The sequence below is a fragment of the Miniopterus natalensis genome, chromosome 2, assembly GCF_054644295.1.
Source record: "Miniopterus natalensis isolate mMinNat1 chromosome 2, mMinNat1.hap1, whole genome shotgun sequence".
In the NCBI taxonomy this organism is placed as follows: domain Eukaryota; kingdom Metazoa; phylum Chordata; class Mammalia; order Chiroptera; family Miniopteridae; genus Miniopterus; species Miniopterus natalensis.
The window spans coordinates 167,647,778-167,893,884 of record NC_142082.1 but is presented as its reverse complement, the minus strand read 5'-3'; the positions used below and the strand labels follow the sequence as shown (position 1 = coordinate 167,893,884).

The 246,107-nt window shown below is 46.5% G+C and overlaps 15 protein-coding genes and 2 non-coding genes across 46 annotated transcripts; 6 read left to right on the top strand and 11 right to left on the bottom strand.

Moving 5' to 3' along the window:
- Positions 1-6,702: 6,702 nt before the first annotated feature.
- VAMP1 (vesicle associated membrane protein 1) lies at positions 6,703-51,609 on the bottom strand. 2 transcript variants are annotated; one of them, XM_087814828.1, is made up of 5 exons: positions 51,186-51,609; positions 48,182-48,308; positions 47,826-47,984; positions 47,133-47,184; positions 6,703-6,834 (listed from the first exon to the last, which is right to left on the bottom strand). In XM_087814828.1, coding segments are annotated over exons 1-5 (441 nt in total). In that variant the 5' UTR covers positions 51,188-51,609; the 3' UTR covers positions 6,703-6,733. The 2 variants fall into 2 exon arrangements, with proteins under 2 accessions (XP_087670954.1, XP_016077268.1); XM_016221782.2 differs by lacking the exon at positions 6,703-6,834 and adding an exon at positions 13,396-14,009 and having other exon boundaries at positions 51,186-51,607.
- On the top strand, positions 33,165-36,672 carry CD27 (CD27 molecule). Its single transcript, XM_016221780.2, has 6 exons — positions 33,165-33,310; positions 33,496-33,627; positions 35,151-35,330; positions 35,537-35,623; positions 35,862-35,981; positions 36,235-36,672. Exons 1-6 carry the CDS (start codon positions 33,175-33,177, stop codon positions 36,357-36,359), a joined length of 780 nt encoding a protein of 259 aa, XP_016077266.1. The 5' UTR covers positions 33,165-33,174; the 3' UTR covers positions 36,360-36,672.
- Positions 36,843-43,759, top strand: TAPBPL (TAP binding protein like). The gene is made up of 7 exons (XM_016221777.2): positions 36,843-37,335; positions 38,087-38,305; positions 38,424-38,696; positions 40,801-41,139; positions 41,719-42,021; positions 43,154-43,240; positions 43,444-43,759. The coding sequence occupies exons 1-7, from the start codon at positions 37,278-37,280 to the stop codon at positions 43,521-43,523; spliced, it is 1,359 nt and encodes a 452-aa protein (XP_016077263.2). The 5' UTR covers positions 36,843-37,277; the 3' UTR covers positions 43,524-43,759.
- A 7,109-nt stretch (positions 51,610-58,718) lies between the features above and the next one.
- MRPL51 (mitochondrial ribosomal protein L51) lies at positions 58,719-59,994 on the bottom strand. The gene is made up of 3 exons (XM_016221745.2): positions 59,873-59,994; positions 59,676-59,786; positions 58,719-59,036 (listed from the first exon to the last, which is right to left on the bottom strand). Exons 1-3 carry the CDS (start codon positions 59,949-59,951, stop codon positions 58,840-58,842), a joined length of 387 nt encoding a protein of 128 aa, XP_016077231.2. The 5' UTR covers positions 59,952-59,994; the 3' UTR covers positions 58,719-58,839.
- A 208-nt stretch (positions 59,995-60,202) lies between these two features.
- On the top strand, positions 60,203-84,836 carry NCAPD2 (non-SMC condensin I complex subunit D2). Of its 4 annotated transcripts, none has more exons than XM_087814826.1 (32): positions 60,203-60,967; positions 61,996-62,145; positions 66,509-66,584; positions 66,852-66,910; positions 67,386-67,567; positions 67,874-68,016; positions 69,848-69,975; positions 70,049-70,172; positions 70,355-70,502; positions 71,459-71,656; positions 72,239-72,373; positions 72,465-72,552; positions 72,645-72,822; positions 75,149-75,273; positions 75,602-75,841; positions 76,342-76,516; positions 76,789-76,873; positions 78,085-78,218; positions 78,551-78,683; positions 78,778-78,862; positions 78,939-79,112; positions 79,412-79,581; positions 80,508-80,619; positions 80,695-80,818; positions 80,900-81,055; positions 81,427-81,604; positions 81,690-81,784; positions 82,851-82,931; positions 83,056-83,239; positions 83,866-83,992; positions 84,098-84,253; positions 84,495-84,836. In XM_087814826.1, the coding sequence occupies exons 2-32, from the start codon at positions 62,019-62,021 to the stop codon at positions 84,578-84,580; spliced, it is 4,206 nt and encodes a 1,401-aa protein (XP_087670952.1). In that variant the 5' UTR covers positions 60,203-60,967; positions 61,996-62,018; the 3' UTR covers positions 84,581-84,836. The 4 variants fall into 4 exon arrangements, with proteins under 4 accessions (XP_087670952.1, XP_016077325.2, XP_087670951.1 ...); XM_016221839.2 differs by having other exon boundaries at positions 60,204-60,962; positions 72,651-72,822; XM_087814825.1 differs by having other exon boundaries at positions 60,204-60,962.
- Positions 66,981-67,308, top strand: LOC148093920 (small nucleolar RNA U85). The gene has a single exon (XR_015714166.1). It is a non-coding gene; the product is annotated as a small nucleolar RNA U85 (small nucleolar RNA).
- Positions 84,837-87,386: 2,550 nt separating the features above from the next.
- GAPDH (glyceraldehyde-3-phosphate dehydrogenase) lies at positions 87,387-92,242 on the top strand. Its single transcript, XM_016221854.2, has 12 exons — positions 87,387-87,450; positions 87,701-87,741; positions 89,446-89,545; positions 89,628-89,734; positions 89,839-89,929; positions 90,058-90,173; positions 90,267-90,348; positions 90,590-90,741; positions 90,823-90,901; positions 91,001-91,084; positions 91,169-91,266; positions 91,370-92,242. Exons 2-12 carry the CDS (start codon positions 87,719-87,721, stop codon positions 91,437-91,439), a joined length of 1,002 nt encoding a protein of 333 aa, XP_016077340.1. The 5' UTR covers positions 87,387-87,450; positions 87,701-87,718; the 3' UTR covers positions 91,440-92,242.
- On the bottom strand, positions 92,230-108,103 carry IFFO1 (intermediate filament family orphan 1). Its single transcript, XM_087814824.1, has 9 exons — positions 107,325-108,103; positions 103,439-103,499; positions 103,199-103,294; positions 102,260-102,400; positions 101,184-101,341; positions 100,954-101,074; positions 100,402-100,497; positions 93,960-94,090; positions 92,230-93,279 (listed from the first exon to the last, which is right to left on the bottom strand). The coding sequence occupies exons 1-9, from the start codon at positions 108,101-108,103 to the stop codon at positions 93,174-93,176; spliced, it is 1,689 nt and encodes a 562-aa protein (XP_087670950.1). The 3' UTR covers positions 92,230-93,173.
- A 558-nt stretch (positions 108,104-108,661) lies between these two features.
- On the bottom strand, positions 108,662-118,176 carry NOP2 (NOP2 nucleolar protein). Its single transcript, XM_016221807.2, has 16 exons — positions 117,739-118,176; positions 117,369-117,478; positions 116,291-116,336; positions 116,023-116,111; positions 115,605-115,846; positions 113,799-113,854; positions 113,517-113,677; positions 113,219-113,418; positions 112,987-113,076; positions 112,007-112,094; positions 111,790-111,930; positions 111,090-111,229; positions 110,852-110,941; positions 110,592-110,714; positions 110,245-110,473; positions 108,662-109,458 (listed from the first exon to the last, which is right to left on the bottom strand). Exons 2-16 carry the CDS (start codon positions 117,472-117,474, stop codon positions 108,785-108,787), a joined length of 2,475 nt encoding a protein of 824 aa, XP_016077293.2. The 5' UTR covers positions 117,475-117,478; positions 117,739-118,176; the 3' UTR covers positions 108,662-108,784.
- A 576-nt stretch (positions 118,177-118,752) lies between these two features.
- Positions 118,753-147,330, bottom strand: CHD4 (chromodomain helicase DNA binding protein 4). Of its 5 annotated transcripts, none has more exons than XM_016221806.2 (40): positions 147,260-147,330; positions 146,226-146,403; positions 142,540-142,661; positions 142,128-142,343; positions 141,792-141,910; positions 141,435-141,676; positions 141,082-141,209; positions 140,695-140,830; positions 140,360-140,499; positions 139,925-140,164; positions 139,462-139,665; positions 139,147-139,352; positions 138,653-138,784; positions 138,477-138,573; positions 137,439-137,630; positions 136,759-136,959; positions 136,435-136,572; positions 136,044-136,165; positions 135,749-135,922; positions 135,287-135,428; positions 135,064-135,195; positions 134,832-134,949; positions 132,374-132,498; positions 131,842-132,079; positions 131,502-131,677; positions 127,836-128,016; positions 127,665-127,751; positions 127,486-127,574; positions 127,250-127,383; positions 126,787-126,931; positions 126,508-126,673; positions 126,149-126,246; positions 125,928-126,057; positions 125,591-125,662; positions 125,157-125,294; positions 124,794-124,902; positions 124,550-124,682; positions 120,670-120,865; positions 119,547-119,710; positions 118,753-119,373 (listed from the first exon to the last, which is right to left on the bottom strand). In XM_016221806.2, exons 2-40 carry the CDS (start codon positions 146,323-146,325, stop codon positions 119,356-119,358), a joined length of 5,700 nt encoding a protein of 1,899 aa, XP_016077292.1. In that variant the 5' UTR covers positions 146,326-146,403; positions 147,260-147,330; the 3' UTR covers positions 118,753-119,355. The 5 variants fall into 5 exon arrangements, with proteins under 5 accessions (XP_016077292.1, XP_016077289.1, XP_016077288.1 ...); XM_016221803.2 differs by having other exon boundaries at positions 127,836-128,013; positions 140,360-140,538; positions 147,260-147,275; XM_016221802.2 differs by having other exon boundaries at positions 140,360-140,538; positions 147,260-147,274.
- On the bottom strand, positions 126,328-126,467 carry LOC148093919 (small Cajal body-specific RNA 11). Its single transcript, XR_015714158.1, has one exon.
- Positions 147,331-158,438: 11,108 nt separating the features above from the next.
- Positions 158,439-159,681, bottom strand: LPAR5 (lysophosphatidic acid receptor 5). Its single transcript, XM_016221763.2, has one exon. The coding sequence runs from the start codon at positions 159,679-159,681 to the stop codon at positions 158,560-158,562; it is 1,122 nt and encodes a 373-aa protein (XP_016077249.2). The 3' UTR covers positions 158,439-158,559.
- Positions 159,682-168,708: 9,027 nt separating this feature from the next.
- On the bottom strand, positions 168,709-177,183 carry ACRBP (acrosin binding protein). 2 transcript variants are annotated; one of them, XM_016221892.2, is made up of 10 exons: positions 177,061-177,183; positions 176,538-176,756; positions 176,271-176,365; positions 175,672-175,789; positions 174,511-175,006; positions 173,902-174,034; positions 171,763-171,942; positions 171,476-171,643; positions 170,272-170,355; positions 168,709-169,684 (listed from the first exon to the last, which is right to left on the bottom strand). In XM_016221892.2, the coding sequence occupies exons 1-10, from the start codon at positions 177,101-177,103 to the stop codon at positions 169,562-169,564; spliced, it is 1,659 nt and encodes a 552-aa protein (XP_016077378.1). In that variant the 5' UTR covers positions 177,104-177,183; the 3' UTR covers positions 168,709-169,561. The 2 variants fall into 2 exon arrangements, with proteins under 2 accessions (XP_016077378.1, XP_087670949.1); XM_087814823.1 differs by lacking the exons at positions 175,672-175,789; positions 176,271-176,365.
- Positions 177,184-185,199: 8,016 nt separating this feature from the next.
- Positions 185,200-193,006, bottom strand: ING4 (inhibitor of growth family member 4). Of its 10 annotated transcripts, none has more exons than XM_087814822.1 (8): positions 192,928-193,006; positions 189,303-189,374; positions 187,234-187,400; positions 186,940-187,054; positions 186,668-186,776; positions 186,230-186,422; positions 185,968-186,029; positions 185,200-185,851 (listed from the first exon to the last, which is right to left on the bottom strand). In XM_087814822.1, exons 1-8 carry the CDS (start codon positions 192,962-192,964, stop codon positions 185,812-185,814), a joined length of 795 nt encoding a protein of 264 aa, XP_087670948.1. In that variant the 5' UTR covers positions 192,965-193,006; the 3' UTR covers positions 185,200-185,811. The 10 variants fall into 10 exon arrangements, with proteins under 10 accessions (XP_087670948.1, XP_016077363.1, XP_016077364.1 ...); XM_016221877.2 differs by having other exon boundaries at positions 186,275-186,422; XM_016221878.2 differs by having other exon boundaries at positions 186,275-186,422; positions 186,668-186,773.
- Positions 193,007-195,126: 2,120 nt separating this feature from the next.
- Positions 195,127-215,412, bottom strand: ZNF384 (zinc finger protein 384). 9 transcript variants are annotated; one of them, XM_087814820.1, is made up of 13 exons: positions 215,122-215,412; positions 214,859-214,914; positions 213,932-213,991; positions 207,396-207,466; positions 206,579-206,816; positions 206,296-206,343; positions 205,762-206,095; positions 204,840-204,932; positions 200,725-200,949; positions 199,843-200,025; positions 198,265-198,343; positions 197,318-197,476; positions 195,127-196,736 (listed from the first exon to the last, which is right to left on the bottom strand). In XM_087814820.1, the coding sequence occupies exons 1-13, from the start codon at positions 215,340-215,342 to the stop codon at positions 196,341-196,343; spliced, it is 2,163 nt and encodes a 720-aa protein (XP_087670946.1). In that variant the 5' UTR covers positions 215,343-215,412; the 3' UTR covers positions 195,127-196,340. The 9 variants fall into 9 exon arrangements, with proteins under 9 accessions (XP_087670946.1, XP_087670940.1, XP_087670941.1 ...); XM_087814814.1 differs by lacking the exon at positions 206,296-206,343 and having other exon boundaries at positions 215,122-215,400; XM_087814815.1 differs by lacking the exon at positions 204,840-204,932 and having other exon boundaries at positions 215,122-215,398.
- Positions 215,413-219,924: 4,512 nt separating this feature from the next.
- On the bottom strand, positions 219,925-226,445 carry PIANP (PILR alpha associated neural protein). 2 transcript variants are annotated; one of them, XM_016221831.2, is made up of 6 exons: positions 226,371-226,445; positions 224,186-224,244; positions 223,414-223,925; positions 222,577-222,658; positions 221,553-221,774; positions 219,925-221,201 (listed from the first exon to the last, which is right to left on the bottom strand). In XM_016221831.2, the coding sequence occupies exons 2-6, from the start codon at positions 224,200-224,202 to the stop codon at positions 221,180-221,182; spliced, it is 855 nt and encodes a 284-aa protein (XP_016077317.1). In that variant the 5' UTR covers positions 224,203-224,244; positions 226,371-226,445; the 3' UTR covers positions 219,925-221,179. The 2 variants fall into 2 exon arrangements, with proteins under 2 accessions (XP_016077317.1, XP_016077318.1); XM_016221832.2 differs by lacking the exon at positions 226,371-226,445 and adding an exon at positions 225,926-226,086 and having other exon boundaries at positions 224,186-224,239.
- A 10,942-nt stretch (positions 226,446-237,387) lies between these two features.
- Positions 237,388-244,173, top strand: COPS7A (COP9 signalosome subunit 7A). 3 transcript variants are annotated; one of them, XM_087814811.1, is made up of 9 exons: positions 237,388-237,536; positions 237,638-238,081; positions 238,556-238,761; positions 240,520-240,595; positions 240,829-240,917; positions 241,885-242,087; positions 242,753-242,858; positions 243,025-243,176; positions 243,348-244,173. In XM_087814811.1, the coding sequence occupies exons 2-9, from the start codon at positions 237,949-237,951 to the stop codon at positions 243,385-243,387; spliced, it is 1,005 nt and encodes a 334-aa protein (XP_087670937.1). In that variant the 5' UTR covers positions 237,388-237,536; positions 237,638-237,948; the 3' UTR covers positions 243,388-244,173. The 3 variants fall into 3 exon arrangements, with proteins under 3 accessions (XP_087670937.1, XP_087670939.1, XP_087670938.1); XM_087814813.1 differs by lacking the exons at positions 237,388-237,536; positions 237,638-238,081 and adding an exon at positions 238,115-238,194; XM_087814812.1 differs by lacking the exons at positions 237,388-237,536; positions 237,638-238,081 and adding an exon at positions 238,346-238,461.
- The last annotated feature ends 1,934 nt before the right edge of the window (positions 244,174-246,107 follow it).

Below are 246,107 nucleotides of genomic sequence, written 5' to 3'. Positions count from 1 at the left end.
ATGTAATTGCGTAGAGTGGCAGCAGTGGGACAGGTCGGGTATGTTGGTGTAGGGTAGCTAAGAATTTCGTTTTCAAAAGATGAAGTGGTTCACGTCGATTGCTGTGATGGACTCTTCGACCGACCCAGCAGACTTCCACACCTTCCCTAAGAATAGAACCCCATTTCTGTACTAACGCAGACATTCCATGATGTCAGGCGGGGAGGCCCTTCCTCCAGTCCCGGGAGCCAGTAAAAAACCGTACCCCTTTGCCAGGAATTGGTTTAGGATGGGGCCTGAGATCTCTTTCTAGCCAATGACATGCACAGAGAAGTCTCATTCCCAGGACAAAACACATCATTTGGAAGAAGTTTTGGTTTTCCTTGTCCTGTCTTGTTGGGGGGATGTTTGTTTGAGGACACAAAGCCTGAGCTGTGGGAGCCATTTTATTATCATGAGGAAACAGCCATGGAGATAAAAAGCCAATCCTCTGAGGATGGAGGTCCTGGGAGAAAAGAGCGAGCCTGGTTCACGAGGTTTCCTTGGACAACTGAACAACAGTTTGGGCATCTTTTTATGCGAGAAAAACAGACCCCATTTGTATAAATCACAGCAAGTCAACTTTTCCTCTCCTCTTTTTAGTTTTAATTTTATCTGTTTCCTTTTTTGGTGCAAGTAATTTATTCATGTGGTTAAAAATCCAAAAAGTATCAAAGAGTAAACTGTGAAATGTCTCTTCACTTTTGTCCTTCACCCACCATGGTCCTCTCCCTGGAAGCAACCACTGTGACTTTCTGATGCTTTTCCAGAGGTAACTTACACATACTCAAAAATATATATACTCATATATTTCATTCCTCTCTCCTCCCCCCACAAATGGTAGCATGTTCTCCGTATATTCTTCCCTTTGCCTTTTTCATTTATCAAAATAGCTTGGCCATAATTCCACATCAGTATCATAAAACATCCTCCTAAATCTTTTTATCTGCATAGTATTTCATTATATGGCTGTACCATTTAACTAGATCCCTTTGAGAATTTTTAATTCATTTCCAATCTATTACAAACATTCTACAATAATAACCTATGTAGTTTTGCACATGTGAGACTATTGCTATCAAAAATTTTGCGAGAGCCCTGGCTGGAGTTGCTCAGTGGTTAGAGCATCCACCTGTGTCCCGGAGAGTCTCGGGTTTGATTCCCAGTCAAGGGCACATACTTGGGTTGCCAGTCCGATCCCCACACTGTGGGAGGCAACCAAGCGATGTGTCTCTCTCTCCCCACCTTCCCTTCCACTCTCTCTAAGAATCAATGGAAAAAAATATCCTTACTCTTCAGGTAAGGTTTAAAACTACATGTATTTTTTGCTAGAAATAAAATTGTGGGTCAAAGATATATATTTTTTATTTTGATAAATATTACCACATTGCCCTCCATATAGATTGAATGTCAGCAATTTTTAAGTGTCCATTTCCATATACAAACACCAACATTGCTGTACTATCAAGCATTTTGATCTTTGACAATCTGAAGGGTGACAAACGTTATCTCAGTGTAATCTTTATTTGCATTTCTTATTGTGTGGGAAGTTTTTTATTTCACTGTGAGTGAACATTTTCATATTTTAAAGAGTCATTTGTGAGATTAAAGATGGCAGCGGACTGAGTGGAAGCTACACTGACACTCTCCCAGGATGAAACTGGAATTACAACTAAAATATAGAAAAACCATCCTGAATAATCAACTGCAACTGAAGAAGAGCTGGAGAGCACCCTCACAACCAAGGAGGAAAAGCGGAGACCACATAGAGACTGGTAGGAAGTGCGGAGGTGCGAGAGGGCTGGCTGGGCTCCCACAGGCAGCAGCTGAAGATCCAGAGGGATATCTCAGCTGGGGGGGGGGGTTCCCACTGAGGACTCTGGGGCCTAAACCCCAGGCTGGGCTTCCCAGCCAAGAGCACCAGAACTCAGAAAGGTGCCCACATAACATCTGACTGTGAAAAGCAGCTGAGTTTCTGTCCTGGAAACGCAGGCACCCTCTTAAAGAGCCAACGCACAAAGTTTCATGTGCAGCCACTCACCTTGGGCTCCAGCAGAGGGAGGGCAGAGTAAACTGGAGCTGTTTAAGGAGAATCTAGGGTTGTGGGCTCTGGAAATAGAGATCAGAAGGCACCCATCTGGATTCCTGTGCCGAGTCATTCCCCCATACTGCAGAGGACATCTTTCTCAGGCAGACAATTTGCTGCTTTTGCGGGGGGGGGGGGGGGGGGGGGGGGGGGGGCAATTGCCCTACCCTGCAGGAAAACCTCCTGCCCTACCCTAAGGAGTTAAAACAGCCTGAGGCTCTTTAAGAGACTGATAACAATCAGCTGCCCCACCCTGTGGAGTTTCTACACTCTCAGGCTCATTAAGAGAATCAGATTAATCAGCCAGTAGCTCTAAAGTGGACCTCAGAGTGCTTTGAGTCTTTGCATAATCTGCTTCTGGACCCAGACCTTGGAAAAGCAGACTTTGGTGTGCATTTTAGTCCTGTCCAACCACACCCAGCCCCAGCAGAGGAGACCTTAAGCAGAGGGTTGTCAATAGCTCCAAACAGGGTACTCAGGGCCAGTCACAAGCTGCGTCTGACATTGGCCTGCACCAGAGACCCTCCAAAAAGACTGAGAGTCCTAGCAGATCTACCTAATACATCGAGAAAAACAAACAGGCAGTCAAAATGGGGAGACAAAAAAACAACCCCCAAATGAAAGAACAAGAGAAGTCTTCATAAAAATAGCTAAATGAAATGGAGATAAGAAATCTATGGGATATAGAGATCAGAATACTGATTGTAAGAATGCTCAACAGAATGAAAAAAGATATGGAAACTATGAAGAATGACATAGCAGAAATAAAAAATACATTGGAAGGAATAAACAGCAGATTAGAGGAAGCTGAGGATCAGAACAGTGAATTAGAAGACAGGGTAGCAAAAATCACTCAGAGATAAAAAAAAAAAAAAAAGAAAGAAAGAAAAAACAAAAAACAGGAGGACAGTTTAAGGGAGCTGTGGGACAACATGAAATGTAACAATATTCGCAGAAGGGGAAGAGAATAAGCAAGGGACAGAGAATTTGTTTGAAGAAATAATGGCAGAAAACTTTCTTACCCTGGTAAAGGAAAAAGTCACATAAGTTCAGGAGGCACAGAGACTCCCAAGCAAGAAGAATCCAAAGAGGCCCATGCCCAGACACATCATAATTAAAATGCCAAGAATCCAAGACAAAGAGAGAATCTTAAAGAGAGCTAGAGAAAAGCAATCTGTTACCTACAAAGAAGCTCCCATAAGGCTGTCAGCTGACTTCTCATTAGAAACTCCACAGGCAAGAAGGGAATGGCATGAAGTATTCAACATAATGCAAAACAAGGATCTGAAACCAAGACTACTCTATCCAGCAAGACTATCATTCTCAGTTTTACACGATCTCACTCATATGTAGAATCTAATAAATAAAATAGACTGATGAACAAAATAGATCCAGAGACATAGAAGCATGGAACAAACTGATGAATCTCAGTGGGAAGGTGGGGGTGGGGGAGTGGGTGGGGAGAGATTAATCAAAGAACTTATATGCATATATGCATAACCCATGGACATGGACAATAGTGTGGTGAAGGCCTGGGGGCCGGGGGCAGATATGGGGTGGAGGGGATCAATGGGGGAGGGGAAAAGGGGGGTATCTGTAATACTTTCAACAATAAAAATAAATAATTTTTTTAAAATAATAAAAAATAGTCATTTGTAATTTATTTTCCACCAACTATTCATATCTCTTACTATTTTTCTACTGGATAATTTCCTAATGTTCTCTTGTTATCCCAAATCATTTGTTGAACAATAATTTTTTTCTTCACTAGTTGGAAATGTTACCATTATAAATAAAATTTGTGTATGAATTAAAATTTGCTTCTGGATTTTCAATTCTCTTCCCTCTGTCTTTTTAATTTGCTAGCACCACAGTCAACTATTTTAGCTTTATATTTTAATATCTATTAGGACTCCTTTTAATCTTTTTCAAAATGTTCCTAACTATATTTTCTTACTTCTTATTCCATATGAAGTATCCCCCAAAATAACTCCTATTGGTATTTGTATTGAGATTGCATTAAATTGCTAGGTTAATTAGGGAGAAGGGCCATCTTCCTAGTGTTAGTCTTTCTTTGAAGGACATAGCATTCCTTTCTATTTGTTGATTCCTTTTGTGTCCCTCAGTAGTACTTTTTGTTATTGTTGTTAATCCTCACCCAAGGATATTTTTTCCATTGATTTTTAGAGAGAGTGCAAGGGAGGGAGAGAGGGAGGGGGGGAGAGAGCGAGAGAGGAACATTGATGTGAGAGAGACATATCAATTGGTTGCCTCCCACATGCACCCTAACCGGGGCTGGGGATCGAACCTGTAACCCAGGTACGTGCCCTTGACCGGGAATCGAACCCTCAACCCTTCCATGTGCAGACAGGCGCTCTAACCACTAAGCACACCAGCCAGGGCACTCAGTAGCATTTTAATGTTTAATTTTTTAAATATAGATAGAGAGCTGGGTCAGTGTGGCTCATCAGTTGAATGTCGATCTATGAACCAGGAGGTCACATTTCAATTCCCAGTCAGGGCACATGCCCAGGCTGCAGGCTTAATCCCCAGTAGGGGGTGTGCAGGAAGCAGCCAATCGATGATTCTCTCATCATTGATGTTTCTGTCTCTCTCTCCCTCTCCCTTCCTCTCTCTGAAATCAATAAAAACATATTTAAAATTGATAGATGATAGGTAGGTAGGTAGGTAGGTAGGTAGGTAGGTAGGTAGATAGATAGATGATAGATAGATAGATAGATAGATAGATAGATAGATAGATAGATAGATAGATGATAGATGATGATGATGATAGATGATAGATAGATAGATAGATAGATAGATAGATAGATAGATAGATAGATAGATAGATAGATAGATAGATAGATAATAGAGATAGATAGATAGATAGATAGATAGATAGATAGATAGATAGATAGATAGATAGATAGATAGATAGATGATAGATAGATAGATGATAGATAGATGATAGATTGATGATAGATGATTGATAGATGATGGATTAGATAGATGATAGTTTAGATAGATATAGATAGATGATAGATGATGATAGATGATGATAGATGATAGATAGATAGATAGATAGATAGATAGATAGATAGATAGATAGATAGATAGATAGATAGATAGATAGATGATAGATAGATGATAGATGATAGATAGATGATAGATAGATGATAGATAGATAGATAGATAGATAGATAGATAGATAGATAGATGATAGATAGATGGATGATAGGTAGATAGTAGAGAGTTTTGATATCTTCTTCACCTAGCTTCTCTTAATCTTAACATCTTATGTGACCATGGTACATTAGTCAAAACTAAGAAATTAACATTGTTGAAATGCTAATTAACTAAACTACATACTCTATTGGGATTTCACCAGTTTTTTTCCCTAAAGTCCTTTTTCTGTTCCAGGATCCAATCCAGGATACCACATTCTATGTAGTGGTCATAATCCTTTAGCCTTCTCTGATCTGTGATCGTTTCTATCTTTCCTTACTTTTTATGACCTTGACAGTTTTGAAAAGCACTGGTTAGTTATTTTATAGAATGTCCCTTTATTTGGGTTTTCTAATGTCTTTTCATGATTAGAAATTGCCAAGTTTTCTTCCAAAGTAACTACACCATTTTGCATTTCTACCAGCAGTGAAAGTTCCCGTTGCTCCACAGTATTTGATGGTGTTATTGCTGTTTAAGTGGTACCTCCCTGTGTTTTGTGTTCTTTTTAATGTATCTTTATTGATTTCAAAGACAGGAAAGGAGAGGGAGAGAGAGATAGAAACATCAATGAGGAGAGAGTCATTGATTGGCCACAGCCCTCAACTCAGGCATGTGCCCTGACCAGGAATCAAACCCCGATAGCCTGGATCCTAGGTTGAGGCTCAACCGCCAAGCCACGCCCAGCCGGGCCCTCCCTGTGGTTTTAACTTGCATTTCTCTAATGACAAATGATGTTGACCATCTTTTCATATGCTTATTTGCCATCTATATATCTCATTTGCTGAAGTATCTTTTCAGATCTTTTGCACATTTTTAAATTGGGTCATTTATTTTCTTATTCAGTTTTAAGAATTCTTCATGTAATCTAGATACAAGTCCTTTATCAGGTATATGTGATTTTCAGATAGTTTCTCCTAGCCTGTGGTTTTGTTACCAGTGAGGTGACAAGACCTCAGTTCTTGTCTTCTTGAAGGAAAGATTTCAATCAAGAGACAAAGTGTAGCAAAGCAAGTAAGAATTTATTGGCCGCAGCAAAAATATATCTAAGACAGTGAAAAAAGGGAGGGTTTAGCATAGAAGAAGCAACAGGAGAGCCTATGCTGGACTGCTTTGGCTCACTGAGAAGCCAGAGAAAAGGGGACCATGAAGACATTTCAGGGGGTAAGCCTAGAACAAGTTGCCGCTGCCCACTGCTTTCCAGGATTCAAGTCTCACAGGGTCCCTTGGAAGAAGGGGGAAGGGAATGGTGCGGGCATGCTCCCCTGGGGGACAGCGAGTGCTGGGTCCTCTATCCTGAGCCTATTTCTCTCTCTCTTGCTGGTGGAAATCTTAGGGGAGATCTCAGAGGAGGGTCTCAATAGAATATCCATCAGCTTTCCAGTTGTGCTCTTTCAGCATTGTGGTCTACACTGATTGGTCAGCGCCAGGGTCATTAGTCAATTCAGTTGGTCCTGAGGCAGCCACAGAGTCACTTGTCTGGTTTTGTTGCCTTCCTGGGCCTGGAGCTGAAATACAGCGGAGGCCTAGATGTTATTTTTAGGAAGGAAAAGGTCAGGGGGTCTAAACCTCATGACCAGTGATAAGAAGGATCGGGGCCCAAACCACATGACCAGTGATATGCTAGAGGAGGATAGGTTACCCTGGGGGCAAAGTTCTTTTTTTCCCAATTTTGACCCTTGCTAGGCATCTGGGGCTTTCTGTCCTGGTGAGTTTCTGTACCTGGCCCATTGTCCTTGCTCTGTTTATGTCTGTCTAACTGCCTATAACAGTTTGTCTTTTCATCTTTCAACGTATCTGTCACAGGGCAAAAGATTTTAATTTTGATAAGGTCTAATTCATCAATTTTTTTCCTGTAGTATCTGAAAACTTACCACCAAACCCAATGTCACCCAGATTTTCTCCTATATTTTCTTTTAGATGTTTTACAGTTTTACTTTTAAAATTTTAACCTATGAACCATTATTGTTTTGTGTATGAGGACTATGTTGAAGTTTTTGTTTTTACATGTAAATGTCCAATTGTTCCAGCAGCATTTGTGGAATATTCTTTCCTCATGGAATTGCTTTTGCATCTTTGTCAAAAATCAGTTGATAATCTTTGTGTGGGTTTATTTCCAAGCTCTAAGTTGGTTCTGTTGGCCTATATGTCTATCCTTTTGCCAACCACACTGTCTTGATTACTGTAGCTTCCTAATAAGTCTTGAAATTGGGTAGTGCAATTTCTCCAACTATTGTTCTTTTTTAGTTCCTTTCTGTTTCTTTTCTTTCCCATATAAATTTTAGAATTTGCTTGCTGATTTCCACCACAAAAAAGCCTACTGTGATTTTAATCTATAAATCAAACTAGAGAGAATTTGACATCTTTACAATATCAAAGTTTTCAATCCATGAAGACAGTATATTTCTCCATTTATGTACATCTTTGATTACTTTTATGAGCAGTTTGTAGTTTTCAGCATTCAGACCCTGCACAGTTTTTACATTAATACCTAAGTACTGCCCGGCTGGCATGGCTCAGGAGTTGAGCATTGACCTATGACCCAGGAGATCAAAGTTTGATTCCCCGTCAGGGCACATGCCCGGGTTGAGGGCTCAATTCCCAGTAGAGGACATGCAGGAGGCAGCCAATCAATGATTCTCATCATTGATGTTTCTAACTCCCTCTCTCTCCCTCTCTCTGAAATCAATAAAGATGTAAATTAAAAAAAAAAAATACTTTGTTGGATTTCCCTCATTGCATAACCCACTTATGCATTCCTTTACCCTCAGCTATTATTTCTCTTTCCATTTATTTTTTCCCAAACATTTCCACCTTTAGGAAGGACACTAGACTCTGCTGGTCCAGATTGCTGGCAGCAATACTAGTTTAGCAAGTTCCTCCCTGACAGTCAGCTCCCATTCATATAGACAGAGCTAGTGGGCTGACCCAACCACTAGGCAACACAGCAGACTTCACTGTTAACCCTGACTTTGCCAGATCAGTGAAGGCACAATCCACCCTATCAGGTCCTTAGGAATTCTGGCATAAAGGTTTAAAGGCAGCCCAGTGGGTGTGGCTCAGTGGACTGAGCATTGTCCCAGGCGCCAAGAGCTCACTAGTTCAATTCCCCATCAGGGCACATGCCCAGGTTGTGGACTTGATCCCCAGTAGGGGGCATGCAGGAGGCAGCCAATCGATGCTCCATCTCTCCCTCTTCCTTCCACTCTCTCTAAAATCAATAAAAACATTAAAATAAAGGTATGGTTACAGTTGCTTAGGAATCCTCCCTGCTTCCAGCACCCACAGTAGCATCCTTTTTTTTTTTTTAATATGTTTTTATTGATTTTAGGGAGAAAGAGAGAGAAAAAGAGAGAGAGTAAGAAAGGGAAACATGGATGTGAGAAACATCAATCAGCTGCCTCCTGCATGCCCCCTACTGGGGATGGAGCTCATAACCTGAGCATGTGCCCTGACTGGGAATCGAACTGGTGACCTTTTGGTGCATGGGACATTGCTCAACCCCCTGAGCCACACTGGCCAGGGCCACAGGTACATCCTTGATCCTGGGACCACTGCATCAGGTAGGAAAAAAGAAAGTTGAAATGATGTGGGGAAGACCTATATTGTCACACAAGCATTTTCCCTCACCTTCTTTCCCACATTTCCCAGAAAATTGGAGGAATCTATCCGGGGAGAACCCCTTAGCGCCCCTCATGTTGAGTGCAAGCACACACTCAGGAAGGCACGTAAGCCAGCCTCTCTTGCCTTTATCTCCCACCCACCCCATTTTAATTTTTTTAATTGATTTATTTTAAAGAGAGAGCAAGAAGAAGGAAGAGACAGAGAGAAGCATCGATTTTTTTGTTCCACTTATTTATGCGTTCATTGGTTGATTTGTATGTGCCCTGACCAGGGATCTAACCCAAAACCTTGGCATATCAGGAGGACGCTCTAACCAACTGAGCTACCTGGCCAGGGCTATCCCCCCCATTTTAGACAGCAACTGTTTCCACTGCCCATTCCAATTCTCTATTAGACCATTACTCTGAGGATGATATGCAACATGAGTTGTCCATTTGATGTGATATCTCTTTGCCTGTTGGAAACTGTGGGCTATAAATAGTGCATCCCTTGGTCTGAAGAAATGTAACTCAGAGGCCCAAATTGGTACAGTATTTTCTATACCAATCCCTTCGTAGTATTTTGAGCATCTGTGTTATTAAAGAACAAAAATCCAACCAAGTAAATATAATATCTAATTGGCTTTATATAATAATTTTTGAACCAGGCAGCAACCCATCTAGTAAACAGAAAGGTGTTTTGAGGAGCTGTAAAAAGTGGGAAGTTTGTATAGGTCAAAACAGGGTGGGACAAGGAAATTAAAAGAGTGAATTATTTCAGGCAAAGTCACCTTCCCTTAGGAGAAGGCCTGGGGTCTTATCAGGCAGGTTACCTGACTAATAATGACCAGAAAATTCTAGACTGACTGGTTTAAAATTCCACTCCTGGGAGAGGCTGAAACTGCAATTAAGTTAGGTATTAAGTCTTGGTGAAGCTTACCATGGTGACTCCATTTTGTATATATTGTTTCTTTTACTTTTTTTTTCCAAATATATTTTTATTGATTTTAGAGAGAGGAAGGGAGAGGGAGAGATAGAAATATCAATGATGAGAGAGAATCATTGATCGGCTGCCTCCTTCATGCTCCTTACTGGGGATCAAGCCCGCAACCCGGGCATGTGCTCTGACCAAGAATCGAACCTCGATCATTGGAACATAGGTCAATGCTCAACTGCTGAGCCATGCCAGCTGGGCCAAACCAGCATTTTTTACTGGCATTTAAGGTTCCTCCATCTTTTTTCATGGCTTGATAGCTCACTTGTTTTTATTGCAGAATAATGTTTCACTGTATGGATGTATCACAGTTTATTTATCCATTCACCTATGGAAGGATATCTTGGTTACTTCCAATTTTTGGCAATTATGAATAAAGCTTATAAACCTTAAGTATGCAGGTTTTCTTGGGGACATGTTTTCAACTTATTTGAAAGGTATGAAATTGCTGGATCTGGATCATACGGTAAGACTATGTTTAGCCTTGTAAGAAATTGCCAAACCATCTTCCACAGTGGCTGTACTATTTTGCATTTCCACTAGCAATGAATGAGAGAGTTCCTGTTGCAACTAATCTTTGGTGATAAAAAATTAGAACAATGGTTGTATTTGGTGACGTGGGGAAGAAAGACTGCAAAGGGGCATAAGGGGACTTCATGGGGTGATGGAAACATTTCATAACTTGATTGAAATGGTGGTTATATGGGTATATACAATTGTCAAAATTAATTCCACTGTATACTTAAGACTTATGTGTTTTACCATTACGTAAAACTTTCAGAACTCCAACCCAGCACCAAGGAGAGGACCCGGACTGATAACTGAGTCTCTACTTCCTTTTCTAATCTCTAACTCTGCCTCCCATTCAAATGTTGCTGCTGACGCAAAGCCTTTTCCTTTGGAAACCAATATCACTGCCCCAGCCCCTTTCATGGTTTCAAGCTTTGGCCCTGAACCACAGCCAGTAATGGTAGTTGTGGTGACAGTCATGGTGTGGGAGTAGTGCTATTGTTGCAATAGAACTTGTAACCAGAATAGTGGTAGTTGATGTTGTAGTTGTTATTATAGTAGCATCAGTAGCTAATATTTAATGATGCTTAACTATTTTCAGGCCCTATATTGAATGTTTAAATGCTTTATATTATTTAATTCTAAGAAGTGTCCCTATTTTACAGAGGAGGAAATAGAAACTCTTTGTAAATACTCTGTTTATGACTTTGTTGTTGTTGCAAAAGTAAGACCTATTCGTTATTAGAAGATTCAGGTTAGCAAAAAGTATAAGATAAAAGTCACCTATCATCACATCTCTTTAAGTTAATCACTACTATGCCCTACTAGTATAAACTGTGCAATACACTTATAAAAACAGTACTATACAGTATGTGGCTTAATTTGCTTATTTCATCCGATAACATATCTAACGTTTTCCCCCATTAACAAATATACTTTTAGCGTTGGCTAGTGTGGCTCAGTTGGTTGAGTGTCCTCCCATGAACTGAGAGGTGGGGGGTTCGATTCCCAGTCAGGGCATATGCCAGGGGTTACAGGCTCAAGGCCCGATCCCCAGTAGGGGTTGCGCAGGAGGCAGTCTATCGATGTTCCTCTCTCTCCCTCTCCCTTCCTCTCTAAAAATCAATAAAAATATTTTTAAAAAATAAATATACTTTTAAAACATCATTTTAATAGCTCTTTTATATTCCATCATTTATAATACAATACACCTATCCAATATCTTTTGTTGGACATTTAGATTGTTTCCTTTTATTTTTTTATTTTTATTTTTATTTTTTAAAATATATCTTGCCCGGCCGGGCGTAGCTCAGTGGTTGAGCATCGACCTGGGATCCAGGCGATCGGGGTTCGATTCCCGGTCAGGGCACATGCCAGGGTTGCGGGCTCGATCAATGACTCTCTCATCATTGATGTTTCTATCTGTCTCCCCCTCTCCTTTCCTCTCTCCGAAATCAATAAAGATATATTAAAAAAAGAAAAAGAAAAATTTAAATATATCTTTATTGATTTGAGAGGAAAGGAGAAGGAGAGACAGAGATAGAAACATCAATGATGAGACTCACTGATCGGCTGGCCCACAACCCGGGCATGTGCCCTGACCGGGAACCGAACCCTGATCGCCTGGATCCTAGGTCGATGCTCAACCGCTGAGCCAAGCCCGGCCGGGCAAGATTGTTTCCTTTTAAAAAGAATTGCTGTTATAGAAATTTTTTTTACAGACCATCTTTATAGCTAAATATTTGCACACATCTTCATTTATTCCTAGAAGTGGAATTGTCGAATTAAAGAGTGGGGCATTTTTAAGGCTTTGAAGTCAAACAACCCTGACCTTGAAACCTGGCTTAGGGCATGTGGTCTTAGGCAAATCATATCTGAAATGTCCAAAACCATCTCCTAAAGTGGCCATTTTGGGTGTTAAGTCTGTGCCCTGTGCTCGTCTATTTGCCACTTATCACATTTTCCTATTATTACTCTTTGCCCATAGGTGGTGCACTCTTCCTTGATTGTAAACCCCAGGGCAGGACCCATGCATAGTCCTCACTGTATCCTCACCGGCACCCAGCTCAGTGTCTAGTTAGAGGAAATTTAGTGCTGCAGAAAGAGTAACAGTGTGGAAGGAAGGCACCAAGGTTCCATTCCCAACACGACCACTACTAGCATTATGGTCACAGACAAAGCCCTTCATGACCTGGCTTCACCTGTCCACACCCATCACCTCTCCCTCTGTGCTTTTACACTAGCAATTCTGAGTTAATGGTTGTCAGAACTAACAGTTTTCAGAACACACCTTGCTCTTGTACATGTCTGTGCCTTTGCCCACATTCAGGATAGTAGCCCATAGTGTGCCTTCATGCAAATTAGGAAGAGATGGCCCTGGATGGGTAGCTCAGTTGGTTAGAGCATCGTCCCCATATGCCAAGGTTGTGGGTTCAAACCCTAGTCAGGGCACATAAAAGTATCAACCAATGAATGCATAAATAAGTGGAACAACAAATCACTGATTCTCTCTCCCTTCCTCTCTCTCTCAAAAATCAATAAATACAAATTTTTTAAAAAATAAAATAGACCTGGATGGTATGCTCAGTGGTTAGAGAGTCAGCCCATGCACCGAAGGGTTGAAGGTTCAATTCCTAGTCCAGGGCACATACCTGGGTTGCAGGTTCAATCCAGGTCCCAGCCAGGGCATGTGCGGGAGGCAACCAATCGATGTGTCTCTCTCACATCAATGTTTCTCTCTCTCTCTCTCTCTCTCTCTCTGTCCCCCTGCTTCCCTCCCTTCCACTCTCTCTAAAAATCAATAAAAATATTTTTTAAAAATAAAAATAAATGGAAAAAATATCCTCAGATGAGGATTAATAAAAAAATAAAAAATAATTAGGAAAAGATGCCTCTTCCACCCAGTTGAGTACAGCTAAATTTCTGGCCCCACTTATCCCTTGGCCTAACAACATATTGCATTAACCAGCCGGCATACCATTTCCAAAACCTGGAACAAAGACAGCTAGCCCACCCAGCAAATCCCTTCTCATCCATCATGTTGCAGCTCAAATTCTACCTCCTCTGTTAACTCATCTTGCTCTAGCAGATGTATTTGGCTTTCCTGCTAAGCTTCCCCCATTTTTTGACTAGCCTCCATTAATGCAATTATCTTTATTGAATATGGTTGTTTGCCTACAAAAGTCTCTACTCCATTAGATTATTTTCAGTGTTTTTCTTCTTTTATTCCTCATACAAAGCCCAGTTTCTGACACATAGGAAGTGATTGACAAGCTTAAATAAATAACTGAATGAGTGAGTGATATTTTATCTCTCTGGTCCTCATATTGCTTGTCTGAGAATAAAGAAATCAGATTAAGAGATGCCTGAAGTTACTGCTAACTCTAAAATTCTCTTGTCCAATATACATTAAGTAAACATTTAGTGAACAAATTGTACCCGCCAACAAGAAAAATCCCTTTAAAGGGAATGAGTCCATTTATTTAAGTTTTCTTCTAGAAGCAGGGTAGTATGAGTTTTTTGAATCTCTTCTATTTTGTCTTGCCTCTGGAAACTTCTCAGAGACATTTCAGACCATCTGAAAAAGAATTTGAGAAGAATTGCTGTAGGAAAACCTTCCAGGAAATGGCTCTCCTTTCACTTCATTATGTGGATTACCTATTTCTGTTCTTTGTCTTTCTCAGATATTTTCCCAAAAGGGACAACTGTTTTCAACACAAGGAAGTCTTTTAGCTTCAAAGAGGCTAAAGTTACTTCTCTAGTGAGAATAAATTTTACCCTGTGTTCTTCCTCCCATTCCAGAGATCCTGTCCTTAAGTGGATATTGCCAATCTCCTTAGAAGGACAGCAAATCTATTCAAGGTCAACAAGTTTCTGAGACACTAATAGAAGCAGAGATATAGAGTGGGGGCTTTTACAAACTATATGGGTCCCTGGATCACCAAAGAGTCCACTATTTTTCTGAAATTCTATTCACAATATTGTGTGTAGGTGCATTTTCTAAAGGAAGATCAACAGCTGTCTTCAGATTTTCAGAGGAGCCCCTTGGCCCCCAAAAAGCTAAGTAAGAACCACTGATCTAGAGTCTGGGCTAAAATAGCCTGGAAAGTACAGGGGCTTTTAATGCTCTAGTGCATTTTTTTGGGTTATACCAAAGACAGATTCCTTAACAGCCACAGACTGGAGTCTTTGAGACTGAGTCCCTCTGTCCATATCAATGGCCCTCCCTTAGGGGCTTCCCCAAATCCCTTGGACTCACTGAAATCCAACCTGCTCTGCAGATACAGGAAAGCTCTGGGGGGATGTCAGATGTCTGGCACCTCTACCCTTATGTTTCAATAGTAGTAATGGCCTTGGAGAGACAGAAGATTGGGTTCCTGAGAGGGCATAAGACCCTCTGAAAACCACAATTGCTTCTGCCACAAGGGGGCACCCAAAGCTCAGACAAATGGGACACCAAGTATCCTGCCTCCACTCAAATCAAGCACCTGACTGGAGAGCAGAAAAGTTCCTTTACACTAAGCCAAAGCTTGAAGCTCCTGGTATTACATTCGGCCCCCAAACCCTTCTACCCATACCCAGTGTCCTTCAAGGTTCTTGCTGGCTTCAGTCCTCTCCCTAGAGGTGACCTGAACCCCACATTCCTCCCTAGAGTGTGCCCTGGATGTGTAATTTGAATTTCAAAGATCCTCATCCTGGATGAATGGAACACACACACTTCTGGTACCCACTCCTGGAGTTACTCCTGGGACCCTGCCGGGTCCTCACCTAGTGTTCAGAATCATTAGTATGATTTCAGGGTTGTGAGCAGAGCCCTGCAGAGGTATGCATATGATGTCATAAAATATCTCTAAAGTTGTGATCCATTCAGACAAGAAGAATAAAGAAAGAATCCAGTATTCATTTAGACCGAGTTACTAAGAGTAACTGCATCTTGGTTGGGGATCCCAGAATGCCTTGTACTCCAGTAAGGGTGCAACTTAGATCCAGAAGTCAGGATGCAAATCTAAGCCTATTAGAAGGGTACGGATTTAAACAAAATAAAAAACATCAAATTTATAAATAGAGTTCAAAACATTTGTGGGAACTTAGTGTACTCAGTTGAGAAGACTCACCTACATGTATGTAGCATCATAGCATCAAATCTCTGGCAAATAGACAACTTCAGCCTTCTTGAGGTGATAATCACAGATCATGGTCAGTAACTATGCATAGAATTTTTTCCTGTGCCCTCAAATATCAAACCACATAAACTTGCTTCTCGCAGCTGTCCCTAGCCAGCCTGTCCCATCCCTTTGGTGTGAAAATGTGATGGGGTCTCCTCGGCCCCAGAGCCTCTATACTGCCCATCCTAAGCACCCATTGCTAACTCTGAGCTCTAGTAAAGGTGAGTTTTGTCCCATGTCTCCCATATACCTCCTCCTGCTGGATTTCCCCACTCTTTCCATTCCTTTATGAACTTTGTGCCACTTCAGGAATCCTGAGCTCTCACTGCCAAAACTCCAAGAAGGTAAGGAGCTTGATGAGCCACTCACATTCCCAGGAACATATACTAGCACCTTCTGTGTCAAGCCCTGCACAGGGTGTTCCCCAACGTTACCACACTTAACTGCTCACATCCACCCTATGAGGTAAGTTCCATCATCTCCATGTTACAGTGGAAAGACTCACAGCTTGAGCAAGTGATCAAGCAGAGAGATGCCTTGGGCATGGTCCAAGCAGTACATATTTACCTTGAGTGGTCTTCCACTTCTCCAGTTTTTACCATATGAAATCCTTATACTCCCTCACCAGACTCCTCTGACTCCACCAGTCTCTGGGGCCCTTCCTGTACCTATCATTCAACATTCCTCTATGGCAGCAATTTTCAACCATTTTCATCTCGTGACACACATAAACTAATTAGCAAAAGTCTGCGGCACGCCAAGAAATAAATTTTTTGACAATGTGCCAAAAAAGAAAGAAAAAAAAGGTATAGCCTTGGTTAGAGCATCACCTGGATTCACCAAGGTTGCAGGTGCAGGTTCAATCCCAGGTCAGGGCACAAACAAGAACCAATCGGTGAAAGCATAAATAAGCAGAACAACAAATTAATGTCTCTCTCTCTCTCCCTCCCTCCCCCTCTAAAATCAATAAAATAAAAAATTTAAAAATATAGGTATAATTTTGATTCATTCACACCAGATGGCTATTGTTGTGTTGGCTGTTGTCATTTTTTTATTTGACAATCTAAGGGAAGAGATCAAATATTAGTGATAGTCAAATATTGCACGTCTAAAAAATTATTGTGGCCTGGCCAGCGTGGCTCAGTGGTCGAGCATCGACCTGGGATCCAGAAGATCAAGGTTTGATTCCCTGTCAGGGCACATGCCCGGGTTCCGGCCTCGATCCTCAGTCGGGGCGTGCAGGAGGCAGCCGATCAATGACTCTCTCCCATCATTGATGTTGCTCTCTCTCTCTCTCTCTCCTTCTCCCTTCCTCTCTCTGAAGTCAATAAAGATATATATATTTTTTAATTATTGTGGCACACCAGTGTGCCATGGTGCACTGGTTGAATATTGCTGCTCTATAGGCATGATGCCCATCAAAAGAGGGAGGGTTCTGGTGCAACTTGCAGGTAAGAGAGAAGACTGCCATAGCCCCTGCCCTTCAGGAATGCATTTAGAGGTGCCCCATAAACCCTGAAGAAGAGAGGGATCAAGGGAAGTAGCTCTGAGAGAGAGGGAGGCTCCTCCCACCAACCCACTCTCTTCCTCTCCCCCGCAGTGAGGGAGCTGTCAAAAGCAAAGGGAGTGTGGGAGAGATGAGTCAGATATGTTTCCTTTGTGTCACAGAATCAAACTCTACATCAGTAACTTCAGGTAAGGCACAAGTAAGCCCAAGCAATAGTCCACAGGATGTAATAGCAACACACCTGCACCCCAAGCATCTCCTTCCAACTCTGTGGAGAAAATAACTGCCTCCTTCAAAAGTCAACATGTTACAGGAACAGTGAACAACTTTAAAATAAAACTAAGAAAACAATTCCATTTACAATAGCATCAAAAAGAATGAAATGCTTATGATTAAATTTAATAAAGTACAAGACTTATACACTGAAAACTACAAAACAATGTTGAAAGACATTAAAGAAGACCTAAATAAATGGAAAGATACCCTATGTTCATGGATTGGAAGACTTACTATTGTTAAGATAACATAGTCCCCAAATTCATCTACAGATTCAATGGAATCCCTATCAAAATTCCAACTGCCTTGTTTTGCAGAAAAAGACAAGCTAATCCTAAAATTGATATAAAAATGCCAGGGACACAACATAGACAAAATTATCTTGAAGAAGAAAGTTGGAGGACTCACACTTCCTGATTTCAAAACTTACTACAAAGCTACAGTAATCAAAATAGTATAGTACTGCCCTGGCCAGTGTGGTTCAGTTGGTTGAATGTAGTGCATCGAAGGGTTACAGGTTTGATTCTAGGTCAGGGCACATACCCAGGTTTCAGGTTTGATCCCTGGTGGGGGTGCTGGGGGGTGGGAGGAACGCGTGCAGGAGGCAACCAATCGATGATTCTCTCTGTCCCTCTCCCTTCCTCTCTCTCTAGAAATCAATAAAACTTATATTTAAAAAAGTGTGGTAGTGGAAGAATGATATTTGAGCCCTACCTCAAATCATATACAAAATTTAACTTAAAATAGATCAAAGAAATAAATGGAAGAGCTAAAACTATAAAATTGTTAGAAAAAAAAAGATGTAAATCTGTGTAACCTTGGTTTAGGCAACAAATTCCTAAATATGACACCAAATCACAATCAGCAAAAAAGAAAAAAGAAAAATTAGATTTTATCAAAATGAAAAACTTTTGTGTATCAAAGGCCACTATCAAGAAAATGAAAAAAACAACCCATAGAATGGGGAAATGTTTGCAAATCATGTATCTGATAAGGATCTAGTATCCAGAATATATAAAGAACTCTTACAATTCAACAAAAAAGGCAAATAATCCAACTTAAATATGGGTAAAGGATTTGAACAGACATTTCTCAAAGAAGATATAAAAATGGCCGATACACATGTGAAAAGATAGACACTCAGGCCCTGGCTGGCTGGTTCAGTTGGTTGGAACATCGTTCCTATACACCAGGGTTTCAGGTTCAATCCCCAATCAGGGCACATACAAGAATTCACCAATGAATGCATAAATAAATGGAACAATAAGAGGGAGCTCTCTCCCTCTCTCTTTCTCTCTCTCAAAAATCAATTTTTAAAAAAAATTTTTTTAATGCTCAACATCATTAGTCTTTGGGAAATGCAAATCAAAACCACAATGAAATACCACTTCATACCAACTTGTCTGGCTATAATTTTTTTATGGAAATTAACAGGTGTCGGTAAGCACATAGAAAAACTGGAACCTTCATGTATCACTGGTGGTAAAATGATTCAGTTGTGGAAAACAGTCTGGCAGTTCCTCAAGAAGTTAAACATAGAGTTATCATTTGACCCAGCAATTCCTCTGGTCGGTATATACCGAAGAGAATTCAAAACATATGTTCACACAAAACTTGTACATGAATGTTAATAGCAGCATTATTCATAATGGCCAAAAAGTAGAAACAACCCAAACGTCCATCAGTTGGTAAATGGATAACCAAATGTGATATATCCATACAATGGAATATTATTCCGCCATATAAAGGACTGAAATACTGATAATACATGCTACAGCATTAACAAACCTTCAAGATACTGTGCTAAATTGAAAGGAGCCAGACATAAATGGCCACATAGTATATGACTCCATTTATATGAAATGTCAAGAATAGGCCAATCCATAAAGACAGAAAATAGATTATTGGGGTTGGAGAAATAGAGAGGGGAAGTGACTGGCTGCTAACTTTTAGGTATGAGGTTGGTTTATTTTAGGGGAGAGCATAGTGTTCTGGAATTAGATGGTGGTTGATATTTGTACAACTTTGTGAAAATATTAAAAACCACTGAATTGTACATTATAAAATGACTAAAATGTTGAATTTTATCGCAATTTAAAAAGTCAACATGCACCAAGGAGCCCTTCAGTCTGGGCTGGAGGCCAGTGTTGTCTTGAGTCATTCAGGGCTGAAGCAGAGGAGTCTAAGGGTCACTCAAGTCCCAAATGCCATCTTACAAATGAGGTAAAGGATACCACCTCCGCGCAGGTCTGAAGTCTCCTAAGGTCTGTAAAAGGGCCACAGGAATATCTCCCCTGCCACAAGGCTTTCCTCAGACCCTAGAGCAGATTGCAAACAGCTGTAGGAACCCACAGGCTTGGCAGAGGCCCTGCAGGCTAGGTCACAAGACAGAGGGTTTTTGAAGAGAAGAGCCAAGGGTGGACTTTAGAACACTGGTGGTGACGCAAAGATAAAAAGGCATTTGTCGCAAAGGAGGAAATACAAACAGCTAATGATCACGGAAAGATGCGCAGCCTCACTAGTCATCAGGGGAATGTACGCTGAAACGATGAGGCAGCGTTTTTCCTCAATTAGCTTGAGAAAAATGGTTAGCCAGCATGAGCAGCCGGCAGGGTGTGAGGAAACACGCTCTTGTTCCACTGCTGGTAGGTGTGTGAAGTGGTAGAGCCGCTTTGCAGGGCAACTTGCCAGCACCTAATAAACTGAAAATGTGCATGCCCTAGAACTCAGCAATTCCAACACCCAGTATTTATTCTAAAGTAACACTCCCACATACACAGGGAAATGTAAGATATTTATGTGACACAATTGGTAATAGTGAAATAGTGGCGAAAACCTAATTATTCGTGAATTCATGAATAGGAGAATGGCTAAAAAGCCCAGGCTCACCCATTCTATTTAACAAAATGAGTAGTTCTATCTGTATAACATAATATAATCTCCAAAGATATATTATTGGATTTAAAAAGCAAAAAGCAAATTCTAGAAGGATATATACTATATATTATTTAGGGGAGGGGGGAACACCCAAAACACAACTGTGCTGGGACCCTTGGAGACTTCTGCTTGCCAGGTTGAGATGCTAGGCTAACAGAAAAAGATGGATTTTAAAAAGCAGTGTAAGAAAACATGGAGCCCTGGCCAGGTAGCCAGGTCAGAGCATCGTTCAGATAGGCCAAGGCTGTGGGTTCAATCTCCGGTCAGGGCACATATAAGAATCAATCAATGAATGCATAAATAAGTGGGACAACAAATCAATGTCTCTCTCTCTCTCTTTCCTCTCTAAAATCAATTAAAAAATAAAAATTTAAAACAGAACATGGAATTGCCAGGCTTGGGCTGTTTCATTTCCAAAAGATAATTTTTTAACAAGCAGAGAGAACCAATGCATGATTTGTTCCTTATGCTTTATTTCTTGCTTTGTGTTAGAATTGCTGCAGGCTTCTGTGATATTTCCTTTGGAGAACATAAGCAACCTACCATGTTCCAAATAAGAAAGGGAAAGTTAAAATTAAATGTCCTTGCTGTCAACCATCTTAGGTATAAAAGAGGTGGGTAAAGCCCCTTGCCAGGGAAATGTAGTGACCACGTGCTGTACATGAGGCTTTTTGCCCACTTCTCTGGAGACAGAGGGTCTTCCCAACATTGAGAAATTCAAACAGGAACCACAGCAGGACAGGGGCTTAGATGAGAGAAATATTATTTATTCCTTAAAACTATTTGAAGTAGAAAATAAAAGGGACTTTACTGGAAAAATCCATCTGATTTTTTGTGGATCGATGTCTGTTTTCAGGGGCTCTAAACTGTCATTCCCTGCTGTATAAAAAGAACCTATTTATTAATGTACAGCCTAACAAAGGGAAGGGATTTTCCCCCATTTTTGGCCATGAACAGTCCTAAAGTAATAAAACACATACATATAATTTATTTGTTTGTTAGAAAAAGTTCTGGAAGAATATTCACTAATCTGAAACAGTGATTACCTCTGAGGAGGCAGGGAGAGGACCAAGGCTGAGGGAAGAAGATTGATCAAAGGGAGTCTTGTCTAAGTTGTTCAATATTTTTTCCATTTTCACTTCTAATTTTTTAAATAAAAAAGGAAGAGATAAAGTTGGGGAAAATATTTAAAGATAATATTTTTACTTATTTTCAACATAAAAGATCATTTTTCTCTCATTAAAATATTAATATATATAACCACTTTTTATAAAGCATAGCTCTATTTAGTAATATATTCCATAAGAGCAATGCGATTTAATATATATTTTTTTAATTCTTGTTTCAATACTTCATATGTAGTAACTAGTAGATCTGGTTCTAAGTTCAAATATTTGATTTTAATGACTGAGATGAAAAAGTTACTCTAGGTCAAACTGTTTCAGGTGTGCTTTCTAATTTTTAATTGTGAGTCCATCTTCAACAGGCTTTTCTGTTGGGGGACTCGGTGGCCTTGGTTGAGGGCATGTCCTTTAAAAGCGGTTTTGCACTTGATTTTATGAGACATTTTATTTATCTACTTATTTGTGTATTTACATTATTTCTATATTTTTAATATTTTATTGTGAACTATATCAAGTATACAAAGCAGTATATCGAAATAACATTATGAAAACCCATGCTAAGACAATTGGCAGAACCTTAGAAGCTTCCCGATCATACCTTTCCTTCCCCACAGGGGGAACCAGCCCTGGATTGAGTCCATCACCCCCTTACTTTACTTTCCAGTTCTAACATCTGTGTGTGTATCCCTGAGCGACAAATTGTTCAGTTTTACCTGTTTCTGTACTTGATTATATATGGAATCTTATGTGCTTTTCTTTGGCTTGCTTCTTTCACTCAACATCATTCAATATTATGGTTTTGTTTGTTTTTATTGTGGTAAAGTATACATAACATAAAATATACCATTTTAACCCTTTTTAAGCATACAATTCAGTGGCATTAATTCACACCATTGTGCCATATTATGTTTTTGAGACTCATCTAAATTGTGTATATATGTTTTTGAGACTCATATACTGTGTATGTGACTGCATGTAGGTCATTCATTTTCATTCCTCTAAAGTATTCCATTGGATGAATACTCCATTGGGTGAATATACTATGATTTATCAGTCAGTCTAACATTTATGGACCTGTGGGTCCTCGTCTTTCTTTTTCTTCTGCTGTTACAAATAGTGCTTGAACATTCTTGCATGTGTTTCCTGGGGCACATGTGCAAGAATTCTTAGTGCATATAACTACTGGTGGAATTGGTGGATTTTACTGGTTTAATTTTCTATAAAGGGATGATATGAATATATTACTTGTACAATTAAACTTCAATTTAGGAAAAGAAAAGCAAAGAAGGAAACTGAGTTTCACAGAGTGAAAGGGCAGGGATAGTCTCTGTGAGATAGGCAACAAAAAGAAAGATAGAGGAAGAGCAGCCAAGACAAGTCTTCACGCTGAGCTCAGGAGGTATTACCCAGTATAAACTCAGTCCAACACCTGTACTGAGCACCCAATATGTGTCTGGCTCTGTAAGGTCTATATCAGCAGTGGACTGGGATCCAAGAGACCTGACTTCTCTCTCAACTCTGCCACAAAGAGCAAGTCACTTCACCTCCTCGCCAGTGGTTCTGACATTTGTAAAATGAGGGGAGAGACCCACAGGATCAGAAACCTTCTTTCCAGCTCTGCTAGTTTGGGATCCTAAGCTGGTTAGAATTAGTAAAACAGGGCCCACCGTGAGTAGTGCTATCTGGAAGGCAGAAGGAGAGGGCCTGGGATCCAGACAGGAAAGAACACTGCCTCTCCAGGATCCAAATAAGAACTAAAGACAATTATTGGGCCCAGCCAGGAGAACTGATATGGCTGTCAATGTTTCAACAGCCAGCTCTTTGAGGCGGGGACCTCTTGATTTGTAGCATTTGCTAATTTACATGGTTGCAAATACTCCCACCACAGCCAATTCCAAACTACCAACGTGTAACCAGCTCACAAAATTCTGGACAATTTAAAAATCAAGCTTTGGCTAGACAGCTCTAGCCAGCTCCAGCATGCCCCTGGGAAGTGAACTGGCCTTAAGAGATTGGGCTTAAATGACACCCCCAAGAGGCCAGAAGGGGAAATGAAGGCAAGTTAATTACAGGAGTCACAGTGCTTTATACTCTGTGTAAGTTTGGGGAAATCATAGAGTTGCCACCCCTGCAGGGAAGATCACTAGACTGGGTGTGTGTACAGTCTTTACTCATTTGGGTGGGCAAGAGGAATCACTCAGGAAAAGATCAAGTAGGAAATGCTAAGGGTCCAGGAGCCCACTATGAGGGGAAACATCCCTACCCCTTGCAAAATCACTTTTCTGCATTATGAAGAATGCTTTAACTATGACTAATACATGGAGCAGACATACTGCACAGCTTGCTTGGTTTAGCAGGTTGTTCTGTCTCTTTCACGCTCTTTTGGTTTATTTTCCAGGTGTATTGGCTGTTCGTTCCTTCAACCCCATTTCTTGGAACTTGCAGCCTCAAACACCAAGAAAGGGAGGGCAGAAATGAACATTTATTGAGTACCCAAACGAGGCAAGGCATTTCATTTATACTGTTACCCATGATTCTCCCAATATGTTGCATAGTATTGTGACACTATCCCCAAGTAGACACAGACTCAATTCAGAGGCTCTGAGACTCGCCCAAGAAGGTCCAGGTAATAACTGGCAGACAGGCTAGTGGACAACCAATCTGGGTAATTCTGAAAACCATGCTCTCTCCACCTACCCCAGCATCCCCCTGTCTCAGTGGGTTTGGGACCTGGGACCCTCATTGTTTCTCCCCTTGCCCTGGTATCTTTGAGAATTTCCCTTTACTGGTTTTGTACTTTACTGGTATACGGCTAACAGAAAATCGCAGCAGTTAGCACTCAAATCATCCACGGGTCGATTTACATATCTGACTTCAGAAATTAGCTTTACCTTAAACTAGAATTAATTCTTTAAATCATATACCACATAAAATCAAGAGACTTGACAAGCTCTAAATAAGAAAGGGTGCTCAGGAAGAAGGTCACAGAGCACCCTGTGAAATGGGACTTCTAACCTCTGCAACAAAGGTCTTGAAATGCTACATAACATTCTTTTAGGTGAAGAGTTAAGTTCTCAATGAAGAAAGGGAAATCCTAGGTGCCAGAGAAGCATGCAGAACTGGAAATTGCTGGGGTGAGTGCATGAGCAGCCACTGAGGGGCTCCGGTCACCTAGGGGCTGAGGTTTTAACCCCACATGGGCCCAGAGGGGAAGACTTAGGCCCCATCAGACAGGAACTGAAGACACCCTCCCACATAAGCTGGAAACCTGTAAGGGAAATCTAAAAAGTAATAAATAAATAAAATAAATGTTTAATGCACTGGCCAGGTAGCTCAGTTAGTTAGAGCATTGTCCTAATACGCCAAGGTTGGGGGTTTGACCCCGTCAAGGCACATATGAGAATATATAAATGGGTGGAACAAAAAGTTGATGTTTCTCTCTCTCTCTCCCTCCCTCCCATTCTCTCTAAAAAAAATCAATGGAAAAAATATCCTCAGGTGAGGATTAACAAACAAACAAAAAAAGAGTATTTGCCCTGGCCGGCATGGCTCAGTTGGTCTCATGAGCATCATTCCATGTATGCAGAGGTCAATTCCCCGTAGGGCACACGCCTGGGTTGTGGGCTCAATCCCCAGTAGGGGGCATGCAGGAGGCAGCCAATCAAAGTTTCTCTCTCATTGGGGTTTCTCTCTCTCCCTCTCCCTTCCTCTCTCTCTAAAATCAATAAAAACATATATATATATATTTTTAAACGTATTTAAAAATAAATAAACAAACAATAATGGGAAAAAGATAAGCTGACAGTAATGAAAACACAATATAGTAAAACTTATGAGATGTAGCTAACATAGTTCTTAGAGAGAAGTTTATGGCCTTAAATGCATATATTAGAAAAATTTTAATTAATGAACCAAGCATCCAATTCAAGAAGTTAGAGAGGAGAAACAAGATGGTAGCGCAGGTAACAGCTGTACCCGCCGCCTCCCGCAACCACAGCAAAATTACAACTAAAATACAGAACCACCATCACTCAGAACCTCCTGAAATCTGGCTGCACAGAAGCCCTACATCCAGGGAACTGAAGGAGCATCGAGACCGGGAGGAGGGGCGGAGACGAGGGTGGATCGGGGCTGAATTGGAGACGCACGGAGGACCCACACCCAGTGCCGCGGGGTAAACCTGGGAGGGAATCCCTGCGGTAGGGGTTTCCTGGAGAAGTGAGGGGTCCCAGCCCCACAGCAGGCCCCCAGCCCAGGGCTCCAGGGCCGGGAAGAGACGTCCCCACAACTCTGGGCTGTGAAACCAGAGGGGACTGTGGCTGAGGGTTGCGGAGGTTGCGGGAGCCCCAGCAGCTCCTCTTAAAAGGCCGGCGCACGGACTCACTCGGACGCGCTCCCTCTGAGCCCAGCGCCGGGCAGCAGCCTGAAAGGACCCGGGACACTCGGGGAGGAACTAACCTGCCTGAGATCTGGGCGAGAGGTGGGGGGGCCGCTTCCTCCCAGGCAGAAGGGTTGGCACCAGCCATTGCTCCTTTGGCGAGTCCACCCGCACACAGCCGGCAGGCAGACGCCATATTTGAATCGCCAGCACCTGACTCACGCCTTTGGCCCCGCCCCATGATCCTGGAGGCCCCTCCCCTCCCCACCTACATCTCATCCAGGCCATTTCCAGGGGCTTTTCTATGCAAGTGGCCTCTTGAGCCTCATGCTTAGGACTTCCCTAAAATCTCTCAAACAAGCAGCAGCGGGCCCCATACGGCTTGATAAGTGGCCCCAGGCCTGGCCCTAGCAGCAGCCTGCATTGGCTCATAGCTTGGCCTCTCCTGGGCAACGCCAAGCCCAGCACAAGTAGCAGCCACCTACGGTTTGCTGTGTAGCTCATGCTGGGTGGCCCTGGGCAAGGCACCGGCAGAAGCTGGCTTTGCACCCCCCCCCCGGAAACCCCAGAGACAGTGCACCTGGTGGTCTCTCGACCACACTGGATTACAACCCTACCACATCCACAAGTGACACTCAAGGGGCGCACTTGGTGAACACCAAAGCTCCACTGAAGTAAATCCTGTTCCATAGGGGTGTCTCCAGCACAGCAGCTCTCTGGCTGTAGTTGCAGCTGGTCCTCACAGCTGATTGGCCTGAGGGTCAGTTCCTCCCAGGGACACCAATAGCAACCAAGGCTCAACTACAACAGGACAGTGCACACAGCCCACACAGGGGAGCACCTAGAAGGCCAAGCTCAGGTGGCTGGGGAGGCTGAGCCACTGGACCCTACAAGACACCTACTACACAAAGCCACTCTACAAATTCCAAAAGACATATCAGCACTACCTCATACATAGAAACACCTGGAAGCAGCCAAAATGTGGAGGCAAAGAAACATGTCACAAAGAAAAGAACAGAAGAAATCTCTAGAAGAGGAACTAAATGAAATAGATCCAAGCAAGCTAACAGATACAGAGTTCAGAATTTTGTTTATAAGGATCTTTAAGCAGACTATTAGGGAAATAACTGAGAAAATTGATAACATAATAAAGTACCAATTTGAAATGAAGGCTACAGGAACTGAAATGAAGAATAACTTACATGGAATCAACAGGAGAGTAAAGGACGCTGAGAATCAAATCAGCAATTTGGAACATGAGGAAACAAAAAACACCCAACCAGAAGAATAAAAAGAAAAAAGAATCCAGAAATATAAGGAGCCTCTGGGACAACCTCAAGAGGCCCCAACATTCATATTATTGGGGTGCCATAAGGGGAAGAAAGAGACCAAGAAACTGAAAACCTATTTGAAAAAATAATTACATAAAAATTCCCCTACCTGGGGAATGAAATAGACTTACAAGTCCAGGAAGCACAGAGGGTCCCAAACAAGAGGAACCCAAAGAGGCCCACAGCAAGACACATCATAATGAAATTGCCAAAGGTTAAAGACAAAGAGAGAACCTTAAAAGCTACAAGAGAAAAGCAGTTAGTTATCAATAAGGGAGCACCCATACGACTGTCAGCTGATTTCTCAACAGAAACTTTGCAGGTCAGAAGACAGTGGCAAGAAATATTCAAAATGATGAAAACCATGGAACTACAACCAAGATTGCTCTACCCAGCAAAGCTATCATTTAGAATTGAAGGTCAAATAAAGAGCTTCACAGATAAGAAAAAGCTAAAGGAGTTCATCACTACCAGACCAGCACTACAGGAAATGTTAAAGGGTCTTCTTTAAGAAGAAGCTAATGAACAAAAGAATCTGACAAACTAAATAGATCCAGAGACATTGATGCATGCAACAAATGATCATATTTCAGAGGAAAGAGGGAAGGGGGGTGAAGTGTGGGAAGAGATTAACCAAAGAAGTTATATGCATAACCCATGGACACAATTAATAACGGGGTGAAGGCCTGGGGAGAGCAAAGTGGAGGGGGTCAATTGGAGGGGGAAATGGGACACCTGTAATACTCTCAACAATAAAGATAAATTTTTTTAAAAGACATAGATACAGAAAAAAAAAAAGTTAGAAAAAAAAAATGGCAGAATAAACCCAAGAAAAGTAAAAGGAAGAAAATTATTTAAAAATTAGAACAAAGTATAAAATAAAACAGAAAAGAAGGAAATAATAGGAAAACACAACAAACTCAAAAGTTGGCTCTTTGAAGCAATTAATAAATTAGACATATCTCTGGCAAAGTTGTATCAAGAAAAAAATAAGAAAATTATAAATAAGCAATATTGGGAGTGAAAAGGGGGAAATTACTACAGATCTAGTGGTGATTTTAAACATTTATGCCCACAAATTCAATAGACAGCTTCCTGGTAAAATATAACCTACCAAAACTGACTCTAGCAGAAACTGTATTAAATCAGTAGCGAAAAGCCTCCACTCAAAATACACACACACACACACACACACACACACACACACACGCCAAGCCTTGAAGGAACAGATCGTCCCTATTTTATATAATCCGTATATAAGAAAAATTATCATTGATCAAAGACTAGAAGTGGTCAAAGGAAGAATAGGGTGATATCTAGAAACCAAAGGAAGAAACCATTCTCCAGAAAGTGGGAGCTGTCAGATCGCACACATCTCTCAGTAAATTTTGCTTCCTGGTTGAAGCACTGCCTCCCCAAGTCCCCCTATTAGTGGAGAGGCACCTATATTGCACCCTGACTCTGCCCTTCATTTTGCTGAATAATGACTGTTACTAATAACTTTACATTTGTCTTTGAGGTTATTTGATCAATGTCTGACTCTCTCACTAGTGTGTCAACTCCATGAGGGCAGAAACCACGTGTTTATTTTTTTCATCTTTGTGTCCTATTACTTAATTGTTACCTGGAACAGAATGGATGTGCAACAAATACTTGTCAAGTGAATGAGAAGTGGCATTTAGAAGGTCAATGTGGCCTTGGGCTCCCTGAAATTTCAATTTTATAATTGTGGATACAATTGTCAAGGAACAAGACTGAGGCTGGACCATCTAATATACAGTGAGTGCTTTATGTGCTAGGAAACACTAGGAACTAGGACTGCAATACTGAAAAGTGATCAGAGATGAGAAGAAATGCCCACAGCTGGTGAGTCCCCCTGAAACCCAGACTGGGGAGTCCCAGGAATGCAAATTACAGAATGGGGATGTGAGTAACCAAACCTGGGTTAATCTGCCCACCCCAGTGTCCTGCCCCCAGCTGTTCTCTAAAGGCTTTCTGGGAAGGAGGATCTAAAGCAGTAGGGAGCTGGGGGTGGGTGGGGGTCATCAAAGAAAGTAGGAATGGAGAAATAAGAAATTGAGTGGGAGACAAAGAAGGCTAGAAAAACTAAGGGGTTTGGTTGATAAGGATCACAAACAGTGATTTATGACATCTACGTAATATAATGGAATTTCCTTCTAAGGAAAAATCTTGGAGAGAGTTTAGTTCCATGGAGTACTTTGACTCTGGTTACAGATCTATAAAGAACCAAGACTAAGTTTGGGATTAGGGGCTAAAGAGAGATGAGATATAATGCCTGACATATTTTTGAAAGTCAGTCTGTGAAAGAAAAAGGAGGTAGAAAGGGAGAGAAGTGTCAGCAAGATGGTCAGTGCCTTTACTGCTTTGTAGGGCAGTCAGACCACTGATTAATCTCAGGGGTGTGGAGGACCATTAAGAACAAGAATATGCAAGCAGAGAATCAAATCAGAGATTGGGAAGATAAGGAAGCAGAAAACACCCAATCAGAACAGCAAACAAACAAACAAACAAAAAACTAAAAGAATACAAGAAATAAAAGAATTTTTTTTAAATGAGAATAGTGTAAGGAGCCTCTGGTACAACTTAAAGCATACTAATATTTGCATCATGGAGGTACCAGGAGGGGAAGAGAGAGAGCAAGAAATTAAAAACGCATTTGAAACAATTGGCAGAAAACTTCACTAATTTGGTGAAGAAAATAGACATACAAGTATAGGAAGCGCAGAGAGTCCCCAACAAGATGAACCCAAAGAGGCCCACACCTAGACACATCATAATTAAAGTGCCAAAGGTTAAAGACAAAGAGAGAACCTTAAAAGCTACAAGAGAAAAGCTAGTTACCTACAAGGGACCACCCATACGACTGTTAGCTGATTTCTCAACAGAAACTTTGCAACCAGAAAGGATTGGCAAGAAACATTCAAAGTGATGAAAAGGACCTACAACCAAGGTTATTCTACCCAGCAAAGCTATCATTTAGAATCAAAGGACAGATAGAGCTTCCCAGGCAAGAAAGGAGTTCATCACCACCAAACAAGTATTATATGAAATGTTAAAGGATCTTCTTTAAGAAGAAAAAAAAGATAAAAAATATGAACAACAAAATGGCAATAAATACATATCTATCAACAATTGAATCTAAAAACAAAATAAATGAACAAGCAGTACAGAAACAGACTCATAGACACAGAGGACATTTTGATGGCTGCCAGATGGAAAGGGAGTTGGGGGGATAGGTGAAAAAGGTGAAGGGATTAAGAAGTGCAGATTGGTTGTAACAGAACAGTCATGGGAAGGTAAAGTACAGCACAGGGAATACAGACAATATTCTAATAACTATATATGGTATTAGATGGGTGCAAGATTTATTGGGATGATTGCTTAGTAAGTTATGTAATGTCTAATCACTGGGGTGTCCACCTGAAACTAATATAATAACGTACGTCAATTGTAATCTAAAAAAAAGTACAAGAATATGCAAAATGCAATTTTAAGTTGTATCCTTATAATATATAAAGCTTCAGTAAAAATTTTGCCATACCTAACAGCCTTCTTTTTACAGCTGCCTTGTAGGAAAATTCAAGAAAGCCCTGTGTCCCATATTTGGGGCCTGTGGCAGGGCAAAGGTAAGGAAACAGCCAGAATGAGGGTTTGGTCAGAACATCTCAATAGTAATAAAAGTCACCCTGGCTAGCGCAGCTCAATGGTTAGAGTTCAGCCTATGCACCGAGGGTCATGGGTTCGATTTCCAGTCAAGGGCATGCACCTGGGTTGCAGGTTCTATCCCCAGACCTGGTCAGGGTGCATGTGAGAGGCCTCCCAAACACCATTTGATGTTTCTCTCTCTCCCTTGCCCCTCTCTCCCCCTCACCCCGTCTTCCATTATCTCTAAAAAAATCAATGGAAAAATATCCTCCGGTGAGGATCAACATCAACAAAAAGGAATGAAAATCATCAAAAGAGAGGCTTCTGTGGGCTTTTCTCTGGAGATGCAAGAAAAGGAGGGAGCTGTTGAAAAAAACCACGTATCTGTGCCAGAGAAGTATGGGAAACTGAAGCCCAAAAAGAAAGAGGCGATGGAAGATTCTGAGGGAGAGTTCGGCAGGTTGCACTTGCAGGCCTGTAGACAAGAGGAAGGGACTGTTCAGGAAGCCAGCCTAAGACAGGCCAACGCTCACCAAAAATTGATGCAAACAGCACAGAAGGCGGGAGAATATTAAGGTCCAGAAATCTAGCTTTCCTTCTCCAGACCAGGGCTACTCCAGGAGAGCCAGGCAGACCCTGCTCCTGCCCTCTCCCCCATGAAAAAGTGATGAGCAGAAGACGGGACTTGGGCTTTGGCACAGAGAACACAGGCCTCACGTGGGTGAGCAGCTCAGGGTATAGTCAAGGTTGTTAGTCCTGTGCCCTCCAATTTCCCCCTTCAGCAAATTTCTCCTTAAAGGTCCCCAACAACTCATCATTCCTCCTGGGTCACATCCCCATGGGATCCCATCTCCCCATGGCCTCCCTGATATTTAACAGTGGAGATACTGACCATGACCTGGGAGTGGGGCAAGACTGTTAGTGACAGCAAAATCCTCAGATCCCGTTAATATTCTGAGGTGGGAATTCAGGCACCTTGCCCGACAGCAAAAAGGATGGTTTTGCATAAGTAACTATTCAAATCACACCCATGTATGGCTTCCCAGTCGACAGGACCCACCTGAAGGCAAGAGATGGAAAAAATGAAGAGAAAGGAAACTAAGAGTAAGACAGAGAGCAGATATGACAAGTGAGATCACAGGGGTGTGACATTTTATGAGCCCTGTGGAAACAACTGCAAAGCCCCTTAATGAAAATGGCCTAGAGAAATGAGCCACCCCACACCTCAATCCTCAGAGAAAGAGGAAGGGGCAGTGTCTGACCCATGTGTTCCCAGGACTCAAAGAGGGGAAAGTCCAGCTATCCCGATATTCCCCAAATCATAGAAACAGGGAAGAAATGACCCACAGGCATTGACCCTTAACCCCAGTACCCAAGACTAGTAGGGGAGAGGCTCTGGGGACTCCGGGACATAAGTGGCTGACACAGCCAGAGGTGGGAAAGGGGCAATGAGGGTGATCGTGGGATGAGGGAAGGACAGACGGGCCGTGGGTGATATCTGTACCACAGCCTGGCAGGAAGGCTAAACGAGATCAGGTGTGATCTCTGAGCACAGAGTGACAGAGGCTTAAGCCCCTCGCTTGCCATTCTAACGCTTCCATAGCAAACTCTTCGCCATAAAACCAAGGCTAGTTATAGTCTTTATTCACTCCACTTATTTAAATAGTTAACCATTTTGCTGCAGAAATGCTGCACTTGATTGATGGCTACCCTAGACCATGAGGGGGTCTTTTGGTGCTAGTTTCTTCCCAAAATCTAAAACATTCTGAATTCTAAAACTTACCTGACTCCATTTCAGAGACTCCGTTCTGGTTTCCCTTCCTTCTCTACACTGCTTACCTCCTTGAGAAAAGCTTATCATGGGAGAGAGGACGTGCGAATTAGCTTGTACGCTGGGAACAGGTTCGTAATGTAGGCATCTTTGCACACAAGTGCGTGAACAGGAGAGACAGGTGACTGCACATTCAACACTTTATAAAAGAGGCAGACATCCATGGGTTAAATTCTTTGTGAGTACAAGAGACGGAAACAGAGGAGCTGCGTGTAGGAGAGGACCACTTTAAAGAGCTGCAGGTCTTCTGACAGAGTTTGCCCTTTAACAACTCTCCCCAGCACCCAGAAAGGGTGGATGGGGTAAGAGGTTGCTGCTGTAAAAAAAAAAAAAAACACACACACACACACACAAAAAACAGCCACAGTACAGCTTCAACTGCCACTTGAAGGGTAGCTTGCCACTTGAAACAGCACGACGCAGAAAGGACCTGCAGCTGCTGCTAGGAGGTACAAAGAGGAAGCAGTGCCCAGTGCGGAGGCCAGCTGTTAGCAACTGGAGCACAGAGAGCAACCTGGGCAGAAGCCATGACCTGGCCACCTTCCTGTTGGCTGTGGGTTCTGGGGATTCTAACGGGACTCTCGGCTACCCCAGCCCCCAAGAGCTGCCCAGAGAAGCACTACTGGGCTCAGGGACAACTGTGCTGCCAGATGTGTGAGCCAGGTAAGAGAGGAGGCCTTGCCAGGGGCAGGCTGAGTATGGGAGAGGACTGGGTTTGGAGGGAAGGGAAGCAGAAAGTGAGTCTGAGTTCCAGCAAGGAGAGGAATCCTGCATCGCCCAAGGCACCACCTTGCAGAGAGCGGAGAAGCAGCCTCCCTTGAGCCTTGACCCTGGACCTCTGCTCACAGGAATGTTCCTCAGGAAGCACTGTGACTGGCACAGAAAGGCTGCTCAGTGTGAGCCGTGTACACTAGGGATCTCCTTCTCACCAGACTACAACACCCGAAGCCACTGTGAGAACTGCCGGCACTGTAACTCTGGTGAGATGGGCAAGCATCTGGGGAGCAAGGTGGCAGAGCTGAGTGTGGGGGAGCAAACACAGGGTAAGCAGCAGAGCTTCAGCTGCTTCAAGGCTATGGCAGGTGGAGCCAATGTTTGGGGATAGGGCATCCTGGGAGCGGGTATGTTGATGTGATGGGGAGAGCTAGTTTAGGGAAGGGGTAAGCTAAATTTGAGGGACTGCTGAGAATTAGTCTATTATGCGTAATATCTGTGGCTGTTAGGAATCCTTTTATTTCTCCATTTTAGCTAGAATTTCAGAAATGAGGTGCCAGCACACAGACTAGCAGATTTTAAAGTGGACCCTCTGAACAATGTCCTGCAGCAGGACACTTGTGAAGACTACTTAACTGAACTACTCCACTACTTGCTTGTAAAATGTGTTTGGTCTCACTAGGCTTTTAACACTGTATTCTTTAAAAACTAAATAAATGAAAAGGGTTTTGCCATTGCAAACCAAAGAGCAACATCTTCAATACACAGAATTCCTCAGTCCATTTAAGACTAGGATTGTTGCCTGGCCGGGAGTGGCTCAGCGGTTGAGCGTAGACCTGGGATCCAAGAGATTGGGGTTCAATTCCCAGTCAGGGCACATGCCTGGGTTGCGGCCTTGGTCAATGACTCATCATTGATGTTTCTCTCTCTCCCCCTCCTTTCCTCTCTCTGAAATCAATAATTTAAAAAAAAAAAAAAAAATTTTTTTAAAAGAGTAGGATTGTTGATGGTTTTCCTCTTCTTGACGGCAACACAAGGAGGGTTGGAATTTTTAAATTCAAAACCTGCCCCAGTCACTCTGCAGGTCCTACCAGAAAGCCTGTCTCCAGTACTGAGCCAGCCTATACTCCCGTTGCTATGTTCCAGATCAGCCCAATCCATGACCCTTCTCTGTGAGACACAGTCCATAGGTTCCACCTCAGGCAGCACCTGGTTGCAGGACTGGCGGGGCGGGGGTGGAGAGGGAGACCAGGAGGAGGCTGAATGAGCTTGGTCCCCTTTGACATCAGGATTCCCTCCCATCTGTAAGACACAGACGTACCAGATAGCCTGGAATTTTGAGCACAGGTTACACATGGTAGAAAAAACCCCTCAGATCTCTGGATACTCATCACTGAAAACAATGGCACTTCATCCATTTTTACCCAATCCCAGCCCCTCCTTTAGCCCTGCCCTTCCCTTTGGCAGACACCCTCAGGACCAGTCCCTACTGGTCACCTTCTGTTTATACCTTTCTATAAGTATATTATAATGCAATTGTCTCAGTGAGGAAGAGGAAATCATGTAAGCTGTTTCTACTTTTCAGAGTGTCTATTTCTGAACCATGAATTTTCTAAAAGGTCCAAGTTTTTTCCTTAATAACAATAATGCTCATGGCAAAGGTACTGGGTGATGGTAAGGGAGAGGCTAGCCTTTGTGGGGGTGGGGTGGGCCTGGGGGATGGGATTAAGCAGGTGGAGCTTGCAGGTTTCTGAGCATCTTGTGTTCCTCTGGCCTCCTCTGTCCCCAGGTCATCTCATTCGAAACTGCACCCTCACCACCAATGCTGTGTGTGCCTGCCCCAAGGGCTGGGAGTGCAGGGACGAGGAATGTACTGAGTGTGATCCTGCTCCAAACCCCTCACCGACCCCTCACCTATCACAGGCCCCAGGCCCACACCTACAACCCACCCACTTACCTTACACCAAAAGTAAGTTCCACAAAACTCTTTGTCCAGTCACTTTGGGTAAGGGTCACTCTCAAGTAGCACCCCTTCTGTGCCCACCCCAACAGGAGCTGCCTGGTTGGCCTGCCTCAGCTCTTTCATCTCATCCTATGCGTCTCAGGCCCTTAGGCCTTCAGCCTAGCCTTTCCCTGTGGGCTCCCTGCCGCTGCTCACTCTCTCTGTTTTCCCAGAGATGCTGGAGGCCAGGACAGCCAGGCACATGCAGACTCCGGCTGACTTCAGGCCGCCTGCCCCAGCTCTCTCAACTCAACGGCCACGTGAGTTTTCTCCACCTTCCCCACTCCAAGAGATATGAGAGTCCAAGAGAGAAGGCAGCCAGAAAGCTCCTAGGAGTGGGGGGATAAGAGGAAGAGCGGAGTCTAGGGATGAGGAGAGGACTTGGTGGGGGAGGGGAGGGCTGGAGGAGGGGAGGCGCGGATGGTGGGGGGGCTGTGCCAAAGGGAGTCAAGGGCTAGGCCCACCCCCAAACCCTTGTGTGGTCCCCGCCTATCACAGCCCAGAGGTCCCTGTGCAGCTCAGGTTGCATCCGCATTTTTGTGATCCTGTCGGGAATGTTTCTCCTTTTCACCACGGTCGGAGCCCTGTTTCTCCATCAACAAAGAAGATACGGAGGAAGTAAGAGACAAAATACAGATTTCCAGTCCTGTCCCTGACCCCACCCCACCTTCTCAGCCCAGCCATCCACGCCTGGGACGTCGGGGGGAGCCTCCCCACCTCCATCTTCACCAACCCTGGCTTCTGCTTCGTCTTCCTCTCCTCTTGGCTGCGGTCCTCCTGACAGCCCTCCCCCAAGCTTACCTCCTTTGCTTATCCCTTCTCCTTTCACCCCCTTCCCTGACCACTGGCCAAGAGTCGTCTGTTTCTGCAGACAAAGGAGAAAACCCAGCGGTGCCTGCGGAGCCTTGTCCTTACAGCTGCCCCAGGGAGGAAGAAGGCGATGCCATCCCCATCCAGGAGGATTACCGAAAACCTGAGCCTGCTTCCTACCTCTGAGCTGGCACTCCCCAGACGGGGTCATCACTGCAGTAAAGGCCTAGCCTCCATCACAGCCCGCCGGCCACCCGATGAGACCCAGCACCCCCAATTTCAGGACCAGGCTCTCTGGACCCTCAGACTTGAGAAAGTACCTTGTGAGACTGGAAATGACAAGGAGGCATGGGAGGTGGAGGGTGGGAAGGAGGATGTGCCCTGGCCGGGCCAGCTTCACCTCTGTGCGGGAGGAGGGGTTTCAGTTGTAAAACACACTTCAGACTATGAAAGCCCCACATGCTGTAGACACTCAGCAAAATAAAGCTACAGACTGCCACATAGCGCCTCTCTGAAATTCTAGTCTCACAAAGCAGGCCAGTCCTAGCCTCACCTACTATCAGGGATCTGAGGGAGGAGCTTTCTCCCACGCAGGCCACTCCCAGCATCTATCAGGGATCTGGGGGAAGAGCTTTCCCCTTTGCAGACTCGTGTTGGGGCCTGCCCAGTGGGGAAGCGGGGAGAGGAGTGGCACCAACAGAAAGTGAGAAAAGGTTCCCAGACTATCGGGGTTCCTGCTTCTAGCTTCTCTCTCTCCCTTCCTCCCCCTTCCCCCTTTTCCCTACATCTCCACTTTCTTGGGGATAGTGGGGAGCAAAAGGGTGCACGCAGTGAAGTCAGGTGTTGAAATCCCCAGGGGATTACTGGGGGGAGGTATTTGAAAGGACAACCGTGAACAGGACTCTGGCACCAGCAAGAAATGGCTTCACCTAGAGGCAAAGGGAGCCGCAGTGGGGCGTCCTCAAAGTGAAAGTGAAAATAAGAGAAGTAGGACAGAAGAGAAACGGACAGGTTGTCGGCCACAAAGGGGTGTTTGGAGAGACCCCTGTCTTCTCCACAGGGAGGCTGTGGAGAAGGGCAGCGGGGGGCCTGAGAGCAGCCCCCATGGGCGCAGAGTGGTGCCTGCTGCTCTGCTTGGTTCTGTCCGGAGCTGCGGACGCTGGTGAGTGGGGAGCAGGCTGGAGGGAGGTGTTGGGCTAGGGAAGCACCAGAGAGCCACCCTCCCGGATTACAGAAGCGCGGAAAGGAGCCTGTCAATTCTAAGCCCAACTGGAGAAAGGCTCAGTGGCTGACAAAGGAACCAGCTGTGTTGGGGAGAGAGGCTGGGAAGGGTGACGAAAAGGCCAAGTGAAAAAGGGGCCTTCACAGTGAGGGTGGCGGGAGCCACTGTCCTACGGGAGAGAGGACACCTTCGGGGAGGAAGGGGTCCCCCAGCTAGGAAATCACTTGAAAAGTGACCCCGGAGGTGGGAGAGGGGAAGGCCACTTTACGGCAGAGGGCAGAGCCGACCGGCGGGAAATTGAGAAGATGGCTGCCAACACCCCCGGGGGCACAGGTGTCTCGTCTTCCCCCTCAATGGCAATTTTGCTTTTATTTGCTTTTGCTGAGAATTCCTTTGCTTGAACATAGTTTCTCATTCGATGGTTGGAAATAAAAGTAAAAGCATAAACCTGTCTGAGCAAGGCAAATCCAGGACTTTAAATAATTCACACAGAAGTATGTTCCTGGCAAGGCAGGTGCTTCCCAGAAAGCTGGTTTGGGAGAATGACAAGAGAAGATCCGGACACAGAGATAGCTAGGACCCTGGAAGACAATTTTTACCCTTGATGGCTCCATAGTTGGGGCAGGTAGTGAGTACAGAAATAACTTTCTGGGCAGAAGGGTGCAGCTTCATCCCAATCTTTTCCCTGCAGCAGAAAGGCAGTGGCGGGCAGTGGATGTGGTCTTGGACTGCTTCTTGGTGGAGGAAGGCAAGCACCGTGGAGGTTTTGCCAGCAATAAGAACATGGTGAAGGCCTTGCTGGTGCTGAGGCAGGTGCCAGTGCTGGACGATGGCTCCCTGGAAGGCTTCGCCAATTTCCAAATGAGCTCAGTGGCCAAAGACAACCCACCTGTTACCTTTGAGGCTTCAGGTAAGAGCCTCCACCCTGTGCCCCAGTCCTTCTGGGCTCCCTCCACTGGGACAGCCCAGGTCCCAGTACACCCACCTACATCCGCTTCCCATGATCTCAATCCGCCCATCTCCCCCAGTGGATCTGGTACAGATTCCCCATGCAGAGGCCCTGCTCCATGCTGACTGCAGTGAGAAGGAGGTGACCTGTGAGATCTCCCGCTATTTTCTCCAGGCCAGACAAGAGGCCGCTGTTCAGACAGCAGCTTGGTTCATCACCAACATGCAGCTATCTGGAGGGGGACCCAGTGTCTCCTTAGTGATGAAGACTCTCGGGGACGCTGAGAACAAAGCTGTCTTGCACCCCACGCTGAACCTACCCCTGAGCCCCCAGGGGACTGTGCTGACTGCAGGTGAGAAAATGAAAAGTAGAAAGTTTTGGTTTTTTTACAGTCATCTCAGGGTATCCCCTCAACCTTGGTCCTTTCTTTCAAAAGACTCAAAACAGGGATAATTTTCTCCTCACTGTGTTGCCTGAGGAAATAAGACATGTGACGCTCCCTTCATGTTTGCTGTATGTAGCAGTCTGACTGGGCCAAGCACCCGTTTCTCCCAGTGAACAGCCAGCCTGGTCTGGTGTTTGACTAGAGCAGAGAACAGGGATTTAGTATTTATTCATTATTCCTTATTAGTAAAACCTGGTTCTTGCCCTCTCCAACTGAGCACATCCCAGGGGGCACAGGAGATTGAGAGCATGATGATAGCTTGCCCCAGAGTTCACTGAATCTAGTATTTTACCTCCAAAAAGAGACAACCAAGTCCAAAAGATTAGGGAGCTGCCCAGCTGGGCGTGGCTCAGCGGTTGAGCATCGACCTTAGGATCCAGATCAGGGTTCGATTCCCGGTCAGGGCACATGCCCGGGTTGCGGGCTGCAGCTGATCAAGGACTCTCTCCTTATTGATGTTTCTCTCTCTCTCTCTTCCTCTCTCTGAAATCAATAAAGATATATTAAAAAAAAAAAAAAAAAGACTAGGGAGCTGCCCAACTATCCTTAGAAAGCCCCAGAACACTCAGCTTTTCTGTGGTCCAACCTACATTTATCCTGCTGCATCAGAAAAGAGGGGTCCTCATGTCTGTCCAGTTAAACCATAGTCCTGGTATAGCTAGATATTCCCTTTTTATTTTGGGATCATTTAAACCTACAAAAGGTGAAAGAATAATATAATGAACACCTGTTTATCATGCACCTGGATCCACCAATTGCTAACATTTGGCCACATTCTACAGATAGATAGACATCCCCTGAACTAACTGGAAGGTGCAGAAATCCCAACACTTCACCCCCAAATGCTGCCATGTATAGCATGTGGTTTATAGCATTTGGTTTATTACCAAAGACAGGAATATTCTCTTTCATAATCACAGAACCATCACCTCAGCAAACCAAGGTGGGGAGTGGTCTACCGTGGGGCAGACAAGGGAGTACAATGTGTCAAGAATTTAAGCACATATTTGCCAGGGCAGTCCTTTCCCATCCCCCTCCGACCTACCAACCGCTTGCTACACCACTGAGCATCATACTTAAGTATTGATACTTTTAAATTGATACAGTAATACTGTCAAGTGTAAAGTCCAAATTCAAACTTTTCCAATTACCCCAATAATGTTCTTTATAGCGTCCTGGTTTTTGTAAAGTCCAGGACTCAAACAAGGATCGTGCATTGCATTTAGTTGTCTTGTGCCTTTAGGCTCCTCTACTCCAAAATAGTCTTTCGTAGCCCTGACATTTTTGAAGAGCATATCCCACCATTTGGGTTTATCTGATTGTTTTCCTCATTAGATTTAAGTTCAGCACGTCTAACACAAATACTAATACTGTTTTTATTTTATTATTATTTTTAATCCTCACCGGAGGACATGTTCAGGGAGAGAGAGAAACATCGATCGGCTGCCTCCTGTACATGCCTTGACCAGGGATCAAATCTGCAACCCAGGTATGTGCCCTGACCAAGAATCAAACCAGCAACCTTTTGATGCACAGGACGACACTCAACCAACTGAGACACTCTGGCCAGGCGTACTATGTGCTTTTTAAACTCTTACTTAGTCTTCACCTTTAGCAGGTGGGCTTGGCAACACTAAATGACTTGTTCAAGGTCACAGAGCTATCACATGGACGAACCAGGGTTCCAAAATGTTTTCTGCTACTCCAGTGGTTCTTACCCGCAAGTCGACAGTCATCCATAATTTTGCATGTGTATTTTCCTGGTGAGAGGTCCATAGCTTTCAAAAGATTACCCAGGGACTCCAAAATAGTTAAGGTTACCACATGTGCCAGGCTGCCTTTCCGGGGCCCCATTTCTTTTTGGTTCCATCAGTTTGGGAAATGAGCTCAACTGGCTCATTGTCTAGGAAAGGAGGCAGGAGAAGATGTATGCCCACAACATGCCCATAGCTCAGAGATCAGCTGGCCTCCAGGGGAAGCTGTCCACTATCATCCCTTTCTCTCACCACAGTGGAGTTCCAGATGACAACAAGTACCCCATCCCTGACTTTCCTTCTGGGGTCCTCTGCCTCCCTGCACTGTGGCTTCTCCATGGCACCAGGCTTGGACCTCACCAGAGTGGAGTGGCGGCTGCAGCATAAAGGCAGTGGCCAGCTGGTGTACAGCTGGACCACAGGGCAGGGGCAGGCCAAGCGACAGGGCGCTACCCTGGAGCCTGAGCAGCACCTCATGGCTGGGGACGCCTCCCTCAACCTACCCAGCCTCACCCTGAAGGACGAGGGGTCCTACGTTTGCCAGATCACCACCTCTCTGTACCAAGCTCAACAAATCATCCAGCTCCATGTCCAAGGTGAGGCCAGAACTGGCTTATCTGGGGGAGAGGGGAAGGGATATGCTTCTTGAGAGTGTTTTCCAGAATGGAATCCAAACACAAGGGCATTTCCTGAGAGGCAGACTGCATCCCCAAACCTACATGCCATCTCCACCCTAGAAGCGCAGATGGCATCAGATTGTTTCCTGTCACACTGCAGGAAAAGTCCATCAAGAAACTTCCCAGCCCAGGATCTGGCTGACCTGCCCTGGTTAGCTGCCTCCAATCACACATCCTAAAGGAGCAGCAGCAAACCGAGGAGGGGCAGTGGCAGTGGTCCTGATCGAGAGAATTTCATCACTGATACCCTTTTAAACCACTGGCTTATAGTAATAATAAGCCAACCTTTAGCTGGTTTTACTATTGTTTTTCAATTACCTGTGGAAGATGTGCCCCTTTATGGCCTGCAGCCAGGGTGGACTCCCTATCTGCCCCTTGGCACTCCACTGACGATGAAACTTCAGCCTCCACAACCTATGTCACTCTCAGCAAGAAAAGAAGGCTTCAGGCTCCTCCCCTGTCCCATTGGTCCCTCTGGAATCTTATTCTTTCTTCCAGCTTCCCCGAAAGTACGACTGGGCTTGGCAAGTGAAGCTCTGCCACCCACCCTCATCTGCAACATCGCTGGCTATTATCCTCTGGATGTGACTGTGACGTGGACCCGAGAGGAGCTGGGTGGAGTCCCAGTCCCAGTCCCAGATGCCTCCTTCTCCAGCCTCCGGCAAAGCTCAGAGGGCACCTATAGCATCTCCTCCTCCCTGACGGCAGAACCTGGCTCTGCAGGTGCCACTTACACTTGCCAGGTCACCCACATCTCCCTGGATGAGCCTATTGAGACCAGGGCCTGGGCTGCCCCACCAGGTACTGGGGTACCCTCCTCTCCCCACCTCTATTCTGGGCTCATGGCTCTCCTACCCCCAGCTCATCTTTGGTTTTGCTCTGCTTCCCACCATGCTATGTTCATAGTCCCAGCTTCTTTCCCAAGGTAGCAGCCTCCATACATCCGGAGACTTTGGGACACCCCAGGTGCCAGGGCACCAGGCGGCAGTGTGCTGGAGATGAAGGTTGAATAACTCCTGATCCTGCGCTTGAGGAGCTTAGTCCAATTGGAGGGACCGCCTAGGCAAGCAGGGAAGATGGCCTGGGAAGACAGGGGGAGGGCATGCAAACCAAGTTAGCTAGCTCAAGGGGAAAGGAAACAGCATGTTTGAAGGCCAAATATAAAGCAGCCTAGAGAGGACTTGGGGAACTGCACAGCTAGAACCAAGGGGGTGTGGGAAAAGAGGGGACTGGCCTAAAGCTTGAGATGTAATTACATTTCTGAGCATTTACATGAATCGAGCACTATGATAAGCACTTAGATATATTATCATGACTCCCATTGATGAGTGAACTGGCACTTACAGATGTTAAGTAATTTGCCCAACGTCACCTACCTGGTAAAGGGTAAAATGTGAAAAAGCGGCAGCCTGATTACGCTACAGCCTTAAACCCTCCATTGCTATTACTGGGCTGATACCAATGGGCCTTCAAGCTGGAATTTCATCCTGAAGCCACAGAATGTTATTAAAAGGTTTTAAACAGGACAGAATCAGTACCTAGAATGCAAATATCCCGGAGCACTGGGCGTTATTATTTGAGGCTGGGGTTTTGTTTTGGCTCACATCGCTCTCAAGCTATTTATAAAATTGTAGTGTAACTGTCAACAACTATCTAATCTAGATTTCTCTTGCAAAGCAATAAAAAAAATGTTGTCCTGAGGTGGGAAAAGGTAAAGACTTGTGTGTGGAGTAACACACAAGCATCCAACAACCTTGAGCAAGTACAAATGCTACTGTGTGCGCAGTTCCTGGATGAGAGCAGAATTCTTGATATGAGCCCCCCATCCAGGGACTCACACGCACACTCAGACACACTCCCTTGTCCTCCTGCTGCACAGGCTCAGAGCTGGTTCCTGCCCACTGATTCATGATAACCCCCTTCTCACCTACAGAGCAGCGAACTATGGCCTTTGGAGTCCTTTTTGTCAGCAGCCTTTTTCTTCTTGCAGTGCTGTACCTGGGGCTTCAGAGATGGCGAGGTAAGAGCCCACTGCCCTCAGCTCTGCCCCGGCCCACCTCACTCACAGACCAGCCTCCGCTACCCACCTCCCCACACCACCTCCCACCCAGACCAGGGATGAAGCCCAAGCATTGAAAGTTCCAGCCAAGCCCCCACCATAGCCCCCAGCTTTGGGGGTTATCCCAGCTGAAACTAACCTCACTCCTTCCTGTTCTCTCCTAGCTACCTCACCCAAGGTCTACCAAGACTCCGAGGCCCTCTGGGTAGACACTCGCCTGCCTCAGAGTAAAAAGAAAGCATAGTCATGTTCTCCCAGAAGGACTCTAAGCTAAGGCCCAGAGCTCAAAAGGACCCCAATAAAAGGATGAAGAAAGCACAGATCACTGGGGCTCTGGCTCTGAATATGTACAGGACTCTGCCTTCCTTCATTGTGTCCCTGGGCCAAACAGAAAATGTGAAGAGGTGAGAGGGCAGCAAGAAGGCAGAATGTCTGGGCAGAGGTTAAAAAAAGAGCCAGATTTGAGGTGTGGTGGTAGGAAAAGAAAATAAGAAAGGGGCAGGTTTCAACAATAAAGTTTAAAAGGAAGGAGGGAGGGAGGGGTGGAGGGAGGGGGGAGGGACAGCGGGACAAAGGGGTGGAGGTTGGGCCACCACACACAAATATTGAACTCTGTCCAAATAAAAGCCTTTTGTGTCCTTGGAGGCAAAGCTTTTCCACTTTCCTGTCTTTCCCTATGCTGGACCCAACTGAGCTGTGTCCCCAAGCCTAGCTGCAAAGTGTTCAAGATATGAAACCAAGGCCCTGGAAGGCAGACCTAGGGGTCCATCTCAGTTGCTCTGTGTAACCTGAAGGTGGAATTAAGGTTCTGCTTCTTCAGACAGTTGCAGGTATGTCGGGATACCTGCAAACTCCTGACTACTCCTCCTCCTCAAACTACTCAGCTGCAAGGGAGAGATTTTTTATTCATTTCTAAAATCTGCCAGTCAGTACAGTGGAACTCGGCACAAGGGAAGGAGGTAGATAGGAGATGTCTGAGAAAACCTGCAGTTGTCAGTGTGAGATCCCCAATCAACTTCCTGTTGTCACTTCCTCTCACTAGCACCTGTGAAAGTTGGGCTGCTTCAGGCATGAATGCTGAGAGCGGAGACCACTTCCTTTCCCGACACACAGATCTTTAATCTCCAGAAGACCATCCAACACACATAAGCCAGCCCTTCCGGCCTAAAGCAACATCAGACTATAAGAAAGAAACAACACTCCCCTCCTCCCCATCTCTCCTCAGTTACTGCAACCCAAACAACAACCAAGTCAGTGTAGTTAGGAATTTGTATTTTTTGCCTTTGTTCAGAATACATGAGATTGGTAAATATGCCACATGCCTTTGGTGAAGTACAACTGTTATTATTCTACATAAGTATGAGATTGAGGTTAGGAAAAAAGACAAAGAGGTGATGTCAGACACACAGTGGAAAACCCACATCATCTCATGGCAAACTGAAGGGGATGTGGGAAGCTCGGCTTCATTTGACTGCACAGTCCCAGGGTTTAGTTGCATATTTGTTCATGCACATGGGTGGTAGGAGGGAAGGGGGACAGCAAAGACACAAAAGACAGTACACGGTGGGATGAGAAAGAAAGTAGAAGGGCAGACATCTCCAAAAGAACAAAGCCAGTTATACCTGATAAGCCTCAAAGGGACAGAAACCCAGGAAATAATTCCTGTGACACGGATGGGTGGGCTAAAAGGGCGAATTTGCTCCAGGCTTGGGACACATCGAGGACAGTGGTAGTTCTTCTCCAGCGGTGACCCCCTGCATTAGGCAAGGAGGAGCCCAGAGGAGATTGGAGACCTTCGAGGGGAATCGTTGGGAGGGCACACTGACTGCTTTCTTCCAGCTCTTCAGTCCCACCGTGGGGCAGGACGAAGGGCATGTGGGAAACAGGGGCAAAGGGACAGGAAAGATGGTTTTACGCAATGAAATGCTGCTGCATGGAAAGTGAGCATCCAGGCCTAGCCTAGCCCGGCCTCAGCCTCTTCCTGCTAGTGGACCAGAGAACAGAAGGCATGCAGGAACACAGGTGCTTCCCCTTCTGTTCCCAGCCTGCCTGCCCCCCCCTCGGGTCTATCTCACTCGATACCCTATCCTGAAGCCCACCAGAAGCCCCCAAGACAGGCTGAGTAGCTCCCACCCTGAGATCCCACTGTCTGCACCCACAAACCACGTAGAGGATAAAGGAAAGGAGGCAAAGTGGAGTTCGGGTGGGTGCCTGGCTAGAAAGGGACTGCAGTGCAGGAAGAGCAGAGGTGGCTCTAGACGAGGGGGCCCCATGACAGCACAGGCTGTCCCGCCTCCCACCCCAACACTGAGTTGGAGGGTAAATTGGGCTTCTCTAAACACTCAGAATCGGCCAGGTCTCAGGAAGGATATCTTGCCTCATCCCTGTCTTTGGCAAATGCACGGGGGGTGGCGTGCAGGAAGCCCCTGAAAGTCCAAGGACTCCCACTGTCCTTCATCAACAGGAAGGGAGGAACAAGACCCTCCTTAAGAGGGCTAGAAGTGGCTTCCTCTGAGCTTATTTTCAAATTAGCTTTATCCACTTTCTCTCTCTAACTAGTAGGCATCCTCTCTTTATCGATGTCAATAATTAAACCTAACCGAGAATCCCAAACTTTAGCTATATGAAATTATTTGGGGCTCTCATGAATAGTACAGAATGCTGCAGGAAATAGGGACAAGAGACAGCCCCTTCTAGTTATGAACTTGTGGGGCTGCTTCTAGGGTGGCAATGAGAGTTCTGGTATTTTCACAATTAATATGTGTTCTCCAGGTCTCTGGAGAACAAAGTAAAAGGCTGTAAGACCCCTGAAGACGTAGAAAAATCTTGGACTAACAGATTAGAAATAACTGCAAAAAACAGGTTTTACTATCTAAGAGGGTATTGTACCAAGACCAAGTTGGACTTTGTGCCCACCCAGGATCCTCTTCAGGCCTGGCATAGGAGAAGAGCTCCAAGTGACCAGGGCAGCCCCGAGTGAGCCACCCTTGTCACAGGTGTTCATGGTTCATGGCTTCCTCCTGCCAGTGGCCTGGCTTTTCCTGGAGGCACCATGGGCACTGATATCCTTCTCCTCCCCCAATTTTGGAACTTTCTTGGACATGTCACTACAGGTACACCCCATCCCCTTCCCTTGGCCTCCATCTCTTTTCAGCTTTGGAGGAATTTGCGAGTATATAAGAAGAAGGTAGGCAGGAGGTGCCAGCTGTTGCTCTTCAGGTAATTATTTCAAGACTGCACCACGAGCAGCATTTCTAGTGTGGAGGGACATAGTGCAAATGAAAGCAACAGAAAAGGAGGAATGGGTGATGGAGAAGCCTGGGCTGGGATGGAGGAAGATAGATAGGGAAGTCTGTTGAGAGAGCAAACAAGGAGAGGAACATGAGTTTGGATGGCAATGGAGCACAGGGAAGGGGTGGCACATTCTCAAGTAAAAAAGTAGACTGGACACAGGAATCAGGAAGTCCCAGATAGAAAAGAGGGAGAGACAGGAGAAAACAAGAGGACAAATTACATCAAGTTACTAGACATTCAGGTCTTTCAGTTGTAGGTGTCCCATCCCCATGTCTCCCTCTGACCCAAGACAGTGACAAACAGCATAGCCCCACCTTCTCAAAACAGGAGGGACCATCTTCCCACAATATCTTGCAGAGGGAAGCCTTGTCCATCAAGGAAGTCCTTTGTCTTTGCCCTTCCTCCCTCCTGAACCAAGTGATGATCCCACAGCAGTGATCTCCATACCTCAGTCAGAACAGCCCCACTCCCCAGGCAGGCAGGCAGGCAGGCAGGGCCGGGAGAAGATTCCAGGACCTTCCCACCTCTTCACCCCACCAGTAACCTCAGCGATACTTACTTACAATAACTACCACGATGATGGCACAGATAGCTCCCAGCATGATCATCATCTGAGGAAACATTGACAAAAAATGGGTCCTTAGACTTGGGAAAGGAAGAGCCAGGAAGAGAACTTCCGAAACCACACATCACCCAGATCTGCAGGCCTCTTGGGAGGGCCCAACCCCCATGCTCCCCATCAGACAATAACCCCTGCACCACAGCTGAAGCTCCTCAGAAACAGAGCAGCTTGCTCCTTTTTCCTTAGGTCCTGTTGCTTTGAAAAAAGTGCAATGGCTCTTTAGTCAATTGGTTCATTTTTCATTGTGAAGTGTTTAGGTCATTCCTAAAAGCTGCACGTATTTAAATACACATATCTACCCCAGTCATTGTGTCAATGTTGTATGTGTCTGAGGAAGGGCCAGGTGAGAATTTTTCCAGGGTTCGTGTTGGCAAAAGCAGCTTGACTAACCATTTCCAGACACCTCAGAGTATCACCGGCTCAAGTTAGTGGGTGTAAATACTCTAGCCTACCCTGGTGGCCAATTCAGGGTAATGGCCCTCAAGGAGGCTTTCAAGACTTCCTCCCAAGAGTTCTGCAGGGCAAAGATCCTGTACCACTAAAGGGAAGGAATGTAAAACCTGAGCGTTTTCTTGCCTTCTGTGAGTTGTGGCCCAGGAAAAAGAAGGGGGAAAGGACAAGAAAATTCACCTTGCAGTTTTTCCACCAATACTTCCTCTTTAGCTTGGCAGCACTGCTCTCAAACTGTGATGCTCCCACCTGCAAGGCGTCAGCTCGGTCATCCAGCTCTGACAGTATCTCGTCCCTCTTCAAGACCTTGTCCACATTTACACGCATGATGTCCACCACCTGAGGGGGGCACAGAAACAAAGCCGCTAAACTCCCCAGAGATGGGAGAAAGAACAATGATCGGGGATCACAGGTTTGCCCTGTGTAACTCTAACAGGTGCCTTGCCTCCCAAAGCCTTTAGCTATCCCTCTATAAAAATGAAAAGTTTCTAAACTTCTGTGATTTAGAAACTCTAAGGAAAAAACTCTCCACCTACCTCCTCTACTTGTGCCTGGGTTTGCTGTAGTCGTCTGTTACTGGTCGTATTAGGAGGAGGGCCAGGGGGACCCCCACCTGGGGCAGTCCCTTCTGCCCCTTCAGTGGGTGGCTGAGCTGGATCAGACCTGTGGAGAGAAGTGGAGAGAGTACACAAAGTACCCAAAACAAGAAAGGAGCCCGGCCGAGCGTGGCTCAGCGGTTGAGCGTCGACCTGGGATCCAGGAGATCAGGGTTCGATTCCCAGTCAGGACATATGCCCGGGTTGCAGGCTCAATCAATGACTCTCTCATCATTGATGTTTCTATCTCTCTCTTCCTCTCTCTGAAATCAATAAAGATATATATTTTTTTAAAAAAAAGAAAGGAATCACGTGGATTCTCACCCCACACCATCAAATTCACGGCAGTTAGGTTACTATATGCATTTAGAACAGGTTCTAGGTTTTTGGCAATACCAAGTAGGGAGATGCAGCACAGTGACAAGAAGCAAAAGATAAAAGATCCTGTAACAACATTTAGTGGGGCTCAGGGACATCGGGGTGGCATCAAGAGATCTTATTTGGGCCACCCTCTGACCTAAACTCAAACACATCCTCTGACACAATGGTTACAAGGACTAATGTTCCAGCTTTGGCCTGAATGGCATTTCCCTGACTCTCAAAAGCCTTTCACATGAAGTCAAAACTGGAAACCTCCAATCCAGGTTAGCAGAAATTTGTACAAAAGACTAAACCCTCGGGACAAGCCTATGGACAAACAGCTCTGTTTCTGCAAAGCCTAAATCTAAAAAGAAAGAGCAAGCTGACAGACTCTGCTTAAAGGGATCCACTTACTGGCTGTGCTTCATACAATAATTAGTTCATTGGGGCTGCTGTAAGGACAACTTGGAGAATCGCCAAGGCATAGCCTCTGCAGGTGGAATGAGTCAGGCCAGTTTGCTTGTTTTGTCTTCCGCAGAGAGGATGGGGGTTTCACTTAGAGCTGGGGCCTAAAACAATTATGTTAATTATGAAACTGTTCCAAGAACATAGACAGGAGGCATAATTAAGAGAAATGGGCCTCCATGTACATGCACTGTAAACATTCTGTCCCTTTTCTAGATTTAGCAACAAGTCTCAGGAGACTACCCTAGTTCTTTATGTCCCAAAGAGAATCTTGGTTTACACTACTATGCACAGTGATTGTTCTCTTTCCCTTATCCTTAAAAGGGACTAACCTAACATGAGGTGTTCAAGATAAACTTTTTATGTCCCAACACATGGAGGCTAAATTCACCTTCTAAAGTATTCCCAGAGGTCTAATCTAAGGCATAAGATTTTTCTCTCCCAAGGAAGAACCCACCAACAGGAGGGAGATCTCTCAAACTTAATGGAGCATAGAAATTACAATAAGAACTCCTCAAACAGAAGCCGAATCTCACAAAACAAACCTCATACGAACAGTCTAAAGAATAAATGATCTAGGGATTAAACCATCACAAAGTCACCACAGAGGAAATGACTACTCACAACAGAATTAATACCCAGAAGTTCCTCCTCCCTAAGTGAATTTCTTTCAGTCTAAAAAGATAGAGAAAAAAATAATAAAAAAATAAAAAGATAGAGAATAACTCCTGAGAGAGGAGATACTAGCAGATTACATCTGACTTATCCCCATTTAAGGAATCATTTTTTCATTTCTAAGGCACAAAGGTGGCAAAAACCATGGAAGCCACAAGGCTCCTGTGCTACTACTGAACTAAGCAATCTAGTTCTCTGACTGAAGATGGAAAATTCAATGAGTAGGTAGAAGCCACTGTTTGGTCTTGGAAGCAGTCCAAGATGATGGCACCAATGACAAGATTAAGGTCAGAGACCTCGTGATGCCCTGCTAGTCACCACACTTTCTCCATCTCCTTCAGTTCATCCCACATGGGTGCTGCTGGGAACCAGTCAGCTGAGAAGGATCCTCCTTACCCAAAATGAAAACAAGTGGAATCCTAGGACTTGACCAAAATGCATAGAATGTCATATAGTTAAAACTGCAGAAATCAAACAGAGAAAAAGTGAAATGGTTATACAGCACTTGAAAGGACCATTCCACTTACTATTTGTTGGGAGTTGGGAATACTGAGCAGTAAAATATACAGAACAGTTATAATCTTTATGTATCATAATTAAACATTTTCCCTTTTTTGTCACTAAGAGAAACAATACAAATATATCTAGGACCAGGCCAGGCCTCCAGGCAACAAGAAGAAAGAAAAATCTCTATCAAACATATTGTGGTCTTGACAGGGAAGGACTTCATTTGTCTGGCCATCCTTTCCTCTCAGGATATTAGGATGGGGTGATGTTGAAGATGATCAGAGACCGAATTTAATGTGTCGGGGATCCCCAGCTCTATTTCTCTTTCAAATACTTGGCCAAGGCTCAATGACAGGAAAACACCTCAGGGTGGCCTGGGATGAATGGCTGCTTGGAATCACATGGCACTGCCCCCTGAGTTTTTCTGAGCTGCTCACTTGGCTCCCCAAAACTGGCAGATAAGTTTCTGGAACTTTGCTCACTGCCAAGATGGGAGGGAGGTAACACGTAACAGTTGGAACATACACAAATCCAGAGATTGCAGCGCAACCCAAGTTACTACCAGGCAGGTGCACCCATGACTGTCTTTCCAGAGGCCGTAAGTACAGACTCATTCAGACCCCTACCCGATAACTCCATGCCCCACCTTCGCCCTCTCCCGGGCTCCTGAACGAGGCGCCCCTCAGGCGAGGAGAGGGTGCAATGAATGTGGGACCCCTGAGCCCCTGCCCCGCAGTGGGGTGCTGGCTGTGGCTGGTGCAGGAGTGGGGTGCAGCCCTCCTCCCTGGGGGTGATCAGGTCTGGGGGCTGCGCGCGGTGGTGGTTCCCCGCGTCGCTGCAGCTGCTGCAATGCGCCATTTTCCGTCCCGCAGAGTCTGGCGCTGGGGGTGAGGGGTTGGCAAGGAGGATCGAGACCCCCACATCAGAATCAACTCACATTTCTCTGAGAGTTAGGGTCGGTCTCCTCTCCGGAGGCTGCGGCGAGACACCCCACTAGAGGAACGCTGCGGCTGAAGTCGACGGAACTGCCGAGTTCCACGTCTAGTTGACCACCCGGAGCTCTAGCTGCGGTGGAACTTGCTGCAACTGCTGTGCGGTTCCCAGTCTTTATTAGTGCTGGCCACGCCTCCCCGATAAGATTGACAATCTAGCGGCCCAATCCACGCCTGGGACAGGCGCCAGTCCAGAGGGAAACACAAGCAAATTTGCCAATCAAAGCTCTCCTCTCATCCCGACTCCGGGAAGGAGTGGTTGTGAGTCTCGTTCCCCGACAAATATAACTATAGCTGGCTTATCTATCTGTCTAATTAAGCGACAGGGCGTTATGGAAATACGCGTCAGCCCTCTTGAGGGGCAACTCCAACAGTTTGAGTTAAGCTTTTTTTTTTTTTTGCTTTTTTTTTTTTTTAGAGCCTCCCAGCGGATCTCTGGACAGTTTCTGAAGGCCGGGCCCGCCCAAGGGCCCCAGCGCCAGCAGCTCCAGCCAATCGCGCCGCTTCAGCCCACAGCCATCTGCGGGTCCGGCTCGCGGCAGTCCCTCGGGAGTCCTAGGAAAGGCGGTGGTTGGTCAGTCGCACAGCCCTGACGCCCAGACCTGCGAGGCGCTCCACCCCATCTGCCTGCCTCTAGCAACTTCGAGAATGCAAAGTCTATCAAGGCAGGACGGCAGGCTCTCTGGCCCAAGTACCAGGCGCGGGGATCCGTCCCACCAAAGCAGATAGGGAGACTTTGTTCACCTGTTGCCTTTAACATTGCAACAAGCTCCTCATGCAGCGTATACTAAGTTGAACTTCCCGCCAAACTGCTCCTCCTATCCCTTCCAGGTACCACATCCACTCAGTTGCCCAAACCCGAAACCATCCTAGAATTCCTCCCCATTCATCTCTACCCTTCCTCTAATAATTCACCAAGTTGAGTCGCTTTTTTCCTTTCTAGTATTTCAAGAATTCTCTTCCCTTGTCTCACTGACCTACTTCAGACTCTTATCCTTGGAAAACTATTATTTTAGCTCCTGCTAGAAAAAAAAAGGGTAGCAAATAAACTGTCAATGATTTCTTATCAGTTTGTATATTTATTGAATGTGTAGGTTTATATATAGATTTTTATCATATTTCACTCTCGTGCATATGTAAAAAGGAAAATAGAAAAGATAGCATGGTAACAGTATTCCTAATACTTTGCATTCAGCGGCTGACCCTTATGATTCATTTTTTTGACTGAGCCTTAGATGTTCATGATTTTCCATACAATGTAGTCATAAAGGACTTTGGTGAGACAGTATTTCTTAAAAGAGTGTTCCTCTTCTGTCTCTGGAATTTCCTTCCAAGCTTCAGACACTAATTTGGCTAATAGAGCGAAACATCCCAATTTAGATGCTAAAATGAAATAACAAAAGTGTCTCTTAGAATAAATGAAATATATCGTTCTGTTTCTTGGCTTGCCCTCCCTCATATCCATCCTCTAAGAAACCACCAGGATGATCTATCCAAATGTCACAACCCCTGCTTAAAACTATTAAACAATTGCTCTTAGAAACATAATATATTGATCATGTGTTTATCCCACCCACCTGCTATAACCACATCAAAATGCCAATTTGTAGGAACTGAAAACAAATTATAAACCCTCAAACAAAAATAATGGGAGGAACTGTTTCTAGCAGCATGAACACCTAAGTATCCCCACCAACTTTCCCCTGAAAAAAACTTAAAATCACTGAATTTCTTAAAAATTGAGATTTTTGAACTTAACAAAAATAATACAGGGAAGTTCCCCTATAGTCCTTCACCCACTTTCCCCTGATGGTAACACATATAACTACAGTACAATATTAAAACCAGGAAATTGACATTGGTACAATCCACAGAGCTTATTCAGATTTTGCCATTTTTATATTCATTCGTGTGTGTACGTGTGTGTGTGCGCGCGTCTGCATGTGTGTATAGTTTTATGCAATGTTTGTAGATTCCTATTACTACCACCACCACCAAAATAAGGGTACAAAACTATTATATAACTACAAGGTTCCCTTGTGCTATCTCCTTTTTTGTTAATTCTCACCCAAAGACAATTTTTCCATTGATTTTTAGAGAGAGAAGGGGGGGGGGAGAGAAACATCAATTGGTTGCCTCCCATATGAGCCCCGACCAGGGCCTGAATCAAACCTGAAACCCAAGTACCAGTGCCCTTGACCAGGAATCAAACCCAAGACCCTTCAGTGCACAGGCCAACGCTCTATCCACTGAGCCACACCGGCCAGGACTGTGCTATCTCTTTGTAGCCACACCCACCCCATCCCTAACCCTTAGCAACCAGTAATTTTTTTATAACATTGACTAGGACCTTTAGTACTAAGTTAAAATGCAACACTAAGGGTGTGCTTGTGTTGTTGCGGATTTTTTAATTAATTAATTTATTTATTTATTTATTATTTATTTTTAATGTCTTTATTGATTTCAGAGAGAGGAAGGGAGAGGGAGAGAGAGAGAAACATCAGTGATGAGAGAGTCATTGATCAGCTGCCTCCTGCACACCCCTACTGGAGATCAAGCCCGCAAACCAGGCATATGCCCTGACCCAGAATCGAACTACTGGATCATAGGTCGATGCTCAACTGCTGAGCCACGCCAGCCTGGCATTCTTGCTGATTTTAAAGAGAATACATGTACATAAATATTTGTTGATCATCAGTATATAACCTTTAACAAATTAATGAAATTTCCTTCTTCTCCTAATTTAATAGGTTTTATTTTAATCATAAATAGGAGTTGATTTTTTAGTTCCCTTTTCTATATCGACTAAATAATCATAGAGAGCTAAACCCTCTTCTTTCTTAACAGGAAGCTAATAGTTGTCTAAACCTGGTAAATCATAAACAGCAGCAGGGTTTATTATTTCAAATTATGATGACAAATATCAGAATACAGTTAATCCTTGAGCACCATGGGTTTGAACTGCACCAGTCCAATCATACATGGATTTTTTTCAATAAATATATAGTGTATTTTCTCTTATGATTTTCTTAATAACATTTTCTTTCCTCTAGCTTACTTTATTGTAAGAATACAGTATATAATAAATGTAACATGCAAAATATGTGTTAACTGTTAATGTTATCCATAAGGCTTCCGGTCAACAGTAGTTAAGTTTTTGGGGAGTCAAAAATTATACTTGCAGCCCTGGCCAGATGGCTCAGTTGGTTGGAGCATAGTCCCATACACCACAAAGGTTTTGTGTTTGATTCCCAGTAAGGGCACATACCCAGGTTGCAGGTTTGATCCCTGGTTGGGGTGTGTATGGGAGCAGCCTATTGATATTTCTCCCTCTCTCTCTCCCTCTCCCTTCCTCTCTCTCTAAAGTCAATAAAAACATTTAAAAATAAAGAGCCCACATACAAAGATATCTAATATGCCAGATATTAGACTACTGCAGCAATCAAATATGTGCAAGACAGGCCCTGCCCTCAGTGGGCATGAGGCTTAGCTAATGGAGATGACGGACACAGACACACATTAAACCAAGCAAAATCAGCCCGGCTGGGTGTGGTTCAGCGATTGAGCATCGACCTAGGATCCAGGTGATTGGGGTTCGATTCCCGGTCAGGGCACATGCCCGGGTTGTGGGCTCGATCAATGACTCTCTCATCATTGATGTTTCTGTCTCTCTCCCTCTCCTTTCCTCTCTCTGAAATCAATAAAGATATATTTACAAAAAACAAAACAAAAAAACAAGCAAAATCAAAAAAGCAAAAGTATTATGAGTTCAGAGACTCAGCCAAATCAGAGTAAAGGGACCTTAAAAAGCATTCCCTTGCCTTCTTACATCTTCCAAAGCAGTGGTATTCAACCCTAATTTAGAACCTCTTGGGAGATTTTAAAAATATGAATGCTTGGAACCCAGGCCCAGAATGACTTCATATTGAGTTTATCGGTTTAGGATGGGTCCTAGTCTTTTTTTTTTTTTTAAGGCTCTTGAGAAGTTTCTAACATATAACCAGAATTGAACAGCTCTAGCCTTCAGGGTTTAAAAAAAAAATCTAAGCTCTTCATCCTGGCTAGACTCCTAGTTATTTAGCACTAAAGACTACTTATGTGTTAATGATCATTAAATTAGTCCTATGGATCTGTGTCAGCAGTTCCCACCTTTGCTCACATATCTGTGTTCCCACAAGGCTGCCCCCCAGCCCCAGTCCCACCTGAATTATTTCCTATCCATCAAAGCTCCTGCCCATAGATGTTACTGTTCATACCTAACATTGATTTCCCATTGTCCATCAGCTGACATTTCCCAAGACTTAGTTCAAATGTCATCTTTTCAACAAGTACCTTTTCTGACTAACCCCCAGCCAAGAAAGAACTCTTAGTAGTCTCTCATTTTCCTATCCAATTGCCATATTCAAATCATATTGTTTACATACATATCTCTTAAGTAGAATGAAAGCTAAGAGTTAGGAATCAATCCTGACTTAGTGATTTATGTTCCTCCAAATAACCTTGTACATAATGGTTGTGTTTATTGAATGAAAATGTTACGTACTGCTTCACACCTAAAACAAGATTGTTCTGTCCTTGAAAACAAGACCCTCTGTATTTTCACAGCAGGAAGCATTTTATAAATGCCTATTGAACTGAACTAGCAATTTTCTCTTCACTAATAATCACATATTCTACTAAAACATGTACTCTTCAGAGCACCTTGCACTTAGCAGTCCCAAATATTCGATTTTCCCCTCTCCAGTTCCATCAAATCATGCCAGGTATTCCAGAGCCACTCATATTTCACACCACCCCTCCACTCTTATATCTAGCTCCTCTCCAGCTATCCCTTTAAAAACTCTCTCCCATATTATGAGCTCTGACAATCTTTAGTATGTGTATTTCCATAAGGATCATAATATATGTTCACATACGTATTAATCCATTTCTCTGAAACCCACTTTTCACTTAACAAGTACTTGTTCATCTAGCCTCACTTCTGTTGAGCCTACCAGATGATACAGTCCCAACAAAGGCATGAAATGTTACTGAAGTAGACTGCATGCTGCTCCCAATCCAGAAATGGAGTGAGTTTCCTCAGCCTTGAATCAGCTGGCCTGTGACTTATTTTGACCACAGAATGCAGCACTAGTGACACCATGAAACTTCTTGGCCTATGCCTATCAAACCTTGCAATTTCCATGTTTAACTTTGGGATCCATGTAAAGAAATTTGGGCTAGACTACAGAATAATAAGATCATGTGGAAAAAAGAATCTCAGCCACCCCAACTGAAGCCAGACACGTCAGTGAAGGTATCTTGGACACTCTAGTTCTGGCCAAGCTCCCAGCTTAATGCAATATGACTGACCCCACCGCATACCAAATGGAGCAGAATCACCCTACCGAGCCCAGATAACCCAGAGAATATGAATTAATTAATTGTTTTCGCCCAGCCAGCGTGGCTCAGTGGTCGAGCATCAACTCAAGAACCAGGAGGTCACAGTTCTATTCCTGGTCAAGGTAGTGCTGGGGTTGAGGGCTTGATCCCCAGTAGAGGGCATGCAGAAGGCAGCCAATGGATGCTTCTCCTCATTTATGGTTCTCTCTATCCCTCTCCCTTCCTCTTTCAATAAAAAGATTTAATAAAAAAGTTAATAAAAACACTTTTAAATAAATTGTTGTTTTCAGTCACTAAGTTTTGCAGTGGATTGTTATACAAGGAAAATTGAAACAAGTACTTACTTGAAAGAATCTGCATCAATTAAGAGACCTAATAAATTAATTCCTCTATATTCAAATCCGAACTTGTATCTATAAGTAATTCATTTTCTTTAGTTTACAATACTACTTTTTTAAAAAAATATGTTTTTATTGATTTCAGAGAGAGGGAGGAGAGAAACATCAACGATGAGAGAAAGCCATCAATTGGCTGCCTCCTGCACGCCCCTTAGTTGGGATTGAGCCCACAACCCAGGCATGTGCCCTCACCAGGAATCAAATTGTGATCTCCTGGTTCATGGGTCAATGCTCAACCACTAAGCCACAGCGGCTGGGCAGCAATACTACTTTTATAAATGAAAAGTTAAGATAATTTTTAAAACTTATTTCCATTCATTTCTTCAGGTTTCCTAATTCTTGACAACTATACACACTCCAGAGGAGTGTCATTACCAATTACACTTGCCAAACTCTGTACTAAATATTTTACACAGATAATTTCATTCTTCACACAAACCTTTGAGGAAAATATTATTCCTACTTGACAAGCTAAAAAAAAAACTAAGGCTCACAGAAGTTAACTACTTTGCCTAGGGCCACATGAATAGAGTGGTAGAGCTTGAGTTTAAATCCAGACCAACTAACTCCAAAGGCTATGTCCTTAATCAATAGTCTATACCAGAGAACTTACCCTAATCAATCTAACTCTTCCAGAAAACACAAATAGCACTTTTAACTCACGTAAAAGATTTCTTTAAAAGTAACATACCAAATAAATTTCCTTATTTCAGTCTGCAAATATTCATTGAGAGCCTCACTATTCTATCTAGGCACTAGAAACATGCTAAATTTAACCCTAATCAATATGATTCTAGAAACTGTATCAACATTTTTCTCCTCTCAATTGAGTAATGTCAAGTTTTAATATGACTCACAGACAAGTAAATTATTAAAAGCAGATAGTGTTATATACTATGATTCATTATAGCTAGACCTACCTCACCATCTTCCAACACATACTATGTTCTCTCGCTATGTACCAACGATCACTCTTCTTTCCCCCCCTTGAAATGTTCTACCAGTATGATTACCCTCTGGCAATTTATAAATTTGCATTGAATGTATGGAAACATTTTTTGTTTAAACACACACACACACATACACACATATAGATGCACAAGATTTAGCTCAGCTTTACAGATCACAGACCTTTCAGGGCAAGGACTAGACTTTTGAAATTGTTAAATTACCAAGATGATTCTGATGATCAGTCAGGCTTAGAAGCCACCAATGCAAACCACTCATATGATACTTAATGCCTCATATTAAAGTGTACATGTGAGACTATAACTTTATATCCCTAACTAGAAAAGCATGTGCAAGTAGTGGGTCAAGGATATATTACACTTTTTTTGTTTCTCCTACAATTCTCAGGTCAGAAAAACTACCCAATAAATATTTTTTGATGAGAATAGTACAGAAATATAATTCCACTTTTCCACTCCATTTCATTCCAGTGTGCATTTTTTAAATATATTTAACAGTTAGCATTAAGGAGCAATTAAAAATCACCACTTTCAATACATGAAACCCAAATGTAAAAAAGTGCCTACAATAATTTTTCTTTTTTAAAGGCCATAGGAATGGCTAGACTGCAAAGGGCAAGTGGTAAAGTCCAAGTCTAAGACTCTAAGACTTAGGAATGAGTAAACTTCATAGTCTACACGAACAAGTAAAAGTAGCATCTAGAGGAAAATAAAATGTGTGGAAAACAGATTCTAAAGAAGCCCCATTTTATTAAGGAGAACATACAAATCCCTTTCCTCATAGGGAAAAGTACTATTTCCCTTCTCCTGGATGGTAGATATGTTCCTTCCATAGTCCCCAGCTTTCTCGTCTACCGGTACTTTCCATGACGGTTAAAGTGTTTATAGAGATAGCTGATGCGTTTGTTAAGGTTGTGCAGGTCATCAATGAACATACGATTTCCAACCATTTTCTTCTTTCGGATACAGCGCTGCAATTCATTCCCCTTCCAGCCTCGAAGCCATCTGGGGCCCTTGATTAGTTCTTTGGGATGCTTTTCAAAATTTCCTGTGTAATGTGAGAGAAGATATTAGTTCCAAGACAACACAGCCTCAACCAGCTCCAGGGGTGGGGAATGTCCCAACTGCTGGCCAAATATGGGGGAGAAATCATTTGGTCTGGCCCTGTCAAGGCCTCACCAAAGAGAAGTAGTTCCAGCTATCACATTAGGGGTGACTTAATTAAATGTTTGACCAAACATAGCAGGCTAATTTTTAAGCTGATAATTTTGTATGGTCTGCAAATGGTGTTATAAATATCCAAATGGTCCTTGGCAGAAAAAAGGTTCCCTACCTCTGCATTAAACCTGCAGCACCTAAGAACTGGACACATTATACTACATACAGTATCAAGAGCACAGATTTTGGAGCCAGACTGCTTGGGGTTCAAATTCTGACACTGCCCTTTACTAGCTTTGGAAAAATTACTTAACCCCTTTATGCCTCAGTTTCCTCGCCTATAAAGTGAAATGGTTATTATGCGGATTAAATGAGTTAATACATGTGAACAGCGCCCAGTATAACGTAAATAGCCACATAAGTGTTTACTCTTGCTAATGAGCACGGTACCACTCCTACACAGGTGAAAAAAAGATAGTTATGGCATAACTGCCATTCTCAAATTCTGTACAACGGAGTCGAGTCTTACCCAGAATCCCAATGTTATCATACACCCCAAACATGGCCCTCTTCTCATTCCAACGATCAACCACTTTGGGGGCCGGGACGGTGAGCCTTACAAAATACAAATCAGGAACACCTAGGGATGGGGAAGAAAGAGACTGAATCTGGGCCGCTAACTGAGAAGCAGGTCTCAGAGAGCGTCTCTCTACATCCGCCACTTACCCAGAGAGAAACTTCTGCAGGCCGGGGGCACCCAGCTCCATAGGCGCCGTCCTGCGCCCCCAGCGAGACTCCCAGCCATTGCCTCTCTCCCCTACAACAGCACACAGCTCCGGCACAGAGTGCCGGCCACACGTGACCTTCAAGGAGACGACGGAAAACGCCTGCGCGTGGCCTTACGCAGGCAGCTCTGGGCGCACAGAGCTCCTAAGCTCCTCCTTCCCCAGCCACTGCCCCGCCTTCCGGGTTCGGCACAGAGAGGCCCGGGGACGTCACTCACACCCTGCCCACCTTGGCGCTTCCGTTCTGCGAGCCGGAAGGTCTTTGAGCGCCACGAGAGCGGAGGTACTCTCTTCGTCGTCTAGCGCGTCCCAAACTGAATTTCACACGTTTCCTTGTCCGTCCCTCAACTGTGAGGGAGATGAAAGTCCAGACCCAGGAACCCAGAGCTTCCTTTTTCTATGCCTCACAGTTTTGCGCTGTCGCTTTTTTTATTACTCCTATTGTACAGGGGAGGAAATCGGACTCAGAGAGTGAAGACGCCACATAGCAGAGGAAATGGCGGAACCTGGACTAGATCCTAAACCTTCTAAATCCCGGCCTGGATTTGCCTCCTGTCCTGGGGTTGACTGAGTTGGTCACTACCCCAGGGGCTCTACCACTGCCCCGCTAGAAACGCGGCATCTCTGGCAGACACTGCCGGGGCTCTTCCCCACCTACTGGGGGCAAAGGACCCTATGAGGAAGGCAGCAGCCACGAGACGAAGGGGTTGGGGGCTAGATCCTGTATCTAGGCCCCGCCCCTCAGGCGGTGCGGCCTTTCCGGATTCTGCGCTGCGATTGGCCGGTCTTTGCAGTGAGCTTCGCGATTGGCCCCCTTGCAGCCGTTGAGATTTGAACTCCTCGTTTGTGGCTTTGCCCGCGCGTTGCACGGCTCAGAGGCAGGTTTTTGCCTCCTCCAGCCGGGGATTGGCCGGTTTTTCTGCTCGCTTGAGTGCTGCCTCGGCTGATTTGTGCGTATTATGCCCGCCTGGTTTTCTCCTTTATTCCTGCTCCACAACTCGAGTACCAGGAACAGCCGATGAGGTTCTCGGGTAAGGTATGGTGTTAACAGAGAGCGGAGAATGAAAGACTGGGAAAATAGGGTACGGGGTAATATGACGCGATGTTAGGCAAAATAGGAGAAGCAGGGAGGTCGACAGTAGGTATGCCCTTGGGGCACGATGTGGTAGAAAAAGTAAGTATGGTAGATCAGAAGCAGATTTTGGGGCAAATCGCTTAAGCTATCTTAGCCTCATTTTCCTCATCTGATATTGGGCTGTATTATGTACTCCATGAGAGTGGGGTTTGGAGAGTTAGATTAGATGTGATCTATTCGAATAGCCTAACAGAACCTGGCACACAGTAAACAGGTAGTAAATGTTAATGCTCTCCCATTCGGGAGCCAGGAGACACTGGCCCATGCCAGGCCAATGTTCTGGCCTCTGATGACACATTCTACTTAAGAAGCTTTGCCCATAAAAACAAATAGTAATTCTAAGCAAAAGGCATTTATATGCCACTTGACAGTTGTTTTTTAAAATATGTCTTTATTGATTTCAGAGAGAGGAAAGGAGAGGGGGAGAGAGAGAGAGAAAAAAACATCAATGATGAGAGAGTCATTGATCAGCTGCCTCCTGCAGGCTCCTGACTGGGGATGGAGCTGGCAACCCAGGCTTGTGCCCTGACTGGGAATTCAACCCCAATGGCCAGGATCCTAGGTCAAAGCTCATCCGCTGAGCCACGCCGGACAGGCCACTTGACAGTTCTTTACACACTTTAATACCCTTTTAAAAAAAGATACCCCTCGACTCATTAGGTCCTCAGAGCAACTATGTAAAGTAATCAGAAACTAGTAACCCCGTTTTACAGATGAGGCCCGTGACATGACCAAGTGGCAGAGTCATGAGTAAAATTAGATTCTACTCCAGGGTTGATCTCACATCCTCTAAGATAATCTTTATCAGCTTGATGTAAGACTAAAAATCATTATATATTTCGGGGGGTGGGGTGGGGGTGGATAATAGAACTAGAAGAAAAGACAGGCCTTAGATACAGACCCTAACCTATTTTCTGTTTGGTTTCCAGCTCTGTGAGCCAGTAGGAGAAGGATGTCTCCCCAACTGTATGAGTTCCATCTGCCCTTAACCCCAGAGGAATTGTTGAAGAGTGGAGGGGTGAATCAGTATGTTGTGCAAGAGGTATTGTCCATCAGAAATCTTCCATCACAGCTTAAAGGTATGACTCCATAGCTGGCACTGTGCCTAGCACTTCAAAACAGCCATCCCACATGTAATTAAATTGTCTGTCTGTTCCACTACACCACTGAGCTCCATGAGGGCAAGGAAACTGTCTTTCCTATTCCCTAATATTTTCTCCCTAGCATTGCATGGGGTGCATTACTGGAAGAGTGCACTCATTGACCATCTTATCTCAGTTATTCAATAAACAGTGTATATGGGGGGAAAATTACTTCAGGTCTTTACCTCTTACCATATGCCGAAATAAAGTCCTGATGGATTTAAGAGTTACAGGAGAAGGTAGCTTTCTTAGAGTGTCTGGGACTTTACCATGTGGTAAAGTCCCAGACACTCTAAGAAAGTGTCTTGAAAGGTGTTTCAAGTAATACCTTTTTTTTAGAGTCTAGAACTCTTGTTTCCAAGAGTGAGCAGTAATGGAAAAAAACATATATGTATATATATGTACAGTTGCAACACTATGCAATGCAGTAACCCATGGGAACCTATAGATGACCAAGAACAATTTATCTGTTATCAAGCAAGACCCATAATGTAACTGTACTTACTGGAAGTGGTCTTGTATCAGATTGCTTTGGAGAGGTACACAAAGTAGAGATTAAGACTCTGGAGCCAAGCTTCTTGAATTTGAATCCTGGCTCTACGTAGCACTCTGACTTTGGACAAGTTACTTAGTCTCTCTGTGCCTCAGTTTTCCTCATATGTAAAGATAAGAATAATAACCTACTTCATTTACTATCTTCTACAACAAAAAGGGTCAGTTAATGCAGCAGCTTGATAATCTAATTGCAGCTTATCTCCTCTTAGCCTTCCTATTGTGGCTGACAGGTGGCAGCTCCTTGTTCCAATGACCAGAAGTAGAAAAGGGGATTTTTTATCTTGTGCTTTTTTCTCTCTAAAAATTTTACCAGAAGCTTCCCAACAGATTTAGCCAGGATTGGATCATGTGCTGTTTCCCTAACTAGGAAATGGAGTTACCAAGATTGGCTAAATTAATCAAGATTATTACCTAGGAGCCTCCCTAAACCTGGACATATCACCATTTGGTAAACAAGGTCACAGATAGACTATTCTGTCCTTATTGTGTGGATATATGTATCACCAATTGCACATGCTGCACACTATAGCAAACTGTTCTTCAGTTATTATAATGCATTATTTTTTTAAATGGATGATCATTCTCTTTAAGTCTTTTTTTTATAACAATTGCATTGCTTTTGGTGTTTAGAATCCTAAATACAAGTTCTACTATAAATATACAAAATCAGATCATTTAATTTGTTCAACAAGTATGTGCTGATGATATGCTATGTGCCAAACACTGTTCTAGGTATACTGGCAACACAATAGTAAACAAAACAGACAAGATGGCATATTGGGACGATGCTCTAACCAACTGAGCTACCCAGTCAGGGTCTGAATATATTTTGCAAGTAGAGCCAACAGGATTGTTGTTGGGTCAGATTGGATTGATAGGGCTAGAAAAAGAATGTGGGATTACAGTGCTTTTTGACTTGAGCAACTAGAAGAATGGAATTGTCATTTATTGAGACAGGGATATGAGAGGAGTAGGTTTAGACTGTGGCATTCAGGGGAGAGGTCCCAGCTAAAGACATGAGATTTAATATTCAGCATGTAGAGGGTATTTAAAGCCATGAGATTGGAGTGCAAGTAGATGGAGATTTTTTTTTAAAACAATTTGAGGTCATAAGACCAGAGACAAGTCCAACATTTAAAGGCTGGAGAGATGAGAAACAACCAGTAGAAGAAACTAAGGACCAGTTATTGTGGCAAAAAGTAAATGAAGGAGCTAAACGGAAGCTACATTAAGAGAGCATTTCAAAAAGGAAAGAAGACCCTGGCCGGCATGGCTCAGTGGTTGAGCATCGAACTATGATCCAGGAGATTGTGGTTCAATTCCCGACCAGGGCACAGGCCTGGGTTGCGGGCTCGATCTCCAGTTGGGGGTGTGCAGGAGGCAGCCAATCAGTGACAACTCTCATCATTGATGTTCCTATCTCTCTCTATCCCTCTCCCTTCCTCTCTCTGAAATCAATAAAAACATATTTTTTTAAAAGTAGGGGAAGGAAATCATCTGCAAATTAAGATTACTGGATTTAGTAATGTGGCAATTGGTGGCATCTATGATAAAAGCTGTTTCAGAGGAGTGGTGGAATAGGCTTATGAAAATGCAACGAGAGAGATTAGAGGTGGTGGTAAGTTTAGATAACTTGCTTTAAGGAGTATCAGAGAAGTGGGGTGGTAGCTAGAGGAGGAGGTAGAGTCGAGGGATTTTTTTTTAAGATGGGCAGCATTGCATGAGTCTGTGCTGAATGAGAATGATCAGATGATGGGAAAGCAGATGATTCAGAAAGGAGAGGAAACAGTTACTGGAACAATATCCTTTAGTAGGTAAGAGAGTATGTGATCTGGTGCACAGGGGGAGGAAATGGTTTTATTAGAGCATGGACAATTTATCTACAGCAGCAAATGAGAAGGCAGTCTTTGAGCACAGTTGCAGGTAGTGCAGGTAAATACAGAGCTTAGGACAGCTGGAAGTTCTCTTCTGTCCCAATTCTATTTTCTCAGTGAGATAGGAAGTGATGCCTTTAACTAAGGGTGAGTTGAGAAAGGTATTGATGTGATGAGCAGAGGAAAGTGTGAAAAATCGCCTATAAGAAAGTGAATAGGTTTAGGAATTTGTAATAGGCTTACCAGGAAATAATAAAATCATAAGTTTAAAGTGAGAATAGCCAGCATGGTTCTGTGTTTGTTTGTTTGTTTGTTTATCTTCACCTGAGGATATTTTTTTCCATTGATACTTAGAGAATGTAGGAGAGGGAGAGAGAGACACATCGACTGGTTGTCTCCCACAACTGCAGAAGAGCCCCAGTGGGGGTGGGGGAAGGGGTGGGGAGCAAACCTACAACCCAGGTACATGCCCTTGACTAGGAATCTAACCCACGACCCTTTTGATGCTCAGCCGCCACTCTAACCTCTGAGTCACACTGACCAGGGCGTAAATTTATTTTTTATAGTGGTGTGGGTTAGCAGTTCTGAAACTGCTTTATGTATATGATGAGCTGGAACATCTTGTGGTATAAGGAAGTAAGAGAGTATAAATGAAGGGAGCATGTCAGGACACAGGCTAAGTTGAAGGAGCTCCCAGTGGTCAAGTTTGGGATGATTTGAGCAACAAAATAAATAGTAATAGGAATGGATTAAGACGCCGAATAAAAGAAATACCCACGAATCCGCTCTGATATTAGTAAATAATTGAATGAATAAATAAATAAGGGGAAAGGCACAGTTCATCCTCATAGTGGCATTCCCATTAGTAAGTGTAGAAAGAATGATGGAGAAAGAAAAGTCACCATTTAGTAAATCCCACAGTAATAACTGTGGCAGGCAAGAATCATTAATAGATGCTTAGATTAGTGGACAAATGTGATGAGAAACTGGTATTTGCATAGTTTCAAAGTATCTCCCCACAAGATACTTATTTATTGCAAAGGGTAAAATAGTGACTTTACAGTGGGGACACCTGCAAACACTACCAAGTAATCAAAGTAACATTACCAATAATAAGACATTGACATCACATACTTCTTTATATGATGCATCTAAAGGACCCAACCTCCCTTCCATGGTAATTAGTCAAAAATGTATAACCTCAGTCTAATCATGAATAAATATCAGACAAATCCAAACTAAGGGACATTTTGTAAAATAACTTCAAAAGTGTCAGTATCATGAACGACAAAGATTGGCGGAGACTTAGGAAACATGACAACTGAATGCACTGTGGTGTGCTTGATTGGATCCTGAACCAGAAAGGGAGCATAGGTAGAACCACTTTCAAAATTCAAATAAGGTCTATAGATTAGTTAATAGCGTTGATTCAATTAATGTTAATTTCTTGGTTTAGAATAGATCTTTGTGCTGTGTTATATATATGATGTTAACATTTTCTGGGGGGGAAATACAGGAGCTCTGTACTGGTTTTGTCACTTATAATTTAAAAATTTTAAAAAAAGATCCTGAGTTTGTGTTCACTACTAACTACTATAAGCTGGACAAGTCACATAACTACTCTAGTGACAATTTATTTTCCCATAAAATAGGCATAATACTGTCTGCTTTGTCTAGCTCAGCGATATGATGAAACCCAAGACTTTAATTGTAAAACAGGACAAAAATGTAAGATAATATGTCACATTGAAATGAACTATTTCTTTTGTAATTCTGCCAATAAAAGCAATTAACTTAATTTTCTGCCGTGAATAGAATTTACCAAAAAGGCCTCTTCTTTCTTTATTGATCAGTTTCTTGCATCTTTATAGCATTTCAGGCTGCCTTCCGAGCTCAGGGGCCCCTGGCTATGCTGGAGCACTTTGATACTGTCTACAGCATTCTCCAGTAAGTAGAGCACACCCACTGGTACTTTAAAAAGAACTGGTGGCTATTTGCATGTTAATCCTGAAATTCCAAATTATACTCACTAATAAATGGTTCTGGGTGCTGATATCTCTACTGATAAGCATTTTTACCAACTTACCACCATATTTATTCAGTTGAGCGATTTCACATGTATTTTTAACCATTAGATTCTTCAAGTTAGATCTGATCTGTTTAAATGTGCCCTGTAGGTTCCTGTCTTACCCCTGCACTTTCTTTCCCTTGTAGTCATTTTCGAAGTATAGATCCTGGCCTCAAGGAAGATGCCTTGGAATTCCTGATAAAAGGTGTTTATGGAGGTGGGGAGGTGGGGGATAGAAGGTGTTTGTTTGCCTGTTTGTTCACTACATTTTATCAGCCACATGATGATATCAAGGCTGTGGTGATTCAGTTGGTTTGGCTAAGCCCGGGGACCTTTGACCTATTAAGGTCTGTAATCTTGGTGGACAATACAGAGTTATGTGTGTTCGCTGTAAGGGCAGACCAACAAGAAATTCTTCCTGCTTTTGAACTATCTCTTTCATAGAGATGATTCTTCAGTTGCCAAGAAGAAATTACGGTAACTGGAGTGAGAGTAGGGAGGGACAGGGCGTGTTCCTGGTATCAGGGTCAGGGGTCCCAAAGGACTTAGCTTGTGTTGTGGCCACTGAGAGATGAAACACAGATCTTTGGTAATCTGATGGCTGCAAGTGCAAGGTGTTTTGAAGCTGGGGAATTATGAGGAAAGGGAAAGAAACCAACTCCAGAATCTGCCCCTCGCAGTGGTATCCCGCCATGCCCAGGAACTTCCAGCTATCCTGGATGATGCAACTTTGAGTGTATCAGATAGAAGCGCCCACCTAAATGCCCTCAAAATGAACTGCTATGCTCTGGTACGCCTCTTGGAATCCTTTGAGACCGTGACCAGCCAGACGAGTCTCATGGACCTGGACCTCGGTGGGAAGGTAACTTGGAGTTCCTGGCTCATTTAATGTGGAACCTGGAAGAATGAGAGAATTGATAGGAAAGAAGGGAATCCAATGATTCTGAGATTCCTTTCTGTTCTTATTTAGGCTTTATAAGGAAGTGCTCAAAAGTATCACAACGTACCCTTCCGTGACAAGCAGCTCTTATATTTAGGAACTTGTAATGCCCTCTTCTGTATTACCTTCTATCTTGTCTTGATATTGGTTAGCTTAAGCACTCAGAGTAGCAGATCTTGACTCTTTTTTTCTTATTTTCTCCTAAATGTATACATGGTCTTTTTTTAGGGCAAGAAAACCCGGGCTAAGTCAGCCCATGGCTTTGACTGGGAAGAGGAGAGGCAACCAATTCTTCAGCTTTTAACACAGCTGCTCCAGTTGGACATTCGTCACCTATGGAACCACTCAGTAATTGAAGAGGAATTTGTCAGGTAGGCAGTTAAAATGACTATAGAGAAATACTGAGCTGTGAGGAATGAGGGCCTTCATGCTAGACCTGCCTTTTAAATACTTCAATTGTATCTGTAATACATATACATATACTCATAACATTGAGTTATTAGGAAATAGTTAATGAATGTTAGAAACTGCTGTGAATTTCTTTTTCTTTTTTCTTTTTAATTTCTCGTCTTTAATGCCCATGTATTCATTCACAAAACAGTATTTACTGAGAATCTCCTAGGTGCATGGCTGGTATTGTTATAGGCACTGGAAACAAAAAGTTTCTGCCCTCATAGTTTATTTTATAGAGCAGAAGCCAATTTTTAAAATAAGTGGAATATATAGTATGTTTTATGGTTTATTAACTACGGAGAAAAATTGAGGGAGGGGGCGGACATTTGACAGAAGAAGTTTGTGATTTTAAATCAACCATTCTGGCAAGATCTCTTTGACATTTGAGCAAATACCCGGAGGAGGTAATCAGAGCCATGAGACTATCTAGAGGAAAAGCAAGGGCCAAGACCCTGAGGAGGGAGTGTGTCCAGCATGTACAAGGACTAGCAATGAGGCCAGAGAGAGCAGCTGAGAGGGATAGGTTATGGGGTCAGAGGGGCAGTGGGGAGCCAAACTGCAGATTCTTGCGAACCATCATGGTGCCTGGCATTTTCTCAGAGTAAGATGGGATCTCTCGGGTTCCGAACAGAGCAGTAGGTGGTTTTACTTGCTCTTTAACAGGGTCAACCTGGCTGTGATGTTGAAATAGACTATGGAGGGAGAGGGAAGTGGTCGGCCAGTTAGTAGGCTATTGCAGTAACTTGGGCAAGAGATGATGATTAATTTAGACCAGAGAGTGGTAGTGGAGATGAGAAGTGGTTGTATTTCCTACTTTTTTTCCTTAAGGTAGAGCTTACAAGATGAGTGACAGGTGTGTGTGAGGTTTGAGGGAGGGTGCCGTCAAGGATGATGTAGTCTGAGCATTTGAAAGAATGGAGTTGCCTGTGACTGAAATATGGGGAAGGCTGTAGGAGTGTGTTTTGGGGGGACCATTAGAAGTTATGTTTTAGACATACAAAGTTTGCAGAGCTTATTAGATTCAGGTGTAGAATGTACAAATCTGGAGTACAGAAGAGAGGTGTGGCCTAGAGGTACACATTTGGGAATACATGCATTTACAGCCATGAGACTGAACTGATTACTAAATCAGTAAGTAGCTATGATAGAACAGAAATCCAAAGACTATACCCTGGGGCACTCCAGCATTAAGAAGGTGGGATGATGAAGGGGGACCGGCCAAAGAAACTGAGAGGGGGCCTGACATTCTGGAACCCAGCGAAATGTGTTGCAAGGAGAAAGGAGTGATCGACTGTGTCAAATGGAGCTCAAAGGCCAATTAAGATGAGGGCTGAATTTACTGTCATTTAACAATGAGAAGTCATTGGTGGCTTTGTCCTACCCTTTATCATATACAGGGGTGGGCAAAAGTAGGTTTACAGTTATTATGGTAAATAGTGCAATAATTAATAAATAATACAAGAATAAACTGTGTTCCCCATACTCACAATATAAACCTACTTTTGCCCACCCCTGGAGTACGGTATTAGGTTCTGTACAGGCATCATAACTGGTTGAAAGCTGGTAATTTCAAAAGACCAAGTGCCTATCTGTGGTCAGCAAAGCGACTTGGTGTAGAAGGTAGTAGATAAAATGAAAACTAGAAGACCCTAACTTTGGGGGCAGTAGAAATAGAATGAATGAGGCAGAGCCCCAATATAATTGAGTCTAGACAACTGATTTCATCATCTCACTTTCTTCCTTTCTCAGTTTAGTCACCGGTTGTTGTTACCGCCTTCTGGAGAACCCCACCATTAGTCACCAGAAGAACCGACCCACCCGGGAAGCCATAACACGCCTGCTTGGTGTAGCCTTGACACATTATAACCACATGCTCAGTAAGTTAGCCCTTTCACTTTGCCCCACCTTTTTCATTTTGCCCATAATTTCTCATGTTTAATACTTCCACAGGTGCCACTGTGAAGATCATCCAGATGCTGCAGCACTTTGAACACCTGGCACCTGTACTGGTGGCAGCTGTGAGTCTATGGGCAACTGATTATGGAATGAAGAGCATAGTGGGAGAGATTGTAAGGTAATTCTTCCGCCTCTAAGTTTCTGATTCTCATTTCTCTCAGGGAGAAAGTAAAGAAAGATAGGAAATACAGTATAGTCACTGTGCAACACTAGATTCCTTCAGCTATTAGATACCAATCTTACCTTCTCTTACTGGGAACTGAAGTATCTTGTTGTGACTGTGTTTTCTTCCCTGCATAGAGAGATTGGACAGAAATGTCCCCAGGAGCTGAGTCGGGACCCTGCAGGGGCAAAGGGCTTTGCAGCCTTCTTGACAGAACTGGCAGAACGTATCCCAGCAATCCTTATGTCCAGCATGTGCATTTTGCTAGATCATCTGGATGGAGAGGTGGGTAGTACCCTGGGAATCTCAGGTTTTTCTGGGGGGTTTTAAATCTGTTTTTTAACAAGAAGGTAGCTTTCACATGAAGTCAAGTTGTCTGGTCTTATCACTGTGGCAGTTCTTCCTGTAAAGAAGCAGCTGGTGTTTATTAAATAAAGAGCCTATTTCAACGTCACATTGGTTTCCTCCAGGTCTGGTAGGGGAGGTGTCAGTTCCACAGTTTAGGTTCAGAGAGAGTGACTCCACTGTGTTTCTGAATCCCATCCGTTTCTCAGGATGAAGCCTCTTCCTACCATCTGACTCGCCTTGCTTCCATACAATAAACTTTCTCAAATCGACCCATGTCATCTCTCTTAATTCTCTTTTATCCTTGAATGCCAACCTGGCCATTTCCCAAACTAATGTGAGCTACTCATAGGTGAATATCAAGGACAAAGACAGTCCACTCGTTCATGTAATTTACTTTAACTTCTTGTGCAAGACCCTGTTCTCTGGCTCTTGGCCTAGAAAAAATATCCAAATCCTCTTCTCCACCAGATTCTCTAGGACTGATTTCTGTTGCTCTGTGTTCCATTTTTCTGTCAGTAAAATGGGGGAATGGGAGGGAAAGGGGTGCTTATTAGTAAGGATCAAAGGTGGCGAGACCTCAGGTGGCGAGACCTTAATGCTTTTCAAATGGTGGATAGGTATCATTTCATATTCAGCTACCACCATGATTACCTGGGTAAACCTTAGGGGGAAAATGGGTTTTGGCTCTTGTTTATTGTCTCTACATTCTCCTCTGGGCAAACAAGGCGCCTCTGGGATTCAGCTTTTTCCAAGAAAAGTTATAACTAAGTTAGGCAAGTTTAACCTTTACTAAAGGCCTTGCCCCTTCTTTGTGCCTGGAAAGGCATAAAAATTTAGGGAATAGAAAGTATTAGAGTGCAGAGGCTCGTACCGACTTCATTTCTCTCTCTCAGAATTACATGATGCGCAATGCTGTGCTCGCAGCCATGGCAGAGATGGTACTGCAGGTTCTGAATGGTGATCAGCTGGAGGAAGCAGCCCGAGACACCAGAGACCAGTTCTTGGACACCCTGCAAGCCCATGGCCATGATGTCAACTCCTTTGTACGAAGCCGTGTTTTGCAACTCTTCACCCGGATCGTCCAGCAGAAGGTGAACAGCCTTCCACCTGATAAAAACATGGTTCCACTCTACATATAGGCCTAAGAAAAGAGGAATCCATGTCCGGCTGTCATGGCTCAGCAGTTGAGCTTTGACCTGTGATCTAGGAGATGCAATTTGATTCATGGTCAGGGCACATGCCCAGGTTGCAGGCTCAATCCCCAGCAGGAGTCAGCCAATCAATGGATCCTCTCTCATCATTGATGTTCTCTCTCCCTCTCCCTTCCTCTCTCTGAAATCAATAAAGACATATTTTTTTAAAAAAAGAAAGAAAGAAAAGAGGAATCCAGTGTCAAAAAAAAAAAAATCTGTCCCAAACAAGAGTCTAGAATTCAGGTTGTTACTACCAGTAATAAAGGGGTTCATCTACCAAAGGGCAAGGATGACTGCCTCCATTTAAGAGCTATATTGTGCCTTAACCACTACAAAGAGTACTCCTTAACTATTTTATATCCCGTAGAAAAGTTTGTTTGGAATGAATGGGTAGCTCATTTAGAGTTTACTTCAAGATCACCTTGAGCAGAAAGGATGGTGTGGGATGTGAGCTGATTCTTATCTTTCTATCCCACATAGGCCCTCCCCCTGACACGTTTCCAGGCAGTGGTGGCCTTAGCAGTGGGCCGTCTGGCAGACAAGTCGGTGCTAGTATGTAAAAATGCTATCCAGCTGCTGGCCAGTTTTCTCGCCAATAATCCCTTTTCCTGCAAGGTAAGTAGACTTGAGCCATCCAAAGGAAGGAATTAAAGGAAATGGATAAAATTATGTGACTTGTGATCCTGATACTCATTTACCCTGATAGCTTAGTGATACTGACCTTGCTGGACCCCTGCAGAAGGAAACCCAGAAATTACAAGAGATGAGGGCCGAGAGGCAAACTGCAGCTGCTTGTGAGTAGTTACTGCATAGGAATCCCCACCCCAGACAGTCTTCTCCCTGCAGCAGAAACACCAGTGAAAGAGTCTAACACTTTCTCATTCAGCTGCAGTGCTGGACCCAGAGGAGGAGTGGGAAGCCATGCTGCCAGAGTTGAAGTCTACCTTACAACAGCTGCTAAAACTTCCCGAGGAAGAAGAGATTCCTGAGAAAATTGCTACTAAAGAGACCGCTGAAGAGGTGAAAGGACGCATCCGTCGGTTGCTTGCCAAAGCTAGTTACAAGTATGTGATAGAATGAGATACTCTCTAATGACCTGTTTAGGCTTAGAGTTTAACCTTTGAGAAACAGTATTTCTTTAAAATGAACTGTACTTAGAGTATGCTGCCAGCAGGTGGTGGTAGGTGTTTTCACTGTAGTAATGGTCTGAACATCAGATTTATTATGCCAAAGGCATAGTCCACAATTAAGCATGCTTTTCTACTTTTACAAATGTTTAAAAGAAACTACTAAAATAACTAAATATAAATAGTGTTATATAAAAGATGATAAGGGTTCTCCTTTGAAGAAGAAAGCCTACAATAAGTATAATTCTGGTTGTATAATCTTAAGTTTTCTGGGCCTCAGTTTCATAATTTGTAAAATAAGTTGATTACTTCATATGATTTCTAATGGCTTTCTAATTCTAAATTCTGTGAGTTAATAAATAATATATATTCTACCTTAATCCTTTTTTTTTTTTTCATCCGTACCAGAAAATATTTTTTCCCCATTGATTTTGAGAGTGGAAGGGATATAGGGAGGGGGAGAGAGAAACATCAATGTGGGAGAGACACGCCAATCCCACACACGCCCCAACCGGGCCAGGGATCAAACCTGCAACCCAAGTACATGCCCTTGACCGATAATCAAACCCACAACCCTTCAGTGCATGGGCCGATGTTCTAACCATTGAACCACATCGGGCCAGGGCCTATCTTAATCTTTAAGTCAACCTATTATGAATCCTAATCTTAGAGAAAAGGTTTCTCCCAGTGATTTTGTGACTCAAACTTTCGAGCAGCTTGGCAAAAAAAAGCACTTAGAGCTGTCATCAAGTATTCTTAAACCTTGGCCACAGTTATTTATTTACTTCTTACCTAATTAGATTGTTTAGAAAGGCTAAATATGAATAGAATGTAAACTGCTTTGCCCTCATATCTTTCCTTTGTCTCTCTTTACTTTGCTAAAGCATAAACAGAGACTATAGTTTTCTAATTGCTTCTTCTGCCTCCAAGCATGCTAGTATTTTCTCCTATCAATTAGAAAAATGTTTCAGCTCATGTTAAAGATGTCGCTTTATCCTCAGCAATTGGTGCTGGGTTAAGATCTTAATTAACTGAGGTGTTTGCATCCAATTAAAATAAACATACATTAGAATAAAACTTTTTAAAATAAATTTTTTAGCAGTTTAATTTTTAATAAGTTTTTTTAAATTTTTTTATTTTATATATAGATTGATTTTTAGAAAGAGAGGGGAAGGGAGAGAGACAAAAAAACATCTATTTTGTTGTTCCACTTATCTATGTATTCATTGGTTGCTGCTTATATGTGCCCTGACTGAGAATCAAACCCTCAACCTTGACATATTGGGGCAACACTCTAACCAACTGAGCTACTTGGCCAGGGCTTTAATGTGTTTTTTTAAAAAGCAGAAATTTACTTTTAAAAAATTAGACGCCCGGCCGGGCGTGGCTCAGTGGTTAAGCATCGACCTAGGATCCAGGCGATCAGGGTTCGATTCCTGGTCAGGGCACATGCCCGGGTTGCGGGCTGCAGCCAATCAATGACTCTCTCATCATTGATGTTTCTGTCTCTCTTTCTCCCTCTCCTTTCCTCTCTCTGAAATCAATAAAGATATATTTAAAAAAAAAAAATTAGACAATACATTTACGTGGTACAAAATTTTAAATTATAAAAAGGACATACCACAAAAAGTCCCGTCCAAACCTGTTCCCAGTCACTTAGTCACACAGGGAAGCAACAATCATAGTTTATTTGAATGTCCTTCTAGAGTTTACATATGGACATACAGCTGAACATATGTTCTTTTTTCCCCCCTTTTTACACAAGTGATAGAATTCTTTTTCCTGCTGACCTATCCCCTTGTTTTTTTCCCTCAATTATGTAACTTAATGTTTCCATACATAAATAGCTGCCTTAGTATTTTTTATGGCTACATAGAATCCCATTGTATGAATGGACCATAAATTAACCAGGTATTGAAAGTTCATTTTTTTCAAACTTTCACTTGGCAAAAATTTTAAACAGATGTTTGGAATAGGGTTGTGAATTTTAAAATTTAAAAGCCTTATTGAGTGCTTTGAAGACTAAAGTTAAGCCTTATCACTTTAGAAATAGAAAGTGTTTGAGCTCTACCCCGTGGATGCCTAAGTGTGAAAAGTGCTCCTTTTCCTTGGGACAGTAGGTCTAGGTGCTTGATGGGATTACTGGGTGGGTAGGCCTCCCTTCAGTCTACAGTGACACTCATGTCTGTCAAAATTTTTTTTTTTAAGGCTACAGTGACACTTTTATGGGTGCTAAATTGGTTACAGGTTGATGTTCTTTTAGGCAGGCCATCATTCTCACTCGAGAAGCCCTAGGCCACTTCCAGGAGTCTGAACCCTTCAGTCATATGGACCCAGAGGAGTTAGAGGAGACCAGGTTTCTGAATTTCTTAGGAACTATCTTCAAAGGTAATTCCCTTTCCTTCTTCAGTCAACAAATAGAACATTTCAACTAGTATTTATGGACCATTTACTTTATGCCAAACACGGACCTAGCTAACAGAGTTGGTAATGCTTCTGCTCTGGAATGGAAGCAGCCGGTGGGCCTAATATTGATAGTCACAGAGTGTGAAAGGGTATTTCCAAACCATTAAGAACTTTAGGAATCTTTTTTGAGAAATAGACCAAGATATTTTAGAATAGGTTCTAAATTTATACCTTTTTTTGTGGAAAGAAGTGTCCAGAATGTTGTTATAGGTGTTGGATTTCTCCATCTTAAACATTCTCTAACTCCTAGGTCCATCAGCTTCCACACAGGAGAAGAATCCCCAGGCGCCTGCAGAGAACATGGGCCCAGGACAGACTGACTATAAAGACAAGCCCAGAGTGTCAGAGCCTGAGAAATCCAGGGGAAAGGACGATCTGGTGAAGCAAGAGATGCTGGTGCAGTATCTGCAGGACGCCTATAGCTTCTCTCTGAAAATTACAGAGGCCATTGGCATCATCAGCAAGATGATGTATGAAAACACAACCACAGGTGTGGTATACCAAAGTTTCTTTCTGTAAGGACTGGGTCTTGGGTTGAAAAACCAGTCTTGTCCATATTTTATTGATACCTAGCTGCTCCTTTAAAAGGAAGAAATTCTTGCCCTGGCTGGTGTGGCGTAGTTGGTTGGGTGTCGTCCTGTGCACCAAAACATTGCTGGATTCCCAGTCAGGGCACATGCCTGGGCTGCGAGCTTGATCCCTGGTAGGGGGCATGCAGGAGGCAGCCGATCAATGTTTCTCTCTCTCCTTCTCCCTTCTCTCTCTCTCAAAATCAATTTTAAAAAAGTAAGAAAAGAATTCTTTTTTGCATTTGCTATACCTATTTTCATGCATATAGTATTTCATGATAGGGTATTATGGGAGTCAACAGTCTCAGGGAAAATTAGGAAGGCCTCGGTTTGCATGTTGCTACATCAAGAAAGTTTCTTTTTAATTTGGGGGGAGGGCAGTTTTGCCAAGTAGATGGGTGACATTTGTGTGTCCTCTCAGTGGTACAGGAGGTGATTGAATTCTTTGTGATGGCATTCCAATTTGGGGTACCTCAGGCCCTGTTCGGAGTACGCCGCATGCTGCCTCTCATCTGGTCTAAGGAGCCTGGTATCCGGGAAGCTGTGCTTAATGCCTACCGCCAACTTTACCTCAACCCCAAAGGGGACTCTGCCAGGTATATTGGGTACTTTCGCCTTTTCTGACCTTTCTAAGATCAGCTTCTCATAGGACATTTCTAGTGTCCTGAGAATTGGGGCGCATCCTTCTAGAGGATGTTCAGAATGTGTGGGCAGTAGGTCTATAAGGGGGCTCAAGGTGGAGCTGAACTTCCAGTGAAACCCATCCTAAGCTGTATTTGACACTGGTGAGGGGATAGCCCTAATCACCTGTTTGCTGGGTTCAACTTATCAGTCTTCTGATGACCCCTGATCTTTGCTGTTCCTGCAGAGCCAAGGCCCATGTTTTGATTCAGAATCTCTCTTTGCTGCTAGTGGATGCCTCAGTTGGGACCATTCAATGTCTTGAGGAAATTGTAAGTCTCCTCACTTCTTCTTTCTTTATTCATTCAGCCAAGTATTAGTGATTACTGTGTGTTCGGCAGTTTACTCAGCCCCAGAAAGGATAAGATTATTTGCTTCCAAGTTTCCAACTTAAAAGGAACCAACAGTCAAGTTGGTAGCCAAAAAACACAAACCACTTATCGAACAATGTAGCAGAGGCAGTGGTTATAGTAGCAATAGTAAATAATAACACTGTATATGCCAGGCACCTCTTAGCACTTTACTCATATTGACCTGTTTAATCCTCACAATAATCCCATGCGGTGATTCTATTATCTACATTTTACAAAGAAATCTGAGGCACAGAGAAGTTAAAGAACTTGGCTAGTTACAGCTAGTTAGTGGCAAAGTTTGAGATTTGAACTCAGGCAGAAGAACTCCAGAAAACATATTTTTAGCTTGTATGTTACACTGATGAATACAGAGTGGGACAGAGCAGTGTGAGGTGGGATGGTCAGGTAAAGCTTCCTGAAGGTGGTAGGACTTAAGGCGGGTCTTGATGAGTAGGATTTAGAGAATTTGAGAAAGGAGGGAAAGCATTTCATACAGAAAGCCAAGAAAGAGCACAGCCTATGTTGTAGAATGAGGAAGATTGTGTCCCAGCTTAAAATTGTTACCTGAAAAAGATAATGAAGCTGGGAATGTAAGTTGGAATTAAACTGTGAAGGTCCCTGGATGGCTTTCAAGAGTCTAGGACTTTAACCTTGTTATCCAGGGACCCCAGCAAATCTACCCTGAAGCATTTGGATCATTGGGGCAAAAGGTGGAGGTGGTGCTGAAATTTTAAGCCTATGTGACTAAGAGAGTGTTGGTACCTATCATTGGCAAAATGAAAAGGCAAGGAAGGCTGATGGCTTCCGTTTTAGACATGTTGAGTTTGTAGTAATAGCAAGAAAACCTACTAGAAACCCAGAAAGTAGTGAGAACTATAGAGCCACATGGAGCTCAACAAGGTCAGTTTCAGTGTGTCGTCTTAATGAACAAAGCTTTGAAGGCACAAGAGTAGAAGCAGTAGTGATGGAAGAACCTTCCCGAACCCCTCCTTTATATTTCGAGCCTCCTTCCTTTTCCGTTCCTGGGTATTGCTTTCACCCGCTCCAGGTTCTCAATATTCTTTTCAGAGAAGTGGGCCAAGGACCAGGGCAGTTGTTTTTAGCCTCAGCTCTTTTTCTTTTTTCTTCAGATCTGTGAGTTTGTGCAGAAGGATGAATTGAAACCAGCAGTGATCCAACTGCTTTGGGAGCAGGCAACTGAGAAGGTTCCCTGCTCCCCTCTGGAGCGCTGTTCCTCTGTCATGCTTCTTGGAATGATGGCACGGTGAGACTAAAATCCAGATGGGCAGTCGGATAAGAGAGGAAAGGAAGGTTCTGAGAAGGCCCCCTGTCCTTCAGTAATAGCAGTCAGGCCCAGCTGAGCCCTGTGTATGAGCTGGCTACCTAAATGGGAAATAAAATAGTGGAAGTACCAGCACCCCCTGCCTAGAGAAAGGGGGATTTTGGGGGCAGCTCTGTCTCAGATCCTCTCTGTAGTATTCCAAGGCTCTGGAAGCCCTGCGTTGGGCGCAGGTACCTACCTACCCCCCTTGGCATTGTCCCTTACACAGAGTCCTGTCCGTGACTAGCTTTAACTCTGTGACTTCCTTCCCCTAGAGGAAAACCAGAAATTGTAGGAAGCAACTTAGACACACTGGTGAGCATAGGGCTGGAGGAAAAGTTTCCACAGGACTTCAGGCTGGCCCAACAGGTGTGCCTCGCCATTGCCAACATCTCTGACAGGAGAAAGGTATGTGGGGTGGCTGCACCCAAACTAAGGAGAGTAGGGGGTCATTTTATCCACCTTCCACACACCTACATACTGTCTTTCCTGTTCTTGACAGCCTTCTCTGGGTAAACGTCACCCGCCCTTCCGGCTACCTCAGGAACACAAGTTATTTGAGCGACTACAGGAGATGGTCACAAAAGGTGTGTTATCGTGAAGGGTCTGGGCAGAATTGAGGCCTTCGTCTGCAGTGGGCAACTTCTCTCTTTTCCTATGCAGGCTTTGTCCACCCAGACCCACTCTGGATCCCCTTCAAAGAGGTGGCCGTGACCCTCATTTACCAGCTGGCAGAAGGCCCTGAGGTGATCTGTGCCCAGATATTGCAGGGATGTGCGAAGCAGGCCCTGGAGAAGCTAGTAGAGAAGAGCACCTCCCAGGACCAGGACGACCCGAGTAAGTAGGCAAGAGGGTTGATGGGCCCAGTGGGCTGCAGCCAGCTCCTGCTACTTTCCCTGCCAGGCCAGAGGCCACTGCCACCACCACTTCTACAACAACCCCTGACCTCCATGGCCCATGCTATCACATTTTTGTCACTCAAGTTGGGCCAGCCACCGCCCCGTTCCCCCACCCCATCACTTTCTTCTTCCTAGTTTGCGTAGTACATGAGCAAGGAGGAGATCGGTGAAAACAGGATGCAGAGTCCTGTGAGACTGATTATGTCTTTTCCTCCCTGCCCTTACTCTTCCCTCCAGAGGAGATCCCCATGCTCCCCACTTTCCTGTTGATGAACCTGCTGTCCCTGGCTGGTGATGTGGCTCTGCAGCAGCTGGTACATTTGGAACAGGCAGTGAGTGGAGAGCTTGGTCGGCGCCGAGTTCTTCGGGAAGAACAGGAGAATAAAACTAAAGAGCCAAAGGAGAAGGTGAATGGAGTACCTAGGCATGTGGGTTCACATCCCAAGCATTTCCCAGATGTGTTTCATGACCTCAGGTCATTGACATTTCCTTCTGGGATCTGCGTCTTCCCTGCTATTAAATGAAGTGAAGATGACACTCTACCTTCTTGGTGCTACTACACTGGGAAAGATTAGTGAGAACAAAGATGGAACAGTCTGTCCATGATCACCCAAGAAGGAAAGTTTTAGGTAAATACAGAGCATTTAGTTAGATCCTCAGCATAAAATAGAGGCTGTGCCCAAGGCATGTTTCTTAGAGCATGCACACACCCATCAGCTTTCATCTGGGCCTGCCACCTGACAGGGACCTTGTATTTTCTCCACTAGAGACAAACATACAAGACACAGCCCTGCAGCAGTGGGACAAGGTCTGACTTTCTCTATGATCTTGAACCACTGTCTGGCATGATCTATTTACCATGTGCAGGAAATTTTTTATTTTTTTTTTAATTTCAGGGAGAGTAAGGGAGAGAGAGAGAGAGAGAAACATCATTGATGAGAGAGTCATTAATCGGCTGCTTCCTACATGTCGCCTACTGGGAATCGAGCCCACAGCCCCGGCATGTGCCCTGACCGGGAAATGAACCATGACCTTCTGGTTCATAGGTCAGTGCTCAACCACTGAGCCACGCCGGCCGGGCAGGAAATTATCTCTATGAGGACGAGTTAAGAGATGTGGAAATATGATTTGGCAACTTAAACACAAATATAGGGAACCTAGTTCATTTCCTCTTTAATTCTGGAGTCCTCTCTCTACAGACACAATTGACAATTCTATGAATGGTTTTGCAGAATTTGCCTTTCCCCAGATTCATTCATGCAAAATGAAGGATAAGCTGGAATCAAAACTGTTGTCTCTGATCACGCATGATCTCTGGCTTCTTTCCCATTAGAATGCAAGCACTGAGACCACCATGGAGGAGGAGATGGGTCTGGTTGGGGCCACTGCTGATGACACAGAGGCAGAACTAATCCGCAGCATCTGTGAGATGGAACTGTTAGGTGGTAAGAAGAATTGCTGAGTGACCTTCTCCCCAACTGAGATAACTTGTCCCAAACCTAGAATTGTTCTTCCAACAGGCGAACAGATATTGGCTGCCTTTGTTCCACTTCTGCTTAAAGTCTGCAACAACCCTGGCCTCTATAGCAACCCAGAGCTCTGTGCAGCTGCATCACTTACCCTTGGCAAGTTCTGCATGATCAGGTAAGCCCTGGGGTTGGGACCACCTTCTCAAGGAGGATAGAGATGTTATGATTTCCCTGATGATCCTCTCCTTGCCCCTAGTGCCACTTTCTGTGACTCCCAGCTTCGTCTTCTGTTCACCATGCTAGAAAAGTCCTCACTCCCCATTCTCCGATCTAACATCATGATTGCTACTGGGGATCTGGCCATCCGCTTCCCCAACCTGGTGGACCCCTGGACACCTCATCTGTATGCTCGGTAAGAGATCCTTCACAATGCTTCAGCAGTCCCTCCCAGCTCTGGGAGGGGCTAGTTAAGTCAGTATGAGAATTACTAAAGCTGTATTTCCTTAGTCTTTAGGATTACCCTTGAACATCTGCTTAATACTTGACCTGTACAAGCCCTGGCTAGGTATGACCCCAAAGGGATTGACAAACTATAACTGTCTAAAGCCTTGGCTAAAGCTTGGCCTCCTTCCTCAATCCCACCTTTCAACTCTAGGCAGCTTGCTAACTGCTTCTAGAATGGTACATTAAGAAGGGGTACGAGTTCCTGCTGAGGGCCTTCCCTGCTAGTGTCAGGGTGTAGCCCATGGTCTTGGTCCCAATGACTTGAGATTTTATTCCTAGCCTCCGAGACCCAGCTCAGCAAGTGCGGAAAACAGCAGGGCTGGTGATGACCCACCTGATCCTGAAGGACATGGTAAAGGTGAAAGGACAGGTTAGCGAGATGGCTGTGCTGCTCACTGACCCTGTGCCTCAGATCGCCGCCCTGGCCAAGAACTTCTTCAATGAGCTTTCCCACAAGGTGAGAGGCAGAGAGGCAGCTTAGGGTTTGCTGCTGAGGGTGGATGTAGGTCACCTCGTGTCTTTAACGTGATTCTCTCTTACAGGGCAATGCAATCTATAACTTGCTTCCAGATATCATCAGCCGCCTGTCAGACCCTGAGGGAGGGGTGGAGGAAGAGCCTTTTCGCACCATCATGAAGTATGGTTCCCTGGGCCTTGGGGCATATTTTTCACCTAGCACAGGCTTAGCAACAAACAAACCTGTACAGTCATGTGCCACTTCACACATACACTGGCTGAGAAATGCATTGTTAGGCGATTTCGTCATTGTGTGAACATAGTACACTTACAGAAACCTAGGTGGTATAGCCTACTGCTCACCTAGGCTGTATGGGATAGCTCATTGCCTCCTAGGCTACGAGCCTGTACAGCTTGTTACTGTGCAAAACCACATGAGGGTAAATCGAGCACAAGAGAAAATGACATAATCAAGACACATGGTAAACATGAAAGATCTGTGGCTGCTGCCAGATAACAGCATACTGTTTACAGCAAACTTTTTTTTAATAAGTAGAGTACATTTTAAAATAATGATAAAAAGTAGAGTACACTAAATACATAAACCAGTAACAGTTTGTCATTATCAACTATTATGCACTGTACATTAATTGTATGTTCTACAGTGTGTACAACTGGCGGTGCAGTGGGTTTGTTTACACGGGCAACACTACAAACACAGGAGTAATGTTTTGTGCTTCAACATTATGACAGCTATGAAAGGTGGTAGGAATTTTTCAGCTCCATTAGTCTTATAGGACCACCATCATACGTGCGGTCCACCAAAATGTCACAACTGTATTGGAATTCTAGCTCTGCTACTTTTTAGCTATATGGCCTTCAACAATAACTTAACCTCTCTCTGCCTTTTTCTCCTATATAAAATGAGGCCAATATGCTCCGTGCCCCTTAGTTCTTGAGCAGATTCTGTAAGATAAAGTTCCTGAGGTGGTGGTAGGCACATTGTATTCACTAGATGGAAGCTGTTTTTGTTACAAATTTCCATTCACAGTGAAAATTCCTCAGGAGAGGGGGTGGACCCTTCTCTGGGGTATGGAAGAAGGCAGAAGGAATAGTGAGGCAGGGATGGCCATGGCAGAGAAGATTCTAAGGCAAGAGGTTGACCAAAGGCTAGTACTAGGGAAGACCAGGGCTCGTGGTAGTGGGTGGGTTCCAAGCTGCCCCTTCAGCATCCCTCCTCCCTGCAGGCAGCTGCTCTCTTACATCACCAAGGACAAACAGACCGAGAGCCTGGTGGAGAAGCTGTGTCAGCGGTTCCGCACAGCCCGGTATGCTGCCTTCCTTGAAGCTTGTGCTGCGAGGGTCCTTCAGAGCATTCTGGGGCTGAGGGAGGGTGAGGATGGACCTTTACTTCCTCGGTCTCGCTCCTCACAAAGCCTTTCCCATCTGCAGAACCGAGCGGCAGTACCGGGACCTGGCCTACTGTGTGTCACAGCTGCCCCTCACAGAGCGAGGCCTCCGCAAGATGCTGGATAATTTTGAATGCTTTGGAGATAAACTGTCAGATGAGTCCATCTTCAGTGCTTTTTTGTCAGTGGTGGGCAAGCTGCGGCGAGGAGCCAAGCCTGAGGGCAAGGTGAGCAGCTCCTGCTGGGATTGCAGCCAAGTAACCAGGGTGACCTGAGACCAGATCTTTCTGTTTCCAATTCCTGTTTGTTTCTTTTTCTTGTTTTTTAATAGGAGTTTTAGGTTCAAAGTAAAATTGAGTGGAAAGTATAGAGTTCACCCATATGCCCTCTGCCCCCACACATGCATACAGCCTCCCCCATTATCAATATCCCCACCGGAATGACACACTTGTTACAATCGATGAACCTCCCTGGGCACATCACTGTCATCCAAAGTCCATACAAGATTCACTGTTGCTGCTTGTACATTCTGTAGGTTTATACAAATGTATAATAACCTGTGTCCACCATTATAGTATCGTACAGAATGGCTTCACGGCCCTAACAACCCTCTGTGCTCCCTATTCACCCCTCTCTGCCCTCAACCCCTGGCAGCAACCACTGATCTTTTTACTATTTCCAGTTTTGCCTTTCCCAGAATGTCATACAGTTGGAATCAAAGACATCCGCTTCTCAGATTGGCTTCTTAGAATTATGCACTTAAGCTTTCATCATGTCTTTTCATGACCTTGTTTTTTTTTAATCATAGAAATCACTATTTCCAAGTCTGGCCTTAATCTCTTTTCCCCTCCAGGCTATAATAGATGAATTTGAGCAGAAGCTTCGGGCCTGTCACACAAGAGGATTAGATGCAATAGAGGAACATGAGATTGGCCAAGGGGATAGCAAGAGAACTCCAGCAGCCAAGAAGCAGTCCTCTGGTACGTGAGGCAGCCCCAGGGATGGAGAGACCAGATGTGAACTCGTTTCAGGTAGAGGTTTTCGTGGTTTTTTTTATTTTGGACTCATGCTTCTTCCCCTTTTAGCCTCTAGGCACCAGCATCTGACTTCTGTAGCCTCTGACAATGACTTTGTCACACCTGAGCCCCGCTGCACTGCCCGTCGGCATCCAATCACCCAGCAGCGAGTTAAGAAAAATAAACCCAGAATTGTCTTCTCAAGTGATGAGTCCAGCGAGGAAGGTATGGCGGGCCCAGGAGGAGCACAGCTGGGGGGGGGGCTGGCTTTGGTGGTGTCCTGCTGTGTAGATTCCACCACGCCCCCCACTACCCTCCCTCTCCCTCCCCCAGGTCGTCTTTCTCCCTGTACAGTTTGGGCTTTATTTGTGCAGTGTGGCTGGGCCTGTCACATTTGTTCTCTGAGATCTATTGTTCACCATCTTTGTGACTCAGCTTTTTCTCATTCCTCCAATTCTTGGAATAGAGCTTTCAGCAGAGATGACAGAAGATGAGACACCAAAGAAAACCACCCCCATCCGCCGAGCATCTACTCGTAAGCACAGGTCCTAGGAGGTCGGCTCGCCTGCTCCCATCCCTGCTGTGTAGGGTACTTGTGGGGTGACCTAGAATTCCGTTCCCCTTGTAAAATACTTATTTGCCTGTCTCCTTGGATTTTTAATACATAAATCATCTTTATAATGTAAGGCATTTCTCTTAAACCAGCCTAACTGAAAACTGAGTTGAGCTGCTTTCACTAGAATATATGTTTGCCAGTCTCCTTGTTTTGTAATGAATAAATATTTTTATATACTTTTAGACATTTTTCTTAAGCTTGTCTTTGTTTCATCTTTCACATTAGCCCATTTGCAGGCAGCAGATAGTTATTGGTCTAGAAAGAGAGGATGAGCCCCGGAGTACTGGGGCCCATCTCAAGATCTGATAACTTCATGCTTCTCAGTGCCCCATCTTTCTCTTCTCAACTCCCCACCCTGCACAGGTGACAAGATTGTTCCACTGTAGAGAATTATGCAGTGTCTAGTCTCCAAGTCTGTGCTTCTTAACCTGAGGGCGATTTTGCCCGCTCGCGGGCATCTGGCAAGTGTGGATTCCTTTTTTGTTGTCACAACCTAGAGGGGAGGGGTGCTACCAGCATCTAGTGGGCAGAGGCCAGGGATGTTGCTAAATACCCTACAATGTACAGGACAGAACTCACAGTGAAGAATCCTCTCCCAAATGTCAATCAATAGTGCTGAGCTCGAAAAAGCCTGCTCTAGACCAAAGGCTGGTGTCCTCTGTGGACTGGCTCAGCCCCCACTTGTGCTCCTTATCCTATCTCTAAAGACGGGTGACTGGCCTGGCTGATGGAAGGTCAAATCATGATCCCCTCCAGCTTTAGACAATCTCTGGAAACTGTCTGTCTACCAAGGATTCCTTGCCACAGGGCCTGCAGGAAGTCCAGCCCCTGAGGTGCAGGTGCTGCTAATGTGCAGCCACCTGAAGCCTGTCACCCCTTCTACCTCCCCAAGTCCTCTCTGCTGAGTCACCTGGAAATGGAGGCAGTGAGCCTGTTGTCATGCAGACACTGGTGTCTGCTGTCATGACAACAGTAGCTGTGTCAGTGGGCACTGAGACCCTGAGCTCCCTTTTCCTTTTTTGACAGGACAGCAATGTATAATGACAAACATGAGGCAAAGGGGAAGCCAGTACCTCAGACATGCTTTGGGGAGTGCAGGAGCATGGAGGGCCTCCTGAGGTCCTTGTCAGGGGAAGGGTTAATGGTCCTGGCAGCGCCTGAGCAGGAATGGAACTGTAGCAGCTGCAGCTCCTCCACCTCCCCAGCCCACTCTGCATTGTGGGGCTTCCTACCTCCTCTCAACATTAGATGCCTTCTGGCCCTGCTCTTGCTGTTCATGAAAAGCCTGGGCACCAACCATGCAGATGGCTGCCCAGCATAGACACAACCTTGGCTTGGGGGCCCAAGAGGGAGGGCAATCCCCAAAAGGGAAGGGGCTGGAGTTGGGGTGCAGGACAGCGTGCTCTCTGCCTTTTAGGCAAAGGTTATCACCAGCTAAACTTAGCTACAGGCTTTTAGCTAGAAAGGGGGGCTGGTGTCAGGTTATGCTGGGCCAGCAGAGGCCCCAGATCCCCTGTCCCCCCGACACCTGCTGATGGGCAATGTCCATTTTACCCCACCCCCTTCTAAATCCTCTTTCAAGTGCTCAGAACCAGCCGTCCCTCCATCTTCAGCTCCCAAATCTGGCACGGCCTGGGCTACTGACCCACTGGGCTCCCTTCCCCTACCGCAGGCGTGGGAAAGGGCTGGGGTCGCGTTCCCACCAGGTGCTCAAGACCTCCCAATCTTTTACCCCTTTTGGACTCCTCGCCCTGCCCCCAACATCTGGGCACAGCTTGTGACTGGGAGCCCACGACTCCGGGCGGGCCAGCACGTCCCGAGACGGGGAGGGACTTCCGCCCTCACGTCCAGCTGTCCGCCCTGGGCTGGAGGAGTGAAAGGGGCATTGTCTCCCAGCCTGGGCCGCACAGCCCTCAGGTTTCCCAGGAGCAACTTTGTGGGAGGCCCCCAGGAGTGATCCCATCCTCCCTCTGGGGCCCGGGCAAAGCCTGGGGGAGAGCCTCTGGTGCATACAGGGCCCGGTTTGTCTGCCCCAATTATCAGGTCTCCCAGCTGCCCAAGCTGCAGGACAGTGTGACCTTCAACGCAGATACCTCCCCCTCAAGCTCAGTGCCCAGCCCAGGCCCCCGGCCCAGAGTGGCCGGGAGCCAGGGCCTGAGGAGGAGGAAGGGGGGCTGAGAAGGGCCCCGCGACGGTGCATTGGCCCCTCCCGGGCCTTTCCTTGGCTGTTCCAGTGTCACTACCGAAGAGCCTCGAGAAGTTCCTCAGCCTTCCCGCCTCTCAGCCTTTGAAAGAAAGAGGACGGGGTGGCAGTGTGCAGCCACCAGCCGCCCTGGGCTCCGGCTCCAAGTCCCCATCCCACGAGCTCCCAGCCCTCCCGTTTCATCCGCGCTGCAACATTAACGCCCCTAGCCCCTCAGTTCTCACGAGGGCCCCCGTCCTCGAGCCCACCGTCTCCGGCAAGCTCACCCGCACGTCCTCGGCACCATCACCGATCACCTACTTCCTAGGGCCACTCTCAGTCCCCTCCCCCTCCGTCCCTCGCCCATACTCGCGGGGCGTGCACATTGGAGGAACCAGGCGAGACCAAAAGAAAACGATGGGCACTGCTACTCGAGATTTTACGGGCGCACGTAGCTCAGGCCTCCGCGCCCTTGGGCTGAGACTGGGCAAGCGGGCGGGAGGCGACCCGCGTCATCCCCGCCCCCGCCACGCCTGGTTTCTATAAATTGCGACGGCAGCCTCCCTCTGGCGCTCTCTGCTCCTCCTGTTCATCAGACAGCCGCGTCTTCCCGCGCAGTACCAGGTAAAAGCAAAAGCCAGCAGGCGCCTAGAGGAGCCCGGGGAAATTCCAGAGGGGCCCGGGCCGCGCGCGCGGGCCTGGGGCGCCGCGCGGGGTGAGGTGGGCTGGGTGTGCGCCGCAGTGCAATGGCGGAGGGGGACGTGCGGAGGCGCACGGATGGGATGGTGGTCAGGGGAGGGGGAGGAGGAGAGGGGAGGAGAGAACCGCTCTGGAGCCCCGCGCCCTGAAGTTGACTCACCCTCCCTTCCCGCAGCCGCAACCCAGTGACACGATGGTGAAGGTCGGAGTGAACGGGTGAGTCGGGGGTCGGCAGACCTGCCAGGGCTTCTGCAAGCGCTGGGAGACGTGGGAGGGTCGGGCCCCTCACCCCCCCAAGGAGAACTCAAGGTCAGAGCTCCGACCTCAGAGGGCCTCTGTTCCCCACGCACCTCTGGTGACTCCGCCCCTGCGGGGACAAGTCGCCCGGAGCCTTCCCCTCCAGATAAGCAGGAGAGTCCTCAGTTCTGGCTTTGGACCCATTCCCTTAGGCCCCTAGCTGCGGCTTCTTTCTTTCATTTCGCGCCCTGTGGGGTCACGTGCTGTGGAGGAAACCCCCCTCCCCCAGCCTCCTTTGCCCCCACCTAGCCGCACAGCTCAAGGATGCGGGAGGCGCAGCTTCGCGCACAGGCAGCCCCGAGGGCTCCTTGCGGTAACCTCGCCGCCATGTTGCAACTGGGAAGGAAATGAATGAACCGCCGTTAGGAAACCTCCCTGAGCGCTCCAGTCTTCCTCCTTCCCTGGCTATGACTAACCCTACTTCTGCCTCGGTGGGGTGGAGTCGCCTGTATCCGGTAAACCTGGTGAGGCAAGGCTTTCCCCGTGCTGCTCTCCAAAGAGCTGGACCAAAGAACTCAGACCGTGTTCACCCTACACCATCCGTAACCTGCCTGCCCCCTCGGAGAGGATGCTTTTCCTAGCCGATTCTCTGATGAATCAAAAACGTGGTTTTATGGGGGTCTTTTTGTGTCTTCTTTCTCTTTTCTTTTTGAGGGGAGGTGTGGTAGCTGTGGCTTAGTGCCATGCTAGGAGAGCTGAGTCATGGTAGTTAAAAATTTTCCACCATAAAATGGCTTCTGTAGCAGCAGCCCCTCTCCACACCAGCTCCCCTCGAAACTCCATCAATGACTAGAACTCACACAACCCTAACGACCAGGCTGTAAAGGTCACTGGGAGGATTAGGTGTCTGGGAGTCTTGGGAACCCTGCCCTTCTCCCCATTCCATCTTCCGGAAACCAGATCCTGACTCTACCCTACTCTGGGGTTAAATATAGCACCTGACCTTTCTGCAGCAGGGGGCCTGGCTTCTGCTCTCCCACCTCCTTCCACCTACACACACATCTGTTGCTCCTACAACCTGATTTCTGCAAGAAAGCTAGGAAGGACAGGTAGCTTAGCAATTAGAACCCCCATTATTAGGGTGTTGAAAACAGCTCATTTCCTCCATCACCTTCCCTCTTTGTAGGAGGGACTTGGAAAAGGGTGGGCTTTCCCTGACCAGTTAACTTCCGACCTTTACTCTTGCCCTTTGAGCTTGGTGATGCTGAGTGTACAGGTCTCTGCTCCATAGGGGGTGTGGCCTGAAGCTGGGCAAGATAGGAGCAAGCATTCCCAGGGCACAGAGGGGTGATGAATGCCGGGACTGACTGGGTGGCAGTAGCAGTGCCCTGCACTGTCACTCGAAAGATTGATTTCAGAGGACTCTAGGGGGTTGGGCAAGTCTTTGAGCCTAATCACCTCTTGGACAGGATAGGAGCCTTCACTTCGTGGCCATGCTTTTAAGCCAGGGTAGCCTGGCAAGATTGCTGGGAGAATATAAATTAGACCTTTTGGGACTTTTGGTGGCAGGGAAGTACTTGCTATCTTCCCTCTGAAAGAAGGTGAATGGGCCACGGGCTACTTACACACCCAAGAGAATTCTCAGTTCCCTCCTCATGCCTTCTCACCTTTTCTATCACTCAGATTTGGCCGTATTGGGCGCCTGGTCACCAGGGCTGCTTTTAACTCTGGCAAAGTGGATATTGTGGCCATCAATGACCCTTTCATTGACCTCAACTACATGGTGAGTGCTGCCTGTAGGGCAGGTGTGGGAAGCAGAGGCCCATTGATATGCAGTCCCTTGATGCCCTTACTTCTCCCTCCAGGTCTACATGTTCCAGTATGACTCTACTCATGGCAAGTTCAAAGGCACAGTCAAGGCTGAGAATGGGAAGCTTGTCATCAATGGAAAGTCCATCTCCATCTTCCAGGAGTAAGTGTGGAAGAACAGGAAGAAATTTGCTTCGGGGGAGATGCTAGCATGGGGTGACCACCTTGGGTACATGGTACTCATTCATGTCCTATCATCCCTTGTAGGCGAGATCCCGCCAACATCAAATGGGGTGATGCTGGTGCTGAGTATGTTGTGGAGTCCACCGGTGTCTTCACTACCATGGAGAAGGCTGGGGTGAGTGGCAGGAAGGCTACAGGTGAAGGGAGTTGACCCTGGGATTTGGTATAGCAAGAAGGCTGGGGGAAGCTGCCTTAGACCAGGAAAGGTAGAGCCTGGCATCTGTAACTCCTCCTTTGCTGCAGGCTCACTTGAAGGGTGGAGCCAAGAGGGTCATCATTTCTGCCCCTTCTGCCGATGCCCCTATGTTTGTGATGGGTGTGAACCATGACAAGTATGACAACTCCCTCAAGATTGTCAGGTGAGCATGGCAGAAGGGAGTGGAGAAGTGGTTGGATAGTGCTACAGTTAGAAGAGGGACACATTTGTCCCTAACTTGCCTCCCTCTTTTCAGCAATGCCTCCTGCACCACCAACTGCTTGGCCCCTCTGGCCAAGGTCATCCATGACAACTTCGGCATCGTGGAGGGACTCATGGTAAGAGTGATGGGGAAAGAGACCAAGCACTTCCAGTCTCCATTTCTCACCTGGGACTGGTTCCTTCTCCCTCCTTAGAACACAGCCCTGGGTTGGGGGGCTGGGAGACTGGAGAATTTAGGTTCCTAAGAGTTGGCTTAGATCACTGTATCCCTTTACTTCTTCCAAAGGTGAGGAGGGAGGTTGAAGGGTAGGTAATGAGCACTATGCAGGCCCTTCACTCCATCCTCCATGTTTCCAGACCACAGTCCATGCCATCACTGCCACCCAGAAGACTGTGGATGGTCCCTCTGGGAAGCTGTGGCGTGATGGCCGAGGGGCTGCCCAGAACATTATCCCTGCTTCTACTGGAGCTGCCAAGGCTGTGGGCAAGGTCATCCCTGAGCTGAACGGGTGAGGCTTTTTGCTGCTTTTCTGGACATGGGGGCAGGGGAACTAGGAGCTGGTACTGACCCTGCTTCCCTGTGTCTGCAGGAAGCTCACTGGCATGGCCTTCCGTGTCCCCACCCCCAACGTGTCAGTTGTGGATCTGACCTGCCGCCTGGAGAAAGCTGTAAGTATGGGTTGGAGCACCTTTGGTGGGTTGGGGGCTTGTCTCAGGTAGAATGACAACATTGGAACTTGAACAACCATATTTGTTTTACCTTGTTAGGCCAAATACGATGACATCAAGAAGGTAGTGAAGCAGGCATCAGAGGGCCCCCTCAAGGGCATCCTGGGCTATACTGAGGACCAGGTACTGATAAGACAGGGAGCTGGTGTCCACACAGCCCTACTGAACAAGACTGGGTTCCCATACTTGGCCTTCTCCTTTCCTCAGGTTGTCTCCTGCGACTTTAACAGTGACACCCACTCCTCCACCTTTGATGCTGGGGCTGGCATTGCCCTCAATGACCACTTTGTCAAGCTCGTTTCCTGGTACGTGGCTAGGGTGGGGAATGTCTTAAAAACTGACTGTGGGTCTGGCGTCCTCTGGTGGCTGGCTCAGAAAAATAACCCTTAACCTCTCATCACCTTCCAGGTATGACAATGAATTTGGCTACAGCAACAGGGTGGTGGACCTTATGGTCCACATGGCCTCCAAGGAGTAAGAGCCCCCTGGACGACCAGCCCCAGCAAGAGGAAGAGAGGCCCTCAGCTGCTGGGGAGTTCTTGCCCCAAATAGATCCCCCAACACACAATCTCCTGACCTCCACAGTTTCCATCCCAGATCCCCTAAAGAAGGGGAGGGGGCTTAGGGAGCCCTACCTTGTCCTGCACCATCAATAAAGTTCACTGTACCCAGCCAACTCTTGCTTTATCTTATTTCTGGGTCTAGGATGAAGGGGAAAGAAGCTGGGCTGGTACTAAGGTGAAATATGTCTTGAGAGTAGCACAGAAGGGCCTTGCTTATCCCAAGCAAGCATAGCCTCGGGTAGATTTAGAGCTAGCTTGACTGGAAGCATCCCTTACAAAGTGTGTGCCCAGGCACTACTCGTGAAGAATTCTGTTCCCTGGCTGTTTGCCCTCCAAGGCCTCCAGGTTCTGTGGGTCTAGCATAGCCACTTCACAGGACCGGGTCCTTTCCTCACCATTCTCCAGCCCAGTTAGGTCGCTACAGAAGTTAGAACCTCACCCAATATGCATTAAACACCATGTGATAAATACAGGAAATGAGGGGGAAGTATGAGTGAGGCACATGGGCTCAGTGGCACAGGCATGGTGCCTACCACCTGAGTTGACCTTGGTTCTGCAACTTAAAGCTTCCTTGAGGCAAGTTACTTTTAACTTCCATGCCTCAATGTACCTGATGTTTATAAAATGGAGATGAAACTAGTGCATACCTCAGGATTGTGTAGCTACCACCAGAAAGTGCTTCAAACAGTGACACAAAGCATTCAATAAATACTCTGCAGTTTCATTCTTAAAGATTCCATTCAAATAGCGTAGCCTCCCCTGACAGTTATGCTGAGGTCTCAATCATGTCTCCCCAATTTCTCCAAGATTTTCCAAGTTCGGACATCTTAACTAAGCATGTTGGTCTCAGTGTGTGACACGGAGGAGGCACATCTTCAGCTGATAATTGGAAGAAACGGGGACCCTGAGCACACACGCACATGCACATACCTATGTGCACACACAAGTAGCTTCACCTTTTTCTGCATCACTCAGCAGCGACTGGGAGACAACAGCTTCCAATCTCCACAACGCTGCACCTAGTCAGACCCAGAAGCCACCTGAACAAGGGATATAGACCCCCTCAATATATGGCATTTCCACAAGGGAGTCACACCACATCCTTACTGTCCACACGCAGGTGGCCAGAGCACTTGAACAATGGAGGGAGGACTGAGTGTCCTGTCCAGTCCGATGTCCCTCCACCTGCAACATGGAAGGAACACAAGCCATGGGACGTCCAGCCTGACCCATGTCATACCAGTGCCTGGGCCAGTTAGCACCAGTACAGAATCAGACATTAGCTGGCTCTAGGCCACACGGGTGGAAGGAGGATCTGACAATCACATTCCTTATTCAATGGAGAAGTTACAGGGCCACAATCGCACTGGCAGCATTTTAAAGATGGGGAGTAGCAGACACCCACGTATGAAGTCAAGGAGAGCTCCAGCTGTGGTAGGAGTCACCTGGGAAGGGCAGGCCAAGGCTTGCTCCAGACACCCTAGAACCCTGGAGAGGCCAAGGACCAAGGGAGGAAACCCGAGAGAGGAGCATCCCTGTCCCCAGGGGCCAGGCTTAGTAGAGCGGGACAAATGAAGTTCCCCTTCTGTGAACCGACTCAGCGGAGGTTTGAGGTGCATTCCCATCAGGGTGGGACCAGAGGCAGGTCCCTATCTCATGGAGCTATCAGATGAGACATCACGATCGGAGTCTTCAGTCTCGCTAGGCGGTGGCGGCGGGTCGCTAAGCGGGACCGCAGTGAAAGCAGGAGACTTTCTAGAAAAAAACACCAGTTGTCATCTTGGGGCAGGCAGGAGTCCTGGTGAGGCTTGTCCTCTGGCAGGCAGATGAATGACAACTTGGGCAAGGGCAGGACCATGGGCTGAGGTTGGGTGCCAGGTGAGGGAGAAGGAAACCTCCCCCTCCCCACACCAGTGGGGTAGACAGTCCCTTCTCTATTTTGAGGACTTTGGGAGGCTCAGAGTTCAGAAATATCTGAAGTTTCTGAAGTAAGAGATGCAACCTGAGCCCGAGTGCACTAACTGGATGGCCCCAGCTTTATGTCTACTTGTAGTACTTTTGTGACTCTTTTAATTTACTTTTTTGTTGTGGTGTTACTTACATGGTCAAATGCACAAATGGTGGCCCTGTCTTCAGGTAAAAATCTGCCCTCACACCTCTTCTATTCCTTGTCAGTTTTTAGTTGCCTCTCACCAGAGGAACCATCAGAGTTGGTGGCATTGGGAGGTTTCAGCTGCCCAGCCATGAATGGACATCCAACTGGGCCACACAAACTAGGTGACCTCCAATGAGACCTCCACATCCAGATGTGACAGTCACTGTGGAGGGTTTTTAGGGCTTGCCCACCAAGGGGCTCTGGTCCACTGTTCCCTCCCTGCATGTACCGTTGGAGGAAGCACAGAGGAAGGTGGGCAAGCTCTGGGGGAAGTTCTTACCGGTCCCCAGACTGGGTGATGAGCCGGCGGCAGGTCTCCATCTGCACGTCCAGGCCCCGCTTCATGCTGCACATCTCCATGTACTCATGCAGGTGCCGGTTCATGTCATTCTTGGCCGTGGCAAGCTCCAGCTGTGGAAGGGGCAGGGCAGGGCTGTCAGGTCAGCAGTGACCCTTCTCCCAACCCAAGAAGGCAAACACGCCGAAAGCATTGCAGGGCAGGGGGCCCAGGCAGCATAGCTGAGGGCTCGGATTTAAAAATAAATCAGCCTGGCTGGGTGTGGTTCAGCGGTTGAGCATCGACCTAGGATCCAGGGGATCGGAGTTCGATTCCCCGTCAGGGCACATGCCTGGATTGTGGGCTCGATCAATGACTCATCATTGATGTTTCTGTCTCTCTCCCTCTCCTTTCCTCTCTCTGAAATCAATAAAGATATATTTTTAAAAAATAAAAATAGATCAAGGCGGAAGGCACTGAATATACTATCATTCCTTCTAGTTTTCTGGGCAACCTTTGCCTACAGAAGAATGCAAAGGTATCTCTCTCAGGCTTGCATTCTTTCAACAGACTGGTGAGAGCAATGAGGAAAGGAATGTTTACGCACAGCACGAGGGAGAGGACGGAAGTGCCTGAGAGCAGGGGGCACTGTCTGTGGACAGCCTTGCTCCCTGCCTGGGGATCCTGCATGGCCTGGCTCATCCCTCTCTCCCTGACAATGCTGCACCCAGTGTGTGTCCCTTGCTAAATGAGGAACTCCTGAAAGGGCTGGCCACAGGCCTTATTCATCTCCACATGTGCATGGCAGGTACCTGGATGGGAAATGGACTGTTAACTCTGTGAAGTTATCTACAAGATTAATGGCATAAAGGAGGGCATCTGTCTACACTGTTGGAAAGGGCTCATTTCTCCCACCATCCATTTTCTCATTACTTTATTTTCTATTATTTATTATCCTCACCTGAGAATGCTTTTAACTTTATTGATTTGAGAGAGAGATTTGTTGTTCCACTTATTCATGCCTTCATTGATTGACTCCTGTATTTGCCCTACCTGGGGACCAAACCTGGAACCTTGGTTTATCGGTTTGACTGAGCTATCCAGCCAGGACCATTGTTACTTTATTTTCTTACTCGTAAGCCATTTCAGAGACTAACAGAAAGACCTGCTGCCAATATTGAATGTCCTACTGGTTATAAGATGTATCCTGATTTAAGAAACTTTACATGTGAAAAAATGTGGGGCTCGGAGTCAAGGAAATACCATCTCCCTCCCAGAGCCCATGCCACAGGCTTTGAGGCAGAGCTGAGAGGTGGTGCAGAGGCGGTAAAAGATCTGGGCCAGAGACAATGTGCTGCCTCTTTTTGTTTTGGGTACAAAGGACAGGGGGCCAAAAGGGAATGCGAATGAAACCGCCTGGAGGTGATTTGCTTGACTGCCTGAGAGCAAAGAGAAAGGGTAGGAAACTAGCCTTGAAAAATCTGAACTGGACAGAGGAAACCACCCATAACTAATCTAAACTGGACAGAGGATGGGAACTCAGAGAAAGAAGTGGTACAGGGCCAGGCACAAGACATGGTCAGGACAGTGACATGTGGGATGAGAGTGTGCCCTGGGTGGGCGTGGCTGGAGCGGCAGCGTTGGTTCCAGACACCAGAGCTGGAGTTCCACTGGGGTCCCGCAGCAGCGAGCCAGGGGAGCAGGACGTGCTGGCTGTTCCAGCCAGGAAGAGAATATGATGCCCCAGCTCTCGTTCAGATCAGCTGCCACCCATACCCCCATTTTTCCACCTCATGAGAGTCGGAGTGGAGGGAACTGGGTTCTGGAGCCCATCACTCAGCAGGACAAGGAAGAATATATTTTATCACAGAACGTGGGTGGGTAAAAGTAGATTTACACTTGTTTGTATGGAAAATACTACAATAACTAATAATAATACAAGAATAAACTCACATACTCACAACTGTAAACCTACTTTTGCCCACCCCTGTACATTTTATCACTAATATATATTCTATCACAATAACAAGAGTAAGACTGCCACCAGTTGTCTCTACATGTTACGTCCCCCTTAATTCACACAATTCAAGCAGAAATGAGCACACATTAGGAGATACCCACCACAACCCACACGGAGACTCCAGACTCCTGAGTAAGCAGAGGGGTGGGCCATGGCTGGGAATACATGGAGAGAGGAAAGGAGGTGGGGAGCAAGAATTCTTTCCCACCCTCCACTCTGGGCCTTGGTTTGACCATCCAATAATGGGACATGGTCCTTGCCTCCATCTCAGTGACCCTACGAGGTCAAAGGTCACAAAGATAAAGGGACCTAGGGTGGCCCAGATGGATCACCAGGAGCAACACTGCAAACAAAGCCACCCTGCCAGCTCTCCTAGCATTTCCTCAGTGTCATTCCACTGGGAGAGAAGAAGAATTGGATGACTCAAAAGCATCTTCAAAAGCATGCTTCCACTTAAGATTTTTCTTTTCTTTCTTTTCACATCATGTTGTAAACTAAGCCCCTCTGGTCCAGGGGAAGAAGCAAGCAGAGATGCAGCCCAGACTGCTGCTCCAAGGCCCCTGCTCGGCTGGAGGTACAGTGAAAACATCACACCTTAAATCCACCATTCACAAGAGGGAGGGAAGAGTCAAGGAGGGAGGGAGGCAGAGAAGGAGGGAGGCGACAGTGAGATAGGTGTAAATGGGAAAGTGAAGATCACTTCTTCCCATCTCCTCAGCTGGTAGCATAAATCTGGCTGTGCCTGTAAAACTTAGTTAGCACTTGGCCCTGGCCGGGTACCCTCAGCTGGCTGGAGCGTCGTCCGTGCACCAAAAGGTTGTGGGTTCAATTCCCTATCAGGGCACATACCTAGGTTTCGGGTTCAAACCCTGGTCAGGGAGAGTATGGGAGGCAACCAATCAGTGTTTCTCTCTCCCATTGATATTTTTCTCTCCCTCCCTTCCTCTCTCTCTAAAATCAATAAACATCCTCGGGTGGGGATAAAAAAACACACACATGAGACTGAAAAAAAAGATGGTGGAGTAGGTAACAGCTGCACCCACTGCCTCCCGCAACCATATCAAAATTACAACTAAAATACAGAACCACCATCACTCAGAGCCTCCTGAAAACTCGCTGAATAGAAGCCCCACAACCAGGGAGCTGAAGGAGCACCAAGACCGGGAGGAGGGGTGGAGACTCGGGCGGATCAGGGCTGAATCGCAGAGACACGGCATCGGGCCGCACACGGTGCCGCGGTTGAAACCCGGAAGGGAATGTCCGCGGCGGAGTTTTCCCAGAGAAGGGAGGGATCCCAGCCCCACAGCAGGCCCCAGCGAAGGGCTCCAGGCCAGGAAAAGAAGTCCCCACACCTTCGGGCTACGAAAACCAGTGGGGACTGGGGCTGAGGGTCACGGAGGCCGCGGGAGCGCCAGGCAGCTCCTCTTAAAGGGCCCGAGCATGGACTCACTCGGACGCGCTCCCTCTGAGCCCAGCGCCGGGCAGCAGCCTGAAAGGACCCGGGACACTCGGGGAGGAACTAACCTGCCTGAAATCCCGGAGAGAGCTGGAGGGGCGGCTTCCTCCCAGGCAGGAGAGCTGGCAGAGGCCACTGTTCCTTTGGCAAGTCCTCCCCGCACAGCCGGCAGGCAGGCACCATATTTGAATCGCCACCTTTGGCCCCGCCCCTCCCCACCTGCAGGCTCATCCAGGCCATTTCCAGGGGCTTTTCTGTGCAAGTGGCCTCTGGAGCCTCATGCTTAGGACTTTCCTAAAATCTCTCAAACAAGCAGCAGCAGGCCCCATAGGGCTTGAAAAGGGGCCCCAGGCCTGGCACTAGTGGCAGCTGCATTGGCTCATAGCTTGGCCTCTCCTGGACAATGCCAAGCCCAGCACAAGTAGCAGCCAACTACGGTTTGCTGTGTAGCTCATGCTGGGTGGCCCTGGGCAAGGCACCAGCAGAGGCTGACTTTGCACCTCCAGGGAGGCCCTAGAGACAGTGCACCTGGTGGTCAGACTCTACCATGCTGGATTAGAACCCTACCACAGCCACGAGTGACACACTCAAGGGGCGCACTTGGTGAACACCAAAGCTCCACTGAAGTAAATCCTACTCCATAGGGGTGTTCCCAGCACAGCAGCTCTCTGACTGTAGTTGCAGCTGGTCCTCACAGCTGATTGATCAGGGGGTCAGTTCCTCCCAGTGACACCAATAGCAACCAAGGCTCAACTACAACAGGACAGTGCACACAGCCCACACAGGGGAGCACCTAGAAGGCCTAGCTCAGGAGACTGGGGAGGCTGAGCCACTGGACTCTACAGGACACCTACTACACAAAGCCACTCTATATATTCCAGAAGACACAGCAGCTCTATCTTATACATAGAAAGAAACACCTGGAAGCAGCCAAAATGTGGAAGCAAAGAAACATGTCACAAAGGAAAGAACAGGAGAAATCTCTAGAAGAGGAACTAAATGAAATAGATCCAAGCAAGCTAACAGATAGAGAGTTCGGAATTTTGGTTATAAGGATGTTTAAGCAGACCGTTAGGGAAATAACTGAGAAAATCGATGACATAATAAAGTACCAATTTGAAATGAAGGCTACAGGAACTGAAATGAAGAATAATTTACAGGGAATCAATAGTAGAGTAGAGGATGCTGAGAATCAAATCAGCAATTTGGAACGTGAGGAAACAAAAAACACCCAACCAGAAGGGCAAAAAGAAAAAAAGAATCCAGAAATATGAAAATAGTATAAGGAGCCTCTGGGACAACCTCAAGAGGCCCAACATTCGTATTATTGGGGTGCCAGAAGAGGCAGAAAGAGACCAAGGAATTGAAAACCTATTTGAAAAAGTAATGACAGAAAACTTCCCCTACCTGGAGAAAGAAATAGACTTTCAAGTCCAGGAAGCACAGAGGGTCCCAAACAAGAGGAACCCAAAAAGGCCCACAGCAAGACACATCATCATTAAAATGCCAAAGGTTAAAGACAAAGAGAGAATCTTAAAAGCAGCAAAAGAAAAGCAATTAGTTACCTACAAGGGAGCACCCATACAACTGTCAGCTGATTTCTCAACAGAAACTTTGCAGGCCAGAAGGGAGTGGCAAGAAATATTCAAAGTGATGAAAAACATGGAACTACAACCAAGATTGCTCTACCCAGCAAAGCTATCATTTAGAATTGAAGGTCAAATAAAGAGCTTCACAGATAAGAAAAAGCTAAAGGAGTTCATCACCACCAGACCAGCACTACAGGAAATGTTAAAGGGTCTTCTTTAAGAAGCTAATGAACAAAAGAATCTGATGAACTAAATAGATCCAGAGACATTGACACATGCAACAGACGATCATATTTCAGAGGAAAGAAGGAAGGGGAGGGGAGGGTGGGAAGAGATTAATCAAAGAAGTTATATGCATATATGTATAACCCATGGACATAGTCAATAACAGGGTGAAGGCCTAGGGAGGGGGTGGGAGCGAAGTGGAGGGGGTCAACTGTCAGGGAAAATGGTATACCTGTAATACTCTCAACAATAAAGATAAATTTAAAAAACAAACAAACAAACAAACAAAAAACACATGAAAAACTTAGCATTTGCCTGCCTGGGCAAAAAACAAAAGCAGGTTTTTCTTAGGGGAACAGGACCATTTGACGTGAGGGAGCAGTAAGAGGGCAAACATGCCACATGGGGCTTGAAGAGAGGTTGAGAATTATAGGAGTCTGCCTGCCTCATCCCCATGTCAGAGTGCTCAGGAAAGGACCCCCTCACCTGGGGCAAGAGGACTTGGGAATCACCTCCAACCTCCCCACCCCATAATTCCCTTCATCCGGGGTGCCACAAATCCTTCCTGAAGCCCCTAACTGCCTAGAGTTTAAGCGAAAGCATCAGGTCCCCCTGCCACCTCTAGAAGGTTCCTCAAGGCTGGGGAATAAGAATAGAGATTCCTCCATTAGCGCAAAGGCTTGGCTGAAGAAGCAGCAAAGTTCAAGTCCACCTCTGAGTGGACTGTGCTGCAGCACTAACAATAATAATCATCACCACCACCATATGGTATGCTTACTATGAGACAGACACTGCCTTAAGTTCACTGGGTGTATTATTTCATTTCATATTCAAACAACCCTATGAGGGAGGTATTATTAAGATTCCTTTTTACAAATAAAGAAACAGGCTCAGAGAGAGTAAGCAGCTTGTTGAAAGTTAATAGTAGCAATTAAGTGATGGGGTTGAGAACTGAACCCACATCTGTCTGCCTACCTCCAGAGCCTGAGATCTTAAGAATCCACTAGAGGTACAACAGCTGGGCAATCACTCCTCCCCGTCAAAGAAAAGCGGGAGGCCTGGTGTCTCAGGTCTGCAGGATGGGACCACTCCACCTGCAGCCCCACTTACCACCCACTGGGACCTGTGGTCCTCAGCTTCTACTCACAGCCTTACCTCTATCTGGTCAATGGTTTCCTGATATTCCTTCTCCCGGGTTTTGAACAAGGATTCGGTGTCTTTAATCACCTTCTCCAAACTGTCTTCCTGTTGCTGGAGTAGAAAGGGAAGCATGGGTGGAGGGGAGGGGCAAGGCGGAGGGATGGGATGGGATGGGATGGGATGGGATGGGATGGGATGGGATGGGATGGGATGGGATGGGATGGGATGGGATGGGATGGGATGGGGTGGGGTGGGGTGGGGTGGGGTGGGGTGGGGTGGTGGGGGGGTGGGGGGGGTGGGGGGGGTGGGGGGGATGGGATGGGATGGGACGGGACGGGACGGGACGGGACGGGGGCAGTCCACAGGGCCAAGGAGAGACAGAGAGAGAGAGAAAGTCAGGCTAAAGGAAACAGGAGAAAGAAGAGAAAAAGGTTAAAGAAGGGAAGCAGCAGGTAAAGGACAATGGCCACAGAGGGAAAACAGAGCAAGGAGGGGAGGGAGGCGGGGGCACTGGGCAGTGAGCTGGAGGCAGAACTGGAGGGCCCTGAGGCCCAGAGGGGAGGTTACCTCTCCCTGGGCCTCTGCAGCTGCCATGGCATAGCCTGAGAAATCCTCCCAAAGCAGCAGGGTCTCCTCAGTCTCCTCCCAAGTCAGGCTGTCACAGTCGTCCTCAAAATCATATTCCCTCCTAGAGACAGGGAGCCCGTGTGTCAGGGTGGGGGCCTTCCTCCTGGCGGAGGGGACTGGGGGGAGCTCCGGCCTCCGGGGACTGCCGAGGATGGGCCTGCGGGACTCACAGCTGGTTGAGCATGCGCTGCATCTCCTCGTTGATGCTGAGGGCTGTGCTCTCCTCCTCATCCCCATCGGGCTGGCGGGGCCCCTCGCTCTCCGACAGAGAGGTGTCCTCCTCGACGGCAGCCTTGCGCTCCCGCTTCCGCCCCCCCATGGATGGGACCTTAATGGGAGACAAGTGCAGAGACTACAGAGCCGAGGCCGGGTGCATGAGGAGAAAGGGCGGTGGGGCGGGCGGGTGGGAGAAGCGGGAACCAGCAGAGGGCGGGGCGGACAGAGAGAAGACACGATTACAATGACAGGAACGGAACACCAGTCACCAAGGGGCAGGCAGACAGACACAGATGGGCACAGGGCTGCAGACCAAGAGGGAAGAACAAGAAGAAACACAGAGAACAGAGCAGTGAGGTAAGGGGAGAAAGGGCTGGCTGTGGCCACGTTAGGATGTGCACAATGGCTACCAAGTATTTTTTTCCCCTAAAAAGAGGTCTTTCTAATGAAATGACTGAACAAAAAAGAAAGTTTTAGGTTGCAAGGAGGAGGAGGACACTGTTCACGAAGGAGAACCTAAGTCGCATATCCAGGCCTGGAAAGCCGGGAGGAAAAGGCATAGAAAGAAATGAAGCAGAGGAAAGAGGAGAGGGGGACAGGGCGCGGGAACTAGAAGGGGATGGAAATCTGCGCTGAAAAGCCCAGCAGGTCAGAACCGATGGCCAAGGCCTGGGCAGTTTAGAAACGGGGACTGGGACATTAATAAGCTTGCGTGAGAGCAAAACTAACCAGTTTCTTCTGTGAAGAAAGCCAAAGAAGATGAGAGGAAGAGAGAGGAGAAGAAGCAGACAGAGGAGAGAGGGAGGGGAGAGATGAGTTAGAGACAGCTTCCAAACTTCTCTTCCGAGGCTGTTCCTGGCTCCCCAGCCAGTCCCACTAAGGGCCCCTCGGTGCCAGGACGAGTCCCCCGAGAAGGAGGATGGGCAGCAATGATGGAAGGTTCTTCACCTGCCCCAACCCTCCCCTGAGGCCCTCGGGCACGGGGAGGTGTGGGCTGGAGGCCGGGCCAATGCCTGCCCTCTGCCCTCACCTGGAACATCTGGATCATGTCCTCACAGTTGCGCTGCTGAGCCACATCGCAGAGTTTGGCGGTGATGTCGATGCGGCGGCAGATGTCCATGTCTACCTTCATGGCCTTCTCCTGGATTTTCGTGTCCAGCTCTGTTAGGTTCTGTCCGGGGAACACGGGGAACAGTGAGGAGGTGCCCTGCACTCCACACAAGGGCCAATAGGCCCTGACAAGATCCTCCTCACCCTTCTGGTCACACGTCACCATCACCTCCCCCATGAAGCCATCAACTCCTCTGAGTAGCACGCGTCCCTTCTGGGTGATCTCCCCACAGCACTTAGTTCATACACAGGCTGCTGGTGCAACTGGCTCCCTGGCTAGATGGGGAGCCCCTGGAGGGCGTGGCCCAGAGCCGGGACATGCAGGGGTCCCTCTTGGAACTTATGTGAAAGAGAGACTACTGGGAGTTACAAGAATGGAGAACATAGTGTGGTAAGGATAACAACAGCTAACGCTTATTTAGCACTAAGTATGTGCCAGCACCATCCTCAGGGCGTTATGAGCATACTCATTCTGCACTGTACACGCCTTTATTACCTATCCCATTCCGTGTAAGGACAGGAGGCAGAGTGGTGAAGGAATTCACCCAAGGCCACACTGCTGGGGAGGGGCAGAGCTGGTATCTGTGTTCTTAACTAACTGCTGGACAAGCTCTAGTGATGATGGAGGTACGCTGCCTCTCCAACACAAGGGACATGTGTTCCTTCTTTTTCTCCTGAAGTAGAGGGTGGCAAAGGAAAAGACGGAAGCATAGCAAAGTGTGGGGAGGGGTGGTGGACAGGAAATCAACAGGCCACACCTAGCAAGGCCTGCTCTGCCTGATTTGGCAGCCTGGCTGCAGACAGCCTGCGTGACAAGCCCGCAGGGGAAGAATGTGAGGGATGCGCTAGCTGCACTCACGTTGCTCATAAGCCCTTTGAAGACCACTAGCTCAGCTTTCAATTGCTCCACCTTCATCGCCAGCTCCTCCTGGCAGGCATCAGACTCCTGGGCTTCCTATAGCCAAGCAGAAAACCCTGCCATTAGTGGCACTGCCAGTGTGGGAGACAGGTCAAGATAAGGAGGGACAAGGAACCAGCCCCAGGATCAAGGGGCGACAGGGGAGAACTGAGGGAAGCCCAGGCAGTGAGGCGCCCTCACCTCCTGGAGCTCATTCACTCGCTCTTGCAGCTGTATCCGCACCGTGTACTCCTCTTCCCACCTAGCAGACATGGGAAGAAGGCAAAGGCATAGGTGCAGAGTCCTTCCCTGCCCCTAAAGCTCCCTGTTCCCCACCTGTCTGGCTCAGGCCTCAGCCCCTGGGTTTGGTTCCCTAGATGGGGAGGAGCTGTGGGCAGGAATGTCTGGCTGGCCAGGCGGCCAGCTGCAGCTGTCAGGCGGCTCCATGCTTCCTGGCCAGTGTGGAGTGCAGCAGCTGCCTTCCCAGAACCTCCAGGCCACATATCAGTGATTATATTTAAAAGCAAATGCAGTTGTTCTTGTCCTTCACAGTGCCCATCCCGTTCAGGCCCCAGCCCAACCAGCTGTCAGACTGGCCTCTTCCCCCACGTCCTGCCCACACCAGACCACCAGGCCCACCCGGCCCAGTCTCCCACCTTCAGCAGCACAGATCCGGTCTCCCGCCTCCTGCCTGCACCAGAACAGAGCTCCTCTAGCCTGCTGCCCTGCCTCGCGTGGTACCATTTAACCCTGTAAAAGCAGCTGCAGGACACACACCGCGTCAACAGAGTTGCTCAAGAGCTGGGAGGAGACACTCAAAGTCCATCCCCATAAGCTTCAGAAACTGCCCACCCAGATCCCCCACTAAGTGAGCCGGAGAGAGGTGACAGTGGAAAGCAGAAGCCTGGGACTACTAAGCACCCAAACCCAGAGGGAAAGGGAGCCTGGAGTATAAAAAGTATCTCATGAATATGTGGGTAAGAACTAGAGGTGGTATCTCCTGGGATACAGAATTCGGAGACTGAGACCAGCAGTAGGCTAACAGACAGCCACTGGCAGGGTCTCTGTCCCAGCACCAGGCTTCTCACACAGGGCAGTCCAAGGTAAGCCAGAGCATGGTGTGTTACATCACAGAGATGGAAGGCTAGCGGTGGGGGCCACGCCGCACCCGACAAGGTTGGCTAGGATAGCGGAACTTCTCAGACCCCACTCATATAGCCTATCACTTCCTGCCACATTGTGCAGACTTCTTCCAGTCTGAGAAAGGAGGGGAACTGCACCAAGAGAGAAACTTCAGTATAAGAAAGGTGGTTAGGAAGTAAGTAGCAAGGAGGACAGCAAGAAAATGAGAACCCAAGAGAACATACTTTATAGATGTGGGATTTAATCCTTCCCCTTCCCTCCACCTTTTTTCCCATCTTGCCCTCCGCATTTTTCCCGGGCTCTCCCTCCAGTCTCGTCTTTCCCAGCTCTCCAGATCTCACTCACATCCGCACTGCAGTATTCCTCAGAATAACTCCTCTCTCTACATCACAGAGGCTGCCCCTCCCAGTCGGGCAGGGAGAGGAGGCAGCCAGCCCGGCCACCACGCTGCTGGCTCAGCTCATCACACAGCCCAGTGCCCAGCCTTCTTGGTTCCCTGCCCACCCTTCCCAGCTGCCCCAGGTCTTTCTCCCTTTTGCTCTGGCTTTCTCATTTGGACAGTCAGGGCCAGCGATGGGCCCCAGTGGCATCTGGTTATATATTTTCTTAATCAAGATCCTTTCTGAACTTATTTTCTTCATCTACATGAAGGCTTGGGATGTGGTGCCTTCGTGCCCCTGTAGTCCATGAATCCCTGGTGGAAGAAGGCAAGACTGACAAGGGGACAATAACCCTGGACACAGTACATCAGGAAGGGTAGGAAGCACTGTTTGACAGTGAATTCAACAAATCCAGGTAGAAACTTAAGTAAGGAAGTTATGTAAGGATTAAGATTAATACAATATCACAAGGTAAAAAAAACACACCTCTGAAATCAACTGGAAGCTCGCTAGAATTCTCTTTGCACTCAGGTCAGATTTTTCCACAAATAGGTTCATTTTGACCTCCATTCAATTCTGGCCTCACTTAGGAGATTCCCTTAACATGTAGGACTTGAGCAATTGTGTATTCTACAATTACCAACCACCTCTCTTCCAAATAAACAGTATCCTTGAGTAAAGTGAGGAAGCAGGGAAAAACTGAGGCCAGGAAAGAGAAACACCCAAGATCACACAAGGAAGGGGAACTGAAAACAGAACCCAGGAGGCCTCAGCTCCTTCCCAGTTTAGTGTTCAAGTTATGCCCAGGCCTTCCAGGCTACAGACAGGAGCTACAGTGTTGCTATAAAGAGAACAGAATGAGCGCAGGGCATCTGGGGTAGAAGAATGAGTAACTGCCAGTGTCACGTACCATACAACTCTATCTGCGGGGCCTCTGCACAGCAGTGTGCTGCAGAGTGATGAGCTCATCAGTCCCCAAGGAATAACTCTTTGCTGCCCTGGACAGCTACACCAAGGACAAACACTCAGTTTTAAAAAAAAACAAGATGGCCCTAAGAACAGCAGTTGTTCCTGTGGTTATGGATGTAGTCCAGAGCTGTCCATGTTCCACTGCTAACTGTGTTAATTAACTTCAGCTGGGGCTGGGGCTGGGGCTGGGGCTCGGGCTGGGGCTGCAACAAGGGCAGGCTGGGTCTGGGTGGCATCTGGATGATGATTTTGGATAACCAGGATTCCCAAAGACACTTATAACATGGACTACAACTAAGGTAGCCAGTATGAGGACAAAACTCAGCCTCAGAAAGCACAATGATCTGTAATTGGCTAGATTCTGGCAGGTTATAGATGCCTGAAGGTCATCCCCCGGACCCAGAGGTAACTTCCCAGAACATTCAGCCAATCCCATAGATAAATCTCAGCTACACTCAGCTGCAAAGGTAATTCCCAGGCCTACCCACAAGGGGTCAGAGTAGCTAACTAAAGGTTAAACCTGAAGGCCCCCAAACCAAAGCCTCCCTTTGACCTGTCATTTTCCTCTTTGACCATGGCATCGGGCACAGTCTACAGAGTGCTGGCTGAGCTTGTGCTCCTGGCCTAACAGCATGCTTACCAACCCTCTAAGGAATCCACTTGATATATCGTCAGCACCCTAGCACTGCATCCCTTCACCTGAACTTTTGTGCTACCCTGCCAGGTTCCCCACAAAAAGCGAAATCTTCATCCTCAGAACATACTGGGCCTGCCCCCCAGCTGCCTTATACTCACAGGGTGTGTCCACATTCCCAACTTTCTCCTACTCAGCTCTTCTGCTGGCTCTGATGAATGCCTCCACCCTTGGCTCTCTGCACTTTCAGATTCCCCTCTTCCACTAGCCCTACAACAACTACCAGTCCCTTCCCCTTTCCCTAGGGAATTCCCTTCACTCTTTCTTTTCCCATGTTTTTTACCTACTCCAAGCAAAGCTCTGCAGTCCCCAGAGCCCCTCATTTGAAACTAAAGCAGATACCCAGCTTCCATTCACAACACTGCTGTGGAAAGCTCTAGGCAGTGGCAGGATCACCCACTGCACAGGGCAGCCCTTCCTCACCACTCCCTTCTAATTTAAGCTATATCTTTTGCCTCTTACTTCTGATCAGTATATAGAGCTTATATCACAAAACTACTAGAGGCCTGAGACTGGTGGGGATAAGTAGTACCCCAGATGTGATCTCTCAGACCCTTGGCCCTTTCACACCTCACAAAAGCCCACAGTTACACCGTCATCCAAACACTGCAGCCTAGATGGGACAGAGACAAGCCAGAAGAAAACTATGAATTCCCCACAGTATTCAGCTCCCAGTCTCCTTCTTGTCACGAGTCTGACTTCTGCATTCTCTGAGGATTCAGTCTTCCCCATTCAATTCCATCTACCCACTTCCGAGCTCCCTTACACAGAGGAATTTTACTCTTATTTCAGTCCTCCCTGATTCTTGGGCCCCAGCTGCCCTCCTCTCCACACCTCGTCCTAGCCCTGAGTGTGGCAGGACACTAAGCCATGTCCCCACCTGCCCGGTGCCCATCCCTACCTCCGCTTGTACTCGTCCCGCTCGCGCTTCACCTTGGCCAGAACGTTGTAGAGGGCGCGGATCTCGGGGGTGATGGTGTCGATCTGGACGCCCACCCCGTCGGGATGCACCCACGACAGGCCAGGCCCCTGCACCAGCATGGGCTCCAGTCCCGGTCCCAGCCGGCGGGCGTGAGAGAAGGACCAGATGGTGCCGGGCATGAAGCGGGCGGACGAGGAGAAGGCGGTGGAGGTGGAAGCGGAGGTGGAGGGCGATGAGTGGCAGGCGGCAGAGGCGGCGAGGGGGCCGGCTGGGGAGCGCGCGGGCGAGCCGAGCACCCGTGCTGACGGGGTGCAGACGGCCGCAGGCCGGGCGCCCAGGGGCAGCCCCAGCGGCCGGATGGGGCTGATGAAGCCGGTCTGCACGGCCTGGTCGCGGCGAGTGAGGCCCCGCCGGCCCTGCTTACCCTCCTCCAGCGCCTGCTGCAGCTGCTTCTCCAGCAGCCGGTTGCGGCGCTCCAGCTCGTGCACCTTGGCCAGGAAGCAGCGGAAGCGAAGGTTCAGGGTCTTGAGGACGTTGATGTTGGAGCCCAGGTCGTTGCGGAGGGCCATGGCGGCGGGGGGCGCTGGGCCCGGCCCCGGCGGCGAGTAAGGAGCAGGGCCAGGAGGGGCGAGTGGTGATGGGGACACGTCCCCGCCCCCGGCGAAGTGGTCGCCTCCCAGAGGGTCTCCCAGCGGCCCGGCCAGGCCCTGCTGCTCCTGCTGTAGGAGGAAGAGGTTGGGGCCGAATAACGGATTCATGGCTGCGCCTTCTGCTGGGAGATGGAGACCGGTGCAGGAGCAGGGATGCAGGGCGAGGGAGAAGAACCAATGAAGCGCCCGGGGGACGCAGGACAACCAATCAAACAGCTCAACAAAAGGGGCAGAGGTCAGAGGGGGCGGGGAAGGGCAGAGAAGAAGCCAATGAAAGGCTCAATCTGAGGCTGGCACCTAAACTTTTCCGGGTCTGAGGCAGAGCCCTGAGGCGAGCTAGGCACAAGCCTACCCTTCCGACATCAGACCCCAGGCCAGGGAGGCAGAAAATCTAGGTCCTCCAGTATGCCATGGGTGCTGGCGGCAGGAAGCCCATCTTCCCTACACCCCTATTGCCCTCCTCTCCTCCCAACACCCTATCTCTAACTCTTAGACTTTCCTTCCCTAGATCCCTGGAGTCCCAGGGATCCCAAGAACCTAAAACTGACCTGATTTCTCAGTATACCACTGTTCCCTCCCTTAAGAGAATCCCTGACCCACCCTCCCAGCTCTGCCTTTAAAACAGCAAAGCCAGTACCCAGTCCCCTCAAAAAAAAACACAGTGACCAGAGATTGTAAAATGTATATTAAAATTCATATGCACAGTAGGAAAGCCATCCTCACAGAGGTAAGAGTTCCAACCCAGTGACAATAGCAAGGAGTCACCCCCATCTAGTTTCAACCATCCATCTAAGACAGCAGTGGCTGGCTGCTGGCTCTGGACTGAGATTTTCTCCTCTTTGCTGGTGGGGGCCCATTGGTACCAAGGGGGGACATGGTAGGAGTCTTAGGTTCCTTGAGGGTGCCACTCTGTTTCTGGAAGGCAGCTTTCTTGGAAGGCTTCTGTGGCACCTGCTGCTTTCCCTTCTCAGCCCCCTGAGAAGAGCCAAGGGGTTGAACACAGTTCTCAGGCTTCTGAGTGGCCTGAGTCCTGGAAAGGGACAGCCCAGGGGGTATCTCTGTATCCATGCCCTTGAGAGGAGCACTCTGCTTCCAGAAGGCAACTTTCTTGGAAGACTGCAGTTTAGGTGACTGTTGCTTTAGTTTCCCAGTCACCTTTGGTTTCCTGATCACTTCAGCCTTTTTAGCTAGCTGACTGCTATCCTGGAGCTTGGAGGGGGCTTGGGCCTTTGCGATAGAGGGTATGGTAGACAATTCAGAGTCTGCCCCTTTGCGAATACCATTCTGCTTCGGAAAGAAGGCCTTCTTGGGATGTTGCCGTTTCTGCAAGTGCTGCTCTACTTTCACAGCCCCTTTGGCCTTCTTGGTAGGCTGGTTGCTGCTCTCAGGCTTGGGGGTCACTTGTCCTCTCAGGTCAGGCAAGTCTGGATTTGTAGGGGTGGATGTTGCAGAATTTCCTGGGGCTAAAATGAAACAGGTTGTTTGAGAAAAAGAACCTCATCACTGGGTATTGATCATCAGTGGTGGAGACACGAAGAGGCATTAAAATAAGGAAACTGCCTGGGTACTATCTCTTGGCCAAGTGCTCCACATAATTGGAACAGTGCCTTAGAGCAGATTACCTGGATTCGCGTATCACCTGGCCTTCACTCAAGTCATATTTGAACCTTGCATTAAAGAGAGGGGATCACTTGGACCAAAAAGTTTTTAGAGGAAGCTGTACCCCCTTGAGGACAGCAGGTAGCACGACACCCTAAACCCAGGTTATATCCCAGCATGCAGAGCTCTAAGCCTGTTTCAGAAAACCCCACCCTTCCCCTTGAATCCAGGACAGACTCCTCAAGATGGCTGAGAAAACAATCTGTAATTAGTGTGATGGCCTCAGAGAACAGACAGTTCTGAGAAGTTTTATTGCCAACCCAGTGCTGACAATGCTGGACCAGCAGAAGTCCATTACCAGTAAGGCAACCCTGGGCCAAGAAGGAAGAGAAACCACAACCCACAATGGGAACACATTTAGTGCCAAACAAGTGCAACCACTTGGTAGAATAAAGGAAAAGGCCCCCATCCACAGGAGCACGCTAACTCCAATGGGGTCCAGGCTCAGGAATAAGTCTAGTTGGGATGAAAGGGGTCTCTTATCCAAGCAGGCAAAGGCTATGATAAGGGCAGCAGAAATCCTTCCCTTCCCGTCACACTATAAAGACTCTTAAAAGGCAGAAAAAGCAAAGGCAGTGATGATCACTCACCTGTTTGGGACTGGGGAATAGAATTGGAGAATTTCTTAAATTTGGCAATAAAGAAACCATCCATATTGTGCGTGTGAGGGTAGAAGCGGCGGGTGGAACGCAGAGTGGGGTGGAAGCGCCTTTCTCGAAAGCGGGTAAAGCCCTCCTGGCCGAAGTCGAGACCTGTGGGCACCAGCCGCACATTCCTCTTTTTCAGGGCATAGTCTACCACCCACTCGTTCTCTTCCACCTGGGTATGTGGGGGAGACAAAGATGGAAAGAAGAGCAGAGCTGAAGCTGAAAAGAGCTCTAAATGGCAAATAGTCTCCCAGCCCTGCCCTCCTGCTCTGCCACGGCAGAGGCCTCACCATGATGGAACAGGTGCAGTAGACAAGGTAGCCTCCTGTCTTGGAGGTGGCATTGACAGAGTCAATAGCACTCAGGAGCAACTCCTTCTGAAGGTGAGCACAGCGCAGAATGTCCTTCTCATCCTGTCCCAGGACAGAGACCCAAGGGTGTCAGAATTTCAAAAGGCAGCCTGAGGAAGAGGACATTCCACCTCCCATTCAGGCTCTGCAAGACCCAGCCAAGACCTCTCAGCTACCCCACCCCCACCCCAGCTCCTTACCTTGTTAGTCTTCACAGCTGGGTCCTTAGAGATGACCCCAGTGCCACTGCAGGGAGCATCCAGCAGTACTCGGTCAAAGCCCCCCACCACCTGGGGAAAAAGGGTAAGTTAATCACCTTTTTTAGTCACCAATACTGCACCATTTATTTCTAGACGCAAGTCTAAACATTCTGATGTCAGGAAGGAGGCAGGTGAACTGGAGGACACCTCAGGAGAGATGCACAGAAGGGAGTCCCACCTTGGGGAACTGACGCCCATCATAGTGGCTGATAATGGTGTTGGTGACTCCCAGACGGTGCAGGTTACCCACAACACTCTTGAGCCGCTCGGCATTGGCATCATTGGCAAGGATCACACCTGTGTTCTTCATCAGCTGGGCTGAGGGGAGGGAGGATACAGTGCTCAGCAGTCAGCTCCTCGGCCCCCACACTTGCTAGTCACACTCCAGCCCAGGAATCCACAGATGAAGTCTCAGCACCTCAAGGCAAACTTCACTCCCAACAAGCCCTGCTCCTCACTGCCTATGGCATGGGTCTCCCCTGTCTGTATTGGGTCAACACTGGTTTTTCCACTGTTACTGAACATCTCTCTGGTCCTACAGACTAAGTGACTTAAGTGGTAACAGCTTAATCAAAAATGGTTACAACTAATTATTATGCCAAGGACCTCTATATGCATATCTCAACCCTTACAACCCAAGCATAATATAACAGCCAATCCAAGCAATTACCACCCCATTTTACAAGTGACAAAAGAAAATTAGAGGTACTAAGGGGTACCCACAGGGCTAGAACTCAGGCCAACTCCAGAGCCTGTGCTGCTCACCACTCTGCTAGCTGTCTGTGCACTGTTTCCTGAGCACTAGTAAGTTACCAACCCCATCTACTTTCAAAAGTAGAGACCCAAATAAATCCTACCCCTGCCTGCATTTCTTGTACCTATGTAGCTGGTCTTTCCTCCAGGGGCACAACACATGTCCAGAATCCGCTCATGTTCCTGGGGTGCCAAGGCCATGACAGGTAACATGCTGGAGGCTCCCTGTAGCATATAGTGCCCAGCCAGGTACTCGGGAGTAGCACCTGTGGAGGAGGACCCATTTGTGACATGCTGGAACAAGGGCAGGGGAAGAAGGACTACTGAGCAGGAAACACTCACCAATGGGCACTGAGGAATCATATACCACTAGTCCAGTCTTTGACCACTTGCCCAAGGGATCTAGGTTAACCCCACGATTGATTAGTGCCTAAAGGTATGAAGAATGAAGATTTTTAAAGCCTCATAGGTTACTATACCCAGAAAACAGATGGAGATATGAAAACCTGGTCCTATCAGGAAGTCTGTAGCAGAACTCTTAGAGCTCTTAGAACACAATCACCACAGACTCACTGACTACAATTTCTTCTCTCACATCCCATCCCATCCCATCCCATCCCACCCCATCCCATCCCATCCCACCCCATCCCACCCCACCCCACCCCACCCCACCCCACCCCACCCCCTAGTGTCCTTCTCCTTAGCCTTGGTTCTAACTCAAGGTCTGAACTCCATTCTAGTGAAGCAGACTGCACCAGCTCCTGCTATTTCCTAGAAGGGGACACCAATTTTCCAAGAGGTTTAGAACCCCTTACCATACTAAAATTCAATTCTATTGACTAGAGCACATTAAAGATAATTATCAGGTTATCTTCATACCAGGAGATACAAAACACACAGGTAAACTGGACTTTAGAAACAGGGGTCTTTAACCTGGGGTCCTTGAGCCCTTGGAAACAATGAGCTTGAAACACTGTACATATGTGCTGGGTCTCTTTCTGGGGGGCAGGAATCAGTTTCATCAGCTTCTCAATGATCTAACAAGCAGACAACTCCTTCCCATTCCTGAGGTAGCACTTTTATCCTGATTCAGATGTCTCAAATGTCCCAGGGAACAGAGGCTAAAGGGACAAGTATCCTACTTCACAGAGGTCCTAGGCCCTGAGTCAGACCCAGTATGACACCAGGCCTACAAAAGTTTGCCTCCTGGAATCATGCTTGTACCAACAACCTATACCAGTCAGGGTGGGATAGGGGAGTCTTGTGGTTAACAGAAGTCAGTACCTCCCAGAGACAAGAAAATCTCAAAACCCACCCCTCACCTGAGCAAGGTCTCGGCGCCGGGTTTTCAAGGTGTTGGTCCTGAGGGTGATGGGACGAGGCACCTCATTAGCTTCTAAGAACTCCACCAGCTGGGAAAGCAAGACGGCAAGGAGCAAGTCAGACTGGCCTATCTCAGCCAGAATTGAACAAGAGAGCTGACTGCCTTCCTTACACAGGGTAAGAAGGTGACAAAGGGAAAGCAGGAGGAGCATTAGACTGGCAATTCAGTACCTCAGACAGAGGGAAGAGGTCCATGAGCTTGCCAAGCAGAAAGTCTCCATAGGAGTAATAAGTAGCCAGATCCCGCTGAAGCCGGTGCAGATATTCAGCTCGAGACCGACCTTCTTCCCGCTGGGTCCCAAAATCACGCAGCACTCCCACTATATCTTGGATGCGCTTGTGAACTCGTTGCAAGTCTAGAGCCTGGGCATGTGGACCTGTTCAGGAACTGTTTCATAAAGTCCCAGGGCCTGGAAATCCCCTCCAGTAAGCACCCTCCCCTACGCCTCACCCTTCACTGAAAGGATATCCTGCTCCCTCTCCCCAGCAGGGGGCAGCACAAAGGGCTCCTCCTCATCCAGGTTGATCTGTAGGCCCCCATCTGTCTCATCATCCTTTTGGGGGCCTGACTCAGGAGACACTTTCTCTTCTTCTTCCTCCTCATCAGTCTCCTCCTCACTCCACTGGCCCCTAGAAACAGGTCCAGGAAGAGAGTGATTCACAGATCAAAACAGTCACCTCTTCTTTTTCACCATTTCCTTTATCACAGCTGCTAGCTATACTCCAGCCTAAACAGTTTCTAAAGACTCACCCAGCAACAGCTTCTTGGGCTTTCTGCTTCTGAGCAGCCCTTTCAATGGGCAGCAACTAAAAAAAGAGACAAAGGGCTGGTGATGCAAAGCTTGCCCTCCCACCAACCCACAAGCACTCTGTATCTCTGTATTTTATTTTTTCCTAAATACAAATGTCATACTTGTTTTCAGAAAGAAACACCCCAAAGAAGCGAATTTAAGACTGGCACAATATTGACCACTGTAGAAACTAAGTGATAGATTCAAAGGGCTCATTATACTTTTCTATCTACTTCTGCATTCCCCTTTCCGTTACGTTTAAAATGTGCGCACACCCATATGTACAAAGGGAGGACAGAAACTGCCCTTGGGCATCCTTCCTGCCATATTTTCTTCCAGACTTACTTTTTTTTTTTTTTTTAAATATGTCTTTATTGATTTTAGAGAGAGAGAGAGAGATAGAAACATGAATGATGAGAGAGTCATTGATCAGCTGCCTCCTGCACGCCCCCGACTGGGGATGGAGCCCGCAACCAGGGCATGTACCCTGACCGGGAATCGAACCGCAATCTCCTGGATCCTAGGTCGTTGCACAACCACTGAGCCACGCCCAAGTGGGCTTTTTTTTTTTTTTTTTTTTTTTAAAAAGGGAATCTGTGTAAGAGTTCATTTGAGCCAAAATTGACAATTGCTGGAGAAGCAAGATCTCAAATGCTCCCTACTCTACTTTTCACAGTTAAAAAATTACAATGCATTTCCAAATTTGTTTCTTGCCTTTGTTTTCTCATTCACAGATCATAGGCATATTCAAACACAATGGCCAAACTTTAATTTAGTGTATGAATGAACCATAATTACTTATGCCTCTTAGGTACTTGGGAATTTTCCAGAGTTTTTGGCATTAGAGTCCACAGAGTGCCTGCAATCTCATAATAGGAGCTCTAAAGAGAGAAGGGGGCTGTGGGAGAGGGATGCAAATGGGAACTCTCTTTTTTTTTTTAATTGATTTTTAGAGAGAGAGAAGGGAGAGGGAAGGAAGAGAGGGAGTGGGGGGGAGGGAGATGGATTGAGAGAGTGAAGTATCTTTCGGTGCATGGGATGCCACCCAACCGAGCCACACCAGGGCCTTTTTATTTTATACAACTCTATATTACTTAAAACTTTTTAATAACACACCCACATACTAACTGTGGAATATATAAGTAACTTCTTACACCTCAGTAAATAAATCTGTTCACATTCTGAATCATCTTCCTAAATAGAATTACTAGGTAAAGAAAGTTTCTAGCCCTGGCCCATGTGGGTCAGTTGGTTAGGCATTGTCCCATGCACCAAAAGGTTGCCAGTTCGATTCCCAGTCAGGGCACATGCCCAGGGTTTTTGGTTCGATCCCCAGTAGGGGGTATACAAGAGGCAGCAGACTAACATTTCACTCTCACATAAGATGTTCCTCTGTCTCCTTCTCCCTTCCTTTCTCTCTAAAAATCAATAAAAAAAGATCTTTTAAAAAAAAAAAAGAGAGTTTCTACAGTTCTCAGCAAATGCTTTATTAAAAAAATGTGTGTGCATTTCTATTCCCATCAGTGGGGTGTTAAGTGTCCACCTTACCACATCCTTGTCAGCATTGAGATTCTCATATTTTAAAGTGCTCCATCAAACAGCTCACTTAAACTTGCAGGTGCCCCAAAAAGCCATAAGGTGATAGGAAAACAGTGATGGAACACTAAAATCCCTTTTCTCTACTCAGGGTTATCCCCATCTCAAGGATGTGGAAAGACTCTAAAATGCAAGGATCCTTTCCTGAACGTCCAGAGAAATAAACTCACCTCCTCTTCACCTTCATCCTCCGAGCTGGAGTCTGCTCCATAGTCATCTACCATATCTGCATCACTGTCCTCAGAGCCCCAGAGGTCCCCCTGGTTTACCACACCATCCTCTTCGGAGTCTTCCTCTTCCTCTTCCTCCTCACTGCTATGGGCTGGTGCTGGGCGCTTCTTGCCTTGAGCAGTGTTAAATAAGGACTGGGCTCCCTTCTTACCAGGTGTATGGAGAGTTCCTGCAAAGATCCCTAAGGGTTTGAAGAATCCTGCACCAATGGCAGCCACGCACTGATGGAGCCTGTACTATCTACCCCCAAGAATGTCCTTTGACTGTTCCTTTCACTCCAGAAAAGATCAACCAACCCTTCCCTACCCAGGACCCACAGGACTCTTCACGTAGCACCCAGCTCCTATTTTCACTGACCTTTTGATAGCTTTCCAGGCAATGGTTTGGCCCCAGGACACTTAATCATCTCAGCGGCTTCAGCAGAGCCCAACCTCCTCTTGGCTGCCCTGAAAATATGTAAGGAGTGAGAAAAATAGAACATACCTCCAGGTTCTGCCATTTCCCATCACAAGGAAATGTGATAGTCCCCAAAGAGCCCTTTTCATCAGCATGATCACATGGGATCATGTGGCTGAAGATAAACAGTACCAATTTAATCTACGTAAGTCTGAACATCCACACTCACCTCTTTCGAGCACGACTAGACAGCCTTTTGGAATTTTCATCACCAGCTGTAAGAGAGAGGGAGAGAAGAGGAGAGAGAAAAAGAGAACAGGAAGTTACAGGGGAAATAAAGAGCAAGGGGGGAGGAAATAAAAGTGGGGAAAGAGTTAGTACACTAATGAAAGGATTCTAATTCATTCCACAGTGCTTTACCAGGAGCTGGATTAAAAATGTAAAGGAGATGATCTCCACCTAGTTGTTCAGCAACCAAATCCAAACAGGACCTCTGTCCAGACTTCTGATTTCAATAAATAGCACCATCACCATTCTGATAACAGGATGAAAAGTTACTTTTTCTTCTGCCCTTTCCTATACTCTCAATTTAACTGGTTACCAGTTACTGAGCAGATTTTACCTTTACAACTGCTGTTTTTCATACATTCTCCAAGAAATAAAAGGTTTAAATCTCAGCCCTGCCATTTAGTAACTGTATGCAAATAATCTCTCAACATTCATTTCCTTAACAGTGCCTTTCTCACAGGGCACTAAGAGAATGAAGCAATACAATGTGTCCAAAGGGTTCAGTATAATGTTTAGCTCAATAAACTGCATCTTTTCTCCAATGTGCAATGCAAACTACCTGCTGACTCTTGTCTCCCACCCTTCTTCCATGCAGTAGACTACTCACCATGTAGGAACCAGATTTGTGCACTCCCATCTCCATCCCCTCCACAATGCAGTTCCCAGTGACTGGCCTGTCCCTTTCCCAAATTCCACTTGCTAAAATGTACCCATTCCCAAGACCCAGGTTCTTAAAATCAAATCTAAGTTCTCTAACTGCATGGGATCTCCCCTTCTTTTGAACTCCTTCAATGTTAAACCACACCTCTCCTTGTTATGGATACTTGTGTCCTTGTCACATTTTCCCTAAGTTCTACACGCTGATGACAGTGTTCCATTCATACTTATTCCTAATAACTCATACAGAAAAAATTCCACTTCAACAGAACGTAGAGACTAAAAAAACTGAGGGGGTTATGAATATAGATGAAAAAAACGGCGTAAAACCTGGAGAATCAGAAGGCATGCCTGATCCTCACCTGCAGGCAAGAATTTGGCGAGTTCAGTCTCAGCACCCTTCTGTTTTCGGGCCTTTCGGCCCGGCCCGCGCTTCTCCTTCTTGGTAGGGTCCAACTTGCGCCCCATGGTACTGGGGGGGAAAAATTAGTGAGTCGCGCGTGTTGGAAAGGGAAGGCAGACCGCAGACTGTATCAGAGTGGGAAAGGGCATCGCCTTCACCACAACCTCGATTCAGCACCCCCAACAGCCCCTGGAGGTCTGACCAAACTCCATTCCAGGACGAGACCCGGACTCCACGCCATTTGTACAGCGTTCCCCTCCTCATGCCCCAGCCCAGGTCAGTGCTCCCTCCCCCGACTTCTTCCAGAACCCCCCGAATCCTCGGCTCACCTGAAAGCGGGACCAGGCCCCCGACGCTCCCTCGGTAACAGGAGCAGCAACCCACGTGCAGTCTGAGACTACAGTTCCGATGCCACCCTCCTAGGAAACGTTTTACGTAAGCGCACGGAGCGCGCACGCCTCATGGCCCCGCCTCTTCCGGCCGACAGCGGAACCCAGAACGTACTGGCGCCTAGGAACGTGCGCCGGCAAGTCAGCGGTGCGGCCGGGGAAAATTCGGAGGCGGACCGCTCTACCCCTCCTCGCGGAGACGGCAACGGGGGCGGGGCCGTTTTCAGCTTCCCCGCCCTTCCCTCATGGCCTTGGCGTTTCGCCTCACTGCAGATTTCTGTAGGGAAAACCGGTACCTCAGAGCCTCACCTCAAACCAAGGCGTAATAGCGGGGCCCTCCTCCTGGTACCCTCCACCCTTTCTCCAGTCTCAAGATCATGGAACCTCGAACCCTTACCTACTCGCAACCCTTTGATTAGGAAACCCCCTTCCTTGATCCCACAGACCCCTGTTCAGACTGTCAGGTACGGTTTCTCTGCTTAGGTTCACAACTGGAGATCAGGAGCACATCTTGCATCCTGACTTCACACAGTGAGCAAGAAAAAAGTATTTCAGTCTTCCTTCTAATAGTAAGATAATGCTTAGTAGCTGTTAAAAACTGTTCCAAGTACTTTACTGGAAGGACTTATTTTCCTATGAGGAAGCTACCTTTATTTTATACATGAGGAATCTAGAGCCCAGAAAAGTGAACTTCCTTAAAGTCACACAGCCATTAAATGGTAGTACAGAGTATGAACCCAGGTTGTTGTGGAGCCTCTCATTTTCCACAAGAGGAAAATGAGCCATCTTCCTTGGTCCGGAGCACACAGGGCAAGGGCACATGCACACACACATGACAGATCTTTTGTCAACTATCAGAACATAAGGAAACGTTATTTTCCAACTACACATTTCCAGGATTCCCGTCATACACATTCATCCACCTGCACCTACACCCACACTGAACCAGAGCACTAAAATACAAGGAAACTTTTATTTTCAATTTTCAAGAAATTTTGCTGTGGTTTTTATGCTTTTGGTTCTTTTCCTTTTTTTTTTTTTTCTTTTTTTCCACTTTATTTCATTCTAGCCGTGGCTGGAGCCGCTGGGTTCCTGGTATTAAAAAGATGCCAACAGAGGTAGCTGTGTCTCACCCAGGGGCCCAGCCCACTCTGAATACCCCAAAAAAGGACAAAAGAAAACACAAAATAAATCAACAAAATAAAACCAAAAGAACGAAGAAATTCAGATCGTTTTCTTCAAGCCCGGCAGGAACCCACAACAGTTTGTGTGTAACAGACGTTACAGTGGGGAAAGCCAGGGCCCAGAAGAAGGCCAGCTAGCCCGCCAGCTCCCTGCAGACGGCGCCGGCGCTACTGCTGCATGTCTCTCCAGTAGGAAGGGCACCACTGCCCCTCACTCCCTCCCCTCCCCAGTACACCGGGGACTGTTCCTTTACAACATGGAAGATGGGCAGAAGGAAGGAGAGGGTCTCTCAGGCCCCCAGGGTAGAAGCTGGGCAAGGGAAAGTGAGGAAGGTCACTGCTCAGCGGTGAAGGTGGTTATCAGTCTGTATCTTCACTGCTGCTGAGCTACCTGTAGCAAAAGAGAGTCATGAAGTCAGAATTCCAGACCACAGGTATTCACCAGATCCCAAGAGAACTCCCTGGTTAAGTCAGCCCCACCTGCCCATTTAGGGACACAGAGCGAAAGTTACACGTTCCAGAAAGGCTCCGCTGGAACAAGGGGACAGAAAAAAATGATCCTACCTGCTGTGGAGTAGGTTCAGGTGCTCGGTTTGCCAGGCGGCTGAGAATGTTACGCTCTGACATCTGTAGCCTCACAGCGACTGGGGGAATTCGGGCAATAGTAGCTGGAAGTCGAGTCACATCAGCTTTCATGTCACTCAGCAGTTCTTCTAGCTGTTTCAGAACTGTACAAGGAGGGGGGGAGGGTGAGTTGTGGCGGTCAAGACCATGATTCTTCTTACCACAGTGGACCTGTGCGCTGCCCATGACTTCTCAACGACCAAGTAACTGATGTGCTAGAGTGTTGAATTGTCCGTTATCAGAGTCACCTGACCTGTCTACCATGTTCAAATTCCTATTCCTCAATATTTCAGTTCCAGCTGTCCATGATTCTATGCCTTTCTTCAGATTTTATTTTTCAATTACAGTTGACATTCAATATTATTTTATATTAGTTTCAGGTGCACAGCATAGTGGTTGACAATCATATCCTTTCAAAAGAGATCCTCTGATAAGTCTAGTTACCGACCTGACACCATACAGTCATACAATATTAATGACAATATTCCCTATGCTGTACTTTACATCCCCCTATTTTGTATCTATGCCTTTTAAAGTCACCTAACCCTCACTGTCCTTTGCTCCCTATTGTTTCTATTTCCTCTACTTCTTGAGAAGCTTATTCCTATTGTTTCTTTTCTCATCTTTCCTCTCCACCTTTTGGAGCTGTCTCCTCCTCCATTATTTATACCTTCTTTTTCTCATTTCACTTTCCACCTCCCTCACAGTGTTTTAACTTTAATTAGAAATAAATGTTGAAAGGGGTCTAGAATTTACTGGGATCTTAAATCACCTGAAGTTACCTCTATAAAGTATCCCAGATGACACTATTTTATTCTCCTTTGCTTTCCACCTCCAAGAACTTGAATATATTAAAGAGTTAAAGAGGCAATGAACTAGTGTCCTTGATTGCCTCTAACATAATAGCTTCCCAAGGAGGAAGGCACAGACCTGTAGCACATCTTAAGCTCCCAGACAAAGGGGTTCTGAAAAAGGTTTTGGAAACAGGGAGTAAATGTGTATTGGGGAGGGGCAGAGGAGGAAGGACTCTGAGTCAGCAGGAGGCAGGGGAGCCACTGGCTACCTTTGTGCAGGACCGCATTGGCAGGCTTGTTTCCTGCCATTGACTCCTTGGACAGGTGCTGATGACTCTCTGCCAAACACTCCACCTCAGCAAAGCGCGTATTTAGGGCCATGGAAGGGTGAGAAGGGTCCTCTGACATGTTCAGGTAAGCTGCCCGCCGCAGCTGTTCCTCAATCACCAGGGCTTGCTCTAGAAGCTGGACAAAGGATAAAGAGGAACAGAAGTTGGAGTGACACTCATTTTGCTTATTTCTGACGGGCCTCTCAGAACCTATAATCTTATGGAGGACTGCTCCCCTACACCCAGTTCACCACTGCATTACTTGTTTTTTACTCCCTTTTGGGAAGTCCGTGCTTTTAAAACTCTACCCTTTATTGCTTCGCTCTTATACAAAAATGATAAAAACGCTATCTAGAAAATACAGAATGTATAAAGAATTAAAATCACACCTGGCCAGTATGGTTCAGCGGTTGAGTGTCAACCTACGATCCAGGAGGTTGTGGTTCGATTCCTGGTCAGGGCACATGCCTGGGTTGGGGCTCAATCCCCAGTGGGGGGCATGCAGGAGGCAGTGGATCTATGACTCATTGTTGATGTTTCTCTCTCTCTCTCCCCCCTCCCTTCCTCTCTCTGAAATCAAGATATATTAAAAAAAAAAAAAAGTTCACAAATAATTCTACCTTCTAGAGACATTAACGTTCTGAGGATTTTCTTTCCATAAATATTTTTAACATAATTGAAACTACATATAAATATCTATATTATGTTTTCAATAAAAGTTACATAGTAAGCATCTTTTATTCTTAACTGAACTTCATAAATGATTCTTAATGGTTGCACAGTAGCCATCCCATGGATATATCTACCATGTGCCATATCATATCACTTAAACTGTTTTACTCTTTAAAATTAGTGTAGCTCAGTTGGTTGGATGTCACTCTGTGCATCGAAAGGTTGCGTGTTCAATTCCCGGTCAGGGCACATGCCCAAGTAGCGGGCTCAATCCCCAGTAGGGGACATGCAGGAGGCAGCCAATCAATGTCTTGCTCTCACATCAATGTTTCTCTCTCTCCCTCTGAAAAAAAAATTAATAAAAAAATTTTTTTTCTGTTGTTTCCTTTGTCTCCATTTTCTCACTCCCTTTCTTCCCTTCACCAATAGGTAACCCCTCTAATATACTTACTGTGTGTCTTTTGGTGGATGTTCTTAAAGATTGTGCACATTTCTAATTTACAGAATGATGTTCTGTATATATAAAATGCTTTCCTTCCTTTCCCCACTACGTATCTTCTTAAAAGTTCCATTTACGTTGTTATATCACACACATTTTGCTGCTTCCAGCTGTTGCTTAGTGCTCCATGATGTGAATCCACATTTTCTCTATCCACAATTCCAATTTCGAACATCTAGGTTGCCTCCAGGCCCCAACACCAAAAATCACACTGCAACAAACTCTTGTACCTGTCGCCTGACGGCGCTGTGTAAAAGTCTTTGAAATATAATCCAAAAGACAGAATATTGACTCAGAACTTATGAGACTTAATTTGTTCAAGTATCCACTGATTCTTAAAAGAGAATCCAATTAGGGGTCAGGAAAAAGGACAGTATGAGGATAATGAGCTGTTGTTTCTCCCACAAGATTTGGCTCCATCAGGGCCTACTAATTTACCTCCAAACAGGTCAAGCATATGCTTTCAATCCATATACCCTATCTCCTTCACCAACTCCCTTCTCCTGCCCCAAACTATGAGTTTTCTCCAGGATCAGCCCTTGGCTTACTGTTCTTTTAAAGCATTCTCCCAAGAGATTTCTCCTCTCCTAGGTCAGCCAGAACCTATATGCAAGTGATTTGATGTTTTTCAGTCCTGCAGATCAAGCACTGATTGTTCTGATTCCATGCATGTATAATGGTCACTCTTTTGATCCTACTTGTTTACAGTGGTGCAGGTACTGGAAGGGTTATTTACTAGTGAGAAACACCAAATGACTTACCTAAAACTGAATTTGTTTCCTACAAACTGTTCCCTTTCCTCACTTTCCTGGTATGACAATGATAATTTAATTTTCTCAGTGACTCAGGCTCAAAGCTTCAGTTATTTTTGGAGTCTTACTCCTTTGCATCTCAAATCCAGTAAGTCAGGGGTCAGCAAACTATGGCCTGGGGGCCAAATCTGGCCTGCTACCTGTTTTGTATGGCCAGAGAGCTACATTTTTAAATGGTTGAAAAGTGAAGATAAGAATAATTTGTGACACTTCATAAAAATTATATTACGTTCAAATTTGAGTGTTGACAAAGTTTTATTGTAACACATTCATGCTTATTTACCACCTATGGCTGCTTTCATACTACCACAGAGTTGAGTACTTGCAACAGAGACCATATGTCCCACAAAGGTTTGCTCACCCCTACAGTAAATCAGTAAATTCCATAAATTCTTTATTTCCTTTACCTTATCCTTTTCATTTTCCACAACGAGCATCATAGTCCAGCCCTTACTACCTCATGACTGCATGATAGTTCTGTAATTTCATGAATGTTGTTTCCATTTCCCTTGGTCATATCGAAACTCTTCACAAACCAATAGCTACCCATTAACTATAGGGTAAAGTCCACACTCTCTTATCTAGTGCCAAAAACCCACCTACTGACCTCTAGCCCTTACTTCTTTCTCTAAACTCCCCCCCTCAAGTGTATTCTATAACCCAACTGGGCTAATATGCTGTTTCCAAACACCCTAAGCTCTGCTGCTGCCTCTATGTCTTTGCCCAACTTAATCGGTTTTAATTCAAACAGCCTTCTGTTTCTATCCAACAATCTCCATATTCCATTCATCAAAACTTAATTCCAATGCCACCTTCCCCATGCAGCCATTTGTGAACTCCCTCCCTGCTCCCCGAATTCCATCTGGAGAACTTTCTTATGGATTCAGCAGTCTCCATCTCAATACCCAAAATGGCATTCACTTAATCCAGGAGTGGGGAACACCCAGCCGGTGGGCCAGAAATCATTTGGTCTGGCCCTGCCAAGGCAACCGCAGGCGAGACTCGAAATTCAATAAATGTAGGAGCTTTTTTCATAGCTAATTATTAAGTTGATAACTTTGTATGGCCTGCAAATGTTGTTATATCCAAATGGCCCTTGGCAGAAAAAAGGTTCCCCACCCTTGAGTCTTAATCACACATTTGCCTCTAAATTGGAAGTGCCTTGTCTTTGTATCCCTGTGCCATTCATTGCTTAGTACATAATGTGTGAGGGTTTATTAGTGTACATTTCTTACTCCCCCAACTGTACTTGGCTTTAGAGCCACATGTCTTAACTTCATGCATGGTATCCCATTTTCCCATTCTGATGGTCTGCACACAAGGTGCCCTCAATACCTATTTGTTAAATTTCTGAGTAAGACTCCCTTCAGTCCTAGGCTTCTGAGCCCCAGTGATTCTGAAAATGGAGCTCCACTGTGCATCTCCTTTTTGCATCCACTCTACCCCTTATCCACAAAGGTGCTCTCAGACCCAGAAAAAATGCCACCAGCCCACTGACACCCCTGCCGCCTCAGAGATCCAATTCAATCCACCTCTGTATCTTTCCTGAACACTTCAACCTACAGTGTTCCCCAACACACGCACTACACTAGTCTACATCATTCATTAGGTAGTCATCTTCAGCCCTTGAACAGCTGGTTAATTTTCAAGTCTGTATGTCTTGATCTTTAACAATGAAGATACTTGGAAACAAAGCTTTTCACGGAATACAAAAGGTTAAGTACACAGGAGAACACAATAAACAGTATGGTTGCATGAACATACTCCCTTCTTTGCAGTTCCTTCTACACTTAAAGGCCTGTCACTCCAACATGGTATTCCTCCCCATCCTGCTCACCTTGAACCTTCGCGCTAGAAACTTATTCTTGATCTCTAAGAAATTGCCACGGTTCATTTCGCCTTTGAAAGGCTCATTGAGGATGGCATAACGTGGGTCATTCTGGATGTCCTGCCACCGGGCATAGCCATGGCTATTGGAAAATTGCTCAGGAAAAACAAAACAAGGAAAGAAAGAAGCTCAATCTGTGAAACCTTCAGAAACCTTAACCAAGAATCACAACCCAGACTCAGGAAAAGGATACTTTATGATGCCAGCCAGTAGCCAGTAGTCATGCCGTCGGTGCCAGATCTCATAAGTCTTCTTGGTGACTGTGGCTGCCCGCTCCTCATTCTGCCAAAGGGAGTGCAACTCTAAAACGGAATTTAGGGAAGGTAGAGGAGAAAAAGAAAGACAAACTTCTGTGAGAATTCAAACTGCTATTTATTCATGTGCCCATGATACCATTTTAACAGTATGCCTGTGGCTAACATGGAACCCAGAAGAATAAGCAATCAGCCTGGCTTTCCTCGTCTAATAAAGGTGCATTTCTGTGCCCTCGTTTCTAACAGCAACCCTAATTTCACCTCAGATCCTTCTAACCCCAGTGGGTCCCTCATTTTCATACCAGTAAAACCACCATCTGCAATGTTGAACATGAAACGTTGTTTAATATTTTTTTTCTGCTTCTCATCATTCAGGTCCTTGGGGGTCTCCCCATTCTGAAGCATCACCTCTTTCTTCTCCTCTTCTTCTTTCTTCTCTTCTACAGGATATGAAGAAAAACGTTAGCTGCACACACTGTGGCCCTTATCCATAGCACTATGTGCTACACGGTATCATCCACCTCCACACCTTTTCCACACGTTTCTCAAACCCAGAAAAGGTGCCAATGGCCCAATGACAACTAAATGTGGGGACAAATGGAGTCTTCACTTGGGATAATGGCTATGTGGGTATAACTAGGAAGGCTGGAGGTTGGAAGGGGAGTGTCCCAGAGATCAAGTCCTTGTTCTAGTTGCAGAGCCCCCTAAAGCAGAGTCAGCTTCTCCAAGCACCCACCTTTGTCCTCCACCACAATGGGGGTCAGGTCTATTGCCGACTTCTCTTCCACCTTCTCCACGTCTGCAACACCTGCAGGGAACAGATCGCACTGAAGAATGTATCTAAAGAAGAATGTCCTCTGCTGTTCCACACTATCCAACTGGAACAACCCTAAACCAAAATCTTTATGATTAAAGTCTTAAAAGATGTCTTAAGTGGGGGGATACCCACAATTTAAATCAAGGGCACAGTGTTCTTCAGTGTGTGACTTCCTCCTGACATCTCTACAGCCTGGCTGGAAGTCCAACAGCAACTGCTTTACACAAGGATCTGTAGTGCTTGAAAATGTAGATACCTTTGGACTCTGTCTCCATAGGTTCCTCTGTCCTCTCCTTCACCTCTGCCTTTTCTACTTTCTCCTCTCCTTCAGGAGGTTCAACAACAACCTTTTCATCCTCTGAGGCAGGAGCAGGGGGCTGTGGACACTTCAAAGGAACAGAGAGAAGTTGAAGCAGATAGGCCAACAATGAAGAGTGGGTTCATCCATCTACCTTTGGTGTGGCATCCATCTCTTACCTCAACGGCGGCCTCAGGTGCTGCAGATTTAATCTCCTTTTCTCCTTCTGCACTCTCTTCTTCTTTGAGGCTATTTTCCTCTATTTTTATCCCATCCTCTGCAACCAATAGAAGACAATTGATTAGGAAGAAGGTCCTAGATTAGAGAGGTCATAACTTCCCAGTCTGTCTTATCATCAATTGTCCTCTCGTGCCTTTAAGAGCCAGCCCTATACTCAGGACGGCCCTCCTAAACTGAGAGGGAAGTTGCTATGTGTCCTGCCAGACTCCCCTGTTAGAACTGAGCACAGGTGAGCAGAGAAAGCATAGGCCAGGACAAGAAGAGAGGGATAGAAATGACAGTACAGCCAGAGACTTACCAGCAGGTGGGGCAGGTGCAGGAGTATTGGGCTGTGTGTCCCCTGGAGTAGAGGGTGTAGGTGTCTTTGGGGAAGGTGACCCTGGCTGGGACATTTTCTTGTTTTCCTCTACTTCAGCGAGTTCAGGCATACTCCAGCGCCCATTAACATGCTCAAACTCCTGAACCTGTAGCAACAAAACAAGATGTTGAAGACTCAATTCCAGCTCTAGGCTCCTTTCCTATCATCCTCCAGTTTCCCCTAGAAACCCTGAACAATGGAGAGAGGCTCAGGGCTTACCTTCTTGCGAATCAAGGACATGACACCAATCCTAGTAAGGACATGCTGGCGAGACAAGCCTTCTCGGGGGACACCATCAGCAAAGGTCTCAGCCCCATCTGCTCCCGGCTCACATAAATGCCGCATAAAGAGAGAGACGTAAGCCCTGTAGTGAAGTAGAGAAACGAGTTAAACAGCGATTATGCCAACTCCACATCAGATTTTTTCCCCATCACCAGCTAAGATATTATCCCAGACAACTATGGCTTTTTCTTGAGGTAAAGCCCATCATCACAGTGAAGACTGGTCTCCAGACCCCATGCCATGCCCCAGATAGGAACACAACTCTATTACTAAGAGCTTCACCTGCCAACCTCATCAGAGAAAACATTCCATTTCCCTGCACAGGTGGACTAATGCTACAGAATGACCAGAGATTAAAAGCCCTTGCATTATGTCAGTCCTATTCCATCTCTCAACTTACTTGAACTCTTTCTCTGATTTGCCTCGAAGATCTCTCACAAGCCACTGGGTGGTAAAAGCATCCTGAGGTGGCATCCCATATCGCATAATTGCATTAAGAAAAGCTTTTCGCTGCCGAGCATTAAAACCAAGTACCTAGGGGCAAAAGGAACGTAGGTGAGAGGGAGCAGGTCCTACTCCACCAAATACCCACTATCAGCACTAACCCACCCTTCCCTAGAATCATACGGTACTTACTTCAATATTCCCACCAACACGGGCCAACAGAGGAGGCAATGGCTTATCTTTATCATTCCGCAGGCCCTTGCGACTGGGCCTGCGGGGAGCTGCAAGAAGAAAAGAATGCATGAGTGATACTGGTAGGGGTATTAGACAAAGCAGAATTTTAACAACCAGCAGAAAGGCCTAGCCCTCACCTTCTGAACGTTCATCAAAGTCTTCATCACCTTCCTCTGAGGCCACTGAATAATCGGACTGGTTGTCGGACTGGTCGTCCTGCCAATCTGGAGGGAGAGAGGGCAGATGAGCGGGGCCCACTGCTCTAGTGGAACGGCCCATGGGTGGGGGGCGGGGCCGGCCACACACACCTCGGTCCTCCTGGGAGCCATCATTGTAGTTGACCTGTTTACGGATTCTTTTTCCTTTGCCCAGATTTCGGGCCAAATCTTCTTGCTGCTGCTCATAATGGTGCCGCAGCAATTTCTCCCAGTAGTCAGGATCCACACTTTCTTCCTGTTTTATGATTTCCCGTTCTACCTCCTCTTCCTCCTGGGACAGAGGGAGGGCCAGGACTCAGGGGTGCTGAAGTCAGCACCACCAGCTACCCCTGGTCCTCACAGTTCCCATTCTGCTAGCTCCTTTTCATGACTGGACTCTGAAATACTTGGTGTGCCTGCTTGGACCTAAGAACTTGAAAGAAACTGAATTGATGCAGCATGGCTCCTCATAATTATGTGTAGATCAGCAATCAACATAACTAAAGAAAAAGGGGATGGAGCCATTATCACAAGAGATGGATGAAGAAATAATGTGCTTTCTTCTATCCTTTATACTGACACATACACAGTTGGGAGACAGTAAATGCAGAAAAGAGGTTAGAGCCTTAGCAAAGCAGAATGGAGCCACTTCTGAAATCCTGCAAAAGATTTTCATAACAGATAAAGTAGAAGGGACATAAGCCCTTCTGTTCTTCTAAACTTCCTAAGTTTACAAACTATGTGCAAGAATTACATATATAGGGTGTCCGAAAAAAAGTATACACACTTTAACAGCTGACAACTCAATTTTCACTCCTTTCCAGGCTTAACTGATTTGAAATAATGGGTAAAGTCAGGCTAAGCTTTAAATAAAACTTATCCTAAAGTGCCACTAGACTTTTTTTTTTATGCGGTTACATAAATTTTATGGTAAACAACCCACAATAGTCGATGAATTGAGGGCACACAAATACTGAACGAAATGATTCTTAATGTTTGCAATTCCACTGCTTCACATTATCAGCAGTGCCTGGACCAGAATGGTCATCAGTTCGAAAACAGGCACTGACCAAAAAAAAGTATTCATTTCTGTAGATCCTTTTAAATTTCGAAAATGAGCTGTGTGTTAATAAACACTTTATAATCATTCAAAGTGTGTATACATTTTGGGGGACACCCTGTATATATCTTATGTCCCTGGAATGTTTATGCTCCTCTGAAAGTCTTGTTACCTTTTCAGACATTTCAGGACCACTAACTGATTCCAAATCCCTTATGTTAGAATTAAACTGCTGCTACTAAGCATAATACTGTAAACAACCTAGTGGGCCCTAGCCAACTTGGCGTCAGCCCTCGGACTGAAGGGCCCCGGGTTCGATTCCAGCCAAGGGTACACACGTACCTCAGTTGCAGGCTTGATCACAGGCCCCGCTTGGGGCATGGGGAGGAGGCAACCAATCAATGTGTCTGTCTCATATCGATGTCTCTCTGTCTTTCTTTCTCTCCCCCCCATTCCACTCTCTCTGAAAAGCAATGGAAAAAATATCCTCAGGTGAGGATTGAAAAAAAACACCACCTAGAGGAGTGGAGGAGGTCAATGGGGGGAAAAAGGGCACATCTGTAATACTTTCAACAATAAAGATAAATTTTTTTAAAAAATATATATTTATTTCAGAGAAAGGAAAGGAGAGGGAGAAAGAGAGACAGAAACATCAATGATGAGAGGGTCATTGATCAAGCCCGCAACCCGGGCATGTGCCCTGACCGGGAATCGAACCCTGATCGCCTGGATCCCAGGTCGATGCTTAACCACTGAGCGATGCCCGGCCGGGCTAAAGATAAATTAAAAAAAAAAAACAAAAAACCTACATGTCCATCAATGTTAAACTAATTAACTAAAAGCTGGAGATTGGGGGTGGGCAAAAATGGGTGAAGGGGGTCAAAAGGTACAAACTTCCAATTATAAAATAAGTAAGTTGTGGGAATGTAATGTACAGTATGGTGAATATAGTTGATGATACTGTACTGCATATTTGAAAGTTGTTAAGAGAGTAGATCTTAAAAGTTCTCAACAGCCCAGCTGGGCGTGGCTCAGTGGTTGAGCATCAACCTAGGATCCAGGAGATCGAAGTTTGATTCCTGGTCAGGGCACATGCCTAGGTTGCCGGCTCGATCCCCAGTCAGGGGCATGCAGGAGGCAGCCAATCTATGACAACTCTCATCATTGATGTTTCTATCTATCTCTCTCCCTCTCCCTTCCTCTCTCTGAAATCAATAAAGATATATTTTTTTTAAAAAAAAAGTTCTCAACACAAGGAAAAAGTAATTATATGGTGACAGAATTTAACTAGATTTATTGTGATCACTTCAATCAAATCATGATGTTGTACATCTGAAACATTACAATATGTCAATTATACCTCAGCTTTTAAAAATAAATAAATTATGGTATTTTAAAACAAGGATATACCATTCAGAAATAAAAAGCTTGGGGAGCTCTTTATGTGCTGACTTAGACTATATCTTCAAGATTTATTAAGTGGGGTCGGGGACGGGAGGGTGGGGGAGAATGAGGAAAAAAGGGAGGACAAGTAATATTTTCAACAATACAGATAAATTTTAAAAGAGATTTATTAAGAAGACAAAAGCAAGGTAGGAAATATCATGTATAAGAAACTACTTTCATGTTTAAAAGGAAAAAAATGTGTGTATATTTCTCTGTGTGTATGTATGGATATATATGTAATTTATATGTAAATAAAATATTTTTAGAAAGATACATAAGAAACTGATATATATCAGTTATCCCCGAGGGAAGGAACTAGGTAGCCAGACAGGGGTGGAAGAGATACCTTTGTATCTTTTAAATCTTGAACCATGTAAATTACTATCTATTCAAAAAATAAAACTTTTAAATATTATAAAGTAAAGAGCAGCCACTAATAAGAGGACCATTTGTATATCTGTGTAATCCTTAGCAGAGGTTACCAATGGGAGGGAGAGTATCACCCCTCCCTTCCCAACCACTCAGCACGGGCTGCCCCAGGCAATCACTTCTGTATGCAGTCACTGCCCTGGCAGAAATGTGGAGCACCTTTAGGAGGGCAGTTTTGATTGAATTCAGTCTAGAGACCTATGTCAGACTTTTCAACCAGTTACACACAACTGAAGTTAGTAGCATCATCTTCAAGAACAAAAATAATAGATACATATCACAAAAACACAGCAAGAGGGATGGTTCTGAGTTGGAAGGATGAGAAAAGATGGTAAAGGCCACCAGGAACCTATGTCAATTCAAAGAACCCTGAGCTGAGTGGTTTAAAGAGAACCAAAGGAGAAAGCAACTTTTTTCATTTTATACCCAACTCTATCATTTGGGGGGGAAAACTATTACAGAAGCCACACATTTTATCACTGTTTTAGTATTTTTCTGTTTTGTTTTATTTTACTTAAAAAGACCAAGAAAAGGGAAGAAAAAAAAAGGGAAAACAATTCTAATGTTTTAAAAAGCACAGGGAGACAGGCTGTCTAGGTATGTATCCTATTTCTTGTCTTTTCTCCAAAGAAACTTGAAATAGCAAACAAAAGTTTATTTGTAGGATTAACAAAATACATAAGAGAAAATGAGATTCTGATAAAGAGCTAATATAACTGTTTAAGTGTGAAATTTGACTGTAGGTTTCCTGATAGCCACAGCAAAGATGAAAATGTGACTAGTCTCAGTTCCAATTTTTGGATCTATTACCAAGCAAAGCACTGCCTTGGACTCATACTCACCCCCATTTCTTCTTCCCGTACCACATACTGGGCCACTTTGAATGAGCTCAAATATTCATTCATGCCCTGCAATTCTGTGTCTTCAGTCTCATCCTGGTTACGGTCCAGCAATCGTTCAATGGCCTTATCATCATAGTGGATAACACTGCTATCCTCTCCCTCTTTGTTGTCTCCTCCTATAAAGAATCAAGGGCCCATACACCCAAAGTCAGCTTCAGCAGCTGCAGAAGAATAAGCAAGTTCCACAGGACGCTAGGTCCAAGTCCCGGGACCCTAGGTATCAAAGATACCCTTTAGAGTGGCCAAGCCCCAAACCAAAACAAGTTCCTGACTAGCTCACCTCCATCTGTGGCTTCATCCTTGAATAATTCCTCAGTGCCAAACTTGAGGATGTCATCAAGCTCCTGTTTGGACATGGATCCAGTCTTGGAGCCCAGCCCAGGCCGAACCACTAGATGCGTCAGCATCATCTTCTTTTTTGCCACCTGCGTGATACGCTCCTCTACTGACGCACGAGTCACAAACCGATAGATCATCACCTTCTTATTTTGCCCGATACGGTGAGCTCTGCTAAAGGCCTGGAGTTGGGCACAGAACAAAGCCAGAAATTGAAGTAACCATATTTTCCTGCTTTCACTCTTGCCTAGACTTCCACATTATAAGCAAAGTTCAGCACCAGGCAAGAGTTGCAGCTTGCCTTTATACAAAACTTCCTTTTGCACCCCTGCCCCCAGACACCATCCTCTAACATGCTACCCAAAATAGGAGCACAGATAACCCAAACTTTCTGGCTTACGATACAGTGACAGACATAAAAAACCTCTATTCACTTGTAATAAGTTACTATATACCAGGCTGCTACCTCTGCTCACCTGAATATCATTATGGGGGTTCCAGTCAGAGTCATAGATAATAACTGTGTCAGCAGTAGCCAAATTGATTCCAAGGCCCCCAGCTCGAGTGGAAAGCAAGAAGCAGAACTGCTGAGCACCCGGTGCTAAGAAAGAAACCAAAATCATCATTAGAAGTGTCTCCTGAATTCCAATTAGTAAAGGTAGAAGGAACGTCAGAAATATGAAACCTCATGAGCCAACACCACAGGAATAATTGTTGTAAGCAAGGTCCACTGATGGATAATGAAATCAGAGTGAAAATTTAAGGAAAAAAAGGGTATCACCACAGTCTCAAATATCAAGATATTTATCAATGACAATGGGGGGGTGTTAACTTTAAAGTGGAGAAACTCAACAGATACCACTTGAACAAGTGGTCAAGGCTACCATCACCAACAATGGGACATTCACATCATCATGTCCTCCCCCACAATATGATGCACTGACAAGGACACAACCTCACTTCTTAGTATTCTTGCCCAAACTCTCTCATCTCAATCTAAACATGAGAAAACTGACAAACCTAAACTTAGACACATCCCACAAATAGTTGACCAGTAATCATCAAAAGTTATCAATGTCGCCCAGCTGGTGTGGCTCAGTGGTTGAGCACTGACCCATGAACCAAGAGATCATCAGTTTGATTCCCGGTCAGGATGCATGCCTGGATTATGGGCTCGATCCCCAGTGGGGGGCATGCAGGAGGCAGTCGATCAATGACTCTCATCATTGATGTTTCTATCTCTCTATCCTTCTCCCCTCCTCTCTCTCTAAAATCAATAGATATTTTTTAAAAAATACAAAAGCATCAATGTCATGAAATAAAAGGAAAGAATGAAGAACTGTCACAGATAGGAAAAGACTCAACAACTTAATCAATGTGGGATCTGGGCTTGGATCCTGAAATAGTAAAAAGACATTAGGGCCCGGCCAGCATGGCTCAGCAGTTGAGCATTGACCCTATGATCCAGGAGATCCTGGTTCGATTCTTGGTCAGGACACATGCCCAGGTTTAGGGCTTGATTCCCAGTAGGGAGTGTGCAGGAAGCAGCTGATCAATGACTCTTATCACTGATGTTTCTGTCTCTCTCTCTCCCTCTCCTTTCCTCTCTGAAATCAATAAAAACATATTTAAGAAAAAAAAGGACACTAGGGGGGAAACTGGTGACATTTCAATTAACGTCTATAGTTTATTTAACAGTATGATACCAGGGCTCATTTCCTGGTTTTAATAATTGTACTGTAGTTATATAAATTGTTATTAGAAGAAACTGGATGAAGAATATACATGAACTCTCTGTGCTATTTTTGCAACTTTCTGTTTGAGTCCAAAATTACTTTTTTAAAAAAAGAAGAGGTAGTGCCCAGCCAGAGTGGCTCAGCTGGTTGAGCGTCGCCCATGCACCAAAATGTTACTGGTTCAACTCCCAGTCAGGGCACATACTTGGATTACACGTTTGGATCCCCAGTTAGAGAGTATATGGAGGTCAACTAATTGATGTTTCTCTCTCAAATCCATGTTTCTCTCTCTCCCCACTTCCTCTCTCTAAGGTGAGGATTAAAAAAACAAAATAGCCCTAGCCAGTTTTGCTCAGCGGTTAGAGCGTTGGCCTGCAGATTGAAAGGTCTGGGTTCGATTCCAGGCAAGGGCACAATACCTCAGTTGCAGGCTTGATCCCGGGCCCCAGTTGGGGCATGTGTGGGAGGCAACCAATCGATGTGTCTCTCTCACATCGATGTTTTTCTCTCTCTCCCCCTTCCACTCTCTCTGAAAAGCAATAGAAAAATATCCTTGGGTAAGGATTAAAAATAATTAATTAATTAATTAGAAATTAAATTAAAAGAAGACGTAGTGGCTACTGAGACAAGTCTGCCACTAACTTGCAATATGCGCTTGGGTAAGTCCTGGGCCATCCTGGGCCTCAAGATACAATGAAGGAGATTAAAGAAAATGTTCTTTCTAGCAAAAGAATGAAGACTTCAAAGAAAAAAAAATCCTACAAATAGTCCAATACATTCTTCCAATCAAGACATTCAGCCCTGGCCGGTTTGGCTCAGTGGTTAGAGCATAGGCCTGCAGACCTAAGGGTCTAGGGTTCAATTCCTGGTCAAGGGCACATTACCTGTGTTGCAAGTTAATTCCCTGCCCCCCATCAGGGTGCGTGAAGGAGGCAACCAATAGATGTATCTCTCTTACATCTCTGTTTCTCTCTCTCTCCTTCTGCCTCCCCTCCACTCTCTCTAAAAAAATCAATCGAAAAAATATTCTCAGGTGAGGATTAACAACAAAAAAGACATTCCAAACATTTACTCTTCCATATCAATTGATAAAGAGGCAAAAGAACTATACAGAAAAGCAAATGCACAAGAACAAGTGATTGGTCCAAAGACACAGTGAAGGAGAATGCCTAGACCCAAACCACTCCTTCCCACATACCATTGAAGCGGTCAATGGCCTCCTGACGCATGTTCCCAGTAATTCCACCATCAATACGTTCATATTTATAACCTTCATGTTCCAAGAAATCCTCTAGCAGGTCCAGCATCTTGGTCATCTGGAAAAGGAGCCCATTTAATTATGGGAAAGTCAGATGAAAATCCCTTCCCTCGTGTCACTGAGGGTTGTCTACTGCTGTCCCCTAAAGCTCCGAGCCCAGTACACATAATACCTGGGAGAAGATGAGTACACGGTGCCCACCCTCCTTAAGGTTCTTGAGCATCTTCTGTAGCAGCAATAATTTCCCAGATGCTCTGATTAGGGCACTGCCATCATACATGCCATTAGGCATCTTAGGGGCTTCCTGAGGAAAGAAGCAAAGAAGAAAAAACATTGAAAGAAAGCCCAACAGAGCAGTTCCAACCCAGGGAGGAACAAGAGGTAGCACAACATACCATTGCAGCCACAGGAAAGAGATACGGGTGGTTGCAGCACTTCTTAAGATCCATCACTACATTCAGTAGAGAGACCTGGTTGCCACCACCTCGAGCATTGAGTGCTTCAAAATTTCGAGTGAGGATGTACTTGTAGTATTTCCTGCATGGGCAAGGGAAGAAGACAAGTAAGACTGAAAATGCAGTCCTAAGATCTGAGATCTTCCTTCCAACATATCTCACTTTGGGACTAAGAAAACCTTACAAGCACTACTACCACCATCATTTTAAATAAGGTATAACTAACTACGTAAGAACCAAGAGCTCCAGATGCCTGGCATCAGGTGTCTTTAGGCCTTGCTTGCTCCTGTCACCAGATGCCTTGAAGCAGTGTGTGGGGAGGAATAAGGAACACTTTGCAGACTGGCTGACGTTTAACAATATTTGCAAAATGAAGTCAGTATTTTGTCCCTTCCAACTCACTTCTGCATAGGGCTCAACTCCACACGCACAATCAACTCTGTCTTGGATGGCATATTCTTGAACACATCGGCTTTGAGCCGTCGCAACATGTGAGGCCCCAGCATGTCATGCAGTTTTTTAATCTGGTCCTCCTTGGCAATGTCAGCAAACTCCTCCAAGAAGCCTTCCAAATTGCTTCAAAAAAAGAAAGGATAACGTTGTAGAGGAAGAAAGGAAGAAAGGAAAGTGATATAAGAAATGGACCAAAAGATCAGAAGCAGAATTATGAGCCGATTATACATAAATACACACTTACTGAAACCTCTCGGGAGTGAGAAAGTTGAGCAGATGAAACAGCTCTTCTAGATTGTTTTGTAATGGAGTCCCAGTCAGCAACAGCTTGTGCTGGAGTGAGTAACCATTTAAGACCCGGAAGAACTGGTAAAGCAGATGGAGAGAGGTGAAATTCAATGAAAAGAGGGTTCCAGTGTATCTCTGCAGAACTCCAAGCTGTTTCACTGCCCTACACTTCGGTCCCTCCTCCCCAACTCCGCTCCTCTTTTAAGGCCTGGCCACCAAGGGGTATCAGTGAGAAAGAAAAGCAAAGACCATTTTTCCCTTTCCTCTCCTCCTAGGTCTCCCCTTAATGAGTAGGTGGTACTAACAACTAACATTGGAGGCCATTACCGCCCTTCCTTCCACCTCACCTTAGATTGGTTGTTCTTGAGCCGATGGGCTTCATCCACGATGAGGCAGGCCCAGTCAATAGAACCCAAGATAGCCATGTCAATGGTGATCAACTCATAGGACGTCAGCAGCACATGGAACTTCACAGATGCCTCTTTCTGCACAAGACAGCAACCTGGTCACTAATGTTCAAATTCTCCAGTGTCAGCAAACCCAAGGGACTTGGGGATTTTCCCTCCTTCCAGCTGTCATCCTTTTGCCTCCTTGAGACCTGGTCACAAGGAGGGAAAGCAAGCCCATAGCAACAACTCCCCCTCAAGAGTGGTATCCTTCCTCTGAGATACCTTCATGCGAGAGGCCTTCTTGCCACCACGAATAGCATTGTCTTCAAAGGAGAACTCATTCTCTCGGATGATTGCTCGGCTGTCTTTGTCACCCACATAAGTCACCACATACATATCTGGAGCCCACATTTCAAACTCCCGCTCCCAGTTGATGATAGTAGAAAGAGGGGCGCTCACTAGGAAGGGGCCTTTGGAATGACCCTTTGAGGAAGAAGAGAAGAACAGAGTAAGGACTAAGGGGCCATTCCACTACAACCCCGGGGCCCACCTCTACCCCCTGCTCAGGAAACTATCTGAGAACTGGCATGTGCACTGCTAGTCCTACCCTGACGTTCTCTACATATGAAAACGCCCTACCCACTCCTTTCCACAAAACCATACCCGCCATTATAGAGAACTCAAAACCTTACCTCTTCTATTAGATCTTTCCATACTAATTCCACCCATGGTTCTGCTGATCTCAACACAAACCCATCCCCCCATTACTGAGGCTCTCTGCACCCACCACTAATCCTACCCCTGGTTCCATTCCCCCAAATCTTTCTGTGTACGTGTGTCTATCTTACTGCCATTCAAGGTTAACAATCAATTTTTTCTTCCCTCTTCTCCCTCCTCAGTGTAAGAGAAGACCATGAACACAAAGCACCCCTACAAAAAACTAACAGTCCCAGCTTTCCTACCTCCTTGTAGAGGGAATAAAGGAAGACTGCTGTCTGGACAGTTTTCCCAAGGCCCATCTCATCAGCCAAGATGGTGTCTGTGCCCTGAGCCCAGGAGAAACGCAACCAATTCAAACCCTCCATTTGATATGGGTGCAGGGTTCCACCTGTGGCATCCAGGTATTCTGGCTGTCGCTCATACTTCACTGTTGGCTGAAGGATGAAATAAAGAAGTCAAGAGCTGCCTCCTCCTCACACATTTTCACTAGGTCCTCCTTCCCTCACTGGTTATTGTAACTGTGTTGATTTAGGATCCTCCAGGAAGCAAGGCAACTAACAACCTATCAGGCAGATGGAGATCTTGTGGTCCCACAGATCTCTGAGGAAAGACATATAGACTCCCCAGCACTACATTAATTCTGCTAGTCAGGATCCACCAGGTAGTCATATGTCCCCCCATCCCCACTGCTTCCCCCAAGATTCATCTTTTAACTTTAACCATCCGCACGCGCGCACACACGTACACACACAGACCAGAGGAAATGACCCATGAAGGGTCAGAAGATGCAGGTTCCAATGACCCAGGTTCCAATGTTTCCATGTAAAAGCTTGGTTGTATGACTGCCCCACCACCACCAGATAACACTTCCTCAATCATATAAAACACCACCTCCTGGCCCTGGCCAGGTAGTTCATTTGATAAAGCGTCATCCCAATACGCAAAGGTTGCGGGTTCAATCTCCGGTCAGGGCCCATACAAGAAACAACCAATGAATGTATCAGTAAGTGGAAAAAATGTTTCTCTCTCTCTAAACATCAATTAAAGAAAAAAAAAAAAAACAGAAACCACCACCACTTCCTATGCTTTTATTTTTCTGATGATGAAAAGATAAAGCAATCATAGTATTTTCTCTGATATACAGAGATGTGGAGAGCAAACAGACTTCACGAAGCATTCTTAGCTATAAATTTATTATTTCCACCATCACTAGACTGGAGCACACAAAATACATTGTCCTACCCAATAACTTCTGTCCTCTCACTTCTGCCCCAACTCACATCAACTGTTGGAGTTTCAGGAGGCCTTTCCAACTTCCTCAGCTTCACCTTCTTGAGCTTCTTGCCTGGTCGTCCTTCTTCACCCCTCATTAACTCCCTGAAAAAGACAGACATCACACCGCTGTCTAGGGTCCTTCCCAATAAGAAGCAACTCTATTCCATACCAAGTGACTGACCTGTGATTCCAATAGCTCTGCTTGAACAGGTCATAGTCCTGTATCTCCACATCCTCACTCTCCCAGGATGCCTGGTCATAGGGCAAGTCCCGCCACTTGATCAAGTAGTGGACATGGCCCTTCTTGTCCACACTGCAAGGTTAAGGAGAGAAAATCCTCAGAGCCAGAAGGCCACCCTCCTCTCCTAAGTCAGCCTTGCTCTCAAACATTGCCAATAACGTATGTTACAAACCAGGCCTCTAGGTAGGCCAGACATGTATTCAGAGCCTCCACTATACCAGTCTTTGGACCAAAAATTATCTCTAATCTATAGTCTTCTATGACTCAAATACCAGGATTCAGTCAGTTAATAACAACAGTGTGTTCATCTCTTCCAATTGTAAGTTACTGGTGATGTCCATTTTCATAATCCCTTGACAGTAGCCTCCCAGTGGATATGCTGCCTACCCTTGTATGCCCAAGACAACAACAGTCTGGCCCAGCTTGACTGGTACCTGTGGTTGAGAATTCGATGGATCATCATCCACTCAGGTTTTATCCCATAGCGATAGAAGCGTTCCTCCATCTCTGCAAATTTAGGGTCCTTGTTCTTTCGCTTTCGGCTCTTCTCTTCATCACCACCGAAGTCCCCAGACGGTGGCTCATCCATATCATTCTTCCGCTGATAGTTTCGGAACATCACTTGACAGTGCAGCTCCAACTGCAAGCAGAAAGAAGTCACAAAGGAGCTGCAGTCACTCCTATCCACAAGACTGTTCTTAATACCTTCTCTGTTGTAACCTCCACATCTCCAGGCTATCCAGGTTTACCTGCAGTTCAGACACCCAGGAGCAGTGCCAGTAAGACATGCCTTGCCATTTCACAAAGAACTGCCGCTCTGGCCGCCCCTCCAAGGGCTTGGGGGAGGGAGTATTGGGATCAGCATCTGGAGGCCGAGGCACTGGTGTGGGAGATGGTGGCTGACCCCACTTCCAGATTAGGATCTTCTGGACTTTGCCCTTAAGAGCTGGACACTGAGAGAAGAGATGATCCAACACCAAATCATTACCATGGAGAAGAGATAGTATAGCCCACAGCCTCAACCTTATTCAAGAATTGTTAAAATCTCATTGCAAGTAAGATCTAATCCCAGGACCCTTCTTGGGAGAGAATAATAGAATTCCCTCTCCATCTCTGGACTTTATCCAGGACTTGTGTGACATGATCACTCCTATCTGCTTAACGGGTAAACCCTTCCCACATCCCTCACCCTGGCTGGGGTCAGTCACTCACAGTGCAACGGGGACAGAGCCACTCGCCATTGGGGATCTCTGGAAGTGGGGGGTTCAGGCAATGGATATGATAGGAAGAAGGACAGGTGTCACAGCAGAGCAGCTCCCCACCATCCTTGCAGACCCGACAAAATTCCATATGGTGGTCATCCTCCTCTTCAGGGTCTCCCCCAACCTCTTCCAGGATCTCCTCACCCTCCGAATTATCCTCTTTAGCCTCCCATTGGATGCCTTCCTTCTCCTACAGTAAAGAAAAACAGAGTCAGATTATTACCACCCCCCCACCCAAGGCTGAACCACACTCATCATTCCATTGAATGCTTCCCAAAGCCCACATTAGCAACACCACCATTACTCCCACCCAGGCCCAAAAAAGCTTTATCATCCCACCCTTCCTCTTGAGGGTCCCAAAGGGCCACAGTGGCCAGGTACTCACACAATGTGGGCAGCTCCACTTGCCTTCCGGAGCCTTCTCCATATCAGGATCCAGGCAGACCATGTGGTAAGCTCGGGGACAGGTATCACACAGGATGATCTCACCGCCTTGCTGGCACACCTCGCAATAGTCCTGGTGGTCTGTCTCATAACCATCCATAGCAGTCACCTCCTCCTCGCCTGGGCAAGGAAGAGGGAAAGCCCAGTTATTAGAAAAAAACTACCTCCCCCCTCCCCCTCCCCTAAAAATAACCCAACCTCTATCTCCTTAGGGAGATTCTTCCCCAGTCGTTCCCACCCGATCCAATTACATACAGATTCAGAAAAGAAACACACCTTTCTTTTTCTTTTTAGTAGTTCGAAGTTTCTTTCGGCTGCGACTACTACGGCTGGTGGAACCATCAGAAACAGAATAGCTATTGATACTGGCATCATCGAAGTCAGATTCCACATCTAAGTCGTCATCCTCACTCTGGAAGAATGAAAAGGAATAAGGTTAGAGGTTCAAGCCAAGGGAAAAGAGAGTGGTAGAGAAAGGAATCCCTCTCTTGCTAGGGGCACTAGAATCCTAGCAAGGATTGTTGTACATGGAACCTAGTCACCTGTTCTGTGGCCAATTCCTCACATCCTATGTGCCTACTATAAAGGCTAACTCCTGACATAAGGTAACATCCTCTCTATCAGATACGGCACCCTCACCAAAGGGATGGGCTGGGCTCTCACCGAGGATCTCTTACGCTTAGAACCAAAACCTCCCAGCTTGATTTTCAGGGGAGCCACTTTTTTGGGTTTAGGCTTCTTGGCATCAGGTATACGAGGGCTGCCCTTAGGCTTCCTCCGAGCATTGGGACCTAAAATCAGGAGAGAGCAAAGATGATCATAAAATCCAAATACACATCATAGGACCGAAGACGGGGAAAATAATAAGCTGGCTTCCCAAATTTCCCTCCTAAATCCAAAATTCATTTCTCCCTCCTGCCTTCTATCTATGGGCTGACAGAACAGCATTTCCATACTTTGTCTATCTTCACCATCCTAAGCCTACACTAGTTGCCCTCCCACAAGTCCCACTTTACCTTTGCCCTCCTTGGTCTTGGCCTTTCGGATAGGCACCTCCACAGGGGGAGGAGGTGGTGCAACTTCTGTGGCTGTCACCATGCTCTCCACCACAGCCACTGCTGCTGCTGCTGCTGCTGCCACTGAAGCCCCAGAACTGCCTTTGAAGGGGTTGTTGGTACTGAACTCCCGCCACTTTGCACCCAAAACCATCATCATCTTGGAGACAGCAATCTTGGGGTTTTTGGCAGCAATGAGGGGTCTGGTGGAGAAATGAATGAGAAGAGCAAAAAAGAAAAAGTTGAAGAGTAAGAAAGGGAAAGAGAAATGAGAAGAGATTATAGATGCCCTCTCCTCCCCTTGCCCCTCCTATTTACCGGACAAACTGGCTGAAGGCCTTATAGTTGGTGAGGGTGCGATAATCCTCCTCTGAGAACACGTGGTCAATGTCTTCCATGCCCCAGTCTTCCAGAAGCTGAGCAGATGATTTAGGCTCCTGCAGAGAGAGCAAGGTCAAAGACCTGACTCCTAATGCCTACACCTGCTAAGGGAATTGAGTTGAAACTAAGGCTTGCAAGGCCAGAGGAAGAGAGCTAAGAGGAAATCATTAGAAACAGGTGGGAAGAAAATGTTCTAATGGGCAGTAGAGTGTCTGGGAAACAAAGGACAAACGTTAACAAACAGTACTGAGAAGAGAATAGAGATCCACATACCTTTGAATCATCATCATCGTCATCCTCCTCTTCTTCCTCCTTCCGCTTAGATTTGCTCTTCTTTTCTTTCTTAGGTCCAAGCTTCTTCTTCTTCTTCTTGCCAGGAGTATAGTCGCTGCCCTCACTGTCTGAGCGCAGAGCCACCTCTTCCTCCTCCTCCACAAACTCTGGCCCCTCCCCAGAGCTGTCCCCCAGCTGCCGGCATAAGAGCATACGCTGGAGCAGGGAAGGGGGGAGAGGGAGACAGACACACACATGCTACACACATGCTGACCTCAGGACAGCCCTAAGGCTTGTCCCCAGGACTGTGGCCTGCCACTCCAGAGGAAGAAACAGATGCCCCCAGCCCTTCAACCCTTTTCAAAGCTCCTCCCTTCTTCCCATTCCCCATAGCATCTGGTCACCCACTCACCTCCTTTTTTTGGCGCTTGCTCTTAGGGATTTTAGGGTCCCGAGGTTTCTTAGGTTTTTTCTTTTTCTTGAGCTTTGGAGTCTCTGCTTCTGACAAATCCTCTTCTGGGTCCTCTTCGTTTTCTACATATATTTGGCAGAGAGGAAAGCAAGGGAAAGATCAATAGCAAAAGGTTAGAGCCTAATCCAGAGGCTTTAGATATTATTTCTCCACCTCTTGTCCCAGATTCCACTAAAGAGACTGCTATACTCTCCACAGAAGGAAGCTGAGACTCAGGACAAAAAACAGACAAAGAGAGAGCTGTAGAGACCCGAAACAGGCCTGCCAAGCCAGACCAGACCCACCACGGGCAGCTGTCCAGACCCCTGCCTCCTCTCCCTCATTCCTAACAGGAATCTTCTATATGCTTATCTCCAACGTAGCTAAATCAAGCTGCTTAGAGTTAACCAAATAGTACAAATAGGTCTAGTCCTCCTGTAACTGGCCACCAAGTATTCTATAAAGCAGGGAATGAGAATGAAAGATCCTACCCAGATGGCAAAAACTATGGCATACACCTCACCACATTCCCAGAACAATATCAGTTCAGGGGCCCCAGAAACCACACTTTTCACCCACCCTTTTGGGTCATCCTAGCTCAAAACAACCAGAACCTCCAAGTCCCAGGTTCTGTTGCCAGCCTAATCCCAAACATAATTTCCTTTTCCCATCTCCAGCTCTACTGTTCCTCCCCAGCTTCTCCTGGGTCAGTAGCCTCTTCTCCCCAGGGGCCCAAATCAGCCCAGCTGTCACCATCTCCTCCACCACCACCCCCAATCCTCCTCCCATCTGGCTCCACCTCCAGCCCTGGCTGGGAGCACACACAAAGCCTGGGGTAATACTGAGAGCTCCTGGGCAGGGATAGGTGGGAAGGGGCACAGAGGGGGAGGAGAAGGCCAGGAGGCAGCTTCCTTTGTAACAGACATTCACACCAGCACACCAGCTCCCTCCTCCCTCCTCTTTCTCCTTCTTCCCAAGCCACCCCCGCCCAAGGAGGGGGGTAGTGGAGAAGGGAGTGGAGAGAAGGAGGGAGTGCCTCACCCACTGAGGAGAGGGAAAATGGCTCCTGACCGCAAAAGCCAGCCCAGGGCACCCAGCTGCCAACATAGGACAGACAGGAAGTGGCAGGGGAGGGGGAGGGGGTTGAGAGGTAGCTGGGGAAAAACTACCCTCACAGAAGACTTGCCAAATTATTACCTGGCCCCAGGTCCAAATGCCACCTCTCCTAACACCTCCTCTGGGATGACACAGTTCTCAAGCACCTACCCTGACATCCAAGGCAAGGAAACCCAAGACAAACATGAAGGTAATACTATGAGAGGGACTGGGTTACTCCCTCAATCATAATTATTTTTTCAATCATCAGAGCTAAGATTTAACAAAGGCTCAGTGGAACTGTGGTCAGAGCACACAATCTTCTCCTCAAATTTCTGATACCCAAATGATTTACCACGAGGAATGGGAGCCCAGAAAAAGTCTCTAAAACTCAGTTTCCTCACCACCCCCACCCAGAGTCCAGGCCACAGATCCTAGACCACTTCTTGCCACCTTATCCAACATTTGGAAGTCATCTCCTCACCAAGAAAAAAAAGCAGTGCTTAGATAGTGGAGAACAATATACTTCCTTCAATCCTACACATGCTCTTAGCTCCTGAACCCCATAACTAGTCCTAAAATGCCTCTGGCTCCACCCTTCCTGAGCAAGGCAGATACTAGGGAACATGAGACATTAGGCTGGACAAAGCACCATCAGCCTTCCCCCAATCGGCCCAGGATCAGGCCAGGCACAAGAAAGCCCCTCCCATTCCCTTGGGAATAGAACACCAGTCTGGATCTCACTAGAAAGAATCATTTTCTTTAAGGACTTCTCAGTAATCCCTATGTCCCCACCCAACCCGGCTTCAATCAGCTACATCTCTGGGGTCTTCCTCTTCACTAACTCCATAATTGCTGGAAGTGGAGACAAGGACAAAACCATGGAGGCGGAGGAGACATCGTCCAATCCACATAAGACCCCCAAACTTCTCAGGCAGATAAGGCACTGACATGACAAGCAGTAAACTGGCTGAGATATAGAGAAGGATTTGGGAAAGGGGCAGGAATGGGGTGTGGCAAGTGGGAAAACTGGGTCATGCTACAGCTTGGGGCAGAGTTCATCTGGAGAGCTCATACAGCTCCCAACAGACATGGGGGCAACCTCAGACCAAGGGGCCAGCAGGAAGCCAAGATGTGCAATCAACATTGGCTGGATGGCACTACTTCTTCTCATGCCCCTCACATAAAAGATGGAATCACCTTATCACCACTACCACTCCACCACCACCTTGGGCAACGGCACAGAAACCTGCCACCCTGCACAGTGAACAGACTCAAGCCTAAGTTTCTTATCCCAACAGCTGAAGACTCAGTAACAAGATTGACTGCTCTCCAAAGTGGCCTCAGGTGGAAGTGAAGACTTCCAACTCAGAAAATACCAAATGTGGAAACAACTCTCTCCCAGATCACCTCAATTTGCTGCTAGAGCTGAGAAGACAGAAAGCAGAAGTGAACGATGGTCCATAGGAAACAGAAACAGGACCAGCAGGCTCCAGAATGAAAAGAAAAACATAAGTGGAGAGGATGAAGAAATGGCATGTAGAAAAAAATGGAACTAGAAAAAAAGATCAAGGAAACAAGCAGGTGACTTAGCTGGGGGCTCTGAAGGAGAGAGGCAAGAGAGACATCCGCTTAGAAGCATAGCATCAATCATCATTTGGCGGTAGACAAGGGCTACTCCAATAAGGCAGGGTAGTTATAGCCATACAGGTTTGGCCAGTTAAAGGAGCCACCCCAAAATACAGATAGCACAACCCCCAACACACCTACGCGAACACTTCACACCATCAGCCCAAACCCCAGGCTACCTGCACAGAGGCAGAAATCTCTAGGGGAAAAAGCCAGGATGATGTCCATTTGCCTGAGGAGGAGGGGTGGCCAGGGTGTCATCTCCCTTCTTTTATATCTCCTAGTATCAATCAGGCTACTACATTCTACCCCTAGCCCCCATCATTCCCCCAATTCAAAACGTTCCAGCGATCTGTCTGGCTAAAAGCGCTCTAGATCCCAGCTAAGGAGCGCAATTCAAACTTCAGACAGTTGAAACAGCACAGAAAACTGGTAGCTGATCAGAAGCTAAAAATAATCAGATAGAGAGTAACCAGCACTCCCTCTTTCCTTTCCATAGCAGCAACCACAGGATCCTAACTAGCATAGATGCCCAGCTGGTCTCATCAAAAGGCAATCTTCAACCCCCTCCCCACCATCACCACCACCACACAGCCTCCAGGGGTCCCAGCTACCTGCACCTGCATTCCTCCAAGAACCCACACAAGGCAATGCCTGCCAGCCCAGAGAGCTCCCTCAACTGGGAACTGCATAGCATTCCTGAAGATAGTGCAGCAAGCTTGCATCTCTGTCCTCAGAGCCCAGGAGGCACATGGCTTCCACCCCTCTCCCACAAGAGCTCCGCAGAAGGGAACCACTCCCTTCGGATGCCCTCTACCTCAGACTCTGCAGAGAGCGAGAGAAACTAAGCCCGGTCTCACCGGAATCACTAGGGAGGGCCCAAATGCCTCCTTCCTGCCCTGGGCCCTTGGGGAAGATGTTACCTGGGTGGGGTGGGGGCAGGCTGTTGTTCAAAAGTGCATCCATATCCTCCTCCTCACTGCCCGCCGAGCAGGGGGACGGGGAGCCCAGGCCCGACGCCATCCCCTTCCGCTCCCGGCCAGGGAATTGGCCCAGCTGCTCGTGCCTGCGGCCTGGGGCCCTCTACACTGGCCCGAGTCACTGTGCGGGGGAGGGGGGGGAAGAGAGAACAGTCAGTGACGCGCACTGTCCCCCTCCCCCACCCCACCCGCTCTTTCCGCCCACCACCACCGGCCCCCCCACCCCAGCCACCCTAGCGGGGCACCCGAACCACTCAGGCTGAACTTAGTTCCACACTCCTCGGGGGCAGCCCGGAAGCCGGCACCCCCACTGGAGCCCCCCAGATGAGAGGCAGCGACGCCCCCGAGGGCAGACTGGTGCAGGCGTGGAGAGAGGGGAAACGGGGCTGGACCAAGCGGAGTGTGACTAGGGGAGGAGGGTCCGAGTGGCCGCGGCGCGGGGGGGCCGGGGGAGGCGGCCGGCGGCGAAGCGCTCGGGGACACAAGGTCACTTGGGGGTGGGGGGGCGCCTCCCTGCGCCTGGGGAGGGGCCAGTCCCCACACAGGGCAGCTCTCCAAAGGCTGTCCTCTGAGACAACTCAGGTTCTCCCGAGGAGCGGCGAGGACAAGGGGGCGTGGAAGCTCAGGCGCTCCGGGGGGCTGCAGGCAGGAACTTGGGGGCCAGAGGGCTCCCACCGGGCAGGGGGTCGGGCCACGTGTCCCGGGGGGCAAGTGAGCAGAGTGCCAGGGGGCGGGCGCCGGGCATTGTGGGAGACCAAGCCCGAGGTGGGAATCGCGGGGAGCCAGACTCTGGCCGGGTTGGAGCGGGGGAGGAGGGCTGGCGCCCTGCAGGGGAGGGAGAGGAAGGGTCGGCTCCTCCGGGCAGGGGGCGGTGCGCAGGTCTGGGGAAGCCTGAAGAACTAGCGAGTGAAGGGATGACCCTCGGGGCTGGTCGGGCTGAGAGGGACGTCTCTTTGGGAACCCCGCGCTCTCCTCACCCCGGAGCCGCCGCAGGTCTCGCAGGGTCCGGCCCGGTGTCACTCCCGCTCCGGCTCCTCCTCGCAGCGGCCGAAGGGGGGAAAATGGCTCCGGCTCCGGCGTCGCCTCTTAAAGGGCCCGAAACACCGGCCGGGAAATCCCACCGCACTGGCCCCGCCCCCCCACGGACAGCCCATAATAACCTCAACCAACTCCAACCCCCCCCTTCCACTACCGCCACCCTCCTCCCTAGGTCTCCCGGGCAACCCCCGCCCCCTCGTCGCTCTGGCAACCATTGGCCACGCCCCCTCCGAGCGCGCGCGCGTGTCACCGGGGCAACCACCCACCTCCTGGCCATCCCATAATACACTCGGACACCACCACCACAACCCCCCCACACACACACATACTCCATACACATATGTACCAAGGCTGTTGACACCTTATGATATTGCAGATCTTTTGCAACTAACCCTTACCCCCCAGATATCCCATAATAGGCATTCTTTGCCAACTTCTTCACTGTTGGCTCTAATGCTAACATCCCATAATAATTCGTCACCTTTCCCTCCCCATGGCCATCCCATAATAAGCACCCGCCCAGCACTTCAGCCTCACAACCCATAATACTTGTCCCCAGTCCCCACAGACATCCCATAATAACCACTCTTTATCCACCCCCAGTTTGATATCCCATAATAGTCAGAAACTCACCTCCCCACACACACTACAATAAGGGACACTTAGACCTCCTCCCACGCACATCCCGTAATAATCAGTCTCCCACTTTCTATACTGACATCCCATAATAACCGACCCCCTGGAGCTGCCCTCAACCCCTGCAGGCTAGGGTCTAGAGCCTCACACTACCATCCTCAAGAGCCTTCACACACTCATTCCAGCTCCACAGCCCGCAATAGCCACTCCTATCCTACCAAAGAGATATCCCCTATTGTCACCTTACAGACTGACATCTAACCTCCTTTCCTTTAACACTGAAAAGATAGCCCATAATTTTTACTCCCCCACCCCTCCCTTGGCATCCCATAATAACTGAAAGGCACCAGTGGTCAGCCAAACATATCATAATACTCCCAACACAACCCATAATGCATCGCATCCCATAATGCTTCATCTCCACCCCATCACCCCTATACCTTTCCAGCCAGGCAACCCATAATATTCGTATTCATACCTCCCCCCATCTTCAGATGCTGTCAGTGTCTTCTAACACTTAGAGCAGCCAGGGTGAAGTAGGCTGCACAAATTGCCCTGTCCTTGCCCCAGCTTGTACACACTTCATCCCTTTCTGGGCCAGAGTATTATCCTGGCATAAATAAAGCTTCTTGATGTCTAGAACAGACCCTAACTTCCCTTATCCCATCATTTGCAGACACTCAGGAACTGAGAGTCAACCTAGAACCCCACCCAAGCCCACCAAAATCCAGGTATCTCCAGACATTTAGGTTACACCCAGGTCTTAAGTTTTGGGTAAGACCAACCAAATACCATGCTGGCCATATGAGCTATTTACATAAAGTTTAATTCACCTCAGAGCATCCCCAAATAAGTACAAACTCCCATCTAAAGACTATCTCTCAACATTTCAGCAGTGCTCTCTCCACTCCACCCCACCTCCCCAGGTCAGGTGCTCCATTCACCAACACCCCTAGGCCACTCCCATGGATGAACATCCCATCATGATGGGAACTGAGGATCCTGCTATATGCACACCAAGAGCCAAGACCTATTCTGCTACTCACATTCATTCAACAGATGCTGACAGAGTACCTAGCAAGGCACAGAGCTGGGAGCCATGGGAAATGCAAGGACCATAGGTACCTCCTTCCAACATGCATAAACAACAAAATAAACTATGAGACCAGATAGAATATCTAGTGTCAAGGGAGAACAATTGAGTGCTAGTTCCCAATATACTGTTATAGAGAATAAAACACATCCCAACTGGTCTCAGGAGAGATCACATCCCAGTAGAGGTTCTTGATAGTCCTTCTAGAGCAGGAGTGGGGAAACTCTTTTCTGCTAAGGGCCATTTGGATATTTATAACATCATTCTTGGGCCATACAAAATTGTAAACTTAAAAATCAGCTATGAAAAGAGCTGCTAGATTATACTGAATTTCGAGGCAGGGCCAGACCAAATGATTTTGCGGGCCGCCTATGGCCTGTGGGCCGGATGTTCCCCACTCCTGTTCTAGATGCTAGAAGGTATTCCAAAACAGATGGATGGTCAAGATAATCTCTCTGTTCCCTACATATTAAGGGATTTTTATTGGAAAGTGATGTTCGTCCACCTAGCATTTCTAATATGAAAATTCTATAATATCATCATGTGCTTCCTTCTTGAGTGATACATCAACATAACAAAATGGTCATCCTCATTCTTGAACACCAATTTCTGCTTACCCTCAATGTCTCATGTTTTTCATTCACTTTCTCTTGTATCCTGAAGTCTCATAATACTTCCAACTTCCCCATCCTCATTTCATTGAGGCCTCATTCTCTACCCCCCAAAAAACCCCTTTGTTCTATAATATTCACCATCTTCCCCTCCACGTGTTCAAGTCAACATTCCAGGTGCCTTTATTCAACTATGCCACAAGGTAGCCTCCCAACATATCCATCCCCTTCCCTAACTGTGCCTTACTCTGCAGCCACCCTGGGGACCCAGCCTGAGAAAGCTGGAAAGCCCAATCTTAAAACCCTTTGGCCCTCAGAGAACCTGAGCCCATAAATCTGTCACTTTTCCCTTTTCCTGACCCCCATAGAACCAGGACCTGAGTGAAAACCAATGACCCACCACCACTGCCTTGCTGCCCCCTACCACCACGCTGACCCTAAGCATGGGTCTTCCTCTGCTCTCTTGTGCCTTTTTCCCAGAAGTCCAAGACCTATGGCGGTGGGACAGGTTGAAGAGAAACGGGAACTTCCTCCTAGGAGGGGCCCTTCCTGACCAGAAGTGAGTGGGACGAGCTTCATACCATCTCTACATTGCCCTTCTGATCTCACTTCCTTAGAGAAAGGGCCTGGCCAGATGATTTGCCTCTCCTCTGGGAGCCATAGGACTGGAGAACTGGCGAGGAGAAAAGAGTTCAGGAGAGACAAAGCTTGCTTCTGGAAATCACTATCTCTTTGGTTCTAAGCAGAGTACCAGAGACGCTGATAAGTCTTTCCAGCAGCTCCTGCCCAACTTAACTCCCTGGTCCACACTTTTGCCACATCTATCATGACATGCAGGCAGTTTCCCCCATTCCACAAGGCTGCCATATCTTCCTTGTTAAGTTTTCTTAACTTCAAGATTGGGCCTCATTCATTTGTGCAGACCCTCCCCATGCTTATTCTGAGTACTAAGAAGAGCCTTTTGCTCCTCATCTCGGGGAAAGGAGGCAGCTCTTTTAAGATATCATAATGTGGGCATACCTCCTTTCAAGAAGTTTCTCCTTCCTATATAGAGCTACCAGACACCTCTTTTGTCCTCGTCTCTCCCCATTTCTCCAGGGGATCTAGCCTACCTCTGGGCCTCAAATTCCCTTCTGTAAGTCTCCATCTGCCCTTTTCTTCTCATATATATACCAGATTACTACAGTGATTACTAATATAAACCAGGAAAAGAGTTTTATAACTGGGTAGCCACAGCCTCTTGCCTGTGATGACAAGCACTGGTGGTGCCTTTTGTGCACCACAGCCTTCTGACCCATCCCTACAGGTTCAGGTTCTATCCACTTACCCTCCTGCTCCTCTTACTCCCCACCTCTTCCTCATACCACAAGAAAAAGGTTAAAGTCCTTTCCTTTCCTCTTGAGTTCCAGAGAGGGCTAGGATGTGTGTGTTTGTGTTGCTTTTGTGGTCTTTATGCATCTATGTTCTCCCCCCCCCCCCAGTTCCAAGCTACCCTCCCAGATAAATTATAAATAAACCACTAGCATGATTGGCCCATAGGGACTAAGGGTGGGAAAATCTCCTGATTAATGTATCCAGGGGAACAGCCTCTCTAGTCAGTTACCTTAGAGTTTTGTTTCCATCCCGTGGTACAGAAGAACCTAGAATAACAGAGTGGTCCATGGAGTTTTCAGCACATGCTTTGTATGTAGTTCCTCCTTCAACGTCCCTGTTCTGTGTGAGCCCTGGAAACTCTGCTTATAAGAGATCTAAGGGACCAGAGTTCTCCTGCTCTGTCAGAAAAAGTGATTTGGGAAGAAAAGCCACAGTGACAGTGCATTCTGATGGCTAGACAGGATGCAGGTAGTGCAGGGTTTGGGGGCGGGGGGGGGGATGTATGGGCCAGGAATTTGTCCCACCCCAGCCTCTATTCCTTGGATGTAACTGCAAGGTGGCAAAGCTCTCCTGGCCCATCACCCCACTACCTTAGCTATGGTCTCAGGGGTCAAATCCAGGAAGGCAAAGAGGGAGAGGAGTACTTGGGTACTGTGGTCACCCAAGAGCACTGCTCCCTTAGGTGTGCCACAGAGCTGGAACCCAGGAGTTCACACTGTCAGTCTAGTACTTGCAGGCCCTGGACTCAGCAACCCTGCAGCTCACAAACTGTGAGCCATAAGGACCCAGGTGTCCAGGTTTCAGAGTTGGCTAGCTCTAGTCTGCCCCAGGGGCCCCTTCAAACAGCTGTCACCCAAAAACCTCTCCAGCCAGTTCCTCTTGCCAGGCCTCAGGTCTGGCTCCAAGGCTCACCCACCCTCCCCAGCTCCTGCCCTCTTCCTTCCTTTCCTCCCGCCCCCCCCTTCCCAAAGCTTCACCTACCTAGGACAGCCCCACCCAGCTGTGCAGGGCACATCCCATAATAATCCTTTTTCTTGGTAGCCCCCACCCCCCCAAAAAGGAGAGGCGGCCATCCCATAATAGCCACCCACAGGAGACATTCCGCGGTGACCGCCCCCTCCCTGCAGAGCTGCCGGGAGCAGCCATCCCATAATAGCTGGCCGCCTGTTTTACTGGTTACGGCTGTGGAGGGAGCTGGAGAGGAAATAGAGGGAGGGGGAGGGGAGAAGGACCCAGGGCCCCCACTTTGAAGAAGGGAGGGAGAAGGGGAAGGAGAGTGGTCCAGGGGAATAGGGAGACACGGGGACCCCGGGGAGGTGGGAGGTGTGGTCCACCGGCCACCACAACCCTGCTTTGGGGCTTTCTCCCCATCCCTAGGGGCTGCCTTTTCCCCTCAGGGCCCTGAAGGTGACTGCTAGTTAGGGGAGATGCCTAGGGTGGGTTGAGGTGCCTAAAGTGTGTGTGTGTAGGGGCGGGGTGCTGTATTTCAGGTGTTCCCCTTGGGCCGTTTGAGAAAGAAGGCAGACCTTAGAGAAGATGGCAAGAGAGTAAGGGATGGGGGGGGATTGGAGAAGAGCTTCTCAGGCCCTCCCCATTCTGCACCACCATCCCATAATAATCCCCCCAGTCCCACTCCCCCTCCCACACACGACATCCCATAATATCTTCTGGAGAAGCAGTCCCCGCAGTAGGTACAAAGAGCTATCCCATAATATGCTCCCCCACCCCCACTCGTCACCCCCCCAACTTGGCCCCCCCTCAGTCACATGCAGCCGGTGCCATCCCCCGCTGCTCCCCCCTCTGGCCACCGAAGGCCTTGCCAGCCCATAATACTCTTGCCTCTGGTCGCAGGAGGCCTCCAGCCCATAATATTCCCTTCCACCACCACCCCCCCTTCCCGCCCCGCACCCCTTCCTCCCGCCTCCAGTTGGAGCCGGGCCTCACCAGCCCATAATATTCCCCAGTCTCCTAAGGCTGTTCCAGCCCATAATACTCTCCCTGTCTCCTAAGGCCTCTCCATCCCATAATACTGCCAGACGCCTGACCTGTGGGCCAAACCCCAGCCCGTTCCACACATCGAGGCTGTGTCAGCGCCGCCAGTCTCCCTCCCTGTCCCTCCCTCCCTCCGCCCTCTTCGGCGCTCAACCTCCCAGGCTCTCTCCCGCCCTCCTGCCCTGGGCCCCTCTCCCGGCCCCACCCTGTGGCTGCCAGGGCCCTGACTTCCCCTCCAGCCTCCTCTCTTGCCCTTTCTCCTTTGCTTGGTTCTTCATCCCATGCCCCCTATCCTCTCCCACTCAGGCACTTTCCACCCACTTCTCTGTGGGTGGACTTAGGTCCAGTGGGGAGAGAGTGCCCCCAGAGGGCAACAGGCCAGTCACTGCCCCTGAAAACTGTCTACTTAATCTAGCACCATGGAAACTCACTCAGCCTGCCTTGCTCACCCATCCCCTAGCCCTAGTTCTGATTGCTGGCAGAGCTCTGTCTGGGTGAGGATTCACCTGGGGCCCTTGTTGTCTTCCAGAAACCCTCCCCTTGGGCATCACAAACAGACTTTACCAATGGCACATTCTTGTGGGAAAGAGCTCCCCTTTAGGGATGCCTCTCAGGTGCTTTTCAAAGAAGAGCTCATTGACCCTCACAACAACCTAGTGAGTAGGTATTGTGATCCCCATTTCACAGAGGAGAAAACAGAGGTTCAGAGGTTAAGTAATTGCTAAAGTCACGTTGTCAAGTATCAGAGCTGAAATGAGTACCTAGGTTTATCGTATTCCAAAGTTCAGAGCATCTTTGGGATTCTCCAAGACCCATGTGAGGAACCCCTTAGTGCTCTCAATGCTCCCCTGGAAAGGATAGCATGCTGAGAGTTACCCAGCCTCCCTTGTCTCCAGGGTCCCCTGAAAGAATGGAGAAGGAAGGCCTGATGTGAAATTAACCTCACCTCATTTCTTCCACAGGACCCCACATAGCAACCTGTGAGGATTTCCTTCAAGATGGTTCAGGGCCAAGAGAAAAAGCACCTCTACCCCTTTGGGATCCCTTACTTCTGCGCTGGTTCTCCTGAATTTATTTCAAGACCAACGATTGCTGCTTCCCAACTACTCTTGCCACGTGGTGGGACCATCCTTCAGAGGAGACAGGCTTTGTGGAGAACCCAGAAGAGGTCTTCTCTTCCACTTAGTTGGTGGACAATCAAGAGTGCTGCCTTCGAGATGTCGGACACATCCTCACTGGGGGAGGGGAGCCATGGCCAACTGCACAAAGGCTGAGTCATCCTGCTCATGTGTGCCCCAGCCACACTGTGTTCTGCACAGAGGCCTGAGGCAAGTGGAGAGGGAAGGGACAGGTGTGCAGTTAGAGCAAGGAGGAAGAACTGGGAAAGGGGGCAGAGATGGTACAGCAGATCTAAGGTGAGAGGGGCAGCTGACTTACATGGGGACAGCAGGAGAAGAAAGGAAAGCAGGGAAGGATTGATATCACAGAGGCAAGGATGAGCTGAGAAGTACCAAGAAGGGGGGATACAGTAGGATCTTTTGGAACTACAGAGATGCTGTGCCACTTCCTGGTTTTGTGGCCTTAAGACCTCAGCTTCTCCAGGGTGTTTCATCTGTAAAATGGGGTAATAAGTATCCCTAACTCAGAGAGTTATTGTAATAAATAAGAATGCATTTTAAGCACTAAATTGAGATCCAGGCATACAGAGAGTATTTTTAAAACTTGTTAATGTTCTTCTCCGTCCATTAAAGATTTCCTCGTTTTCCTCCTTTGGATTTTCCTAAACCTCAACTGGGGTAACTTCAGGACAAGGGCTCTGGATTCCCCACATCTTGTCTTCATCATACAGCCCTGTGAAAGTGGTAATGGCTACATGTTTTCTTTTTATTTTAATCCTTACCTGATGATATTTTTTCCATTGCTTTTTAGAGAGAGTGGAAGAGAGAGAGAAACATCCATGTGAAACACATTGATTGGTTGCCTCCCGGACATGCCCCCACCCAGTCCGGGGATGGAGCCTGCAACCCAGGCATGTGCCCTTGGCCAGAATCAAACCCAGGACCCTTTAGTCCGCAGACCAACGTTCTAACCAGTGAGCCAAACCAGCTAGGGCTACATGTTTTCTTAAACTTCCCCAGACTGTTACTTGTCAGGTTCTGGTCATTCCTCCTCTGCCTGCCACATCTCCTTAATCTATTCTCGCCTCTCTATTCTCCTGATGGAAACCCTTGGGGTACATTGAATGTGGGAAATAGTCCACCAGAGCTTAAATGCCAGAGATTTCACATTGGAGACAACTATTTCCTTTTCTTTTAAAAATGTTTTTATTGATTTCAGAGAGAGGAAGGGAGAGGGAGAGAGAAAAATATCAATGATGAAAGAGAATCATCAATCAGCTGCCTCCTGCATGCCCCCTACTGAGGACTGAGCCCCCAACCCGGGCATGTGCTCTGACAGGGAATCGAACCGTGATCTCCAGGTTCATGGGTCAACACGCAACTGCTGAGCCACACTAGCCCGGCTGGAGACAACCCATTTCCATCCACCTCCACAGGCCACGGTCACACTTTTCTTGGACTGTTTTAATAGCTCCCTGACCAGTCTTCCTTTCTCCTTAGACTCTCTTCACCTGATTTCCTACGGTTTATCCCACATAGTATGTCAGGGTGAGCAAAACCTTACTCAGGGACCTTCAGGGAATTCCCATTGCCCACTAAATAAACTGCCAACACCTTACTCTGCATTTTTTGTTGTTGTTAATCCTCGCTTGAGGATATTTTTTCCCCATTGATTTTTAGAGAGAGTAGAAGGGAGCGAGAGAAGGGGAGAGAGAGAGAAAACATTGATGTGAGAGAAACACATCTATTGGTTGCCTCCCACACTTGCCCCGACCAGGGCCAGGGATCAAACCCAAAACCCAGGTATGTGCCCTGGACAGGGAATCAAACCCGAGACCCTTTGGTACTCAGGCCAATGCTTCAGCCACTGAGCCACACTAGCCAGGGCTTAGCCTGCAGTCTTATATCTTCTGTCTTGAACTGGTAATCATGATTGATTTTTTTCTTTGGTCCCCACTAGATAGTAAACTACTTCACACCAAGACCCAATTGTTCATCATTCAACAAATATTTATTGAGCACTTCTTTTGTTCTAAGCACCCTTCTAGATGCTGGGGATACATCAGATAATCACCAAGCAAAAATCCCTGCCCCCAGGGAACTTACATTCTACCTGGGAAGGGGGAGGAGACAGACAATAAGTTATAATAAATAAATACGTAAATTATATAGTATGTAGAAGATACTTGCTATGTGAGTTTTAATTACCTTTGGGATTCATTCACATACCTGCATATAAAAACAGTCAAGTAATTTGTAAAAATTGTGTTCAGTTCTGTTTGGATAGGAACATGTGCTAAGGCTTTGGACTAGGGCCAAGTTTGGTAATCCCAGGGTTGTAAGGGCGGGGGTCCTGAACCCTAAGAATGAAGCAAGATGGAGCAGGTGCTACCCATCAGGCCTCTTCTAGAACAGCAGGAGGTAAGGGCCTGGTCTAGGACTCTAACCTTCCTCCAGATGGTGGAAGGCCCAGACTTCAAGGCTATCGCTGAGGAACCTGGGTCAGTTCTCTGGTTTGGCCACCAGGGGTCATTTTATACCTGTAAATCACCATCTGGAAGAATTACATAGACACACAAAAGGCTAGTCCAAACTACACAGGGAAACTCCCACGCTGTTGTGCCGTGCGCGTCCACGCTCTCACACGTGTGTACACACACACACACATAGAAACGTACAGCATTGAGAGATAGGCACAAAAATGCATGCAAAACCTATGCATGGCAACAACTCCCTCACTAAAGCTAGAGTCTCAAGATGTCAAAGGGCCAACTAAACAACCCTTCCCAGTCTTCCATTTCTCTTGCCTCCAGCTTGCTAAGAACCGCCAGCCTATTCCTGTCCTCCCTTCCCACTCTAACTTCCCTGTAAACTCTTCTTTCCTGGCTGTGACACAGTTCCTTGTCCCTCCCTGGAGGAACTCCACCCCCTCCTCCTGAGTGTTCGTGTGACTAGTTCCACTACCACCTTCGGGCTACTGCTCCAGGAAGCCCAAAGCCGGGTTCCATTTGGTGTGCAGTTCCTACTATCCCCCACCCACCCCCAAATCCCAAGCCTTAATGACTACAATTAGCAATTGATTTGAGCATTGCTCTCTCCACAGCAATAAAAACACTGTATATAATGCCCTGGGAAGAAGTTACACAAGAACTCTTAATACTTTAGTATAGGTATGGTTCTCAAAGTGTGGTCTGGGGACCGACTCTTTGAGAAGTCCATGAGGTCAAAACTATTTTCATAATACTATTGTCATTTGTTCTTCTCACTTTCATTCTATCATAACTATACAGTGGGGTTTTCCAGAGCCTTCATGAAATTTGATATCATTGTTCTCACAGCTAATGGAATGCGTGTGCTTACGTATTTGTGTGGGTTTTTTTTGTTTTTTTTATTGATTTTAGAGATAGAGAAAGGGAGAGGGGAGAGAGAGAGAAACATGGATGAGAAACACAAATCAGCTGCCTCCTGCATGCCCCCTACTGGGGATCAAGCAAGCAAAACTAGGGCGTGTGTCCTGACCTCCTGATGCATAGGACAACACTCAACCAACGGAGCCACACCAGCCGGGGCATGTATTTCTGTTTTAAAAACTTCGTTTTAGTGTCTAAGATGGTAAGTATCAAAGAACAAAGTATATGCAAAAGCTCTTTGGAATCCTCAATTTTTAAGTGTGTACAGGATCTGAGACCAAAAAGTTTGAGAATTGCTACTACAGTACAAATAATTGTTTCCTTTTGCTACATGAAGCAGTGGGGAGTGGAGTGGGGGGGTACTTAGGACCTACAATGGAGGAGGTCTTGAAAGGGGATTGGACTGTAAGGATAAGAAAAGACCTAGAAAGGGGAACAGGGACCAAGATTTTGGAGGAAAAAAACCTTCTCGTAGTTTTGACCTGCCCCCAACCACCCCATGTTGGAGGTCAGGTCTAAATTGTTACAAGTCTTTAAACAAGAAGGAAACCAGTTTTATTGTATCCAATAAATTCTTGTATTATGCCTCTCAATGCTGGTGAGGGAAAGCCGGGGTGGAAATGAAATGTGGGTGGCATCTATGGCCCTAAAACTGCTGTGGTCAGTCGAAATCCAGGACATTCATTTTCTGTTCCATCTACCAGCTCTGGGCAGTGATTCAAGTGCCCCCCCCCCCCCCCCAACGGCATTGCATCCATTCTTCTGCCTCTGAATTGGTAGGCTCACAGCACTTCCTACAGGCTGGGGAAGGGGTCTTTCCTATGCTCACCATCACCATCAATTTAAAGACATTTCCACCAGCACTCTTCCTTCCCTGTGCACCTTGCTCCCACACTTTGCGCTTTCTGCATTTATGAGCTGGAGTTGCCACCCCGAAACCCAAGTGTCTAATCCACCTCCCTCAGGTACGCACCCTGTGCAACCGCGCCAGGGCCCGAGGTGCGTTCAGAGGACAGAATCCTCGGAGCGCTGGATGAAGGGCGTCAGCGTCCCGGGACTGGAATGTCTGAGCAGCCCTCGGCTGGCGGCCGCAGGCCTGGTGGTGCGGGTGGTCTCAGCGGGCACTGGGGCGAGCGTCCCTCCATCCCCATTGGTGGCCGAGGCCCTGGGCCGGAGAGGAGAGCCCAGGCCACGCAGGGTGTTGCGGAAACCCTCGGCGCTGAAGTAGTACACCAGCGGGTCCAGCACGCAGTTGACGCCGGCCAGCAGCACCATCACCATCAGCACCCCGCGCACCTGGTCGCGGGCCGCGGGGCTCGCCGCCACCAGGTTGCCCCGCAGCAGCCCGTAGACGGCCAGCGTGGAGTTGTAGGGCACGAAGCACAGCAGGAAGATGACCAGGTTGACCAGCAGGAGGCGCACCGTCTTCCGCCGCCGCTGACTCTGCGTGGCGTCGGGCCGCGCCAAGGTCCAGAAGACGCGGCTGGACGAGTAGACCACGGCCACCAACGGCAGCAGGAAGCCCAGCGTCTCCGCCAGCAGCATCAGCGGCAGCAGCCTGCCCTTCCACAGCTTGTCGCTGAAGCTCTCGAAGCACAGGTGCACCCGGATGCCGCGGTAGCTGCAGGGCGAGGGCCTGTGCACGATCACGGTGGGCACCGCAAACACCAGGATGAGCGCCCACACGCCCAGGCAGAGCAGCCGCGCCACGCGGGGCCGCCGCAGGTGGCGCAGCCGCAGCGGGTGCACGACGGCGGCATAGCGGTCCACGTTGATGAGGGCCAGGAAGATGCAGCTGCCGTACAGGTTCATCTGGAAGATGGCGCCCGCCGTCTGGCACAGGAGCGCCGGGAAGGGCCAGTAGTGCAGCGCGTAGTAGGAGAGGCGCACGGGCAGCGACAGGGTGAAGAGCAGGTCGCTGGCCGCCAGGTTGCACATGTACACGCTCACCACCGAGTGCACGCGCAGCGCGCGCAGGAACACCCAGAGCGCCAGCGCGTTGAGCGGGAGCCCTGCGATCAGCACCAGGCTGTAGACCACCATGTGCAGGCGGTGGGTGGTCCGGTAGTCGGGGCACGGGAGGTCGGAACCGTTGGTAGAAGAGTTCGCGGAGGAGTTGGCCAACATCGTGCCCAAGTGTGCTGAGGAGCTAGGTTCGGAGCATCATGGGGCACACCAGGGTCCTGGCCTTGCGTTCATCTCCAGCACAGGGCCCGGGGGCTGCATAGAGAGGCCCCAGAGCAAGGAGAAGCAGGGCTGGAGGGTGTGGACAGTGGCTGCCGGGCAGATGGCGGCCCGCGGAGTGGATGCCTTTGGTCACAGCTTCATCATCTGGAGACCTGGAACGGGAAGGCAAGCCAAAAGTCAAAATTATGCAAGGACTGGCTGGAAGACACAGATGATTATCTAGCTAACCTGGCTGGCCTCTTGAGTCTTTTCTCAGCCTCAAGTCTTTTCCCCACCTTCGATCCTGCCAGAGTAGCTTTCTGCAGCAGTGCTGTATAGCAGTGTCAGACTGCCAGGGTTTAAGTCCTGGCTTTGCCAATTTGCCTAGCTTTTTTTTTTTAAAAAAAACATATCTTTATTGGTTTCAGAGAGAGGAAAGGAGGAGAGAGAGAGATAGAAACATCAATGATGAGTCATTGATCGAGCCTGCAACCCGGGCATGTGCCCTGACCAGGAATCGAGCCCCGATCGCCTGGATCCCAGGTCAACGCTCAGCCGCTGAGCCATGCCCGGCTGGGCACCAATTTGCCTAGCTTTTGTCCTCAGAAAAGTAACACTCTCTGAACTTCATTTTCTTTTCTTTTTAAAAAAAATTTATGTATTTATTTTAATATATCTTTGATTTCAGAGAGAGGGAGGGAGAGGGAGAGGAAGAGATAGAAACATCAGTGATGAGTGTCGTCATTGATCAATTGCCTCTGCACACCCCCAACCTGATTGCACACCTGCAACCCGGGCATGTGCCCTGACCGGGAATCGAACCACGATCTCCTGGATCCTTGGTCGATGCTCAACTGCTGAGCCACGCCCAGCCAGGCTGAACATTTTACCTGGTGTAGAGGGGGGTTGAGAGGAGTCCTTACTTCATGTGGTTTTATATTCAGTGAGATGATGTATGTGAAGTGTTTAGGCTTTCACAGGCATGATCACAGCAGTGAACAAAACAAAGGCCTTGCCCCCATCTACTTTCATTCCACTGGAGGGAAACAGGTAATAAAGTACAAGTAAACATGTGTTATGTCAGGTGGTGACAAATGCTATGGAGCACCTCCCCTGGAACAGGTGCTCTGCTGGCTCCTCATTATCTAAAGAATAAAGTTCAAGCTCCCAAGTACAGTACAAAATCCCAGCCTCACTCATCACACCCACTGTTGATCCTGCGTGGGCTGGGTTTGTGCTCAAAGCACCCTGAGTTCACCTTGGTTGTTGACCTCTCTAAGTTTTTTCATCCATCAAGTGGGGATAATAATATAACAGGGCTCTTACAGGCTGATTGCACACCAGCACAGTCCTGCCAGGCAGGGCAAGGCTCTGTGGGTTGACCTTTTCCAGAAGCTCCCCTGGAGGATCTGACTAGGGAGCTTCCCAAATGGGGTTCTGTGATAGGGAGAGATGGTTGTTTGTTAGTAGGGGTTCCAAGGGGCCCTAAGCCCAGAGATCGGGGCAGTGAGGTGAGAGAGTGCTGATGAGGCCGTGCTGGAGAGAGCAGACTGCAGCAGCTGCAGTTCTTGGGCAACAGCTGGCAAAGGATATGGTGAAGGGGTAGAAGAGCCAGATGACAGGACATGGTCTCAGGATCCCACCTTCCTTAACCCACAAGGCCACAGAAACTACCCAGATGCCACCTATCTTTCTGTGTGTGTGTGTGTGTGTGTGTGTGTGTGTGTGTGGTGAAATATATATAACTTAAATACTCAGAAACCTAAGCATATACGTTCTTTTTTACAGGCAAAAGGAAAGAAACCATTATTTGTACAGTTGATCCTGGAAAATATATGGAGTTTGTATGATGCTGTCTTTTAAATGCCGTCTTTTAAAGGTTAATATTTACCATTGTAAAAAACATATATATATATACTTACCATTATAACCATCTTGAAATGTACAATTCAGTGGCAATAAGTATATTCATAATGTGTTACCATCACCACTATTTCCAGAACTTTTTCCCCATCCCAAACAACTTTATATACCCATTAAACAATAACTGCCCATTCCACCACCACCTCTGCCCTCTAGCCACTAGTAACCTCTATTCTACTTTCTGTCTCCATGAATTTGCCCATTCCAGATACCTCATATGGGTGGAGTCATATAATATCTGTTCCTTTGTGTCTGGCTTATTTCACTTAGCATAAAGTTTTCAAGGTCCGTTCATGTTGTAGTGTGTATCAAATTCCATTCTTTTTTATGGCTGAATAATATATTCATATATATGTATATCACACTTTGTTTATCCATTCATCTGTCCATGGTTACTTGGGTTTTCCTACATGTTGGCTATTGTGAATAATGCTGCAAACATGGGTGTCCACATGCCATCTTAGGGAGCAAAGTTGTCTGGAGATCCTGAGCAATTATCCTAAGATACTGGACTTACTCCTTTCAAAAGGAACTACTTCAGTTCTTACATGGAACCAAGTTGTAAAGCTGACTGTAACAAGTTTTCTTGTGGGTTTTTTATTCCTTTTTTCTCCCTCCAACCATGAATATGAGTAGTTTAAGACTTGTAAGAGGTATAGGAGAACAGTTAAAGGGAATAAGGAAATATTTCCTCTGCAAAATACCAATTTCAACAGCGAAAGTAACACTAAGTGGGGCTGAAAAGCAAATGAAACCAGGCTCTTTTCCTGACACATGCCCCACCTCCCATGCTCCTTTGCGCCAGTTACGCCAAACTAATAATTTTGCACATACCTTCTGTTTTCAGGACTCTGCCTTTGCACATGCTGTTTCCTCAGCTTGGAATGAGCCTCCTCCCGTTCTCCAACTGGCAAACTCAGTCATCTCTTAGGACTGTGAAGCCTTTTCTGACTCTCTCCCTACAAGGCAGATGTGGTCCCCTCACTGGCACTTCCATTTGGTGCCCAGGTTTATCACTGCTGTTCCCGCCCGTTCTGTGATTAGCTGTTCTTCATCTGCACCTCCCACTAGACTGTGAGCTCCTTGAGGGAGGGGTTGTGGACTGTGACTTACTCATGTTTGTATCGCCAGAACCTACGTCAATAAATGTTGAGTGAAATAGCTGTCATCTACTGATCGTCCACCATATCCCAGGGTATATTATATGCATAATCTTTAATCCTTCCAACAACCCTTTGAGGTCTGTGTTTATCCTCATTTTTACAGGAAAGGAAACAGCTCAAGAGCTCAGTCAATGAGGAGTGAAGTCAGGATTCAAACCCAGAACTTCCTGGCTCCAAACTGTCTGGTACTTCCAATAGGAGCAGATGGTTGGGGATGCTGCACAGAGCACCTAGTCTTTTACAGATGCCTATATGAAATCTGTGCCCATAGTTAAATTGTTTTACTTCCAAATTTGTCTAATTGAAATATATACTTTTAAGTAATCCATTTCCTTCTTTCTCCACTTCAAACACTGGTAACATGGGCCCATCTCTCACACACACACAAATAAGCCCTTCCCTACAGTTTCCTCTTATCTACTTAAGCACTTAGCTTGCTGCTTTGAACTCCTCAGGTTGTTTTATGTCTATTTGTTCCATTTCCCCAACTAGATGGTAAGATCCTTGGGTGGGGACCACATCTTCCACGACTTTTCTTCCCAAGCTCGCTCACACTTCAGTCTCCTCTCTACTTAGCAGGCCCTTGTGGTATTCATTGACCGCCTGACAGAATATCTACCCCCTCCCCCATTGTTAACCAGTTTGTAATTCTGTTATATCATCTCTTATATTAAATACAGTCAACAGCTAACCACACCTTCCTCCCTCCCTCCCTCCCTCCCTCCCTCCCTCCCTCTCTCTCTCTCTCTCTCTCTCTCTTTCTTCTTTCTTTCTTTCTTTCTTTCTTTCTTTCTTTCTTTCTTTCTTTCTTTCTTTCTTTCTTTCTTTCTTTCTTTCTTTCTTTCTTTCTTTCTTTCACAACTAACCACTTTTTATCACATTCCTGACTATCTTGTCCACATGTATAATTCAGTAAAATATCATGTCCCTTAAAAGGCTTGTTTGGAAACAGTTTGCATTAAAATTTCAGTAACAGTTCACACTATAATTACTATAACATTTTATCATTCTTAACCATTACTTGGAAAACCAATACTCCTTACAACTAGGAGGCACATACTAGACATTGAATGAGTGAATGAATAATTATTTTCTAAGAATTCCAAGTCTTTCTGTTGACACAGTTACAGTGTTAAACAGACCAAAATGTATTACATGAGCTGCTACTTAAAAGTAAAGTTAGGAATCCTATAGTAAAGCAGATGGTAATGCTCTCATTCCAAAAGAAAAGTCAGTCTCAGTGTTGGGTTTCTTTATAGCGGAGCCTATTTGTCAAAAAGTCACCCCTTCCTGACAGACTTATACAGAATGGCCCATGCTGAACGTTGAGAGCTGCCAGGCCCCTCCCCTGGTCCCCACCCCATCTGCTTACTTCCCTGAGGCTCCCATCAGTGGAGCTGAATGGGCATAATGCCAGGCCAGATGGCAAGATGGAAAACACTGCCAAAAAGCAGGCAAACAGGAAATGGAAGGAGGGTTCTAGATGTGGGGAAGGGGCAGCCCAGCCCTCTCAACCCTGCCTTGAGGAAGAGGTCAGGTTGTAGGGGAAATGTAGGAAGTAAAGAAACAGCAGCCACCCCAGAAAAGAATGGGCACTGGGGTTTCACTTCACCAGGAAGGAGGGACATGACAGGGAGGCCTGCATAGGCTCAGTCACCTCCATACACATGGATGTGGCATCCAACTAGACACATGTACCCATGCAAGGACACGCAGAGGTTTAGGTAAACTAAGAAATGTACACACAAGATTCCTAGTAACATGTCAATCAACATCGCCGCACACCCTGTAACTCACAAGTATGCATGGAGACATGGACAACCAGCCCCAGGAGGAAGCAGAGTCGGCAGCTTCAGGAGCACATACTCACACAGATGTGCACAAACAGATCCCAGCCCCAAGGCACTGAAGCGCCAAGAAAGCACCAAACACAGAGAGGCACCAGGGGCTGCGCCATCCCACATCACTTGCCACCACACCACTCACACGAGAGCATGTGCAGCCACTTTCCTCCTCCCTACGTCCCTCAGCCTCCCATGTGCACTTTCAGGCCCAGGTTCCTTCCTTATGTCCTTAGGGCTTCTCAGACCTGTCCCGTTGCCCTCTGAGCTGGGCTGGGCACTGCTCTCTGCTGAGATAAGCTGGAGGAACAGGGCTATTTTCTGCCACAGGCAGGAAGTGAGAATGAGAGAGTAAAAGTAGGCAGGAGGCTAGATCATGACCATTCCCTCTCTCTGCTCCACATAACCCGCCAGCGCTATCCACCCTTCTGGCATCTTGCCAACAGTGCAGACGGGAGCTGAAGACAAATAGGTGATTTGGGACACTGATGGGGGCAGGGATGGGAAAGAAATACCTCCTCTTTGTCCAGCTTTCCTTTCTGCTACCCTCTCCAGGCACTTCTCCCCTTGCCCCTCCCACACATTCATCAAATGCCTTGCTCTCTCTTCACCTCCTCTTTTTAGCAATTCACATCTTTCAGAAGTTTGCAAAGAAGGAATCTCAGATAGTCCCATCCTCCTTGTTCCAGGAAATCAGCTCTAGAATAACCCCAACCTCATTTTAGATTCTGGAGTCCCTGCCAGTCAGTGTGTCCCACCCGCTACACAGCGTGGGCTCTGGCCTGCCTTGTCAGTTCAGCCGGCTTCCTCTGATGCTGTCCTCAGGCAGCGTTGGGAGGATACACCCCAAACACACAGACTGGCTTCATTATAAAGACCTCTCGATATCTGTATATTCAGACTCCCCAAACAGATCCAAACTGCTGAGCCTCTGGGAGAAGCTTAACACAGTTTGGAGGCTTTGTGAAAAGCTCTGTCCCAGAGCTGCTTTGGGGACACGGATGAATCCTGCTCACCAGCTTATCCTGGGTCTGAGGGCTCTGCGGATGGCCTCATCCTGCTCCAGGGACCATGTTCTTTCCAAAGAGAGGCACCTCTCTGGCACAGACCCCAAGGAGTTGTCCTGTCCCATCTCCATCCCCCCTCTTCCCTAGTCCAGGCCTGCTGTTTGCTCCAGCAAACATTCCTGCTCCAGTCCCTCCCCATCCCCACCTCTGAGCCTGTCTCCTGCTGCCTTTCCAACAACATCCCCAGCCACATCTTCTCCACCCCTGGTATTCTGATTTTATCTCTCCCATTTTCTTTGGTAAAAGGCAGAAAGCAAAGGTGGCTTACAGTTCAATAATTAGTTTCCCCAATGTGGGGATGTCACCTCGCCACCTGCATATCTCCCTCCACCCTGCTTTCAAGAGCTGGAAAAACAGGAAATAAAGTCCCAATCCAGGAAAATCACTCAGACGGAGAGCCTGAGACAGACGTCCTGGCCCTGTGCTCTTGTATGCATCTTACCTTGCTTAGCGGCCTGGCTGGGTCCTGCCTCTGAGAGTCTCCTGCAGTCTTTTGGCCTCCTTGGCCTCACCCTGAACTCCGGCAGCACTGAGTGTGTGCCAATGGCATCTGCCTCGCCCTTTCTACTGTCTCCTTCCCCACGGGCCTGGGCACACACGGCTTCTATGTTGGGGCATATACGTTGGGGTGCAGCAGGGTGGGGAGAGCTAACAGCATCAGACACAGGCAGAGAGAGCTGGCTCTAGTGTCTCTGAATGGCAGGAGGTGAGGTTTACAGGTATAAGTTTCTGTCCTCTGCCCCAATCCTTGCCTCCACCTCCCCTTAGGGCTACAATTTCAGCTCACCCTAAAAGGAACTGGAGATACAATCAGGTGGGAGATCCCCTTCTTTCAGGGAGGCCCCCATAAACATAGGTAATAGGTAGGCAGCTGCCCTCATTGGGGTGATAGAAAGGTATTAGAAAGCCTTGCCCACCCTCAAATATTTCCCCCACCTGTGCTCGGGATCTGAAATTTCATTCCCTTCATGTTACCCATGAGCCACATTCTATCAGAGCTATAGGGACATTAGAGATCATTTTGCCTAATCCTCTTACATAGATAAATGCATTGGGCTAAGGCAGTGTTTCCAAAGATCCTATTAAAACACCCCTTGGAGGCCCGGGCCTGGTAGCGCAGTTGGTTGGAGCATCGTCCAGATACACCAAGGTTGCCCGTTCAACCTCTGGTCAGGGCACATACAAGAATCCACCAGTGAATGCATAAGTGGGATAACAAACGATGTCTCTCTCTCTCTCTCTCTCCCTTTCTCAAATCAATAAAAATCAATCAATCAATAAAACCCCTTGTTTAACATCCCTTGTTAGCTAGGAAGAACAAACACTTGAGCCGGTGAACCCATTCATGGAGTTTAATCAGATAAGCTTATTGTCATCTAGCAGAGAGCCTGGTTCAGGTAGGTAAGTGGGAATGGGGGTTAAGTGTTAACTGAGAATGGGGAAAGGTTGGAAATCATCCCAAGAGGACCCTCCTCAGTGGCCTTGGGAAGCCCAGAGTTCAACACAGTGAGGCCTAAAGGGTGAAGGGGAGACACAACCTCCCAGATGCCCCAGTGTGGGACTTTGAGCTTCAGAGGGGCACTCCAGGGTGTGTTCTCTGTCTGATGAGGTCTTTCTGCCTGAGGCAGCCCCTTTTAGCTTTTTACTCTATTCAAAAAGGTTTTCCAGAGCCCATGGCCCACCCTCACCTCCATCCACATCCATGCCCCCCATGTTTAAAAGAGGGGTGCCCCCCTTGTGCCCCCATGAGGTTCAAACCCACTTGCGACACCCCCATACCTGTGCTCCCTGTCAAGCTCTGCTGCTGCCTCAAGCTGGCTTCAGCTGCCTGCTCCGCGCTGGGCTGGGCTGGGCTGGGCTGGGCTGGGCTGGGCTGGAAGGACCTGCTCCTGGGGCGGGTGGGGACACACCTACCAGCGCAGATCTCAACAGATTCTAGCTCCTTGTACTCACTCAACCCCACATGCGCAGGAAGAGCGAGGAGGAAGCGGTGCCTCCAGCAGTCTTCACAGGCTGGCCAGAGAAGAAATCCCAGCAGATAATGGCACTTAATCCAGCCCCAACTCTGGCCAACTAATGATCCGTCCCCCCATCACTCACATACTCCCCACAGTTTCCGGGAAGCCTGACTGACACACCCACCCACTGATGTGATGACTAACCTACCAGCCTCTCGATATTCTCACCGGTTCCCTCCCTCCGTGTGTTTCTCTTTTGGAGCCCTGCAGGTGGTTTTGCTCTGCAACTCGTGGCTTTATACCCCCCCCCCCCCCCCCCCCCCCCCCCGCCTAGGGCCCCTCTGCATACCAGGGCTTCGTGCATAGCCTCTCCCCCACAGCCTTACCAGGCGAAGTGGTTCCTACTTGCTTCTGTCTGTTTCCTAGGCTGTGAGCTGGGGACTGGGAGGCTGGGTAGAGAGCTCAGATGGTAGCCCCTCTTTTCTGTACTCGGGGCCAAGCCCCTTGTCTTCTGTATCAACAGGGCTGGGCATGTTGTCCATGCTCAATACACAAAAACAACTTCAAGTTTTTGAGTGGTAAGTGAAAAAGGATATTGTGGTCAAGTGAGTTTGGCAAATGCTAGCTTAAACAGGTTTCTCTATTACAGGGCTTCTCTGAGCCTTGAGGATGCCATTAAAAGGTTGGCCATGTATTGGGAACTGAAGCTGGGCAAAGCATGGGGAGCATTATACTATTCTACAGGCGTGTGTGGGAGCTTTTCCCTAAGTGTTTTGTTTTTGTTAATCATCACCTGAGGACATTTTTTCCACAGCTTTTTAGAGAGAGTGGGAGAAAGGGAGGGAGGGGGAGGGGGGAAAGAGAGAGAGAGAAAGGTGAGACACATTGATCAGTTGCCTCTTGCACATGCTGGACCAGAGCTGGAGGAGGATTCTGCCACATGTCCCTGACCAGGAATCAAGCCTTCAACCCTTTGCTAATTGGGACAATGCTTCAACCACTGAGCAACAACAGCCAGAGCCATATATATATATATATATATTTAATGCTGTTAATCACCATGAACCTATAGAAGAGAGGGAGACTATACAGTTTCCCAAACATATGTGTCCCCAGAAAACACACTGGGAGATACCAAGTTATTAAAGGCCAATGCTGAAGTCACATCTCAATGTATGTTGTCAAGACACAACTACCTCAACATTCAGACCATCTAGCCCCTTACCGGATGTCAAATCAAAGGTTTCTTGAGCTCCAGGCCACAGCTGTTTCCATCCTCTTGATAAAGTGCAAGTCCTGCCCTCTTTCGCTATGATTGGTCTTCCTGGACATGATCTGGGTCAGGCTCTGGTCTTCATTGTCCAGATGAACAATTCTACACTCACATCTGAGCTCCTGAGACCCAGGGCTTCAGAGATGAAGACACACACGTGCTCCTGGCCCACAGGATCCCTGAGCCCCAGCTGTGGTCTTCTTCAATCCAACCCCCTGATTTTTTAGGGCTTCTTCTCCCAGCAGATGGCTGCTTCCCTGAGCATCACTCCCATGAGGTTATCTCATCTGTAGATGGATCCATAAGCCCCCAGGGTAAGGGGTGGGGAGGGTTGATTCCCATGGGGCTTGTGGCAATGCTGAAGATAGGATTATAAACAAAATAAGCCACACAGGTTGAAAATAAACACTTTATGCAAAGACATCCTTTAAGGAGGGTGGAGTTCCCATCACAGACCTTTCCAGGACTGCTGCCCCGACCCAAGGAAGATGGGAGTAGGGACCAGGTAAGAGACCCAAAAGGGGCAGCCTGGAAGGAAACTGATGATAAATGGAGTCTAAAAGCAACGGAGAATGTGGACAGTTTGGGATGGGGTGGAGACAAGAAGAATCCCAGCTCATCCAATGTGGCCTAGAGTCAAGGTGCTAAACTCCTGGCTCCATCGAAGCACAAGCTCCTCACTTTTGGCTGCGGACAAGATACTGTAACTCTCATTCTTCAGACATCTCATGCGGGACACCTACATGGGGATCGGGCACACACACAGTCTGAGTTACAGAGCAAGGAGCTAGAGGCATGGAGGTGGGGGGGTGCCGGAAGTCCCACACGGACCAGAGGCAGGCAGGCATGGGCACAGGGCAGTAGAGGGAAGGAGGAAACTCACATGTGGGGTTTTCAAGCTGCAAGAGACACCAAGTAGCCCAACACCCTCCTTTCAGAAATTAGGAGGCTGAGGCTGGGAGAGGAAGTGACTTATCCCAGACTTCTCCGTGAGTAATAGGGGAAGGCAAGACTACCACCTCAACACCTGATTCCCAGCCCAGCTAGGGTTCTTCCTGTGGTGCCCTCAGGGCCTTCGCCTCTCACCTGCAGAGTCGTTGCCAGACACCTCTGGCCTAGAGCGGGGGCGCTTGCTTATTCCAAGGCTGGGGGAATGGAGGAGAGCAAGAGCTCTGGTGGAGGCCTCTGCCCTGAGAGGCAAGTAGGAAACTGCTCTCCCTGCTGTTTGGAGCCAGGGGAAGGGGGTGTGGCCCAGAAAGGACACCCAACTAAGGTGACTAATTGAAGGGCTGATGGAAGGAGGAGGGAGCATGGCGAGGGACTCACCTTCTTCTCCCGGTTTCTCAGCAGACACTGTTGGCTCTTGAAGGCACAGTAGTTCGGGTACTGCACATAATCTGTGTCACAAATCTAAGCCAGGAGCCAGGGATGTTGAGGTGGGGAGATATCAGGAGCCTTACGAGACACCAGCCCTCCAGAGTAGGCCCGAGGTGGCAGAACCAAGGGTGGGGGTGTGGCCCTTGAGAACCAGACTTTACACACTTGGGGTGACCCCTTCTCTGAGGAATAGACCTTTGTCCCCTCTGCCTTTCCTATCTCACCTTCAGTCATAGTTCAGTTACTGGGAAAAAGTCAGGAGCCAGAGAGTGGGAAATGGCTTCCCTGCTGTTTGGTTTGCTGGGAAAGTGGCTGAAGAATGAGGAATGGAGAAGGGGGGCACTAAAGGTACAGAACACTGGAAGGGGGCCCAATTAGTGGTCCAGTCTCAGGGAGCTTCTAGTAATGGTTAAGTGAGGGAGAGGGTAGAACAAATTCTAATGTGTGACCTTGGCTGAATCACTTCCCTCTGTGGACCTCGCCTCCCCACCTATAAATCCAGGGGAGCAGCAGAGATGATTTCTGAGACCCCCTTCAGAGCGAGGGGCCCAGGGATAAGATCGGGACAGGGGCCCCTCAGCTCAGTGACCAGCCATTTCTTAAGCTGCCCCTACATTTCATTGTCTTAATTTCCCCTGTTAAACCACAGAAAAGAGGGGCCTGGCTCTCAGTTACAACAGGTGGTTCCACAGAGGAGGTAACTTTGGGGAGAGGGGGAACAATAATGCCATTGAGCAGGAAAAGCACCGGAAGAGCTAGGGAAGGAGGCTGTCAGACCTGGGGGTGGGGGGCTCACACATCATTTGTTGTACAGATGAGTATAACTTTGGTTTAGAGTGGGAAGTGACCTGACCAAAGCCCCTTGGCAGGCAACTGGCAGAGCTAGGACCAGAACCTCTGTCTCCTGACTCCCAGTCTTGTTCTCTCCCACCCCTCCCAATTCCTACTCCTTTGCCAGACACAATCCTTCTCGTGTGTGTGTGTGTGTGTGTGTGTGTGTGGTCTATTGAAGAGAGGCAGCAGGTTCAGTGAGGACTGGTTCTTAGAAGCCAGGGGCCCAAACCCCCTTCCACATCCTAGGGTTGCCTAAAGCAAGTAACCAGAAGGAATTGGGGTAAGTGGGGTGGGTTGAGCTCTGGGGAAAGGCTCTGACCTTGGTGGGGAAATCTCCATCCTGGAAGCTAAGGAACTCAGTCTTGAGCCAGCCAGCTACTCGACTGTCTTCGCAGCCCTTCGTGGCTAGCAGAGCACACCAGAAATCCATGCGGAGCCCGCCATAAAAATCCAGCCCGTAATAGCGGCCCGATTTTACGGTCCCCATCTGTGGCACAGGGGACAGGGGAGAGGTGCGCACCCCTGCCCCCCTGCAGGCCTCCCTTCGGATATCCAGAGCCTAAGCCCACCCCCCGCCCACTGCAGGCTGCTCAGCTAGCTAGGTACCTGTGTGCCGGTGGAAATGCTCTGCGATGAGAGCAAGGGGCTTGTGAAGGGTGTTTTGTGGGAGTCGTCACACTGCTGCCGCAACAGGCTGGCCTCCGATTGACATTGCTCCAGCTTCAGGGAGCAGAAGGCACAGAGGGGACAGACAGCTAGGTGCCGCCGCCCAAGGCTGTCACAGACCTAGGGCAGGAGTGTAGTTCAGAGGCTGAGGCTGAACCTGTCCCACACCTCAGCCCTCCAGAGCCATTCCCACAAATGTCTTTGAATTCAGGCTCTTCTGAAAGCTTCTCTGGCTTTTCTCCCTCTCCTCCTCCCCAAGGGTCACTTAGGGACCTCAGCTCAGATCTCTACTTCTTCACCCTCTTCCTGGATGATTTATCTGCTCCCAGGTAATCTTCATCTCTCTGCAAGTGACACCCAGATCTTTACCATCAGTTCTGATCTCTTTCCCAAGCCCCAAATCCTCAATTGCCAAGTGCCCGACAGATGTCCACCATCAGGTGACCTACAACCATCCCTAACTTAGACTATCTGAATAGAGCAGCTAACATTCTCTTTCTCTCTTCTCTAATGATAATGCTCATAATTACAAAGAGTTGACACAGGGTTAAGCACCATGGCTATAAACACTATCGTCTCATTCAGTCTTCACCAGAGCCCTACGCTAGCATATGTCCTAATAATAGCTCCATTTGACTGCCCAGAAAATAAGCTCAGTGAGGTTAGCTTGCTCCAAACCATATGCCTTACAGATGATGGAGCTGGGACATAGATCCAGTCCTTCTAACTCCAAAACCTACACTCTACCCAAGCACTTAGGTTCTTTAGAGTGGAGCTACCCATCTCCTAGCTGGACTCTCTGCCCTGATTGCCCCCCAGCCTTCTCAAGAGGATCTGCGGTCAATCCCACCCTTCCCCTTCTCCACCCAGGGATACAGCACACCACAGTGCACAAAATCTCCTGCATCCCCTTGTCTACCCCACACAACAGCTCATAAGGGAGGCATCACCATGTACCTGACCAAAAACGGTTACTAAATTCCTTTTTCCTACCAAATTAAATGCAAATGCTTCAGACAGCCATTTGAGATTTTTCACATTATGACCCTTATTGTCTCTTTGACTCTGTCTCCTACTGCTTTGCTCCAGGCAAAATGGGCTCCTTACTGTTCCCTTAACTAAGCCCTAAAATCCGGTGGACTCTCCATGACTCCTAAACTTCCTACACTTAAAAACCTCTCTCCAATACCTATCATACTCCTTTGGTAACGCTGCTGAATCCCTTGTGGGCTCTAGGCTCTTTAAGGGCAGGAGCAATATGCTCACTCTTGGTCCCTCCTGAAATCTTTCTTGCCTCACAGATTCTGCACACACTGTTCCCTCTAGCAGGAAGCTTCTACCAAGTCCTTTCTTTGGTCTGGTTAACTTCCTTTCTCTTCAGGTTTCAGTGTAAACATCAGCTCCTCTAGGAAGCATTGTCTGAGCCTCCCAAACTCAGACAGTTGTCCCCTTCCGCTCTCTCTGCACTTTGTACTTATCCGTCACAGCATTTATCCTGTCACACTGTCTGCCTGTTTCCTCGTCTGTCTCTCCCACTAGGTTTCAAGAGCTCCAAGATGATTAGATCTATTGTACTCATTGCTAACACCTCAAATACCTAGTTCAGAGTTGGCGACCAATCAATATTTGTTGAATGAATGGATGAATGGGTGGCATACCAATTCTCAATAACTGTTTGTTAACTTATATTTAAAAACCTAGGATATTTTCCTGGGAATAGGACTTGCTCGATGGTGAGTACACATTGAGACTGGACTCTCTCTGCAGATCTCTGGAATGGGTTCTGTGCCCCCCGTGGAAAGGAGAGCTGTGTCTAAGGTAAAGCCAAGTGTTGAAGATGGTGAACTGGGTCAGATGACTCAAGCCTAATAACTGAAGAATGAATTCTGAATTGGCATGAATTCCAGACTAGTCTGGAGCCTTCCTCCTATAAGGTGAGCTGGAGATGTCCTTCCAAAGAAGAAACTCCCACTTGAAGAGGACCTCATGATTTCAGTATCCCTGAGCATCCCCCCACTCCCAAGGCCTATTATAGTGCCAGGCCCAGAGGATGCCCATTAAACAGCATGGTGGGCCTACCGTCTTCCCGAAACCAAGGATCTCATCCTCCAAGTGCCGCCAGGCCCTGGCTGTGGGGGTCATGATGCAGGTGTTCTCCACAATGGAATAGCACATCACCAGTAAGGCCTCCACATGGGGCAGGTGCAAGAGGCTGCAAGGAGACAGACCTGGTTGGTGGGGATGGGCCAGAGGGCTGGGGCAGAGAGCCACATCCATTCTCTTCCCCTCCCCTCAGACTCTGTTCTTGGTCACACACATTCAGCATGCTGGATGGGGCCTTAGAGGCCTCTGTACCAACAGCCTCTTTTTAAAAATAAGGAACTGAGGTTCAAAAAGGGGAAGTAACTTCCTCAAAGTTGCAATGCTCATCAAGGCCAGAGACAAGACCGGAACTCAAGCCTGGTAGCTCCAAGGGCTCATTCCACTAGGTCACGTAGGAAACGGGCATCTAAGGCAGGACTTAAACCAATGATGGCCACAGACAGGTGAGGCAGGCAGTTGCTAGGTGCACCTGAAGCCCAAGCAGGTCTGAGTGGGTCTGGAGGCAAAGTTGGAAAGTGGGTTTCTCATTCCCAAAGAAGGCAGCAGGAAAGGTAGGGCCAGTAGGGGAGTCAGAATTTCCTGTACCCGCCAGAGATTTGACTTCTCCAAACAGAGTCTCCATTTCCCGCATCACTCATTTCTTCTATTCCGTGGGCAGATCGAATGAGCTCCTGGATGTTCTTCATCATCACAGGTGTAGACTGCACTTCCCGCACCCGGGCAGTGAAGGAGGGAGGGTTGGAAGATAAACCAGCCTGGCGCTTGGGCTCTGAGTCTGTCTGCAGCCCATTCATGGCATTCAGTCCCTCCTCTGTCCCCTGTCCTTCCTCCTGCTTCCCCTCCTCCTCCTCCTCCTCCTCCTCTTCTTCCTCCTCTTCTTCATCTTCCTCCTGTTCCTCTTGCTCCTGCTCTTCTTCCCGTTTGTGTTCTTGCTCTTGCTCCTGTTTGTGCTCCTGCCCTTGACCCTGCTTGTAGTCTGACACTCGCTCCGGCCCTCCCAGGGTCATGGAGGCCTGCAGCAGCTCCTCCACGTTGTTCTTGAGCAGTTCAGGCCAGGGCTGGAAGGCCTGCCGTTCCGTGGCTGTAGCGGGGTTTGGGAGGGACGGAGAAAGAGAAGGGAAGGAACAGTCAGCTTTCTGGCCTCTGAGTGTTTTTGTTCACAGAGGGACACACACATAAACACCAAGGCAGAAGAAAGCAGCCTAAATCATAATTATTCACACAATAATTGTATATACTTGACAAAGTCAAGTATGAAAGACACAGAAAATAATACAAATATCAAAATAATATTACCATGGCGATTGTGGACTTGGTGGTATGTCACCTCTCCACATCCCTTATGAGTGCTCCACTTAACTGCAACCTCAAATACCACCTGTTCCTCCCACTTAGGAAACAGCACGGATTCTGAATCGTTAGCAACTAATCCTTTCTAAACTGAAGATGTCAGCCAAACAAAAGTCCCAGAGGACTTCCAAACACAGGAATGTTTTGGGGAGCTAGGGAAACTGGATTCAGGGCAGACTTGGAAGTAATGCACGAAGATATTCTGGGACAGGAAGTTCTAACTTGTTTTCATAAAAAGCAGTTTCTCCGTTATGTAAAGAGCTTCCTGTCCCCACCTCCTGCCCTTGCTCAACATTCTTCCCTTTCCCTACCGCTGAGGCCTTCAATCCTGGGCTCTGGGATTTGTAGGAGGAGCTGCTTGCTGATTCTGTCTCCTAGGTGCCAGGAGGGTCTCACCTGTGTTGTGGGATGACATGGCGGAGGTCATTGTGCTGGGCTGGGCCTCAGTAGAAGTGTCTATCTCCTTGATAGTGTTAGGTGAGAGAATTGGGACTGGCTGGGAGCATCGAACCCTCTGCAAGAAGAGAAGGAAAGTGGGAATGCCTTTCCCAAAGGGTGGACTTCTATTCCAACTTACTCCTCAGTCCCTTTTCCAGCGTGTCTCCTCCTCTCAGAGTTCCTGGGCAGGAGGAGGGCACACGGTCCCTGGTGGAACCTGAGAAAGGGTTCCCCTGTAGGATAAAACTCCATGTCTTGGCCACAACCCTGCCTTCAGTCTTTAACGTTTGATTTGAATGAAATCACTGACTGTTAAAAGAAATGGAAGGGCTTATCTTTCTGCCTCTTCCCTCCTTTTCTTGCAGTAACGGGTGTTCTGACAGTCTGAATGCCCAAGGTGGGCCTCTATTCATACATAATCTGGGTAAAGGACAGGCAAAGCGGTAGGGAAGGAGGACCTAAGAATGGTGGTCTTGGAACCCTTCCTTGGCTCCTTACTGCCACGGCCTCTCCCCTTCCTCCTGCAACACCAGATCTGCCTTTGTCCTGGGACTCACCTTGGCATAGTACAGGTGGTTGGAGCAACGGTACTGGGTAAACTGGCAGAAGGATTCAAACCAGGAGGCATAAGGGAGGTCAGAGCAAACAGCACCTGGGAAGGGGCAGGGGTGGAGACGGTGAACACAGGGGGGGCTCCCTCCCAGAGGGCGCAGTGGGCACCCTGGGTCTGGAGAGCGGAGAATGGGGGCGCAGGGTAAGAGGCCACCCATACCCTTCCCTTGTCTCCAACGAGCACAAATCTGCCCCCCTAGTCGGGCCCTCACCATCGGGCACCAAGCCGTGATTCTCATATTGGTCCAGTTGGACGAGGGTGGGGTTCCGGCAGCCGTGGGTTGCACGGAGGCGGCAGGTGGTCTCTGCCTTCCAGGTAGGGGTCAGCAGAGCGAAGAAGCGTTCATACTCGGTGGACGAGAGCGCGCTCCCGGGAATGGAGGCCGGAACTGAGTCCTGGCCCGGGGCAGCTGACGACGGCGGGAGCAGCACTGCGGGGGGAACAGGCGGGTGGGTGGACCGGACCCCCGCCAGGGCCCGCTCCTGGCCCGGGGTGGACCCGGCTGGCCGGCGGAGCCCCGCGTCCATTGGGATCGGGCGTGTCTGGTCGGTGGGGACGCCAGGGACAGACGCAAAGGTGAGCCTTGGGGAGACCCGGGGGCAGTTCAAGTCAGAAGCTGGGGAGCTCGTCCACCGCGCCCTCCGTGAGAAACGTTTCCGAAACAGTAAAGGAAGGGTCCCGGGGGCGGAGGACCCGGCCCGGGACGGGGGACGGAGCAGGTGGGGATCCCTCACCCCGCAGGAGTGAGAGAAGGAAGCCAGCAGCGAGCTTCCTCATGGCCCCAGACGATCGGCCCGCGGTCCCCGGACCGAAGCGGCCTCTAACGGGCCAAGCAGAGGCAGCGGCGGGCGCGGGCGAGCGGGCGCGGGCGCAGGCGGCCCTGACGTCACAAATGGCCGGGGCGGGGCCTCAGAAACTGACGTCCGGTCGTCACGCGTCAGATTTGCGAGGCAAATGTAAGTTATCATTGACGCTGCACCTCTTAATGAGCACAAAACCCAAATATTTATTAGAAAGCTATTAATAACAGGAGCTAGGCATTTTCTTTTAGGTACCTGAGAATAAATATAAATGTCTCCAGGAACATTAATAAAGGATCATATTCTCCTTTAGGTTCCTGTAGGCTTTATTTTCACTTTTATTACAGTAAGCACTTCCAACATATTATTGCAATTGTTTCTTTACGTGTCTGTCTTTCCTTCCTGGACTGCGGGCTTTGCGATGGCAGGGATGGCCTATCTTACTATTCTGTCACATGGCCAGCATTCAGTAAATGGCGGTAGAATGAACGAATGAAGCTGTACTGCTCAACAGGCTGTTGAAGTCTACTGTCTTACAGAGATTGTGCTTATCTTGGTCTTAGAGGAAAATAGGTTTTATTATTTAAAAAAAAAATTTTAATGTTTTTATTGATTTCAGAGAGAAGGGAGAGGGGGAGAGAGAGAGAAAAGTCAATGACACGAGTTATTGATAGTATGCCTCCTGTAGCTCCCTACCGGGATCAAACGGGAAGCCTGGGCATGTGCCTTGACTGGGAATCCAACCGTGACCCCTGGTTCATGGGTCCACACTCAACCACTGAGCCATGCCAGCTGGGAGATTTTATTATTATTTTTCAGATATCTTTTAAAATTTTTATTGAATTTACAGAGGTGACATTGGTTAATAAAATTATATAAGTTTCAAGTGTACAGTTCTGTAATGCATCATCTGTATGTTGTATTGTGTGTTCACCATCCAAAGTCAAGTCTCATTGAGTCACCACTTACCCACCTTTTACCCTCTCCTACTTCCCCCACCCCCCTTTCCCTCTTATAATCACCATACTGTTGTCTGTCTATGAAGGTGTGTTTTTTTTGCTTAATCCCCTCACCTTTTTCACCCAGCCCCCAACCTCCTCCCCTCTGACAGCTGTCAGCCTGTTCTCTGTATCTATGAGTATGTTTCATTTTCGTTGTGTTTTTTTTTTTTGTTGTTCATTAGACTGCACATGTAAGTGAAAGCATATGGCATTTGTCTTTCTCTAACTGGTTTATTTCACTTAGCATAATACTTTCCAGGTCTATCCATACTGTCCCAAAGGATAAAAGATCCTTCTTCTTTACAGCTGCAGAGTATTCCATGGTGTAAATGTCCCACAGCTTTTTTGTCCACTCATCTACTGATGGGCACTTGGGCTGCTTCCAAATGTTAGCTATTGTAAATAATGCTGCAATGAACATAGGGGTGCATGTATTCTTTCGAATTAGTGTTTCGGGTTCCTTCAGGTATATTCCCAGAATTGGAATCACTGGGTCGTAAGGCAGTTCCATTTTATTTTTTGAGGAATCTCCATACTGCTTTCCACAGCAGCTGTACCAATCTGCGTTTCCACCAACAGTGCACAAGGGTTCCCTTTTCTCCACATCCTCGACAACACTTATTGTTTGTTGATTTATTGATGACAGCCATTCTAACAGGTGTGAGTTGCTGCTCATGTATTCTTTATTTGCATTTCCCTAATTATTAGTGACATTGAGTATTTTTTCATATGTCTATTGGCCATCTGTATGTTGTCTTGGAAAAGTGTCTATTCAGATCGTTTGCCTATTTTTGAACTGGACTGTTGTATTTTTTTTAGTGTTGAGTTGTATAAGTTTTTTATAAATTTTAGATATTAACCCCTTAGCGAATGTATCGTTCGCGAATATGTTCTCCCATTCAGCGGTTTTTTTCATTTTATTGATGGTTTCCTTTGCTGTGCAAAAACTTTTTAGTTTGGCCTGGCCAGCTGTGGCTCAGTGGTTGAGCATCGATCTAGGATCCAGGAGATAGAGGTTCGATTCCCAGTCAGGGCACATGTCTGGGTTGTGGGCTCAATCCCTAGTGAGGGGCGTGCAGAAGGCAGCCGATCAATGACTCTCTCATCACTGATGTTTCTCTCTCTCTCTCCCTTCCTCTCTGAAATCAATAAAGATATATTTATTTTATTTTATTTTTTTGAATTTATCTTTATTGTTGAAAGTATTACAGGTGTCCCATTTTTCCCCCCCAATTGACCCCCAACACCTCGCTCCCACCCCCTCCCCAGGCTTTTACCCCGTTACTGTCTGTGTCCATGGGTTATGCATATATGCATATAACTTCTTTGGTTAATCTCTTCCCACCCTCCATCCCCCTTCCCTCTTCCCTCTTCCCTCTGAAATATGACCATCTTTTTCATCACTTTCAATATTTCTTGCCACTCCCTTCTGGCCTGCAAGGTTTCTGTTGAGAAATCAGATGACAGACATATGGGTGCTCCCTTGTAGGTAACTAACTGCTTATCTCTTGCTGTTTTTAAGATTCTCCCTTTGTCTTTAACCTTTGGCAATTTCATTATGATGTGTCTTGCTGTGGGCCTCTTTGGGCTCCTCTTGTTTGGGACCCTCTGTGCTTCCTGGACTTGTAAGTCTATTTCTTTCCCCAGGTAGGGGAAGTTTTCTGTCATTATTTTTTCAAATAAGTTTTCAATTTCTTGCTCTCTTTCTTCTCCTTCTGGTACCCCAATAATATGAATGTTGGGGCTCTTGATATTGTCCCAGAGGCTCCTTATACTATCTTCACATTTCTGGATTCTTTTTTCTTTTTGCTCTTCTGGTTGGGTGTTTTTTGTTTCCTCATGTTCCAAATTGCTGATTTGATTCTCAGCATCCTCTACTCTACTATTGATTCCCTGTAAATTATTCTTCATTTCAGTTTGTGTAGCCTTCATTTCAAATTGGTACTTTATTATGTTATCGATTTTCTCAGTTATTTTTGTAAAACTCTTACTAATATGGTTGAGCATTCTTATAAACAAAATTCTGAACTCTGTATCTGTTAGCTTGCTTGGATCTCTTTCATTTAGTTCCTCTTCTAGAGATTTCTTCTGTTCTTTCCTTTGTGACATGTTCTTTGCCTCCACATTTTGGCTGCTTCCAGGTGTTTGTTTCTATGTATTAAGTAGAACTGCTATGTCTCCTGGAATTTGTAGAGTGGCTTTGTGTAGTAGGTGTCTTGTGGGGTCCAGTGGCTCAGCCTCCCCAGTCACCTGAGCTGGGCCTTCCAGGTGCTCCCCTGTGTGGGCTGTGCCCACTGTCCTGTTGTAGTTAAGCCTTGGTTGCTGTTGGTGTCACTGGGAGGAATTGACCCCCAGGCCAATCAGCTGTGAGGACCAGCTGCAACTATAGCCAAAAAGTTGCTGTGCTGGAGACACTCCTATGGAGCAATATTTACTTCAGTGGAGCTTTGGTGTTCACCAAGTGCGCCCCTTGAGTGTGTCACTCGTGGCTGTGGTAGGGTTGTAATCGAGCGTGGCCAAGTCTGACCACCAGGTGCACTGTCTCTGGGGCCTCCTGGGAGGTGCAAAGTCAGCCTCTGCCGGTGCCTTGCCCAGGGCCACCCAGCATGAGCTACACAGCAAACCGTAGTTGGCTGCTACTTGTGCTGGGCTTGGCGTTGCCCAGGAGAGGCCAAGCTATGCACCAATGCAGGCTGCTGCTAGTGCCAGGCCTGGGGCCACTTATCAAGCCATATGGGGCACGCTGCTGCTTGTTTGAGAGATTTTAGGAAAGCCTTAAGCGTGAGGCTCAAGAGGCCACTTGCATAGAAAAGCCCCTGGAAATGGCCTGGATGAGCTGCAGGTGGGGAGGGGCGGGGCTTTCGGGAATCATGGGGCGGGGCCAAAGGTGTGAGTCAGGTGCTAGCAATTCAAATATGGTGCCTGCCTGCCGGCTGTCTGTGGGGGGAGGACTCACCAAAGGAGCAATGGCCTCTGCCAGCCCCTCTGCCTGGGAGGAAGCTGCCCCTCCACCTCTTGTCCCAATTTCAGGCAGGTTAGTTCCTCCCCGAGTGCCCCAGGTCCTTTCCAGCTGCTGCCTGGCGCTGGGCTCAGAGGGAGCGCGTCTGAGTGAGTCCATGCCGGGCCCTTTAAGAGGAGCTGCCTGGGACTCCAGCACCCTCCAGGCCCCTCAGTGACAGTCCCCACTGATTTTCACAACCCCAAGTAGTGGGGACTTCTCTTCCTGGCCCTGAATCCCTGGGCTGGGACCCCTCCCTCCTCCGGGAAACCTCTGCGCTGCCAAGATTCCCTCCCGGGTTTACCCTGCAGCACCAGGTGTGGGCCCACGGCTGCGTCTCAGATTCAGCCCCGATCCGCCCGCGTCCCCGCCCCTCCTCCTGGTCTCAATGCTCCTTCAGCTCCCTGGTTGTGGGGCTTCTGTGCAGCCAGATTTCAGGAGGTTCTGAGTGATGGTGGTTCTGTATTTTAGTTGTAATTTTGATGTGGTTGCGGGAGGCGGCGGGTACAGATGCTACCTGCGCCGCCATCTTGTTTCCTCCCAATAAAGATATATTTTTTAAAAAAATTTTAATTTGATGTAGTCCCATTTGTTTATTTTTTTTCTTTTGTTTCCCTCTCTAGAGGAGATATATGAGAAACAATATCGCTATGTGAAATGTCCGAGATTTTACTGCCTATGTTTCCTTCTAGGATTTTTATGGTTTTGAGCGTTACAATTAGATCTTTAATCCCTTTTTAGTTTATTCTTGTGCATGGTGTAAGAAGGTGTTCTTTTTTTTTTTTTTTTCTTCCACCTATCTGTCCAATTTTCCCAACACCGCTTACTGAATAGACTGTCTTTACCCCATTGTATGCTTTTGCCTCCTTTGTCAAATATTAATTAACCATAAAGGTGTGGATTTATTTCTGGGCTCTCTATCCTGTTCCAGTGATCTATATGTCTGTTTTTATGCCAGTTTCACCCTTTTTTAAAAAATTTAAAACTTAGAAATTGTTTATTTCTAGAATTTTCCAATTAATATTTTTGTCCATGGTTGACCAGTTAACAAACCACAGAAAGTAAAACCACAGATAAAGGGTACTACTGTATATACCATATGATTCAATTGTTTTTATTTTTCAAAAACTTTTAATTTGTTTTTATTTATTTCAGAGAGAGGGAGAGATAGAAACATCGATCTACTGCTCCTGCATGCCCCCTACTGGGGATTAAGCCCAAAACCGGGGCATATGCCCTGACTGGGAATCAAACCACCAACCTCCTGATGCATGGGACAATGCTCAACCAACTGTGCCACACTGGCCGGATTCAATTGTTTTTATTTTAAAAAGTAACATGTTGCCCTAGCCAGTGTGACTCAGTGGTTAGAGTGTTGGCCTGCGGAATGAAGGTTCTTGGGTTCAATTCCGGTCAAAGGCATGTACTTCAGTTGCAGGCTCAATCCCTAGCCCGTCAGGGCTTGTGCAGGAGGCGACCAATCAATATGTCTTTCACATCAGTGTCTCTTTCTCCCTTCCACTCTCTGAAAAGCAGTGGGAAAAATATCCTTAGGTGAGGATTAAAAAAAAAAAGTAACGTACTGTTTTTATCCTATGGCTTTGTAGTATACTTTGATACCAGGTAGTGTGATTCCTGCAAGTTTTGTTCTTCTTTCTCAAGATTGCTGTTGCTATTTGGGGTCTTTTGTGGTTCCATATAAATTTTTGTTCTAGTTCTGTGATATACACCATTGATATCTTAATAGATATTGCGTCGAATCCATAGATTGTTTTGGGTAGTATGGACATTTTAATGATGTTAATTCTTCCTACCCATGAACATGGTATATGTTTCCACTTATTTGTATCGTCTTCAATTTCTTTATTCAGTGTCTTATAATTTTCCAAGTACAGGTCTTTTACATCCTTGGTTAAATTTATTCCTAGGTATTACACACACATATATGTGTGTGTGTGCGTGTGTGTATGTGTATACACACACACTTTTACGTAATTGTAAATGGGATTGTTTTCTTAGTTTCCCTTTCTGATAGTTCATTATTGGCATATAAAAACTCTCAACTTCTGGATATTTATTTTATATCGTGCTACTTTACTAAATTCATTTATCAGTTCTGTTTTTTGGTGGAATCTTTAGGGTTCTCTATATACAGTATCACGTCATCTGCAAATAGTGACAGTTTTACTTCTTCCTTTCCAATTCTGATTCCTGTTTTTCCTTCTTGTCTGATGGCTGTGGCCAGGACTTCCAGTGCTATGTTGAATGAGAGTGGTAAAAGCAGACATTCTTTTCTTGTTCCTGATCTTAAGGGAAACACAATTAGTTTTTGCCCATTGAGTATGTTGGCCGTGGGTTTGTCACATATGGCCTTTATTATGTTGAGGGATGTTCCCTCTATTCTCACTTTGCTGAGAGTTTACATCATAAATGGGTGCTGGGTTTTATCAAATGCTTTTTCTCCATCTACTGATATGATCATATAATTGTCCTTCATTTTGTTTATGTGGTGTATCACATCTATTAATTAATTAATTAATTAATAAAATATATCTTTATTTCAGAGAGAGGAAAGGAGAGGGAGAGAGAGAAACATCAATGATGACTGAATCATTGATCGAGCCCGCAACCCGGGCATGTGCCCCGACCAGGAATCGAACCCCAATCGCCTGGATCCTAGGTCGATGCTCAACCACTGAGCCACGCCCAGCCAGGCTCTCACATTTATTGATCTGCAGATATTGTACGAACCTGGCATCTCTGGAATAAACCCCATCACGTAAAACCATGATGTATGATCTTTCTTATTATATTGCTGGATCCAACTTGCTAATACTTTGTTGAAGATTTTATAATCTACGTTCATCAGGGATATTGGCCTATAATTTTCTTTCTTTTTTTTTAATGTGTCTTTACTGATTTCAGAGAGAGGAAAGAAGAGGGAGAGAGAGAGAGAGAAACATCAATGATGAGAGAGTCATTGATCGAGCCCACAACCCAGGCATGTGCCCTGACCAGGAATCGAACCCCGATCACCTGGATCCCAGGTCGACGCTCAACCACTGAGCCACGCCTGGCAGGGCATATAATTTTCTTTCTTTGTAGTGTCTTTATCTGGTTTTGGAATTAGGATAATGCTATTCTTGTAAAATGAGCTTGGAAGTCTTCCCACCTCTTGAATTTTTTGGAATAGTTTGAGAATTATAGGTGTTAGTTCTTTGAATGTTTGATAAAATTCACCTATGAAGCCATCTAGTCCAGGACTTTTGTTTGTTGGGAGTTTTTGATTACCTTTGATGAAGTAGATCCTACGTAGTTCTTTATATGCACCACCTTATTTTTCAAGGTAATCCCGTAATGGACACTATTATTATCATCCCTATTTTACTGATGAGGAAACCTGCTTTAAGAAACAAATCGCCCAACAGGTAGTGAGGCCTAAATGTGAGTATAGGCAAGGTTCTGGGGGAGCAGAATACAAAAGTCAGGGCCTACCTGGGTAGGAAACAGAGAGGAATCCTCCAGGTAAGAAAGGGGTCAAAAGGGGAAACAAAGAGTACGGGTCAGGTGTGGGGGAGCTCAGGTATAAACATGGCTCAGTCTAGGGTAGTGGTTTCCCACTGGTCTGAGGCAACCTCCCCTTCCCCCCAGCCCTAGCCACCCAGCTTTGTCCTTTCCAAGTTGAGAAGTTGTGGATTCTGGTGGACTTCTGGTTCCATGTCTTGTCTTAACTTTTTTTTTTTTCAATATGTCTTTATTGATTTCAGAGAGAGGAAGGGAGAGGGAGAGAGATAGAAACATCAATGATGAGAGTCGTCACTAATCAGCTGCCTCCCACACGCCCCCAACTGGGGATCAAGCCCGCACCCCGGGCATGTGCCCCGACCAGGAATCGAACTGTGATCTTCTGGATCCTAGGTCGAAGCTTAACCACTGAGCCATGCCCAGCCAGGCTTGTCTTTACTTTTGGCATGTCATCCTCCCACCTCTTATCCAACCCAGAGAATGCAAAAAATAAAATAAAAAATGGTTAGCACATGTACTAAAATGGTGTCTATAAAAAACACAGCAGGCCAACAGGTACAGCTTTTATTCACCTACCTAAGTTTCTTTACATGTGGCTTATTTGCATTCCACTTTGCCCCCTCTCCCATTCACAAGGCCAAGATGAAGCCTCTTGGCACAGAGGAAGGGGTGGCCCTTCAACCAGGGCTACAGCCCAGATAAGCTGGGGGAGCCCCCAACATGGAAAATGCAGGAAGAGAACAATGGAAGTTTATTACACCATAGCCCCTCACAGGTTGGAGGGAATTAGGAGGGTGGGGGGAGTGCCCCCATGCTACTGCCCCAGTCCTTAAATACAAAGCAAGGGGAATAAAGAGGACCATCCCTTGGAAGTACAGCACCAACCTCAGCATGGAGGCAAAGGACAGTGAGCAAGACCACTTCCTTCTGAAGGGGGCCAGCTGAATGAGAGCATATACCCTTAGTTGCTGCAGCACCTCTCTCTACCAGGATTTGAATGCAGCCTCAGCACCAGTAGTGGGGACAGGGGAGGAGAAGGGATGACAATACTGCACCATCCACTTCTCCCTGAACCCCCTGACCCCAGGACAGGCATTCCTCTCCCCACTAGCCCAGATCTGGGGATGTGGAAGAAACTATGTCAGAATCCAAGGCCCTTATCTATTTCTTCTTCCGTTCTTGGGAGCAGCGTGGGCAAAACCTAAAAAATAAACAGAATGTGGCAGAGAAGGGAGGGAGAAAGGGAGTGAAAGGGAGGATGCCCTCTGCCACTCAGTGTGGGGGCAGTTCAGCTCCTACCAGAACTCTCTCACTCACCATTTCCCCCGAGGCTTGGTTGTCAGCCCCACACAGGCAAAGTGGAACCACTCAATGGAACACTAGAAAAGATGGAAGAAGTGGAAGTCAAGCCAGAGTGGGTCAGAGGAAAGAAAAGAAGCCTCTCCTTATAGATTCCTTAGGAGTATTCCTTCCATCCCTTTGGAGAATTCTTAGAGGCCCCAAGGTCAAACAATTCCAACCACCTTCCTCCTATCCTTATGTCCCACCATTCAACCATTTCCACCCCTCTTGTTTCCACTTCATGTCCCCAGAAGCCACCGTCCTGAGGCAAAATGGTTCTCACATCAGGATTGTCACAGCCAATCATCTCTCCATAGGAGACCTGGTGACAAAGGCAATAGGTGGGTTCGTTGGGATCCACAGGCATATCCAACACATCAGAGGGGTGGACACTGCCAAAGGTCACTGAGGGCATCCCATACTCAGGACTTCTGTATACCAAGAGGAAAAGAAAGTGTCATCTGCAGGAAGGGAAGCTACAACTTGAGATTCTCAGAGGTGGTCGAAGGAGATTCTGCTGGGGCAAATGATTTGGGGCTTCTTCTCTCTGTCCAGCAGATACCAAAATGGTAAGGAGAAGAAATATGGCACAGAGGACAGAGAAAGTGGCAAGGGCCAGTGCAGGGTGGGAATGAGGAGTATTGTCATCTGGCAAAGTGCTCCCTGATACACTCACGTGCGTACAAGTTTTAACTTCTTCTGGGCAGCCTTGGGGGCTTCTTCATCTGAGTTTTTCCCTTTGGAACGAGCACGAGCAGCTTTTTTCTCCTTTTGAGTCCGGCCTTCTAGGAAAGAAGGGAAAAGCCAAAAGGCAGGGAGACAGAAAGAAGAGTTAAGTCCTCCTTCTTCCCCCTTTCCAACCTGGTGCCCCTTCCTCATAGCTGAAGAGCCGGCTTCTTCTCCCTCTGAATCCTCGATCCGCTTCTCACAGCCCACCCCCCTCCTCACTCTTTTTGCCTTTGCTGGAAGAGCTGTCATAGTCACTTGACTCAATCTGTTTCTCCTTCAAATCAGCCTCAAAACGAGCCAGGTCTGTGTCCAGCCGCCGAATGTGTTTGTCCACCTGGGTGGAAAGGAAGGAGAAGGAAGAGGTACAAGGCTGGTGTTAGTAAAAGAAAATAGGCTAAGGTAGATTTTATGAATCTCCCAGACCCCAAACAGATCCCAAAACAGCTGAAGGAGAGGTCTAGGACCCTGAGGATTAGATGGGAGGTAGGTGGGGAGCCATGAACAGGGCCATACCATCTCATAGGTCTGCATGGCAAGCTGCACCTTGTCGTCACCAAATTCCTTGCACTTGCCATAGGCTTCCTGGATCTGTTTGAGAAGGGCCAATTTTTCCTCGGAGCTCAGGTTTCGGGCGCTACTCATATACTCAGTGGCCAACTTGTCAATTTCAGCCTTCAGGTCTACAACAGAGAGAGGCCTGGTCACAATGGCCTGAGTGGCTAGGTGATACACACTTCTTCCTCTTGTTCCTTGGACCTTTTCCATTGACAATGATAACCTTTGAACTAATACATATTGAGTGTGTTCATAGGTACAATTCCATGTACTCAATACAAATTGATAAAATTTGTTTTAAAAAGGTGCCTTCAGATGCTGCAAACATTGCTATCAGAGTTGGAAATAAAGTTATTGAAACATGATGAGAGATCCTTGGCACACTGCACCTAACATAAAGTATGTTTTTGTTTTTGTCTGAAGATGCTTCTTTGCAGGGCTTGCTTCTGCTTCTTGAATGATGAATTTCTGTCTCAAAAAGCACCTGGTTTCTCGCTGCAAAAATATGCAGAAACAACTCTGAGTGCTGTAAACAAGGCTGGGTCATCTGCTGCTGCTGGCTTCCAGGTCTGTGTATTGATAGCTCATTATTTAAAATGAGACATAACAATTTTTCTACTTACTGTCCACCGTATTTTGCTCATCATTTGCAACTTGCTTACAGTTCTCATCACTTTTTTTCTGTTTGTTATTGTACATATTGCTCCAAACATTTTAATATAGATATCTACTGCCTAAAATTTGGTAGGGCTCATAAAAAATGTCGACCAAAAAGAGACAGAAGCATGACTGTAATATAGTGCAGCAACAGGTAACAGGAAGGACTGCGCACACACTATGCTTATACCCCACTTCTTCGAGGCCCCTGGAGAAAGCTGAAGAAGTATGTAATGTGATAATCTCCAACTGGCCTTTCTGTGCATAAACTCGAGAGTTGGAACTGTATTACAAAGCAAGCAAGCTGGTTCTCAGAATTCAGCAGGCAGTTCTCAAGGACCTACATCCAGGATTTTAGATGATGTTCACCTTTTCATAAGTAAACTTACCCAGAGTAACTTAAATCACAATTTTAGGTATTCTATTACCAGCTTGTTATATTCTTTTTTTTTTAATTCTCACCCAAGGATATTTTTTCTATTGCTTTTCAGAGAGTGGAAGGGAGAGAGAGAAAAACATTGATGTGAGAGACACATCGATTGGCTGCCTCCCGCACTCGTACCGACTGCAGCCTGGGATCAAGCCTGCAACCTAGGTATGTGCCCTTGACGGGAATCAAACCCAGACCCTCAGTCTGCGGGTCATCGCTCTAACCACTGAACCAAACCGGCTAGGGCCAGCTTGTTACATTGTTGAGCATTGTTTCATAAGGATGGAAGACCTATATATCCTTCAGCAGGTATGGGGAATAGCTCCAACAGACATCTTTGACTTTGAAGAGAGCAAACTGACCACTGCAGTGTAGCCTCAGGCTCCAAGTGAATGCCTCAATGCAGCCAAATCTGTTCAACTTCCAAGGAAGGCCACAGATGGTATCTAATGCTTCTGTAAGGTTGAAGAATACAGTGTAGAGATCCTGATGTTAATTGCTGCCTTTCTTTTTTTTCCTTTCTCTTTAAGAACTCATACAGCAAAGCTTGTCTTCTAACGAGTTGCAGTCTCAAGTCACACTGAATTTTGTGGCAATTAACATTAATGGAGTAGAAAGATTCTATCCTTCCTATAAATATTTTAAACATGGGGGACATGATTGTAGAGTTGACTTTCGTTTGTTGAATTCTTCTTGAGGAAAATATAAAGAACATAGCATCTCTGAATTCTTGAGGCATTGTTGCAATGCTCCATTTGTTATGGAAAGGCTGATGTAGAAATGCAGATCATCATTACTCTCCTTTTAAGAAATGCAAGAGAGTAAAAAAAAGAGAAGCCAAAGTTCTCCGGATCAGACCAGATGATACGGTAACACGGAACAGAAAAAGAAATGATCACATATACTCAATATACACATGGACTCCTTACTGTGTACCTACCCTCTGTTCTTTGGTCCAGGTCCCTCATGAGCTGAAAGTTTCTCTGGAGCTCAAAGGGGAGGTTTTCAATACCTAGGGAGACAAGAAGAAACTGAGACTCACTGGACTTCATAGGTCTTATAGTTGCTTTTAAAGTAGGTCCACAAGAGGACCCAGATTTCCCTCCTTTGAACCATTAGATGTACCTGGGACAGCATTCATCATTCCTTCCTCAGAAGAGGCCGTGTCTGCCTTTCTCCACAACTAACCTCTCCATCTCTGCACAGCTTGCCCACCCTTTCCCCCTTCAGTGACAAATCAGCCTTTCTCTTTCCTTTATTTTTGATCTCTGCCTCCATGCTCCTTGCTCTCAATTTACAAATACTCTCCTGGTATCCTCCACCAGTCATCACATACTCACTTCCAATCTGCTCTCAATATAGTAGCCAGAATGTTCTTTTAAAAAATGCGAATCTTGCCTGGCCAGGCATGGCTCAGCAGTTGAGCATTGACCTAGGATTCAGGAGATCACGGTTCAATTCCCAGTCAGGGCACATGCCTGGGTTGCGTCCTCGATCCCCAGTCAGGGGTGGGCAGGAGGCAGCCGATCAATGACAACTCTCTGATCTTTGATGTTTCTCTCTCTCTCCCTCCCTCCCTTCCTCTCTCTGAAATCAATAAAGATATATGTATTTTAAACAAAGCAATCTGACCAAGTCACTTTTCTGCTTATATCCCTACAGTAACTTCCTATAGCACTATTCCTAGTCCTGTTCTGCACTTTCTGGCCCTTGCTTACCTCACACCAGCCTTGATTCATGTCAATCCCCCTCCGTGCTCCTTCCGCTCTGATCATACTGACCTTCTTTGCATGCCTGGAACTGGCCAGCAATCTTCCTGCCACTTGGCTTTCCACATGCTGCTCTCTGTGCCTGGAATGCACCACTTGGTCTTCCTCATCCCACCTCCACCATACCTCTCAGCCTACTAAATTCCTGTTTATTTTTCAAAGTTCAGCTCAATCTTGATTTCTCCAGACTCCAATAAGTGCCCTGGATTTTGCTGTCAAGTTATTCTATCTTAACACTTCGTTGCACTTATCCAATTATAATTAAATAATTGTGTAATTAGTTACAATATTTTTGGTATGTCTCCCCAGCCTTCCAGAAGGACTAGGCATGCCTGTCGTCTTCTCCTATTTCTCTAATGTTTAGAACTATGATTTGCACATAAGGGTCCTCAATAAATACTTGTATAAAATGAATGAATTCTTAGGTCTCTTCCATAAAAGAATAATCTCTTTGCATGACTATACTTCAAATTTTAAAATGCCTCCACTGCTTTAACCTATAACGTCTGATCTGCTACTGCCAGTTTACTGAGATTACTTTAAGTCACCAATGACTTATAAAAGCAAATAATGTTATCAGTCCTATCCTAAAATATATGTCTGCAGCAGTTGGTGCCATCTCCTCTCCTCTGAGTAACTTTCTTCTTCTTAGGATTCTGAATCTTATACTTACTGGTAATTCTCACATTGATGTTTCCATAGCCTGTCCCTTAAATGTTATTTCTTGAGATTACTCTTTAAACCTCTCATTTCCTCACTTGTTTTCTCTGAATGATCTCAAGCTCATTCATTCTCATGAATACAATGACCATTTTTATGCTTAAGTCTAAACTGAATTGAACATATTGCAGTTACTCCTGAATTTCCTATCTTGTTGATGACATACTGTCTACATCACTTCCCAAGCAGGGAATTAAGCAGTCACTTTAGCCCAGCTGGTGTGGTTCAGTGGTTGAGTACTGACCTATGATCCAGGAGATTGAGGTTCAATTCCCCGTCAGGGCACATGCCTGAGTTGTGGGCTCGATCCCCAGTAGAGGGCATGAAGGAGGCAGCCGATCAACGACTCTCTCATCATTGATGTTTCTACCTCTCTCCCTTCCTCCCTCTGAAGTCAATCAAGATATATTTTAAAATAATAAAATAAAGACATACTATTTATTAAAAAAAAAGTCACCTTAGATCCTTCCTTCTCTCTCAACCACTTAAGTCAGTCAGTCCTGTCATATTTAACTCCTAATATTTCTGTCACTCCCTGAGATAAGGTCCTCATTTCTGAGCAGGACTGTTATCACTAATTGATCTCCCTATTACAAAGGTTATCACGCTCCAATTTATCATACATTAGTTGTTTTCCTTTATAAAAATCATTCTATTTTAAAAATCTGTTGGTTCCTCACTAAAGTGCAAGTTTCTGCCCTAGCTGGTTTTGCTCAGTGGTTAGAGCATCGGCCTGCAGACTGAAGGGTCTGAGTTCAATTCCGGTCAAGGGCATGTACCTCTAGGCTGCAGGCTAGATCCTGGCCCCTATCGGGGCACATGCGGGAGGCAACCAATCGATGTGTCTCTCTCACATCGATGTTTCTCTCTCACATCGATGTTTCTTTCCCTCTCTCTCCCTTCCACTCTTTCTGAAAAGCAATGGAAAAAATATCCTCTGGTGAGGATTCAAGTACAAGTGTCTTAGCTTGGCTTTAAAAAACCTTGCACAACCTAGCCCTGCCTCTTTCTCCAGTCTCACTTCCCATTCTTCCACCTTAGGGTCCAATATATCAAACACTCTTGACCTCACTTTTCCCTGACCTGGCCACAAACCCATCATAATACCTTTGCTGATGCTTACCCTAACCGGCAATTCCCTCTCTCTTTCCACACTGGCAATTAAACACTCATCCTTGAAGACTCTAGTCAAACATCACATCTGTATAGCTTACCTGCATTCCCAGGTAAATAACTTTTCTTTCTCCAGTGTTACCAAGTGTCCTTTTAATATAGTTTTAGTATTTCACTTGTTCCACTGTTATACATTTATTAGCATAATCTGTTTCCTACTAGACTATGAGCAGTTGAGGATAAAGGATGTCTTATTCTTTTTTTTGTATGCCCAATACCTGCTATTATGTCTGGCCCATATAGCAGACCCTCAATGAATGAGTGAATGGCTCCCAACACTAAGACAAATGTAAGCGCATATGGTGACAGGCTTTGTGAAGGGGTGGGTAACATAAACGGCATAAATATAACACCAGATTTCCATTTGAAGGGAATTGGATCTTTACTCCAAGAAGAGAAGCGTTCCAGTTCGTCATCCGACAGTGGTCGCTCATAACCCCCCATTCCCACAAGAAGCCGCTTCTGAGAAAAAACTAAGCGGAGGAGCTGCGAGATCTCTGTCGCTGCTCCAATTGGCAGTAAGTGATATACTAAAACGACCAGATTTATATTCTGCAAAAGGGAAGAAAGATTCGGAATGATTTTGAGAAAAAAATATAGCCTGAGGCTGGAGACCCTGGCTATGGGGGCAGCAAATATTTCCCCGGCTCAGTCCAACAGCCCTTCAAGCGACAACCCTCAGCCGTACCGCGCAGCCCCTCCCTCATCTACACCCAAAAGCGAGGGTTCGACCTTGCTGCCCCGCCCCCTCTTTCTTCACACCCTTCAATATTTCCTCTCCAGGAATGCCTTCACAATTGTGACCTTCTAACCACCGGGACTTCGGGGCCATAGATCTCCTCAGCCCCGACCCCAGCCCCACCACTCTGTGACCCCTGACCCCCTCCTCCAGCCTGCTCTTACTGTCCAGATAATGTTCCAAATACATCCCCGCAGCCATCTTGAAGCAAAACAAAGCAACTTCCGATTCGCACCGGAAGTAGCCGAATCGCGACGGACGCTGAAGCTATTATTCTTGGGTTAGAGCCTTTCCGCCCTTAAAAGAACTTCCGCCCTTAGTAAATTATCCGCCGTGATACATCCGCCCAATGTTGACACTTGTCCTTTTGCGTAAGTATCCAGCACCGCCCGTAGAGGCGTCTAGAGGCGTCTTGAAGCGACTTGAGTCCGCTTCCGCCCTTTCTAAGCCCTCGCGCGCCACTGACGGCGGCAGTCATGACGTCACTGGAGGTCGCCATTTTGCAATCTCTATCAAACTTTTCCCCCCTCCAGAACAGGAATGTGCGGTGATGAGGTAAAAACAAGCCACAAAACCTGTCTCTTGGACTGTTGGGTTATATTTCATAAATATCCCTTCTCAGCATATCTCATCGCTTTTGAAGAATATAAATCTGGTGACTAGAGCTGATCCTGGCTGAATGCTTTTTTCAAGGTAGCTAGTTTCTTGAAGTTGGGGAGGCAGACCCAAAGTGTTTAGATTTAGACCATCTGTATTTCTGTTCACTCACCCGAATACCAACTCCCAGGATTATTTTTTAACATGAGAAAAGTAGATTATCAACTTTGCTTATAAATATGAGTAAATCGATAATCCCACAATAAATCTGTAATTCTCCACACCTCGTCAGGATTCTTGTCCTTTACATTCAAATACCTTCACATAAAATGACAGTGCTTCTGGCCTTCCCTCGTTTTTGTCTCCCTTTTTATTCGAGTTTATATATTATGTAGACTAGCACCATGATTCTGAAAGGATTGGGGCATGGAGCTGTCACACCTGGGCCAGTTAGATGCCAGCTATCAACCCTACTCAGCTACAGTACAATGAAAACTATGCTTTTCATCAGGATGGAAAGCAATCAAGTGCATGACAGGCTGCCACCACACTAGTGAGACAGAACTCAAAGCCCCTAATAGTTATGTTGGTAAGGCAGTGTCTTGGAGATCACTGTCACACCTAACTCACATTCTTGATAATTATCAATGTTACATGGTAGGTTTTTAATGAAACAAGTTTTCGGCCACATAATTTAGACCAAGTATGTGAAGAAGTATTAGTTGAAACTCCACATTTATAACTGAGCAGGTGGTAAGACAATAGAACCTACACTTCACTCTTAAAACGTCATGCCCCTGGGGAATTTAAGCTCTGTGCCCATTTCCTTTCTTATGAGAATAACAGTACCTACTTCACAGAATTGTTGCTATGAGTTGAGCATATTTTTTAAAAAGTAGATCCTGGTTCTAAAACCTGTGACGAAGGGCTGTAAGGGTCTTTTCAACTGAAATATTCAAGAAGCTAACAAATATTGGCATATTTGGTCATGTGATATTCATTAGTGTCACCACAGATGGAGACAGAACCCTAAATTAGGTGGGTAATATTTCATTGACTATCGCACTCCACTGGGTAATAAGCACCATTGCCCAGCAGTCCCAAAGGATAGCCATATTATCAGATGTGGGAGCTTTGTCACAACTTTTTCAGTGCTTAAAGGTTTTTAATCCTCAAAAAGTAATCTTGGAGGTGATTTAGTCCAATCCCTTCATTTAACAGATGAAGACGCATCTTGGCCAACACTGGTTGATAGTAGAGCCAGAGCTGATGTCCAGGTTTTCTGACCATGCTCTACTTCTCTGCACAACTGTCCTGCAATGTTATTCAATCCTGGTTATGGTTTCCACCACTGGAAACCTCTGGCTTTAGGTGCCATAGTACAATGAAGATATATATACACATGCCAATTGGAATTAGCACTGAGCCCACTGATGCTCAGGCAAGAGTATAGGTCCTTTCAAGAGGCAAAGCTTGTAATTCTTTGATAAGGAGTTTAGTGGTTTTAACACGACTGAAACTTTGCTTTCATATATTTAGGCAATGCAGTCCCCATGACAAGATTTGTATGCAGAAACCCTCATCAACCAAGATTTCACTTCAGAAATAACAAAGCTGGACCCTTCTATGGTGGGGAATACAGAGTCTCATCACACAGCATCCGTTCTTCACATATACAAACTCTAGTGTAAATCCTTAGTACTGGCCTTGAACATCTCCCCAAGTAGCTTTTCCCATGCTCACATCAGTAGCTCCACTGCCTCTGATCCTTTCACACAGATTTATTTCTATACAAGGTTCTAAAAACACCCCTTGGTTTGTACATAATTTTTTTCTTCATTTTAAATTGCTTCATAACAACTGGTTTCCTGATTTTTTTTTCCATTTTCTCTTTTCTCTGAAATCTGCCATGATTTAAAAGAAAAAGAAAATAAAAAATGCATTGGCCAGAAGACGGGGTGGGAGGAAAAAAGGACAAAAATAAAACATCAAATATGAAAATTCTCAGAGATAATGCATTTATAAACACAGAAATGGTTACAACAAAAAATGGCCGTGATGAGTGGGTATATATATATATTTATATATATATATTTATATATAAATCCATGTCCAGCAACTGACCGTGGCACCGAGGGAGCTAAGTCCAGTCCTTGTGTTTGCCCTGAACTCTCCCTTCTCTGCAACACCCCTTTGTTGTGGGATTTCATAAAGAACACAAAGCTCCCACAGCTCCTTAAGTATGGGGGTGGGAAGGCTGGGAGTATAGGGCCTTGGTTGGCAGAGAAGGTGAGGCTCCAAGGAAAACCATAACCCACACTTCTAAGCTACCCTTGACCATTCTGGGGATTGCCGGCCCCTTGGGGACCACATCTCAGCCCATGCCCCTTTACAAATAAAGGGAGTCTGACCCCCACACCCAGATCTCCTTCCTCCAGCATTATGTAGGAACTGAAGTGAGACCATGAGGGGAAGAAAATGGCTCCCAGGGGTCAGGGCACATGAGAAACCTCTGTTCTTGCACAGGCAAGATTAAAACAGGAGGCTGGTTGCATTTAGAATTCCCTTCTCTCTGGCATCTGGGAGGGCCAGCCTCTACTCTTCTATTAGCCTGAACTTTGAGGATTATGAGGGTAAGGAGAGAGTTAAGTGCCCACAATGGAAAAGTTTCTATGAGGTCATAGCAAATCCCTCCCTTGAGCACCAACTCCCAATTTTTAAAAGCTATGCTTAGGAGGGAGGCTGCTGGATTACACTACCAGCTCAGTATTCCTTTGCCAATCAGGAGGGCTGATATTCCTTTTGAAGAGGAGTTGAAAATAAGGATGGTATCCTGTGAAGAAAGGCCGTGCCTGAGGCCCAAGGAGATGGGAGCCAAGGCCTGTCAAGGAAGAAGAGGACCTTTTCCACCAAGAGGAGTTGGGGAGAGAAGGGACCAGAACTTCTTCCCCCTCTTCCCAGTGGGTGGCAGCACAGGTCTCTACGAGCTGGCCAGGTGCTCCACCTGGATGGTGCTGGTGGTGACAGTGAGGCAGATGTCCTTATGGTGCTCCGCCGTCTTATAGGGGGTCAGGTCAAATGAACACTGGGGTGGAGGATTGGGGTTGCTGTCCCCACCACCCCCACCCTGGGGGGCTGCCCCAGGGGACTGGAAGTGTGGTGGCTGCTGCTGCTGCTGCTGCTGCGATGCCTGGGAAGCCTGGGCTTGGGCTTGAGCCTGGGCTTGGGCTTGGGCTTGAGCCTGAGCCTGAGCCTGAGCTTGAGCTTGAGCCTGCGCCTGGGCCTGGGCCACTGCTGCTGCGGCTGCTGCTGCCTGAACTTGTTGCTGGAGATCAGGAGGGTTGTGTTTGCGCATATGTTTCATAAGGTACGTTTCCTGGGGGAGATGGTAAAAAGTTGAGGGAAGAAAGAGAAAAAAAGAGGTTACTTATAACTAGCATCCTTGGGCTCTTACTTTGCTTTAAATAGAGCAATACTTATACAGAGATATTCTGAACCATGGAAAAGTTCACCCCATAAGCCACTTTCAGGGCTCACTACTGGCTAGAAAGGAGAGGGGGACCTTTAGAGTCACCATGGGCATTCGATTGGCACAGGAAAAACTGTCATGTTCTCAGAGATCTTTGAATAGAACAACTTTACAACCTTTTTCTGGAGTCTAATGGAAAACATCTAACTCAGATCTTTCTCCTCTCAAATTTTCAAGTTGCTTTATTTTGTCTTATGTTCAAGTAAAATGAAGAATCACTGTTTAGCAATCTCTATAGGCTTAAAAGATCAGGCATCCCCTAAATTTGCCAACTATGGGTCTATTTAGTTTATGTTCTTTCTGATTCTGTAAGTTGGAGCTGGAGAGGCAGCATATTCACAACAACAGATCTTTATCTGGAAAGATGGGGTGAAGTGGATTGTAGTCTACAGGCCTATGAGGAAGGAAAGAGAAGACTGAGCACTCACCGACGTATATGCCCGACTACAGATAGTGCAGGTGTACACCTTGGCATGCTTCACCGTATGCGTAGATAGGTGCACCTCTAGTGAGGCTGCGTCTGTGTACGCCCGATGACAGTTGTGGCACTTGAACGGTTTATCTTTGTTGTGCTGCCGTCTGTGGGACTGAGAAAATTGGTAGAGATAAGGATAAGTGTATCGGACTTTTCCCTCCTGCCTCCTTGACCTTAATGGAAAGCCCTAAGCAGGATGTCAAGCCTCCCAGGTTCTCTTTCCATCTGAAGGCAGTAGAAATTGCTTCAAAAGAAACTTCAGAAGCCATAGGCTAAGGGAAGAAGTATAACTCATTCAGCACAGACCAGGATCCTGAAAGTTAGAATGATGGCTCTGCCTGGTCCCACTAGTCCAGTGGTTCTCAAAGTGAGGCATGGAGATCGTTAGGGAATACCAAGACCTTTTTTAGGGGGTCCATAAGGTGAAAACTACTTTCAAAATAATAAAACAATGTCTGCTTTTTTATTCTCATTCTCTCATGACTGTGCAGAGATTAAATGATGCATAATAATGCAATAGATTGAACATAGCAGACATGAGAATCTAGCCATCTTCTGGTAAGCCATAAATTAAAGGAATGCGAAAAAAATGTAAAACAGTGCCATTCTTCTCACTCAAGTTTTTGGTGTGTGTGTTTGGGAATATGTTATTTTTATTAACATACAAAGGGGTTTGTTATTTTTAAAACAAGTTACTAAATATCTTTTCCAGTTTTTCAGTTTCATAAAATCTATGTAGTTAGATAGTACCTACATCAACAAAAGCTCTTTGGGTTCCCCAATAATTATTACAACTGTGAAGGGGTCCTGAAAAAGTTTGAGAACTTCTGTAACTAGTTAAATGGCACTTTGACCCTAAGTCTTAGAGTCAAGGCCTCAAGTGAAGGGAGAAACATTTACCTGCAGATTGGAGAGCTGTGTGAAGGCTTTCTCACAGCCTGGATGTGCACATTTGTACGGTCTATCACCGGTGTGGATTCTGCACGGCATAAGAAAACAAAAAAGGGAAAGGCTGTCAGCAAGGCGACTTGGGGACTGGCTCCTTAACAAGCCTCCTCAAGGCCACTCCTGCCCTCCCACAGGAGTGGGAGTAGTATGTGATGGGCCTCCTGGACATCTCAGCTCCTGACACAGATCAGGCTGTAGTGCCTGATTTCTGCTCACTGCCTGTATCACTCAGCTTAAGATGGGCTCCCCTCTGCTGGGGGAGGGACTGGTGGCTTGGAAGCCCAGGGACAGACAGTTCACAATTTGGTATACAAGTAAGCTCCTACAGTAACTGTCCATGATGAATGCTCAGAAACATAAGGTAGACACAACAGTAGGGAAAAAGAAACACATAACACTTTTTCCTTGGCCCCCACTATCCAACCAGAAACTATCTCCTCAGCCTCAAGCACCACTCCCAGAGAAAGTTCCGGTATCAAAGAAAAACACAGAGTTATGATAAATGTGAAAAGCAGCAGCGATATGAATACTTGTAGAAACTCCTTCAGGCTTTTCCCAGTCCAACCCTCTAATGGCAGGAAATGTCTAATTTAGTACCAATTTGACCTCTTTCCAAAACTCTACAAGGGTCCTCCACTGAGATGAGCCAAGGGCTTGAGGGTAAATGGACACCTGCTTCTCATTAGGGACTTCAGAGCCATCTTTGTGACCAGGTAGTTTTCTAGACCTCAGGTATAAAATCTTGAAAACATCACAGGATATGTCTCCTTGTGAGGAAAGCCCAACTCTTCTTCACAAAGCACGATGTTTGACCACTTTAAGAAGATCACCATGTCCAGAAGCAGCCAGGTGTCTAGTAAGTCTGGACTCCAGTTCCAACTTCAGATACCACTGAAGGATATCAAGTCTTCTATTTGGCAGGGTCACTTCCTCCTAGTCACTCCAGATTCATGGGACAAACAGTATCCTTATGAAGTATGAGCTTTTTCGTTGTTTGCTGGCTCTTTAGGATTTAAGACCATGCTTGGTTTTGTTTTCTACTCCTGGCATCCCTTGGAGCTTGCTTGTTGCTCTGTCACCAGGCTGGTACCCAGCTAAAGTCTCTACCTCCTGTTCATAAGTGGTGCTGTAAGGGCTAGAGGTATCATCTTCAAATGCCCTGGCTTTGGCACCAAGTAGAAAACCTTGCAAGATGTGTGCATGGCCGTTTTCAGGGAAGGAAATGAGGGAAATCAAAGTTGTCTCTGTTCCAGGTCAATCTCTTCCTCCCATGCATCTGGGAATATCACAAAGTCATTGCATCTGTCCAATGCAGATTTTGCCCCAGAAAGGTTCTGAGCATCCAATTGTGTCTTCATGTTGTAGTTTGCTCTTTTTCCCAGATGCCAGTCGTGTTCTCCTCCAGCCAGGTCTCTCCTCCAGCCAGGTTTCTCCCCCGCCCCCCGCATGCGGGTTGTTGTGTATGTCCGGGGCGGGGGTGGGGAGGGCATGCCAGCGGGACGGGGGCAGTAGCCTGCCACTCTCCCTTACCGTGTGTGCTGCTGGAGGTGGGAGAGCTGGCGGAAGGCCTTCTGGCAGTAGGAACAGTTGTAGGGCTTGGCCCCCGAGTGGATACGGAGGTGCTGAGCCAGGTAGGAGGTGTTGGCGAAGCTCTTGGAGCAGTGCGGGCACTTGTGGGGCTTGATGGTCTCCGTGTGCATCTTGGAGTGGATCCTGCCGGAGAGGAGAGGAGGGAAGGGGGGAGGAGGAAGCAGTTCGACACCATGGGCTCAGCTCTCTGCTGGGTGAAATGATGTTGCTTGACGGATGAGAACACCCCCTCCTCCCTCCTCCCAAACACACTCCAGCCTGGAGAGGCTAATGACGAGGACACCAAATCTAGGTTGTTGCTGATCTTAAGTCGGTGGCTAGAATGGCAGTGAGATGATGAAGAGCTGCAACCCCTGGCTCCTGGTAACCTTAAAGATTTCAGTTTCGTCAACCCTCCATTTGGTTCTAAGGTTACACACTCACCACAGATACCCTGCTTCCAAATTGTAATTTGAACAAAGACCAATACCGCCTGTTCCCCATGGACCTGAAGTTGAATGCACACCTTGGCTCTGAACTGAAGCATATAGTAAAAGCAGGGCCTGCTCTGTGGAAGATTTCCAAACACAGACACAGAGAGAAACCACAAAAATCGTTCCAGACTTTGGGATTGAAGACCACAATTTTCCAGCCCCCACCCTCCCAAACTCCTAAGACATAGTTTAATTTTCACAGACAGTAATGGGAGAGAATTGAGGCTCCCAAAAGGCAAAGTTGAAAAGGGAAAAAGGAAACGTGGAGAGGACGGTAGGCACAGGCAACACGGTCTCAGGGTGAGGGGCTCACAGCCAGGTAGTGGGGTAAAACCAAGAGCAGCCTTACCGGGTGTGCTGCTGGAGGTGAGATAGCTGGCGGAAGGATTTCTCACAGAAGTTACAACTGTAGGGCTTAGCCCCTGAATGGATACGGATGTGCTGGGCCAGGTAGGAGCTGTTGGCGAAGGTCTTGGAACAATGTGGGCACTTGTGGGGCTTGGTCTCGGTGTGTGACTTGGAGTGGATCTGCATCTCCGACTTTGAGTAGAATGTCAGTGAGCACATCCGGCACCTGGGCCAAGTGAGGGCAGTGGTTAGAACCCTTCCCACCAAGAGGGCATTGCTGAACCCTCCCCTCCACTTCCAAAGAAGCCAACCTCTCTGAATTCTCTCCTATTCCAACTACATTGTAAGGCCCATGAAAGGAGGAGCTCTGTTTTATTTATTTTTATAGCTGAAGCTTCTAACATAGCCCAGTACAATATAAATACTCAATACATGTGTGCTGAATGATTGGACTCCCTAAGTGTGTAGAGAAACAAGAATTCAACCAAGTAAGACAGGAAAAATTATTATGGGTTCTGAGTTGATGTGAATTTCACTGGCTAGGATTATCAGCTAACTTGTGCTTTCCTTCTGCCTATAATTTAATTTCAAACTTTAAAAGAACTCTTTCCTCCAATTTCCCATGTATAAAGTACATCCCTCAGGTATTCCTCAAGCTCCTGAAATGATGAGGACAAACTGACTCGATTACCCAGGATTCCTCTCCTCTCTCCTCAGATAATTGCTTTCTCTGATTTTCTCCTACTTCCTTTTTCCAAGGATCCCTAGAGGGATGGGGGTGGGTAAGTATTAGAATTACAGTACTTGGAGGAGCTTTTTCCAAACCATGTATGCCTCCACCCTATATCTGATGTTCCACCAGCCAGCTAACCCCCACCCCCTAGGCAATTAAGTGAAAACCACTTTTGCAATGAGCCAAGGTATCTGTTAGGAGTGGGTTGTGTCCCTCCAATATTTAGGAGAAAAAGATTTGCGAAACACTGAGCTTCTGCGCTAAACCTTTCCTCTTTCCTCACACATGGAGCCAATGTCAGCACTTTGGGTTGACATCAATAGCATCTGAACACACTTTCACTCATCCCAAGCTGGTAATCTTCCTGCTCAAACACTGCCCAACAATTCAAAGTAAGAAGGCCTCTGAGCAGGACAAACCACAACTATTCAGACTTTATTGGGTAAAAGCTATTTATATGTGAGCTAGAACCCTAACATTCCTAAACAAGTCACCAGTGCATACTGTGGACTGGTAGAAAGGGCAACAGCCTGGAAGCCAGGTAACTGCAACAAGTCCCTCTTCTCTGGGTGCTCCCAACTTATCTCTGTGAGAGGGGCTTGGGATGGTGTGAGGGATGATTTCTACTTTTTTCTGATCCCAGAAGAATTTTTAGAGAATTAACTGAGATCAAGGCTACAAAGAACTCCGAGCTGCTCAGAAAAAAAGATATTACTGTTAGCTGGGGTATGATCCCTCTATTAATGCCTCTATTAAAATTCTAATCATTAAGGCCAATTTCTATTTCTCTAGTTACTTGATAACTCTGAAGGAAACCCAATTACCAGTTTACCAATCCCTGACTCTTGTCTGGGACGCCCAACCATTGTATAGGAGGTGGGGAGATTCTGTTTATAGGTAGCACAGTCCAAAGGACGCAGCCAATGGAAGACAGTCAGTGGGAAGTCTAGACACCTGGGATCTCTACTTAGGGTTCAGTTACAGGATTGCTCATCAATCCAGACCTTAGTTTTCTGGTCTGTAAAATGGAGAGATAAATATCTGGTAGGCCCTATAAGGTTCAGCAAACACCCAGGACAGTCAAAAGTAAGCCAGTGTTCTCTAATAATAAAACTGCATTTCGCTGGCCGGTGTGGCTTAGTTGGCTGGGTGTCATCCCGTGCACCTAAAGGTTACCAGTTTGATTCCCAGTCAGGCCACATACCTAGGATAAGGGCTTGATCCCCAGTAGGAGGCACGCAGGAGGCAGTTCATCGATTTTCCCTCTCATACCAATGTTTTTCTCTCCCTCCCTCCCCTTTATTCTCTCTCTAAAAATCAACAGAAATGTTAAAAAAATAATAATTATAAAACTGCATTAATGTTAACAGCATCAGTGCTGATGGATGCGCTCATGCTACTATAGTTTCACTAAGACTGAGGTTAGAAACTGGACGCATTGTCACTTAGAGGGGAGCTGGACTAAAGTTACAAAATAATTTCCCTTCGTTGCTAAAATTTCTTATAGTGGAACACATTCATTTTAACTTAAACAAAATCTCATTTAGTTAGTGTATGAGTGCTGATTACACCCTTAGTATGAAATTAATTATAAAAGAGGAAATAACCCTCTTCATCAAAATTTTCAACTAGAGAAGAATTCGAAAAACTTAAGTTCATCTATAATGGACTGACAACATGGCTAGCAGTTTCAAAAGGTACTAGGTATAATAATGATAACAGTTTGCCATTTGTTGTTGTGCTGGATATTGCCAGGGAACTTTAAATACATTTTTTCCACCCCTCACAACAAGCTAGAAAGTACTATCCCTGTTTACAGAAAGGAACGCAAAGGCCCAGAAAGGTTAAGTAATGTGCCAAAGGACAGTTATTCACTACAAAGCTATGATCTAGCCTAATTTAAAGATTCTTCACACTAAAGGTATTCAAGGAGAGCTGGAGAATCATCTTCCAAGAATGTTTAGAGGACTAAAACTATAGAGAAAAGACAGCTTCGGTGACCATTAAAAGTATTTCCAACTCTGAAATCCTATGAAGCCAAATAAAAAGAGTACAAGTAATGCCAAGTGTTGGGTGGGTGAAAAGAAATCTGATGTAGGAGAGTTGTGACAGTGGGCAGTTAGCAGGGGAGAGGAAAGCTGGCACCCCATATCACAGTGCACAACTCCAGGAGGCACCATTCACATCCAACACAAGAATGGTGACCCTCTGGAGGCATGAAATGCAATCGCCTTGTTTACAATAACCATTCTGAATTATCATCCCATTTTTTTCCTAACCTACTCAAAAACAATTTCAAATACTCTGATTTTCCCTCAAAACATTTCCACAAGATAGATGAGGGCCACAATTGATCTTCCCATTTTATAGATGGGAACTCTTTAGTCAGAAATAAGTTGACTTGCCCAGAGCAACAGAACCCAATTCCCCCAACACACAGTCAGATGCCACTGGCCACAGGAATGGATGTGGTTGACCCACGCATGCATCGAAAGAGGGATCTTCTATGATTAAAAAGATTCCATTGGAATTTCAGAGTTCTGAGTTTCTGAAGAAATCCCATTCACCTAGATATAATTAGTCGCCTTTAAATTTTAGAGTTTTCTTTAGGTGTGGAGCCTGTCAAGAATTCCAAAAACATAGAGGGTGCAGAAAATCCCACCAGGGCATCCTTCCAATTATATATTCACATTTCTTTTCATATATACAGTTTGGGAAGTCCAGGGCTTTAATGTGGGTCCAAAAAACTAACAAACAAGAAAAACCTTGGCAGAATCAGAGGCTCCTGATCCATGTGAAGGGCTACACAGGGTGTCAGAGAAGCCCCTCACTACTCCTACCACAGCAAATTTTGTATAGGTGCATCTCCACGTCACAATGTCCTCACTTTAAGCAAATACATAAAAATCCAGATTTCTATAAAATATATTTAAGAGGGATTTTCATTTTATGAAATGATATATAAAAGAATGCCTTTAAATGAATCAAACTTGTCAGGTACCTTTATAATATGATATGATGTAAACATTTTCCAGGAACACTTTTATTGTATAAAGTGGGGTACACCTGTAATAATAAAGCTGCAATGAACTTTCGGATTATAAACTGAATTCTGTAGTGCTCAACACTTTCTGCACAGCAATACTTCCCTCATTTTCACTTACAAAGAGGAATTTAAAAGCTCTGTAGTTGTAGCTGCTCTCTACAGAAGTGTACAACACAAATAATAATAAATGTTAAATGACTATTTTTTATCTCTTTTGAAGTTCCCAACATTTCAAATCTTATCTGATATATACCCCCAACAAATGGGAGGCAGAAACAGAATTCTCCCCATTTTATAGATGAGGAAACTGAGGCCCAGAGAGGGGGAAAGGACTTGCCCAGGGTCACACAGCAAGTTCGTGGTGGAGCCAGGAACTGAATCCATGAGCCCAAGGCTCTGTCCATTTCCTGTGCCGCAGTTCCCTTCGCTCCTAAAATGGGAACAACATTGCCCATCTCGGTACACTAAGGACAGACCCAGTCTCCCAGCCATGCATATCTGCCCCTGTCTGTGTCAAAGCTGTGACAGTGGTTATCCCACTCTATACACTGGGACCAATCTCCCCAAACCCACTAGGGGCCTTGATAGTTGTCAAGGGAATTAAAAGATTTCCAATGTTCAAAGGGCAGGGAAATTTATTTATGTAATTATTTTTGTACAGTACCACATGCAAATATAATGCTTTCTGGCAAAGGACAACTTGAAGGCAGTAGGAGAATCAAAAGGACTTCCATGAATTAGAGAGTGAACAAATAGTCATTTTATAAGCATAAGTGAGGGAAGGGTGGTAGGGAGGAATACCTACCACCTTTTTATATAGACCCCTCCCATTATCCCAACCATGCAGGGTCAGGCAGGCTCACTGCCCAAATACGGCCCAAGAACACCAGTGGATGGCACACTGGTGAGGGGCTTACCAGAAAGGTTTCTTGGAAAAATAGGAATGGAAAATGCAGAAAGCAAAAAGGAGCTGGAGACAGTCTCAAACCCAGTCTAAAGCCTCATTATAAGAACGAACTCCATTATGTCACTCAAAAATAAGTCAATGCTGATGACCCCAAAGGGTCTGCATCCTGGGGGAAGAGGCACCAGAGAAGTGCTAGAAGCTCTACCTTCCTGCCCCATGATAAAACAACTGACATGCACATGGATCGGAGGTGGAAAGCTGGCAGAGCATACAGCCTGATAAGGGGTAAGACACAGGGTAGGGAAGCTGAGACAAGGATCCTCACCCCATCCTACCCCAGGATCATTCATACCTATAGGTCTTGCCATCTTTCTGATGGTCATCATCATCCTCAGGGGAGAGGACATAAGGGTCATTCATCTCGGGCAGTCCTGATTCCAACATCCGCTTCTTCTTTCGGCCCCGGGGGGGCTTAGGAGCCACATTACCACCTCCACCACCACCTCCACCTCCTTCCTCCGTTAGGGTTGATGACACCTTCTTGGAGAGGTCAGGGACCACCTGCAGGGCTTGTGAGCCAGGGGGAAGAGCTGAGACAATCATGGGAGCCGAAATGGGGAAGGTCTGAGCTGATGAGGCTGTGGTCACAAGGGAGCCTGAGGGGGACGTGATTACCAAACCAGGACCTAGGATTGGGAGAAAAAGGAGATGGTGTCATGTTGTCCAGTTCTGATTCTAATCCTATTTCATTTCCCCAGATCATTGTCTAATTAACCCCTTACCACCCCCCCCAGCCCAGAGTATATAGGAAACCCCAAACCCTGTAAAAAAATAATGGTCTCCTAACCCCTGTCCCCACCCCAACCCCAGTAACAGTGAGATTTACCCCTTGATTGACTCCCTTCTCTTCTCCACCTCTGAGAACAGGAGACTCCTTGATTCAGAGAAGGAAAGAATGTCACCTCCTCAAAGGCAGGGACCGCATCTTCTACTTCTTTGTATCCCCCACAATGCCTAGCGCATTGCTAGGCACACAGTAGGCACTTAATAAAAATTTGATTGAGTAATCAAACACATTTCCCACTCCCCATGTTGTTGAAGCCCTCCAGCCTGGGGTACTGATCATGGAAGATCAACACCTCAGATTGGAGAAGAGCAGAGTTGCTCACCAGCAGTCATTAGTCCTGTAGACGGCACAGGGACCACCGTGATATTCTGGGTAACGGATGCCTGGCTATGTGGGGTCAGCTGGTCTGACTTGGACTCTGTGTCCATACTGATGCCAGAGGACAGGGACACTGAGGCAGGCACTGTCAGCAAGGTGGGGTAGTGGGGTGGAGCTAGCCCACAGCCCTTCTCTGGCAACAGCTGATCCTTCATCTTGTTGATGAACATCGTGTTCTCAATCTGAAAGAAATGGAAGGGGCAGAGAACAAACAGATGGGAAGGGGTAGGGGAATGAGTAAAAAAGGTGAAGAGCACTAAGTACAAACTGCCAGTTATACAAATAGTAACAGGGATATAAAGTATAGCATAGGGAGTCAATAATATCATAACTATGCATGGTACCAGATGGGTACTAGACTTATGGGGGGGGGGGAATCACTTCATAAATTATAGAAATGTCTAATCACTATGATGTGCACCTGAAACTAATATATGATGTCAACAGTAATTTTTTAAAAATAAATAAAGGAAAAGGAATGGGGAGGGGGTGGGTGTGGCTTCTTCAGGGAGAGTATGCTTTTGTCTGCTCCCTAAGCACTTAGCATTGCCTGTCCTCCTTGGATATCAAGGAGTGATGGTTAATACCTTTGTGCTTCCAGAGAGAAGCCAAACAGAAACCCTATACAATTCTCAGTGATGGGGACTTGGTGAAAAAGCATGTGGTTTGTCTTGCTTCAGTCTCCACAGTCATACAACTTACTACTCAGAGTTGAAAAAAGTATACCATAGGGGAGGAGCAAAAAAGCAAACCCAACCTACCTGTCCTGAGACTGTGGGGATAGAAGGCCAGAAGTACGGGTTAGAATTGAAGTGAGATTCTTCCATTCTACCTGAAGAAAGAGGGACCATATCACACACTCAGGAATAAATCTGAAGCTTAGCAGTGGAGAAGGGGAGTTGAGGAGTTCCTGATTTCTTCTTTGACCACATGGCTGGGAATTAGCAGTCAACACCTTAGGATCTAGCATATTAGTCCCATTGGTCAGAGCCACTCAGCATTATATTCCTATTCAATAGAGGCTATCCTAGTTAAGATGCTGGTGAAAGAACTTATACATATATCAGTTACCCACAGAATGTTTCCCATACTCTAAGAAAGAGAATTGGTTTTACATTCCTTTGCTGACAAAAAAAGAAACTGAAGCCATGAGAGGGGAAGGAATGTGCCCAAAGTCCCAAAAAGCAAACTACTGATTGGCTTCAAAGAGCAGGGTATCACCATTCCTCTTCTCCTTTATTCCTCAAATCCTCCTTCCTTGAAATAAAAAAGTTCAAGAGTTCCAATCAACACATCTATAGTTCTATGCAGCTTGAAAAGGTTCTAGGCCAGGACACAAAATGCCCAAGAGCATTAAAGACTGAAATGGGCAGGAATCAAAATCGAGGTATTTTTTGAGTACCATATTCTATCTGGGGACCACACCCCACTGATCCCAAGGTCTAAACATCCATGGTGCTACACTGGACACCACACATGATGGGCTGAGCAGTGAGAACCTAGGAGTTACCAATTTAAAAAAGGGTTCTAGCATCAGCAGTAGCAGCAGCATCCACCTAAAGGGATTCAAAATAGGGACAACAGTGGGCCAGAACACATACACATTACTCGACTCCTGCTTTGTAGTTGTCTAACACTAAGCTTCTAAGAGTCTGAACTTGAGAATGTGAGTTCTTCTCTGTACACAGATGACAATTAAGCTTAAAATTTTAGGAGTGAAGAAAAATCAAGAAAAGTAATCCCTCCGAATCACAATGCAAGTCACAGATGAATAAAGAACAGAGGCATCTCACCACTCACTCATTTTCACATTCTGATCGCTTCTAGAAAGGCTTAATTGGCAGTATCTTGGTCAAGAGTAGCTTCCCAAAATTCGGGACTAGGAAAGATCTAGCCCAGCAGAAAGCAGGTAAAGAGGCAGAATGAGACTGGTGGAATGAGGGAAACAAGGAACAGCAGGAAATAAACATGATCACTATGTTGTTACTCTGAGCCAAGAGCAACCAAGATTCAGGTGGGAAAGGACCTGTGACCTACAGCCACAGGTCCTGCTGAGGATATGCTGGCAGCAGAGACCAGAGATACTAAGAGCTGAAGGGTAGACTGAGCACAGAAATTTGATTTCAAGTAGTGACTAAGGAAACTAGGAAAGATCTTCAACAAAGGAGTTAAAGCATAAAGGATCTCTCTCTGAACATAACCCCGTTCCTTATCTTTCTCCAGAAGTCTCCTCACATTTTTTGCTCTATTAAACAGCACCCTCAATTTTCATAGATCCTATAAAGGGAAGTAGAAGTGAATTTCAGCCTACTTTTTCCTAAAAAGTGGCAAAGGAGAGGGGCAACACATCAAATTCGTGATTACAACAGCTTCACACAAATGAGGCTCAATATTAAATGACCAAGGATTGACTGCAGGTAAATCCTGCTTCCTGAGTTATAAAATATAGTCTCCAAAAAAGGTGATGACCTTTTCCTCCCAGCAGTAGGGGCCTCAGGTCCTCCTTAGGCAAGAGAAATCAAGAAACAATCAGATTACAGTTTACAGGGATCCAATCTTGCTAAGCTTTTCGGGAGGTAGGGATCACGTCTTGGACCTCTCCAGTTTCTAACACAGGACTCACCGCCCAGTAAGCAACTCCATATTTAATAAACTGAATGACAGCGGACTCCACACATACAGATTTTAAAAACACTGCAAGGGGTTCAAACTTTAACTCATGACTCCACTTTGTCTAACATTTTAGCTGAAATGAAACAAGAATGGTAATATATGAAAGAAATGTAATAGAGAATTAGGCTGGAGAGCAAAAGAAAGAAGGGTCTAATATACAATATCCCCCTAAAGACTCAAGGGGGAAAAAAAAGACTCAAGGAAGTAAACACATTATGGATGTGAAAATTTAGGAGGGAGGAACTGAGAGCCTGAAAATAAGAATGTCCTCAGATAGGATTCCTGTGACAAGGCCCCTCCCTCTCCAAAAAGACTGTATCTATTAATATTGTCCTACAAGTGGCTTAGGTGAAGTGGTTTCTGAGGGAAATATCACCTGTAGCTTCCTGTAAAGGGGGCATAAAAAGTGACATGGTGGACAATATCACCACCACTTTCACCATTAACATCTATTAAGTGCTTAATTATGTTCAAGATGCTGTTCTAAGCACTTTACAACTATCACACCATTTAATACCTACAACAATTCTATAAACAAAATGGGGTACTGTAATCCCATTTTTCAAATGAGGAAATAGGAGGCAAACAGTAAATAGCAGAGCAAGTCAGGGAAAGGGGTTCTATAAGAGATCAAAACCATACAACTTGCCCGGTAGGTGTGGCTCAGTGCCTGAGCATCGACCTAGGATCCAGGAGATGGTGGTTCAGTTCCCAGTCAGGGCACATGCCTGGGTTGTGGGCTCGATCCCTAGTCGGGGGCGTGCAGCAAGCAGCCGATCAATGACTCTCTCATCATTGATGTTTCTATCTCTCTCAGAAATCAATAAAAAAGATATATATATATATATATATATATATATATATATATATATATATATATATATATAAAACACACCATACAACTGAACTGCATACTCTCTGACGTTGTGACTTGATTCACGAATTAAAATTTAAAATATTTCCAGGAATGGACTATGCATTTTTCAGGTAGTCCTAATGTTTTAAAAAATGAAATTCTGATGACGGCAGTTTAAGATGATATTCTCTGTCCACATCCTGTGAAACCTCACTTAGCCACCAAGACAACTGATTTTAGAATCATGTGGAGTCTGAGTAAAAAGTGCAGATTGTCCAGAGAGGCCCCTCCACTTCCACGGATACCCAGTCTATCACTCTGCTTTGTTTCTTAAGAGAACAAAGCTGAACATCAGAACCACAGCTGGTCCTAGGATAAAATAATAAATGTGCTTTGTGGGCTTCTGATAAATATGTCAGCCCAAAATGGAGGCTCATGCAGAGTACTGCTCAGCCAACTAGAAGCAATATTTGCCTGCAAAATGACACCTGAGAAGTGCTATACTGCTGTTCTGAAAAGGCTGATTTAAAGTTCTACATACCTGAAATGAGATCAAATGGAGAGTCAAGAAGGAATGCTCATGCCAGAAATACATGTAAATGGTGCCACCAGAATTGTATAACAGGGTACCTCTGGGGTAAAATCCCTCAAATATCTATTTATTGTCCATTTGACCACTTAACCTCTTAATTATCATTCATGGAGGAACTTTCACCTAACTATCCTGACATCCAAGCAGGCATGTATCAACAACATTCCAAAACTTTAAGAAGCCCAATGATATTATGGGGAAATCTCATCTCTACACAGAGTGCCAGTTTTGATGACTATGCCAATATACTAAAAATGTACTGGTTTACTCTAGACTGGGAAGGATTCTATTATAGCCCCTGAAGGGCAAGAAAGAAGGAAAAACACAGTAAGTGGAAAGAAGTATATTGGAAGATTGAAAATCTGGGTTCTGCTTGGCCGGGCGTGGCTCAGCGGTTGAGCGTCTACCCAGAATCCAGGCGATCACGGATCGACTCCCGGTCAGGGCACATGCCCGGGTTGCGGGCTCGATCCCCAGTGGGGGGCGTGCAAGAGGCAGCCAATCAATGACTCTCTCATCATTGATGTTTCTATCTCTCTATCCCTCTCCTTTCCTCTTTATGAAATCAATAAAGATATACTTAAAAAAAGAAAAACAAAATCTGGGTTCTAATTTCAACTTTACCACTGCACTGTGCCTTGACTGTTAATAAGAAGGGAGGTTTTCGGCCAACCTGGCGTGACTCAGCAGTTGAGCATTGACCTAGGATCCAGGAGATCACGGTTCAATTCCTGGTGGGGGCACATGCCCAGGTTGTGGGCTCGATCCCCAGCTGGGAGCATGCAGAAGACAGCTGACCAATGATAACTCTCTCATCATTGATGTTTCAGCTCTCTCCCTCTCCCTCCCTCTCTCTGAAATCAATAAAGATTTTTAAAAAAAGAAAAGAAAAAGAAGAGAGGTTTACTATAATTAAGTTGGACAGTACTTTTCTTTCAAGAGGTTCAAGGAAATATCCTAGCTGGTTCTGCTCAGTGGTTAGAGCATCAACCCTCTACTGAAGCCTCTCGAGTTTGATTCCAATCAAGGGCAGGTGCCTCAGTTGCAGGCTTGGTCTGGGCTGGTTGGGGCATGTGCAGGAGGCAACCAATCGATGCGTCTCTCTCACATCAATCTCTCTCTGAAAAGCAATGGAAAAAATATCCTCGGGTGAGGATTAAAAAAAAAAAGGTTCAAGGAACTACTTATTTATTTTTCAATCTCAAAAGAAATCTTGGAAGCACTGAGGAAGTGAAAAAAAAAAGACAATATTACATATCATCCATGAAACACACAGTAGGACTTGAACTCTTGCACCAGAGCTCTGTCCATCCTTCCACAATGCTACCAGTCATCAAGGAATAAAGATGTTACTGCTTCCAGCATATGGTTTTTGTATATATGATGAAGACCACCAACTCTTTCCCAGTACTCACTACAATTTTGTTTTCCAAATAAAGCATGATTTTCTTTTCTCAGGAAAATAACATTCGTTTAACACAACCAACCTTTAGAAAATCATGAAATACAACAACCACCTAGGAATGGACCTAGGAATCAAGACTTCTGGAATGTAATTTTAGGACTGTCAATGGACGACTGAGTAACTTACAACTCTACTAAGTTTTTATTTGGGTAAAGGATGGAGCAGAATAAACCCCTTAAAACAAATTCACAAGGCATATGGTTTGGAATGAAGGCAACACAAAACAGAAAAAGAATAAAATGCTCAAAGTGCTCCTGAAAGGAACAAAGAGAAATATTTCCATGTGATGAGGACTATTAGAAACAATTAGTGAAAATTACATAAAGACCACATAATTACAAAGGAAGTACCCAAAAGTATTAGTTCTATAGCCTCCAGCTTAGTAATCACCAACTAGAAGCACTTACGAGAAATAGAGATGCAAAGAACAATCAATTCAAATTCAACTACAGAAAGAACTTGACCCATGGATCTCAGACACCCTATTGAGCAAAACTGTTCCAAAATGCACAACTGCAGAAGGCTGCAGTATTAGTTAAGGACTTGAAGTGAAGAAACACAGAGAACCATTTTTTACTCAGTAAGGAAACAAAGTCTTTTTCTCAGATCCTAAGGACATTCAAGAAGGACAGTCCCAATAGAATATGGGGCCTTCCTACTATCTGTACACTCTCCCAAATGCAAAATAACTCAGAACAGGTTATCCCAATTCTATTAGGAAAGACCATCACATCACACCTATTTGAGACCAACAGGACCACTACCACTACACAGCTGACAATCAGGGTCCTCACTGTCTACCCTGGGCACTGCGGGACCATCATACCCTGTATCCTATGGAAAGAACACAGTGGTTCCCCTTGCCCTCCAATGGATCTACACAATGTGAGGCAGGAGGGGGAAAAAAAAGGCTGGGGATGAGAGAATATGCACCTTATATTTAATCATAACTTGGCTCAGAAACCTATGAGGAACACATTTTATAAACCAGCCTGGAATTGGTTCTTAGGAACACACCTCTAGGATTACAAGCTCTGACTGAACTCCAAACTCATGGATCAATACATGGTCGTTTTCAGGCTGCCTAAAACTCTGTTGCCATCAAGTCTCGTATTTTGAATTCTTCCACTCCATACAGTTTCATCCACTTCAAACTATCTATAAACCAGTTTTTCCCTGAAAACTTCACCCTGCCACATCAAATTCAAATAACTGTGTCATAGATTCAATCACCCAACAGATCCAGCCCAAACACTAAGCTGTGATATTAAGGATACTAACCCCACTCTAAACTCAACTCTGCTGGTTCCACATATAGGAAAGCAATTCCATAAGCTATGCCACAAGGACTACACTAGAACTAGAGCTCATTTGTCCCCAAAGTAGAAATAAGTTTCTCCTTTGGACACAATGCAACACTGCTCCACAGTTTCACTTGTACATTTCATAACTCACTCCTGATGAGTACTTGTGGGATGGAAGGTGATGGGGTCCAGAGCCAACTTTTTACACATAAACTTCCTGGGTATCCCCAGGAAGATAGTAGGAAAGAGATAGTAGGAAAAGGCTGATTTTTCTCCCATAGCAAACACCAGTATTACAACTGCTATTACTTAAAAGAATTCTGTCATACTGTCTCCCAAAGAAACTATTTTATTATGACCCCTTCTTCCCCCAAACCAGAAAAAACGTTAACCCAAAATTGTCTTACCCTCTCTCTCTCTTCCTCCTGTTGTTTTATTCTTTCTCCTTTCCAGGGCTCCTGAACTTTCTGTAAACAAATTGTCTGGGTTACAGGGGCCAGTAAGGGTGCAGACACCAGAGAACTGTGGAGGAATTCTTTTGACTGTCAGCAGTCAGTCAATAGGCAGGCGGTTGGACCCCCAAACAACAATCCAAAGGTGCAAGGATATAACAACAGCAGTGCAGTGCCACCCCTATGTAGTTACAAGGGAAATAAATCTAATTCCCAGAAACTAAGATGAACTCTATCACCAGTGTTTGGGTTCCACTCCTGGTCTCAGACACTGATTCTTTCGTTCCTCAGGGCCACAGGTAACCAGGAGTCAGAGAACAGAAGTTGGAAGAGAAAGGTCCCTGCCCCTGAGGATTGGCTCAGAGGGCAAAACTGAGGACTGGGGGGATGCACAAGCCCTGTGTCAGGCACAGTGCCAGTTCAGGCCCAGCCACTTCCTCTGGTCTCCCCCCACCCTCACTTCTTCGAGGACTTCGCCCCTGCCTACCAAAGGCCTTGCACCAAGAAGTACCTCTCTCAGCTGCACAGTGGTCTATCTATTGGAGACCCCAGCTGTCCCCCCCCAACCTTTGCTCCCTTGAAAGAGCCGCTAGGAACCTTCTCCTGATATCGCCCCCCCACCCCAGCCTCAAAGACCCTTCTTTGGGACGTCCCTCCTCCTCCAGGGAGCTGAACTCTACCACACACCGGACAGACACCCGCCCCCTAAGCCCCCCCATTCCTCCCCATCGCCCGCTCCTCCACAACCACTTCCGGTTCCGGGACGGACACACGTACAGTCACACCGTGAAGCCCCCCCTTCCAAGCCCCCCCCTCAGCGAAAAGGGGAGGGGGAGGAGCAGAGAGCTCGGCGCGCGCCGGCTGCAGCGGCGCGAGACTCACCCAGCGGCGACGGCTGCGGCGGCGCCAGAGCCAGAGTGCGGGAGGGGCGGCGATGGCTGGGAGAGGAGGGAGCGGATTGGGGTGGGAGGACTGAAGGGGGCGAGGGAGGGGGAGCACGCGGCGGAACGCGCGGGCACGCACTTCAGGCGCGAGACAGACCCACACACTCACACGCACGGAATGCGCGCGAGACACCCGCAGGGCGGGGGCTCCAGGCAGTGGGTGGCCCCCTTTCTACCGCCCTCCCTCCCCCTAACACTCACCCGGAAGTGGTGCTGCCGCTAGTGCTCCCGAGAACCCCAATTCCTCCACGCCCCCTCCCTCCCCCCCACACGCTCCGAGTTGAGCCACCACCGAGAGAAGGCGGGAGCGCCGGAAACGAAAAGGGGGGGGAGGGAGGGAAATAGCAATGTAGCGGGGGTCGGCAATGGGGAAGGGGGGGAAATGCAAAGGTCGAGTCACTTCCGGAAGCGGTAGAGCACATCCGGCGCCGATGGCGCCGGGAATACTGAGGATAGAAGTTACGCCAAGGAGGGGCGGAAGTGGCTTCTGCCCGGGGACCCGGTAGAACCCCCTGTGGATGTGACGCCACAACGGAAGTGAAGGCGGGTTCTGCTAAGGGCAGAAGCCGAACCGTCTGAACTGCGGCCCCGGGCTTCCGGAAGGGACTTCTGGGGAAGTGGGAGGGTGGAATCGCGACAGGGTTATGAATTATGCATCAAGGTACGATTTTTAAAAGCCTAGGGTCCCGTTTCCCTTACTTCGGTGGGGGTATAGGCTGATGTAGGAAGTTCCCGTTCTTTTTTCTTATATGGTACTCTCAAGAATTTCTTAATGCTTTGAATATGCGGCTAAGGACAGGATGTCAGTTTTTTGAGGTCACTAGTTAGGCCCAGAGAGTAATAACCTCTCCCCAGTCATCAAAATCCGACCCCTCCCTGACCACACCCCTTACTCTCCTCTTGGATCTCTATGTTCTCGTAGCCCACGTCCACAACGCTGTCTCCTCACTCTGCTTCGCTTTTAAATATGACATTCATCACTACCTGACATATTGTTTCCATCTCTTCCCGCTAGAATATTGGCTTCCTGAGGGCAAGGTCTTTGAATTGTTTGCTGCTGTATCCTCAGACCCTGGCATTTAGTTTGTGGTCGGTTAACATTTGTTGCGTAAATGAACACAATATGAACTCTTTCAGGAAGCCTTCCCTGATTGCTCCAACCCATAATGGTCCCTTTATCTGAATTCCCACAGCATTTAGTCGGTACCTTTTGTTGCTGTTTTAACCATTTCTTTTATTTTTATATATATATATATATATATATATATATATATGTATATGTATGTATGTATATGTATGTATATGTATGTATATATATGTATATGTATATGTATGTATATATATGTTTTTATTGATTTCAGAGAGAGGAAGGGAGGGAGAGAGAAATATCAGTGATGAGAGAGTCTTTGGTCTGCTGCTTCCTGCATGCCTCCTACTGGGGATGAGCCTGAAAACCTGGCATGTGCCCTGACCAGGAATTGAACCAGAACCTCTGGTTCATAGGTCGATGTTCAACCACTGAGCCACACCGGCTGGGCAACTATTTCATATATGTGACTCTTCAGCAAGGTTGTCAGCTCCTAGGGAAGAAATTGTCTCATACATAGTATTCTTCCCACTGCTTTGCTGAGCACATAGTAGATGCTGAATAATTACACAGCAGTCCCCCCTTATCCACAGTTTCACTTTTCGCTGTTTGTTACACTTGGTCAACCGTGGTCCAAAAATATTAAATGGAAATTTCCAGAAATAAACAATTCATAACTTTTAAATTACGCGCCATTCTGAGTAGCATGATGAAATCTCCAGCCATCCGGCTGAGCCTGGGACATGACTCATCCCTTTGTCCAGGCTCTCTAAAATGTACGCTCTCCTTGCCCGTTAGTTCCATAGTAGCCATCTCAGTTATCATATTGACTCTGGAGGTATTGCAGTGCTTGTGTTCAAGTAACCCTTATTTAATAATGGCCCCAAAGCACAAGAGTGGTTATGTTGGCAATTCAGATATGGCGATTCTGAAGGCAGGAAGTGATTCCTTTAAGTGAAAAAGTATGTATGTGTAGGAATACACATAGTATATATAGGATTCAGCACCATCAGAGATTTCAGGCATCCCCTTGGGGTCTTAGAACTTATGCTCTACAGATAAGGAGGGACTACTGTATGTTATTTGAGTAAATGAATGCTGCCACTAGCCTGCACCCTGATATGGCCAGAATCCCTGTGTACTCAACTCCATTTTGGCTGAAAGAGAATTGAAGTCCCTCCTATTAACAGAAGCAGCCCCTTGGTTAGAGAGCAAAATAACCCTAATAAAAATAACTATAATGTCCATTTTACAAGTAATGAAAATAAGACTGAAGATTTAGGTGATTTTTCCCAAGATCACATAAAGGAAGTCGCAAAAAACACCTAAAAATAAACATTTAAATTAAATGTTTAAGAAGATATGTATCTTTGGCTTGTAATAGTTCATATCTTTTTTAAAGTATCTACTCTTTATATCACAGTTTTGGATCTGCACTCAGTGCATGTTAACCCAGTAGCAACAGCTGGCAGGTTAAGAGTCTTAAGGGCTCAGATATGATGAGACCCAGTTGCTGACTGAATTAGAGATAAATTATTTGAGAAATCTTAACTTTGGGGGCTGAGATAGAAAAGTGGGAGCAAAATAGTAGTCATCACTATAAGTCCTGGTTCTCCTCTATTTCTTTTCCTCTTTACATTAATCGGCACTCCCTAGGCCTCAGTGCCTCCATCAGTACTGCTCCTGCCCTTGCTATAAGAAGCAAGTTTTAAGTTCTTTGAACTCCTTAGAGAAAAGCTTTAGAGAGATAAATGTGGGGTGTAGAAGGAGGAGGGCTGTTAATTTTAGCCTGGGGTTTTCCAGCTGGCACACTGTTACCATTTTGAATCACTTCCACACCCTGAGCTCTGCCTGGGAGAGCCCTCCTCCTGGGGGCTTCCCCATTCCTAGTTTGGTCTGAACCACAATGGTAAGCATTCCAGAAAAATGCTTAAGAGAAGCCTGGCTGAGTCATTTGACGCACAGCTCAAGAGGCAAAGAAAGTACAGTGATGAGAGATGCTGGTCCCAGTAGTGCCTGTGATGTGTGGCCTTCAAGAACTGAAAGGGTAGTATGGCCACTGTTTATGTTCTTCGTCTGTCACTATGCAGTGACTCTCTGCCCTACCACTTATTTGCAGCCTTCTGAGGACCTCCAAGGTCCCATAGTTCCAGTTTCAACTCCATGAAAGAAAAAGGTTATGATCTGTTTCCTGTGGCCTCAAGACTCTTCCTGGTTAGTGTGACAGTGTGATTTAGTTTGGGGTAATCCCTTTAGGATAACTCAGAAAGCTAGGATGTCTCCTTTGTCTCTCCCATCTGACTTTCCATGGGGAAGAGGGCATTTAGGGAGAGGGAACAGATGAGGATTTCCAGTGTTTTGCTGTGTATTTTAATATATTTAAATTTAGAGAAACAGTCTAATCAGACAATAATTAATTCCCTCTTCATCAGGGGCCTTCAGTGTGCCTTTTGCATATGGATGAGCTGCAGGGTCACACTGTCCCTCTGAAGAGACAGTTGCTGAAGGTGAAAGAGCTGGGTGTGCTCTCCAGGCACTTGAGCTCCTTCCCCTTCCGTGTTAGTGCTTCCCCCTCCCCACACCTGAGAAGAACTAAATTCCTGTTGGGAAAGAGAAAGGTTAATGAGGCTTCCTCTCCCATCCTCCTGGATCCCTCTCTCACTGCCCCCAATCCCTCCTATCAGCACCTCTTCTTGCACCCTCAGGTTCCATTCAGCCCTCTAGTCCACCAGCTACCCACTGGGATCTCTTCAGGCCCCACTGGGTTGCCTCTGAGCTCTCCTCAGTAGCTTGTCTGCTTTGTACCTCTGCTTTTAGTTGGCTCCTCACTCCTTGGCCCCACTCTGCTTCTTCCCTCTGTAGCAGTCTGTCTTTTTCTTAGGGAGCCTGATGTTCCGAATGCACACACTGCTCTGGTCCTGAGAAATATACTGCCTCCTCCCCACTCACCTCTGCACTGCATGGACTAAGCCATACTTCCCTGAGTACACGGTCATGCTCTCCAACACCTAAAACACACACCTACCAACCCATGTACATTCCTAATTTGAGCTGCAAAGATAAACACATGATGCATACACAGCCCAGAGCAGCCCAGACTGCCTTTTGGCATATTACAGTCTCCTTTCCTCCCTGGAGCTCCCCATTGCCAGGGAGCAAGTGGGGCACAGATGGGGGTGGGGAGAGAAATGGGACCTGGGTGGTTACCGTAGCAACGAAGCCTAGCAACAGTTGAGATGCTGATGTGTATGTGGGCTTTTGCAGGGCTGTTACAAGAGCCAAACCTAGAATTGGGGGCTCAGAGGTGACTGATTCCAGCTGGGCAGCCTAGGTTCCCTCCCCCAAACACACCCCTTGATTCCACTTCCACACCCTATCAGAGAAGGAAGAGTGGGGAAAGCTAATGAGTTAGCTACAGGGCATCTAATGCTACTTAGCTTTGGGGGGGCAGCTGTGGGTGGGGCAGGGTAGGGAGCATGGCTGAAAATAAACCAAGCAGGGCAGCCTTTTTCCCATTGCTCCATTTTTTCTGTTCTTTCACCTTTCACCCTCCATCTGTCTTATCAGCTCTCTCTTCTGCCTTTTCTTGCTTGTTCCATTGCCTGCCCTTCTATGTAATTTGTCCTTATTTTCTGTCTCCTTTCACAGGGTCTCTCTTGACCTTCACTGTCAAGTAACAGGCAAGCTATTCTTCAAGTTTCTCTTGCTCTGGCTGCTCCTGATCAAGACTGCTCCCTTAGCTTCTCTTCATTTCATCTAGTCCCAAGTTAGAGCCCCTGAATCCCACTCCAGGTCAGGCCACACTGGGTCTGGAGGGGTCTCAGGGCTCATCCTCTTTCTCCCTGTTGGTTGCCCATCGCCTCTCCTCCCATCCACTCACTCTGCAGGGCTCATAAGGCAGAATCAGGGGACACAGGTATCTTGCAAAGACTTTATTTGAAAATTTTGAAACTTACATCCCACAAGAATTCAAGATTATCACCACAAGAAGAAAGATAATACAAAAATATATATCACAGCATAGGAGCCAGGTAAGAGAAGAAGGTGGAAAAAAATTATGAGAAGTAGGGACAAACCTGGGGTGGGGGCAAAAGGAGGGAAAGTGGAAAAACAAAGGAGAGGAAAGGAGAGATGTTAGGGAGCCCAGGAAGGGGAGGGGTAAATTGGGAGGTAGAGCTCCCAATGGCCTTGAACTAGCTGGCTCCATTCCCTGGCAGCCTCAGTGAAATAGGGAGGCCCTTAGAGAGGCTGGAAAGTGGAGGACTGGCTCAGGGGGCTCTGAATTCCAGAGAGTGACATACACACACAGACAGCCAGGACAGATAAGACAAAAGGGACTTAGGAGGAAGGGAAGGGCAAATGGGAGCCCCTTTCTCAGGTAGTGCAACAGGTGACTCCCCAAAACCCATCTCCCAGACAACAGAGTTTAGCAGTGGGGCGGGGGAGAAGTGTAGGGCCTCACTACCCTCATTCTCATGGGGGAGCCCTCAGGGTAATGAGAGCACCCATGGAGTGGGATGAGGGAGACAGTGAAACACATGACATGGAACAGGATGGGCCATGACAGATGGGGGCACAAGGAGCCCCCAGTTCACCTCCCACCCACCTCTGGGGCAGCATGCAGGAGTCACAAAAACTAGATCAGTAGGTGTTCATGAGGGAGAGTGTAGGCACGACACACAACACCACAACATGAGGCCAGGAAGTGCACGTGAGAGGAATGGTAAAGCCTCCACTGACCACTGAGTGACAGAGATGAGCATGAATGTGGGAAAAAGAGAAAGTGAAAAATGTGAAACAAAAGGGAGAATGTGAGGGATCAGAAGAGGGGGGAGAGAAGGATGGGGAGAGGGTGCTGAAGACTGGCTGAACGAGAGCATGAGTGTGTGCAATGGCCTGGGAGGGTGGAGGTGAGTGTGCAAGGCTTTCATGTGAGTGTGCAAGGGTGGGGATGGGGGACCAGAAACCACAAATATGTGAGGTCCCCACTTAAAGGAGGGTGAGCAAGTAGGATTGCCTATAGGGCCAGTGAGTGTTCCAGGGTGGTGTGCCAGGGGCAGGAGCCAGGAGCACCTGCAGCCCCAGCTCCCACAGCTGCCCTACCCTTAGTGGGATGGTGGCTATGCCGGCCCCTTGGCCTCCTGCTTGGTGGCACCCCAACATTGGTGGGCATCACAGATTCACCAGGGGAATCCTGAGAGGAAGAGGGAAAGGGCATAGTCAGGAAACAAGGGGTAAGCCAGAACTGAAAGGGGAGTCCAAGACAAAGGGAATCAAGGTTAAGAGGGCAGAGTTGGAGTTAAATGGCAGCATGAGAACAGGACATGGATCCACAAAGAGCGGGAGAAGGAAGGGTCCTCCCGGAAAGGAGGGGTCCAGGCTCCTTGGGAGGGCCAGGGACCAGGCTGGGAAGGAGAGCCAGGGCTCTGGGAGGGCCAGGACTACCTCCCCCCACCCACCCAGGAGGGAGTACCCCCAACCACAGCTCCAGAAACCTAAATGTCCTCCCTTCCCCACCCTCCCATCTTTCTTCCCTGGCCCTCACCGGTTCAACTGGAAGGCTGGAGCCCCTTTGGGCTGGGGCATCCCAGGCCGGGGTCCCCCTCGGGGCTCCTCATGGTCAGGGGTGGGGGTGGGCGAGTCCCCGAAGGCCCCCAGCACAGTGACCCCAGCTGGGGACAGGTCTGTCAGCGGCTGCTGGCTCTCCTCCTGCCTCAGGGCACCTTGCTGTCCTGAGGGCCTGCGCCGCTTCTGGCTGCGGTCCCAGCTGGTGCACCAGAAGGGAAGAGGTTCTCTCACACACTTAAGAAGCCCCTATTCTGGGCCTGCAGGGCTGGTCACCCCCAGCCTCCCTCAGGCACCCCTAATATCCTGTAGCAGAGAAACTGGTCTCTAACAGTTCCCTACACCAAATCCTCTGAAACTGCATGTCCATAAAACTACTTCTCCCACCCTGCCCTCCTGGGGCTCTGGGACCTAAGCCATCTTCTCAACCTGGTCCAGATCCACAGAATTAGTACTTCTGCCCCACCAACAGATAGAGTCCCCCAGAACTGCCTCCTCCTCCATGCATACCCAGAAGAACCATTTCCTCAGCAAGCGTTTTAGCAGGTTTAGTTCTAGTTCAAAGTCAGCTAATGACCTGGACACTTTAGCCTAATGATTCCCTCAGTAAAGTGTGAAGGACTGAGTGACCCATTATTAAATACATGCAAAGACAGCTCCAGATTTGCTCCCTTCTCCCCAGGTACCCTAAGAAGGGGCTCTGCAGACTGGGTCATTTTTCTCTGCCTTGAAGGAAATGGGGACAAGGGATACCCACCAAAGCTAGTGCACGTAAATAATCCCCCACCTCTCCCATTATCCTTGTATTTCCCTGAGAGAAGGAATGTGCCCTGGTTTCTCACTGTGTCCCTCCACCCCAAATTCTTAACTACCTTTCCCCAAAGTCTTGCCTTAATTCACCACTTCCTATCCCACCCCCAGCAAAATTGCTGCCCTTGTTCCTTCCTGCCTTCCAGCCAAACATTCAATTCCCATCTGCCAGCACCCTCCTCCCCGGAGCTTACCAGAACTTGAAGATGATGCCGGTGGCCACGAGAACAATGATGATGGAAATGGTAATTGTGACATAGAGCTGGGGGTCCACACCTGATTGGGGTGGGAAGAAAGTTTTAGGGAGGCTCATTGTGGTAGGAGCCAAGAGGGACTGAGGATGGGGCTAGGCTGTAGGTTCAGTAAGCTTGAGGAGGGCTACAATGTGAATCTGCATTGCTCAACTCTTTTTAGAGCCCTTCCCACTCTATTCTATTCATCAGCTTTACCCAGAGTTTTCAGCTCTTTTCCTTCCAAATCCTTCTCCACTTTCCCAAACCTGTATACATGTGATGAGGAGGGGGCTCTAAGGTCAGAGAGAATCCTTCTCTCTGTACAGAAACCAGGGAGTGGAACTGTCCATCTTTTCCCTGGCCTCACCCACAAACCACTGGCCTTGTCTCTGCACTCGAGCCCTGGGGTCTCTTTCATGGTGTTCCTCTGCATGGAATACACCCACTGTTTTCAAGGTTCAGTTCAAATGTCAATTCTTGGAAGATGTCCTGATCCCCAGGCAGAGGCAGTCTCTCCTTCTCTTAGAAAACATGCTGTGTGCGCCTCTAGTAGAGCACTTATTACACTGACATCCCCAAGTGTTTACACATCTGTCTTCTCCAATGGACCTGAGCTCCTCCAGGGCTCAGACGCATCTTCATCTCTGCCTCCCGTGCCAGCATGGTGCCTGACACATTTGTGGAAGGAGCTAATAGACAAGGCCTCTCTTGATGCCCTTTGAATCTTCAACCAGCCTCCCCACCCTCATATCCCTACAGGCCTCTCCCACTCCCAGTCCCACTCCCACTCCCACTCACCTTCCCCACGGCCCCCGAACAAGAATGGCCGCAGGGTGGCAGGTGCTTCTCTAAGGATGATCCCATCTCCATCACCCCGCATGGAGTCTGAGTTGGGGTGTGGGGTAGCCAGCCCATGGGGGGCTGCAAAACCATAGTCCAAGGGCAGAAATCCAGGATTGGCAGAATTGGGGTCCCCTCCATCCTCTCGAGACACTGTAGGGCCCCATACAATAGCCCAGGGGTACTGGGATGAGGGTGGCCCCTCTTCAAAGCCTGATGGGGTGGCAGGTGGTGCAGTGCCTGGCAGGACTTGTCGCCTGGATCTTGGAACCCGAGGGGATCGGCTTGGTGGGGGTGCCCGCTCCCACACACATACATGGCGTGGGGCCGAGGGGCCTCCCCGGGCACATGGGGGACGTGCTGGGGCTGGTGGGGTTCGAGGGGAGGAGGAGGAGCCTTGAGCAGGTGGTGGGAGGGGCAGCAACAGCAGTGGCCAGAGAGGGAGGAGGTGGGACAGCAGCAGTGCAGGCCTGCAAAAAGGGAGAAAAAGGGTGAGACAGAAGCCCATCTTGGGCCTATGCGTGGGGAGGACACGCTTATACCAGAGACCCCCAGCTGCCTCTCTCCAGGTCGCTCTGCAAAAGCAGTTGGGCTTTGGGAAGACTCAGCCTCATTTTCTATCTTCTAGGATCTGGCCCTTAGGATGGAAGGCCCTAGTGGGCCTAGGAAGTAAAGGGCCAAGACCTCAGGGAAAGTGGCCTCCAAGCTCCCTCTCCTGTGCCAAACTTACCACATCCTGGACTCCATGTTTGAGATCTTCCTCAGCCGTGACCCAGATTTTAGCCTTTACTGGGAGAGAGAAGAGACTGTCACATCCCCACCCTGCCCTGTGTACCTCTCCAGCTCATTCATCCACCAATTCTACCCACATCTCCCCTCCCAGGCTGCTGGCTGCCAGCTAAGCTGCTGCCACCCAGGATTCACTGCTGCTGAGCATCTTTGGGGGGGGGGGGTGGAAACTCCCAGAGTGGCTCCCTGTCTAGCTCCAGCCCCTCTCTACAACTCCCCAGGTCATTGTTACCTCCGCACCCCAGGGTCTACTTTCACTTCTCAGGCTTCCTTCTCACTTTCCCTGCCCACAGCTCCAAGTTTTTCTTGGATCTTAATTTAGAGTCAAGAACCTTGTGATTCCTTGAGCACCTACCACTAGGCAGGGAGTGTGAGAATGGGGGAGGGAAGAGGTAGTCAATCTGAGTGAGTGTGTGAATGTGTGTGTGGTGCGTGCCCAGCCTGCCCACTCCACTTGTAGCCCCAGGCATTTCTCTTATGATTGGCCCCAGGAATCTGCATCTTTAGGAGACGGGTGAGAGGAATTGGAGGGAGGGAAGGAAGGAGACAGAGAGAGGTGAGTGGGAGAAAAACTACAGAATATAATTTTTGCTCAGTGTTTAATCATTCAAATGCATAGGTGCCCTCTGAAGGGAGGCAGAAATGGGAAGAGGCCACCTCCTTAAACGTAGCTCTCCTAGGTAAAGAATCCTGGGAGAATCAGGATGAATGGTTTTGAAAGAGGAAGGACATGTTTTCAGGGTTGAGGGTGCTGGATCCAGGGCGGGCAGGATCCCCAAAGTGAATGAGTATATGACACCCTATGTCCTCTGGATTCTGGGTCTAAATCTAGACATTAAGTACACTCAGAATAACAGGAATAAGATAGGAAAGTCTGGGAAGGGGACTGGGAAAGTGGGCAGCGCGGAGAGATGTGAAGGGATGAAGGGCCCAGAAAGGAAAGGTGGGTTAGGAGCAAGAAGGGAGGAGAAGGGTGAAGAGGAAGCCAGCAGAGAGCACAGGCGGAGGGACAGGAGTCAGTCCTGAAAGGAAACAGAAAGGGGGCGGCTACAGATGACTGGGAGCTTGGGGGATGCTGAAGAGGGAACAGGATGAATTAAAGGTCAGGGAGGGAAACAGAGTGAAGGGGTCACAGGAGCAGGGGAAGAAGGCAGAAGGGCAGGAGGAGATGGAAGAAAAGGTCCACGCTGGAAGGGAAGATGAGACAGGGGAAGGGGAAGGGAGAAAGGGGTGGAGAAGAGCAGGGTTGGGGAAAAGGGAAATGGTAGAGGAGGCAACAGAATACCGAGGACGAAATGAGAAGAGGATGAGATGGGGACCGAAGACGCACAGCAAAGATGGAGGAGTTGGAAATTGCTTCTTTCAGTGTGAAAGGATGTGGAGCTCCGGGAGGAGATAGGGATAGGGGCATGGTGGGGGAAGTGGAGGAGGAATGGGAAGAGAACGGGGCTGGAGGGAGGAAGTAAGGAGTGCAGGAGGGAGCCAGTGAAGCGGAGAAGGGCTCCTAGGGACATCTGTGGCCAACTGACTCCAGGACTCACCTCTCTGCCTTGGGCATCACCCCCTCCCCTCGATGTCAACTCGGGTCCCTGGGCCCCAACCCCCTTTAGCCACCCCTTCCAGGAAGCCCGCAGTCCCCAGGCTGGAGCGCCACCCCCACCTCTCCTCGCGCCTCGCCGACCTGTTGTGCGCAGGAGACGAGATGGGGGTGGGGCGGGAGCCTTGAGGTGGGGGATCCCGGCCCCATCTCCAGCTTTGCCCCAGTCCACCCCTCTCACAGGCCCGCGCTCCCCGCACAGGGCAGGAAAGCAGCGAGAGTTGGGGCGAAAACCAGGACCAGGAGGTCGGCAAAGGGACTCCGAGGGAGGGAGCACCGCGAGCAGACGGGGAACCCGAAGCAAGAGGATGCGAGGAGCCTGAACCGAAGGCAGGATGGAGCAGCCGCGGGGACGGTGCCCGCTGCGCTGAGAGGGCAGGACGCAGCCGGGCCGGAGGAGGGATGGAGAGCACAGCGGGGAAGGCGCGCTTCGGGGCTGGGGGCTGGAGCCGGGTGAGGAAAGGCTCGGAGTTCGGAAGGACGGGGCCGGGCTCCCTCGGGTGGGGGCGTGGGGGTCCCTTTCACTCACCTGCGTGCCTGGCGCGGCGGCGCGAGAGCTGCGGGCGCTCGGGGCTGCGCGGGGCTGGGGGGACGCAGGAGCGGGTGGGGCACGGGGCATGGTCAGGGGGGTTGGCCGGCTGCGGGGTGTTGGAGAGGGTGGGGGGCGGGCGCCCGGGGCGCGGGGCGGCGGCGGCGGCGGCGGCGACGGAGATGCTCGGCTCGGCTCGGCTCGGCTCGGCTCGGCTCGGCTCGAGCTGCGCTCGGCTCGGCGGGGCTCGGCGCGGCGGCTCGGAGCGCGCGGTCCCCTCCTGCCCCCTCCCGCCCGTAGGCCGCGCACCGTTTAACCCTCCCGCTGCCGCACCGCGGGGGCGGCGCTCGCCGCGTCCCAGGTGTGAGGCTGGAGAGGGCGGCGGAGGCCGAGCGACTGCTGGGTTCCCCGCGTTGTGATGGCGGGCTTCTCCGCCCTCTTCACCCAACACCATGGAAACCCATGGTCACCTTAGTCAGTTTCTGAGAGTCTGCGTCTCCAACTCTCTTTCGCCCCTGGTGAAAAGTGCGGAGTGGGGATCAAGGTACGGGGGTCGCCGTGAAGACCTGGCACCATCCTTGGATTATCCCAATAACTGGATTCCCCGATTCCCCTCTGGCCCTGTTACAATGCAGGGCCTCCAAAGCCACCCGGTTATCTTTAAAATAAGAAGATCAAGTCGCATTACTCAGCTTATCTAGCAATCAGAATATCCAGACTCCTTCCGGCGACTTACAAGGCCCTATATGACCTAACCCCTAGGTAGCTCTCTGATTTCTTAAGACTTTTTTTCCCCCCTAACACTTTATGCCCGAGCTACACTGGACCTGATCTGTGTTTCTAGAACTGGAGGAGCTTAACTGGCCACGGGGTCTTTGCACTTGCTATAACTCCCTGTGCCTGGAATGTTTTTCCATAGCTTTTAACAATAACTCACTTTTTGTTAGTATTTCACTTAGATCCAATGTCACCTCTTCTGAGAGGCCTTCCCTAACCTCTCCATCAAAAGTAGCTTCCCCTGACCCATCCCAGCCCAGTCATCTCTATCACAACCAGGTTTTTGTTTTAATTGATTTTAGAGAGGGAGGAAGGGTGGGGGTGTGGAGAGAGAGAGAGAGAGAGAGAGGCATTGATGTGAGAGAGATACCTGACTGGTTGCCTCCAGAGCCTGGACCAGATCAAACCCAAAACCTAATTATGTGTCCTCATTGGAAATGCAACCCAGGACCTTCTGGTGCACAGGAGGATGCTTCAACCAACTGAGCCACACCAGTCAGGGCCACAGCCTGGTTTTATTCAGGTTGTACTTCTAGGACACCACACTCTCCTTGTTTCCCTCCAACCTTACTGGCTTTTCCTTCAGTCTTTTTCTGCTCAACCTCTAAATGTTAGAGCTTCTGAGGGCTTAGTCCTTGGCCCTCTTGTCTTTCCACGTTCTCCGTCCAGTGATGTCATCCAGTCTCAGGGCTTAAACACTATGTAAATGTCAGTGAGTCCTAAATTTATATCCAGAGCTCCAGACTCATTTATTCAATAGCTTACTTGACATCTCCACTTAGATGTCTAATAGCTATGTAAAGCTAATGCAGCCAGAATAAGTCTTGAATATTTCCTGGCCAATCCATTTCTCTCCCAGTGTTTCCCATCCACTTGTTCAGACTAAAAACCTAGGAAATGTCCTTCCTCCCTTTCCTTCTTCTTACTAATTCCTACCCTGTAGCTAATTCACCAGCAAGTCCTCTGAGCTCAGCATTCAAAATATATCCTGAATCCATCCACTTCTATCTTCGTTGCTCTTATCCTAGTCCAAGCCATCACCTCTCATCTGGAATAGTGCAGTAGCTTCCTAGCTGTTCTCTTGCTCCTTCCCTTGCTCTTTACAAACTAGTCTTCACAATATCTAGTAATATTTGAAAATCAGGATCATATCATGCTCTTCAGTGCTTAAAATATTTGAATGGCTTTTCACTGTACTTGGAATAAATCTGAACGCCTTGTTAGGAGAGGCCCTTCAACTTGTACTCCTCCTCAATGTTCAAACAATGTTCCTGCCAGATCAGACTTCTTGATGTTCTAGAACATCCAAAATCATTCTCTTAGAAGTCCTGCACTTTTGAGTCCCTCTTTCTGGAATCCTTTGTGTCCCCCTCCCTCTCATTTTTACCTGGTTGGCTCCCTCTTGTCACTCAACCACCCACTGTATTTCATCAGCATGTTTCATTGTCTTTCCAACTCATCTCACTCTCTGAAATGATCTTATATTTGTTTATTGTTTATTGTCTGCCCCACCCCACCCCACATACACTGGAAAACAAAGATCTCATTTGTTTTGTTCCCCCGTAACCTACCTCAGGGCTTGGCATATAGATGCTCAATATTTATTGCTTAGTGAACTTCACCTGGGACCCCTGCCCGCTGGAACTTTTCATTCTCTCTTTTGCCCTCCACCTGCCTTTCCTCTGTATCTTCCTGCCCTCCCTGATCTCTGCCCTGTGATCTGTGCACAGTGCTTTCGACTGAGCCTCTGCTCACACCCACGCGCCTCCAATCGCCCTTCATCCTCTGCTCTATTACTATCATTAGCCTGGCTCTCCGCCTCCTAGAAGGAAACCTGCTGTTCTGACCAGCATCTGCAGCAGCTGCCCTCCTGCTTGTCTGTCCCTGACAGTCCCTCATTCCTAGGTCAGAACAGCAGGGAGTGAGCCGTCCTCCTTCTTGTGTCTCCCAGTGGGAAAGACAGTGGACATTGGATGTGAACTGGGCCGTATGAGGCAGCGTCCACAAGTCACACCATATCCTGGGCCTCAGTGAGCCCCAGTACATCCTGAGGATGTGCACTAAGGGGACTCATTATGTGATGGGTTTGGGTCAGATTTATTCACTACCAGTTACACTGAGGACTTTGGGTCATTATCAGTTATTTCTAGTATTTTAGATTCACTCGTTCATTCAACAACTCTTTGTTTGTTTATCTGCACCCGAGGATGTTTTTTTTTTTAATTTATTTTAGAGAGAGAGGAAGAGAGAGAGAAAAAAAATCAATGGGAGAGAGAAACATGTATCGGCTGCTTCTCATAAGCAGCTCCAACCAGGGACTGAACCCACAACCTTGGTATGTGCCCTGACTGGGAATCAAACCTGTGACCTTTTGGTGTATGGGACAATGCTCCAACCAACTAAGCCACCTGGCCAGGGCTCAACATACCTTTTTTGAACACCTGCTACATGCTGGGCACTGTACTACGGGCTGAGGATATAGTGGAAAGCAAGAACAAAGCCATCACTGTCTTCCTGGAACTTAGAATTTAGTGAGGGAGACAATGAAATACAGTGATAAATGTGTCTTCAGATAATGTGAGGACCTTCCCACACTCCACAGTCTATAAATTATCTCCCTGTGTCTGCTCTGTTAGTCTCTTTATCATTATCTCTGGGCTCACTGGGGGGTGTCGGCCTTTGTCAGGGTAAATTTCTGTCTGTTTCCTGTCCTCCAGTGTCCATCTGAATTCTTCTCTCTCAGCTAATGCTCTTGCTTTTGATTTTCTGAGAAAATAGATGCAGACAGAAGAGAACTTCCCACTTCTGCCACCACATCCCATCCCCACCTCTCCTTCTGGGGGTTATCCCAGGCCTTTTCACTCACCAAAGTCTTCACTCCAGGGACTGCCCCTACTTCTCCCCCAGCATCACTCCTCTTCTCTACTTGATTATTCCCAGCAGCTTGTAAGCACACTGTAACTTCTCACAGCTTGAAACAAACCCTTCTTCGCTCCATGTCCGCCTCCAGCATCTGCCCTTCTGTTTCCCTTTACAAGAAAGCATCTCAGAAGATGGTCTCCATTTACCATCTCTTCCACTTCTCCTCCCATTCCTTCTCTTTCTCTTTTATTAACTTAAACTATTAATTAAAAATTTTTTTTCTAATTTTTTATTGATCTTAGAGAGAGGAAGGGGGGGAAACATTGATGTGAGAGAGAAACATTGATGAGTTGCCTCTGGCATGCACACTGACCAGGGATCGAGCCCACACCTGGGTATGTGCCCTGACGGGGAATCTAACCATGATTTCCTGGATCATAGGTCGATGCTCAACTGCTGAGCCATGCAGGCTGGGCTATTCCATTGTTTTTAAATACAGTTTTCTCACAAATGGATATAAGCTTAAACAATAAATATGTTGTTTAGTCTTGCTTATTTTCAATATAATAAAATTATATTATATATTATAATGTAGTATTTATATTATATCATATTGTATTACATGTAGCCCTCTAGTGTATATTTGGTTTTTCTTTCTTTTTCTTTAAAATGTTTTTATTGATTTTAAAGAGAGAGGAAGGGAGAGGGAGAGAAACATTGATCTGCTGCCTCCTGCACACCCCCTACTGGGGATCAAGCCTTAAACTTGGGCACATGCCCTGACTGGATTTGAACCTGCAACCCTTTGGTGCACAGGAGGACTCTCAACCAACTGAGCCATACCAACCAGGGCTGTTTTTTCACTTAATAGGACATTGCCAAGATTTATCCATTTGTTGCAGGTAGCTGGAGGTCATACACTTTCACTGGAATATATATGCCACTGTGTGAACGTACCAAATATATCATACTTTATAAACTATTCTGTTGATGGATTTATGATTTTTTTGCTCTTATAAACATTGTTGCTATGAACATTATTTCATTTGTCTCCTGTATATGTGTGAGTCCTTCAAGAGTATATACCTAGCAGTGAGACTGCTAGATTGTGAGAATAATCATCTTTTTGTAACGTACATGATTACCTAACCACTATGCTGTATACTTGAAATGAATACAAAATAATATTGAATGAAAAGAAAAAGAATAATCATCTTTGAGAAAGAAGGCCAAGTTGTTGTTGTTTTCAATGTATACTCCTATCAGCAATGTTTTAGTTATCTACATTCTCTCCAACACTTGTATTTTTAGACTTCTTAATTTTTGCCAACCCAGAAGATGTATAATAGTATCTCATTTGGTTTTATTTGGCACTCTAATTACTAATGCAGTTGAGCATCTTTTCATATGCTTATTAGCCTTTTGAATTTTCTCTTCTGGGCAATGCCTGATCATTTGGGGTTGTTTGTGTTTTTCTTATTGATTTGTAGGCATTCTTTATATATTCTGGATACCAACCTTTTGTCAGTTCTATATGTTGCAAATATTTTCTTATTTGTGAAGGTATTTGTGACCTGTTCTTTGACCTTTTTCATGATGTACAGATGCTTCTTGACATAAACCCATCTTAAGTTGAAAATATCTGTAAGTCGAAAATGCATTTAATACACCTACCCTGCCGAACATCATAGCTTAGCCTAGCCTATCTTTAAATGTGCCCAGAACACTTACATTAGCCTACAATTGGACAAATATCTTGAATTTCATCTCAAGAATAATTGCCTTCCTCTTCTCATCAGAAGCAGGAGACACAGGTGGGAGTTTTGTACACATGATGGGATGTGAGAACACAAAACACAATATCAAAAACATGGGCAAAACAGTACACTATAGAGTATTGGTGATTTACCCTCGTGATCATGTGGCTGCCTGGGAGCTGCAGCTCGCTGTTGCCCAGCATCATGAGAAAGCATCATACTGCATTATTGCTGCCATGGAAAAAAATCAAAACTCAAATTACAGTTTCTAATGAATGCGTGTCACTTTCACATCATTGTAATGTTGAAAATATAAGTCAAACTATTAAAAATTGGAGACTGTATTTTGAGTATCGTAAGTTCTTAATTTTAATATAGGCATATTTATTAACCTTTCAGTTTATGATTGTGCTTTTTTTTTTCCTTGTGTAAAAGAATCACTCTCTACCCTCCTGATCAGAAAAATATTTTCTTATAAATTGATCAAAAAATTTTAAACTTGTGCTCTTTATACTTAACTCCTAAGTCTACCTTAAATTGATTTTTGTGTATGGTGTGTTATAAGGATCTATTTTTCTTTCTTTTTTTTAACTGGGCAGGGAGGGAGAAATATCAATTTGTTGTTACACTTATTTAAGCATTCATTGGTTGCTTCTTGTATGTACCCTGACCAGAGATCGAACCCTCAACCTTGGGATATCCAGACTACGCTCTAACCAACTGAGCTACCTAGCCAGGACCAGGATCTATTTTTCATTTTTAATACGGTAAATTGGTTTTCCTAGCCTCATTTATTAAACAGTCCTTCCTTTCTGCCTGATCTGCTTTGCTAATTGTGTTACATATCAAAGTTCCATATATGCATGTATCTGTTTCTGTCAATTTTTAAAAACTTGCACCAGTAACAAACTTTCTTAAGTCCTATAGATTTAAAATAAATCTAGTTATCTCCTGGAGCAAACACGACCTTGCCAATACAGTCTTCTTCAGGAGTATTTTGCCACCTCTTGGCCATTGCTCTATTTGAGAATTAACTTGTCAAGTTCAATAGGATTTTGGCTGGAGCTGCATTGAATCCAAAGTGCAATTCAAAACAATTGACATCTTTTTTATATTGAAACTTCCTGTCATGGATTTGGGATATCTCTCCATTTATTTAGGTCTTTCATGTCTTTCAATGAAGTTGTATAATTTTCTGCATACAGATAATATACATCTCCTGTTTTATTTCTTCCTAAGTACTTTATTGCTTTTCTGTTATGGTAAATAATATTTTTTTAAGATTACAGTTTGAATTGTTTTTTGCAGGTATATAGAAATGCAGTTGATTTGCAATACTGATTTTAGAGCCAACCACCTTGATAAACTCTTTTGTATAATAATTTTTCTATAAACTCTTTGAATTTTTTACAAAGACAATCATATCTTTTGCAAATATGGCAGTTTGCTTTTTTCTTTCCAATATCATGGCTTTAATATCCTTTTCTTGCACTGGTTATCACCTTTAGTACAATGCGAATACAAGCAGTGATAGTTGGTATCTGTCTTTTGTTCCTGGCTTTAAAGCAAACACTTCTAATGTTTTTCCAGTAAGAATCGTGTTTGTTTGCTGTAGTTTTTTGTTTGTTTGTTGCTGTAGTTTGAAAAAAATAACTTTTATAAAGTTAAGGAAGACCCCTTTTATTCCTAGTTTGCTAAGAGTTTTGTCATGTGTTGGTGTTGAACTAGACTTTTTAAAAGTCCATTTTTATTGTGAAATATAACACCTGAAGATAAATGCAACACAACATAAATATAAAATATAGAATACTTATAGAGGGAATACTTGTGTAACCATCCAGGCTGACTAAAAGAACCTGGCCAGCATTCAAAAACGATTTGTGTGTTTCTACTGTCATACGCCATTTCCTCCTTGCCAGAGGTAAGCAGTATTCTGACTTTTATGGAAATCACTTCCTCGCTTTTCTTAGCAGTTTACCCATATATTGAGTACATTATTTAACAATATAGTTTCTTTTGTCTGCTTCTGAAGATATATATATGTAATAATACTATGTATATATTTGTTATGTATGTAGGAGTGGAATTACTGTATTACAGGGCACCTTCCATTTTCTTAGATAATGCTAAACTCTTTTCCAAAATGATTTAACACTTGTACTTCCATTAATTGTAAATCAGTTTCTCTTGTTCCACATTCTTGTCAACACTTAATATTTTCAGACTTTAGGCTATTCTGGGGCATCCAGTAGTATTTTATTATGGATTTAATTTGCACTTCTCTGATCACTAATGAGGTTGAGCACCTTTTCATACGTTTGTTGATCTTGTGGATTTGCTCTTGTAAAGTGCTAGTTCAGATCTTTAGTTCACTTTTATAATTTTTATTGTTAGGAGTTTTCTTTTCTTATTCATTTGAAGGAGTTCTTTATACATCCTGAACACATCCTTTGTCAGTCATATGTTACAAATGCTTCCTTCTATTCTATGGCTTGTCTTTTGATGAACAGATGTTCTTGATTTTAATGTAATCAAATTTATCAATCTTTTCCGTTATGGTTAGTGTATTTGATTGAGTCTTTAAAAAAAAAAAATCCTCCCCGGCCGGACGTGGCTCAGCGGTTAAGCGTCGACCTAGGAACCAGGAGATCAGGGTTCGATTCCCGGTCAGGGCACATGCCGGGGTTGCGGGCTGCAGCCGATCAGTGACTCTCTCATCATTGCTGTTTCTAGCTCTCTCTCCCCCCCTCCTTTCCTCTCTCTGAAATCAATAAAGATATATTAAAAAAAAAAATCCTCACCCGAGGATATTTTTTCCATTGCTTTTCAGAGAGAGAGTGGAAGGGGGAGAGAGAAACATCAATGTGACAGAGACACATCAATTGGTTTCCTCCGGGCCGGGATCGAGCCTGCAGCCACGGTATGTGCCCTTGGCTGGAATTGAACCAGTGGCCCTTTGGTCCAAAGTCCGATACTCTTATCACTGAGCCAAACTGGCTAGGGTTTGATTGAGTCTTAAGAAATATTTCCTTACCCTGAATTCATATATATTTTTTTCTATATTCTAAAAGGCTTTTAATTTGCCTTTTACATTTAATCTATCATATAATGAGAGATGATATTTGTATATGGTTTAAGATAGGAGTTTTGTTTTATTTTTTTCGTATAGATAATTGTTACAGCAACATTGAAATATTCATCCTTTCACTCTGCTCAAAAATGCAAACTCAGCCCTAGCTGGTTTGGCTCAGTGGTTAGAGCGTTGGCCTATGGACTGAAGCATCCCTGGTTTGATTCCAGCCAAGGGCACGTACCTGAGTTGCAGGCTCGATCCAGGCCCTGGTCAGGGCACGTGCAGGAGGCAACCAATCATGTATCTCTCTCACATCAATGTCTCTCTCTCTCTCTCTCTCTCTCTCTTCCACTTTCTCTGAAAAGCAATGGAAAAAATATCCTTGAGTGAGGATTAAAAAAAAAAAAAGCAAACTCGTAAGTCAAGTGTCTTTATATGTATGAATCTGTTTCTGGACTATGCATTTTGTTCCATTGGTCAATTTATCTATCTTGTGCCAGTACTATACTATCTTAATTATTACAGCTTTGTAATTATGTCCTGGTATCTGGTAAAGCAAGTCTTTCCACCTTAGTCATCTTCAAGAGGCTATTCTTGGCTTTTTACATTTCCATGTAAATTTTAGAATCAGTTTGTCAGTTCCACACACTCACCAAAAAAAGCCTATTGGTATTTTGATTAGGATTGTACTGAATCTTTAAATCACTTTAGCGAGAATTGACTTCTTCATGATATTGAGACTTTTTTTGTTTGTTTGTTTGTTTTTTGTTTTAAAGCAAGCAAGAATTTATTGACCCCAACAAAAGTATACTTAGGACAATGAAACAAGGAAGGGCATAGAAGAGGCAGCTGGAGAAGCTAGGCTGGGCTGCTCTGGCTCACTGAGAAGTCAGAGAAAAGGGGGCCTTGGAGATAGGTTCAGAGGGTTAACCCCAGGACAAGCTGCCCCTGCCCATTGACTGCTCCCCTGGTTGCAAGTCTCACAGGGTCCCTTAGAAGTAGCGGATATGTGCCTGTGGGGGAAGGAGAGGGGGAAGGGAATGGCACAGGTATGCTCCCTGGAGGGAGAGCTCCAATATTGAGACTTTTAATCTATGAACATGATAATATCTCTCTATTTGTTAGGTCTTTAGTGTCTCACAGTAAATTACAATTTGTTGCATACAGATCTTACAGATATTTTGTCATTTTTATACCTTTGTATTTGGTATTCTTCATACTATTGCAAGTAGTAACTTAAAATTATTCACGTAATTGCTCATTGCTCATATATAATTGATTTTGTATATTTTTTATCAAGCAGCCTTGTTAAACTTACTCTAATTATTTGTATATTCTTTGAATTTTTACATTTGTTATCATGTTTTCATATCTTTTGTAGATGGTAACAGCTTTGTTTTTCTTTTTATGTAATCCTTTAACGTTTCCCCCCCCTTGCCTGACTGCTCTTGTAATAGGATCCCCATTACAAGACTGAATAGAATTGGTGATATGAAGCATTCCATTATCAAATTAACAAGTTCCCTTCTAGTTTTCTAAAAGATTTTTTTATCACAAATGGATTTTGATTTCATCATGTGCTTTTCCTGTATTTATTGAGATGATTGGTAATTTATTCCTTTACTTTATTAATATGATGAATAAAGTGAATGTATTTTGTTATATCAGTCTCCCCTTAAATTCCTTACATAAATTCAAGTTAGTCTTGGATTTTTATCTTTTTTGCACATAGCTGGATTCATTTGCTAGTGTTTTATTGAAGATTTTTGTATCTTTGTTAAGTGAGATTGGCCTGTAATTTTCCTTTCTAGTATTACCCTTTTCTGGTTGGGTTATTAAAGTAATTCTGTCCCCATAGGATGAGTTGAGAGGTATTCTTTCTTTTCCTATTTTTTGGAAAAGTTCATACAGGATTTAAATGACCTGCACTTTGAAAGTTTAATGCAACTTGCCTGTATGTCATTCTTAATGTTTTCTCTTCATCTCACACCTTACATCTATACAATTTGCAGCCCAGCCGGACGTGGCTCAATGGTTGAGTATTGACCTAGGATCCAGGAGATCGCGGTTCAATTCCCAGTCAGGGCATATGCCCAAATTGCAGCCTCAGTCCCTAGTCTGGGGCGTGTAGAAGGCAGCTGATCAATGACTCTCTCATCATTGATGTTTCTATCTCTCTCTTCCTCTACCTTTCTCTCTCTGAAATCAATAAAGATATTTTAAAAAATAAACTATTTGCAAATTCTGTTCACTCTAGTTTTAAATTAAATTCAAAACCCAAAACTACTTCTCACTTCCACAGCCACTAAGCCACCACCATCTCTCGCCTGAATAATTGCACTTGGACTTGCTGCTTCTGTTCATACATCCATCATGACATTTAAAATTTTTTTAAATTTGATTTGAAAGAAACACATCGATTTGTTGTTCCACTTTTTTTTTTTTTTTTAATCTTCATCCAAGGATATTTTCCCCATGGGTTTTTAGAGAGAGAGCGGAAGTGAGGAGTGGGGGGAGAGAGAAACAGAACACATCTGATGTGAGAGACATGGATTGGTTGCTTCCTGCACAGATGGGCCTGGGGATTGAGCTTGCAACCTGGGACCCTGCTCTACGCCTGAATGGAACAGCAACCCTCCAGTCCCTGACCGACACTCTACTGATCAGCTAGCTCTGATCATGATCATGACATTATAGGTATATATTTTTAAATTTCACTTATTGATTTGAGAGAAACATAGATCTGTTGTCCCACTTATTTGTGTATTTATTGGTTGTCTTGTATGTGCCCTGACCAGGGATCAAACCTGCATCCTTGGCGTATGGGGCCGATCCTCAAACCAACTGAGCTACCCAGCCAGGACTTGATCATGACATTTTAAACAGAGCCACCCGGTACCTGTCTGAAACCATAAGCTCCCTCCGCTTTTACAGGCTTTGGCCAACAATAAAGTTTTATTGAAACAAAACGGAAAAAAAGTGCCTGGCCGTATTCCCTCGCCAGCCAATCAGAGAGTAGAATGCTTACGTCGCTCACTGGAGCTTCAGCAATCGGAAGACGGGGACGGGGAGATGTCCCGCCCAAAACCCGCCTAGCAAGAGCGGAAGTATGGCCGGAAGTCAGCCACAGAGTTTAGCAGCCAGAGCGACCCTGCAGGGAGGTGGCAGGAAAGACTCGGGACAGCTGCCGGAGGTGACGGAGCGGCGGCCCCGCCCGGCGATCTGGGATACGAGGCTTCCAGGTAGCGGCCTGCGGAGCCTAATCCAGCGTTCGACGCGGCAGTCTGCGGGAGCCCACGGTCTCTGGGCGGCCTCTTTAAGGGAGGGGGCGGAGCCACGTGGAAGGAGCGTGAGGGTGAGGTCACGTGATTGGGGGCACTTGCGGGGCGCAAGTGGAGATTAGAAGGAGCGTTGTCGTTGGGGTAGACACCATGTGACACCCCATCCCCCACTGCATCCTGTACCTTAGGGTTCAGTGCGGTGTACGTGGTGGGGCTTGGGATTAGGCCCAGGGATGGGGGGGCAACCCTGTTTTAGCCAGGCATCCTTCAGGGTGTGGCGGATTTTGGGATTCCTAGATCCAAGTTTTAGACTGCTCCATCTCTGATTCCTCGTTAGAGAGGTGACTCTCTGCCTCTGAAGTCAGCCATATTCCTTGTGCTTCTTATCCTCCCAGTGCCCAGGGACCTCCAGCTTCATATCCTCTTTCCTTGCAGCTCCAGACATCCTGAGCCCAGGTTCCCCCCAGCTCAGTGCAGCCATGAGTGCCGAGGTGAAGGTGACAGGGCAGAACCAGGAGCAATTTCTGCTTCTGGCCAAGTCGGCCAAGGGGGCAGCGCTGGCCACACTCATCCACCAGGTGCTGGAGGCTCCTGGTGTCTACGTGTTTGGGGAACTGCTGGATATGCCTAATGTTAGAGAGGTGGGTGCCTGGCCTGGATAGCCCACAGGGAAGCTCGGGGCTAACGGTTGAATTTGAGAATGGGTGGGCAGGGCTCATTTTGCAATCCCATAACCATTCAGTTGAACAAGAATAGGAAGATGATTGACATCTTGCAAGAGTAAGTACACATGTAAATCTCTTAGTCTCCCTTTGAGGATGAATGATCTGTGAAACCCAGTATTTTTCACTTTTAAGCAAAAGAGCATGTGATTCAGAATAGGAGAACTGATTCCAGCCTGTTTCCACCAAGGTAATAGCTGTTAATAATCATGCCTTGATCAGGTCACTTTTATTTTAGGGTCTCAGTGTTCTCTCAAAAATATTATGCCCTGACTGGGTAGCTCAGTTGGTTAGAGCTTGTCCCAATATGCCAAGGTTGTGTGTTCAATCACTGTTCAGGGCGCATACAAGAATCAACCAGTGAATGCATAAATACGTGGAACAAACAAATCAAAATAAAATAAATAAAAATAGAGCTGATACTGCTCTTCATCGTTGCTGTAGAAACCAGGTGAGATTATGGAAAAGTAGAAAACCTGGTACAAATGGAAGGAATGAACGTGATATTTGCATGCCCTGTTCTCCTCCCTTTGCACCATATGCTAATGCACTTAAGTTAGCTCATGTAGAAGGTATCTTTTCCCCAAAGACATGTGGCAAGGTGCTAGGAACACAGCAGAGAGAACTGTTAACACAGAAGTGGTAGGGTTAAAAGTTTACAGCCCAGAGTGGGTAGGTTGCCAAGATGTATGACACCAGCCTAAGTTCTGAGATGCTATGACAGTGATATGTGGGCAAACTATGAATTAAGTTGTTGAGAGCCGGTGATTGAGTCAGTGGATTTACTGTTTTGGGATTACTCTGTGGTATAGAGAAAACTGGCTGCCTTCTTTCCCTGCTTTCCTCTGCAGTGGAACTAAAGAGATTCAATCAAGGTGAAGAAAGAATTTATTGGGTGCCTGTTTAGCACTCTGCTAGTTGTCTGGGAATGCCAGAAAAGTAAAAGACAGCAGTGCTTCTGAAGCTTACATTTCAGTTACAGAGATCAGATGAGTGGATATACATGTACAAACCATTTATTTAGCAAGTATTTATTGACAGAGCCAACTACATGCTTAGCTCTGCTTGATCTAAGAGGGATGCCAGTCTGAGTCTGTAATCTCATTGAAAAGAAAGATATTCTTAGGTAAAACCTTAGGCAGTGTTTGGTTAAGTGCCAGAATGTGTGATCATTGATAGGAGGATAGGAGATCTGGGTGGGCTGGACTGGGTGATGAAAGCCCAGGCCTAGGCCATGCAGCTGTCAGAGATGAGTGAGGCTGAGGCAAGAGTCTGGTGAATAGGGGAGTATAGCCGACTTCCTAAAGATAATCCAATTTACAAATACTAAACACACTCTAAATTTACAAATAAAAACGCCATTTGCAATATCTGGTGTGTGTGTGTGTGTTAGATACTGAACACAATGTTTTCAACTCTGAATTTAGGGTAGGAATTGAAGGCTTATGGAGGAAGAGGGCATTGTGATTGGGGGGAGTAGTATAAACAAAGGCCTGGAGGTAGAAATGAGGCCTTCCTATGGGGAGAGGGATCAGGGAGGCAGTGTTCCTTTCATTGAGCTGTGAAAGCTAATGGAGGAGAATGATGGGGCCAGAAAGTGGGATTCAAAACAGAGTAAGTCTGGGAGGAAGGTGGATAGAGGCCCTTCCAGTCATCTCTTCCCTCATATTCTTGCAGCTGGCTGAGAGTGACTTCGCTTCCACATTCCGCCTGCTCACGGTGTTTGCTTACGGGACATATGCTGACTACTTAGGTAACTAACCAGAGGGGCTGGAGCTTCGGAGTAGTGGAGGTGGGAAAAGGGCAATTTTTGGAGGGACTTAAAAGAAATTCCTGGGATATCCGACTTAGATCCCTTAGGTTCACAGGGTCAGGTTCAAGGCCCAAATCGGCATGGAAAACTTAAAAACAAAGTGCAAGGAACAGAGGCTAGGCCTTCCCACAAAAGGGAAATCAGGATTTCCTGCACTTTGTCCTTTTTTCTAGCTGAAGCCCGGAATCTGCCCCCACTCACAGAGGCTCAGAAGAATAAGCTTCGACACCTGTCAGTCGTCACCTTAGCTGCCAAAGTCAAGGTGAGTGACAGAATCCCATTCCTGAGCCAAAGAGCATCCTTTTGTATGTCCCTTCACAAGGGCCCTTCCGAAGGGAATTTGTACTGGGACAGCCTTGGATACATGTTGCTTCTTCCTGCCTTCCCCCGCCCCATTCCTCCAAGATCTGTACCGGAACTCCATCACCTGCAGCCTTTTAGGCTGAGTATTATCTCTTAGTTTTGTTTTGTTTTTATTTTTCAGTCAACTTAAGTTCTAAGTAAAACATCTCTTGTGTTTGGTGTCAAAATAGCAACTGGGATGCCATTCACTGGGATACCATTTACAGCGACCACCCTCCTCTCCACTATAGAATGTCCCATGCAAACAGCTTCAGTGCTCAGAGCTGGGAACAAGGCTCTCTCTTCTGGTGAAGTACTAGGCTTCTAGTTGCTAGAACAAGAAATATATAACGCAGAAGTATTTATTTCCTGTTAGGTTGTTTTTTTTGTTAAATATCCCCTTCCTGTCCATTTGTACTCTCCCAATCATTTCTGTACTCTCCCATCGTTCTAATCATTTTACCTAAATCAGGCTGTCTGTTGTGAGAAGCCTCTTTGGAAGTCCTGGAGTATAACTGGTAAACAGTAACTCTAGACCTCTCCCGCATCACATAGTCCCATTGTCAAGCTGATCTTAACCAACTACCCTGAGCTGTGGCCAGAGGATTGACACCCAGGCAGATAATCACTTTCTTCCTTTGTGGTGTTAGAGGTAAGGGTGGTAGGAGAGCATAAGTCTTATATTTTATTTAAGATTGTCCTTCTCATGCTGTTATTTTTCAGGCTGTAATATTTGTTTTGTTCTAGAACAAACCCCCTAGAGGAAATGATTTAGGAATAGGAGTGAAGGGTAGGCAGGTGAACCTAGACGGAGGAAAGGAGGGAAGAATCTTGGAAGCCTTCTATGGCAGACTCACAAATCCCAGCCTGACCTCCCCGGGCCCCAGTGTATCCCATATGCAGTGTTGCTGGAGGCCCTTGCCCTGCGTAATGTGCGGCAGCTGGAAGACCTTGTCATTGAGGCTGTGTATGCCGATGTGCTTCGTGGCTCCCTGGACCAGCGCAATCAGCGGTTGGAAGTTGACTATAGCATTGGGCGGGACATCCAGCGCCAGGACCTCAGTGCCATTGCCCGAACCCTACAGGAGTGGTAAGACCTGTGTCCTGACACTGTCCCTTCTCTTTCACCCCAAGAAAGGGAGAGGTGCTTTGGAGGGGTGAAGCCTGCACTGCAGAGATGGAATCCAAGAGGATGAAGGGAAATGAGCTCATTCCTCCAAAGGCTTTTGAGGGAAGACAAGAGTGGAGGGGCTTGGGAGGCAAGAGACAGGAGATGGTGTCCTTGGTATAGTAATTGGGGGAGGGAAAGGTGAGTTGTACTCTTTAGAGGATCCTCACTGGGAGGTTGTTTACCCGTCTTAGGCTGGATTCAACCCATTAGTCTGTAACCAGCACTGTTCATAGGCCCTGGGCCTCTTCCACTTCTGCTTTTCTTTTTGAGTCCTTGTCTAACTTCAGTTAATTAATACACCTTTTTTTCCTCTTTTGCATCCCCTGCCCTGCCCCATTTTGGTTTTAGTTCCTACTCCCATCTTGCGCATCACTCCAGTCCCTTCCTTATACCTCTCTTATCCTACCTGAGTGTCCTTCTGGCTCCTGGGAGTATTGTTGCAGGTGGTTTCCAGATGCCCTGGTGAGGGTTGCTAACTCAGATAGAGTTTGCATATCAGGATCTAGGGTTCTTTCTGAGTCTGTTTTTAGTGGGTCTGTAATCACGGCTCTCTTCTGCTGACACTTCCCTCCCGATTCCTGCAGGTGTGTAGGCTGTGAGGTAGTGCTGTCAGGCATTGAGGAGCAGGTGAGCCGTGCCAACCAGCACAAGGAGCAGCAGCTGGGCTTGAAGCAGCAGATTGAGAGTGAGGTGAGCTGGTAGGGGAGCAAAACAGACCCAAGCTCCTCCAGCCTGGGCCAATTGTCCAATGAAGAGGGGTTTGTTTGGGCAGCGGCTGTAGCAGACAGACAAGGTGGGCAGGACTGTCAGGTTCTGGAACCTTCCTTGTTATCCCCCATTCCTTTCATCCTGGTAGGTTGCCAACCTTAAAAAAACCATCAAAGTTACAACAGCAGCAGCAGCTGCAGCCACATCTCAGGACCCTGAGCAACACCTGACTGAACTGAGGGAACCAGCTGCTGGCACCAACCAGCGCCAGCCCAGCAAGAAGGCTTCAAAGGGCAAGGGGTGAGCCAGTGCAGTAGGAATTGCTTGCTTCCGGGGTGCCCTGCTTTTCCTTCAGAGACCTGGCTTTTCCCTCACTCCCTTTAGTCATTTGCAGGGGGTAGGGAATGGGAGGAACCTTCAGGGATTAGGGGATGCCTTGCATCTTCTCTCTCTCTCTCTTCTCCTTGCCAGGCTCCGAGGGAGCGCCAAGATTTGGTCCAAGTCAAACTGAAGGGACTGTCGTTTTTTCCCCCTGGGGATATCAGGTCCCAGTTGCCTGCCCCTTAGGAGTCCTCAAAGAGCCTTCCTGTGCCCCTGGCCAGCTGATAATCCTAGTTCATGACCGTTCACCTCTCTTCTCTCTCCCACCCCCAAGCATAGATCACACCTTCTCCTGGGAGGAGGCAAGTACAAGTCATGTTTTGTTGGTACTTTTTGTTTTATGTGACTTCTTTATGTGTCCCACTGTCCCCCTCACCTTCCCTACAATGCTCTCCTATATTTTTAAGAGACAGCATCTGCCCTTGTTTATTATATGTCACTGAGTAGGTGGGACCACTGTGTCTCCAGTATAACCCACATGTGTTCCTTGTCCTACCTCCCCACCCCTGCATGACTAATCCCCAGCTCCTACCCCCTACCCCCAGCCTATTTGGGCAGCATCCTCAGAGCCATAGGGCTCCCACCTTTGTTCCCACCCTGAGAGTTTGGGGAGCTCGTCTGCCATTCTAGGAGTCACTGGACACTTTCTTCCTAGAATTCTGTCACTACAGTTGTTTCCCTTCCTTTCATCTCCCCTTGGGTCCTGGGAATGCTGCTGCTTCAATGACCCCAGAGCCTAAGAAGGACAGCTGTTTCTTGAGATGTTGAGAGATGGTTCTTTCTTGGCCCTGGCTATCTTAGAAAGCCTGATGGCAATCCTGGAAGGATTTATACTTCCTTTTGTAAGTTTTGTGGGGAAGGAAAGGGGATATAGATTGTATTTAAAAAAAAAAAAAGTGTGTATGTGTGTGTGTGTGTGTGTATATATATATACACACACACACACATATATATATATATAAAACATAACACAGAAATAAATTTATGAGAAGTCTATCTATAAACATGCCCTGAACTGGGTATCTTCTGTCTTTAATATTTGTGGGTGGGAGGGTTCATTCCCAGTCCACTCTAAAGCAAGGAAAATGAAGAGAACCAGATACTATGTGCTGAGTCTTGGGTTGTATGACTTTAGATAGATTGCTCAGTATCTCAGCATTCATTCAGAAGCAGTGGATACTTTGTGAGCACCAACATGTGACAGGCACTGGAGATGCAAAGTGATGATCACTGTCCCAGCTCTCAAGGAGCTAGAGTTTAGCTTGTTTCCTTCCACCTTAAAAATTATAAGGGGAAGAGTTGACAGTACACTTCAGTTTTTGCATCAAAACCACAGAACTCTCAGATCTGCAGTAAGAAGCAGCAGTCAGGCACTTGTCCTCTGTCCAAGGCAGACCTTTCCTAGCATTGTGCTGAGAGGATTGGTCTTGACCTAGTGTACCACTGTGCTCTCCCTAGAATTGGGAAGCTCTAGTGTAAGGGATAGTTTACACCCCCCACACACACTTGCATGTGAAGCAGTTGCCTTCCGAGGGTCCCAGTGTTGACCAAGCTGCTCTCCAGAACTTGTGCTGTTCTCTAGGTGGAGATTTAGGACAGACAATTCTATTGGTCCTAAAGGTATCAGTCATAGAACTAGAAAGTGGGAGTGGGGCCCTGGATTTTTTTAATTAAAGTGGGATGGGTAAGCATATTGTTTTGGGACAATGGAGATAATGGAACCAGTCCAATGAGCCCTACTTCAGGAGTTGACACTCCTGGCTTCTCATTTTAGCTTTTCCCTAGACATGTTGAGCCTGTTCCATCTTGATTCTCAGTCTCTGCCTCTGAAATGAACCCTTCTTCCAACACTTTCCAATGTGTAGAAGTTGCTCATTCCTGGTGCTTTAAACTTGTCTCCCCTCCCTCTGCCCATGCCCAGTTTTTCTCTTTAACCTAGTATCTTATTTTCCTGCCAGCTGGTTCTGGCTAATGGCTTCATTAACATATTGATCTCTCTAGTTCCATCCTTTAGTGGATGGCTCTAAAGTCTAATGTGGGCTGGGCTGGGACTGCCTGGTTTACTACCCAAAGAAGGAGGGGGACCCTTCACAGCCCCAGGGACATGCAAATGCAATTTGTCTTTGATTTGCACAGATGGGCTCTTGGCTACGAAGGCACGGAGAAGAGAGAGCGGAGTATTTGTGGGCTCAGTTTTTGAGAATGAAATTTGGTTCAGGATTTAAGGATTCGAATTATAACCAAGCCCAGGGCACCAGGAACATCTTCCCAACCAAGAATCTTATCACCACTTGCACACACTCCCGTGCTCATCCCTACTGTACAGCAATCTTACCTGGCCTTGGAGCTGGCCCACTGTGGTCAGAGGAGGACGACGAGAACTTGCATTCATGAGAATTCAGAGTTCACGCACATGAAACAGATGGCACTTAAAAGATTAAGTCAAAGTCTCTGAAGCTAAGCAGTTGAACTGGTGCATATTTTATGCACAAGAAAAACAGAGACAATGTCCACAGTCAGTATTTCATGAAATCCTGTTAAAGAGAGGAGAAATTCTCCACTTAGGTGCATCTTCCAACATGGATGGAAAGAAAGATGTTTCGAGAGGCAAGTCTAGGCGGTGTATTAGTTATCTATTGCTAATTATCCCAAAACTTAAATGGCTTAAACATGCATTTATTAACTCACTTACTTTGCTTTGGGACTCGGCACAACTGAGCTGAGTTTTCTGCTTCAGGGTCTCTCAAGGCTACAGTTGGTGTTAAATAGGACCATATTATTTCAAGGTTCCAATAGAAAGGACTTGGTTCCAAGCACACTCAGTGACTGTCACCAGGACTCAGTACCTCA

Coding starts and splice junctions, on each gene's coding strand:
- ING4 (XM_016221872.1), bottom strand. CDS start 192,964: ATGGCTGCGGGGATGTATTTGGAACATTATCTGGACA. Junction 189,375..192,927: donor TTTGGAACATTATCTGGACA/GTAAGAGCAGGC, acceptor TTGTCTCCCTAG/GTATTGAAAACCTCCCCTTT. Junction 186,423..186,667: donor AAGTTAAAACTTGTACGCAC/GTGAGTGTATCA, acceptor CTTGGTATACAG/AAGTCCTGAGTATGGGATGC.
- CD27 (XM_016221780.2), top strand. CDS start 33,175: ATGACCTGGCCACCTTCCTGTTGGCTGTGGGTTCTGGGGATTCTAACG. Junction 35,331..35,536: donor CCACTTACCTTACACCAAAA/GTAAGTTCCACA, acceptor CTGTTTTCCCAG/AGATGCTGGAGGCCAGGACA. Junction 35,624..35,861: donor TCTCTCAACTCAACGGCCAC/GTGAGTTTTCTC, acceptor CGCCTATCACAG/CCCAGAGGTCCCTGTGCAGC.
- NOP2 (XM_016221807.2), bottom strand. CDS start 117,474: ATGGGGCGCAAGTTGGACCCTACCAAGAAGGAGAAGCGCGGGCCGGGC. Junction 115,847..116,022: donor GCCTGGAAAGCTATCAAAAG/GTCAGTGAAAAT, acceptor TCAAACCCTTAG/GGATCTTTGCAGGAACTCTC. Junction 111,931..112,006: donor TGATTCCTCAGTGCCCATTG/GTGAGTGTTTCC, acceptor CCTCCTCCACAG/GTGCTACTCCCGAGTACCTG.
- CHD4 (XM_016221801.2), bottom strand. CDS start 146,325: ATGGCGTCGGGCCTGGGCTCCCCGTCCCCCTGCTCGGCGGGCAGTGAG. Junction 131,678..131,841: donor GGATGAAGCCACAGATGGAG/GTGAGCTAGTCA, acceptor GATTCTTTATAG/GAGGAGACAACAAAGAGGGA. Junction 124,683..124,793: donor CTACTGGCTGGCATCATAAA/GTATCCTTTTCC, acceptor ATTTTCCAATAG/CCATGGCTATGCCCGGTGGC.
- VAMP1 (XM_087814828.1), bottom strand. Junction 47,185..47,825: donor ATTGGTGGAAAAACTGCAAG/GTGAATTTTCTT, acceptor ATGTTTCCTCAG/ATGATGATCATGCTGGGAGC. Junction 6,835..47,132: donor CATCGTGGTAGTTATTGTAA/GTAAGTATCGCT, acceptor GCTGTATTTCAG/CTCCAGGCCCAGGAAGGCAA.
- GAPDH (XM_016221854.2), top strand. CDS start 87,719: ATGGTGAAGGTCGGAGTGAACGG. Junction 89,546..89,627: donor TCATTGACCTCAACTACATG/GTGAGTGCTGCC, acceptor TTCTCCCTCCAG/GTCTACATGTTCCAGTATGA. Junction 89,735..89,838: donor TCCATCTCCATCTTCCAGGA/GTAAGTGTGGAA, acceptor CATCCCTTGTAG/GCGAGATCCCGCCAACATCA.
- TAPBPL (XM_016221777.2), top strand. CDS start 37,278: ATGGGCGCAGAGTGGTGCCTGCTGCTCTGCTTGGTTCTGTCCGGAGCT. Junction 38,306..38,423: donor TGTTACCTTTGAGGCTTCAG/GTAAGAGCCTCC, acceptor CATCTCCCCCAG/TGGATCTGGTACAGATTCCC. Junction 42,022..43,153: donor GGCCTGGGCTGCCCCACCAG/GTACTGGGGTAC, acceptor TCTCACCTACAG/AGCAGCGAACTATGGCCTTT.
- MRPL51 (XM_016221745.2), bottom strand. CDS start 59,951: ATGGCTGGGAGTCTCGCTGGGGGCGCAGGACGGCGCCTATGGAGCTGG. Junction 59,787..59,872: donor CTGCAGAAGTTTCTCTCTGG/GTAAGTGGCGGA, acceptor CCCCATCCCTAG/GTGTTCCTGATTTGTATTTT. Junction 59,037..59,675: donor TGATAACATTGGGATTCTGG/GTAAGACTCGAC, acceptor CACATTACACAG/GAAATTTTGAAAAGCATCCC.
- ACRBP (XM_016221892.2), bottom strand. CDS start 177,103: ATGAGGAAGCTCGCTGCTGGCTTCCTTCTCTCACTCCTGCGGG. Junction 176,366..176,537: donor TCACGGCTTGGTGCCCGATG/GTGAGGGCCCGA, acceptor GCCCCTTCCCAG/GTGCTGTTTGCTCTGACCTC. Junction 174,035..174,510: donor AGAAGTCAAATCTCTGGCGG/GTACAGGAAATT, acceptor GTCTCCTTGCAG/CCTCTTGCACCTGCCCCATG.
- IFFO1 (XM_087814824.1), bottom strand. CDS start 108,103: ATGAATCCGTTATTCGGCCCCAACCTCTTCCTCCTACAGCAGGAGCAG. Junction 103,295..103,438: donor GAGTGAATGAGCTCCAGGAG/GTGAGGGCGCCT, acceptor GCTTGGCTATAG/GAAGCCCAGGAGTCTGATGC. Junction 100,498..100,953: donor CTGCAGAGGCCCAGGGAGAG/GTAACCTCCCCT, acceptor TTTCTACTCCAG/CAACAGGAAGACAGTTTGGA.
- COPS7A (XM_087814811.1), top strand. CDS start 237,949: ATGGCCGGAAGTCAGCCACAGAGTTTAGCAGCCAGAGCGACCCTGCAG. Junction 238,082..238,555: donor CTGGGATACGAGGCTTCCAG/GTAGCGGCCTGC, acceptor CTTTCCTTGCAG/CTCCAGACATCCTGAGCCCA. Junction 238,762..240,519: donor ATATGCCTAATGTTAGAGAG/GTGGGTGCCTGG, acceptor ATATTCTTGCAG/CTGGCTGAGAGTGACTTCGC.
- LPAR5 (XM_016221763.2), bottom strand. CDS start 159,681: ATGTTGGCCAACTCCTCCGCGAACTCTTCTACCAACGGTTCCGACCTC.
- ZNF384 (XM_087814820.1), bottom strand. CDS start 215,342: ATGTGCTCTACCGCTTCCGGAAGTGACTCGACCTTTGCATTTCCCCCC. Junction 213,992..214,858: donor GCCGCAGCCGTCGCCGCTGG/GTGAGTCTCGCG, acceptor ATTTGTTTACAG/AAAGTTCAGGAGCCCTGGAA. Junction 206,344..206,578: donor TACAGGACTAATGACTGCTG/GTGAGCAACTCT, acceptor CTCTGAATCAAG/GAGTCTCCTGTTCTCAGAGG.
- NCAPD2 (XM_087814826.1), top strand. CDS start 62,019: ATGTCTCCCCAACTGTATGAGTTCCATCTGCCCTTAACCCCAGAGGAA. Junction 70,503..71,458: donor TAGATCATCTGGATGGAGAG/GTGGGTAGTACC, acceptor TCTCTCTCTCAG/AATTACATGATGCGCAATGC. Junction 82,932..83,055: donor CAGCGGTTCCGCACAGCCCG/GTATGCTGCCTT, acceptor TCCCATCTGCAG/AACCGAGCGGCAGTACCGGG.
- PIANP (XM_016221831.2), bottom strand. Junction 222,659..223,413: donor GTTCGGGGGCCGTGGGGAAG/GTGAGTGGGAGT, acceptor CACCCCAATCAG/GTGTGGACCCCCAGCTCTAT. Junction 221,775..222,576: donor GGCATCATCTTCAAGTTCTG/GTAAGCTCCGGG, acceptor CTGGTGCACCAG/CTGGGACCGCAGCCAGAAGC.